The sequence below is a fragment of the Perna viridis genome, chromosome 1 (genome assembly GCF_037379345.1).
Source record: "Perna viridis isolate PV_CMFRI_1.1 ecotype Kerala chromosome 1, ASM3737934v1, whole genome shotgun sequence".
NCBI lineage: Eukaryota > Metazoa > Mollusca > Bivalvia > Mytilida > Mytilidae > Perna > Perna viridis.
Window position 1 is genome coordinate 59,276,745 of NC_142445.1, and position 279,851 is coordinate 59,556,595.

General features: G+C 32.8%; 10 protein-coding genes and 1 long non-coding RNA gene across 22 annotated transcripts in view; 5 read left to right on the plus strand and 6 right to left on the minus strand.

The window, feature by feature from the left end:
- LOC148629618 (uncharacterized) overlaps positions 1 to 5,410 on the minus strand; it is a 6,352-nt gene extending 942 nt beyond the window's left edge. The window contains exon 1 of one of the 2 annotated variants that reach the window (XM_088554278.1): positions 5,314 to 5,410. The gene's annotated coding sequence lies outside the window, so the exon portion shown is untranslated. Of the gene's footprint in view, positions 1 to 4,776; positions 5,202 to 5,313 lie in introns of those variants that run through there. The other variant, XM_088554269.1, reaches the window with a different exon arrangement.
- A 3,680-nt stretch (positions 5,411 to 9,090) lies between these two features.
- LOC148629619 (acyl-coenzyme A thioesterase 13-like) lies at positions 9,091 to 14,891 on the plus strand. The gene is made up of 3 exons (XM_088554359.1): positions 9,091 to 9,241; positions 10,884 to 11,068; positions 11,624 to 14,891. The coding sequence occupies exons 1-3, from the start codon at positions 9,152 to 9,154 to the stop codon at positions 11,778 to 11,780; spliced, it is 432 nt and encodes a 143-aa protein (XP_088410485.1). The 5' UTR covers positions 9,091 to 9,151; the 3' UTR covers positions 11,781 to 14,891.
- A 235-nt stretch (positions 14,892 to 15,126) lies between these two features.
- Positions 15,127 to 109,559, minus strand: LOC148629620 (laminin subunit alpha-2-like). Of its 2 annotated transcripts, XM_088554292.1 has the most exons (60): positions 107,947 to 109,559; positions 85,817 to 86,109; positions 69,328 to 69,570; positions 69,016 to 69,075; positions 68,188 to 68,310; positions 62,698 to 62,787; positions 62,217 to 62,328; positions 61,785 to 61,903; positions 61,364 to 61,528; positions 60,688 to 60,843; positions 60,299 to 60,439; positions 59,229 to 59,429; positions 58,793 to 58,894; positions 57,874 to 58,094; positions 57,579 to 57,690; positions 55,893 to 56,006; positions 55,299 to 55,525; positions 54,408 to 54,616; positions 53,643 to 53,749; positions 52,518 to 52,695; positions 51,978 to 52,087; positions 50,030 to 50,213; positions 49,419 to 49,558; positions 48,521 to 48,754; positions 48,022 to 48,162; positions 47,501 to 47,674; positions 46,792 to 46,944; positions 46,287 to 46,408; positions 45,385 to 45,643; positions 44,895 to 45,016; positions 44,587 to 44,670; positions 44,149 to 44,339; positions 43,312 to 43,547; positions 42,633 to 42,744; positions 41,871 to 42,027; positions 41,218 to 41,416; positions 40,608 to 40,724; positions 39,990 to 40,147; positions 39,035 to 39,173; positions 38,457 to 38,553; positions 38,093 to 38,209; positions 37,222 to 37,401; positions 36,311 to 36,465; positions 35,698 to 35,847; positions 35,055 to 35,206; positions 34,347 to 34,497; positions 33,062 to 33,186; positions 32,094 to 32,256; positions 29,431 to 29,578; positions 27,552 to 27,684; positions 27,191 to 27,314; positions 26,608 to 26,754; positions 26,175 to 26,314; positions 25,597 to 25,773; positions 24,893 to 25,207; positions 24,336 to 24,350; positions 21,518 to 22,011; positions 20,935 to 21,068; positions 20,067 to 20,283; positions 15,127 to 19,532 (listed from the first exon to the last, which is right to left on the minus strand). In XM_088554292.1, the coding sequence occupies exons 1-60, from the start codon at positions 108,017 to 108,019 to the stop codon at positions 19,390 to 19,392; spliced, it is 9,555 nt and encodes a 3,184-aa protein (XP_088410418.1). In that variant the 5' UTR covers positions 108,020 to 109,559; the 3' UTR covers positions 15,127 to 19,389. The 2 variants fall into 2 exon arrangements, with proteins under 2 accessions (XP_088410418.1, XP_088410425.1); XM_088554299.1 differs by lacking the exons at positions 51,978 to 52,087; positions 52,518 to 52,695.
- On the plus strand, positions 70,168 to 73,819 carry LOC148629621 (uncharacterized). The gene is made up of 3 exons (XR_015916978.1): positions 70,168 to 70,303; positions 72,714 to 72,753; positions 73,750 to 73,819. It is a non-coding gene; the product is annotated as an uncharacterized LOC148629621 (long non-coding RNA).
- A 192-nt stretch (positions 109,560 to 109,751) lies between the features above and the next one.
- Positions 109,752 to 133,032, minus strand: LOC148629622 (GDP-fucose protein O-fucosyltransferase 1-like). Of its 5 annotated transcripts, XM_088554322.1 has the most exons (10): positions 132,920 to 133,009; positions 132,170 to 132,270; positions 131,300 to 131,414; positions 128,339 to 128,433; positions 127,689 to 127,857; positions 127,216 to 127,315; positions 126,018 to 126,213; positions 125,256 to 125,380; positions 124,625 to 124,727; positions 120,429 to 122,875 (listed from the first exon to the last, which is right to left on the minus strand). In XM_088554322.1, exons 3-10 carry the CDS (start codon positions 131,400 to 131,402, stop codon positions 122,714 to 122,716), a joined length of 1,053 nt encoding a protein of 350 aa, XP_088410448.1. In that variant the 5' UTR covers positions 131,403 to 131,414; positions 132,170 to 132,270; positions 132,920 to 133,009; the 3' UTR covers positions 120,429 to 122,713. The 5 variants fall into 5 exon arrangements, with proteins under 5 accessions (XP_088410457.1, XP_088410448.1, XP_088410475.1 ...); XM_088554331.1 differs by lacking the exons at positions 120,429 to 122,875; positions 132,170 to 132,270 and adding an exon at positions 109,752 to 109,932 and having other exon boundaries at positions 132,920 to 133,032; XM_088554349.1 differs by lacking the exon at positions 132,170 to 132,270 and having other exon boundaries at positions 120,429 to 121,841; positions 132,920 to 133,032.
- Positions 133,033 to 138,505: 5,473 nt separating this feature from the next.
- LOC148629623 (neurocalcin homolog) lies at positions 138,506 to 169,405 on the plus strand. Of its 3 annotated transcripts, none has more exons than XM_088554415.1 (3): positions 138,506 to 138,600; positions 159,202 to 159,597; positions 169,021 to 169,405. In XM_088554415.1, the coding sequence occupies exons 2-3, from the start codon at positions 159,220 to 159,222 to the stop codon at positions 169,216 to 169,218; spliced, it is 576 nt and encodes a 191-aa protein (XP_088410541.1). In that variant the 5' UTR covers positions 138,506 to 138,600; positions 159,202 to 159,219; the 3' UTR covers positions 169,219 to 169,405. The 3 variants fall into 3 exon arrangements, with proteins under 3 accessions (XP_088410541.1, XP_088410534.1, XP_088410545.1); XM_088554408.1 differs by lacking the exon at positions 138,506 to 138,600 and adding an exon at positions 138,715 to 138,874; XM_088554419.1 differs by lacking the exon at positions 138,506 to 138,600 and adding an exon at positions 153,497 to 153,633.
- Positions 169,406 to 171,347: 1,942 nt separating this feature from the next.
- On the minus strand, positions 171,348 to 181,299 carry LOC148629624 (uncharacterized). 2 transcript variants are annotated; one of them, XR_015916979.1, is made up of 3 exons: positions 179,079 to 181,299; positions 172,065 to 178,460; positions 171,348 to 171,448 (listed from the first exon to the last, which is right to left on the minus strand). XR_015916979.1 is itself a non-coding variant. In XM_088554378.1 (2 exons), exon 2 carries the CDS (start codon positions 178,278 to 178,280, stop codon positions 173,265 to 173,267), a length of 5,016 nt encoding a protein of 1,671 aa, XP_088410504.1. In that variant the 5' UTR covers positions 178,281 to 178,460; positions 179,079 to 181,299; the 3' UTR covers positions 171,348 to 173,264. The 2 variants fall into 2 exon arrangements, 1 of the variants encoding a protein (XP_088410504.1); XM_088554378.1 differs by having other exon boundaries at positions 171,348 to 178,460.
- A 1,815-nt stretch (positions 181,300 to 183,114) lies between these two features.
- Positions 183,115 to 187,465, minus strand: LOC148629625 (uncharacterized). Its single transcript, XM_088554395.1, has 3 exons — positions 187,127 to 187,465; positions 184,758 to 186,272; positions 183,115 to 183,688 (listed from the first exon to the last, which is right to left on the minus strand). Exons 1-3 carry the CDS (start codon positions 187,458 to 187,460, stop codon positions 183,606 to 183,608), a joined length of 1,932 nt encoding a protein of 643 aa, XP_088410521.1. The 5' UTR covers positions 187,461 to 187,465; the 3' UTR covers positions 183,115 to 183,605.
- Positions 187,466 to 187,617: 152 nt separating this feature from the next.
- LOC148629626 (scavenger receptor cysteine-rich domain-containing protein DMBT1-like) lies at positions 187,618 to 222,107 on the minus strand. Its single transcript, XM_088576481.1, has 25 exons — positions 221,984 to 222,107; positions 217,521 to 217,638; positions 212,853 to 213,170; positions 211,676 to 212,020; positions 210,507 to 210,851; positions 209,338 to 209,682; positions 208,169 to 208,513; positions 207,000 to 207,344; positions 205,831 to 206,175; positions 204,662 to 205,006; positions 203,493 to 203,837; positions 202,324 to 202,668; positions 201,155 to 201,499; positions 199,986 to 200,330; positions 198,817 to 199,161; positions 197,648 to 197,992; positions 196,479 to 196,823; positions 195,310 to 195,654; positions 194,141 to 194,485; positions 192,972 to 193,316; positions 191,803 to 192,147; positions 190,634 to 190,978; positions 189,465 to 189,809; positions 188,296 to 188,640; positions 187,618 to 187,781 (listed from the first exon to the last, which is right to left on the minus strand). The coding sequence occupies exons 2-25, from the start codon at positions 217,576 to 217,578 to the stop codon at positions 187,618 to 187,620; spliced, it is 7,785 nt and encodes a 2,594-aa protein (XP_088432607.1). The 5' UTR covers positions 217,579 to 217,638; positions 221,984 to 222,107.
- A 9,555-nt stretch (positions 222,108 to 231,662) lies between these two features.
- Positions 231,663 to 241,551, plus strand: LOC148629627 (uncharacterized). 3 transcript variants are annotated; one of them, XM_088554425.1, is made up of 12 exons: positions 231,663 to 232,125; positions 232,770 to 232,982; positions 234,925 to 235,040; positions 235,434 to 235,525; positions 235,814 to 235,876; positions 237,050 to 237,358; positions 238,257 to 238,352; positions 238,629 to 238,697; positions 239,324 to 239,686; positions 239,882 to 239,938; positions 240,581 to 240,778; positions 241,083 to 241,551. In XM_088554425.1, the coding sequence occupies exons 1-12, from the start codon at positions 231,913 to 231,915 to the stop codon at positions 241,502 to 241,504; spliced, it is 2,211 nt and encodes a 736-aa protein (XP_088410551.1). In that variant the 5' UTR covers positions 231,663 to 231,912; the 3' UTR covers positions 241,505 to 241,551. The 3 variants fall into 3 exon arrangements, with proteins under 3 accessions (XP_088410551.1, XP_088410557.1, XP_088410561.1); XM_088554431.1 differs by lacking the exon at positions 238,257 to 238,352 and having other exon boundaries at positions 231,770 to 232,125; XM_088554435.1 differs by lacking the exon at positions 237,050 to 237,358 and having other exon boundaries at positions 231,771 to 232,125.
- Positions 241,552 to 244,069: 2,518 nt separating this feature from the next.
- On the plus strand, positions 244,070 to 252,213 carry LOC148629628 (uncharacterized). The gene is made up of 2 exons (XM_088554442.1): positions 244,070 to 244,909; positions 248,639 to 252,213. The coding sequence occupies exons 1-2, from the start codon at positions 244,546 to 244,548 to the stop codon at positions 250,846 to 250,848; spliced, it is 2,574 nt and encodes an 857-aa protein (XP_088410568.1). The 5' UTR covers positions 244,070 to 244,545; the 3' UTR covers positions 250,849 to 252,213.
- The last annotated feature ends 27,638 nt before the right edge of the window (positions 252,214 to 279,851 follow it).

The window sequence follows — 279,851 nt, forward strand, 5'->3', positions numbered from 1 at the left end:
ATATAAGCAGCTAAATTTACATAAATAATGTTTTGGTGTTATAACAATGTAACAAATATTCAAGGCTATCGCATATGTTGTGCGCTGTTGTTTTTTTCTTCACATTACTGAAGCGCTGGAATTATCATATTTAATAATGAAGAAAAAATATGCGTAATAGATATATCGCCTTTTGTCTCTCTGGAAGGGTTTCTGTTCGGTCTTAGGTATAACTTATAACTGCAGCACATTTTGTAATTTGAGAGATGTCTGTGAACTTAATGAGTATGGATTATTGTTTCGTTTTAATTCGTAATTAAAATGAAACGAGATCTAATAATTTATAACACTTTGGGATTAATAATTACTGATTGGTAAATCCAAGATTCAGATATTACATTCTACAGAAAAGTCATATAAGATTTGTTGTAATCTCCCCGATGACCAATTCATCTACATTTGTTTCATAGATAAAAATACAGCTAAAACCAAGACAGCATGAAATTGATTTTCTATCAGAAAACACGTTCTAGTTGTTGTTATTCCATTTCAGTATGAGATGTTTGTTTCCAAATTGAAACTATAGTCATTTAGAAATGTCATGGTGTGACTGAGTGGCACTATCGTACAACACGATCCTGTCCATTAACAAATAAATATCCATTACAGGAATTAATCCAAAAACATATTGTCATGCAGTTTGAAATATTTCAGTAAATAAAAAAAATATTACAGGAATCAGTTTATACATATTCAAAAGTATCATACAAGTCTGCATCGCCAATACCATTCGAACGATTTAAATGAGGATTTTGTGATTCCAGTATCAACAAGGCACTTGTATAAAGATAATGACTCGACAACAAAACTGTATGGCACCCCAGTAAAGTGTCATGATTCTAATACCATCAAGAAAAGTCTGACGTTGCGCATGGTATTGGTTGCTGTGTGCGAGTATGCATTTGTTTTTTTTAATGTAATTACAAATAAATCGAGGCGACTTGTATAGATTTCCAACCCAACCATCAGTTAAAACAGCATTTAAACTAATTTTCAATCCTATAGAGATTTTGTGAATTGTACATTGTTTGGTCCTTGATCAACACGGACATTTTTCTCATTTGGACAAGTGGTTAGAAAAAAAAGCAAAAAAGCTAGTGTATGAACATTGTGCCACACATTTATTATACAGAATCAAACAATAGTGTAGTTAATATAATACTAGCATATAAAAAAAGCACATTTACTGAACATGTACATGTTTTAGTTTAATATCATAGGTTTCCTATAGTCCTTTAGTCGTTAGAAGTTTTTATATATTTATTTTGGGATACTGTTCACAAGAAAAACATTCTATATAATTACGCCATTCCATAAATGATGGAAATATTTACGGTAGAGAAAAATATGCCGGTTAAAAACCCGAAGCGGAAAGGATAGGGGTTTACGCTACTCCAGCAATGCTAGAGGTTGTCTGGCAAGCCATTTTTTTTTTGGAGTGGGGGGGGGCTTGGTGCCGAAATTCTAACCTTTTACAATATAGAAGTAGGTACTACTCTATCCTCTTCTCCTATTGGTCCCAATTGTCTTAGTGGCTTATAAACAAGCAAACAGCACTATACAAACATGGATTGTTTTAATACAGTCAAAGCGTCAAAGAACTTTTCCCCATCCCAGTGAAACAAGCCCCTCCCCTAAAAAAATAAATAAACAATTCGAACGGTTGTATATAAGGATTTTGTGATTCCAGTATCAACTAAGCACTTAAATAAAAACTAGGAAATAAAAGTTTAAGACACCCTGGTAAAATGTCATCTTTATAGACAACATTCTTCTGTCAAATGTAGTCGAACCATTACGGTATACTCTTTGATTGGGTAGTTAAAAACAGCTTTAACATGAGTTCCAATCCTATGGAGATTTTGTGAACACGTTTAGACCATTACTAACGAGTCCACTAATTTCTCTTCATCAAAGGATATCAACAAACAAAATGAAACCGATTTCCGCAAGAGGTTTGATTCCACTTCAAATCCATTTGTGGAATGTTATCAGATGATCTGCGTTTCTGGTTGCTTTCATTTTACACTATTTTTTGGTTTAAAATATTTATCAAAATTTGTATCTGAATGCTCTAAACGTTTGTAGCACGAACAAATGTCATTACAATGTTTTATGTACAATACAGCATTTGTATATAAAGGTGCATTCAATTAAATCATAAAACATTGATCCTAAAGTATGACCATAGAAACAATTGTTTGCATGATATGTCATTGAGACTAGTAATATTACTACAGTCCTTAGAGTAATGATTTATGGAAACTAAGCACCGCTTTTACAGTGACCACCACGACCAGTCTCCAACTTATGTATGGACGAAATTGACCAAGTTATGCATAGTCGAATATTACTTATTTGTTTGTTGTTTGCAATCCCTGGTAAGGTAATATAAAGTTGAGTCGTCAATCAACTTTCCACACATACCATTTATACACACGCGCACAAGTGCTCGTGTCTTTTCATATCAATTCTAATGTTTAGGGATTTCTCCTCTCTTCTGAACAACACAATTTTAAAAATGATGAAAATCCAGTAAGCGTTATTAAGCGAGTTGTAATAATATTCGATGACCATGTCATATTTATTTCGTATCCCGCCTCGGTGAAATCGATGGACCGTTGTGTAGGTGGCATTAATGGCCATTCATTCACAAATAACTCCAATATATAGCGGCAATAAAAGTGGAATGAAACTGAATAAATATAGAACATGGCATGAATTGAATCCATCAAAATGAATTAACAACGGAATTCAAATATTCACCCTTTGCTTCGTGAACAATATGGACATTTTTTTTTATTTGGCCACTTGATAAGAAAAAAATGTATATATTGTGCTACATAGCTGTCATATGGAATAAAACAAATTATAATTAATACAACATGCATCTAACCATACAAACTTGCATATTTTGTGTTCTTACAAAAAGGACTGTATATTTCACTTACAAAATGTACATAGTTTACAGGTCTATGGTTTAATTTATCACATTTTCCCCATTTTAATCCTTGAGTTTAAATGTTAATATATATAGGTCTGAAAAATCCCAACGATGTTAGAATTGTCAAATTTGCGATGCAAATTTTTGGTCGTTCCCTCCGCGGGACTCGAACTCGTACCGCTGTGACATCTATGGCAACACCGCCTGCACAAAGTCCTACGCCCTAGACCACTCGACCAGCTAGGCCATATAAAATATAGCTGTCGCTGGCCGGGTCATTCCTCCTCGTAGGATAAATCTAGGGCTGCAACTTAGTACGCGATGTATGGTAGTACGGGACAGCTCAATTAGATAATATTGTGTAGGATAGAGGATCAAATTAATGATGCATCCTCCTACGAGGAGGAATGACCCGGCCAGCGAAAACTATACTTTTATATAGCTTAACTGGGCGAGTGGTCTAAGGCGTTGGACTTTGTGCAGGCGGTGTTGCCATAGATGTCACAGCGGTACGAGTTCGAGTCACACGGAAGGAACGACCAAAATTTTGCATCGCAAATTTGACTGTTCTAACATCGTTGGGATTTTTTCAGACCTTTCTATATATATATATATATATATATAAATATAGATATAGGTATATTATCCTTAGTGCATTTATTTATGCTTTCTGATCAAGAACAAAAAAAAATCGTTATAATTGGTTAAGTATTGCCGGTAGATGAAAATGCTTTAAATCGGAAAGGGACGGTACTAGTACGTACTGTTCTTCCCTCTTCCTCTTTTTTCCGAAAATCTAATAATCAATTGGAATCAATGACAATATAAACAAGGTCCATGTTCATACAGCCGAAACTTCTAAGAATTGTGCGCAAAATGTAAAACAATTTGTGGTGTCTTTTTACTTAATTTACGTTTAAATGAGTAAAATTACTAAAAAGACAAATAAATAAAAATATACATGTACATGTAGCCAACTAAATCCGCGTTCTGTTTTTTTTTTTATTGAATCGATCCGATGCTCTTGGTACTAAGTCGGTGAAAACAAGAAAAATTGAATTAATAGAGCGTCTTGTATCATGATAGAAACAAAACTATGATTTTGTAACAGAGAGGGTGAGAGATGGGTAATTGGATCTGTCTGTGGTGTTTCTATTCTTAAGACAATGTTTATCTTCTTCACCAATATTTATAATTAACATCAATAAACGTTCTTGAGAAAAATTCTCATTAACTTAATACGACTACCAGCTGTTGTTAAGAATATAATCGCTAATGATACCTGGAGTCAAGTAAACGCAAGTGAGCTACATGTACTAATTGACCAAAATAAACAATGATTTTTTTTCTTAATTCACTGAGCTATATGTGGAATGAACAAATGACAAAATACCATTTAATGATGCACACAATAATTAACCCGATGGAATCTATGAGAAATAAGTTTAAATGATTACGTTCCTGGAAAAGTATTCTTTGAGTTTATAAATCCGTTGATTCGTCCAGAATTGTGAACAAGCCTAACAAGTTTAAACATACTCAATGGATACCTTGGATTCGACTAACAAAATGATTTTTTCAAGTATGGAACATGTTTCCTACAAGTTCTTTTAATTGAAAATTTAGATTAAAAACTATTATGAACTAGTATCCAGTTATATAGACAACTCTAAACAATTTAATGTGCTTCGTTCATACCAGGTATTAAACACAGAAGTGTATAATAAAGAGATGAAAAGAAAAACAACACAAAAAACAAAACAGCTGAACATGTTATGTAAAGATTAACATACCTGAAACAGTTAACGAAACAATGCTAGTCCGTCCAGTGTCCATGGAGCACTAGTTATCGGAAAATGTAAATTTTTTACCCAGAGATCATTAAGCAAGAAAGACAATTACAAATGCCTCGAATCATCATTCCGAACAATAATTAAAAAAAATTACCGGTCCATGCTGGAGAGGAAATGTGAAGATTCTTCTCAGTAATTAAGTTATTATTCGTCAAAGTGTAATGCTTGCCAAGTTAATTGGCTAAAACTTTAAATAATATATGTAATTCACAACATGAAATATAATTATAAAAGTTTGTGTATTCTCTGATCAATATCCGGAGACATCAAATATGAAAATTTCTTGTGATTGGTCCGATTAAGTCCCTTGTTACTTTATATATGATCAATTTTATTCACTGTACAAATAAAAGAAGTGTACGATTTTAATAATTTCTCATTGTTGTTTATAGGATTTTCGAAAGGCTATGGATTTTTTTTAAAATTGCACCTGAAAAATAAACAAAGCATTTAAATATAACGATAACATTTGCTCACCATTAGTTTTGTATGACAACATTTTTCAACGATCTCCTCATTTCATCATCAAATATCCAGTATTGAGCCAAATGTATTCCCCGAGTTTAACATTAGCATATCGATGGAACGCACTTTATAATTGATCGCAGCTACACATTTCATATTGAAATTTGACCAGAGCCGATAATAAATTGTCCTTTTATTTTAACACACTTTAAAACCCAAATCATTTTTGTTTTCAATTTTTAATTTTTACGAAATGATTAAAGCATATTTAAGCATATTATTTCTACTGTTAACTGATCTTCCTGTACTTACATGGAGTAACAGTAAAGACAATGTACAATGAAATTGACAATGATTCAAAATTGTTAGCCAGCAAGACTGCAATACCCTATTTGCCATACATTTGCTATCTTGAGAAAAGTCAAGTCTCTTCACCCCCCAAAAAGGTCCCTTTTACCGATTTATGTGAGAATCTTTTATTACTACTAACCATTCACAAACGTTTAAAGGTAATACAGCAATGAATTCTTCTCTTATTCAAAAATTGTCTATCTTGTGTTTTTTTTTTTTTGTTTTGTTTTGTTTTGTTTTGTTTTGTTTTTTTTTTGTTATGAAATTCTATATGTCATTTTTTGTTTACATTATTCCTTTAAATTGGTCGGCTGACTTTCGCATTACTGAAATAAACACGATTTTATCTTTATTATATAAAAACCAATTATAACCCTTTTTGCATATTCCAAAATAACAAAGCGATTCGATCTAATTGTTAACATTAGCCAAATCTTCTCAAATTGCGTTATCAATTTTTAATGAATGCTCTATTCACAGTCACTCATCTGGCTCATATATTGTGCTTGGGATCGAAAACCTTACGAAACTAGGATGAATTTCAAATAATGGATGTGTGTGATACTTAATTGAATAATATATGATTACTGCACGCAATGACTGATTACTCGGTCCTGTAAATAATGTATGAAATGTGGAATGTTACATCCTTGGGGATCTAAAGAATCTAAACAAATAAGCATTCTGTCGACTTGGATTCCAATATTAACTGAATGGCTAGAACATAAATGCATTATGCATGCACCAAGTCTTCAATTTTTTAGTTAGTTGATACTCATTTGAAAAGCAGGGACATGGCTGAACTGAATGATTGTTTTGGTAATTTGTTCGTTCTTGTTTTTTTCACGTGTCATTTCAATGTTTAAACACAGAAATTCAAATGGTAGTTGCCTATTGTAAAATTATATCTTTTATAGAGCAATTGCATTTCAATGCTAGCTTTACACGGACTCTTGGAAGGCTTAATGTTTTAAATGTCTCGTTGGAAATATCCTACGGCTTCAACATGTATATTAGAAAACAAGGGACAATTGATTCCGTGGTCACAGATCTAAACCCAGCTTTAGGAAAGGGTCATAAACCCCATCACAAAGGGCTATGAATACTGTCACCAAAGAGTCTTTAACACTGTCGCCAAAAGGCCAAAACACTGTTAACAAAGAGCCATTAACTCTGTCACCAAAGAGCAATTTTACCTCATGTCACTAAAGGGTCGTCATGCCAAGAAATACCCCAAAAAATTTCTGGTCTGCCCCCTACAGGCACTAATTATCTTTGGTAACATGATAGTACAGATGTGGTCATTAATGTATCTATTATCTCAATTATCTCAGCAGGGTCTCAAGTTGGATTTTGGAGCGGTTTGTCTTTGCATGGTATAGACTTTAGAAATTCGCACATAAGAAACGTTTTCTTCATTTTGTATTTACTTTTTTTCTTTTTTTTTCGGGGGAGGGGGGTAATTTTAAACGACGGTCTCAGATTGTTACATATTTACAACCGCTATGATTAAATAAAATAATGAAAAATAATAATTAACACATATTCTCTGGCTATATTACAGTTGTGAATATGCAAATATATATATACACAACGAAACCTGTCTAAACCGGATCCCTTCCGGACTTTAAGGTTGTTCGGTTTAGAAAGGAGTTCAGTTTATTCAGGTTAAAATACACTAAAATTGACACAAAGGATCTTCAAGAAGTATCTTGTTAAAACAGGTTTTCGGATTATTCATGGTTCGGTTTAGACAAGTTTCACTGTATATAAAAATAGCCAATTACGAGGCCTTTCCGACGACTTTACTTAAATTTACACAAAAGCCACGGTTTAACATGGTCGCCGTCGGACAATGAAAATTATTCATAAAAATCGTAAAAATTAGGAAAAAGATCGTAAAGACTTGATTTTATTTCTTAAAGAAAACCTACACGTAGGGAATAGAACAAGCGCTGGACAGACCTCCTAGGCCGCAGGTTTACACAGCAAAATCGTCTCAAGTGACCACCACTCTTATTTCTTGACATACTGATCCATCGTACTTTACGGGTATTCATACTATATATAGAAGGGTATTCCAATGTACACGAGTCAAGTCGAGGTTTTATTTATTTATCACCGCAATCAAATTGCAAATGTTGTTGGTAGATTTTATGTTATTATTATGTTCCCATAACGAAATGGGAAAACATATTCTATTTTGTCGGTTTCGTCTTCTTATTATTAATACAAGTATTCAGTCTCTCAAGCATTTCTCCATGCCAAGAAATACCTCCAAAAAATTTCTGGTCTGCCCCTTACTGGCACTAATTATCTTTCGTATCGTGATGTGGTCATTAATGAATCTATTATCTCAGAAGGGTCTAAAGTTGGATTTTGGAGGGGTTTGTCTTGGCATGAAACACTGTTACCAACGGGCCATAAGCACTTTTGCCTAATGGAAAAAACTCATGTCACCAAAAGGTTGAAAACATGGTTGTCAAAGGACCATAAACACTGTCACCAAAGGGCCATAAACACTGTTCAAGTCTGTCGCCAAAGATCCATAAACACTGTCACCAAAGGGCCATAAACACTGGTCTGTCGCCAAAGGGCCATAAACACTATTGCCAAGAATTGACAATCTGATTCATTCTACTGCCGACGTTAATTATTTTATGTTAACTGCAGACGACGAATTTTGAAAAAATCTAGTGTGTAACGTCTTCACAAATCACAAACATTGCTCAACATGATATTACTGAAATTAGCACAAATCATTGCCGTTTTTTTTCATGTTTGTACTCGCTTAATTGCCAAAAATAGAGATAATGCGTTATTGTACAAAGGGGCTGAAAACACATTGTCCAGCCATTTTGGATATATAATCAATCTCACATCGACACAAAAAGATAAAATAAAAAAATATATTAAGTTACAGTGCTGTACAATCCCTCGATAATGTTTCAATTATTGATGGAACTTGTGTTCAGGTACCAGTATCGTATTGCATATCCCTGAGCAGGTGTACGTCAAAACATGGATGCTATAAAAATATAGTGCATTTTCTTTTTGCCTCTCTACAAACTAATATTTTGTCAAAAGATATGAACAATGACTTATAAAATAGAGCAAACATCACACTGTAAGATGAAGAACTTTTTTAAAAGAAAATCTAACATAATATCATAAAAATGTTCCACTGAAAAGGTTGGTTTGGTGAGTGCAAAACGAAAGTGAAAGTAGGGAAAATGGCTATTTATAGTTCGAGACTACTTTTCTGTCCGATCTTCGTGGACTCACCCTATTTTCTTTGCGGGAAATTATTTTTTTCACATGTCCTTAGAAATGCTACATAAGTGAAAGTTTTATTGAATCAATTTACATATTTTTTTTAAAAATCCTAAAAATATGCACTTCCCTATAGAAGTCTATGGGAAAATTAATACGATACTGAGACCTTCACAGTTGATTTTTGTGAAATTACTTCAGGGTTGTCGTTCTTTGTATATAGAGGATGAGCGGTACACAAAAAGCAACACAATTTCTTAAGTTAGTGGTGGAGTCCAGCGTTAAGATGAGGGGTTTCGAAAGTGTACTGAGCAAGGTATGTCAAATAACAAATGTCAAGATTAAATGTTTTTTTTTACAGTGAAACTGTATGCAATCCACAAGCCTGCTGTTATAGTAGCGAAATATGTCAAGGGAAATAACTGTGCTTTGCCTTCGACACTAGTATACGCAGTGGCATTTAGACAGACACTTAATATGATTGGCTAAATAAATACAGTTTTTCGTTGCACTTACCACAACGTTTGCTCTGGGCCTTTTTAAAGGTAGATCAAATTTATTACACGGAGCTTTCTTTTCTGTCATCTTGCAAAAGCGTAATCAAGGGAACCAAGGTTATAGCGGTAATCAAAAGAATGTAATCCAGGGACAAAGACCAGACATGGAAAACAGACATACAAAACAAAGAACATAAAGTAACTAAAATCATACATACAAAGTAACAAAAGCAAATGAGAAATTCGGACTCCACTAAAAACAGGGAGCATGGACCAGGTGCACCGGTAGGGTAAGCAAAATCATTCAGAGGTACATATAATTTTCAATGAGCAAATAGTGTTGAAAAGATGAAAAGTGAAAAAAATGTCTTTAAATTATTCAAAATATAAATGGAATAAACTTGTATATGGTAAAATGACAAACATTAATTTCATAAACCCTCTTTCAATGGGGAGATCATTAGCGGGAAAATGTTCAGTAGAAATGTGATGGGAATTTTAGTTTTTTTAATACTACAAGAAAGAAAAAATCCAGTGATCCCAATTTTCATTTTTAAATATGAAATAATGTCAAATAAGTGTTCTACGTACAAGTTTTATTAACCAGTTTTTTAATAGTGATGAAGCGAAACTGAAAATTCGTGACAGAATCTGTATAGATTTTTAAAAATTATGCAAAAAAATCGCCTATATATAGGCTCAATTATCTGGAAATTAAGTTCAGTGACCTATGTGTTTTATCTTATAAAATTTAGTTTCGTTAAAGGTCATCTTCGAGCAAGTAATTTGAAAATCTACCAACTAAGCCTAAAAATACAATATACGATCTTTAAACACACAAACACACGATCAGGGGGCAATATAGTCCAAATAATTATGCCGTCTTGGAAGGCTTATTTTTATTTTGTTTGCTCACCTCCCTTACTGCATTGGGCATGAACGTCAGCTTTAAAAAAAATGCCTCCGCGAACGTCGTGATTATCTGGAAGCAATATCAGGTAGCTAATTTAGATGAGCATACCTTAAACAAGATATCAGTGATAGTCTTCACGGAAAGGGTTGGACTGTAGGACGGATCCAGACACTTTGAAAAGGAGGGGTTCCTCAGAAAAAAAGGGGTGTTAGGACATTGCTATTTTTTGTCAATTTTACTCATGAAAACGAAATTTTTCATTCAAAAGAAGGGGTGTAAACCCCCCTTCATCCTCCCCCTAGATCTGCCACTGGAGTCCTCTGCATGGTTTCCTATATCACGAATCGAGTTGCTCGTGTCATTTGTGCGGTAAACGAAAGGATGTAAAACAAATCTGCGGTGGAGATGGACACAATAAATCATGGTCGACAAGTAATAAATATTCAACAATGACCTAAGTGAAGTTAATTTGGTACAAGACCTTTATCATTGTCTGAGTTAAAGGATCCTATAATTGAATTATAGCATTTAAAAAAAAACTTTTATAGATCAGAGTTGTGAGTGGTGGAAATGGACACTGTGTTTGTGAAATGACCGTTTCAGAGGATGACCAGAATAGAGGAGGGACACTCCATGGTGGTATGACAGCTACATTAGTGGATGCGGTTTCCACGTGGGCTCTTCTGACATCAGAAAAACAAGTGGCAGGAGTTAGCGTCGATATGGGTATATCGTAAGGATCTCCTTTACATTTACTATTGAAATATTTTTGCATGCAAGCTTATTTTCAATCATTTTACTTTCTATTTCAAGCACACAAGAACCCCGACAGAAAATCGGGAATGAATTTTTTTTTAAGCGCGACCCTTTCATGTGTTTATGCAATGCATGTATGAACTTTTGCATGTAGGTACAAACTGCGACTGATATACTAGACAATTGTGGTATACTATTAAAGAATCGTTTTCCCCCGATAATATGACAATATTTGACAAGAAAAACTAGCTATTTTTATAGTATTTATTACGAGTTTACTGGTTCTAAAACTCCACAACAGCCTTGTCGTACTAGTATATTGTAGTTTAAATAATAGAAACAACGTGCTGCATCCTATTGGTTTGACATATTTGTCCTGTCTTCTGGAAATATATGTTAAGCATTATTCAGTTGGGAGTGAAGAATCCGGGAAGATTTGTATATAACTGGATTAGAAACTGAATATTTTAAAGACTAATCCGATACAAGTTTTAGTTCATCTTGTTAAATGACTTTTATGTCTTCTTTATAGATATATGAAATCAGCCAAGGTTGGTGAAGACATCGTGATAGACGCTCAAACGTTAAAACTTGGAAGTCGATTAGCCTTCTTATCTGTAGATATTAGTAAGAAATCGGATGGAACATTGATTGCTAAGGGCAAACACACCAAATTTATAGGATCATGAAAAATTTCGAAGTTCTTGTATGTTTGTGATGTACCTATAGTGATTTCGGTCGATTGTGTTTGAAGAATTAATGATTAATATCTTGCATGTTTGTCATTTTAATGTCGAGAAATACATGATGCCATTGAAAAAGAAATATACACGAAACAATTTTTTTACTTGAAAAGAAGATAGGTATTACTTTTATGAGGGATTATTAGAATTATATCAGATCTGTTTGAAATTCATTTTTTTAATTTGTTTGGTTCATTTTTGTGTTACTTTTTTGTAATGTTCTATTACGATAATGAACACCGATTCTTATTTTTATGTTATTTCTGCTGTTTTAATGGCTACTGAAAAAACACAATTATGTCCTTTACATAGTTTATGTACTTTTCAGAGAACTTAAATGATTGTTATTACCAGTCAGCAGTCTGTTACTGTGAGTTCAACAATCTTTTCCCATGAGTAACTGAGAATCTATATCAATAATGTGTTTCAGGAATAATGCAAGGATCAACATAATTACTGGCAGGTCCAGTATTTTAGGTTAGGGGAGTGTAAATTAAATCTCGAGAGAATCAATTAAAAAAAAAACCAAATGGAGATAGAATTCTATGAAAAATCAAAATTTCAAGCTGAAAAAACATCCCCTCTTGATCCATCGATGGTAGGTACATGCATATTATATTTCATTCCTTCAGGAACAATTCCAGATTTTGGAACAAAATACATCAACTGACAAAATGGACAAAAAATGACACAAAATTCTGTCAAACTTAGCAAATAAAAGGACTTCTCAAGTTAGCCTTACCCAATTACATGTAAATTGCATTCAACAAACCTAAGTACACACTGATATCTAAACAAAGTAAAGTTGTACTGGCTAATAAGTATTATATGAAAAATCATGCAAAGGCACAACAAAACTTAGTCATGATCATGGAAGAAAAAAATAGCTTACCTGATTTACCACAGCCTTAAAAAACTGATTAAATTGAATATTGTGAGAAAGCAAATACTAGAAGAAATGACTGTTTTGAAGTATGAACTTTCTTTTAACCCTGGTGGACTGGTAATAGTCTATTAATTTCTTCTCCCAGATTTCACCAAGATGCAGCATATTGTTATAGTTTCATGAAAATTGCATAACCTTATTTTATTGCTATGTGTTACAGATTGTGGCTTTTCATCACTCAGGTGAAAGCTCTACTTAGTGAACATTCCTAAAACTTCAAGGATAAACATTTTAGTTATATTAATCTTGTTCCAAATATTTGAGAATTGTGTTAACTGAGGAAAAAGACAGCTAAACAACTATAATGGTAAAAGCATACTCACAAGATGATCTCATCACAAGTTGCTTTTAAAGAGCATCAAATTTTCCTTCAATCTCCACTAAGTGCATCAGTATCATTTTGAAGGAAAACAGTAATACTAGATTTCCATATCTTTTTAGATGAAATTATAATGATCTTAAATATTAAAATATAAGCAAGAGGCTCCCAGGAGCCTGAATTGCTCACCTGGTTAAAGTTTGTCTTTCATTGGCAATTAATTTATCAAGGAGTTGTCCAACAATTTGGACTCAAGAAGACTTTGGTAGGACTGTCATAAGGATCATTTCAGTGATAGAAAGTTTCTTTCTGTTATAGTTTTAAAGATATTGGCTGAAAACTGTTGAAAAAAACTGTCATTTTTCATCTTTCAAGGGCAATAACTCTTAAAGGAGTCACCTGACAACTTTTGAAGGCCTTATATAACAAGGGTCATTTCAGCTATAGAAATAATTTTTCTAAACCTAACAGTTTTGGAGATACTTATGAAAAACTATTGTCTGGCCCTATGTTCTATTTTTAGTAACAGCAGCCAGGTTTTTTGAAAATATAGCAAAAAAACTTCAAAAAAGGGCATTCACTCAAACAGGGCCTAAGGTCTCACTAACCACTTCTGGGTCAAATGGCCACCCCCCTATGTAGTACCAAAAACACACTGAACCTAAACATATGCATTGTAAGTGCATTATTTGTGTGTATTATGATTAAAAGAAGTCAAAATAAAGCTGAGAATGTGTACTTTAAAATCATATATGTAATTAACTACAAAAGTGTATAAATATTATTTACATGTGTGAGTAATTTGCCTCCATGCTGTCAGTTAGCAGAACAGGTAAAAACGTGGATTTTCAGTATTATTTTTTCAAGTAAATTTTGTGAAGAATTTCTACAATCATCGTACCATTAGCATAATGATTTTGGAAGCCTTATTTTCCAAGCTTCACAACAGTATACAACTTTAAGATATCATTTGTCCTGGGAATTCAGAGTGAGACTGAAAATTATTTTTTTAACATGTAAAGTAATGGAAACGTTAGAAGTGGTTAGTGAGACCATAACATATCAATATGAAAATTTGACCACAGATAAATCTCATCATGCTGAACACTTTTATCTCGTGTCAGAATTTGGCTAAACCTAACAGTTTTGGAGATATATGCGAAAAACTACTGTCTGACCCCTATGTTCTATTTTTAGTAACGGTGGCCATGTTTTCCAATGGATCAAAAATCCCCACATAATTTCTATGCAGGATACCCCAAGGAACATTCATACCAAGTTTGGTTCCAATTGGTCAAGTGGTGTCGGAGAAGAGTTTTGAAAAATTGTTAATGACGACGACGATGGACCCCAAGTGATGGCAATAGCTCACATGACCTTTGGTCAGGTGAGCTAAAAATGGATTTAGAGTCAATTTCTGGGTATTTACTCTGTATATGTCAAAGGTGTGTTTTGCATTTTGCTTCACAGTTTGTAATTGTTGTATAAGGTTAATATATATTGATCAATGATTAACTGTAATGTAATTTTAATTCAAAATGTATTGGAAATAAAAGTTATACATTTTTTTAAGGGATAGCCAGATCAGAATTACATGTAAGAGGATTAAAATGTATTACTTTTTAAAATGCCATAATTTTCTAGCACAGCTTAAAATAAAATCCCAGATTTTTTAGTATGTAAGATTAAAACACAAAGAGAGTGAAGCATTATGCCTCAATGAAGAATACCATTAAACATCATTGTATGCATCACAAAGACATTCTTACTTCAATAAAAGATTACAGTACTGTTTCATTTTTTTTTATACAATGCATTCGAAAAGGAATATAGGAAAATTACTGACATAAATATATGTTCCTGATTTTTTTTTGGATTCCCAAGTAGTTCTAGAAAATCTCCTCAAATTTGTTGTTGTTGCAAAAACAAAGTTGTTGCAATAAACAACACCATATAAACCAACCTATTTAACAAGTTTTTACACTAAGTAAGAATCTTCACAGGCATTTGGGGGATGGAGAAATACAAGACTTTCCTGGTTTTTAATATCAGAAAAAAAGGTATAAAAGATAGTAATATATAAAACTTGATACACAAAACATAATACAGATAGCACCCATTCTGTTATCTACAAATTTGATTTTAAATCATAAACATGAATTACAACAGAAATAATACACAAAGATCAATACAATAAATTACTGTACATAATTTTACAAAATCAAATTACCTCCCTTTAATATTTACACACATACCGGTTCACATATATTAAGTCATAAATTTTACAAAATATATGATTGATATTTTTTGTATTTGTCATACATGTAATTATTACTAGAATCAGTTTTTACTTTTTAACAAATCTACTAGAAAGGTAGTGTTCATAACCAGAAGGAACTCTCTCAGAGAGTCAACCAACTAAATTAAAGCCACAAAAAGCCAACAAAATTAAGTTTAAAAATTTGATTTATATCATTTTCTTAAAACCAGTTAGGAGCTAATCAGTGGAATCATCTTCAAATATGTTGTTAATATCGGTTACAGACCACCAATTCAACCAATGAGCATTTGGAACGTACGCAAAAATAGTCCTACGCAGAAATTACCCCTGTTCCTCATAGTGCTGTGAAAAAAGTTCTCATCTTATTTAAAAAATTTAAACAGTTTCTGAAAGGAAAAACATTTCTGTACATTTTATAGGTGCATTTTGCTTCTTGTGATGTGAAGCCTAATCTCCATAATGAATTTTAAATATACCCCTATCTTGTGAAAACACTGGGATTTCCCATGCTATTTATAGACCCTTCACTTCCGGTGACCAGTACTGCACTGCAAGTCTGCTAACCCCACATGCCATTCTGAGGATTGTGAGCTGACATATGTAGAATCATGCTGATATATAGTCATCTGCAGGTTAAAGTTAAGGTAAAGTCCAGAGAAGCCATTGAATATTGTGAAATTAGCATAGAAGCCTATGGGAAGTTGAATTAGTGGTTTTTAGCCTATCTTGTGTTTCCAGGAAATTAAAAATAATAGTACATATACTTTCTAATCATAAGCTTTAGTAGATGTAGATAACAATCATATTCAGCACATTGAATAATATTGCTCAAAAGCAGCAAAAGTACAGACAGAGGACAAACCCAAGACTAACAAACATAGTTCTATCTAAAGCTTATACTGCATATATGTAGTCAAATATTTTTAATAGAAATGTGAACTTTAAAAAAAATTTAAAATGTGTTTTAAATATACTTGTATATTTTTGTATAAAAAAACCCCTCTAAATTTGGTACCCACTTTCATACAGAACATCTTAAATTTCAAATCATAAAATATTTTTTCTATCATTTAAATACTCCTATTGTCTCATCAAAATAATTAATGGGGACCTAAACTATTGGTATATGATCGGAGAAACACATGTTGTATTACATATGTAAACTACTGGCCTTCTAACACATTTCCATTTTATGTGTACCACTAGTGAGTATACAATTTTCCGAATACATTCATACATATTATACTCCACTAGCACAAAATAACAGATTTAAGGACGGATGTTTACGATTATCTCCCTACAGACATAGCTCAAGTAGCAGTTGTTACATAAATAGTAGAACTGTGAAATTACAAATAAATGGTGCTCTTTAAAGAGATAAACCTACATACCAAATTTAATCAATCTTAAATTTAAATGCATCCATAGGACACATGTGCTTCCATTACCTCTATAAACAGTAAACAGGAAGTAGATGCTAGACCAAGACAAAACTGATACACAATATACAGCCTGTAATACTAAGGCACATAATATTTAAATTGGTCCAATGAATCGATTTGGGGACATACTGCATGTACACAGAAATACAGATAGCAGTAGTAGTTTTATGACTCTAAGGGGTATAAAATCATTAACCATTAATTATGTCATACACTATGATGAATTTAAGAACACAATGCATATATCTGTAGTAGATGTGTAATAGAAACAATGAACCTTGACCAGATAAACAGTGATACAGACTGAAAACATACAACCTCAACCTATGACAATGGACATCAAATACTGTGAAATTTGGATTTTTTGGGGGATACCAATTTTGCAGTTCATGTGGATCAGTCAAATCATACATTAAAATTCCTAACAAAAATACAATTTCTATTTAAAACCATGATGACTTTACAAAATCAACAAACCAATGCATTTTTCAAAGCAATGAAACTTGATACCTAAAATTATAACTAGTACCTTCACAGCTTCAGGAGAAGTGTACTGAAATAAAACACCTCTCAAAGACACTACATGTATACATGTATGTAACGGTATATCTAGATTGTCTTAGGCAGTTTATAAATGATCAATATTCGGCAGAATATAACAGACATAAAGCCAATTGTACTGTCTAGCAATGGCTAAAAAAAAAGACATGTACATTACAGTCCAGTAATGTTTGGCACTAAAAATATATGATGCAATAAAATTATTCGAACCACAAATGAATCTTGTAATGTAAATGAGAAGTATTTGATTAAATACATGTCATTTACATGTATAAATGACCAGCTTATTTCAAATTCACACATGAAACAAGGTAGTTGATGAAAGTTTAATATCTTTATGAATTTTGCTGTTGCTAAATATAGTCAACATTTATCATACAGTATAGTTTATCCACATGTGTACATGACTACAATGTATCCCTAACACTACAAGTCTATTAAAATATTGGAAAGATAATAGTAATATCAGTCCTGGATAAAACACTTTCCTCATATCAACAACTGAATGATTAATACAAAAATCATTCATATATATTACACTTCTATAATATTTTTACTTGAGTAACTGCCATTACAATGGAACCTGTCTAAATCATTAATATACTGGAAACCAGCAGGAAACAGACATCTTTTATATCAGTTATACTGGAAACCAGTAGGAAACAGACATCTTTATATCAGTTTTAATGCATTTAGAACATAATATTACCAAAAATCTGCTTAAGAATGTTTGGTGGTTACGATCAGCCGTTTTTGTCAGATTTTTGGACTTCCCTGGATTTATTCATTTCATAGCATTAAATTTTTGCTCATTGTCCTCCACTTTTCTTTTCATAATTTAATTAAACACACTCTTAAATTTTATTTAAGATGTTTTTTATGAAATCAGTGGTTTTGATAGATAAAACCTACTAAGACAATACCTATGGAAATCTTGAGAAATCCTTTTCCTGCCAAAATTTCAAATGCTTATACAGTTGAACCTCGTTAAGTCGAAGTCGAAGGGACCATACAACAATGTTCGAGTTATCCGAGGTTTGGGTAATCCAAGGTCGAGGATAAACTGGAAATACTAGTAGTTTGGTCAATGATTGTTTCTGTATTTACATCATTTGTTGTGCTTACACAGTACTCCGTAATGTCTTGTGTTTCATATCGGAAGATATTTTTTTTGTATGTTGTATATCATGTTTGAAATACTGAACAGCACCGAGTGTTTTAGTGAAATTTCCTTTATATATTTTCTACATCAAAATCGTCACAGTTCATAACATGCTGCTTTGTTTGATTCACAATCAGGAGTATCGTCAAACCATGTGCTCTACATTATTACGATAAAATTTCAAATTCACTAGCGAAACGAATGTAGTCATTGAAATACCCTTACATCTGTTTTTGACAACATGCACAATTTTAAATTAATTAAATACACAAATCAAACCATAAAGAGTGTCAACATATTAATTTTAAAAGCCACACTAATCGTTGTTAAAACACACTTCGATCATGGTTTGTAATAAATCAATCAGTTTTCTGACTAATTAGTTGACTTCGAGACATCAGGGTTAAATAACATCGAAGTTCTATCGAGGGGACTAATTAATAACCTTGAGTTATCCGAGGTTTCGGGTCATCCGAGGTAAAATTGAATTGGAGTAAGGGGAGTTTTGCTGGGACTTTGTAATTAGTTTGAGTCATCCAAGATTTCGACTAATCCGAGTTCGACACATTGTGGTTCGACTGTATCTCAAAAACAAGCACACTGACCCATCTATTTTTTTACTAATTATGTTCGAGCATGAAAGATCATAAAAGGTCTCACAACCCTTTAAAAAAAATAGACCAGTGAACATCCTTAATTAGACAAATCCTTCTGAGAGGTTTGAGATTTAGACAGGTTTCAGTGAACACAGACATGATTTACTGATTTGCCCTGAGAGTAACACAACATTATCAACAAAGTTTGTATAGTCTATTGCACAGGAAGAAAATGCTTAGTGGGACCATTACACCGGGCAGTCTACTTTGTGTAAATCATATGACTGAGCCAGATTGAAGAAATCTACAGGTTGAGAGTTTATACGGACATTTCTTAAACAACCCTCGAAATTGTTGGATGAAAGAACTGTGTCTGGCTTCAATGAAGGATCTAAAAAAGAAGAAAAGTAGAACAGTTGCAGTCAATAATGCTTCTTTGCCTGTGTAATAACAATATAGATCAATAATCTATTACAGACCATTTTCTTCTAAGGGGTGGTCTGGGAATTTATGTTGAAAGCATGAAAGTAATTTTTTTTTTCTAACAGCAGCTGGAGTTTAAAACTTTATTTGAAAATCTAACATTATAAAGTAATAGGGGAAATATTTAATTATATTTTTTTCTGTTCATGGCTGAGTAAAAAAAAAAAAAGATCAATGAAAACCTTGTCCCTTCTTACTTGAATTACATGGCAATATCATATATTTGTTAATTTTCTTTTTTTGTGTCACCTTAAAAGTATCGCATAAAATTGCAAAAAAAAAAACAACAGAAAATTTCTAAATTTGCCAATAAAGTGTTCTATATTTACAGAAGTTCATTTAAATTTTACCAAAATCTCATCTTGCTTCTTAAATAAATCTGCTTAAAAATGATGGTTTATAAATTCTTTTTCTCATAGAAAGTTCAAGGGAGAAAACTCACTTGGAATGCCTCCAATAAAAAAGGGAGCTGATGTATCTATATCAGCATCTTCTGCATCACTAATACCATATATAGGATCATAACTATCAACAGTTAACTCTATAATGTCTCCAGCAACTTCAGCTCTTACAGCATGCCAGTTTCTATCACAGAGTTCACCATAGGTATTTCCTGATACGGCTGAATACTGGTCATTATTCAACACTGAGAAGTGAATCTGGAAAAAAATATAAATGGTATTTATACTGGGCAATTACATTTATCCCTTGATAACAATTTTTGTGGTTCCAGGAAAGAAAAACCTTGGTTCATTGATTCCGGTATTTATGGATAAGACCATTCCAGCATATGAACTAATGGGAAATTTCCTTTCCGTTTGGAATCAAATTTCATGCTTGCCAAACTCAAGAAAACTGACTGATACCCACAGAAATTAAAGCTTTCACAATAAATAAAAAACGTCACCAAAATAGTGAGCAGTAAATTGCTCTCACTACTTAAAAATTTTCTTATTGATATTTTGTTATGACAAGACAGCAATTGCAGGGAGCAAGCTTAGAATTATATACTAGTATGAAGCGCAGATTCTTTCTCTCAAGACCTTGTAAACTTGCATCATTCATTCAAATATCAGTATAATAAAACACAATGTTATTGATTTGTGTTATATACTAATACATGTAGTGTCTCATTCATCTGATGAACAGTTATACCAACATTGCAAAAAAAAAAAAAAGAAAAGAGGGATGACAGTATGCAACATAATACAAATTATGTACAAGGCAGAGGAAAATTGCTAAATATATGTTTGTAATTGGAAAAGTTACTTACAATTTGTAAATCACAATTCAAAATATATATTTCCTACCTTTCCATCATAAAGTTCTATACTGAGACCTGGACCAGCAGCAGTATTACTTATGGACAGGATCAACCCTTCTAACTTAGTGGTACGGAACTCAAAGTTAATAACCATACCACGGCCAATTCTAAAATTATTGTCTGGAAAATAAATATAACATTGTAAAGTACCCTATGTTCTAAATTGGATACCTGTAAGTTAGATCTTCATAAACTCAGTTAATTCAATGTTATAATCATATATATCTTCAAATCAATAAGATATAGTACACTTAAAAAATTTCAATAATTATTCAGATTCAAATACACTGAAGATTAGACTCACCTGTGATTCTTGCAACATGTGCAATTGTTTTCCATTAAAAAAAAATACATCCAGAATCAGTATACTTTAGACATCACCTGCAGTAATTTAAATACCAGCATGCCTGAGACAGATTTCCTGCAAAGCAAGCTATATTTTCAGACTTTTATGCTGGCTATATCACAAAATTATGCATTAAGATAACTCAGAAGGAGCTGAAACATTAATGATTTGAAACCCAACAATATCATCCAATAACCACTTGTGAAGACAACAGAATACCTACCAATAATACCATATCCTGAGCCTGGGAAGTATACACCTGGTTCTACATTAACATAGCACTTAGTCACACCCTTCACAATCACAGCATCCTTAATCAAAATGATCTGATTGTTGATGTAATAGTTCCTCAAACATCCTCTAATACTGTGCTGTACTAACTCAGGCCGCTTACTCAGATCAAACTTTACTCCTCCAACAAATACTGGGGAATCTATTTTTAGCTTTCTTTTGATTGGTTCTTTCTTGGTGTTTTTGTCTACTATGATTTTAATGTTCTTTGTTCCTTTCAAGACTTGTACAGAGTGCCATTGACCATCGTTGGCTTTAGAAGTCGAGTTGACACTGTGGAGGACTCCATCATATTTAAAAAATACCATAAAGATTCCATTCATCAGCTGTCCTGCTATATAGTCTCCATCAAAGTTTTTTGGGTTACCAATAAGGAAGATGGCACCATTTGGATGGAAGGTTCTAAACTCAAAACTTATATTAAACCTATAAATAGAGCAAACAAGATCTTATTTAGTATTGGACCAATTTTAAATCAAAACACAGAAATCAAACATTACAATTTAATTGCACAACAATCTAATTAAAAGCTGACCTCGCAGCTCACGGTTTTTCTGTTATGTCACATGCAAGATCAGCTTTTAATTAGAATGCTTGCACAAGGAACACACATTAGAGGTCTACTAGTTTAACTTACTTTTATATTACAACGATAATAACAGAAGTCTACAACAATTTTTGCCCTCATAAAAAAAGACAGTAAGGAAATCCTTACAAAATTATCTAATGCATTTACATCTTAAATTTGAATTCAAAAGGTATTGTATCAGGCATCATTTTCTGCTCAGAGAAATTTTAAAATTATTGTAAATATATGAATTACTTGAATTTGTGCCTGTTAAAATAGCATGTTTTCATGGATCAAAGACTAGTGAATTTTAATCAGAATGTGATGCTCATATGAAAAAAAAACTTATGTAATGTTTGTGTTTCAGTTTTTTAAAAATGTGTTAGGTTTATTTTATGAATTTTCATCAAAGTTTTTTTTTTTTAATTCCCAATTTTATTCAGTTCTTCAATTACCACTGGTAAACTGTTACTTGTTTTTGAAATTCAAAATTAATCCTTTTCAAAAAACAGAAGATTTCCCTAAATAAAAAAATTCTCTTTTTTCCTGTTAAAGACTCCAACTCCTTCAGAATTTATTTTCAAAATAATATATATCCATTACATAGAATAAAAATGTTTCAAACTAAAAATGAAACTAACATCAAACTGCACACCATGCATTGAAATAATTAATTACATGTCAACTCTAAATTGAAGACAATCCTTAGAGATAATATACCTCAAGAAAAAAAACACCTAAGGCAGTCATTTAAACTGTATAAAAACATTACTCATTTTAATCAAAGAGGAATTTCATAATGACGATCTACCAAAAAAATTGTAAACAAAGGTCTGTGCAAATATAACCTGATATATGACATAAACATTTTAACTTCGTTCATTTGATGAAATTGCTTTTAGAGGCAATTCATTCTTGATTTTTCCATAAGAATATTAAATGCTAATTTGGAGTATGATTTTTTAAAAACAATAAAACTACAGTTCATTAATTGAACATTATGGAATACCCTCAGTAAAGATCAGCAAACCAAAGGGTTGAAGAAACTAAGGTGGTCCAAATTCACATTAACTTGGAAAGTTAAGTAGACTCCATTATAAGTAATACAATGTAGTTAAAGGACTCAAGATGTCCATGTGGAGTATATTAAAATCCACCAAAAGAGACAGCAATAAAAACATAAAGAACTTGTTTTTCAGCTGACAACAGATAAAGACAGAGGATTGTAGATATAAAGGCAGAGGATTGTAGATATAAAGACAGAGGATTGTAGATATAAAGACTTCCTTCTATTAAAGTAGCTCGGACCACTACAATATTGGAAAATAGGTCAGACTGGTAATGAGTAAAGGTCAAGGTATACCACCTAAAATATTTATATAAGGATTCATTTGTACCATTACCATGGATATCAAATACTGTCATGACCCCTTTAACTGTCAATACAGCTGAATGGTTAATTTCTTCCATGGACCTTTAAAATCTTACATCACTTCACAGATCTTTCATTTTTTTAGGTGAATTTGCATCACTTCTGATTGACAGTGCATATAATCAAATCAATGTATTTTTGGTCTTGAACAGTATTGCTAAGCAATATTTCTGCTTGTAAAGTGGTATACTGAAGCAGGAGGCAGGGTAGCAAAGCTATACAAGAATGCCTAATTAACTTGTCTGGGCCTAAATCAATGAACCAAGAAAATTTCATTGATGACAAGATGTCCCCCAATTCTTTTTTTTTTTTAAACGATATGATTAATATTGATTTCTACTCCTTCAAAAAATAACTCAATAAAGACAAAGTAACTTGACTTTTTCATTTCCCGTTGTTTAAATCATCAAATTAACTTTTATATCAATCAATTGTTTAATAGAATTAAATATAATTTGGCAGACAAACTTAATGATACATGAAAACTAAGTGCCAAGCAAACTTCAAAATAAGTTCAAATCTTGCTTTTAAAATATGTGATATTAAAACTAACAACAAAAAAAATAGAGGAAAAAAGCTTTGACACATTTTAAATCATTTATTCTTATAGAAATATGTCAACAGGTATCAATTCATCCGGCTACAAAATGTTGCCTTAAATTTGCTGCCAAATTCTTGAAATTACACATCAGATACAAATGATATATGAGAATAATATTGAATTCAGGGTTATATATGATGATGACCTACCATACTTGATCCCCACTGAAAATTAGAGGCATATATATGTATTCATCTAATCATATTTTATAGTATTGATGCTTTTGGACAAATTGCAGTTGTTTAAAATACACAGATTTTTGTTTGAAATGCTTCAGTTCATATTACTGCCACCTTTATTCCCTTAAATCTTCTTTTAAATAACCTTTATTATTACATAAAATAATTTGCAATTATTGTTTTTTCCATATCAAATCAATTGTAATTCATTAAATTTAAAAGAAGAAAGATAATATTTCAAACATGTCTATAATATGTACACACTAGATCCAAAATCATGCTAGAACAAAAATCAACAAAATATCATCTTTAGGTTTTTGAAAAAAATTATATATCATTTCTGAACTTACACATTGACCAAATAAATCACTAAAATGAAAGATTGATGAATATTTCAGAGCTATCTGTAGAATATCTTATTCCATTTCTTTTGTTTAATGAAACTGAACCCAGTCCATATAAAAGACCACTACAATAACAACTTCAATCACCACATCTATAGTAAGCTCTCAGATAACTGTACCCACCTAACATTAATGTGGTTCTTAGCTATATTTGTGATTTCTCCATAGCTATCTCCTTCCTCATTGCCAAATGTTAACATATAGGGGTCTACGACTGGATTTATCTGTTGGGCACACTCCCGAGGGGTACCAGGGGTAACAACTGGGAGTTTCTGGGTTGCTGTCATTGTAATAGGAGGTTGCAGTGTAACTGGAGGGGGTTTTGGTGCCTGTGTGGTTGATCGCACTAAATTCTGACTCTCTTCCTCAGGTGCTTCAGGGACAGAACATCGGCCAATATCAGCATTTTCAAACACATCTGTGTTAAGATTCAGTATCCTACAAAAGTGTTTTTTAATCTGCTTATTAACAACTAAGCACTGCATTGTAAGTAGTTACAACACTGTAGTATTTTACAATCACTATGTCCACATGTTGTCTTTTATAATTCAAAAGAAACAAAACAGTAAATCAACACTTTATACTAGCTTACCTTTTCATGTTGAAAAAAATATCTAAATTTTTTTAAAAATCTAGCACCCTAAATTACTATTGGGTGAAATGAAATGTTATCCATAGCTAAAAATAATATTGCACACAAAACAAGAATATGTTATTTGAGAATAAATCAGAAAAAATTTCATCTACATAAAAAAGAAAAAGAAAAAAGAAGATCAATTGAATTGGTTTCCAATCTGCACGTATCTATGACTCCAAGACAAACTTACTGTCCATTGATAACAACATCATTCATACATCCATAGAGTGGTGTAAAGTTTGGAGCTAAGTCTTGACTGATTGTAGGTAATGTTCCACCAAGGTAGAGTTGTGATACAGTCATTGTAGTGACACCTTGTGGAAGAGTTATCTCCCCAACAAATACATCATCTACATACATTGATATCCTAAAGAAAAAAAACAACATATAGATAAAGGAATGTTTATATGTGTTTTAAACAATATGACCCTTAATTGAGTGACCTGTGTATTTCTCCTCCATATCAGAGAGGTTCAATTGACTTAAAATTGGTGTTGAAATGACACTGAAAATCTGTTAATTTCCACAACAAATTTACATGCCATGAATAATTTTGGGGATGTTTCTAAAAATGCACAATCTACCTGGTTCATAAAGCAAGTTTTAAAATGGAAACAGGATTACTTATTAACTTAAAGTTTCAAACTTGTTCCTTGTGAGTACTTTATATTGCTTGGTTTTACTGTCTTCATTTCTATATTTTGTCTGTATCACTTAATCCACAAGATTTTAATATAATTCTAAATATGCTTTCTTTTGAACACTTACTCTCTGTATCTTTTCAGTACACCAATAGTATGTGTTTTTCCATCATTGTATGTTTTGGTAGATGTAATAATCCATGGTCTAGAATCACCACTAAATCTACCCTGAACTTTACCATTTGTCAAAGCAAGCGTGTAGTAGTTCTAGAATGGAATGAGTCAATATTAAAAAGTAAAAAAATTGTGATACGATTCAGCCACAACTTATCATAAAAACTGGAAGTACATCACAATGATGAGAAAATCATTCATAAACATAGAACATTAAAGATAGCTTCTTTAAAAGATCCTTTTGTCTATATATGCAAATATTCAACACTAACTGATTGAGAAACTTCAGGTTTTTTTTACATGGTTTGACTCTAGTTCTTTTCAATTTAGAAATACATAATACAATTAAAGCTGAAGTTCTTAAGCCTGAATCAATGTAAACATACCAAATCATCTTCATCCCTTGCTAACAGTATCAAGGCATCAGGCTTTGTGGTTCTGAAAGATATTGTTACCCCTCCTTCTTTTTCTCCCAATGACTGGGCATTATACAGAGCATAACCGTTACCATAGAAACCAATAGTTCTGTAGCCCTATACAAAAAAAAAGAAGAGAACTTTTGAACTTTTAATGAATTTGAACTTCATTAAAATGCATAAATATAACTTAGCTATAAAAAAAATTTGGTTTTTACAAATTTTTGTGTATGAAATGATACTATTTCCACTTTTTAATGAAAACATAAGTGGTGTACAAATGAGGCACATTTTGCAAAGTGGGTTAATTTTATATATATTATGGGGCAGATCAAGGATTTCAGGTTAGGGGCATACATAGAATTAAATGGTGAGAAAGTCAAGGCAAGAGAATTTTTGGGTTAGAAGAATTTGTGAAAAATGAAGATTTCATGCAAACAAAGTTTTTCTCCCAATTCTAAGGGGGTGTACACCCAATAATCTCATCCTTACACAAACAAGGGTGCACTCTACTTCTAGTACCAAGGTACTGGTCTAATTAAGCAGAATTTACCTCATCAGGACACCCTGCTACCACACCCACAGTTTCATGTTGTAGAAGGAGCAATCTATTACTGGAACCCTGATACTGGATGTTTCTTAAACAGCCAAGAAACCTTGTGTCAACAAATGTTCCCCTGAAAAAAAAATATAGTTAAAATTTCAAAATAAAAATGGATTAAGTACGTCAAAATAATTATCAAATTAATATAAGAAAGACTGAACTTTCCGTTTAGTATGTTTTTTGGTCTCATGTTCTGTTTTAAAACTCAATCAATTCTGCATAATTCATAGAAATAAAAGTAAAAACAGTAACAGCAAAATTTGCATAAAGTTCAAAGATGAACTCTCAACAATAAAAAAAAACCAGATACCTTTTTCTAAATTCTGTAGTATCCACACTATCTGGATATCCACCAAAGTAAAATTTACTTCCAAGAATATCTAGACCATTATTTGTGCCATTAGCTTTACAAACCATTCGTTCCCCTCCAACTCTCAACAAGGCTAAAATATTGACATTATAAACATTTTATGAAGTGTTCATACAGAAATAGCAAGTACATAGAGCTTAAGTTGTAATAGAGTACATGTAGTATATTAAGTTGGTCAATAAAGAATATGTCATTCCCTGGTCAGATTAAGTTTCTTAGGGGGTAGACCTAGGGTGAGGGACATAACTCTTCAAATCAGTGATATGTTTGTACCATATTCAATTTCACCAAAACCACTCAAGCTTTCATTTGAAGCAGAATAAATTAAATCCCAAGTTACTTAGATGCTTACATAAGATTGATGTAAAATGCTGAATACAATCGTTCCAATGATTTTTAAGAGTTGTGTCCCTTACCCTAAGTCCACCTCCTTAAATGATATTAAAATAAGAGAACTTGAAAGACAAACAAACATACTAAAATTAATGGTGTAGATACATAACAAATTTGCATAAAATATATGAACACAATGTAAACCAGTAAAAAACCAAGTATACGATACCCACTGATATAAAAAAATACCCTGAGTAAGGAAACATATAAATTTAATAATGAGAAGAAAATAGTTAGATAAGAAGGAAAAGATAAGAATTCCTGGTAGATGAAATGTAGCATGCAGAAGCCATGACTGATGTTTTCTATAACATCACTTCAAAAGATGCATACATAAACAAGCAGTGTTAAATTTATTTCACAAAAGTAGATAAGACCACCATTAATAGATTGAGAACTAGACAGACTGAAGAATCTAGCAATACTTTGTTGGTACAAAAATTTCTAAAATGATCTCATTTCTAAATCTGATTAAACAAATATATGTTTCCAATGATGGGGTAACATATGCATGTACTTGTAGTAAATATACAATTAAGCTTGATATATAAATATATATAAAGACAGGCAGGCAGATTATATATGTTCACTCAAAGAGTTTTATACCCTTGTTGTCTACACGATCAGCGAGTACATGAACCCATGTGTTATTAGTATAGGTTAGATTGGTTTCCGTTCGTGCATAGGTTATGCCACCAAGGTAAAACTGGAGAACCACTTTCCCATTAACAGTGTCAATAGAAAAGAAATCACCCTGAAAACATGCAGTACATTGATTATAAACTGCTGATTCTAGTCAAGAATCAGGTCCAACATGATTATGATCAGTGATCATTCACTGCAATCAGGCAAACACAATCATGATTAGAGATTATATCACTGCAATTAGGCAAAACATACTACTGATTAGTCATTAGTGATATCACACCTGTGATAATGTTCATTGTGTACTAGTAATCCAAATATATTTGTTTTTGATCAGATTTAGAGATGCTTTTTTTCACCAAGATTCTAGCAAGAAGTGTCAAAGCAAAATTCTAAGCTTAGTCCTATAACTATGAACTAGATGGGTAAAAGCTATCAAATATATTTGGATTTGCAAGCATGTAAAGATGAAATATCTTGGCATAAGCATAGGAACCATTGCAGTTTAGGAAGGAAGATAATTCACAAATAGTTATCCTGCTTCTAACAAAAAAGAAATATATTTCAAAACTTTCTTTAAGCCATTATCATAATCATCATCATTATCAACATCAAGAGAGAAATATATGATAATTGATTCAGGCATATAATGAATAATCCTTTTCAGTAAGCAATGTATACTTCTATCTTATGCCAAGATTTCTATGTGATTATTACATTTATCACAAAAAACTCTCAGAGATGGTTAGTCTTCTAGGCAAATATAAAAACAGGAATTTACCATCGGTATCTATTCTATCTGCTACCACAATATGCCATTTATTATTGTTATATTCATTGGGAGATTCAATCCTACAAAACGTCACACCACCAGTATATATCTGTAATACCAACTTTTTATTCTCTAAACCTAGGTAATAAAAATCTCCCTGAAAAAGCCAACATAGTGTTCTGCCTTTAAAGATTTTTTCTTATTTTTCAAATTCTGGATTCAGTTTAATTAAGAGATCAAGAAGCAAAACAGAATGTTCTCAGAGAATTTATCATTTTAGGAGGCTTTACTTAAAAATAAAGAATGATTATGAAGTGTTATAAAATGGTCTTGACAAGTGGGAAAAAAAAACACTTCACTTATAAAATTACAACACCACCATATTAAACCAGCCTCAATATCATTTTTTTTTTAAAATAACACTAGTATACAATAAAATGACAATCAACTTCATCATATATAGTAAAACATTTAATTTTTTGTCAGGGGAGATAATTTGAATCATGAATCCATATTGATTGAAATTTTAAATTTTGATTCCAATGAATGGTGTTCTAACCTACCACATAACAGACCTAGAGGGACTATTGTATCAACATTTTTAGGTAACATTTGAATATGTCAATTAAAAACCCTTGACTGGATTTTAATTTCATTCCTTTCTAATCATCATTATTAATGAAAATTAAATTTTTCGTAACTGTCAGAATAAGACTTGTGAAGTATGATAACAAGAGGCTCCCAGGAGCCTGAATCACTCACCTGGTTGAATTTTGCCTTTCAAAGGCAATAAATTTAACAAGAAGTTGTCCAACAATTTTGATTCAAGAAGTCTTTGGTAGGGCTTATCATAAGGATCATTTCAACAATTGAAAGTTTCTTTTAATCTATCATAGTTTTAAAGATATTGACTGAAAACTGTTAAAAAAAGTTATTTTTCCCCTTTCAAGGGCAATAACTCTTACAAGGAGTCATCTGACAATTTTTATCCCTGAAGACTTTTGTAGTCCTAATAATAAGGATCATTTCAGCTATTGAAAGAATTCGGCTAACCCGAACGGTTTTGGAGATGTATGCAAAAACTACTGTCTGACTGCTATGTTTTATTTTTAGTAACAGCAGCCATGATCAAAAATCCCCACACCAGTTCTATGCAGGATACCCCAAGGAACATTCATAACAAGTTTGGTTTCAATTGGTTAAGTAGTATCAGAGGAGAAGATTTTTGAAAGAAATAACATTAAAAATAGCAAAAATCGTTGAAAAAGAGCAATACTCTAACATGGTTTAACGGATTACAAACAAAATTTGACAAGAAACAGATCTCATCAGGCTAAAGACTTTTATTTGTTTCAGAATTTAGTTAAACCTAATGGTTTTAGAGATATATGCAAAAATCTGCTGTCTGACCTCTATGTTCTATTTTTAATAACGGCTGCCATGTTTTTTGACAAATCAGAAATCCCCACATCAGTTCTATGCAAGGATACCCCAAGAAACATTCATAAAAAGTTTGGTTTCAATTGGTCCAGTAGTGTTAGAGGAGAAGATTTTTGAAAGAAATAACATTAAAAATAGCAAAAATCGTTCAAAAAGGGCAATAACTCCAACATGGCTTAACGGATTAAAATCAAAATTTGACTAAAGATAGATCTCATCATGCTGAACACTTTTATTCTGTCAGAATTTAGCTAAACCTAACGGCTTTGGAGATATATGTGAAAAACTACTGTCTGACCCCTATGTTCTATTTTTAGTAACAGCGGCCATGTCTTTCGACGAATCAAAAATCCCCACATCAGTTCTATGCAGGATACCCCAAAGAACATTTAAACAAGTTTGGTTATAATCAGTCAAGTAGTTTCAGAAGAGAAGAGTTTTGTATAATTGTTAACGACGACAACGAGGACGGATGCCAAGTGATGGCAATAGCTCACATGGCCTTTGGCCAGGTGGGCTAAAAATCCTATAGCAGAGAAATCCTTCAATGTTAGTAGACTTCTTGGTAGATCAACTTATTCATAAGGAAAACTTCACTTTATATTTTTTAAGAAAAAAAACTACAGTTACAAAACAACATAAGTACTAGAAAAACTGAGAGCCAATGTTAACTGATCTGATACCCATACTCTGCTATTTGACAACATGTACCAATCCAACCTAAAAATTAATTTAAATAAAAATCTAAATTCTGAAATAAGAGATGCATAATGGGAACAGGAAATGAAAATTTTGTGAAAGTTCATTAAATTCCTTTCAGTGGTGTAGGAGGAGTAATGGTTAACCGATGGGTACTCCTCCAAGTAACGAAAAGGAAGGAATGTACCTCCTTCAAAGTGTGTATACGAGAATGGGTTATAAATAAAAGGGAGTTTGAGTAAACAATATAAATGGTATACAGATTTCAAGAAAGGATCAGAAATTTTATGGAATGCCCTTTAACAATATACTGAATAACATTCTAAATAAATGTATGTGATATGAAAAATAAAAGTACATGTGCATATTACATATATCAAAAATAAATGAGGCCTAGAATTACATAAAACAAATGTGAAACTTGCTACTTCATTTATACAGTTTCTCTTCACATAATAAGTATAGGCTTAGGAACCCAACTATGATATCATTTCTCAGCTATGAGTTGAGTTACTACAGAGGAAGTTACTTACAAGTTGTTCATTGCCAGCAAACAGTAGAGTAGAGTTAGCCCAGAATGTTTTGAACTGGAAAGTAATCTGAAATTCTCTACTGTTATATCTAGGTATCTTATCAATGGCACCATAACCATGTCCTAAGAAATGGAATGTAGTAGCAGCTGATACAGTTGATGGCCTATAATTGAAAATTAGCAATTTATAGTTTAAAGAACAACCAATATGGTAAATGTGACCAATAACCAATAAATATCATTAGGAAGCAAAAGTCACATAAACAAGCAATTCTCATCATTTTACCAGGATAATGCAGATCATTCCTGTAAGTTTTCTTAAAAATTCTAATATGTAGAGAATTTTTAATGCTCCCAAGTCAAGATATTGCTCCACAGTTTTCTTCTATCCCATATCTTCTAGTTTATGTTTTTATTATTTCGTATTTACCTAAGTTGGTTTTGTATAAGTTTGTCAACATTTTTATAGGGGTCAATAGAAACACACCAGTAGGTGTATTATCATACTATATGAAGATGACTATAGGATTTCAGTTTGTAAATGACTACTTCAGGGGATGTCTCATGGAAGTTAATATATAACTACTTCAGGGGATGTCTCATGGAAGTTAATATATGATTACTTCAGGGGATGTCTCATGGAAGTTAATATATGACTACTTCAGGGGATGTCTCATGGAAGTTAATATATGATTACTTCAGGGGATGTCTCATGGAAGTTAATATATGACTACTTCAGGGGATGTCTCATGGAAGTTAATATATGATTACTTCAGGGGATGTCTCATGGAAGTTAATATATGATTACTTCAGGGGATGTCTCATGGAAGTTAATATATGACTACTTCAGGGGATGTCTCATGGAAGTTAATATATGACTACTTCAGGGGATGTCTCATGGAAGTTAATATATGACTACTTTTAAAGATGTACTGATGACTCGTAAGGGAAATGATTTAAAATACATACGCCTCTCTGCAACCATCACAATTTGGAGATGATGTCTTAAACTCATGTAGTCCAATACGATTCTGATCAAAATGTACCTCACTAATACAACCAGAAAAATTTCCTTGAGTCACAGCTGGTGGTCTCTACAAAAATCAAGATAATGAATTTTGTATGATTTTGTGTTGTGTTAACCACTTGTGATTGGATAAAACCATTCAGCCAAATAACCGAAGCAGCAATATGCAAATGAAAAAAATCCATCCGCATTTGATGAAAATATCTGAATGAACAGTATGCAAATGACCATATAAGGAAAATCCACCCACCAATAATAACAATAGCAGAATGACGAGACTATTATAGCTCGATCAATGAAATGACGACATGGATTTTTAATTAATTTGACCTAGACAGTTCAATAATGCCCCCAGCCTGTGTGTACATTTAACTTGGATGCCAAGACAAAAATAGATTTTACCCAGTAACCACTGAATGATTTAAAAAAAACCTTCTAAGAAATATAGCTCGATACAAAGATTAACATATTTCCCCATAGTATAGATGGGCAAAATTGTACAAAAATGTTATAAGCTCCCGAAACGGTCTATAATAATTTAGACAGTCAGTACGTCTGCTGAAGGGATTCTGCTAATGCCTCACCCTCAAACAGAACATACTGTCTAAATAATCACAGACCATAACCTGGGAGCTTATAACTTATTGTGTAACATTAGGTATACCTGGTACTGGTGAAAAACATTCTGCCTGTAATGCAATGTACCACAGGAAATCTTGTAAATTCTTGCTGTCAAATGACCAGAAATGGTATCAAGTTTGAACAATGTTAACAGCATTACTTAGTATATCCCATTCACAATGTCATTGGAGAGGGGACTGTTAGCATTACAATGTACTATATCCCATTCGCAATATCATAAGAAAGGGGAGAGTTAGCATTACTATATCCTATTCACAATGTTATTAGAAAGGGGGTAATTGGCATTACTGTATCCCATTCACAAAGTCATTAGAGAGGAGATAATTAGCATTACTATATCCCATTCACAATGTCATTAGAGAGGGGATAATTAGCATTACTATAACCAATTCACAATGTCATTGGAGAGGGAAAAATAAGCATTACAATATCCCATTCACAATGTCATTGGAGAAGAAAAAATCAACATTGCTATATCCCATTCGCAGTCATTGGAGAGGGAAAAATAAGCATTACTATATCCCATTCACAATGTCATTGGAGAGGGGATCATTATGTAAATCTTATTTTCAACCAACAACTTACAATATGATGAATAGGTGTTCCAGACACAAACAACTGTGTTGCATCATCAAATTTTAGTGAAGATTTGATCCCAGATGAAGCATTTCTAGACTCTGTAATGTCCAACTGATTTTTCATTGGTGCCACCTTTAATATACCAATATTCTGTATCCTACAATAAAAAAAGTATACACATAATAAATATCAATATTTCACTAGCATAAGTGTTTCATAATGCTTGTAATTTACATTTACTACTCTGGAAAACATGTACAAAAATGGCATCGCAGTATGATCAATGGCATATAGCTACTTACAATCTAACAAAATTTGAATAAAATCCACTGAGGGGTTTCTGAGGAGATACAAAGTGTTCCTATAGTGTAGCATGCACACGTTCATTTAGGTCCCATAATGCTTGTTAAATTTATTGAATCAAAATGACAGCATAATGTGATCAACTATATTAGGTGACTAACAGTCCTACAAAATTTGAACAAAATCTGTTGAGTGTTTTTTTGAGGAGTTGCATTCACAGGGTCTAGTGTGACAGACAGACAGATGCATGAACACCCAATTTCTTTGTCTTCTTCCACTTCACGCCAAGGGCACAGAAATATTTGCAGTGGTCTTTCCCCAATCATACAGAAAAAACAGGTTAATGCAGAATAACCCTTGTTTAGAGTAGAGATATATTGATTCACTGTACATGAGGTAACATAACCATACCTTAGAGCCTCTACAGAGTACCATCTATCTACCTCATTGACAGAATCATCTACATGTATAACTTTCAGAGGACTATCAACATATGAAGGTCCATCACCCACATCCCATCCAAACCGTAGATAACCCTTCAATAGTTCTACTGAGAGATACTCCTGTAAAACAGAACATTACATCAATAAAATAATCGGGAACATAGAAGGAGACAAACATAGAGGTACCGTATCTAGAATTCAAGTGGGTGACATGATCCTTTGTACCGTATCTAGAATTCAAGTGGGTAACATGATCCTTTAACTATAAAATGTTTAGGAAATTCTAGCTAATTGTCACATACATGAAGGAAATGTATTCAAAAATTATTTTCTTTCTTTTCACACAGCTTTTAAATAAAGTATAGTGAGGCTCTTCAATGACACATTGTATCCTTCAAAGGGAGGCATGCCAATCTTTAAACTACAAGAGAACTATATAAAGTATGTATAGTACATAGTCCTCAGAAATAGGACCATCCCTTCTGTACAAGGAAGTCATTTACAAAGGTGGTGTTACATGAGAGAGAAGGTGGATAGCATGTCGAAGGATGTCATATGATGGAGAGATCATGTCTTGGAGGGACGTCTTTTTACAGACCTGTAGTACAGACCTGACTAGACTTCTGGATTAAGATCATCAGCATGTCCTTTGATGTACCATTTGTTTTAAAGAAAAACTTGATATCGTTGGTGGCTGACTGCTGGAATGAAGCTCTGTACAATCTGGCACATTTACCTCCAGATGATAAAGATACTTTCACCTATGATTACAAAGATAGATAGCTAAGATGGAGAATATTAACATGCCACAAACCCCCTATATCACCATCTACCATAAATTTTTGGAGCCCATATCATATTAGATCATTAATTTTCATTTTTAACATTTTTGGAATTCTCTGCCATTCAACTTCCTACATAAAACTCTTCCACACTATTGCAAATACAATAAATGATATGAAAAATAAAGCAATCAAAACTAAAATATTAAAATAAACAATATGAACATCAGACATACTTCAACAGTACTTCTAAAAAGTTCTATGTGAACATCAGATATATATTTTATACAAATATGACCATTCTTGTCATTTAAATAACAACACACAAAATCTATCTACAACACAAGGAAAAATATGTTTACAACTCATCTACAAATAAAAAATACCAATACCAGAAGAATATATAGAACTTGGTTCATCTTCAACAAAATAAACCTTGTACCTTTTTAGCTTGGGCCCGAGCTTGAGCTATTTGGTCCTTTAATAACTGAAGTTTGCCAACCATATTTGCCTCAGCATCTACTGTTCTATTTTTAGCTGCCTCTACTTCACCAGTGATGGATGCTATTTGTCTAATATTCTGTCTTGCAATATTAACTACAATAAAAAATGTTCATATGGAGCAATGATTATTTTGTTATGCAAATAAACTGACAATAAGAGTACTGGCAATAGCACACAGCAAGATCAGTTTTCATAACAAAAATAAAAATTATTTTTTGCATTTAAATTACTTTAATGCTTTATTTATTTAAAGAGGATTACCAACAGCTCAAAGACCACTAGTGGCTCTCCTTTTTGCATTTACAGGTAGTTTAATAATTTTTGCTTTGACTAAAATTATTTTTTTACAAATCAGTCTGCATCCATTTAAGACATTTATCAATCTGAATACACATATGAAGTTTAGTGTAGTAATCTTGTTAACCTTATCTTCAGTTTTTGTTGTGTAATCTATGTTGTTCGGTTCACTAAATTTTGTATGTAGATCATCTTTATTTCCTGTGTTCACATTTAGGCCATGTTTTTGGATTTTGATGTATTTGAATCATCCTGACTCTTCAGTAATTTCTTATGTTCCTTGACAGTTACATAGACTTGATAAGATATCCAAACATACCATTGCATAATCTTTTGTTATTTTTTTCTTTAAGAAGTACAACCAGTATTTACATCTAATCCTTATTTTGTATAACTCTAAGCCTACAGTTTCTATGTTAAACATTATATATTCAAGGCCAACAGTGCTAGATTTTACATAAACTTGGGCTCTCAGGCATCATTGTAGATACTATCCTTCAACTACAATAAAAGTTGTTGGATTCCTGATGTACATGTAAGCAAACTACTTACGTGAATTCCTTCCATCATCAACATAGCTATCAATGGAGAAGTCTCTAATCTCTCTGTATTTGGGCCACAAGTGCCTGTCTATCCTGGACTTTATATCATCAACTTTATCTTTGGTTCTTTGAACTTCAGCCTCAATCCTAGTAGTATCATCAGTTACTCTTCTGGCTTTGTCACTTATACCTACAATACAAAATATCAAATTGTCAGAACATTTTAAACAATTGTAAAGCAAATTTTTGCTTCAGTAGGGTTCTACAATAATGAAGTCAGTTAATTATGAGGATATTACTGGCAAAAATATATTAATACATGTATTACTATATATATTGTTTTATTTGTAATAGAAACCATTTCATTAAGAATAGTAAACTACCACGAAAGTGGCAGGTATTTAGCATCTAACATGGCTTTGATCTACTTAACAGAACTAAAGCATATAAAATTACTTTCCTCACTTTTTCCTTCAAGTCCCATAATTTGGAAACAAAAGAGAAAGAAAAAGGGGTTTCCTATCAAGAAGATTAACATTTTACCCAAGAATGATTAAAATCTATTGCAATTTTCATAATCACAAAATATGTAGACGGACATATGCACAAACAGATGAACAGTTGTATACCATTACAGGTCTATTTAAAGACAGGTGCATAGAAAGAAAGTGCATTACATTAAGACATCACTATGCCTACAAAGATTATCAACAGACCCAGAAAACGAGCCTAGTGACACCCTTGGGCAACATTGCATTCAGGAACACAAATTATTTATTCACATTTATAACTCAAATAAATCATTATAAGAGCCTTTAACAACATTTCAGTTTTGGCTGTGTCAAGGATCAAAGAACAACCAAGAAATTATATGTACTAACCTGTGGGCAATGAATTGAGCCCCGTATTGATTTCCTGTATACCATTCAGTATGGTTGTCTGTTTGTTGTCAAGGTTACTCAAATCACCCTTCAGTGTGTTCAGATGGTTTCCTAAATCTAAAACAGTAAAATAACAACTAAATAATATATTATCTTTTGTCAATATTTATATTTACCTTTGATAAACTACTTGAAGTGTGATGTAAAGAAAAGTCAGAAACAAAAATGGAAAAAACAAAAGGAATGAAATCTTACATGTCTGATATAGAAGAAAAGTCGTTCTCTGACTATGCCTCTGACTATACCTCTTTCCACACAATGATACTGACAATATAAATACTACATTTAACAAACTCCAACTTACCAGTAGTTCTGGTTTTTAATTCATTAGCTCTTGCAAGTAATCTGCGACTTCTCTCTAATGAGTTAGCTACTGAATTTTTTATATCATCAACACCAGCCTATGAAAATAAATAAAAGTAAAGAATAATGTGAAAGGAAAACGAAATCACACACTACAATATCTTATCATTACCTGATAGTTCTAATACAGTGTTAAAACTTCAGCTAAATTTTAGTTATATTTAGTGACAGAAAATATATATATATATATATATGTGAAAAAAATGCCCTAGAAAACATACAAAGAACTATCATTATGAACAGAAGATTGGAGTCACCAAATTATAACTTTGAACCACCCTAGAATGGACAGTACCCACCAGTGGTCATAGATAATGATGATAGAGATTTTACATTCTATGGCAGATATTTCATGCATTTTAGAATGAGAATGTTAGATGAATCGTAAAGTCCCTGTTTCATATTAGTTTGACATGCTGAGCTGGATTTTTTATCATACAAGCTCACAGAAGCAATAACATGCAGGTCTGAATGTCACCCCACTCAGACACATTATTCTAAAAAATAGCCGTAACTTACCAGTCTGATGGCATCTTCAGAAGCCTTCAGTGCTTCATGAGCAGCCTTTTCTGCCTCCTCTACAGCCTTGACAATGTTACTGTATACTCTGGCTGCCTTTAAAGGGATCTCTGCATCAGCCTTTGTTTTCTCAAATGTTCTAAAAGTTTAATTAAAGTAACATATGTTGTGAAGTGGCTCAAATTAAAGAATAAAAATAATGAATAAGTGAACAATAGCCACATTTGAAAGGTAAAAAGGAACTACATACAAATAAAAAATAAATAAAATGTAAAAAAAAAAAAAAAGAATATGGGCCCAAATTTTACGGCCTTTGTCAGGGGCAAAAAGTATTGAACAGAGAACTGACAACTGCCAATAGATTGCTTGAATACTTAAATCTCATTAACTATTTACTGCTAACCTATTATTACAAGTGATTTCCTTTCCTTAATTTTGCAAGCAAAAAAATTTGAAAATAAATCACAAGGGATAGGCTCCTTAGTTTTGAAATAAATGCTACAAATATTTGTGAAAATGAATAACAGTGATATCAAATTGACCCATGAATCAGGAAAACATGTATCTGCAAAATTAGTCGATTATTGCGCTTAAAAACAGAAAAATGCATTTAATTTGAACTAAGCGATTAGAAATCAGTTTGCTCAGGAAACAAATTAAGGGCTTTTCTGTTAAAACATACATATGTACTGTAATGTGGAAAAGTACTTTCTTGCAAGGGATTCACCCGAAGAAGCAATTCATGTTATGTATATATTTGATTCAAACTGTGAAGAATTTTTAGCACCACCAATATATAAACTTAAAAATACCTTCCCAGTACCTCATATGTTTTAAAAGAACAGCCCTAAATCAATATTTCACATTCTAACCATTTTTGTTGCAGTAGTAAATAAAAAATAACTTAAAAATCATTTAAAAACAAAACTACCAATCCTTTTCAATATGTACAAACTTTTCCAAATATTCTGCCTGTTTTAACAATTGTTCAGCATGATCCACAGCCATTATTGTCAGTCTCTCTATCCATGGTAATTTGTTTCTATAATCTTCTATTCTTGCTCTCAAATGAGGTAAGGCAACATCTAGTCTACTGGCCTCTCTTTCAAGGTTCTGATAAAAATCATTAAGTTTCCACATAATATGAGAAATGTCAAAAATGCATGAAACCCTTTCATATATAATAACATAAGGTGACCTTGAAAAATATTCAGTTTAGACAGGTGTCACTGTGTCACTTTGGCTAGCATTTTTTCTCTAAACACAAAAGAGATTCATATCTACTTCACCAAAACCCTCTTAATTAATTACAGTGACATCAAAAATAGTTTAGACAATCCCTGAACATAGAAAAGAAGGTTCTCTTGGTTGTGTTTAATTACTTTAAACGCAAAAACCTGGTACATGTGTATGTAATCTGTTTTCAACTCAAACAAGCTACCTTTATTAAAGAATTGATTCAGGTAATTTTGACTCAGGCACTAAATCATATAAAAAGATACACTGCCAAATTTCTTTAACAATAAATCTCACTACTACATGTATAATAATTGTGATCAGACAAATATCTTACCCTGATATTCATCCTGGTTTGGTTCAGAGCTGCCCAGGACATAATGTTAAGTTCATGACCTATACCAAGGGCTTCAGTTGTTCTATCATGCTGGTTATCTATATCATATACCTTGTCCTGAAAATATTGGTATAATAAAATCAAATGTCTGAAAATTATGGGTCTTTTTTTATTTCCTGTTTCAATGTATACTCAATTTCAATTTCTGTGAAAATACTTTGGAGTAAAAAACATACCAGTACACAATTTCACAAGTTCAAATCATAAACCTCATTGACAAAAATTGATATTAATTTGGCATAGACAAAGACCTTTGAACCAGCAGTTTATGGTGTAGTATTGTTTGTTAAATGTATGCATCACTTATATATTCAGGAGCTATCATAACAATTATATTATCTAAGGCAATTTTTGTGGTTGTAATATTCTTATTTCTTCATGGATAAATATCTGTCATAGAAAGATTAACAGATTTTAAATTAAAATTTCAAAAGCAAGGCAAATACTGAGAAGAGATTAGTATTTAACTTGGTCAGCTGCTTCATACATGATAAGAACCTCTCTGTGCAATAAAAGTTTGCTGTTCACGAGGTATTTTATTCCTACATACCTGTAACTGTCTGAGATCATAAGCCACATTATAGTTAATATTCTCAGCCTCTGTAGCTTTTTGTCTGGCTTTCTGTGCCTCTCTCTGTAGGTCTATAAGCCTATTCACAGCATCGTCTAGTCTCCCTTTAATCTCTTTTGTACCATTAATCAGCCTATACCTCATCTTCATCACCTCCTCTGATAACTTCTCTGATAACCTATCATTAATCAAATAAAAGTGCTTTTTTAAGGTAATAACACCTTTGATACTTTTACAGAGCAATTTTTGAACAATGTTTCTATACTACCAAAGGGACCAGATCAAAGCTTTTTCCTTAGGAAAATTATGACATTATGTAAATTGCATCAAAGCCCTTGAGCATGCTTGATTTTTGAGCCAAGTTTGGTATGAATCTTATAAATGGTCTCCGAGTAATCGCTTGGACATCTTTACATTCAGAAGGAAAAAGGCAAAACCTTTGTTTTGGTGACTTATATATGAAGAACTTGACTAGCCAGGACATTTAAAAAGTGCTATCTATCTTAAACTTATCACCCTGAATTTCTTTCTTGCACTTATGTCATAGAAAATATGTATCAAGCTAAAATAAACCTCAACATAGAATGTAAGTGCTTTCCTGTCCCTTATTTTTAGTTTACAATATTACTTACATGCTTTCATTGAATGCTTCTGACAACTTTTTAGAAAAGTCTCTCTTTTCAATCTCATTCATGATCTTGATAGCCTCTTCTAAAGCAGCAGTGATATTCAGTCCACTCTCATTGTGAAACAAATGCTTGACAAGGTCCTCTAACTTTCCTATTTCATCTGTCAAACCAAAATGTCAATTAATTTAAACAAATTGTCAATGAGGAAATGTTCACTAAGTAATACTATATGTATAAGGTAAAGAAATCTTTTTATAATTTTCTCCTCACACCAGTAAGTAAATCACTGAGGAACTGGTTTCAATATACAGCAAATGACAAAACATGGAAGTCTAGTATCAACAGCAGATACTTATTTTGGAAATTAAGAATGTTTGTGACTATATAGATTTGTTTCAAACTCTTAAAAAGATGCATCCTGTAATAAAAAATACTTTTTCACTGAGATTTATTTTTGTGTTGTTTCCTTACTGGCAAAATTAGCAAAAGTAAACTGCTCATAAAAATAGGTTTGTTATAAGCATATTCTCCTATACATGAATGTACTCCAGACTGTATGAAATTCACTTCACTAAAATCTTCACTTAAACATGTAAAGTCAGAAATTTTAGTGCAACACAACTATGTGTATTGCAACACAATACATGTATACATTCATATTCAAATTCTTTCACATCCTCTGAGGAGCTCTATTAGTTAAAATACATAAATTAATATTTAAGTACAATCTTTAGGACTTTACAGAATTTAAGACAGACAACATACCTTGTAAATCTTTCAGTAGTTTCTCAATACCATCTGCCAGAGCTGTACCATTCTTCATTAAAATATTTGCATCTGTTTCTAAATTCTCTGCTTTAGTCTGTGCTCTCATAGACTGAATAGGTTAATACAAATGATATCACAGTTACATAATAAGTTAATCATAGATTGATAGTTCATAAACATAAACATGTAAGTGTTAAAGTGTTTTTTCCATGTTTTCTATGACTTATTACAAAATTTTCACTTTTTGTGAAATTAACTACAGACACATAAGAGGGATTATAACACTGTCATATATGATACCTGTACATAAGGAAAAAATGGGTAATAAATGATAAAATTTCTGTGGGTTTTGTGTTGCCATCTCATGTCGCTATATCATTTTACCTATATCATTTTTCTTAGGGACAATTTAATCTTTCCTCCATTAATAAAGCTAACATTATTCAAAATACAAGAACTATGTTTCATGTCCCCTGACTTGCTTCTGATATTAATCTTAGTCAGACACTGGTCATTTTTAAACTTGTCCCTTTAAAACTGATTTCATTCAAATCCATAAGAAATTTAGACCTGAGATTGCTTAAAAGTGAAACTAATGGCAGCCAAGCATTTCTAAGTCCATATGTAACATGAAAACAGGGGACAATAAATATTTTGGACAGATATACAAACTTACCCTCATCATAAGTGTATCAGCTGTTTTCTGTACCTCTCTTATCTGTTCATCAACATGTAAAATTTCAGCAAACTCCAACATGTCTAATTTATCCTGAAGTTCTTCTGTCTTATTCTTTATCTTTAATAACCTTTGCCATGGAGCAGGTATAATACCAGTGATGTTGACTTCTAAAGTAACGTTGTCTAACTTATCCAGCTCTGCCATAAGGTCCCTCGTACAGCCTTCATCACATGCTATAAATAAAATATATTTTGTTTACTACCAAAAGTTTAACTTGTTCAGCTAAGCCATTTCATCCCTTCTTCAGACTTTGTCACATGCTAATATTGTAATACATTTTGTCAATTAGTCAAGTTGGTCAAGCTCAGTCATCACTGTACTACCTACAACACATGCTATTTTGTTTATAACAATAATGTTGTAAGTAATTTGATTTGCATTGAAATTTTTAAATTAATATATACTTTTCTTCTATTATTGCAAAAAGTGTGAATCAGTTGGGGACAGAAATATAGTCTTATTGGAACTTTTGGAGCTTTTACAGAAGACAATTATTTTTGTTTATGTTTTTGGTAACATGCAAAAGTAGATTGATCACAGAAACTATACCTGATTTACAATAGTGCTTTTATGAATACTTACTAATTATAGCCATGTTCATTGAAAGTTTTTTAAACCCATCAATTTTAATTTCACTTGTCCTAAAAACATCCAATATGAATTAATACTTCCTATTCTCCAAAGCATATCTGTGACAGCACTGGTTACATTTATCCGCTGATTTACAAGTTATACAGAAAGACCTCCATTTCTATCAATGGCAGACATACTTACACACACAGACACCACTCTCCACAGCATATCTTGGTTGACACTGGTTACATTTGTCTCCTGATATACCAGGTAAACAATAACAAACACCTCTGTTATCACAACGATTGGATACTGATCCCTCAGGGTTACAGTTACATGGTTGGCATTTGCCATTCAAAGTTCTCGGGTTACCATAGTAACCATCAGCACAGCTGAAAAATACAAAATTTTGATTTGCCTACATTTGTTACTTAAGAGTCAAGATTATTTTTATATAACAATATTTATTAACACTTTGACCAAATCTGCATATTAACAGATTAGTTATTTTTTTCTCCAATAAACTGTTTTATTTTAAGAATAATTATTTAAACTACCATTACCTTTAAAATTATGGGACATATGAAAAAAAAAAAAAAAATCTAGTTTAAAACTGTTAATGACAACAGCAATTCTCACCTTTCACACCTACTACCCATGTGTCCCTTGGAACAATTCGTACAAATCAACTGTCCACCTCTCATATCACAGGATGGACTGAAACTGTCAAATATAATATTTTAAGAAATGAGACTGTGGTATAAAAAAGCTTCCATTCTTTCTCCTTTAGTACTTAAGCAACATATGTGAAATTTGAATATTTTTCATGATGTGATTACTTCACAGCCCATAGTTATTCTTAAAACACTAAAACCCAATACTGAAGCAGTATTATAGCTGAACTAGTTTATTTTAGGACAAATACAGGTAATTTACAAAGTACATACTTGTTGCTGATACGAGGACAAGCACATGGTTGGCAGTCATTAGGTGTTCCTCTTGTGGCATCTCCATAGTAACCAGGGGCACACAACTCACAGAATCTTCCAACAGTGTCATGTTCACAAAACTGAAAGGAAAATCAAGACTAGATAGTTCATTTTTCTACTCCAGGCGTCAGTTTCACAAAAAGTCATAAGTGTGACATTGATCGTAAATCATGACGTCACAATGCTATTTTAGTTTATGACGTCATTACTTACGATCAACTTTACACTTACGACTTTTTGTGAAATCAAGACCTGAGTAACTAAGACTAAGTCAACTGATATCTAAAAAAATCTTAATTTGTAAACAACCAAACAATATTCAGAACATATCAATTTGTGCATATTACAGCAAAATTTGTACCTAAATTGTAAGACAACAGTTCAGTTACTATTGCAGGATGCATGAGAAAAGTTTTTATTTTTTATAATAATGAACACAATCATGTACCTGACATTGTCCAGTTTCTTTATCACAGAACAAAGCATGTCCATTACAATTACATGGTTCCACCCTACCAATCATAATTGTAGGCTCAGATATTGTTCCAGTGATGTTATAACGGACTCTGTAGTATCCATCAGAAGGATCCTGACATGATAGTCCTGAATACTTGGATGGACACTGACACATTTCTATACCTATCGCAGTTCTCAATGAGGGATTCTGGTCAGCTGGGATGGCTGTATCTAAGAAGACTGATGAAATGCTGAAAGTAAAATCTAGAAACTTTTTATTATATCATTGGTATTTTTTATATTTAAATTTTAAATTCAGGACAATTGTTGCACATATTATTGAAATGTCATAACTGCAAGCAAAATAGATCATAAAAAATGCTAGGCAAATATATTCCATTTTAAGTTATAGTTGAAAAAAAATTTTTTTTTCCATTGCAAGCATCTTAATCATATTTAGTTGCATCAGACACATTTTATGTAAGTACATATGATAAGAAAAACAATCACTGAAATCCATTGAATTTTTCAGGAGAACATTTGGCATACAATCTTAACAGACCAGTTCTGACATTTGATAAATAATAGATTTTTTTTCACCAATTAAATAAATATGGAATAAATCATTCCTTTTATTGGTAATTTAACCAATGATAAATTAACCAATGCATTTTGTTTCAGGATATTGCTAAGGTAAAAATAAAACTCTTTACAGTAACTTTATTTATTGGTGGACAATTGACTTAAGAAACAGTCCATTCAGAATTGTTACCTTGACAACAGTGAATGGTATTGCTCTGCAGGTAATGTCACAGATATCATATTTGTTTTCATTGGCTCACTAACCATTAAAACTAAGAATATAGCCCAACAAAACAGAATGTTTAAACTTACGTGACTCTTTGGACATTTTTGTTGTAACTAGCCAACAGTAATATATCTGTCACATTCTGTAAAACAACCATTAAAAGCTTCCTTGTAGCTAGACCCTCAAATCCTCGTACTTTCCAGTTACTCTAAAATATATATACCAATCTTGATAAGCATCTATTTGTTTATACTTTATAATAACAAAGTAATATATAAGCATTTGACAATTGATCATAACTTACAAGAAGTAGATTTTTTTCCCTTATAATGACTACGTTACTAAATAAAATGTACATTCTTATTATGTTTATCATAACAGTTCAGGGAACCTGTATAAACCAAACTTCTTTTCAACTAAAGAATTCTGTTCAGGTGTTCAGTTTACAATGGTTTGATAACCATTGAATCTGTTATGAAAGGATTTCAGATAACATCTGGTTTCATGTTCATTTAAGGTTTGTTTTAGACTGTTTTCACTGTATAGCTTAAGAAAAAAAGAAAAAAACATACCTTGGTGTATTGAACTTACCTCATGCAGTTTGACTCTGTAACTCTGCATAGGGTTACCAGTATAAGTCATATGGAACCCATTCCCAATGACAACTATCTGTGGACTAACAATGGAGCCTGGCTGTTGTAAGGTATTCATAGTGAAACTTAGGTATCCATTGTAGGAAAGAGTCTGAAAAAATTGAGGATAGAAAATAAAAAAAAACCAAAACAACAACACACAAGAAAACATTCAACTAATCAGTCAAAGCTGCCAACTAATCAGTAAAAGCTGCCAACTAAAAAGTCAAAGCTGCCAACTAATCAGTCAAAGCTGCCAACTAATCAGTCAAAGCTGCCAACTAAAAAGTCAAAGCTGCCAACTAATCAGTCAAAGCTGCCAACTAATCAGTCAAAGCTGCCAACTAAAAAGTCAAAGCTGCCAACTAATCAGTCAAAGCTGCCAACTAAAAAAGAAGTTATTCTGTCAGTGGAAGCTGATGATAAAATGCAAGCAAATTTGTTTGTGGGCAACACGAATAAACAAATAGTTGACAAAGGAACAGACAGTAGGATATGGTAATTGCAGTATAGACCTATAGGGGCATTAGATACATATACAAGCCAACAATAATAGATAGATATTAGATTTTCACATGCTTCACAAGTTTTCTTTATCAGTTGTTAAAAGAAATGCCTTCATTAAACAGTATTATTTGAATACAAAATTCAGACACACTTGATCTTACCATATCACCTAAGAATTTTTCAGCCAGACTCCAGTAGATAGGACCAGTTGGAAGAGCCTGAGGTATAGACATCCATGTTGTATTGTGGGGTATAACATTGTAGTATTTATATCTCCTAGTAACAAACTGGGAAACTCTGTTATCTACAGATACTGTACGGTCTGGGAATCTCCTCTGGAAAATATTTTAACATGTCTTATAACAGGAAAAAGTCAGATGTAAACCTTTATAAGCATTTATCTAGAAAAGCTTTAGCTACTGATGTAAGAATGCATCCAATGTCTTTAATACTTCCACACTCTAATATTCAAAATATTTTTTTAATATCTTTATCAATGTACCAGTAATACATTCATTTGCCAAATCGAAGTTTCTGATTTAAAAATACTATCTAATTCAAGTCCCACTGCAGCAAGGTTTGTTTAGCATTACACAGCTATTTTCGATTAAGAATACCGGTACATTGAATTAATCAGCAAAAAAAAAGGCAAGAACTCCAAATCTACTGCTATCTATCTAACCTGGGACCAGACATAATCTGCCTGTTGACACTGAGTAGATCGACCATAACAGGAACATTCAGTACACCCATAAGGATTCTCAGCACTGAAACTAAAGCTGTTGGCTTTACATCGGGAGCAATCTTTTCCAACTACATTTTTCTGAAATAAATATTCAATTACTCCAACATTAACATCCTAGTAAAGGCATGACCACTAGGTTAAATTTCTTATAGATTTAATGCATATTCATCGCATAATGTCATATCAAAGTTGTCATTTATTTAATTGCACTCAGTTCTTTTACAGTGGATTCAACATGGAGTTTTCATTTCAGTTTTTTCTATTGATAAGATAGGAAGAAGCAGTGAAATAATTTTACTTTAGAAATTTGATCTCATTCCCATTTATTTGGATATGTACACATCATAAGTCTTTCAGTTTCTGACACACTCAAAGCTTGTTGAAATAGTTTTAAAACACATAATATCAAGATATGTAGGAAAACAAAGATACATACCTTACAGTCACACTGACCAGTGAGATCATCACATTGACATTGTCCCCTGGAATTACAGCTTGATGTATTAGTACCTTCAGCACTACAGAGACAGAGTTGACATTGTGGGTAACGGTAGAAACCAAACATACAGCTCTCACACTGGTCCCCTGTATAATCTGGTAGACATTGACAGTTACCAGTATACAAATCACATTGCTGGCTGCTTGATGATTTTGGCCTACAACCACAGGGCTGTAAAAGAAAGGATGGTATCTAGTTTGGTGTTAATAGAAAGGATGGTATCTAGTTTGGTGTTAATAGAAAGGATGGTATCTAGTTTGGTGATAATAGAAAGGATGGTATCTAGTTTGGCAACAATAGAAATAAAAAAAAAACTGCAAAACAAACCTATCACCATCAACTCACAGAGCAATAAGGCCAAGAAAAGTTCCATTAATGATACAAAGCAGGGTCATCAAATCAACCTTGAGGCCTTTTGTACAACATCACCATTCATAAATTACTGGTACTGTGTTTTTCTACGAGAAGTGTTAATTTTCTATTTTTGGGTCGCCTCATTTTTTTTAAAGCGTCTTACCTTAGGACCGTATTTTTTCCTCTTCTAAATAGATATGAAGGAAAACAAAATAGTCTGACATATGTATCATATTCAAATTGTGAGAGTTTAGACCAGAAGTGCAAACTTCAAAAATAGAAAATTTTCTTTAAACAGAGGTACCATACTTACCAGACATGTAAAATTATGCCAAATGTTTCCAAAATTAAAGATGAACATACTACCTTTAAATTAAGGTCTAATTAAGCCTACTTTTAAAAAAAAATTCAAAGTATTTATACATTATGCAAACTGCAAATTGAGTTGAAAATTCTTGTAAGTTGGCAGCCAATGACTTACCTTACAACCTTCTACAGAATCATAACCCCAGCTGTTAGGAACACATCGTTCACATCGACTTCCTGTGGTATAGGGGGGACACACACATTCTCCCGTATTCGGGTCGCATATATGTCCGGGCTTATTACAGGGTTTACATCCTAAAAATAGATTGATATGACATCACACTTTATGGAAAGAACAATAAAATACCATCACAAATCTTCAGTTTATTATCATTATATGTATTTAAACTAAGTTTCATGACCATTTAAAAAAAAAGACAATAAACGCAGGGTCAGACAGGGTGATTTGATTATACCCTAAAAAACAAGGCATGATGCAAACCTTGATAAAAAGATCAAAACCCATTGAAATGTTAAAGAAGAGATGTCCTAACATGATCCAAGGAAAATACATCATTATACATCTTCTCCAACCTTCTCTAACCTTTGGTTTTGGTTATACACAAAAGCAATAAATAAGCATACATAATTACAATATTTGAAATCAATAGAAAAAAAAAATTATTGCTGATTACATTATGACCATCAAAAATTAATATTTCAACTTTATTTTCAACTTTAGAAAAAATCTAGCTGGAATTCCCAGGTTACAGACAAGATACCTACTTTGGCAGCCATACTGTGAAAATCCATAATACCCTGGTTTACATTGATCACATTTCTGTCCCCCTACTCCAGTCCTACAGGGACACTGTCCATTCCTCCTATCACACTGTCTATACCGGGAACCAGTTGCGTTACAATCACATGGTTTACAACCACCACCCAATGGTAGGCCCCAGTGATTATCCTGCAATAATACAACATAAGCAGCCTTCCTGAAAATCAATGCAAATATTTACTGGGTTAAACAAACACTACATTGAATTTATGATAATGTTTTTTTGCAATATATTCATACCAATTTCTTAGAATTAACCAGAAATCATACTGTTAAAAAAAACCAGAAATACAGTAAGCAACCTCACAAAGATAATTCAGGTCTCACTAACCACTTCTAACGTTTCCAGTACTTTAAATGTTAAACAAGTAATTTCCAATGTTTCACTGTGAATTCCCAGGACAAATGACACCTTAAAGTTGCATACTATTACAAAGCATGGAAAATAAGGCTTTTAAAATCATTATGCTAATGGTACAATGGCCATAAAAATTCTTCACAAAATTTACTTGAATAAAAAATACTGAAAATCAACATTTTCACCACTTCTGCTAACTGACAGCATGGAGGCAAATTACTCACATATGTATACAATATTCATACATTTTGTAGTAAATTACAAATATGATTTTAAAGTACACATTCTCAGCTTTATTTTGACTACTTTTGATCAGAATACACACAAATAATGCACTTACAATGCATATTTCTAGGTTCAGTGCGTTTTTGCTACTACATAGGTGACCATTTGACCTGGAAGAGGTTAGTAAGACCTCACCCCAGAGTTCTCCAAATGTAATTATATTCCTTCATGCAAATCTACATATGATGCCAATTTAATCTAAGTCTCTTGAGCCTTTAGGAAAAGTCGTGTTTCTAAGGTTTTAACATGTAAAATCCTTAAGTTGGATTATCTCCCTTTGAGTCCACCAACAGTAATGCACATCTACACAAGATGTCCAACCTTTTTAAAAAATTTATCAAATTCATTCAGTGGTTCAAGAGGAGTTGTCTGAACAAAAAATGTGGACAAACAGATGATTTCCAATATACCTCCCAAACTTTGTGGGTTGGGGGGTATAAAAGGTAACTTCCTTATATTTTGTAGTAGAAACATTCTACTGTGGCTTATTCTTATGACCTAAATACTATAAGTTTCATAATGACTTTCACAACAAAAAAAAATAACAGCAAAAAAATGAGAAAAAGAAACACATACCACTATGAACCAAACATAAATATGATGTTAAAACTTTGAAGCAAACAAATACTACTTTTTTAGAGGAAAATAAACTTGGCTAATATCAATATACATGTACCTTTAATATAGATGTAAGAGAATAATCATCACATGCAAGTTAATAATCAGCTTACTAGATATTGTACAAGCAGGAGTAGAAACATACATACAAAGCAACTGGAAGATTCAGTATTTTAGTTGATGAGAAAGATACACATTTTCCCTTTTTTCTGAATATACAATAGATAGCTTAACAGTAAAAAAGACACATCTGCGTACCTCCTAAAACATCCCAGATAAAGGAAATCATAGTAAGCAGCAGTTTACAATAAAAACAATATAATAGTGTAGAATCATGATAATGTTGATTTAAGAAGAAATTAAAAACTGGAGTCAGAAGTAGAAAATGTAAAACAGTCAGTCAGATAGGTTTTGATTGAGAGAATCAATACATATTCAAGAAGAAATTACAGTTGTATATGCATAAAAAGAACAGTGAAAACTGTATGAAAGAAGGACCAGTAGAAAAAGTATAGTTAATAATATCAAGAAGAATGTGCATAATATTTAAATCAAATGAGACTTTAAAGTCACTTTGTATATAAATATAAGCAGAAAGTAAACTAAGCAACTGGAGACCAGAGGAAGAGTACCTGGCAGGCATCACACCTAGAACCAATGACGTTAGGTAAACAGTTACAGTATCCTGTGTTAACAAAACACTGATATGTCTGGTTAGTACCGTGTGGGTTACACATACAATCTAGTAGTAAATAAAACGGGATAACTGTTAATATATGGTTAGGTGAGTTAACATGATGTTATTTTATTGTAAACATACAGTTAAATTGTGTAAATTGTGTTAATTGCTTATACATGTACAACAAACATGTTAGGTTTAAAATGTGAAAATTATCTGTTGCTATGAATATACATGTTAAAACCTGTCTATAGTAATAATGTAAGCAACAGTATTTTCTGTGCTATTTCACATTACTGGTATAAGACATTTTTATAAAAGAAGCTTTGATGGAAAGATGTAATTTACAACTATATATATAAGTCCACCAATTTTTTAACAGTACATATTTCAAAATGAGAAATGTAAACTTATCAGAAGACACTGTCACAAAATGAAGGTGGAGCATATCCTGACCAAAAAATAATATTTCCATTTGAATGTTCAGACGTACCAATGCACCCTCTGTATGAGAAACCATAGAAACCATCTTTACATGTGTCACATCTTAGGCCCATAACTCCAGTCTTACAGAAGCATTGTCCTGTAACTGGGTCACATTTCTCCCCATTTGAACCTTCATCATTACAGTCACAGGGGAGACAACCTTCTTCAAACTGACCAAACCCTAGCTATTGAAGATTCCATATAAATGATAATTAATCTTAGGATCATGTAAATACTAGATCTAAGAAATTTCACCTTAAAACAGCCTCAGTAAATTATCTTCAAAATATTATATAGTCTTTTTGGTAAGTTGTTTTAGAAATAAGGTAAAAGTGCTTTTCCCTACATACAAAATGTACACTAATAAATGACAGAAAAAAGGGAGACCTCTCATGTATAACAGGGCATACGATTCCGAACTGAAATTTGAAAACAGAATGATATTTACAACAAGACACAGATATGAAAATCAACATTAGTTGTAAGTTATTTTATGTATTTTACATATACCATAAAGCATGTCATCCTCCCAAGTCAGGGTTTTTAGTCCACCCTTGTTCAATCAAACCCCTGATATCATTCATATTTAGCGGATATCGCCAAGCCAATTCTGATTGGTTGCTTCTCCGGGTGCAAAGTACCAATGAAAATTAATTTGACATAAAATGTCCGTAGAAAGGTAAACAATGATGCGAGTAACTGATAGTTGTAAGATGTCACAATTGATTCAATATGACAAAAAAATGGTAACTGTAGATTCTGTTTAGAGTCTTCAATGAAAAAAATGATGTTATGTGCATGTAGCCATTTTGTACATTATACCGAAGAGTTTCTTTTACGAGTGATTTGATTGGATTTTCGATCCGGGTTAAATTTAGGTAACTCACTAGATGGCGCTGGACGATACCCGCTAAATATGAATGAGTGATGTCATGGGTTTGAGGGAGTGAGGGTGGACTCAAAACCCTGACTTGGGAGGATGAAAGCATGTATGCTTAAAAGAATGCCTCTTTATATAAAAAGTAATAATTCTATAAAAAATGTTAATTCTATTGAACAAAAATGTTAATAAAATCTTTGTTAATTATGATAGGTTTGTAGTGTACATAGGTAAAATCAATGTGAAAAATACCTTGCATTGATCACATTTTCTGCCGCCGAAATTCTCCTTACACTGACAACGGCCTGTGTACCTGTCACATGATCTACCTACAGATCCAGAAATATCACAGTCACATGCTGAAATAAAAATAGATGTAAGCTATCTCCTTTTTATAATTAAGTTTTTGTCTAACATAAAAATGATTTATGAAGAAAGTATTTTTATTAGACTCCTTAGGTACATGTTAATATTTCATATCAATTTGACTTAAGAAACAAGGGTAACAAGAAGCAAGACATCCCCTCACCATATTTTGACTTAGTGACCTTAACCTTTGACTTATTAAATGGAAAATCATTAGGTTTTTTAGATTTTTTCAGGACTAAGTATGTACCAAGGTTTGTTAAAAATCTGTTTACAGACGTTGATTCTAGAATGATCACAGGATGTTACAGGAATAAAAAATGATACAGGAGCTGTAGTATTACTATATCCACTTCATAACTTTGTGAGAGGATAGTAATAAGACTCCTTATTTATCACTCACAAAATTCCAATGCAAACAAATAAAATAGAAATATACTTATTGAACCTAATCTTCAGCACACATTTTTAACTGCTAATGTAATTCATATGACATTTCTTTTCTGAATAAAGGCCCACCACTTTATGTAAAAGTGTGGGCTTTTTTCAACACACATATCTCATCAGTTCCATAGAGATTACATAGATGGAAATGATAATTTATCCTCATTAATGGTTTACAAGGTCTGTCAAGAAGTTTGTTTTACTAACCTGTACAGTCCCCATCCTTAGCAGTACCATAATACCCAGGTTTACATTGATTACATCTGTCACCCTCAGCGTTATTGATACACTTCAGACATCTACCAGTCATAGAGTCACAGCTCCATGGGTCAGTTATTTCAATGTTACCATTACATTCACAGGGTCTACAGTAACCACCAGGCTTCAATGGATCTCCATAATATCCTGGACCACATCTTAAAATAAAGAACACAATTACAGGGGCGGAATAACAGATTATCTGAAACACAATTACAGGAGCAGAACATCAGATTATCTGAAACATGAATCGCTCAAAATTGTGATGCATTTTGGAAATGATGTATCCAGCATATTGCTGTTAGTCGAGACATCAATGGTATAACTAAATAGCCATGCATTGTCAATTAAGACAACTATTATTTTAGTACATATAGCTCTGTCCCTTTAACCATATCAGCACCATATCATAGTTAATTATAGTAAGAATGCATTTCTTTTACTACCTATATAACAGCATCTTCAGGGTTTACATATTACCAAGTACTACATAATTTTTTGCTGTAGCCTTTTTTAAATGTCTCTTTTCTTGCTGGAATTTTCCAAACACATCTTTCCTACATCATAAATTAAATGTGACACACTACTGTAATTCATTTCATTTCCTTTACTTCATGCTTTCAGTATAAAACTTAAGATACCTACTGAGTTATAGATCCTTATAAAAAAAGATGTATACTGATATATGGATAAATAAAGAATTCAGGCACTTCAAAATAAGAACTAGGTTTAGGATTTAAATCCTAAGATTTTTCTATGGCCCTTTCAATATTTCTACTTTAATATTATTTTTTTTATGGTCTATAAACAATACCCCCCTCTTTGATAAATGAAACCTACAATTCACAGTGAACACCAATGTGTCCCTCCCTACAGTTGATACAGTGGTAATTATCTTCATTCAATATCACTGGGTGCCATTCACATGTGTCAGCGAAATTATTCCGAGGGTCAGTCAAAGGACAGGCACATGGCATACAGTCACCTGGTGTTCCTTTTGTTGGGTCACCATAGTAACCAGGTAAACACTTGTCACATCTATCACCTGTGGTGTGGTCCTTGCAACTCTGAAAGGACAGAAAGTGATTAAAAAAATGTTTGTAAATGAGGCTTGCGCTTGATTAGCATTCTCTTTTACACATAAAAGATGAATTAATAAAAAATTAACTCAACAGGTTTTATATATCCTTGCAAACACATTCTACAGGAAATTCATCTTAGATACACCTTTTTTTTATACAGACAACAATTACCTGTCTGAGTATTAGTGTGGTTATTGTGTGATGATCTGAAAGAAACGATATGGACTATGAAACCTTAAGAGTAGGTAAATGATAACCTTCACAATCCCTGGTTTCAAACTTAATTGTGTCTTATGTTTTGATGTAAAGACTAGTACTTAAATCACAGAGCCACTTTTCTCATTATACTTACCAAGCATTGTCCAGTATTAGGATCACATTTATCAGCATGGTTATAACACTGACAGGGTGAACATCTTCCTCCAAAGATAATATCATCTACTCTTCTGTAACCTGGCTCACAGCTCTAGCAATCACACAATACAAATAATTATATTGAAGGCCACACATTTACCAAGTATTGTAGAATATTACATGATTTGAATACAAGTACATGACATTTCTTTGCATGCTACTATAAAACATATCCATGAAACCAGTCTACCAAAGACCCTTTAATCATGTAAATACTTTACTTGATTTCAAAAAGTTTACACAGGCTAATATCAAAAAGCAACTACTGGTAACCTAAAAATATTTGATTTTGTAAAGTTAAGACATGCTTCTGTTTTATGCAGGGTTTGGTTTAGATAAATTCCTTTTTCAGAAGGTTTTCAATCATATCCATTCAATGTGGTTTTTAGTTTCAGTCAATACATTACCAGCATGTAATGGCACAGTTAAGGCTTTATGAAGCACGGAAAAAGATAAAATATTAATTGTCAAAAAGTTGGTAATGCAAGTACACAGAGAAAGCTGACTGCTGTCATATCAAGTGTTATTCACAGAACCAATTGCAGTTGAGTTCAACAATTAATGATGGTTATATTATAACAAGCTCAATCCTGTTTATACAGGCAAATATTTTTCACATGAAATTCATGTTAATCGAGCTTCACATGAAATTCATGTGAAATTCACATGAAATTAACATGATTTTCATGTGAAATTCACTAACACGAATTTCATGTGAACATTTCATGTGAATTTCACGCGAAGGCTCCATTTACCCGAATGTTACTTGAACTCTGTCACTTAGTTTATTTGCTCAATTCAGGTGAAAATCATGTGAAATAATTTTGCCTGTGTATGCATTCATGATGGTACATATTTAAAAGCAGTTTTTGGCATGACATGGGTTGTGTCCTTATTGTATGACTTATGGTATACCATGGTTCTCAACCCGTATGGAAAGAACTGGGATTGATTTTACATACAAACAGGACACAACTTTTTGAAGGTTTAAACTTGTTATGAGCTGGCATGTCAGTTAACTGCTAGTAGTCCTTAGTTTGAACATTTGTGCAACTTATATTCAGTTTGTTTATTTCTGTTGTAACAAGGGACTCCAACCTTTTTGACCTGATTTTTAGTTGTACTTTTTGTGTAGTATTTTTTCCACAGTGGCCAGATTTTAAAGGGAGCAGGTTGTGACCATGCCAAATTACTAAAACTCCGCCACATTTTTTGCACCTGTCCCAAGTCAGGAATTTCTGGCCTCTGTATGTCTTGTTTCATTTTTTCTTAAAGTTTATTTTTATGTTACTTGAGTATATAGGGGCAACTCTTTCCTGTACCTGTATAAAATGTTTTGGGGCCAGATGTTGCCTGCCCTGTGATGTGAGGGTTTCTTCATTGTTTATTGAAGACCAATTAATGGCCTTGAGCTGACATTTTCATCCAGGTTGGGTTGTCTCTTTGATATATTCCCATGCCTATTCTTGTTAATGTAAGCAATTGTATTATCTTTTCTGGAAACTTAAAGAGCAGATTTTATAAATTACTAAAATAGTACTGCATTTAAAGTGAAGTTAATAAGTATATTGTCAAAACCTATAGGATAAAGCCCAATACATTTTTTTTTCTAAAACTCTTTTACCTCACAAGACAATCCACGGTAGCCTGTTGGACAGATGCATTTCTCTACTGTTGGTAATGTCAGATTACTGGGTGAAGAAGCACTCACTGTATCTAATGTCACACTCTTAAGGCTACAATCAAATAAAAAATATCAATACTAATTCCTTTTTGGAATTTACTGACTTTTCTTGGAAAATGGCAAAAAGTCTAGATGTTTCTCCATTAGAGTAAAGAGTAACATGTTTTTTAGAGTATACTGATATGTCTTGCAAAAATCAGTTAAAAATAAATCTAGTTATATACAATAGACCTACAACAGAGTTTTTTGAGCTGTGTGATATGTAGCCCTGATCAACAATCTTTCTATGTTATACAGAACAGTCATGAACTCTTTCTTGGTCACTGGTTGCAGGTCAGCATATCTTCCAGTACCAACCAATTTATACCAGTTGTTTTCAGACATAGTCAGTCGTTCAGTGTGATCATAATTTTCTCTGACATATCCTTTACCACTAACCAGAGTGATGTTGCTACCCTATCAATAAAATTAATAATATCCATGTCAATTTATAATGAACAAACCGTGGAACACTATAAAGATTTTTTTTTCTGGTGATCTATTTCTTTTAAAATTAACACTTTACAATTGTTTCACTATATTTATAATGTTTGCTGTCATAATTTGTTTTGCTCCAGTAATAATATTGTTCTCCACAAAATCATAATTTAATCTTTGTATTCTTTAATCAAAAATTATTTCTTTTAATGATTATCAGTTTCTTATAAATGAAAGCTGTCTTTTGGAATGTGTAAGTATATATATCTTTAGAGTTACAGTAAACCTGTCTTAACGACCACTTGTATTCAGTAGCCACCTTCCTTAGCGACCAACTGTATTCAGTAGTCACCTGTCTTAATGACCACTTGTATTCAGTAGTCATCTGTCTTAAAATACTATGATTAAAATATCCCTATGTAGTGGATTCTATGTAATTTACCCTGTATATATAGACCACCTGTCTTATGTGAACAGTGCTCTCTCTTGAAGGGTCACTTAAGACAGGTTTGACTATACTTCTGATGGTGACTTGATTCCTATTATCCCAACCAGCTAAAGACAGTGTGGGTATTACAAGATCTTTATAAACAGCATGAACATTTTATATACCAAAACCAACAATCAATCAAAATATAGATCAGCATGTATCTTACCTGTTATTAACATGTACTTACCTGCATAATAACATTGGTATCATAAATATGTCTGCTAACAGGAGCTGTAGTGTCTAAATCATACCAAAGAGTGTACTCTAATGTACCTCCATACGATGTCAACTGCAAAGTACATAAAACATCTTATAGAAAAAAATATTCCAAAAGTAATATGTTTTGTCATCCAACTTAAAAGTATATAACAAAGTAAAATATATGGGAAGTAAATTTCAGCAACAAATGTACTTTATTAATTATACCTATGATGTTTCCAGCAATTATACTAACAGATATTTCAAATACTGAATACCCTATTTCACAGACATTTGATTCATAGTAGTAGCCTGCCAGTAGTTAATGACATCACATGAGGTAAGATCTATAGAGTTTTGACTAGTAACTAGGTTTGTAAGGTAACCTATCCATCCCCAGGGGTCAGACTGTACACATTACCTACCCTGTTTCCAAGATATTTGATAGTAGCCTGCCAGTAGTTTATAACATCAGATGAGGTAGGGTCTATAGAGTTTTGACTAGAGGCAGGGTAAGAGAGGTACTCTAACCAGCCCTGAGGATTTGACTGTACAAAGAGAGTAAAGCCATCTGTGGTCATTGTTGTCACTGTCCATCCACTCATACCTCCTGGTAAGTCAGATATCTAAACATAAGAACCATAAATTATAGCTATATATTTTTATTTATTTCCATCATAAAATTAGATTTGTTACGGCTAAATGATATTTACTATTCTAAGCTTTGACAAACAAATTTGATAAATGAAAACAATCACTCTTTGATTTCAATTCCAGAACAAACACTCAGTGATTTCAGATACAAAATAATCAAACAAATAATTAAGTTTCATAACAGTCACTCAATGATTGATTTCAGTTTCTAACAATGAATGATTTCAGTTCCAGAACAATCACTCAATGATTTCAGTTCCAGAACAATCACTCTTTGATTTCAATTCCAGAACAAACACTCAATGATTTCAGATACAAAATAATCACATGAATAATGAAGTTTCATAACAATCACTCAATGATTGATTTCAGTTTCTGAACAATGAATGATTTCAGTTCCAGAACAATTACTCAATGATTTCAACTCCAGAACAATCACTCAATGATTTCAGCTCCAGAACAATCACTAAATGATTTCAGTTCTTGAACAATCACTCAATGATTTCCACTCAATGATTCTGCTTCCAGATGAAATGAATTCTAAGTAATTTGAAGCAATGGTCCAATAAATCTTTCAAATTGATTTTTACAGAGTAAGCTGGCCGTTAATGATTTACACAAAGGAAATAATAATATTTGATTGTGACTGTACAGTTGTTGTAACTTACTGACATAATTTTACTAACCATGATTCACGCATCCTATGATTCTTACAAAAAGTAACACTTTTCATTTTGTCTCATGGCACAGTATATGTGCTTTATATTTCTTGGTATTATGTTTGCTCAACTAGTTTTGACTAAACCATGATTTTACTTACAAAAAGGAATTAAGCTATTACCTTCATTGTAGGAAGATCTGAACTTTGACATACTGTAGATATACCAAAACAGAAACATTGTTGACATCCGTCTGGATTGTTCCTGTTTAGATTGTAGTAACCACGCTTACACTGATCACAGTTAGGTCCTTCTACATTGGCCTGAAATAGTTGTTTATCTTATAGGTTAGAAAAACTTGGGAAGAGAAATCAGTAATTATGCTTGTACTGTTAAAGTATGTTTGTTTTTTTCTATACCTTTTGTTTTGTAGTTATCAGGGATCAATGTAAATTAAAATAACAAAGAAAATGGAAATTTTTTTTGTAAAGGCGGTATAGAAAAATTATAAACTTGAAACATAAACTATTTATATGTATACATATATGCATCAAGTCATGTAAAACTCTACCTTGCAAATACATCTGCCATCACATCTAGAAGGATCCAAAGACCCTGCAGCATTACAAGGGCAAGGTTTACAGTATGGGTAACCATAGTAACCATAAGCACATCTGTTACATTGGCTCCCACCAAAACCTGGCTTACATATACAGTCTCCTGGATTCTACAAAATACAACAAACTCATGTATTGTCATAATATAAACGTTTCAGTGTGTTATATGATCATTTTGTTCATTTGTATCAATAAAATGTTTTGGTTATGCTACGCCTAATTACCTACTAACAGTTTATTGTGAAAGTGCCAATATTCCTGGGATACCAATTTTTGTGGTTTTGTGGGTGTGGTAAACCAAGAAATTTGATTTCTGCCAAAAAGGCAATTTCCCATTCATTTGTATGATATAATTGTCAAATCCATGAATTCAAGAATAAACGAAGTGATCATTTGTCCCTAAACCCCACAAATAAAAGTACTTTCACAGTATTTCATAGCATTTTCTTATAACTAATATTCATCCCCATAATGAAAGAATCAAATGTTGGTAATAAATTACTACCGTAATTGAATACTTATTTCAGCAGTCTCATAAAGTTTACAAACAGGTAAATTTAACACATAATCTAATTGCCCTTATACATCAAGTAATCTTTAAAATTAAGATATTTTTCTTGATAATCTTACAAATCCTTCTCTAACTCTACTATCATCAGGGTAACATCTATTGGTAGACCCTGTACTCTCCCTACATCTACAGGGCCTACATGGATAGGGAGATGTCTGAGGAGTATTCCGAGGCCTATAGTATCCATCTACACAACTTTCACAGTTAATTCCTGTGGTATAATCCTGAAAAAGAAACAGAATTGTTGGAAATTGTAGTTATCTCCCTTACCATACAACATGAATAACAACATGACATGGTTTGACTGTGAATCATTTTGATAATTAATTGAAACTAAGTTCTTATTTGATCAGAGATATGAGACATACAATAATTCAAGACACAACTTATGACACACCTGACCACTAATATATGGTTTGTTTAATATTTTAAGAAAGATTAATCCATTTCCACCTATATTAATTATAGCCTCCAGTTTACCTTACAATTGAGGCACACTCCTCCACCTTCATACTCCCCTCTGATATTCAGACTCAACCTCCTGGCAGCTATGGTGGCATTGTAAACACAGTCATCTGCATGATTGTGACAATTGCATTCTGTAAACAAATAAAATAAGCCTTGATCATGCACAAGATAAAATGAGTTGGGCGTGATAAAACAGAATTGTATCTGTACAAGTAAATGCTAGTGCATTTTATTTTTTCAATTTTACTAACTGACATCTTTTACAAATATTTAAAAAAATAATTGATGTGTTTTTAATAAGCTTAAAGCAGATAGCCTAAATAATCCAAAATTAATTCTGTATCAGTCTACTCTTGAGTCTTGAATTAATCACTATAAGCAACAACTGGTTGCATCATGAAACTGATTACTGAGAAGTAACATATGAAGATCAAGAAAACTTACTTTGGCACCCTTCTCCAAGATGTCCTGGTTGCCATGGTTTTTGATTGTATCCAGGACAACACTTTTCACAATTATTTCCACAAGTGTTGTGAATACAATCACAAGAGAGTCTCTGGAAATTAATAAAAGAAAAGTTAACTAAAATCTTACCACCCCCCCCCTTTTTGCCCAAACTTAAAAACATCAATGTACAAGAAGTTTGTTTCTTATTTGAAAGGCAACTTTTATCATAGTTTGGACTTTTTATCATTAAAACATGCTTTTAATTCAATGCAGGAAAATGAAGTATTTTCTTTCAACAAACTACAATTCATGAACATAGCATATAACATAGATACAAATATATATTTCCACAGGCACACAGTAATAGATTGCTGAATACTTGTAAACAAATGCACAAATAACATGGTACTATTTTTCAACACTTTGTTTTGGAAGGAGGGGGGCATGACAATTGATTACATCTGTAATTTATACTTACATCTGAGTTTTTGACAGGTTTACAGTTTCCAGCATGTCCATAACATATACACTGTCCTCCTACAGAGATGTCTTTTATGGAGTAGAAATACTACAAAATAAAAACAGATACATGCTAAACAGTTAAGAGTACAGATGTTATTGTCATACTTAATTAGTATGTGGTGCAAAATCAAAATGATATTCTGAGGAGCCTTGATTGCTCATCTGAGTCTGAAATGTTAACATAAGAATACAAGCAAAAGGTCACACAATTCTGATCTAGCAGAATAAATTGTAGCCCAAAAATACCAAAAGTAAATATAAAAGGACTTCTTATAAAGAAAAGTCTAAAAGCCTCAAGCTATTGAAAATTACAGAATTTTTGATGCTGAATCTGGATAAAAGTACCCAATCTTTTTAATTTCCTTTAATTTTTAGTAATATGGACCAAAATGAAAGTTACATCCTATTAATAGATACAACAGCCATTTTGTTAAGATTACGAACATGGCAGATACAGTTTTTAAACTACATAGGTCAAGGATGATTATAACTACCAGTATTAAAAAAACTTTGTCAGATCTATGGTTTAAATGATTTTTATATAATGTTAACAGATGACAGACAAAAGATGACAACCTATGCCACACAATGCCATAGTTCACATGGACCTTGAAGTTATTTAACATCCAGTTTATAGGACATTACTGACTTCTTGCTCAGTTACTGAAGTGCTTATAAATTGTGAAGAAACGTAAGTATTTGCAGTATAAAGCCTATATCATCCTGAGGGTTTTCAGGTAGAAATAGCATCTGATGTCTGGCCATGTTACATCAGTAATACTCTAATATTTTCATGAAAACGACTAAAAGTAAACACCTCAAATAGACCCATCCCTCCCACACCTGGTGTTTTCTGAATAAAAATCAAATTTGGGGCCATCCTCCTTATGTATCACAAGAAAAGAAATATTATATCCAAACAAAGAAGTGTCATGATCTACAGGTGTCATCTCAAAATTAATAATTAGTAAGATAATAAATAATCTTACATAGCAAAACCATTCATAGAATTCAACACATTATGACTAATATACCACTTGCCTTCCTCCAAATCTTTTATCTTACAATCTATTTTGGACATAAATCTCATCTGAGTGATCAATCAATTTAATACACTAAAATGATTACATGGTTAGAAAAAAATAATAATTTACTAAATGACAATGATCATAAATCACTATAACAATAGGCCACACAAACTCTTTTTTTCTGGTCTAACTACAAAAAAAAACCACTACATGTAAATATAATTCATAGTTTATGAGGTTAACAATCATTGGATTGAAGAATAAAGCACATGATAGTCCTACTTTCAAGTACTTAAAGTCCAATAACCAAATAAAAAATGGAATAAAAACAAAAAACATAAGGGAGCTTCCTTCAATGGAAACAAACACTGCCCCAAAAATCATAAAAAAATCTCTCAAAGTGTTGTATGAAGGTGGATGGGTGGTACAGTACATGTATAACTAATTAAGTCATCAAAATAACAAGTGTACAAACAAGAGGCTCCCAGAAGCCTAAATCGCCCACCTGGTTGAATTTTGCCTTTCAAACGCAATAAATTTAACAAGAAGTTGTCCAATAATTTGGACTCAAGAAGTCTTTGGTAGGGCTTATCATAATGATCATTTCAACAATTGAAAGTTTCTTTTAAACTCATAGTTTTCAAGATATTGACAGAAAACTGTGAAAAAAAAAGTAACTTTTCCCCTTTCAAGGCCAATAACTCTTACAAGGAGTCATCTGACAACTTTTACTCCTGAAGACTTTTGTAGTTCTAATAATTAGGATCATTTAACTATTGAAAGAATTTGGCTAAACCTAACGGTTTGGGAAATATATGTGAAAAACTACTGTCTGACCCCTCTGTTCTATTTTTAGTAATGGTGGCCATGTTTTTTGACAGATCAAAAATCCCCACATCAGCTCTATGCAGGATACCCCAAGGAACATTCACACCAAGTTTGGTTTCAATTGGTTGTGTAGTATCAGAGGAGAAGATTTTTTAAAAGAAATAATATTAAAAATAGCAAAAATCATTGAAAAAGGGCAAAAACTCCAACATGGCTTAACAAATTAAAACCAAAATTTGACCAGAAATAGATCTCATCATGCAAAACACTTTAACTTGAGTCAGAATTTAGCTAAACCTAACAATTTTTGAGATATATGCAAAAATCTGCTGTCTGACCTCTATGTTCTATTTTTAGTAACGGCGGCCATGTTTTTTCAACGAATCAAAAATCCCTTAGGAGTTCTATGTAGGATACCCCAAGGAACATTCATTGCAAGTTTGGTTTCAATTGGTCAAGTAGTGTCAGAGGAGAAGATTTTTGTATAATTGGCCCGGTGAGCTAAAAATAACAATAATGAATAATAAGAAAACCATGGTGGTGCATGTGTTGTTGTGCGAGGTATTTCCCAGCATTTAACAGCAACCACAATCACAATCAATATAAGCCCCATCTATATAAAGCCACTTATCACATTTGAAATCAATCTGTCTTGTGACAGCCAAGATAATAGAAGCAGGCTATTTATACAACTTAAAGACAAAGCATAGTTTTAGTCCTATTTTATAAAATTGAATCATAAAATCTTGAACTTTGTACCATTTTAACATGGATATTATGGAGAGATCCACAATTCATCGAGGGTAATTTGCAGTCAAAATTTTTAGAAACTACGCTGAAATCATAGGGGTAAACAGGTCTACAGAAGGATAAGGTGACTCACATATACCACACACTCACAAAGTGGGGGTATAGAAATAATAGTTTTTTTACCTGGTATATGTACCAATAATTTTGTCTTGTGAAAAGCGTTTTTCCATTGTATATTGAAGAAGATGACAGGAAAAGACTTTCCCTATTTTCTGTATCTTAGCATAATATGTAAACAGACAATTTTAAAGCACTTAACTCAGACAGATTAGGATTGCTAGATTTACAACTTAATGAACTTCTAACACATACTAGGAAGTGTTTTCTGTACTTCATATATACATATTAATACAGCACCAGAAACAGACATTTTATTTTACACAAGGCTGAACATATATCATTTTATCACCTAGTTGTAGCAATCATCAATTTTAAGACCATATTTTGGTGAACAAGAGGCCTGGTGTCCATTTACCTATCGTCCAGTATTTATTAAAGGTTATAATGTGTAAAGTATGAAAAAGTTGCCTTTTATGTTGATGAGAAGTGATAGAATAACATTTGAGTATTATCTGAAACTGTTTCATAGTCGTCAGATTACATATGATACTATCATATCCTAAATTTACTGTATTGAATCACTTAAAGATGAGAAGTTAATGAGAATATGCAGTGTTATAGTGATGAAAGCATGTAAAGAGATATGCAAAAAGTTATTTGAAGAACCTGATAGCAGGAAATGCATTTTGTAAAACACTGTAAAAAGAAACATCTCAATTTTCATATGAACTAAATTGGAAACCATTGTGAAAGATATCCAACATATAGATTCATTTACCCAAAAATTGAATGAGTTTTTTCCTATAAAAAAACTTAATTTCAGGGTATAAAAACTAGTTTTTGTGAAAGGAAAAATGTTTCTGAATAAACAAACAAGACATCTTTAATTGTCAAAACTCTGAATAGTCTCCCTTGATATTTTTAGCTTGATCATGAAGCCAACTAAGAGTACACAGTTCATTAGTCAAAAGTAATTTTTTTTTATTTTATTTTAATCAAAGTTGAAGATCCTAGTAATCAACTAAAATGTATGTCAAATTGGTCCAACATTATAAAACAGCCATCCTTCAGGATGTGAGTGATACTACAAAAGTTATTTAGCTTAGATCCAGCCATGGATTACTTCATTTTTTGTATCATACCAAAATTTGTGATTATTCTGTGTTCCATATCAACTATGTAATAAACTTTTTGGTGAATGATATTGGTTACATACTTAACCTGAAATTAACTAAGCAGGCCTTGATTATTGTCTGTATGGCATTATTTATTACAATGTCTTTTTAATATAAGTATTTTTCGAGGGATAATAAATTTTCTTAGCTAGTAGTCACTTCATAAAAATGTCATAAAGTTGAAAAAAAATCTGTTTGTGTTACATCTGGGACATGCCAACCTAGAATTACATATGCCTTCTTGCTTCAATAAATCAACGTAAAATTTGTACCGGTGTATGTACGAAAACAAAGTGGTTACGTAAGATCAGATACAACACAATATGATTGTACAGAAAATAAACAGATAGGCCTATGGAAATATGACACCTGAAGAATGGATATCATACAATTAATACAAAAGATTTTTCTAACCTAGATATGAAAGATGACTCTTTCTTATGAACTGGGTCAAAAATATAAACTTTATAGGGATCTTTTTACTGTATGGTTCATATCAAAGCATTTATGGAAAAAAATCGTTTAAATTGTCCTTTCAGCAACCACCCTCCAGAGGTCATAGACAGATAGGTTTAATTATTTGAAGACAGCTTTTTTTACATACCCAATTGACTAGAGATGGTTCATTTGATTTGATATATTATATAAAGCTAACACCCAATTGATTGAAAGCTTTTTGACACCACAGTACTTTTAAATAGGACAATATCTACAATATCCAGACAACCAAGGACCAAAGAATGGATCTGTACTGATAAAACAAGCAAGATACACTTAATAGCTCTAGAGATAGACAAATTAAGGTAGCCAGTGAGTAATGCCAAAAGACAAGCATTAAAGGAAAAATAATTCTTGTATAATTTCACCAATAAAGGTTGCATCTGATTACTGTCAAAGTATTAATTATAGTGGTGTACTAATTTTCGCTATTACACGTTGGACAGAAAACTGTGAAAAATACTACCCACAAAACTGATTTTTAATAATATATAACACTAGTTGTTTTTTGAAACTGGGAAAATTGATACCTGCCCACATGTTCACTTGATAGAATCCACAAAAATTAATTTGTTTATAGTATATGTGACTGAGTCTAAACCGAACTCTGAATAAACCAAAAACCTGTCTGAACTAGATACTATTTTAAGTCCTTTTATATCAATTTAAATGTATTTTGAACCTTAGTAAACGGAACCCCTGTCTAAACTGAACCCCTGTCTAAATTGAACACCTGTCTAAGTCAAACTATACAGCCCCAAATCAGACTTGGTTTAGACAGGTTTCACCATCTAATTACAATAAGTAATTCCTGTCTGAATCCAAAATATTGTTTTCCTTGAATGGATGTGAATCAAGAATTATAGTTAGTGCATTTACATAGTGAGAAGAATCTGAGTCTGCTAACCTTATCATTATACAAAGAAAAGGTCATCAGAAATCTCCAATATCTCAATACAATTACCATATAAATACATGTAATGCTATTCTGAATTTACCTTACATGTACATATAAATACATGCACTGCTATTCTGAATTTATCTTACCCTTTCTGTAACTGAGGGATCAATAAACTTAGTATCAAAATAACTTCTCAGAGTCATCAAATCAGCATTCAGGGTGCGAATCTTCTGGAATCTTAATCTGACATATCTAGCTGAGGTAAATTGCTGAAAAAAATTAGTATGGAATTATCGTGCAAACAGCAAACTCATGTAGTATATATTTGACTCTTTAATTTTTTATTTAAGTTGACCCACAAAAATTCTTTAAATAGGTCACTGATTAAGGTGTTCTCTATTCCTACTGTTATGTCAATGATTTTAAGTATGGTCATGTCTACCAGTAACCTTCAAAGAAGAAACTTGATAGGCGTATTACTTTTCCTGTTATAAACAATGCTACTTGTCCTGTTAGTTGAAAGGTAATTTAAAACAAAAAATATTAATATTTCATGTCATAATAAATTAAGAACTTTCACAAGTAAAATTTTTCAAGGCTTTTTAGTGTTTTCAAACAGCAGGAGTTTCGACAAACTCCTCCAACCTCCTTTTTCATGTTTAGCTATAAATCTGCAGAATATAAAGTTTATGTGTATAGTGTCATGTAAACTGTTAAGGTGCATTGCTTCAAGTAATTTTTTCCTTCACCCATTAAGACCCCTTTTCACACAGTTGATCCAACAAAATATATGTTTTAGTTTTATCTACAGGAACAAGATGAGTAAACTGCTGCAGTTACATATCAATATGTTATAAACAGGAAATATTTTTTGTCAATTTTTAGTGTCAATTGGCTAAATTTCTCTGTCTGATGTCTTTCATGCATGTTTTTTAACAGGTACAGATTATGCACTATCTGAACAGTATACATACCAGTAAGGTAGAGCTTGGCTTATTAACACCTGGTCTGCCATTGACTAGAGAAACAAAGATCTGAAACAAAATCATAGCTTAATATTTTCCTGCTTACAACTTAATAGTCCTAAGACATGCCATTAATGACTTAAGTGGACATAAGAATCAATGAGCCAAATGATAACTTCAATTAAAAATCAAAACAGGCATCTTTCTAAAATAATACTAGGTTTCAATCATATTTATCCCAATAAAGAAAATATGAATCTGAACTTCTTAAACTGTGATATATCAAGAAGTACTATTTCACCAAATTATTTTTAGTATTACCTCCCCACCCTCAAGTGGGTTTATTTTAGAGTATCTAGATGTACATATGACTTGGTCATCAGTGAGGTAGTTTGGTATTCCATATGTATCTGGTAAACCATATTCCCTGAGGCAGTCTAATCGGGTGATACCAAAATATTGCCATGGAGTGTAGTTGGTACCGTCTACGGATTTCTCTAATACCCAGTTTCCAGGACGAGGAGCATTAGCAGCTTTTACTATCACATATGCAACCTGGTACACCTGAAAATATAATGAAATACATTGTATTTCATGAATTGCTCTCAAATTCAAAACATATAAAAAGTGATTAACCGTTATTCAGAATTCTTTTCATCCAAATGTGTACACTTTGAATTTAAAAAATAATGTCAGTAATTAAGTAAAGTGCCAAAAGAGAAGATATAACAAATGGTATATGATACTTCAGGCCAAATGGCACTATATGAAATGGTTAGTGCCTAACAAAGAACAGATGCACCTCTAATGTGCTTTGATCCAAATAATACTTTTTCGGTGCCAACCAATCCAATATACTGCCATATAAACCTAACAATCATCAACTATTAGATAAATGTAGTGAAGTATCTTAAGTGATATTGGCAAAAAGAAGTAAAATACCTTCCACAACATTTAACACTTGCAAAATATTAATAAACATTCACAACTACTCTCAATGTTTGTTCTAACACCAACAATTGTGTAATAAATTCTTTGTATAATAAAAGTGTTTAAGTGATAAATAATCTTCCATTTAAGGTATCCAATCATTGACACCAACCATATCTAGTCGACTATTTCTAGTATTGTACGACACAGATAGCCTAACAATTACAGTCAAAATTTTATCAAACACTACAGTAGTAACATGATTCACATATTACACCTGTGAGCCAAACTCTGTTACTTAATAACACCTTAAACCAGCAAAGATAGGAATAAAGAGGACTTGAAGAATGGGGGACATATGTAACAGGTAATAATTTGGCTTTCCAATCTGAAGGCTTAAAAATAGTTTATTTTACTCATTTCTGCTCATAGAAATCTACTCAGAAAAGTAAATAACAACAAACTCTTATCAAAATAGAACAACAAGAATGGAAAGGGGAGTCTCCCTACTAAAGGTTCAAACCAGGTTTGAATTCTGGTTATGGTACTAGTGTCATGAAGGCCTGAAGGTTAGTCCTTTGATGTTAGAATATTCAAAAGACATTCTTCTTCACAGCATCACTTTTAGAATATATTCAAATAACAAGAGTTTCTATCCACTTGTATTTGCTTCTCTAGTGATGTTGCAGTATAACAATGCTACAATGAAGGTTATGTCAGTGATGTTAACAATCTTAGGAAAGAGTTTCCTTACCAGCAGCTCTTTAGCCAAAAAATGGCAAGAGTAAAATTATTTGTTAGTTATGACATCACAATACTTAGCAGGCGTTGATCCAAGGACTGGCGTGCCGGGTGTAACCCCCCCCCCCCCCCCCACCCTTAATCGGTAAGATTTTTTTCTTCACAAGTTTCACCTCATAATATTTTTTTGCCTTGTTTCCACGGCATTTAATTCAATTAACGGTCCCCCTAAACTAAAATCCTGGATCTGCCCCTGCTTAGATCTATTATGACATTTTGTGAAAAGGACTGCAGAGTTTTATTCATAGGATATATTATAGTATTCAACAAAGAACTGTTCCATAAGTGCATGTTATCCTGTTAGCTGAGCACTAAAACAGAAAAACCACCTCCCTTTTTAGTGAAAAAACATGAAATCAAAATTTGATAGAAAACAAAACAGAGCCTATGACAACAGATAAGAAGAACATCTCGAAATTTCATTGTCATTTGCTCTAAGTGTTTTTCCGTTAGAGCATGAAAACAAAAAACTACCCACCTTCTTTTTAAATGCAAAAAGTCAGAACTCAATATTCAAAATTAATGTAAAATTAAACGGGGATTTCTTCCATCAATACAAACAACTGACAAATGATTTACTCCTAGGAAAACATGATATAAATATCATTGAATAAAGCCAGATTGTGGAAAACACAGACACACAGATTCAAATCTATATTCCTACATGGGGCATAAAAAGTTGAGCACAACAGAATTTCTAAGTGTGAGGTATAATCAACAGATGAACCATCAGGTCAGTAAATCCACCTCCTGATAAATAAGTATCTCCAATAATGATTTCCGCTCTTAACAACCCAAACAATTACTGTTAAAATATCAAAAGTGTCAGATAATAATATTTATTTTATTAACTGAACACGTCAAATTAACCATAGTTATGTTTTATAATTATGCATGCATGCATTCATTTCATACTTAACTTCCCCTTGAAAATGCAGCAATATTCCATGTTATATTTAATTCAAGGAAATAATGAAGTTAAAAGCCATCATTTATGTCATCCCCAATGCTGATTCTGCATAATTTTGTGACATTAAAAAGTTTTTAAATGAAGTTTATTATCCCTATGTAACAACTCCACTTGAAAGTTCTTTACAGAGTTTCCCTGCCATTTATTGTTTTCATTATTTAGGAAACACCTGTTTGGAATTTTCATTTTCAGATTATACCACAGGCCTAGGCACTTTATTAATAATTGAGTGTAGTTTAATGTGATTCACTTTTATATTATGTACATTAAAGGATCAAAATCTACTTTCATACCTGCAATGGTTGGTTTACATACAACTTTAACAAAACATATAGTCTGTTTCTTTTAAGTCTCATAAAAATTTGTACAAGTCATTGACTAAGAAAAGGTATTTTCTTTATCTATTGAGGGTTGTTTGTGGTTAAAAAGTCTGAATGAAATAGTAAAATAAGCATTTATAGATGTCAAACTATACTTTTCAGTGCAGTTCATTGTGTCATAATAATATTAACCCTCCCTTTTTACAGATTAAGGACCTTTAACTTTTGTTGCACCAACCTTTTCTAAAACTAATAGAAGGAAAAGATATAATTCATTAGTATCAAGGACTGTCAATACCAAGGACACTTTCATTGGAAAGAAAAGATAAAATAGAATAAAAATAATAATAGGATAGGGCTAACATATCAAGGAAAAAGCACTTAGATTGAGAGAAGAAAAATAAAAGATTTCCATAGTTTAGCACCAATGGGTTCCCCAATTAAAATTTTTATATACTGATACCAGCATGGTTTTTCCTGATGTATCCTACATAGTTCTACATATGATGCACAATTTAAATTTCACTTCAGTTACGTAATGCTTCTCTTTAAAGTAAACTGTCAGCCATTCAAAAACAAATTATAGTCACAAACCTGTTTGGTCCACCTACAAACTCCAAATGTATTTGTAATAAAATAATAATAAATAATATAATAGAACAATCTTGTATTAAAATGTTTTGCAGGGTTGCAATGAATGCAGAGGTTGAACCCTGAATAGTTAAGGTAAGTATGGACACACCATTCAGACTTAATACAGCTTTGAGTTTAGAATATGATTAGCATGAAACTTGATCAAATTTGACACCTTTTGGACCTTAATTCCTAAATGGTTCCAGTCACAATCTTCAAATCCAATCCCAATCTTCATTTAGGGGAATGATACTTTGTGGTAGAATTGCAAAGAGATCAATTCTTTTTTAATCCAGTTATCATTCAGAGGTCAGAAAAATTCTGATTTCTTGGCCTTTTGTGGCCATTAATTCTTAATTGCCTAAAGTTACAATCCCAAAAAATCAATTTCAGTCTCCTTTTGAGATATGTCACCTTGTAGTATAATTCAAAAAAGAGATATACATGTATTCATTTTCGCTCCAGCTTTTGTCTGGAGTACTCTGGACATCAGGAAAATGATTGTTGTTGGCCCTTTTTTTGGCTCTTAATTCCTAATTGGTTCAAGTCAGAGCCCCAAAATGAATCCAGGCCTTCCTTTGGTGCATGACCCTTTTTGGTACAAAGCTTTAAAGATCCAATTATTTAGTCAAGTTACTGTCTGGAAGACAATTAATTGATGAATTTTATGCCACTTCTACAACCAATGCTTTAAAATAAGTGGTAGCTCAAACTATATTTTAGTTTGGATTTGTAACAGTCTGAGGTGAATACAAGATAATTGCACACTCCTAACTTTAAATACTTCATCCACCCCTAAAAAGGCCTATTTATATATCACTTACAATCCACTCCTGGCAAATGATATGTACAAATGGAAAGCAAGAAGTCAAGATAAAATATGAATATGAATCTGTAAAGTAAATCTCTGTAAAAAGATTCATATTTCTTTTGTATCATGTTATAATTAAATGCATGTACAAATAAAGACCTAAATACTTTTTGTTTCTTAAGGTGCTTACAGAAAAACTGTACACCAGCTTAAAATGACATTTCAAAATGAGTCATAGCTAAATAAATGTTACAAAATGCATTTTTACTGTTTTACAGGTAATTGAATTCTGCACCAGTTCAAAGGATATAAAAATAACAATATAATTATAAATACCATTAAATGCACAGTTTTTGTGGTTTATACTCTGTAATCTGTTGCATGATCAGATCTTATTAGATGCTTTTTTTGTCTGACAATTTAAAGGAAAGTTAATATATAACCGAAACTAGTTCATGACTAAAAATCTAAGGTGTAGGATTTCATTGCAGACTACAGTGGTGGATCTAGGTGGAGGGTTCCTGGTATAATAAAGAGAAATGTGGGCTAAAATGTGCAAATGATGGCCAAGAACCTTTTTTTCTAAATTGACCCCTTGTCTGTGAGGTGGGATTTAAATGTTACATTTGTCTAGAGAGGTGGGTCCAATTACTATTCTAACTTACAGTCCTTTTTTCTGTTACACTCAGTGCATTGTAATGACACACAGATATAAAATCTCCCTATAAAAAAATTTGCCATACCCTTGAGATTTTAAATACAGCCCAAATATCCTTTCTTGATTGATAAACAGAATAATTGAATGGCCAGTTATTGTGTGTTGCTAAAATTTTTCTAACTTTCACCTCCTAATTACTGCCTGTCCTTAAGGGCATCTATACAAATCTAATACATGTACATGTATAAACTTAGTTACACAAAAAAGTTTAAACCATAATAAAGCCAAATACTATACACTCCTATGTATGCTCCACTGAGAATATTCCCCCTAAATATCATTAGAAAGCTCTATCCCTACCATATGATAGGTTTCCTAACCATATTAAATATGTGACCTTCAAATGTCACAGAACAAAAGGCAAATATCCTACCAACCCATTATCAATGAAGGTTAAAACCCAAGGAACAACTTAAAAAGATGAAATCAACCATTGTGAGGGGGGCAATTTTCTACTCAGAAATTATGTAAGGGAGCCATTTACAATAAGTTCCATGACAGACTAAACTGAAGTTGTCACAGATAGTAGTTCTCAAAGATAACTCAAGGATCATCTTATCACAGAATTTATTTTATAACATTCTAAGTCCCCTATCAGCAATATTTATAATCCTGTATTTTGGCAAACACCGGTTATGAGAGTTAAGACGACATTTTTCATTTTACTGCTTTAATACCAAGTACATGTACTTAATTTTCAATGTGGGAAAACAGTTTAACAGATATATTAAGAGGCATGCTTCTTTGTTTGCAGTGAAAGAATGCTGTACTGTTTAGACATCTGACTTTTAAAACACACATCAAAAGGAAAGAAATTGCAAATTTGAATCCATCACATACAACAAAAAGACCAGTTATCTCCTCAAGTGGAAATAGTCCATCGTGATGAGTGGACACATATTTGAAATTGATCTTTTAATGCACATTTAGGCTAATTGTAGAAAATTTGTTCCCATTCCAACCACAATAAATATAAATATTAAAGCATAAAACTTTCCCCTAAGGAAAATGGTCTGACAAATTGAGTGGCATACATTGCCAATTTAAGAGGATTTAATCTCACAAAATATATGCCTCACATTTACCTTCATCTTAACTTTTTCAAAATCTATAAAATTTAAAAAGACCTTAATAAATATTTAAGGGTCACTTTGCTAATGTCAATTAAAGCTTTCAATAAAAAAAGCTACCCTGCAGTGTTCCCAACTTTAAATTTTAAGGTGTCTTTTACAAGGATAAACCATATCAAGTTAAAATTCAAAATATTTTATCCATTTTTTATACAACTTAATCTACAATACTCCTTTTAGTGTACACTACAGATTTAATACAGTGTTACAGCTTGGTCAAAATTGTACATTTGATTCAACATAGTAAGTGCTTACAATTTTATATGCTCAAAATAGAATGACAATCTTACACCAAATTCACAGGCTATCATTCACTGAATTTGTGTCCATGCCGAGATTGAAAAAAAAGATCAAAGCAGACGGGCATCAGTTCTGTCACAGACATTTAAAATAGGATCAAATGCTTAATTCAAAATAAAGTGATAAATCATAAACAACTGGGAATGATTTTCAAATAAGTTGTTAAAGGTCTAAATAGGTGGTTTCACAAGTCTTCGCTGATTCATGGTGGTAAAAAGTCTGGCGGAAACATGCAATCAACAAACTGCAGGAAATTGTAGGTGCGTTCTCTCCTTAATGAAGATATAGCATAACTGCAAGTTCTGCATCACATATGTAATCAATACCTGTTTTTAATCACCGCATGCAATAAATCACTACACAGTGAATATTTTTTTTCAAATAAGGTAAAGATAAACACAAGACTATCTTTCTACTTCAATTTACATCATGCTAAAATCCAATCACTTCTTCAAAGCATCCATCTAAATAACACTACAACATAAAAATACCAAAACATATCATTTTACATGATTTTAATTTAATTTTTAATTTTTTTTAAGCACATTTCCACAAAATCTTGGGACTGAGAAAAGACGCAAAGCTGAGATAGTGGTTTTTTTTTTTTTTTTTGTTTTTTTGTAGAAAACTTGCTTTTGTTCTGTAATATCATTCACATAATCAGAAATAAGCTGTTTTAGGCTCAAGGTCAATAATTTTGCTTATTCAAAATTATCTTTTCAATAATGACCTTATATTACATCTCCACAATTTAAAAAAAAAAGAAATATAAGAATAATGTTCTCCTAATCTGTGGCTAACCCAGAGGGGTTCAGGGTTCTCCTATACACCTAATCTGTGGCTAACCCAGAGGGGTTCAGGGTTCTCCTATACACCTAATCTGTGGCTAACCCAGAGGGGTTCAGGGTTCTCCTATACACCTAATCTGTGGCTAACCCAGAGGGGTTCAGGGAGTGGGAATCCCTTCCCTTTTGTTACAAAAAATTTGTTGATTTCATGCCATAATGTAAAAAAAAATGACAAATAGCATGGAACCCCCTTTCTCTGGATCCCCCCAGTGATATATATTTTTTTGGAAAAAGTCACAGCAGTAAAAAAAGACTTTTTTTCTGCTATTTATAAACAATTAAACAGGATTAAAGCTGAGAGTTATCAACCATTTAGATCTCATTAGCTTTCAATATTACATCAGACTGGACAATATCACAATATTCATAAATGAAAGATACAAAGAACAATGTATACCATGTGATACCTCTAACCCAATGCAAATACTGGAATAAAATCTGATATAAAATAACCTTCATTGAATAGACAATACATATTTACTGATTTTTTTGCAGTACATAAAGATGTTTGAAATGAATTTCAAGAACATGAAAGTACAAGCTAAGCATCAAAGAGTTGAATATTGATTTGAAGGTGATGTTTTTTGCTTTTATTTGAATCTTGTAATTTCTTCTCATGTTTTAGTTTCCTATAGCATTCTTGGTTACTGTTAGACGATTTAATCAAATTCTCAATTTTTGATTCTCAGAGAAAATTCTGCAATGAGAGCAAATCAAAATCACATTTACAGTAAACATTCATCTGCACATATAAAGCTCACAGTTCGTGTTTTTTGTTAAGGTTTAATCTTTAACCTGAAGTTTACCAACTAATTTATCTACCCTTACTCATTAAATTTTATTTCATCATGCTCAGAGCAACCCATAAACAGTAATAAAACTCCAAACCAAATGAAGGACTCTGAGGGCGACAAAATAGTTATCTTAATTTGAGGTTCATAACTTTTTTCATAAATGCCAATAAATATAAAACCATTTTATTTCATTATTATTGCTCCTTTTAAAACATAATATCATCTTTATACTGCCAAAGAAGTTCATTAAGGTGAAATTGGAATTTTAATGATAAACATTTAATATCACTCAAAATTTAATTAAAGAAAATTGAATTTTGTATTTAGAAAATTGAGATTGGTTAAAAGCTAGTCAGTGCAAATTACTTATTCATGTGAATGAAGATAAAAAATCCCGAGAAATAGCTGGTAAGATAAATGCTGGAAAAACAAAACTGCAATGTTTGACAAGATCAGCTTGCATTAAATCCCTTAGTGAGTGTGCTAACATACCCAACATGTCCACATGTTGGATACTCCAAGTAAATTTGTTTGTAAGAGAAGTACATGTAGTAGGACCCCGATAAAAAAAAGGAATAAGAGTGTTTTTTAGGCTTTAGACCTTTATCTTCTAACTAAATTCTGTTACTCAGAATGGTAGTTTCAAACTCCAGACTGTGATTTCTTTGAGTTTTAGTTAATCCAAAGTAAATATCATCATAGCAGAACAAAACGTTCACTTGACCTGTAACTTTTCATGGTGAACTTATATACCAAAAATCATGTCAATATCTGCAAGCGTTTAGAAAAAAAGTCTAGGAAAACTGATGATGGACTGACGGATGGGTCAAAAACATTATACCTTTTGCAACTTCATTGCATGGGGTATAAAAATATATTTTCAACCTTTTCTCCACACAATTAAACAGAGTGGTTTCAATAGAATCCAGTTTCTACATAAAAATTAGATACAGCAAAGCTTTGATGGTTCTGACAAATCCACTGAAAAACAATGCTTTTTTCATCAACATACACCATATTATAACTTAAGTCATTTCTGTATACAGATCTGCATTTTTGAGAAAACCATACTTTCATCTCCAACTTAAATAAACTAAATCTAGAATGATAACTCATGTGAAGTGTCTTTTATTTTACAACCTATATAAGTGCAACAATCTCCTGTCTGAAACTTACAAAGACTGTTACAAGAATGGCTGAACAGTACAGGAATGAACAAGTTATCTCTGTGTATCTGTTTCCCACTTGCCATAAACAACTAGAGGCTCTAAAGAGCTCGAATTGCTCACCTGGAGAATTTGAAATCATGTGGTCATATCATTTGATCATTTAAACAAGAGGTTTAGAGAGATTGGTCCTGCCATACAGTGGACCACCTGAACCATGTAAAGGTAGAGATTTAGGCTGAAATGTGTTACCCCATAGGGTTTCAATGGCAACTTTGAATGGCCATAACCACCCATTGAGCCCCTGAGCCACACAAAAAATAATTTATTTATAGAGGGCACTGAAGGCATTAAACTTATTATGTTTCAAAACATTGGCACCAGTAATTTCAGAGGAACTGATCTTAGAAAATTGGCCAATCAGAAGCTAAGACAGCTTCTGTCAGCCATCTTGTTTGATCGAAGTGACACTTTTGTAGAAGCACTTGCTTGTTTGTTTGTTTGTTGGGGTTTAACGTCCGAGCAGCAATATTTCAGCTATATTCAGACAATGAACATGAAATGGATGATAAAATGAACATGAAATGATAAAAAAAAGGATGGGTCACAAGGACAACAGGGTCGACATTTTGATTACCACTAGAAAAAGGGGGATGGGTAAGGTCGGGCAATTTAGCCTCCTGTGGAGGAGCGCAAAGGTTCCTACTCCTATCGAATACCACAGCAGGGTTCTTTAACGTGCTAGGAACGTGGCATCTTTCCCAACACGGTGCACCACTATGGTTTGCGGTCAGGTTTTCCGTATTATAGCCTGACAACCCCAGCATGTAACATGCCAGGGGTACCCCATTCCACCACCTGGGGCACACATCCCAGTTGCTCTGTGGGCAGAGCGCCTAGCCCCCGGCTAGGTTTCTGAGCACTATTTAGTTGCCTTTTACGACAAGCTTAGCGCTGCTGCAGGCCTATTCTTTTACCACCCGGACCTGCACGGGGAAGAAGCACTTGCATACATCATTTCTACTAAGTTTAATTAAAATTTGTCAAGGGGTTTTCATGTAGCTGAGAAAAATGTGAAATGTTTACGAACAAAAAAGCAATAAAAAAAAAAAAAAAATGCTGAAAATTTACAGGAGTGAAACATTTATTTGTTTATGACAATTCATAGGTACCATTAAACCATGAAACACAGAGCATTGTAAAAATGTGTCTATATAAAAGACTGAAACATTTTTGTAGAAGTAAATGAGGCCAGAAATATAAAAGAACACAACTGGGGATAAAAAAAAATCACTATGCATGTACATGTGGTGGTTTAAAATTTCTTTTTACTAATTAACCATTTCTATTTATATCAATGTGTAAGTCATCATGTTTTCACACAGTCAAGGGTGAGCAAATCAGAAAGTAAGTGCATACATATTTATCAATTGAAATGTGCATAGAATCAAAATTGTAGATTTACATTGAAGATATCATGCATTAAATTTGCACTTTGATAGTCCAGAAACATATCACAAAAGTATTTTCTTTGAATAATAAATGTGCATGTCTAGCCAAAACCAGGACATTTGAATAAGTGGTTTAGTGTGTGAAGACTAAGTATAAATTATGATTTCATATGAGACAAAACTTACTATAAAATAAGAAAATGAATTTATTTATAACTTAAACTCCTATGAAATGAAATTCTTTAAAAATTTATGAGTTTTTTTTTAAGCTTTAAAGGGAGTTTATTTACTTCAATAAATGCAACAACAAATTTATTATAAGATAGGGATCAAAATAAAAAGGCTTTGATCCAGAAGACAAACAATTTATCAACAAATATCCATAAAAGTTTCATATATATTGCTTTATATTTTACAGATAAGATACATGTACAACCTCAAAGCAATAAATCATTATAAGCAAAAGGGACATGCACTAGTTGCATGAGTATTCATCACCAATTTCTGATCAATGTCTTAAACTTGAAGACTGATTGATTTTATAATTTGTGTTGCATTTGGGAAGTTAACATATAACATTATAAAGATTAGTCATGTCCATATACAATACTAACACTATGATAAAGGTGATATGATGTTTACCCAGCAAATTATTTTTCTTCTGTCAAAATACACTACAATTTTATCTACTTATTGTACTTTCTGCTTACAGATTTGTATTTTGTAGAAAACCATACAGTCATATACCTTTTAAAACCAAATAAAGAACGATAACTCTCACAAAGAGACATTTATATAATTTGTCTAAAATGTCCAACAAACAATTGACAAACTGGTCTGTAACTGTTTCTGAATTAGAAATAAAGTGTATATTTGTCAGGTTTTTGACATGCATGAATCATTTCCTGTCTGACATTTACAAAGACTGCTACCAATACTTGTGTTTTACCTATTCTCATCTTGTAGTCTTGGGTAGACAAAAGAGTCTACAAATCCAGAGGTCACTGTCTTACTTTATACTTAAGCCTGTTAAGGCGGCATTATAATCTGTCATTTCATCTGTTATATGTCTTATAGCATATATCAATATGATGTTCAGAGTTGGTCTTTCTGTGATGAAAATGAAAATTACCAGATGACTGCTAAGGGTTTTTTTTAATGTCCTTGACTATTCTTACAAGTCTCACAAGGATGGGATTACCAGATGAAATCCCTTAGGTATTAAATTAGACAACAGCCTTATTTTTCTTATTCTTATTTCTAACTGTCCATTCAGCTACCTTGGTAAGTTCACCAGGTAACTGTCAATCAAGGTAAGACCATCTCTATCTCCTGAACATCATCATTGCATGCACTGTATAATAAAGGTCATATTTTCCAATTCATATCTATTTCAATTTGATGTGTTTGTAACAGAATAATAGACTCTAATAATATATAACCAAAACATACAACTGCCAAAGTTAATTTATAAAACTAATTTAAGATTCAAATTCCTAATTAAAAAAACGGTTTCGCATGAAATTTCACAAGAAATCTTAATTCATACTCCTTGAATTTCAATTATACAAAATTTATTAGAAAGCATCTAATGTGTTTTTAACTTTCTGTTTAAATTTTTCAATATGCGTAATGACCTTGCATTTATTTCTCAATTGTAAGAATTTACAACATTAAGATTACATCAATTATCAGTAAACATGAAACTTATTTACTTCTAGTCAGTGTAATACAATCGTTGTTTCAATCGTCAGATCAAAGGGGCAGATTGGAAAATAACAGTCACATTATTTAGTTTAGAGGTAGATTAGAAAATAACAACCATTTAATTTAATTCATGAAATGCATCAAATACCAGTACGTGAGGTTGTTCTCGGTTGTAGTGTCATACATTGTACTGATTACCAACCTAAATGCCATAAAGACTGGTTGTTACTAAATAAAGTCTTCACATGCTAACAAGGGAAAGAAAGAACAGATTAATCCTTTAGAAGTTACTGTATGTGATAGAAAAACCTTGATTCATGCTAAGATAGAATCGACAAACATAAGCTGTAACATCAATCTTCAAAGTTCTCACTTTTATGTAAGCAATACCCTCTCACTAAATCTAGTATTTTTTCAGGGCCCAAGAATTAGAAAATGTAATAGTATTTTTACTTAAATTTGGGAAGGTTGTAGATCCATAACTGTCACACCTAATTCTGAAATACTGGTAGGCAATGACTGCTTCCCTGCCAGGAATGCCATTAATGCCATAAAAAGGTACAGTCAAAATAATTGACAAGTTTTCATGCAAGTTGTTGCATCTCAAAGTTAAAGCTTAGTATGTTAGCTCATGTCAAAGTGTGACCCTCACAAATAATTATTATTACACATTTTTGTGATGAAATGCATGAACCAGTGCTGCCTACTAGTGGAATTTAAACCTAGGACAATGAAATCCAAATAGTACTTCTACAAGAGTGCTTGACCAAGTTATTTCCCTGAAGTAGCAAAGGAATGCCAGTCATAAAATTCTATCAGATATATATGTACTAAACAGAATCTGTTTTATTACCTGCCTAAGAATGATTGACATAAAAGGTATGCAATGCCAAATTTTGAAACATCAAATAAACCATAAAGTTGCAGGGTGTTTCACCTCAGAAAAAGATAAGTCTTTCTTACTGCATAAAACCAATCAAAGATCATAATTGTACCACACAGAGCCTAATACAGCTTAAGGATAGAATGTTTCAGTCAATAGTCACAAGGAAATCTAACTAATAATAATGGTTTTATGTATTCCCTGAAGACACAAGCGAAAAAATATTTCTGTATCGATTAGCTGCAACAAAGAAAAAACACCCCAAGTAAGTTTTGTATCAAGATTAAAATTCAATAAACTTGTCACAAGAGACCATGCTCTTTAACACATTTTTTGACAGTGAAACAAAAATATTTATAGAACTGTACAAATCTTTGTTGTACTTTTTAAACCTATTTCAGTGCAGTTCACTGACATTGATTATTTTGACCAACATTGAAAATTTTCCGCCTAATATCATAAATGTACATGTAGACAGATATTAAAACAGTTGTTTTTCTCAGCAAAGGACAGACTGCTCCACCTGACAATCCCAAATGTAATTCATAATTAACAGTTATTTCGATATCCTAGCATGTTTAGACTAAAATACAAGAAGTGTTTAATAAGGTGGGAAATATACCACCTTAAAGAATTGGGATCACAATAACTCAATCCAATCTGATAACAATGAAAAGTAAACATATAGAAATTCACCCCTTTACATGTTTGCTCAATTCTATGTTTGCTTCTCGGCTTTTCTTAAATATTAAAAATAAAAACTGAGAAAATTTAAATATTTGTCCCATATACATAGGACAGTACTTCAGTCATATGTGATAAATTGGATAGAAATTTCATTATGCAACAAGTTCAACATCAAATTTCTAGGCTTAATGAGGTATGAATTTTGTCTTTATATTATACAATAATAAAACAATGAGAAAATTGTCCTTTTCTAACAGTTATAATTTTGTTTGTAGAGAGATTTTACCAAATGACCTGTTAGTAATTTCACCATTTAGGAAAGCCGTTAAAGTTTACATAGTGAAATAGGATTGTTAGAAGTTCTATTTTGATAATTTCACTCTTCTACATTAATATGTTGACTCCACTGACCAAGTATTTCTGTGAAGAATATCCAAGCTTTAAACTTATTAGTTAAGCATAGTTTCCCTGTGAACACAAACACAACACAACATATTACAAGTATAATGACCATTAAAAAGTTATTCTTCAATTATTTCTAGGTCACTTTGCTTTTCTAAGTCCTTTTATAGCACTTTTTTGAGATTGTATCTTTTAAAATTTCATGTCATTTGTAAATTGAGACCATTAAGAGATGTTCAAACAAAGTAAAATGACTAACTTTTCAAAAACTGTTGTGTTTTTTTTAGTACATTTATTTTGGAAAAGTATCATATTTGCAAAATTTGTAAAACTGGGTCATGTAATAGTTACATATAAACTAGAGGTTTGTGCACTGAAAGTTAAAGGTACAAAAAGAATTCTGTATCAGAAAAAAGAATTTTTGAGTGATACATCCTTTTTCACATACTAACACAAGTCAAAGAATTAGACCCTTGAAATCCTATTCCAAACAGACCCTAATCTTTTTAACACTGAATCCTAAATTTGGACCTCCATATTTAATTCCATTTTGATTTCACTGTGTCAGCAATATTGAAACAAACACAAAGTTACAATGGGCTGAGATTTACAAAATACTACTATCAAGTATCTAGACATAACACTCTATATTTGAATGTTCCAGTTTTTTATGACTCAGGGCTTACAACACAGGTAATCAAAAGATAATTGCCCAATTCACAAAATTCAATACCTTAAGTAAATTTATTGTAGTACATTGGGACTTATAGTGATATCTACATGATTAAGGTGCACGCAACTTGACAAGGGACTCACTTTGAATAAATCCTTCTGTTCAGCCATACATAAAATACCGGATTTGTACTAGGGGGAACAAGACAAACTTGTAAATAAATGGAAAAATGCAGAGTTTTGAAGACCCTACACCAGGAAATGATCAATATGATACAATAAAAGAAAGTGGCACATTAGCATGAGATGTCCTGAAACTGATTATAATTTTACTATTGCCCTTTATTGGAAAACCAATATTTTAGTCTAAGTAGCAAATAAGTTGCAAATGAATAAATATCCCAAAGTTAAATGGGGAATGTTGGGGAAATACTTGGTTTGAACAATTTTGCTTGAATAGATATCATTTGATTATCAATGGTTCCAATGAATTACTCATACCTTACTGTTTGCCCACATAAAACAATCAAACCTACATTCATTATATCAAAAAAATGAATTCTGGCACTAGAAAAAAAAAAGTCTAAATGGATCAGAAATGAAAAAATGGTTCAGTACCAGCTGTACACAAGAAAATAAGAATTCAAATCATTCTACTTTTATTTTTATAGAACTAAAACAAATCTAGGGTTCAAACAAAAGGCCAAGTTATAAATGGTAACAAGCTGGTCACTATTTCTGGGTAGTTGTATTACTATGTACATGTATAAATCTTTGCAATGCTGCACTCGAACTTATAAGAAACAAGTTGATAAAATTTGTCTTGTAACTTTAGAGTATGCAAATATTGCCCTAGAATGTAAAGTATGATGACATGTATTTGCACTGAGCATGACACTCTTCAAATGAATTCACATAAATACTATGTTTAACAGTAAGTTTGTTTAAAGGGAAAGAAGCAACAAGACACTGTCTTACAAAATAACTTGTTTAGATAGCATGCACTACTTAATCAGAATAACACTTTTTTTCAAATAACACATAACAGTACATGTATATTCTTCTGTATTTTTTTCCATTTTAAAAAATATTTTGAACAAGCTAACATATTCATTTGTCTCTACCTTACCAGAATAAATATGAAAGAGATTAAACTTTTATGAAAAAGGGGTTATAGTCAGAGGTCTAAATTTGTACTCATATACATCTTGGGTTAATATGATATAACCTTTCACCTTAATTAAGGCATTTGATACATATAATATGATTATAGGCTTTACTGATGAGGGACAGAGCTATATATACTCAAATAACTACTATTGGTGTAGCGCTATAATGTTGTTGTGGATGATGTCTTGACAAACAAGAATACGAAAGACTTCCTAAAACATCCATACTGGGCATTCATTCAAGTTCAATCAATTCCATATCAAATACATGTATATCATTTCCGAGAAAATGATCTCCAGACATTCAATGTTTTAGACACCTACATACTATTTAGAACATCTCTACTATAATAATGTGAGTATGAGACATTGCATATCCTTCCTTCCATTTTCCCTGTGATAAACAAATGTAACATACCTGTCTCAAATCTAATGTAATGGTTACATAATTATATTTGTATCCATTAGTAAGCGTTGGACTTTGCCACCACCTATTGCTCCCATCGATTGCATTTTGAATAGGGTGGCGTTGTCTTCTGTCTCGACTTCGAGCATCACAGATATCACAGTGTCGATTTTCACCAGGAAAAACTTTAACATGTTCAACAAGTTTGCAGAATTTTTCAGGTCCATTTAATCCACAGGTGGCATTTGTAGTGATTTGGGCTCGAGTGGCCAAATTCAGGATATCAGGAAATAGAGCTCTTGCATCTGAATAAACAATAATATAAATGTAATAGACAGTAGAAAGTATGGCAGCCTAAGTATAGTGTACAGATATGTTATTGTTTCCTTAATACTGGTAAATAATCATTGTCAGTTATCCACCAAATTAATAAGTCAAAAACTGTTTTAATGGTATTCATATTTGGCTGTTTAGGTAATGTAGAAAATGAAAGTTTTGATCCAAAGTAATATAGCTTTTCTGACTGATCCATACATTTTTATCATAGCAAAAAATCTGAAGTAAATTGGCCTTAAATAATTTTTTAACTTAAGAGTACCGGTGTATGTCTTTTCTCATCAAAGTTGGTTAATAAGATCGTGCCATGGAATTTGAAGCCAAATTCCATATAAGGATTGCTAGTAGTCTAATTGTCACCATTACTGTTTATTCATACTAAAACAGCAAATTAATAATGAATTGATAAGTTGTGCTGAAAGCTGTTTAGACAGTTCTGCATTTTGACGAACAACAAAATGAGACACATAGGAGTTAAAGTACTTCACCCATGCTAGATCAGCTTACATAAGCATGGACAAAAGTGCAACAAGTTAAAAACAATAAGTCGAGACAATTAAATACTAATAATTTTAAAATAAACCTGTCATATGAAATCAAAGATATGTAACACAGATGTCATATATAGTTTTTATGTACACTTTAATTAACTAATTACTATTGCAATTTGTGCATAACACATTAACATTACACCCAATAATAAACTATTTAAATGAGAAGTTTGAGGTCATGTCATTTTGCAGGTGGGGGTGGGTATCAACTACATTAAGTATATTATTCTTCTTTGAAAGTTATCATGTCATCTCAACAGGGTTGAAAATGACTAATGAAATAATACATATGACATAATATATTATTTTTATATCTTGTCATGATTTAAGAATATTGTGTGCATGGATATTTTTTTTTATTTTTTTCTAATTCGGTAATTAAACAATGACAAGCAATATAAACTGCAACAAAAGAACTAAAGTAAACTATGACCATATTTATGTAATCTTTACACATTGAACGGGTCAAATTGCATTTTAGCTCTTTAAAATTATGATAGCTATAAGTTGGATCATTTGTTACAATTTTGAAAGCAAATTCAAAGCTTAAGATATGTATTGTAGTATCAGCATTGTTCATTATCAACATATTTGTTCATTATTACTGACATTTTATGTATGTTAGACATCTCTTCCAATGAATAATGTAAAATCATGTTTAGTAGTAGTGTCTTGTCTAAATGATATGCATTATTCTATCAAAAAGTAAGGGATAATCTATTTTTCATTAATAATCTTACTTCTAAATATTGTTTTATTGTCATGTGAAGGGAGAAATTATGATAATTGATTGTAGAGAGAGCTATAATAAAGTTAAAACAACAATGGGAAGTAACTAAGATAATTATTCTGTTAATCGAAGATTTAGTTCTTTGAAGTCAAACATCCAAAACCTACTATTACAGATTCATTAAACTGAAGGAAATGATTTACTGACATAAGAATCTACTTTTATTATGGCAACCATACACATCAGTTCATTCACATTGATCATCCCATTATTTCTTAAAATACCTTCCCCCATTCATTAATTTATGGTAATTACAAAAGCATATTTTTTGTTTTAAGTTCAGATCTATAAGTGGTGTACTCATCAATTCTTTGGAGAAAAATAATCAATTTACATAGAAGTGACTTAACTATCTGGTTGAATTCTTCATGTTAAGTGGCTGTGGTAAAATTTGTATTATATCATGAATATTGATATTCTGTCTTTCTTGAAACTGTAATCTTTTGACAAAACAAACATATAATATAAGTTTTTGGCTGCATCACCAGTTTTGAAAAGTGAAAAAAAAAACAATGGAATGTGTAAGAATTTAACAGTTATTTTGAATATCTTTATAAACACTTTTGGTTAATGTAAAAAAGGAAAAAAAGTTCATTACACTGAAACACAGTTTCATTTTCACTAACTTTATATCCTTAAATCCATTGGTGGAGAATAAAATAAGATTCATTCTTAGTATAAAGATTTTTTACTATTTTAATGACAACATATTGAAAAAAGGACATATTAGAAAGTACACTATGTACATTTTTCCATGTTACATAAACCAAATTTATATTAAAATTACTGCTAAGAGAGAAATAGCCAGGCTTAAGACACCATAATATTTACCAATACTCTTTTCTTATGGGTTATCTGACCCAGATTTATCTACCTATTTAATTTGCAACATCAGATCTAATATATCTGACATTTCAGATGACTGTAGATAACATTTCCACCTCTTTACAAGCATTTACCATATGGCAGAACAATTACAGTTCAAATTAATGTGATCTTGGCACACCATACATTTAACAAGACAGAAATATAAGAAGATCTTCAACAGTTATCAATCATATTGATATAAAAGTACACATACTACATGTACTTTGTTTCATATTATCTCTGGTGACAGGCTGCTTCATATGGACCATTTTCAGGGAACATATAAGATTACTTTTCTTGATCTGTTTTAATGATATCAAGTTATAAAGTGTGAAGTTAACTATACATGGTATTGTCCTATTGTCTTAAGTCTAAGTAAATGGGTCCATGATTAAATGGATTGTGTTGATGTACATATACCTCAGAACATATAATACCACCTTATTCTAACTGAACTTAAAACAAAAATGACTAAGGAAATTTGGGCATAAAGACTTAGCGAGTTTAGTGATTAATAAACTGCAAAAATGGAAATAGGACACTGGTTAAAGTTGAAATGACTGCAACAAAAAATGACAACATTTTACTTGTACATGTGATAGGCATAGAAATATATATCACTATGCTATTTATGTTTATCCTTCAAAGTTTAAAGTTTTACATTCAAATTCTTGTGAAAGGGACTTGCTTAATGTTTAATGTTAGGATCTCTATTGATTCATGTTTGAGAATAAGCAGTCCTTGATTATGCTTAATATAAAGAAAAATTAACTCTCTCTGTCCAAGAATAAAGTAGTATTGTGAAATCTAATATAACATTTTGATGCAAATTCCTTGAACTCACATAAAATACTATCACTTCCTACGGAATTTGAAACAGTCAAAATATTTCTATCTTATGCACAACAAATCAAGTGAAATTGGAGTTAAACATTTACATCTTTAAAGTACCCAATTATCCGAAACCAAATAAAGTAATTTCTTACACCAAATACATGAATTTTACAAATTCTTCCCTTATCAATAAGCGATCTAAAATGCCTGTTTATGCAAGCTAATTGATGGTTTTTGAGATTTTCCATGTTGTTTTTTGGGTAGAGAGCACCAGTCACTATAGAGTTTATATATAATTGACCAATTTGTCACAGTCAGGGTTTCAACTATACATTACAATGATAATGACATGATCAAGTTACCAACTTTTCTACCCAGAGTACAATTTCAATGTTTGGTAACTGTCTATCAATGTCCACCCATACAGGGCTACCCTGTATAGGTGTCAACAGCTCTCTTCATCTGATTATCAATTACAACTTCTAAACATCAGATGGAAGATTACAATTCATAACAATACTGTACATAAATGTTGCTAAGCAGGAGCTAGCCATAAGTACAACCGATTCAAAGTTTACTTCTCTCCAATAGTCGCTTATGATATAAAGCTTCATATTCAAAGCTTAAGGTCAAGTAGAATTCTCAGCCCAATCTTACTGTTCATAGATATCCTTGCAGAAATAAACCTAAATATCCCATCCACACCAAATACAGAAATTTAAAAATCATAACAATGCCCTTGGGTTTCATCAAAAATAGACATTTAAAAGTCAGAGGATGTCCTTGCTCTTTGGCAAACACAGAAAGTCATTACAATTCCCTTGCTTATCAGGAAATATAGACATTTAAAAGTTTAACAAATATAGACATTTTAATGTCATCCCAATTCTCTTGTTTTTTTTTGGAAAATACAGACATTTAAAGGTCATAATTATGCCCTAGCTAATTGGAAATGTTTCAAGATCGACACCCACCATTTACTATTATATTTTAGAAAGATCAGCAGACTTTTCAATATAGTACCCTGGCAATTCTGAACTTTTATTTTTTATCATTATATCAAGCCAGAACCTCCACTTTTAAAAAAAATAAACTTCTTCGAATAATTGCTGTTAAATTCAGAAAGAAGGAGTTAAAAATTAGAACCTGTTTTAAAAGTCTCAAAAAAGATATAATCTGCTTGTCTGACAAAAAACTTTTCAAAGCATTGGTGTTAAAATGTATTATCAGTAGAAAATCCAAAGGCTTTCATACAATGTAATAGACTACAATAATCTGTGCCAAAATATTTCAACAACTAAACCAACTTACATTTTTTATTCCTCTACTAAACAAATGACCTTACAAGGCAAAAGATAAGTCAAAGCCTTAGTGTAATGCTTTTTTTTTAATCTAAGCAAATACAAAGTCTTAAAGATTTCATACCATACCAAAAGATAAAGTAGAAGATTAGATATAGAAGGAAAGTACCAGTATGCTGATTGCTGGTACACAATAAATAAATCACTATCCCTGACTGATTACCAGTATGTCTTTATTTCCAGCATATAAATGACACTTGCAGTATGTGTCTTGAAACTATTAGCAACCCCAATGTCTGCATGAGACCACTGGTATAATGCTTAGCACACAATGAATCAATGGGTCATTCTGATCACCAGATGTATCTCTTACTGACCAAATTATCAAGGTTTCATTTTAGAAGAGAAAGTAGATAATAAAGATTTCTGATTTGATTATCTTCCATCTGCTTCAAGGCAAAGTTAATGGACAATAAACACACTAATTATCAAAGCACACTTTCTCATGTATCAAATAATTTACCAAGTATCTTGACTTGGTAGAGGATGTTTGGGATAAACTGAGAAAAAAACAAGGAAGGAATGTTTTTAAACTTAACTGACATACTGGTCTCTGTTTGGTATCATGCCATGTTACAAACACATGCATCAAGGAAAGAACAGATTCTCATACCAGTACATGTGAGGTTTGTCTAGGGTCATCAGTCAGATGAGATGTATAACGTTCTTTGGAGATGCATACAAAGCCCATACAAAGAGCAGTATTCAAATTTTTATCAGCCAAACTTTTGATTTTCAGTCATTAATGAAATTTAAATCAGAACTGAAACTTATCTTTGAGTTTAGTAATACATAATGAAACAGAGAAAAACATTATGAAATACATGTAAACAGTACATGTAACATCAATAAAACATATAACATGAAAAGTCATCAATTCAAATATACAAAATTATATATCTGATGAAACGATGTGTTAGTTTTTTATTTGTATTAATAAAACTGATACAAAACTCAGAACAAATTTCTGTTTTGTCTTAGCTCCCCCTTTATTAACTCAAACCAGATTAACCTTTAATGAGTAAATAATTGACAGTAACCCCCATGTTAATGCAACCATTATTATTTTATGATGGAAATTTATGATGGGGAAATAAAACCTAGCAGGATCAATGTTCTGTATAAACAATCAGTAGTTTTGCACTAATTGATGGGTTGCCTTGTTTCAATAGTCACAATACTTCAATCTAAACCCTAGTTCTTTGATCCTAAGACCAAAAGGATGCCAGTGCAAGGATAAACATTGAAAAATTTCCATCTGTTGCTCAGGATTTCAGGTTGTAAAGGAGATGCACAGGTGTTGATGCTTTGAATTAAGAAGTATAGCTAAAATCTAAGTAGAAGTTACAGCATACATGTACAGGTGATGCAGCTTTATATGCTTGTGTTTCTATAATCATGCCAGAAAATGTTTGATGTGAGACATTTTTGAAAGACTATAGTGAGCTGCACTGTCCATCTTTGAATTGTAAAAGAAGTAGCTCTTCATACTGATGTTGATCTATGGGTCGTCAGATCATATTTTTTGAAAATATTTAGGATGCATCAGAAAATTGAAATTCACTTAAGTTTCATATAAACCTCTTTTCAAAACCAATAGCAGGAAAAATCAACTGAATGCTTCAAAATTTTCTTTTCAGGGGATGTGCAGTAACTCTAATTTTTAAGCACATTTTGTAATACATTTTTGTACATGTATCTTTCACCTCAAACATTTTCACAAGAAAGAGTCTTTTGAAAAATCAATTGCAATTTCAATAGAGCTAACTTACAACAAAAGAAAAAATATAAATACTGCAAAGAAAATATCCAACTTCAAATTGAGTTAGATGTAAAATACTTTAAGTTTTTCAACTCCTTTGGAGTCTGTCAACAGTAATATGCAGGGCTGCATATTTGGAGCAAGCCCTGTGGTCTGTTGTTTACATTGCACAAATCTCCAACTTTTCTTTTTTTGAGGTATGGGCTTTATAAAGTTTATTCATACAAATATGGGGTGATTTTCTTTTTTCAGGCTATAACTCAAGAACTTTTTTTTCGTTATAGTGTTTATAGTTGTCAAGCTGCTTATTCGACAACTTGAGTAAGCCCCTGTGGACAAACAGAAAGATGGATGGAAGGACACTGGAATACCTTAATATGTCCCATCTTTCTTAACAGGGATAGAAAATAAGCAACTGGAAATTGCATGCCGAGTTTAACAAGAGGCTCCCAGGAGCCTGAATCACTCACCTGGTTGAATTTTGCCTTTCAAAGGCAATAAATTTAACAAGAAGTTGTCCAAGAAGTCTTTGGTTGGACCATATATTTGCGGAGTGATTTAGACACTGTTTATCTCACCATAGAAGACCATACTAAGAAAGTTCATTTAGGGACACATACAGATATGACCTAGTAAGAAGTCACTTCAATTATAACCTTCCTTTTACAGCAAGAAAATTACTTCACAGGCAATTTAAAAAAATAATATTAATTAATAACCCAAAACATTGAATTTTAACAATAATTTCAATAATTGTCAAATGTAATTGAAACCAAATGATTAAAAAACCATCTGCTCAAAACTAAATAAATCTATCACATATATCTGATAAATATTTGTGTTGACATTTATAATAACACTTTTACACCTCCTAGAGGCCATATATTCTAGCTGTCCAATTTACAAGGGGATAATCAGTAACCTATAATTGTCATTCTGTGACAAAATACATAATAAGTATTTTTGTGTGTACTTGTAAATTGCCAGTTCATGAAATTGAATTTTAATATAATTAACACCACAAGTAGATTGATATTTGTAAATTTCCAATTACATTTCAAGGGCACTGAACAAACGACGACAAGAAATTACACACTACAATTGAGAGAAATATTAGAATGGTTTATTGGTATCTTTAATGACTGCTAAGAACCAATTCCAAAGACGCGAGGAGTATACTTCTCAAGGAAGCTTGGGACATTTTATAAATCCTTAAACAGACTCAAATTATGGCAAAAAGAAAAATCAAAGGAAACTACTACAAGTTCAGTTAAAGAATAAGAAACCAGACATAGACAGAAACAAATAAAGGAACACATAAAATGAGGGAAAACACACAAAATGGCAAATCTATCTGACTTCATGATGGAAATAATATGCTTAATTTGTAGACTAGGTGCACTGGGAGGGTATCAGCAAGCTAAATACTGAAATATTTATTAAGTAGCACTCCAGATAAGAATCATGCAAAATGTGGTTGGGAATAGCCTACATATTTTTATTTCTGATATTTCGTTTTAAATGTATTTTTCATTTAATTATTTGAATTATTTGAGCCCTGCCCAATACTTTTTCAATATCTGTTTTTTTTTTTTCATCAATGAGTAGATTAGTATCAAAACAGGTTGAATTGCCTTGATATTATCATTTGTTATATGAGCATTCCTTTTTTTTGTCTATTTCACTTGCCTAAAGTTGTCTATTAGTTCTATTACATTGATACTACTTTCACTAGTTTTCAGCAAACCCTAAAAAGTGACTGTGATTCCGTATTCATGTTCAATGTCGGGTCTTAGGAATAACGAAGTATAAGCAATGTAAAACAAGATATAGATTTGTTCCTATTCATGTGATTAGAAACATTTCAATCCAATGAAGCAAAAAGTAATAACATATATTTGATAAGCTCATAAGTAAAATAAAACATTTCTTTAATCTAAGAAAGTCCTTTTTTTAATTAACAATGACAAAAACAGTGCCAACCACAAATTTGTCAAGTGCCAATTTAAAGTTCATTCTATCAAGTTGTTTCTATTCAAACACACTTTAATCTCCAAAGAACACCTGCAAAACCTTATGTCAGGTGAAATTGTCAATTAAAGTTTTTCCGTCTTTCATACCAATTAGAATTGTTCAATCACGTCCCAATGATATGAAAATCTGACTTAAAATTATAGGCCATGGCTTACGACATAGATAACAATCATGTATAGCATATCCTTAAAATCAATGTAAGCTTGTAATCTAGAGATTAAAACTTCAAATCAAATTATACCAAGCGGATTAATTAGGGTTTACAAATGTTACAACACGCCACTAGTAATTTCTTGCAAGATTATTAAAGGATTTACAGATCATACTTGGTGGTTTTTAAATCCCTGAAATGCTTACTTCCATGTTTCAAAACAAGGCCAGAAGTACATATATTCTCTTTAGAATTGAACTCTTCAAGGAAGCTACAAAAGTGTACAAATAAATGATAAAGTTGTCTTGTAAATAAGTCATTGATTGTAACAAACAAGATCTCCATAGAGGCACTATGATTCCCAGAAATGGACACCTTTTCTTGTTTTACTGTTTTCCATTAAACCTAAAAGAACTAGCTGCTCAGTGTCAACCCTTAGACAAAAGTTTACATCTAACAGTGCCTTATTTCATTCATTTTTATGTGTCCCTTATTTTAGCCATTTCATTATGGGTATTTCCTACAACAAATGATGTTAACATTCAAAATGTTCCTCTCTTTAATACAAAGGTGGCACCAAGCCAGAAAATAGCCAACCAGCGATTGGGTAGGATACAATGTACATTCATCTCTACTCCCTTTATAGTAGAGATATTTATTAATTTATGTAATTTTTCACCACAGAAAAAAAAATGGACACTCTGCCCAAATCTATGGGCAGTTTTTAAAATTATCCAAACAGAAAAAAAATCTATTTAAGTGTGAACATTAAGTAAAGTTTAGAAAGTAGCTAATATGGCTCTTAGACAAAAACTGTTCATTCAATCAGAAAGGTTATGAGCTAGGTATTGATATCTAAATTTCATTTCTTGTCTGAATATTCCTGAATAGAACCAAAAGCTAATTAGCACATATAGCCCAAGATCTTGAAAAAAGATCTGAAACAGGTAGATCATTGATAGAATATGAGACAAGATTGAAAACTTATACTCATTGAGGTCTTTGTTTGGTATATCTGTTTAAACAATTGTATTGGGTAGTTAGCTACACCTGAGGTGCGAGACAAGCTTTTAACCTCTCTGTTGCTTTTGATCTCTGTTCCTAACAGAAGTATCAATTGTTTACACTGCCCATAGCTTTGAATCTTTCTTTTTGACAACTAAAGTATATTTTATGCCCAAATAAGTGCCTGTCATGCCAGTTTATTGACAAACTAGATCAGCTATTTCACTTCCCATCTTTTATATTAAAAAGACCTAAGCACCATTAAAAAGATTGTCAAGTGGAATATTAAAATTAGTTGTCCTTATCTAAAGCTAACATATTATTAAATTCATGGCAGGTTTACATCCAGTGTTTAAATTCACCTTTTATTAACCCTAAATAGGGTTTCAGTCCACTTTAAAATAGGAAAAGTATAGTACAACAAGACCTGTGGAGGTCTTAGCTTATGCAAAGTAGGACCCTTTCTTCCATAGGGTTTGGACTAAGTTTATTAGTAAAAGATGACCTTTCTCTTTACGTGCAAGTATTCCTGAAAAAGGCAATCTTCATTATTAAACTATCCAATTAAGTTAAACTTAGTAAAATTTAAAGAACTGTCTTCATTTGACTTGCTTATTCTAATTATACCATTGATCTTATAGATACAAACAGATCGAACAAAAACCGATGGCCAATGGGAATTAAAGAGCCCTGTAACAAACAGCCTTCATATGGATAGCAATATCATTTTTGACTTAAAACTACCTGGTATAAACAGTCAAACTCAGATAATAACCCATGGCTTCTTCTTGAATTTACAAAAAGCAAAAGACATAAAAGCATAGTATTGCAAGTCTATTTGAAAACAGCAAAAACAAAAAAAAGCTGTATGCATCAAAGTGCCAACAAAAGACCATGAGTCCAAAGAAAGAGTTTGGAAATCAAGTTTTAAAGCTGTCCAAAAATTAGCTCAAGTGTATCAAATCTATTTTCTAACAGAATAATATTACTTATGAATGATAAATCACTTTATAATACCCTATTAAAGTCATGACAAGAGAGCAAAGCTAAAAAAGAAACTGCTGTCTCATCAGAAAATGAAAATGTCTGTCTGGCCCATATTTGTCATTTGAGCTAGAATTTTCTATTAGGTACTTAAATCAAATTCAGTTGATTTAACAGCAAAATGTGTATTGATTTAATCTTCAATGTTTACTCTGTTGCTTATAAATAGTCAGACAAACTTGACTGTCCATTTAAGTGGATCTACACAAAAAAGTTCAAGTAGTAATGGTAATTCATTGATAACTTATAGTCCTTAAAGTGACTTGACCATTACTTGAGCATATTTGGTAACCTGAATTTCAATACTTTCACTTTAAGATAAAAATAAAGGGTTAAAATCTAGGCGCTCTACATGCAAACATACAAAAGCAAAAATGTATACACACTGTATACTTTACAACAGCAACAGTGGCTTCTGGCTGAAATAGATACAGAAGCTTAATAAACTTTCAAATGAGAAAATGGAGATAATTTGGTAGGCATGTGAAGTAGCAATAGATAAATCAGTCAAATGCACTGAATTTTTATAGTTCCCTTTCTACCAGTTGCAATGAGAAAATGATGATGCTTGTAATGTCATTCAACAAATTTATGCTGCTAGATAGCACATCAGTAGAGGGATGCAGAAATTTTTTATAGAGACCAGGGTAAAGGGACATTTGTGAGTAGGTTTTTTCTATAGTAAGGGTAGGCACAAATTCTTGGAATGTCAGTCATACATGTGATTTAAATATCTTGTTTTTAGAGCTGATGAGAATGCTTGAAAACATGTACTTAAGATTATTGGTAAACCTTGTGATGAAGGATGCTACTCCTCATTGAATCTTCTAAAGTTTGTTCAATTCAAAGGAACATGAAAATCTGATCAAATAATAATCATGAAATCTCAATGCCTTGGTTGATGTATCAAAACACATGTATAGATCTTAATAGGAAATAGAGCAAAGAGCCAAATAAAACATCCCTTAAGCTAAAAATATCAAGTTAACTAGACAGGTCAACTTTAAATTTACATATATGTCCATCAAAACCCTAATCATGTACAGTAAATCTCTGATAACATGGTATAATACCCCCAACAACACAATTCTAATGTCCAGCAAAGGTCAAAATGTCAAAAGATAAAAAAAAATCCATCATAAAAGTGGTTGAATTTAATTTAATTTTGTACTTTAAACCTAGATTAAAGTAAAAGGAAGGGGTTTGTTAGATACCTATGAATTTTCCCTTGGAAGGCAATTTTAAGTTACACATGTACATATTTCTCTTTAATTTAACATTTAACTTCATCTCATTTAAAAAGCTGTACCCCGACTTTAAGCCACTTACCCGAACCTATTCATCGGAAAATGTACAGAAATTTATGACTCATGTAAGTTTCTAAGGCATACTTATTAGCATTTATCCAATGGAAAGGTCCAGCTAGTACTATCTATGCAGGTTATCCAGTGATTATATCATTTTGTCCAGAAAATTAAATTCAGAACTTTACTGCTTTTACAGGAAAGTTTGGCATTAAAAAAATATTCCTCAACAAAAATTAACCAGAAACTCTTACAAAAAATAACTTTCCTTAGGGGTTATATTACATGTCTGAAGTAATGGAAATTTATGGTATCTAAACTAGAGGCTCAAAAGAGCAGTAATTGCTCACCTGGTTAATCATTTGCATATTTGAAAAACTTGAGGAATAAGACAGGCTAAGTTAAAATTAACTGAATTGTCAAAAGCAGGAAATGCATTTAATAACATTTTTATGACCTAGCCCAGAATTTTGCTAAAGACAACAGTTTTTGAATTATTTAAAAAAAAAAACTGTCTTCCGAACCCTATGTTCCATTTTTAGTATAGGCAGCCATATCTATTCACAGATAAAAAAATCAAGTCATTTCGAGCACAATACTCTAAAGAAACAGTACGCTTATTTTCATTAAATGATCTTCAATGGTTATAGAGAAATAGATTTTCAAAGTTGTACATGTGGAGAAAAAAAATTTCTCAGAAGCTGTAAGAGAGTAATCAAGGGAACCAAGGTTATAGCGGTAATCAAAAGAATGTAATCCAGGGACAAAGACCAGACATGGAAAACAGACATACACAACAAAGAACATAAAGTAACTAAAATCATACATACAAAGTAACAAAAGTAAATGAGCAACTCAGACTCCACTAAAAACTGGGAGCATGTACCAGGTGCACCGGTAGGGTAAGCGTCCTCTGCTTTTCTAGAAACACCCGCCGAGTCGCTCATAAAAAGTCAAGTCCAGGGTAGACAAACGAGGAAAGGAAAACCATGACCCGTTGGATACATCAGTTTTCATGGTGCTGATGGATACACCATAACGATCCACGAGTTCATGATGACCACCATAAAACTTCTGTAGTGATGACTTCAATCTTGTAGCAACATAACCCTGTTCCAGAAGCCTATTTGTTAGAGTTCTAGCGCGATACAAAAAGTCTGCTTAGTTTCGGCAAGCTCTGGCATAACGTATGAGTTGTGATATGAACACTCCATATGCAGGAGCCGAAGGGATGTTGCCATAGATGAAAGGAAAGTTAACAATTCTGAATGAAAAGTACTCCTAGATCAGTTAACAAATCATTTTGAAAATTACAGCATTGGTCGGTCTCATGATGCTGAAGAATATTAGCCCAGCAAAAATTTTGCTAAAGGCAACAGTTTTTGAGTTATTTGCAAAAAAACTGCCTTTTGACCTCTTTGTTCTATTTTTAGTAACAGGGGCTATGTTTTTTATGAATCAAAAATCTCAATGGTCATTTTGTGTGGGATACCCTAAGAAACAATTAAACCAACTTTCATAGAATTCTGTGCAACGGTTTTTGAGAAAAAGATTTTCAAAGTTGTACATGCAAAAAATGACAAAATAACTGTTTCAGGGGCCACAACTTCTACATCAGTTGACAAATTGTTTTGAAAATTTTGGCTTGGTTAGTCTCTTGATGCTGAACAATAGTACCCTGCAAGAATTTTGCTAAATGCAAAGATCTTGAGTTATTTGCAAAAAAATGCCTTCAGATCCCTATGTTCTATTTTTAGTAACAGCAGCCATGTTTTTTGCATGGATCATAAATCCCAATGGTCATTTTGGGCACAATACTCTATGGAACATCCTGTCTGTCTAGTAGTTTCAGAAGAGAAGATTTTTCAAATATTTGTCCATGACAATGACGACGACTACGGAAGGGCAAGTGATAGCATAAGTTCACCTGGCCTTTGGGCAGGTGAGCTAAAAAGGAAGTGCCATGATATGCATGTCATGAAAGAGAAGCATTGGATATACTTGAGGTTTTTACCTCTAATACATTTGATAAAATCTGCTTTCAATATACATGCAGGTTAGGTTGTAACCAACCTTATTTAATTCTTAAAAAATTCAAAAGGTTTTGAGTCACCTCATTTAATTAAAATTCTACAAGAATGTTTCCTCAAAAAAACTCTTAGGTCATGATAAAATTTGGTGCAAATAAAAAGTCCAAATTTTATCTATTCCATTGTGGTTTACCATCAGGTGGCTTTGGAATCCCTGTAGAGGTAACTGGCTTCAGTAATCCCTATAGACTTAACTAAGCTCATCAGGTGGCTGCTGTAATCCTGTAGACTTAGCCAAACTCATCAGGTGGTCTTTGTGGTCAGATAAGAGTATCAGAATGTATAAGTTACCTGATAGTTTAACCACAGTACAAACACTTTGGCTATTATTCTAATTTCAATTTCAATTTTCACTGACCAAATTAGTTTTTAACTTCCATTGAAGGATAAAATGGGGTGAACTTATTAACTTGAAAAACAACATAGTTCAACTTTAAGCCTTTTAATCAAAATGTGTCTAACAAATACAGAAAACATAAAAATGAATGTACCTGTACTTTGAAGTTTTCATAAGAGTACTAATTGTTTTGAATGTACATGTATGAAACATTATGCAATTTTTTTTTAAATTTAGGAAAGACAGATTTAACTAAGAACATTAATGCCCTTTTTTGCTTCACCAAAGCCATGTATAAAAAAACTTAAAAACCTAGAAAACATTTACAACAACAAAATACATAAAAGTAAACTCGTTGTCATACAAGGCATACCCCTGCTCATACAAGGCATACCCCTGCTCATACAGGGCATACCCCTGCTCATACAAGGCATACCCCTGCTCATACAGGGCATACCCCTGCTCATACAGGAAGATTATATCAGACAACACCCAAAATGGATTACACACATATGCCCAATCTTAATGTACAACACACCAAATTTGAAATCAATCCATCTATTAGGAGCCAACATTTTTGTGATGACTATTTGCTCTATCATTCCATATAGTAAAAAATGGCAAAGTCCCACTTGTACAGGGAGTTGATATTGGATAGCACCCAAAATTGCTTAACAAGATATGCCCCATATATATGAAGCAAAAAATCAAATTTGAAATCAATCCATCCATTGGGAGCCAAGATAATTGTGACAAATTTTGACAGATGGATCAACAAAGGGATTCCAATAACCCACTCAACCACAAGGGGGTGCATTAAATTACAAGCATATACAGTGAGTAGTTATACAAAGAAAATACACAAGTACTTTTGATAGTTCCATTATTACTTTTTTATTGTCCAATTTCACATTCTGTCAAGATATCTGTTGGTCGAAACAACTCACATACAATAAAAGACAGAAAATCATTTTGTCTATGTCTATAAGGCAATACTAAGGAGTTAAGACCAAATTTAAAATTTAAGCTTTTTCAAACAAAGACCTCCAAATGCCAACACTGGATCTTAATCACAGAAAATTCATATGAATGGAGTGATCAAATTTTGACATTAAACATTCTTAACAGACTCAAATAACTATATAAAAGTGAGAATAGAGGTCAAAAATATCATTGGAAATCTGACATCAATGATTTTTCTGGTCATTAGTTTCATACAAGGATCTGTCAATCAGACTATTATATGAGCTGTCATGTTTTGCTGAAAGGTTAAGATTTCAATATGTGACAATTTTCTCTATGTGTGTAACGTATGATAAAAATCCACATATATCGCCATTCACATGTATAAAACATAAATACTTACAAGAATATTCAAGCTCCTTGTTGAACAAAGGAGGAGATAAACATCAAATTTAATAGTTAAAGTAATACAGAAGTCTTCACTGTCATCCTTTTTATTCACAGGCCCAAATGGTATTTCAGAGAACTTTTTGATAGGAATGGCTGGCCTGTAAATCAAATTTTGACAGACCCACAGGCCACCAGCATTTTTACCAGCTTTAGGTTTAGGACAACACTTTTTCAAGCTGCTGTTCAGTCTATTTGCTGTGGTTTTATTAAATTGTCTTAATCATGAAATCAAGTTTAAGATCAGACAGGGTAATTGCCAAATTAGTGTCAATGCTAGTGCAATTACAGCACTATTCTTAACTGTGTCATGGGCAAAAAAAAACTTTAAGTTCAAACATAATAGCAGTGTCTATAGGACAATAACTTAAGATAAAGGTAGCCATATATTGGCAGATCACGGGGCATGGATCCAAGCCTCCCTTTCTTGCAAAAAGTATTAATTATATAAAAAAAAAACAGGAAATCACTAAAGCACCCCACCTCCTTTTATTGAATTCCTAAATTTGCCACTGTTTTACCTAGAGTGACCAATGTAAGGGGGTTTGCTGTATGCTTTTACAAAATATTTCAACTTCTAGTTTATTTACATGTTTTTGAAGTTTGATTGTTGGTTTCAGTTACTCATTATTTGCAGTGCAGGCATAATTCATATTTGCAGTCTTTCCAAAGGTTCAGTTTTTTTTTTTTTTGGAATAAAGAATGTCTAATATCATAAATTTTCTGGACTTAAGGATTTTTTTTATCGGTCCTGTCACATTTTTACTGGTGATATCGGATAGTCCGACGAGCCTTCGGAAAGATTGTACTTGAATTTTACAATTAGTAAAAGGAGTGATTCAGACTTGACTGCTTCAACCTTATGGCAAACAAATTAGTCAATGACTTCTTCATACACTGTAGTCCTTTTTCGTATTTACAGAAATCAAGCTATTTTAGCAAGTTTATCAAAGAGATGTTACCCACCAACCTGGTTGGCAGTCTCATGGGTGAAAGGTCTGTCTGAAGAACATTAAACAATTTTCTTGGAAACTACAATTGTCACTTGGGGCTTGAAATAAGTTAATTCAAAGTACCTAAGTACTTATCACAGCTCTGATAAATCAAAACATTTGAATTTGAAGTCTACTGCTGTCAAGTGTTGCAACTGGACAGCAAACTGGTCTATCGGTTTGTAAAGTTACTTCCCTTTGCTTAAATTTTTTTTAAAAAGAAGTCAAAGTTGGGAATTTGAGAAAGGATTTTCAGGTGGTCATTTGCCTCCTTCTATCCGTTATTTGAATTAAGTTTTTGCATTTTAGGATTCTTGCTACATCTAAGTCTAGAAATGGAACCATTTGGAGTACCTGAAAAGTTGAACAATTCAGCCACTACACCTTTTTCAAAATTCATTCCTGAACTTGAAATAATGTGCATCTTCAATTTTTGCTTCATAAAATCTGATATATACAAGATTTACTTCATTTAAACTGTAATCAGAAAATTGTATATTGCTAAGGTGGTGCCAAATTTCATTCTAATTTGCTAATTACAACAAGTGTTTTGATGGCCTAGTGTGCAGCTTCGGAGCATCTGGATTAATTCATGCATTAAATCATGTTCCCAACCTACATTAAATTGTTATATCATAAGGTTATAAAAATGGCAATTCAATGCAGGAGGTATTCACATCATCTTCTTTCTGATAATACTTTTTTTAAATTAGTATTATCATTAACACAAAAAAATGTAATTAGGGAAAGAATCATATGCTTTATAAATTATTTACATATATACAACAAAGATAATGAAAAACTTAAGCCTACATGTACCACAAACATAAATTTTGTACATTGTAGAACTATTTCAGATTACATGTATTTAAAAGAAGGTTAGAGTCAAGAATATATACAAAAAATCTCAATGAAAATGCCTGTCATATCAACGACTTTTTTTATCCTTGAAGTCAACTTCCAAAATCTAGGTACATGTCTGTAACATAAATAACTGATATCTGAAAAGAATCAAGCATTGTATTAGACATGTGCATATGTTTACCACTGCAAGGTTTATTGGTACTTGGTACTGAGGCAGAGGTGTAAAGATTTTAATTTATTTAATGTAGCCATTACCTGAGCAAGGGCAGGGTGAGAGAGGATGGGAGAAACAAGAAAATGGGTAAGAAAAAAGTCGAAAGATCAGTGTAATCTCAAAAATAAAAAAGTCAAAAGATCAGTGTAACCTCAAACATAGAGAAATCATTTAAATAGACCCTTCTATGGTAAGTTGGTGAGCATGCTCAATATACACTTCCGCAAGGTAGAGCTTGCAATGGGTAGAACAAAAGAATTTTCCTCGCGAAAGTGTATACTGAGAATGCTCTACGCATGCTCACCGACTACCCCAAAGTTAGCACAAAAGGGTCTATTAATTAAGGCCTAAATATTACATCAAACAAAGGAACTCATAATAAATGCTGGAGATTCATCATACAAATGTAATAATACAATACAGATGACATTAAATTTGGTCAAACTGCAATGCATTTATAAATGATCCACTTCTTTTTGGGATTCACACACTGGGCCTTATGACCCTCGGCGTCATGAACAATTTGCCAAATAGGTAGTGGGCCTCCGACTGGGGACTTTCTGGTTCATTTTTTCAATATACTAGGGGACATACTTTTTGTGTGGGAGAATGAAGAAGAAATTGCGATCCAGAAATGATTTTTGTAGCTGGATTTTTCCGTCGTTCTACTAGTGATTGAGCAAACTGTGCCAACTTGGGCACTGTGTTTTGCCTAAGGCGACTTTCTAATATCAAAACAATGTAGGGTTTAAGTTCCGTGTGGTGCAATTTAGGTTACAGACCACCAATTCAACCAATGAGCATTTGGAACGTAGGCAAAAATAGTCCTACGCAGAAATTACCCCTGTTCCTCATAGTGCTGTGAAAAAAGTTCTCATCTTATTTAAAAAAATTGAAACAGTTTCTGAAAGGAAAAACATTTCTGTACATTTTATAGGTGCATTTTGCTTCTTGTGATGTGAAGCCTAATCTCCATAATGATTTTTAAATATACCCCTATCTTGTGAAAACACTGGGATTTCCCATGCTATTTATAGACCCTTCACTTCCGGTGACCAGTACTGCACTGCAAGTCTGCTAACCCCACATGCCATTCTGAGGATTGTGAGCTGACATATGTAGAATGATGCTGATATATAGTCCTCTGCAGGTTAAAGTTAAGGTAAAGTCCAGAGAAGCCATTGAATATTGTGAAATTAGCATAGAAGCCTATGGGAAGTGGAATTAGTGGTTTTTAGCCGCAACTGGTTTATGTGAACTTTAAAGATTTAGAGTTGAACTCATTGCTCCAGCATCGACTGCAGTCAGTAAGTCCGAGTGACGGGTCATTCAGTCTCAAATGGTATTAAACAACAGGTTTCCCAGTGTAATTTCAATAATTTAATCCCGGTATTTTGTTCTTCTGATATTTAAGTCGCATTATAAGCCTACTTACAAACATTTTGATTATTTTCAGGACTTAACATAATATTTATTCCCGTTATGGATTTATTACTTGTAAATTAACATCTGACATATGTCAATCTAAGCCGAAAATCTGTGGTTTGACATACTGACTGATCTACACAGACTGTTCACTTTTCGCGACGCTATATGAAGCATTACTTCCTCTCTAGCCCCGTGCAGGTCCGGGTGTTAAAAGAATAGGCCTGCAGCAGCGCTAAGCTTGTCGTAAAAGGTGACTAAATAGTGCTCAGAACCATAGCCGGGGCTAGGGCGCTCTGCCCACAGAGCAACTGGGATGTGTGCCCCAGGTGGTGGAATGGGGTACCACTGGCGTGTTACATGCTGGGGTTGTCAGGCTATAATACGGAAAACCTGATCGCAAACCATAGTGGTGCACCGTGTTGGGAAAGATGCCACGTTCCTCGCACGTTAAAGAACCGTACTGTGGTATTCTCCCGGAGTAGGAACCATAGGGCTCCGCCACAGGAGGCTAAATTGCCCGACCCTACCCATCTCTCCCTATTTTCAGTGGCAATCAAAATTTGTCGACCCCATTGTCCTTGTGTCCCATCCCTTTTTCATTTCATCATCATTTCATGTTCATTTTATCATCACTTTCATGTTCATCGTCTGAATATAGCTGAAATATTGCTGCTCGGACGTTAAACCCCAACAAACAAACAAACAACTTCCTCTCTACTGCTCCGATGTAAAAAAAAATATTTTTAATTAAAAAAAAAGGTAGCAGATTTAGTCAAGGCACGTGTGGAATGTGTTATTGTTATCTACAATGGTGTGAAAAGTAACAAAATAATAAGTCCCCATCCCAACTGCCGGTCAGTGGATTCCTGAAAAAATCGTTGGGAGAAGGACACAGCCGTCTCGTGGGCACTCAATTTTCCAGACATACACATTATATGAAAATAAACCGGAAAGAGGCCCAGCCGCAACATTGAATTTCAAATGAACCTTAAAGTGGCTCCAAACGCAAGAAAGAAAACTAGATCAATATATATAAAGCATAATAAACAGGTGTGGGCCCAGAGATTTTTGCTGCAAATGTATTATTGCTATTATGATGCAAACTTTTTTAACACAAGGGGCCGGCCCTGACGCCTCCCCCCCCCCCCCCCCCGAATCCACCACTGATAAATATAATACCAGAACGAGTATTTAAAAATAGTAACTCGAAGAAATTTGCGAGAAAAACGCGAAAAGGAATAATCCATCGGTGCATTATACTGTTCTCTTTTATACATCCTGTCCATGAATACCCAAATTTAATCAAATGTCTTGTGAAGGATTTCAATAGATGAAGACAAATTATTATCATGTAAATTCAAATTTGTTCGTGTGTTACTGTTTAGTTGCGTTTCACATTACATTAGGAAAGAAAACATTTTAGATAGAGGTGATGTTGACTTTTCGCTAGGCTAACTCCTTGATATAGAGATTTCACTCAACTGATAAAAATCAAATAAACGTGTACATTGTATGTTAATAGGTTTTATTTCTATGCCACCTACCTCTACCTTTCCACACGTAATTTCATAGTACCCTATCTGATGACGAGTATGGACCGTTATTTCAGAGTGGTAAAATATGCCACGTCGGCAATTTATTAATAAGTTCCCCGGCTCTGGTGCATATTTGAAAAGCACACGTACCGAAATCCAGATCTAAGCTTGTAGAAGATTTGCAAACGTTCTACGTATTGCAAGGCTCACTGCTGTGTAAATGAAACAGGTATTTTCTTACAAAATTCATCTAATTGGAAATTAATCTGATTTAAATAAGCTTCAAGAATTTCTATGATAAAATCGTCTTTATTTAAAATCAATTACTATTTAACTGAAGTACAACCAAATATTTCGAAAAAGAAGGACGCCTCATATTCTTTTAGCCAGTCTCATTGATAAAGACAGTATATTTCACCGAAAAACCTTCAAACCGTTCAAACTCTTTATTTCCTTTCTACATGTGCACATGGGATAAGATATAAGACGTCGGTCCCTAAATTGTTAACCTATGGACGTCTTAAATCTCTCTTCATAAAGTCTTTAAGTAATTTATTATACTTATCGGTATCAAACGGCGGTAAGAAAAGCTTCTTTAGACCAGTAAAGTTTATCACAATCGTATTACATAAAGATAGGTAAACTTGGATAATTACTATACAGATAATACAGTGTTTAGTATTCCATTAACATGTACATGTATTTCGTTGAACATGCTACAACAGCAAAAACGATCACACACCAAGACATTTCATATGACGAGCCATAATTACATATATATACAACGTTAAAAGTGTACGACTATATACATATATGCATGCTCAAAGCCTATGATTTATATTTGCAACTAAATTTTCCTTATGCATGTACACTTTCAAATGTTTACACTACAGGGGTTTCAAATTTATATTTGTGTATATGCTATTTATGTTCATATAGTAGGGACGCACTCAACTCACCATTTGTCAAGTATATATACTTCATTTTAAAATCTAATAAATGAAGTAAAAATAAATAAAAACGGTGTTTCTTAGTGTTTTAAAATCGCGGACCTACAGGTACCGGGTCCTGTATGAATGGTTGATCAGCGGGGAAAATGTCATTCACAATAGGTGCAATTTCTTTCTCACGAAATACAGTTATACCATCTTTGGTATATTAAATTCTTTTTAATAAAATATAAATTTTATTGCACTTAACGAAAAGAATTTACCTGTAAGAGACGTAACTCACCTTGTCCCAAAGAGAAAGGATAGTCCAAAAATAAAACTAATAGAATGCAACAAAAATTCTTTAGTAAATCCATTTCCTTTAAAAATGTGCTAGCTTATGAAATTATTCCATTGCATTCTGCAATTCTCACTTTCCACTATTAAACCAAGTACACCTTTGCAAGCAGACGCCTTCTTTGAAGTACCGAAATTTAAAGGTAAAAACTCCTATAGTCTATTTCGGTAATGTACGAAAGGTAACGAGCATGATAATGAATTCCCGTCTAGGTATGCAGTACCAAAATGAGATTCTTGAATTTATTTTACAAATAGATGCTTATTCAATGGTCCTGCTGGAGAATGCAAAAAAGTGAACTTTATGTTGAACTTGAATACAAATAAATGGTAAATTTAGTTGTTCGTTTTGGTCTTACATCAATTTGTAGAAAATAGATTTTTAATAAGTACAAATGAAGCATTTATTCTTCTCGCTTGTCGAACAAATATAGAACAGTCTTATAAAGATCCTTGGTTTTAAAAATGAGCCTAGCGGTGCTTCGGTTTATTAAACATGTGTATCCGCTTCTTTATATATTGCCTTTCAGTTTTTGAATGGCTTGATCTTGAAATTTCATCTACTTGAAATACCTGGCAAGCAACATTGGGTCAGGGTACTTGTATAAGTTGAAATAATTCCACTTATAAAAGGAATTTTTTGTATACTAGTACTTCGCTACAGAGGCTAAGATACAGAGACACGATATTGGTCCTGAGATGCAGTTTTTTGCATTTGTCTGTACGTTTTGTAGAGATCTTGTAATTTTCCGCAGAGACATTAATTTCGAGATTTGATCGACTCAATTATTAGCTGGGTCTTACTTTAAAGCACAGATTATGGCATGTTACAGTTACAGTAGACGTATAAACAAAATAGAAAGAAGGACTTTAAAGCACAGATTATGGCATATTACAATTACATTAGTGACCTTAGAATTTTAGTTTTATGTATAGACTAGTAATTAAACTGGGAAACATTACAAAAAGATCAAGCTTTTCTTAAAGCAATAACGCTTTTTTATTGTAACAAAAATATCCAAAGTGTAGACTTCTTCTGTCTATAGTTCACTAATAACATTCTTGGTTCCATAGACTGTATATTTTGCTGAGTTGAAATACTTTCCTAACACATGTACGTACGTAACTACATTTACAAGCATGTAGCATTCGTCATCACGGACTCACTTACTTGCTACACAAGTGTTTACAGCATCTTTTTCTCGAATAATAGTAATATAGTTTGATTATCGATGCTAATGATGTGCTCCAAATCTATAAATCATGTAACTTGTATAATGATGTTGGAAATGACATCTATTATTGTGAGCCAATTGTCCTCCTGGTGTTAGGTCAACGAATTTTTGCATATGGCTCGATCCCGGTTTAACAATATTTCAAAAACAGTGTCATTTTTAAACGTAGACAGTCTATCCGTTCAACTGATGTTGATCCTTGAAAGAGAGTAAGTAAAAATGCGACAATGAGGTATTTGATTTTTTTTGCAACTTAACGGACTACCGGATGGTAGGATTAAATAATAGAAAGAAAGATAACCCAAAATTCTACTACGGAAAATGCTACGAAATGCTAGTTTCACGAGTTCCTGTCAATAGCTTCGAAACCACGTCGTTCCTCTTTGTTTTCTCAAGTAACAATTTATTCTGATATGTTGCAGTTTGAAACTGTTCTCGTTTTACGAATTCTGTGTAGTAATAATCCAGAAATATTTCTTCTTCTTCTCGACGAATGTACTTTACCATCAACAGAACCATGCTTAAAGCATAGAAACAGAGCACCACGATGATATATATAAAGCGTCCATCGATAGAATGTTCTTCCAATACAGACTTCTTAGATGTATTTAAACATAATGAAATGTCGAAAGTTACGGCGGAGGTCTGGTTGGCGGGGAAAGGGGGGTTATCAGTATCTGTGATGTTAACTCTGCTGTCTGTAACAAAGAGATTCTTTTAAAAACGAAAAAAAAATATGCAGACGTATAAACAAAAAAGAAAGATGGACGTTTTTGTATAAATTATTACAGTGCCTCAAAAAAGAAATCCCAAGGCTCACCTCCCCCAAATCAAAATTAAGTTTGAAATTTATTTCTTATCACTATTATGGACTTTGTATTACACTCCCTGTTACTCTAGACTCACTATTAGGGAATTTTTGTTACACTATCTGTTACTCTAGACGTTTTACAGTACAATATAGGCTAGCTTTTATATGAGTTCTATTGAAATGAAATGAATAACCAATAACTAAATAAAAATTTTACAAAGATGTGCCGATAAAAACAAAGATTTCAAGTCTGTAAGAATGGAGTCAGTTTAACTCGGGCATTTCTGTCAAGTAGCGTCGATTCACTCCTAGCATCCATCATCAATAAAACAGAAGCTTTCAAGACAAAGCCAACCTGTGATGCATTTTGGATAACTTATAATTGTGTCATGCTTAAAAACAATTAAAAATGATCATTTATAATTCTTTGTTTAATGGATCCTCATCTATCTGATCAATGGTCTATCATCTCATCCGAACCACATAAAAGGCTTTACATTATCGTCTACGCTGGATGAGCATTTTCAAAAGATCTTTGTGTTTTATCTACAGAACTAATTAGTTTCATTTTTTGCATAAATTTTTAATGCCCACGTTGGTTTTCAACCTTCACTGATGGTTTCGGATCTCGTTTTTAGGGTTTTAAACATAAAATCACAAATGAATGTATTCATCATCGTATATAAATATCAAAACGTCCTCTGGGTGAAAACAAAGATTTAAAACCCAAAACATATCATTTCAAATTAACTCAGATGAGTTCCACACATAATGAAAGTTTCGGGTTAACCATTTTCGACTATCTTAAACGTACAAATAAGCACTAGCTAGTTGTTATAAATGAAATGCGTACTGAATGTTCATCACTACTAAATATGTTTTGGTTTGTTTAGTTTAACAAGAAACTGCTGAAGAAACACTTGTTTCTTTACAAATGGCTAGATGCACTAATTCGGCTATTTGTACTACCTAAGTTTCCATGTCAACAGAAACAGATCTCTACAACAGTCACGATCCTCACCATCACTTATACTTTAAAGTATACTTCATCACGAAACACGGTTATAATTACTTATAACTCAAATGTTTATCTAATATAGTGGAGCCTAGACTTATACAGAAGCTCTAATGTAGTGGAGCCTAGACTTATACAGAAGCTCTAATGTAGTGGAGCCTAGACTTATACAGAAGCTCCAATGTAGTGGAGTCTAGACTTATACAGAAGCTCCAATGTAGTGGAGTCTAGACTTATACAGAAGCTCTAATGTAGTGGAGTCTAGACTTATACAGAAGCTCCAATGTAGTGGAGTCTAGACTTATACAGAAGCTCTAATGTAGTGGAGTCTAGACTTATACAGAAGCTCCAATGTAGTGGAGTCTAGACTTATACAGAAGCTCCAATGTAGTGGAGCCTAGACTTATACAGAAGATCTAATGTAGTGGAGCCTAGACTTATACAGAAGCTCCAATGTAGTGGAGTCTAGACTTATACAGAAGCTCAGAGTAATGATATAATACTAATTGATTTATTTGATTCAGAAAGTCCTTTATGTCAGGTCTATGGAAAGTCCTTTATGTCAGGTCTATGGAAAGTCCTTTATGTCAGGTCTATGATATTTTTACAAATGTTGTTTTGTCACATTGACTACAAACAATTGATCAAAATTTTACCTTGTAGGTTTACATGAAAACATGTCTCTGTACAACTGCTATATATAAATATTCGTATGTACACAGTGTACTATGCACATATGGGTCGTAACCAATTATTGTAATTGTGTTCACACCAATATTTAGTACATTATATATATATGTCTCCCATGTGTACAGAAGTTCATTGGTAAGACCAAGGTGTGTGTATCGAAGGTCGGTGGTTAGATAGATGGTCATTGGTTAGTCGCTCTCCTCGGTTTGTTTCTGTAAGAACATATTGTGGATTTAGCTAAGTATAATTACTTCGTTTCTGTAGTGTTAAAAGACTATATTTTAGATTTCAGGAATCAAACAGTACCAAAAAAATGGAATCAAACTATAATTTTTGGGATCATTTGACTTTATACATAAAAGTCACCATACTAACTGACATCATTTATCATCTTCTTTTCTTTCTAAGGACTGCATTTTCGATAGACATTAAAAATTCCAGATACCCGAATTTTGCAAACATTCTCTAATATCCTAATTTTTACATCCACTTTCCAGTCATTGAAAATTAAAACCCTTTTGCTAACGGTCTTATAATAACCCTTCGCAAGTTCTTAAAAAAATAACCCCATTCCTCAAAAACCCGTCACCTTCACCAGACGCGGGCATGCTGGGCGTATACGTACCACCCAATTTTTTCCCCCACACAATCGCAAATTCTACCCCACAAATTTTCTTGCCTCCTATCGCCTGGCATTTAATTCTATTAACATAACCCAACCCCCACCCAACCTAAAATCCTGGATCCATCCCTGCTTACTTCTGTATGGGTTGTTGCAACAGTACCAAAGGGTGTTCCAGAAACGGTGTAATAATATTATATATATTTACTAGGTTTCAAAGAATGTCCAACTTGGACACCCATTTACTGAAAGGGGAGATTAATCCAAAATTCGTAATTTGAAATGTAAATAACCAAAATGAGCTATTTGAAGTAACCAAAAAAAAAAAAAACAAACAAACAAACCAAAACAAATAAATTTGCATTTTTCTTTCAAAATTGTACTTAATTTTAAAAAATCCATAAAATGCCACCAGTAAAATAAATCTTAATTATTTTTTTCAAATCAAATTATGATTGAACAAGCCCCTGCCTGACCATAAAAACCTGCTGTAGGTATGAGACAATGACAATCATAACAACACAGGGGGATAAAAACAAAATAACTCACTAAATACAGAACCTTACCATTAATATATTTCAACAAATCCATTCAAAACAAATCCCAAGCCTTCATCTGCCTCTAAGGTACAGCTTTATCTTTTTTCCTATTTTTATCAAAAAGGTAAAACATTCTCCCAAGACACATAAGCAAGTCAAACTGTCACATATGACCAATTACACCATGGCTTAAATTGGTCGATTGAGAAATAACTTTTGATGCTCCCCACCAAGGGCTCATTAAAAATTGATAAGTCTCATTCATTTTGAAGCGAGGGAAAAATGATGGTTGAGGCAGAAAGGACCAGAATCAATATCAGCTGATGACATGAAACAAATATTATCAAGGTAATTAGTAAATGGCCAATTTCATCCTGATTACCTAAACAAACTTTATGGGTAATCACTAATTAGGGTAGTAGTACCTTATCTATTTATAAGGAAGTAGGGTTTTTGGTTTTAATAACATCATGGCATTGTTTTTCATCAAAGAATTGAAGGTCAATATACCATAAGTCCATGATTTATCTGAGTACAATCGAACCTTGATATATATTTTAAAAAATACTGGAACAAACTGCAAATGCATTCTTTGAACAGTTGTATCTATTAAGGACACTTCTCTGAACAGTAGTATCTGTTATGGACACATTCTCTGAACAGTTGTATCTATTATGGACACATTCTCTGAATAGATGTATCATGGACACATTCTCTGAAGAGTTGTATCTATTATGGACACATTATTTTAAGCTAACACACTTCATTTGAACAAATATTTGATACTTAGTACATCAGAGGTATTATACAACTATAACACAGTCAAACAATATAAAAAATCAGTCAAGAAAAATCAGGACTTATTACTTTGTTCAATTTTGGTTCCTTCATTCTAAAAAGGAATCAAGCACTAACAATACCAACTTTTCTCTTTTGATATAAAAAAACACTTTTAGTAAAAATTATACATCTCCTTAAGTTATTGCATGAAAACCAAGTTATCTTAGAAAATGACAAAGCAGATAAAGGCAACACTGCTATTTGACTGCAAACATTCTTTCCAAGTGTACAAAAATAAAGCTCTTTTATATCTTTGTAGAACAGATCCAAAAATATAATTAAGGTAGCATAAATTCATAATCACAATCCAAAAACAACAAACATGATTCATTCAGGAGGTCATCGGTCAATGTACTGGACATTGGGGTAATAAAATCAATTCAAATATGGTCTCTATTAACCAATAAAGTATTGCTACTTCTAAATTAGTCAATAAAATATATAGCTATCTTATATGAATGATGCCTCAATTAAAAATATAGTAGCATCATTGATTAATAGGGCATTTAAACTGGCGATTTTAATCCCATGGCTGCCTTTTCTTTATTAAACATGTAAGAATCAAATGAAAGCTGAAATTCCATGTACATGTATGAGCATTAATTCCTAGCTATAATCATGCAAACATTTATTACAAACCATATTGTATAACATACTATTCACACTTCATAAAGGCCTGTTACAAGATCAAAGTTTATCATCAATTTTTGATGAAAATTTTGTCAAAGTTGTCTGCTTACACAATCAAAATCCTTCATATGGACAGGAAAGAAATCAAGCACCTACTATTTGTTTTATTGTCATTCTGAAAACTCATTTTGATTGGTCAAATTCAATCAAAGTTTGTCAAAGTCAATTAAAAAATAGAACAGAGTTCTATTCCCTCAAAGTTTGTCAAAGTCTATTAAAAAATAGAACAGAGTTCTATTCCCTCAAAGTTTGTCAAAGTCAATTAAAGTTGTGTGTCAAAGTCTATTAAAAAATAGAACAGAGTTCTATTCCCTCAAAGTTTGTCAAAGTCTATTAAAAAATAGAACAGAGTTCTATTCCCTCAAAGTTTGTCAAAGTCAATTAAAAATAGAACAGAGTTCTATTCCCTCAAAGTTTGTCAAAGTCTATTCAAAAATAGAACAGAGTTCTATTCCCTAAAAGTTTGTCAAAGTCAATTAAAAAATAGAACAGAGTTCTATTCCCTAAAAGTTTGTCAAAGTCAATTAAAAAATAGAACAGAGTTCTATTCCCTCAAAGTTTGTCAAAGTCTACTAAAAAATAGAACAGAGTTCTATTCCCTCAAAGTTTGTCAAAGTCAATTAAAAAATAGAACAGAGTTCTATTCCCTCAAAGTTTGTCAAAGTCAATTAAAGTTTTTTGTCAAAGTTTTTGATGTAGATTTACACAGTAAAAAAAAACTTAGACAAAGATTCTGACTTTGATTGTGTTCTAATGTTGTTAACCTTGAATTAAAAATACACCTTAGTTGAGTTAAAGCAATGAAGTATGGATTAGTTATGTCAGTATGAATATAAATGATGCGTGCAAGTACTGTTGTTGCTAAGCAAATTCGTAACTTTTGTGATGTAAGAGATGAGTATAAGTATTGTTGTTGCTTAGCAGACTTGTAACTTTCTACAATGCCATTAATGAATTTTAATCTGCTGATTAGTGTCTTAAGAATTGTCTCATTTCAGCATAAATGTTGGCAAACTTTTTACACTTAATGAATCCTAAACCTTTATAATTTGTGACACTACAATAAATTCTTTTATATTCAACAGTTGCTCTTATAATTAAAAAAAAAAATGGGTAACTCCCTAGATGGCTCGAAAGATAAGTGTGAAAGTTAGGAATTAAACCAAGAACAAATTTCAAGCATTACTGATATATTTGTGAATGGTACATGTTTAGTTTAAACATATTTTATTTGCATATAAACAAAAGGGATTGAACAAAAGTGAATCACACTTACGAGGTTCTCTCCTAAATACAATATAATATACAATAACAAAATGACATTGAGCATGCATCAACTGTGTATACTTATAATAATCAGTTAAATTTAAAGATAGAAAATAAAGAGAAAGAAATAGAGAAAAAAAAAAAAAAATTGACAGAAAAGTAGTGGTGATGATGATGGTGATGATGGTGGTAGGAGAGTGGGTACACAAAGTAATATCTTACAAGTTATTAGACAACAGAAAATCTCTCAGAATCTTTGATAAAGGCTAGAACGTGCTTCAATGAACTTATGTTTTGATCATATGTTAATTCCAAACTACCACGTGTAAGAAGTTCAACATCTATTGTTAAAGTATCAGGAATCCAGTTAATGTGGTTTAAAAGGCGTGCTCTTATTTCATCATATAACGGACAATGAAAAAAGAAGTGATTATCATCTTCCATTCTTCCGCATCTACAAAAAGGTGCATCCACTATATTCATTCTGTGCAAGTCATGCTTTAAGGAAGATACAGAATGTCTTAGCTGGGTCAGAATAATATTTAGTTTCCGTGGACCAAAAGAAAAATGCTTTGGAACTTGCAAGATATTTGTATTACTTTTAAAAGCGGGCTTGAACTTAGAAATTGAATCTAGTTCTCTCGTGCAGATATCGAGTTTATTCCATTCTTTAATTGTAGAAGGAAAAAACGACTCGCTTGTCACAGATAGTCTACAAAAAGGCTGCATAATGTCATTTCCATTTCTAAGTGGGTAATTTGTAAGTGACTGGATTTTAGGTGGAATTAGATCGCATAGGTACGCAGGTGCATTTTTATGTTCGATATTATACATCATGTTTAACTTTCTCCTATTACGTCTCACTTCTAATTTTTCCCAACCAGTTTCTCCGTAGAGTTTTTCTGAGTTGGTGAAGATAGGTAAACCTGTCACTATTCTAGCAGCTTCCAATTGAAGTCTTTCTAATTTAGACGAAAGACAAACCCCACAATTATCCCAGACTTCAGGAGCATATTCTAGTATGGGTCTAATGTAAACTAAGTATAATTTCTCTAATGTATTACGGTTAAGTTGGTATTTTAGCTTTCGCAAGATATTCAAGTGTTTTTTAACACTAGTTACAACGTTTTCAATGTGATCGTTCCATTTAGCATTGCTACTAAATGTAACACCAAGATGTTTGTGACAATCTGTGATTGGAACGCTTGTACCGTTTAAGGAGAAATTAAAATCAGGCTTTTCGATGTTTGAAAATACCATAATCTCAGTTTTGTCCGGATTAAATGACATAAGCCATTTGTTTGACCATTTGTCCAGTTCCACCAAATCATGACTGATAACAGAAAATATCTGCTCTCTATCAGAGTCAGAGTAACTGAAAGAAGTGTCATCTGCATACAGTCTGCACAGAGATGTCAAATTCCCTGCAATATCGTTTATGTATATTATAAAAAGGAGAGGACCGAGGACCGAGCCTTGAGGAACTCCAGCCGACAGAGAGCAGCTGTTAGAGGATGATGTGTTTAGAATCACCTTTTGACGTCTATCTAATAAATAACTTTTAAACCAGTTAACAAGATTTCCTGATATACCATACGAATCTAGCTTACACATAAGACCTTTATGCCAGACTTTATCAAAAGCTTTGGAAAAATCGCAAAAAACAAAACAGTTAATTTCTTTTTTCTCAAGTGAATTTAGGATGTTACTATAAATTTCAAGTAGTTGGTGGACAGTCGAATGTTTTGGAAGAAAACCAGATTGATATTTGTAGATGAGATTGTTGCTGTGAAGATGGTTGTACACATATTTGAAAATTATTCTTTCCATTATTTTTCCAACACAACTTATTAATGATATGGGTCTATAATTGGATGGTAAAGATGTATCACCCTTCTTGAAGAGAGCAGTCACATTTGCCAATTTCCAACTAGTAGGAAATTTGCATTGCTGAATAGATTTATTAAAAATTTTCTGCAATGGGAGAGCGATTTTATCAGGACACAGCTGAAGCATTTTATGACTGATAACATCGGGTCCAGATGCTTTATTTGGTTTTAGAACCTTAATAATATCAATAATTTCAGACTCTTCTATATGTACGTCCGATAATTTATGATTTGTTCGGTTTTGAAATTCCGGGACTTGATGATTTTCTTCATCCAATTTAGTGATTGAACAGAAATATTTATTTAGTAATGCACACTTCTCGTCATCTGCATATGCTATATCATTTAAATCCTGATCGTTTATAATATTCTGAAGTGGGGGTATAGAGTTGGAACCTTTGTTTGACTTTATCAACATTTTCATTATTTTCCAGTACGCTTTGGGGTTGTTAACATTTTCTAAAATGAAATTGTCCAAATTACTTTCGAATTTTTCTTTTGCTGATTTTTTAAGATTATTAACTCTATTTCTCTGCCTCTTGTACTTAAGAATGTCATCGTCGGTTTTTGATTTTAATGCCCTTTTCCGTAAACGGTCACGTTTTCTTATTTCCCTTCTTAATTCGTTATTAAACCACGATTTGTCATTTCGTCTGATGGTAACTTCCCTAGTTGGAATGGACCTCCCCGCGACGGCCAGAAATGTTTCTGTAAATATATCAGTCATTTGATCTACATCTGTACCGTCGGGAAGGAGGGCATTCCAATCCAGAGCCTGTAAATCAGCTGAAAACTTTTCTTTATTCGTTTTATCATACAACCAAATATGTCTTTTAAAGGCTACGGATTCTTTATGTGGGCACAGTAGGTATACTACAGCTGCATCGTGGTCCGATATTGATCTCGGAACATCAAAAACATCAGAAAAGCTGTACGACAATGTATCACTAATAAGTATAGGGTCTAATAAAGATCTACGTTGGTCAGTTACTCTTGTTGCTTTCTTGATCACATTAGTGAGATTAAACAAATTCATTGTGTCGAGAAGTCTATTATTTTCTCTGACAAGTAAATCCGTATTCAAATCTCCACAGATCACTAAACCGTGACTGGTACATGTATCTTGACATCAGAAAAATCTTTGTCACTTTTTTGTTAACAAGACTAATTACATGTGACTATTGATGAAAAAATCAATAGATTATGTGAAAAGCCTATCTGGCTGTCATGATTTATTAATATAAAAAAAACAATGCTGAATGTGTCTAAGTATCAATATAGATTCAACAGTTGTTTACAAATAAAAGGCTTCCTTTAAATGGTTGTGAAATCAAGTTGAAATGTTTCAAAACAATTTTTATCCAATATCCAACTTGCCTGTATTTTTCCCTAACAAATATAGTTTCCTACAGAAAAAAGTACATGTAAATATTTCTACACGTAACAGAACTATTCCTGTATTTCCATTTAAGTAGCAGTCCAGAAAAAATTATGCAAAATGTGATTTATGGTTGGAAAGCCTACATATTTTTATTTTTGATGTTTTATCTAAAATGTTAAAGTAAACAGAAATTAGCATGTGGCTTTCCTTATAACCTCTGTCTTACGAGATAAAACATATATAGAATGCACTGTAGAATTCAAAATAAAGAGAGATAACTCTGTAAATGACACTAAAATACAATTTTCAATGTGGAATATCTCCTAAAGGCAGACAGATGGGAATGAATAATTATACATTTCATCATTAAGACCTATAGGCAACTTAATGACAAAAATAAAAATATAAAGCCTTTTTTTAGGATGTATCACATATTACAGATTGCATGATTCTTTCAAAGACTAACACTTAACAGCTATAAACATCCTGCAAAAACTTTTAGGAAAAGTAAAATTATTTTTCACTCTGCAACACCTTCTATTTTAATTGTTGATGTAATAAAGTTAAATTATCTCCCATATACAACCAGAAATCAGAAAAATGTTGATGCTTATTTCTAGATGTCATAATTGTATATGTTATGCCTGCAGAGGTGTACTTAATCGGATTATCCCAAACAATTCTGGTAAATGTGGACACAATATTCAATCCTGATACAGCTCTGAGTTTTGGTTGCAATATATTAGACACAAGATTTTGACCAGAATGGAAATGGTCAGATAACTTAATTAACTTGTAATAACACTTACATGAGGTTACATGGACAAACAAAGGGATGAACAGACAATTTAATTTCTATATAAAATTTTGTGTCTGTAGGGAATGATAAATAAAAATATAAATGTATCTTAACTCAAAGGAAACAAACAATTTGTAACTAGTTCAATGGCAATTGTAGGAAGTGTTTGAAATCAGAAATAACTCCATTTTTTTTTAGAATAAAGTTCAATAACTGAACATTGTATCATCCAAATTAATAAAAATCTAAAGGGACCCTACATTAATAAAGGTAAACAATACAGTAAAGTTGCATGAAAATTGCAAAGCTTATTTCAAGCTATTACACAAATGAAGGAAGTCCTCCCTTTGTCAGAAATAAGTCCCCAAACTTAGAAATGAACAATCTAAAATTTATAACAATTAAAAAGGAGCATACATCAATAGAAATAAATAGTTTCCCAAAGTTTGGGCCCTAGCACTTAGTCCAAAAAACCACAAATTCATCCCTTCTAATATATTAAGTTCTTCTCTAAATAATAAAATAAAAAATTCATGAAAATTGAATGGTAGCATTTTTGAGTTTTTGCATAACGTACTGACAAACAGAAAATGGTAAACAATGATACATTCCATCTAGTAAGACAGGAAAATAAAAACAAACTAATCCCAAAAAAAGTTTGATCGTCCTCAGAATTTTATATAAATAATCAAAAGGCTATTACATGTACATGAATAAAAAACATTATTTCCCCAGTAATCCTGGGCCATACATATTACAAACCAAATCTAACAAGATAATAGATATTAACATGGAATAAATTGTATATAACTATTAATCACCATTTGGTCCACAAAGGCATTTAACAAATCAGTGTGCATAGATTTTGTTGTAGTTCACCAAAAACAAAAGAAATAAAAAAGAAAACTACAAGAAACAAGTCCCCCACTCCAACTTTCCTCCTCAGAAACCATATAGGAATACATATTCAGAATGAAATGGGAAATAGGAGGTTCATAATGGCTTCATCTGATGCAAGTTTTATCAAATTGCATTCAATGATTTCATTGGAGTTCTAGATTAGAAGATGGTTTCCCCTTGTTTGATGAATAACCAAGTTCATGTCTTGCATTCAGAAACCCAAAAAAGTAGTTCAGATGGAGGTACAAAATAGCCCCATGTAATAAAGATATGGTGTGCAAGTTTCATCAAATTCCATTCAATGGTTTTAGAAGAGTTGCAGATAGAAACAATGGATGAACAGACAGACAGACAGTCAGACAGACAGCCTGATTATTATATACCTCCTGCTTTTAGGCATGGGGTAAACACTGACAAACAATACAGCAAATATAGATCTTAATAAATTGTAAGGGACTATAAAAATTACTTTCTAATAACTACTGCAAAACAGGAATTTTGTGGCATTTTTTTCATTTATTATGTTCACAGTAAAAATGTAATAAAAATATGTCACTAATATAACCATCTTAGTTGCTTATTAAAGGATTGTATGATTCATCATGAGTAAAATGAAATGCTTTTATAGGATTGGCTACCTCAAAAATCGATGAAAATGGAAGCAGACAAAAATGGCCAGTTTGTTTTATTTTTTACATATGTAAAAGCTGTCACAAATATCCACCAGATAATGTTATACAAAATTATAGGGATCAACATAAAAAAACAACAGAACAATCATTAAGCAAAAATAAGATTGTATGTGAACAATACTTAAAAACACTTAGCTATACATACATTCATTGTTTTATCAAGTAAAGCCCTTCAATTCGATTAGCTCTTTTTCCAGGCACTGAAAAATAATTACATTCATTTTCGCACATCTACATATGATGAATAATTAATTTATACATATCCAATATTATTTTTGTGAAACAGAACCTTTGCATTACAATTTGATTAAGATTCATGCACATATGGTGCAAAAAGCAAATGTACACAGCTTGAGACAGAAATAACAAAACCTGTGATTGCATAAAAATTCCTTCTGTACAAGTATACTTGAACTTACTGAATACAACCTCATCTATCACACATTTTAGGAAAAAAATAATCACAAGTTCATCTGAAAAAAAAATGGAGTCAAAATATCAATATTAGTTACAGCAATGTTGTACAGTATAGTCACAAATACTGATGATATCATTTAATTAATAACTGTGTGAGAAGAAAAATAAATCACACATTTGGTTTAAGAATAATAGTCTACTTAAGAATCATGCAATGCTACTCGGATACTGTAGAGAGGACAAAATAATATTTATCATAAAAATTGATTAATTAATAAATGCAAACGCATCGGAGAAATTCCATATTTTATTTGTATTGAATCCCATAGCAACCTTACAATGATTAATAACGGTAAACCAAGACCCTGTCACTTGCAAATAAGATACCTAGAAAGCTAACCCCCTGGTTTTGCATATAAAGAAGCCTGTTAAGAAAACTCCAACAACAAAAATCCAAAGTGGATTTGGAAAACTGCTTTAGTTATCTCTCTTTACCATAAGTTAATATAGCTTAGACCAAAACTGCAACATGCGGTAGTGCAATAGATAGAAATATTTATATTTTTGCAGAACATTATTTTGATCAAGGTTTCTAAATGAAGGGGCTGGAAGTATTTCTGTCCATCCTTTGCCTGATTCTCAATTAGTAAGCTACTTCATAGGAACTACACAGGCAAATGTGCCACACATGAGAATCATATGGTTTGCATCATATGATTATCATATAAATCGAGCACCATATGATAATCATATGTTTCTCACAAACATATGATTGTCATATGTTTTTTAACCAAAATTACCATATGAAAATCATATGATAATCAAGTGACTATCATATGTTAAATATCATATGATTACCATATGATTATCATATGAATTGAGCACCATATGATTATCATATGTGGCACATTTGACTGTGTACATATATCTAGCTGTATCCCCAGAATGAGGTTGGTTTATCATTGACCAGTCTATCTCTAGCTACAAATGCAGTAAATGATGAGACACAGTTTCCTATAAAATGTTTGGATTTCTGTAGTATCCCTACATCAATGATGGGTAGATGAGGGTCTAAATGGTGTAACTTAACCTGAAATGAGAAGAAATCTGTGAGTAAGGTAGCATCTAACACGAGTGGGAAGGAAACACTAGAGAAGTCTCACACCTGCTGTTATAGATATTGTGTCAGTCTATAGTCTATGCAGAGGAACTGGACAGACATCTTAGCACGAGAGTTTGAGATTGACCAATATTTAAATCTCAATGGTGGTATATGTAGATATTTTTATATCATGGTTAATCCACAAAATATAGCAATATTTCATTAAAGAATAAAAATCTGTGCAAGTTTTCATATAGGCAAAATCTGACGATACATGAGGAAACTGAGGTTAATATGGTTAACATGCAGACTGTCTCACATATCTGGAAAGTCATGAGACATTTCTATACTCCAGGTGAGTATATTTTCTCACTTTCGAGACATTAAGAATCTAAAACCACAAGGAATAAAAGACCAAGGAAACTCAGATACACAAGGGTAAGATTAAACATTGAAATCTTACCCTTGGGTGTCTGTAATTTCCTAGTGCATGTATGGCATTTTCTAGCAGTGTATGATTGATTTCTCTTTAGTGAGAAAAGGATATCCATATTTTTCTTTAGCCATGTGAAAATTTCTTATGTATTTAGATTAAAATATTTTCGTTTTTTTGTATATGCAGTGTAAGTGATTGTTTAAACCTTATATCGTTTACCCTCCCATCACACCCCTAGACCTACTTCGCATACCCTATACAACACCCCTAGATCTATATTGCATACCCTATATCACACCCCTAGACCTATATCACATATCCTACATCACACCCCTTGACCTGTATCGCATACCCTCCATCACACCTCTAGACCTATATCACATACCCTATTCACACCCCTAGACCTATATCGCATACCCTACATGTACATCACACCCCTAGACCTACATCACATCCCTACTTGGAGCACACTTAAATTATACTTAAAAAATATTTTATTATATATATATTTAACAAGACATGTCAAATTGTGAATCACATGCCGTATCAACCCTCAACCTTCATTCCCCCTCAGGCCAATGGCCCTTGGGATGATATAGGAGTCTCTGGCTGATACAGATGTTGGGATGTAATATTCTGTATAAAGGAATTTAAACAAACAGGGTGTTATACATTGGCATACTAATCACAAAATCAATTTCAAAAGTGAGAAAAAGAATCAAACATTGCACGATATTGTGGTGTTATATTCTTTTAAAATATCTCTTTAATTGATCTTTTTAATTAAAAAATGTATTATGTACATATAGGTGAGATTATACTTCATCAAATTGTAATTACAAAATGTATTTATAGTTTATACACCAACTAATCCTTAAAAATATATTTACCACATGTTGCATAATTAGATTATGTCTTGGTTTGTAAAAGCATTCAAAATAAATAATAAAATGTTTGAAATGGAACATCTTGATAGGACTGCACAGGTTGAACCCAAACAGAAAAGGCAAGTATGTACACTAAATTCAACCTGGATTCATTGCTGAGTTTATCATATAATATTTAACAACGTACATAGTTGAGATAAAGAATGACCAAACCCACTGTGTTAACCCAAACTTTCTTTTATTCCTTATGAATATATAATGTTTTGCAATAACAACTTAGAAAAGAAAATAGTATTATTCAGAAAGGTAGAGGAGACTGGCTCCATTTTATTTTTACTGATTTCAATACTGTCCTATCATCAATATATATTCAACTTCTTGAGAGGTGATGAATAAAAATGAACTTGAACTAACCTTAGGTCCAAATATATCTGTAAATTCTGTAATTAGAGTTTTCTGGTCAGTTGCAATAAATAAATGTTTCACTTTGGTTTTTTCTACTATCTTTTTGGTTAGTCTAAAAACATAAGAAATAATGGTTTATAACAACTAGTGATTTGATAATTTCTGATAACACAACAATCCAAATTTTCAATAAGAAAATGGGTCACAACTGCTGAACAGTAAATGTTACATACACTGTAACAAATCGTGAAAGTTACATACACTGTAACAAATCATGAATGTTACATACACTGTAATAAATGTGAATGTTACATACATTGGAATAAATCGTGAATGTTGCACACACTGTAATAAATTGTGAATGTTACATACACTGTAATAAATCGTGAATTTTACATACACTGCAACAAATTGTGAATGTTACATACAGTGTAATAAATCATGAAAGTTACCCATACTGTAATAAATCTTTTTTTCATGTCATACTGATTTTTTTTACAGATCTGCTTGACCTTTAATTGCAAAAACGTTATAATTTACAAAATGTGACAACAAATCCCAACACATCCCATGCAAAGGACAAGGTATTAAAATTTCTTGTACCTGTTCTTTAATAAAAGGATGTTAGATCTTGTCTTACCTCATAACCTCTGATGTAGAAGGGTAGCAAAGATTCTTCGGTAATTTATTATAATTTTTATAACCTAAACACTGAGGTGATGACATATATCTAATCTGGTCTTTGGAATGTTCACATGCTCGCTCCTAAATAAAAAAATACCAATTGATTATGAAAATAAACAATCGGGCCCCAGTGTAAAAAAAACTTGAACATTACTTATGTTGGAGAAAATTCTGAGTTATTTGCGACATCATCAATTCCAAAGACTTTTTATGAAGTATTTTTACAGAAGATGTAGTAAGTTTCATCAAAAACCTCCCACAAATCTTATATTTTTACATGGGGGATTCTACATTTTTCATTGATTTTGTGAGAGTCTCCCCACTAAAAAGGGAGGCTAAAAAATAGGGTAGCAGTAATGTGTATATTCCATAAGAATGTACACGTTTGTTGAATTAAAAACTTTAATTAGGTTTAGATTGTCTACAGGAAACAGATTGATTGCAAACTAGTTTTCAGCAGCATATTTAATGGGTAAACTGTTTTATTTATCCCTTTTTTTAAACAAAATAGGGTACATTTTGGACTATCAAAAAAACTGAATATCTTTTAATGACAAGAATACATCGGCAACAAGAACAAAGTGTACATATTTAATTTCTGACATCTAAAATACTTCTAAAATTTACTTTCGAAAAATGTTTTCATGCAGATTTACATAGAACTGATTTAGATTTTAAAATAATTTGGTGACTTAATTTACCAGTGTCATATCCTTACCCAATCTACACCATTCCTTAGATGTATACCCACGTATGGTTCATCACCAAACATCTCTTTCATGTGGCCATCAATTTCACCTTGTATTTTATCGGACCATTGTAAGTACTGCTGTAATGGGACATCTTCCTCAGCTACGGGGAATGTTGCAGGAGCACCCCTCATGGCAAGTACTGGGTATTTCTCTGGTGGATATCTATTAATAATTCAATTTGATATGAAACAAACTTTCTGATTGGTTGGTTCTCTGAGCAAACCAGTTTATTTGGTATAACCTGAACCTGGTTTGGTACTACGACATCATTAATGTTGATAGGTCCAAAATCTACTATTCAAATAATCGAAATGACCTTTGGATTAAGAATAAAATCTTAATATTTGGTCTGTCACACATTAGAAATTAAATCATAATGAATGTTTCTAATATCTGAATAGGTTATACTCAATGACCTGATTTGGGCCAGTTTACACATTTTATGAACTGCTTCATGGTTTGTAAGTGTAAACTGCAGCAATCCAGGTTATTTCATACAATCTGTTAAAAAATTAGAAGCAACTCTCAAAAAATACACTTTGTAATGCTGAGAACTGAACAATTTGTATGTACATTTTATTCTTGTTTTGTAATTCCTTTCATACCAAGTTATTAGGTTTGTTTCTAAGTAATGTCCCCTACAATGTCATGTTACATCTCATATACATGTACTTACAAACTCTTGTGAAAGTACTTTATTTGTTGATACCAATTTTCGCAGACCTAGATCTTGCATTTGTTGATTTGACAACTCCATCATAAAAATGAAAGGGAAATATCCCCAATATTTCCAAAGTATATTTTAAGGAGGTAGACCTAGGGTAAGGGACACAACTCTTACAAATCATTTGGAACGTTTGTATTCACCATTTTACATCAATCTCATGTAAGCATCAAAGTAACTTCAACTGATTTCATCCTGTTTCTAAGGAAAGTTTGAAAGGCTTTGGTGAAATTGAATAAGATACAAACATATCACTGATTTCAAGAGTTATTTCCCTCACCTTAGGTCTACCTCCTTAATCAACAGTCCAAACTTCACCTTTGCAATTTCAAAGTATGGTTCTGGAAATTTATAAACTTATCTATTAAAAAAGGGAGACAATAATTTTTAAATAAAAAAAAATCAGAAATAAAAGTGCTAATATAAGCAGCTTCTCTTACTCTGTCATGAAGTTGTTGACATCTGCATAATACACCTGTAAAGGTTGGATTTCATCAAAGTCAACACCATATTCATCCCAAAAAGGGGTAAAGGGATTTCCTGAAATTTGGTCAATTGAATAGTACAAATCAATGCAAAAAGCAAAACAAAACATAAAGCAATATCAAAGAAAGGATATGATTTATTGTGCTATAAAAGCCATAGATTACTTTCAGTGATTTTTCCCAATTGGAACAACATGCCAGTGTTTGCTTAGGTCTCAATTTATTCTATTTGAATGTAATTATTTGTACTTTGAAAATCATAATACATTTTATTACATACATTACTTGATGTATTTAAATTTATCTTTTAATGTACATACCTATCATAGTTTTATTTTATGTCAGATTTAATGAGGATATAAAAAAACATGTAACATGTACTTCACATAGATTAAAAAAATTAATAGACAGCCTATACACTAAGCTACCATTTTTCATTTCACATGTTGCTCCTCTTGGGGCATAACAGAATCCAATCCTTTTTCCTGGGGGCCAGTGTTCAGGAGCTAATTCTGCCATGAAATCCCTGGCTAGAATCACTTTGTGAAAGTCAGCTATTGGTTCTAACTTAAACCATTCATCAAAGGGGATATTTTTCTGTAAAACAAACAAATAATTAAAAAAATTAACATTATGATAGTGTTATATACTCAGAATAAGTATTGAACTGCAAAACAAATTCAAAAAAAGGAAAATCAAGCTAATCATTTTGTCAATAAACAATAGACCATATAGGTATCTCTATCTTGCATTAACGTTATATACCAGCCATTTGATATGAAAGATGTCATACTGTATGATCAATACTAATGCTGAGGAGCTGTTTCCCACTTTGACTTACTATGTCTAAGATGAATATGAGCTTTATCAGATCTATTGTTACAGAGAAGAAAGTTATAGGACACCAAAAGATGCAAATTCATAATATACCGGTAAGCTCCTGATACCAATAAACTTTTTGGTCCTGGTGAACTAAAAATTGCACATCTCCATTTTAACAAAGACCATACCAAACATATCCAAATTACAATATAATAATTTTAAATAAGTGTAAAGCCAACCATGTCATGATACTTGCATAAGTCCTAAATCCTGGTAAAACAAGTGTCCTATTGATTTTCTTCGCAAAAGACAGGCCTCCAAGAAAATGGTCCCCTTGATTACCAAATCGCCCTAGAAGTAAAAAATAAAAAATTATAAATAATGAACAGGCTATTTTAGCAACAATGAGATTAAATAAATTCTTTGGAAGGGTTGTAATCTCATGCACCTTCTCTCCAGTGAGATTCTATGAAGTGTTGATTTAAAGGTGTGGGTGTACAAGCACTATATATATACAGCTAAATATAGATTTCAATGATCTAGTTAAAACTCACTCATCAAAGTAATCCTGATAATCTGACAACATAACAGCACCACCTGGTGTTGAAAAATATACTAAGTTAACTTAAAAAAGAACTTCTTGTACATTGCCCATGAAAATTTTTCTTTTAAATGATATGATAAACAAGTTGGAACTACTATGGACTAATATTATAAAACTATAATAAACAATTTTCTATCAATTTCATCACTTTTTAATAAAATTATCAGCTAAAGAAGTGTTTTTTTTAATACTAAAAAATCATATAGCAGTACTTCATGAACTGTGATAGCTAGATCAAACCTGATTTTTACTTTGCACAGTTAAGCACCTTAATGATCACATTCACATACTCCAAGAGCCCCTACACTGGACCTCAAATAAAAAGTATTTGAAAAAATGTGTGTAAACGCTCTTACTTCCATAAAAATCTGAAGGATAAATATTTTTTTCCATGACACATCTTTGGATTAAAAAAAAAAAAAAAACAGACGATACTCAAATTTGGAATGGGAAATCAAGCAGGAATCATTGACCAATGTTAACCTCAATACCAACAAGCAATGTGGATAAAAGTGCGGAAAACTGTTATTTCTATGAATGTTTTCAAAAAAGTCAAAGGAATGGAAAGGTACCATAAGTAAACTTGATCTGTAACTCATGATTGTAGACTCACATACCAAAAAATAAGTTCAATATCTGCAAGTGTTCAGAAAAAAAATTGTGGAAAACTTAGGTTGGACTAACAGACAGATAGGTAAAACAAATTGTAACCACCACAACTTCATTACTTAGGGTATAATTATCATATTGATTTATAGGAGCAGAATTTCTCATTAATCATAAAGTTAAACAAAGTTTGTACTTAGTTGATGATGACAGGAATATACAATTTGTACAAGATGGCTGAACAGAAATACATATCCAAATTTATCCTTTACATGTAATATATAAACTTCTAACACAAAGTACATTTGGAGTAACATTTAATATCATAGACAAGAATAATATACACTGTCAGGCCACTGACTGACTCAATTTTCAATATCTTTGTTTACAAGTCAAAAAGTTTGTCTTTTAAACCCTTCAGTTTCCATTTAACCAACTGCCACAAGGTTAAACTATTCCTTGTTAAGTTTTTCGATGAAACTACCACAGAACCTATCCGACATATCTAGAGTACAAACTACATACGATTTCTAGTGCTAACACCAAGTACTTTTCATTAATTGTGTCTAATTAATCAAAAGTTTTATTTTTAAGTAGAAAAAACAACAGGTGTATTATTTCTTTAGTCTAATATATACATGTTACAAACCATATGGTGTACAATATCAATATAATTGATTAATCTTCAGAAAGTATTACACATGTTCTACAAAGTAATCTTAAGGTAGATCATACCTATTACATATGGCAATGTGTATATAACTCCTCAAGCTTACAGCCTAATTTCTAAAATCCCTTATCCAGCTTTTTACACTATGATCAAAAAGCTCTTTAGTAGCTTACAGTTAGAAAAAAAAAATTCTTTTAAATTTGATGACTAGTACATGTAACACATGCAGAGCTTAATTTCTAAATACAGAATTCTATGGCAACTTGTGTTTTTATTTTTGAATTAATCAATAATGTCTATCCGGATATCGGCTCAACGCCAATCTACAGAAAAGAAAAATACTATTATATGAACAGAAAATCATTCAAAATATACATTAACATGTAACATTACATCCCATTACAGTATTCATATGTGTTCATTTTCCGCAATTATGATTCCCAGATGAAGTCTGTAGAACCACATAGGCTTAGTTGCATTTATTTGCTTTTACTAAAATACATACCTACATGTAAACTTAACCATCAATGAATGGTTAAAACCTTACTAAGAGTTACTGTATTTCAAACATATTTTCTTAATCATTTTCAAAATCAAAAATTCCAGATTCAAATAGCTTGATTCAAATACAAAAAAACTAAATGAAAAGAAAACCAAAATAGAGTACATGTACAATATTTCAATAGTTTTTGCATCCTAAATCAAAGGTCATCTATAAGAAAGTGAAATTTTTCAATAAAAGTAAACATAAACAAGGTAGGTCCAGGACCTTGGTAAATGATATTTTAAAGATAGAGGGTCCAGGACCTTGGACCTGTGCCAATATCAGCCCCTGATTAACATCCATTTGACAGATTTTCTACAATGAAACTTTATCAAATAAAATATAGAATTGTATCTAAAAGATTCTAGTGTAAAAGTTCTTGTATCCATTATCTGCCTGTAAATAGTTTTTGCTTAAGTAAAGTTGTTTTAAAACTTTAAACTGAACATGTACATTTAATTCAGACACGTGAGCACTGTTAAAACTGGAGATTAATCAAAGAAACGAAACATACACCCGTACCTAACTGATAAGTCACATGACCAAATCAGATTTTTTATAAATGAACTATTTTACGATGCAAAAACAAATCAAATCACTCACGACTGATATCATATTGCTCCTTAACATAACAGTTCTTTCATATAAAATATCTTTTAAAATGAAGTCCTTTGTTCTTTATTTTTGAATGATTGCTGCTAGTTTGTGTGATTAGTACGGGACTATGCACATGTAAAATGTGTAACTAACAGATAAGACCTTATAAATATACAAAGATCAAAGTGTAAATTACCCATGCACAAACAAAAAAAGATGTAACCATTAGGGTCCCATTCCAAACCTGCAGACAGACAAAGTGTAGTCAGGATACCGGAGCTCAACAAAAGCTTCCACATCACACATAAAATCTGAGGAAAATAAGGAAAAAGAATATTTTTTTTAAAAATTAAAAAAAAAAAGCTAATATAGGATAAAGTTCTCTTAATGGATATAGACATATATATACATACAATAAAATCTTTGAATCACAAAGAGAGGAATTTCAACATAAGAAATGAAAAGAAATCCTAAGCATATGTTCAAATGACTAGGTTGGTCACATGGAAACTTTAATACCTGCATAGGCATGACAAGACTCGTCACCTAAAGCAAAGGTCTAGATTTTTAGAAAACTAAGCTCAAGTAACATACAAGTAAGCTTTGACCTTCAAAAATTTTAAAGCAGGAGTTCTCTCTAAATTTTCTCAGAGTGGGAGATTTGAAGAGATTTTGTTTTAGCGACATTTTTAATGTTTAACAACAGGCTTTATTGAAACTAAATTCTATTTTCACTGCAACCATTACTCATGATTACTCCCCTTGAAGAGGACACACAATGTTTCCCTGTATTACAATGATAGTACATGTAAATTAGTGGTCTCTATCACAGGTTCAATTTGTTTTGACAAGAATAGACATTTTTTCGTGTTTCCAACTATGACTTCTTTTTTTTTTTTTAAAATGAGTAACGGGAAGTAACTCTTCCAACCCAACAGACTAGTTTACTGTCTGACTGGAGCAATGGATAGCAGTTGACTTCAAATTCAAATATTTGATTTATTATAGCTGTGGTAAGTACTTGAATACTTTTAAATCATTTATTTAAAATCATTTAAGTACTTACCAAAGTGTAAATAGTTTATGTTTCAAAGAAAAATGTTTACTGTTCTCCCTTTCCCCAATGAGACCGCCAACCAGCTTGTCATGTGTTGGTGGGATAAGTCCCTTAATTGAAAAAAAACTAGCTACAAAAGCATGCATTCCATACAAAAACTACTATTGCAGTAGTTTATTACAATTTTAAACCAAGATTTCAAATAAAACAGAAAAAAATTCTGAATGCATGGCTTAATTATCAGCATTGACAGTACATTATTAAAGCTGAGGAAATTTTTTTTTTTTTTTGAAATATCATGCAGGTCTGGTTGAAAGTATGATATCTAACACCTACATTATTAATCCCTTTTCAGATTAATATATTGAATGTCAGGCAACCAAAAAAACCTCATCATACAATAACTTTTTTTCAGAATCAAGAGTTAAGTTCATGAATTGTTCGTATTTTGCCATTTTTGGAAATTGAGAAAATGAACAAACGAAAAAGAAAAAAAGAAAAATAATTAACTACTTCAATGACTCAAAAATTAATGTGTCACAGCTTCTAACACAGCTCATCTGAATTATGACTTAGTACTTTTAACCAGTCTCGTATTGTAAATCCAATATCCATCTCTGAATTAAAAAAAATCATGCCGGTTACACATTCGTGATTGGAGTTGTAATTTTCTTTTATATTTGGAGTCTGATACTGATACATTCTGATAAAATGAATTTGCACAAGAAAATTGTCAGTATGTGATAAAATTTTACATACAGGAGCCCAAGGTGCCAACAGGAGTCTTGTGAAATCAATGGACTAGCTCCGATTTCTGCATCGCATCGAATGGTTGGGTTAGTAATAACAGGGGACTGAAACAACGATAGCTGTCGTTGATTTGGTATATAAAATGTGTTGTTTCGTACCAATGGTTGTTTGTACCATTGTTATAGCAAGGATTTTTATAGTAGCTCCCGGGTAGTAGACAACAGGAACGGATTCAAGGATGGACGAGCCGGGTGAACGCCTAAAATTAGGAAAACTATTTTTATTAAATGAAATTTTTGATTTTCACTAATTCTACCCTCAAAAATATTGTATTTTGTCTGTTAAATCTAGGAGTTAAATATAGACTTATATTTAACTCCTTGGTTAAATTAAGCGTGTATTTTGAGATGGCTATGGTAAAGTTTTGGGTTCACTGCCATTAAATTTATGAGTTATTTTGTTTAACAGCACGACTGTGGTTTAATTCTCCATTGCTCTAGTTTGTGGGAGTTTTATTTTTTTTTTCTTGTTTGTGTTTGTTTGTTTGTTGGGGGGGGGGGGTAAATTACTAAGTTTACTGTGAAAAATACTAATCAAATTAATTATTTTTTACATTAAAAATTTGCTTTTACATAAAATTCTTCCACGTGAGACAATGGGGACTGTGTTCCAAAGGCTAGTATGTATGCTAACTATTTCAGTGTTTTCAGATAAATATAAAAGTTGTACCATGCAGTTGCTCTGAAACATTAAAAAAGAACAGTGTGTTCGCGAAAGGCAACAACAGCCAGTCTAATCAAAATTAGACCTTGCGTTTATTTTTTTCTTTCGAGAAAACAAATAAGAATCGGAGAGCTAATTTTATAATTAGACCGGCCTTTCTGTCTATAATCAATGGACAAATGTGTCACGGGGCTCTACTCTAGGTCATACTTTCTTTAACATATATTCAAATTATATCTTCATTTTATTAATCATACACTGTTCATTTTAAAATTGTCCTGATGAAAGTATGTACTATGCCAAATGAGTACAATTCTATTATATTGACGTCTTTCTAAAAATTCAAAAATGGGATTGTAAATCTTTTGAAGGACTGATTTGAATGCAATAAAATGCAAGTAACCCTTGAAGAGTTTCAGGCAACTGAAACTGTGGGAAAGGACCTGAAATAATGATAAATAATAGAGAAATGTGAAATAAACAGGTTAGTGGTTAGAGGTACACTATTCCCTATAACAATATACGCAAAGCAACATGGGTTTTACCTGACCTCACTACAGAAAACAAGATTGCCATATTATTAGCATCAGCAAGAAATTAGAAGATCATTAATTAAAGCAGGAAGTGGAACAGACGTACTTGGATTTAGGTCACCCCCTTGTAGTTGCTAGGATAAAGGTCAAACTTAAAAAAGAAATATTGCACCAACAGATAAGAAAAGGACCTCTTGCAACACATGAAGTCCAAGAGATTCCAAGATTTTACAGGAATTCGGAGTTGAAATGAAGAACAGGTAACAGGTACTATATATACGATACTTGGTATAATGGTGTTCAGAAAATTATGACTGAATGTGGACTAGAAGAACAGTTCATGGCAAATAACTCAGCACTAATTTTCTCGCAAAGTTTGTTATAGAATTTTTAATGCAGGAGCATCAAATTACGCGGAGAGAAAAAATGACATGGGCATGCCAAAGCTATGGACTTATAAGGACATAAATGACACATTTTGCGTGCAACCATATATTAAAGCAAACATGCCTAGAAAGGATAGATCACAAATAGCTCAAATTAGATGCGGAGTGTTCCCTCTGAAAATAGACTGATAGACGACTTTGTAAAACGTTTAACTTACGCCTAATAGAAGATTAAAAACACTTTCTGTTACATTACCAAAAGCACTCCGATGACAGAGCAAATATGATTTCGCTATTTGAAGCCCGAAACCAATGTGACTTGCCCACGCTGACAGATGAACAAAAACTAAAACTCCTACTCCGTGTCGATACGAAAATTGTCTCGAAGTTCATCAGTGAAACCGTTATAAATAAGGCACAAACTATCTGACATTGTATTTAGATTGATCTTCCTATAAAACATCTGGTTTAAATTTTAAAATATCATTGGTGACATTACCCTTTTTATTGAAAGCCAAAAGAAAATAAACAAATATTGATGAGAACTGGGAGGGAGTGAAAGAGACAGTGCATACAACTTGTCAACAGAAAGAATCAACACAAAGAGTGGAGTATATGTGAGGATTAACTGAACGAAGTAAATGAGAAATATGGAAAACGCAGCAGAACTGGAGTAGAGAAGGCTACGGCTACGACACAGAATGGATACAATCTAGCCACGAAAACCATCAAGAAGGATAAAAGAAATGTTTTGGATAGCCTAGGAGAAGAGGCAGAAAAAGCTAACTATAAGAAGGAAACAAAAATACTGTCGGAAACAACCAAAATGCTCTCTGGAAAGTAGAACCATACAGTTAAAGACAAGGCTGGAAACCATTAATAAGAAAATAGTTAAGCAATAAAAATGCTTCTCCCTGTTGTGCATGTGATGAAGGACATCTGCCATTGTCACATCTAGAAATTTGGCGAATATGAAAAGTCTGTGCTAGTAAAAATGCACCAAAACGAGAGATATTGTTGTTTCTGCTTGATTATATGCAAAGAAATTCAGTGTCATGAGTAAAACACTTTGTTTGATGATCTGCTCAATCACCAACACCAGCTAACCTCGTGCTATTCAAACAGCGGAAAATGATTGTTATAAAGAGAGTAGACAAACTATAAATGACAAGGCATGTGGGTCAGACAACATATCTCAGGAAAGGCGTAAAAACAGAAATTGAGACAACTGTAGATTTGCTTCAACATGGCTTAATAGATTGATACGGAAAGTTCACCACAGATAGATCTCATCACGCTGAACACTTTTATTCCGTAGAATTTGGCTAAACTTAACGGTTTTTTTAGATATACGCGAAAAACGTCTGTCTGATCCCTATCTTCTATTTTTAGTAACAGCGGCCAAATTTTAGACGGATAAAAAATTACCACATCAGTTCTATGCAGAATACCCTAAGAAACATTCATACCAAGTTTAGCCCTGATTTGTATAGTAGTTTCAGAGGAGAAGAGTGAAAAATCGTTGACGTCGATGATGACGAACGTCAAGTGGTGGTAATAAAAAGGAGACCTTAGCAATTGTAGTAAGTTGGAATCATATGCCGTCATCAGTCTCATAAAAAGTTTTAGTTTGTTCTTGCTGAACATGATGAAGATAAAAGTAAACTGCAAGCTTAGATACCAATTTAACAAGCTTGGCTCCGCAAACAAAGACCATGCACTGATCAAATCTCAGCACAAAGAATCATCTTGTAGATTGTCTTTGCTTCCTGTGTTCACGTTCAGGCCATATTTTTGGATTTTGATGTATATGAATTATCGCACTGGAGACGCTTCGTCATTTTTTGTCTGTTCTTGGAACAACCTGCCGACTGGAACTCTTCATTTAACTTTAGAATTATACATAGGACAACTGAGTCATGTTTTGTCATGACTCGGGTCCAACAAGGCTGTCTACGTTCGCAATTTCTCACCCCCTTTTGATCATTGATTGGATAATAATAACAACAACGAAGCAATTGCAAAATAGTATCCTGTGGAGTATCCAATGGATACCGTAGACAATGCTTGACGATGTAGACTTTGCAATGTTCTAGCTCTTCTTTCACAAACACAACAAACATTCAAACTAAGAGCAATAAAATAGCTGAAATATCGGCAGAAGCAGGTTTGAAGTTAAACCGAAAGAAGTTCTCTGGACCAACATCATATTTTCAATCTATTCAGCTTAAACGGGAGAACCCCTAGAGTACATAACAACATTCACATAACTAGGAAGCGTTGTTGATCAGTAAGAAAGGACTGATTAAGATGTAAAAGCAAGAATAAAAAAAAGCTAGAACAGTTTTATACAGTACAGACATATCTGGAACATCAAAGATCTGGAAAGACAAACGAAGATAAGATTATTCAATACTGGTGTTAAAGCAGTATTGACGTATGGTTTAAAGATGTGGAGGACTACAGTGGCAACAGTAAAAGGGGGATCGACTTTCATAAACTCATGTTTAAGACGTATCCCAAGTCTATTGGCCAAAGCCACTGGCAGTAAGGAACTATGGGAAAGTACAAAGCAAATACTCGAAGACAAAAACATTTTGTTGGAGATGGATAGACAAAGACCAGATATGGAAAACAGACACGCCCAACAAGAACATAAAGTAACCAAAATAATACATACAAAGTAACAATGGGAAATAAGCAACTTGGACTCCACTACAAACTGAGAAGATGGACCAGGTGCACCGGTAGGAAAAACGCCTCTGTTTTTTTTTCTAGAAACACCCATCGAGTTGCTCATTAAAAGTCAAATCCAGGGTAAACGAAAGGGGAGAGGAAAACTATGACACGTTGAACAAATCAATTTTCATGGTGCAGATGGATACACCGTAACGATCCACGAGCTCATGATGACGACCATAAAATTTCTGTAGTGATGACTTCAATCTTGTAGCAACATAACCCTGTTCCAGAAGTCATATTGTTAGAAGTCAAGCTCTATACAAAGAATCTGCATAGTTAAGGCAAGCTCTGGCATAACGTATTAGTTGTGATATAGGAAAATTCATACGCAGGTGCTGAAGGGATGTTGCTACAGATGAAAGTAAAGTTGACAATACGGAATGAGAAGTCATCGCGTTTGTCCTATAGTTTGGTCAATAGTTTCTTTTACCATTGGTCTCAAAGTGTAGGTCAAGATATGAAGCTGACTTCACAGTTTCTGTAGTATCCTTTATCTCAAGTTCTTTGGGGGGTAGATGCGATGTATCAAATCCCCGAAACTTGGACTGTTTAACGAAGATACGTCATCTATGTAGCAGTAACTGAGATAAAATGATCTAGCTAAACGATGTTCCTTCCTTTGGATCAGATCAGTTATAAAGTCAGCCTCATAAGAGTGAAGGAATACGTCAGCAAGTAGAGGAGCACAATTCGTTCCTATTAAAATGCCGACCATTTGTTGAAAAACGCGGCCACCACATTGGACAAATATGTTGTCGAGAAAAAAATCCAGCATTTTGTAAACATCTTCTTCTGTATATTTAGAAGATGATTTGGAATTGTCTTTTACAAAGTATGAAGAATCTCTTCCAAGAATTACATATTTGTATCTAGGTGTACTGTCTTTTTTGAGTAACAACGATATATAATGTTTTGAGATTCAATTCATAACATGGTAACGGATTGCAACAGACAATAGACAATATACAGTTTTATTTGCACAAATACACTTTCGGTAAATGGTTATGGCTTGAGCAAAAACGGTACAATGGAAAACACATTACATATAAATTAAATAAATGAAGTTTATCTCCTTTACAGTCAAATACTATGTACAAATATTAAAAATATAATCACGTACTGCAGCAATGCGTTATACTTGATTTTGATGATGACGCTTGAAAGTAGCACATAACTTGATGTATTAAAAGGACGAATGGGTCAACGGGCGAAACGGCCATGTAGCGCACCTGCTCCTAAGGACGCGGACGTCGCCGAAGACATCAGTCCCATACGACTGCTGCATGATAAAAACTCCTGAAAATCGGTAAAATTATTTCGAAATCTAAATCAATGCAAAGTTTTTCATGTTTAACTGAATTGTCTGCAAACCAACTCACAAACGTGTTTTATAGAATAGTCACGTGATAAAATTTCCTTGTAAAACATTCTGTCATTGGCTATTTGCGTCAACATTCTTCATTTTGTGTATTGGTAAATTTCACCTCTGAAAATCGTGTGTAAACATTCCAGTTCAGAACATCAATTTACTTTATGTAGGTGATAGGAGATTGATACCAAAATATATGATTTATTTACGCGTAAGTAAACAGCATTGTATGTTGTATATATGTAAGATTTTGGCATAATTTATGTGTTAATTTGGTTGACATCTTGTAACTTCATTCATAATTCTAATCCCCAAAATGCCATAAAGCTACACACATGTAGGGAGTTGTCTTGTATCGTTTTATTTGCCACTTTAATATCAGTTTGGTTTGTTTTTTGGTCAATTTTTCTTCATACCAATTTCTAGTCGTAGTTAATGAAAATATTTTTCCTGTGTCTTTTAAATTGTTACCCTTCATGGAATATAAGAAGCTGGCTTAATTTCTAGCAATGCATAAGCAGTTACATGTATTGGCTTTAGTGCTATGTTCCCAGTTTATAGTACTAAGTGGCCTCTATTCCATTATCATTATCACCATGTTTACTTTATGTGTTATTTTGCACGAGTGTGGTTGATGGTTGAATAAAAACTAAAATAATGTAGATGTGTGTGTCCCAAAATTGTCTACAACTTCATGCGAGGAAATGTTTCAATGAAAAATTACAATTTGTTAGGTTTTCCTCGTACATTTATATGTAGCCTTACCTTACATGTTTTATGAGCATTGTACTTTGCTTAACCATTTACAGTATGTGCATTATATTGTAGATCTATTGTGTTAACATGGAATTTTCAATACATTTTACCTAAACATTACATTCATAACGCTGATTGCAGCAATAATTATTCAAATCAATGATAAGTGATCATAAACAATTTAAACGAATGTATTTGGTGTATTGTTGAGGTGATTATTAAATGTTATCGTTAAAATTTAATTATTTTTATTTTATCCAAGTACAATGTATTTGACATATAGTTGTATTATGCACTTTACAATTAAGACTTACATGTATGGTTATAAATCAGTTGGACTATGAAAGTTCGAAAACTAAGCATATAACAATTCAAATTATACCAAGCATCACATGACGTTCAGTCTAACTGGAATAGGTATCAGACAGGCCTGCAGAAATGGGTCCAGGAAGTGACATAAAAATATAAGTAGCCTTTAAATTGATTTAAAATTAAAATATGTCATTCAAAATCAAGAAAAAAATTACCAAAAAAATTATTTATTTTACAGTATCTAGATCTGGAACGCTGTATAATGGACAACTATTTATCTGTACAACATGTGTCTCACCCCTATTGGCTGTCGTCCCTTTTTCAATGATTTTACTAAAAGTAAGAAAAATGTACAAGTGTGATGCTTGGTTTAGGCTGTGCCTAACGCATATTAATAGTCAGCAACCGAATTGATAATGATGCTGATTATTCCAACCAGTCCATCTACATTGTATTTGTTCAGTAGATTCCCAACACATTTTTTGTGCATACAATGTATGTACAATGTAAGTATTTAAATCTTTGAATCTATTCATAAAACAGTCATGTGTTAGAACACCTTTTAGTTAACAGTTAATGCAAATACAAGAAATTTATAGGCATAAAAAACTTAAGAGTAGAAGCTCTTTAGAGACTTAACAAAATAATAATATAACTGAACCAACTTTGCCTGAGATTTAAATATCTCATTGTCTAGTACATGTACAGTATTATTTGCATATAATCACATTTTATGTGTTTATGTTTCTCAAAAAATGGGTTATTGTATTTTATTAACTTCATGATATATTACCATATTTACTTTTAAAGGAGTTAAATAGTAACACTTCATGTAAGCAAGACTAAAAGTTGTATTATACAGTTATGATAACCAAGGTTTGGAAGTAGAAACTAAGCTATAAATGTTTCGTACATACATGTACATGTAAAGTATATTCACTTATTAGTGTGTTGCTCAAGAATGGTTCCAGTTTTATTTGTTTTTATTAAATTCTCTAACTGTGGAAATTGAAAAAAAAAAACATTCTTTGGAAAATAAGGCACATGTACCTCTAGTAAAGTGTTTTCAGTAATTTCTTACTAATGAAGCAACTATTTTTTAAATTTAAGGATCATGTTGTGGAAAAAGTAATGCATTATATATTTTACTGGTGGAAAATGTGGTTGCATTTATCTGAATTTGAGTGTCCTAGTAACTAATGCCCTTCTATTTAAACTCATTTTTCAATTTTGTTTGTTATAATGATTTTTATAATTATCATGTACATATGGCCTTGAGTGGACAGTTTACATGGTAGTAAGTTTACAGATACCACATGTTATATAATTCATAGTAATACAGTACAAATATGTATCATGCATAACTTCTGTCATAAAAAACATGTATAGTGACAAATTAATGGGCAACTTGATGATTTTATTTCTCAGGTCCTGTAAACATATGAACTCTATTATTAGAAGACACATGTGCATTTTACATTAAGCAATACTGTTTTGATTCAATATATGGATTATACAGGTATATGCTATATTTTCATGGGATATGTGAATAAATTAAATCTTATTAACAGGCCTTTTGTCAAAGCAGATTTGTTTTAAAGGTATGTGCAATTGTGCATGACATACTAGGTAAATTCATATTGTTCATACTGGAATACATTTTATACTTGGCAGATTAAATACCATGCATGTGCTGTTACATGTACATGTAACTTGTTTACAATCAGCTGTGTTCAACACAATACTACATGTACTTGATCACAAGTTTTATTGATTTCAAAAGACAGGTAATTGTTTGGTCATTACATCCCCTGGGATACTGCTTTATCATAACCATTAGCCTGTTGATTACTTGTACATATATTCAATTATGTACCTGGAGAGGAAAATTAAAAAAAAGACTTGAAAATATGTTCAATGACCATCTGTTCACACAAATGTATATAGTTTTGATTTAACCTGAAAACTGCTTAGAGGGATTGGCTTCTTGCTGATAGAATCAATGAGTAAACTAAGTGTATCTTACTAAATTAAATTCATGGATCAAATATAGAACTTTTTGTTTGGTATTTACTTATATGTACAATCTATATGTATGGAGAACAAACCTTAGCTAACAAGTATAATTGCATGGATTTAACCCTCTTTAATGTACTTGTAGACTTACATGTACAAACTACATGTATGGAGAACAAACCTTAGCTAACAAGTATAATTGCATGGATTTAACCCTCTTTAATGTACTTGTAGACTTACATGTACAAACTACATGTATGGAGAACAAACCTTAGCTAACAAGTATAATTGCATGGATTTAACCCTCTTTAATGTACTTGTAGACTTACATGTACAAACTACATGTATGGAGAACAAACCTTAGCTAACAAGTATAATTGCATGGATTTAACCCTCTTTAATGTACTTGTAGACTTACATGTACAAACTACATGTATGGAGAACAAACCTTAGCCAACAAATATAATTGCATGGATTTAACCTTCTTTAATGTACTTGTAGACTTACATGTACAAACTACATGTATGGAGAACTAACCTTAGCCAACTATTATACATGTATGGAGTTAACCCTCTTTAATGAAAGTTGTTTTCAAATCATACATGTTTGTACATGTAAGTAATTGGAGTTGCAAAGTGCTTTCATTTTCTGTGTTGTCAGGATTACAAAGCTCTGTCTCTTCACTGAAATGGAAGACATACATTTGAAGTGTTACATAATTGTATATACATGTATACTTCAGGTAGATTTCAACAGAAACCTGTTGATCTAATTCCATTGTTAAATTATATGGTTATTGATTTGACACGAAAAACATAACCTCAATCATTGAATATGAAAGTAACTAAACATAGATGTATGGATTTCTGTAGATAACCTTAGTCAAATACTGTAAAAACTTTTATTAGTAACATTCAGTTTATTTGTGCCAATATCAATTTATGGTTCCAAACATTTCAAAATTTACTTGTTCTAAGTAAATACTATATAATGTTTGACACTTAATGTCATTTGAATGTCATTTGGTAGTCAAATTTTCATTTGATTTAGTTGCTATATACAAGTACATTTATTTTGAACTTGGTACATATACTAATGAAGGAAGTAAAAAGTGCTTCAGCATTTGCCGTCTTGTAAATGTACAGCGAGATTGAGTTCATTAACTATGAAGCTGATGTTTTGAACACTGTCTTCATTATGTCTGCTTTTGTCCCTATTCCCATTGTGGCAGTTAACATCTATCAACAGCAGTACTTTCCTAAGGCCTACACAATAGTTATCACTAATGTTGCTGTTTTTACTACTTTGCTATTACATGTACAATGTACATGCAAGTAATGACAGAGTGTAGTGAAACGATGAATATTATAAAACATGATGTATGTGTATTTTATTATACAAAATATTAAAGACTCTTGTCTGATGTCACAGATGAGTGATAATTCATTCACTAGTGCATACATGTATTTACTACACTTCCATGAAATATTTTTGTTTATGTAGAAGGGAAATGTTTGAATATTGGTTTCCTTTCTAACAGGTTCATTTTGTATTCATGCAAACTGCATATAACTAGTGAAGTGTTTGAGTAGATGATATTTTTCAGTACCATGCCTCCCCCCCAAAAAGAGCTAAAATCAGACCGGAGCAAATATTTCCTAATAAATAATATGGGATTTTATTGGAAAAATTTTCCCTTGTGGACTTCAAAATATCAATTTGAATCAACTCAAAGAAGAAGAAGGAAAGAACAGTTAATGAAATATTGTAATTTCTATGAAAAGCAAATATGGAAATTTAAACTTTTATGAGAAGACAAGATTGAATATATTTTTATTATAGAAAGGTGTATTGGAAATTAGCATTGTAAAATCTATGGAACAGATAAATTTCTCTGGCCTACACTGAAAAAGGAACATTGGTTTTATCTCACCCTTCAATTTAACAATATGAGAATACTGCTATGTTTGTTTGGCCTAAATTTGACCTTTCATTCACAACAGGTAGAAAAAAAATTTATATCTACATATAAGTTACATTTGTCCTATTTTACCTCCTGAAAAATGAATCATTCTCCTTAATGACACTTTCAGGTCAAACTCATCAGTAAGTTTGTTTATTGTTCCCTTACTCAGAGCTCAGAAACATGAGAAGGTAGGGTGGAATAACATTTTTAATGGGCAGATTTAAGAAAAACTCTTTTAAAATTGCAATAAAAGATTTAAATCAAGGGGAGGAAATTTTTTTGAAAGCCAATAGTTTTTGGATGAGGGGTCTATTTTGTTAGTAGCAGTAGGTAGTGGAACTACATACTAATAAATTGTTAATTTAGGTCTCCACATGCATTTTATAAGATCAATACAAATGAAAAGATATGTAATTGACCAGACTAAATAGAAATTAATAATAGTGTTTTGCAAGGGAGACTACTCCTAGATTGTTGACAGAGGTATTGCTTTACTTCATGTGTAATATGTATACATGTTTTACTTTGTAATTGCATACCGCTACTTGTATTTGTTGACATATTGGAAGTAGCCTTATTGTGGCTTTGTTAGTTACTTTAATTGGATAAAAGTTCATTATATTTTATTTTAACATAAAAAATGTTGTTTGCTAGGATTGAATCAGGTTAAATTAATGTAGAAAGATTTTAGACCCAATAATTTGTGTTGATCATTTAGACCCTGTAATTCCTGTGTTACTGGGTTATTGGATATTGACTGTCAGTCAGTTTGACAGATTAAAGGTCCATTCATTCTGTATTAAAACTAGATATTTGCATTAAAAATACTGCTACTTTTTTATAACTGAAATAAAACTTTCTGGATTTTTTGCATTTTAGGACTTTTAAAAGAGTTTATGGCAACTTTGATTTATGGTAAACTTCGCTCAATTGACCATTTATAAGCGAATTCATTTGTATTGCCCTTTGCCTGCTCAAAATGTAATCCAGGGATTGACACTAACAATAGTCCTGTAGTCCTGTGCTACCCTAATTTTAGAGAAGACTACTTGAAAAGTGTTTGTGGTAGTCCTATGGGCTATCTAAATTTTGCCTTATTTTTCATAAGATCTAAGAAGAGAAGCATCATTACCCTCTGGGGACTACCTGTTTTACCTTGGAAGTAGACCACCAAACAAATGAAGTTTCACACCCTGTAATTATAAATACTTGAAATAAATTGGTCTGCTGTGAAAGTACTTTAATTCATGGATACCAATTTTGTAGTTTAGGGAAGAAACACAAGTTCATATATTCTTGAATTCATGGTTTTGAGGTCTGCAGTATACACATCAATGGGATTCTGCTTTTCATTGGAAACTAAATTTCATGGTTTGGTCTTTCCATGAAAACCACGAAAATTGTTAACCCACGAACAATAGTACCTTCACAGTACGTGTACAAGTTTAAATGTATAGCTGTATGCTTTGAGATCTACATGTACTCAAAAGAAAAAACAAGTTTGTTACACATAAAGTTTAGTGTACCAACGATAGATTTCCTACTAACATGGTTAAAAATGTCTCTACAGGTACATACACATTTGGTAAATTACATGTACATGTATATGCTAGTCAGGTGCATTTTTCATACATCATATTTCTTGCTTCATAGGACATCATCATTTAAAGACACTTGAATGGAATGAAAAAGTAGTAAATATTGCTATTACTATAGCATCATGTATTTTGGATTATGGTCTTAAGAAAATAAATGATTTAATTAGAAATATTTTCCCAAGAAATGAGTACCAGTGGCCTATATTATAAGTTATAATCTCTGCTCTTTGCAACCTTTTACATTAAAAGTCAACAGCCTTATGAACAAATTTCATACAATGTATATTTTGTCCTTAGAAAAAAAAGAAAACAATATTAGCTTGGTTAACCCGACAATTGTGGCATTTTGATGAATTAGAGAATGAAAGCATGGAATATTTGTACAAAGATGTGTCCTAAATTATTTATGTCATTTTTGCCTTAAATAGATTGTTTATAAACTTTAGATAGTTATCACAAGCTACTTATGGTAATGGAAGTATAAAGATTCCAATGTCAAATTAATATTGAAAACTTGTAACATAGATTGGTAGCTTGATTAAAGGTTAGAAATCTAAAATTTAAATTGTATGTTTGTACTGTGGTATTGTGTTTCTATTGATTTTTGAAACAAACTGGATTAAATTCATTTTAATTAGTTTTAACCATATCCCAAAGGACTCAATAACTTGTTTTTTTTCATTTGTTTATTGTGACAGATATATTCAAACCACAGGTTAAAGACATCATTTATTCAGCAGAGTGGGAATTGCGAAATGGAATATTGCTATTATGTTCCCTTAGGCTTTCTGCAGTTCTGCATCCTTGTGACAGCTGTAATGCTGACTTCTTTTGTCAGTTATGTTATACATGTAGTTCTGCTTTAAATGTCATATTGAAAACAAATTAGTCACAAGCTGTAGTAGATGTAGTGAGAAATATGTTAATGGTGTCAATGACATGACAGAGGTCAAGTTTTGAGGTCATCCTGCTGCTAACACCTTAACCCTAGCAAGATGACTTACCAGTCATTTCCTTTTTTTGAAATTCTGGATTTGCAATTTAAGAATTGAAAACCTTGAATATTCTTCTTTCATGAAATTTCGTACATTGGCTTTACTGAAGTTCATGTCAGTTTCGATAAAGCAGTATAAAAAAGATAGTTCTAGTACATGTACTTTCCTTGTTTTTGGCTTTTCACATATATGTACAATGTACTTAAAATTATAAAAGGTTGAATTATTGTGAGAACTTCTATTAATTTACATACAGTATACAAGTCAATGTATTTCTTTCAAGTTTTTACACCTTATGTTCCTGTGTGTACATGTACATGTATGTGTATAATGAGTAGCTTTTCAATAGGTAGGGGAGAGTAGGGGCCCTATCTGATAAATATCAACAACAGAAGATGTAGGGGGAGGGTTGGAGCTCCAGCTGACTTCATTTTGTGTAGGTTCAATCCCACCTCATCTTTTGCTCCTGTCCCAAGTCCAGAACATCTTGTTAATCTTGTCACATGTGGGATACTGAATTATGGTGTTGTGATATATGTACACATGGTAAAGTGTGATGTACATAAAACTTTTTGTACCTTGTACATGTACTTTTTAGTATGAAGATTCTACCTATCTGAACATCTTACTACAATAGAAAGTGTTACTACATTTGTGTAGTTGCTTGGCATGTGGAAAGTATTAACACAATTTGTTATACCCCTACCATGTGATGTGACTTAACAGCATTCACTAAGTTTGTACACTTGTTCAATGTCAATGGTTGGTTGTTCTGGATTTTGGCTGTACATGTTCCTTATATTGTAACTTCTGTTTTCTGTTTTACAGCACTTAGTTTTTGAAAGAAATAAGCATGTTGATCACATTTTTCTTAGGTTCTTTCAAGCAGAAACCTGATTCCAGTTTTCAGTTTTGTTAGAACCTCTCTCCAGTTTGATGAACTAACCCTTGATTATATTTTGAGCAAGTCAGGGATTCCAAGCACAACACCAAGTGCAATCTGTTGTTCAATTCATTTCAATATTTTGATATTTTATGATCATTTTTCCTGGTTTAAGGAAGTTGATAGTTATAGACAGCATACATGTACAAGTACATGTTTGTAACTGATAAAAACTTTACTTTCATAATTCAAAATCCTTCTGTGGGAGATTAAGACAGTTAAATATGTAGTTATTGCATGTTTGTAGATTAAAATCAATACAAGTTTACAGACAACTTTTGTTGCAATACTAGGTTACCTTTTATTTGAATGGACTAGCCTGTAAAAATGTCATGAAGACCTATTAACACACCCATAACACATTGCCATTCAATTGTTTTAAGGAAAGGCCAGCACCTTAAGCTTTGCCTTCTGCAGATACATGTTCATGTATTCTTGTAGCAGAGTGTTAATAAATAACATGAAGTTAATCATATGTAATATAGAAGGCTTTCTTCGTTTTATTGAAAGAAGCATTTTATGTGTTAAAATTTATGCAGCAGATCAGAGACTCTGAAAGTAGAAGTCAGGCATAAAGATTCAAGTTACAAGTCTTGTCTGGGTAACAGACCTTCAATTACATTTGCAGTTAATGATAGAATTGGTAGTCCAACCAACATTGATCAAACTTTGACTAAATGCTGTTTTTTTTGTACTGAAAGTCTAAAGCAGGATAAAGGAAACAAGATACACAACCAATTTTTAAAGGTATAAAAAATAATGCATGTTGTAAATAACAATTACAAACATTCCAATTTCCAAAAAAGCACAGAATATACAGCCTACAACCTACATGTAACTATTTGTGAATTTAGTTTTTTTTTTTTTCATGCATGTAAACTTAGTACATTTGTACACCTTTAACATGGTATAATTGCATGCTCTATAAATGATTTGCTATCACGATTCTCTTTTAACAAGAGCATATACATGGTTACGTTATTAGGTTTGAATAACATCACATTGATTTTTTATCTCATAACAAACATTGTAGTACCGCAACATGGTCTGAGGTCAAACATTAAAATTCACTTAATTATTTATCATTTTTAAACTTTTGTTTGAAATGATGAAAAATCTTTGTTCTGTTGTTTGTATTGTGGTGATATACAATATTTGGACAATTCTCTTTATTAATTAGTTTATTGATCTGGTTTGACATCAGGTACATGTAAGATTTCACAGTGGCTGAATCAAAGCAGCAATAAATATACTTGTTCAACCATCTTTTATTATGACTTCCATAAAACAGGCACGAGTCCGCAATTAATTTTCAAGTGCATTTCAATATACACATTTGAGCAGATTAAAAAAATTTCACCAGCGCAAACTGAATAAAACTTCCCTGGCCTAAAGATATGTACAAACAGGATTTTATATATAAATTGTAGAAAATTTTACCATCATTTTCTGAAATTAATACATATAATTTGGAGATGGGGTAAACATGACAAATGAACTGAGTTAAAAGTCCTAAATTTTAACCTTCTTCCACTGAACCAAATCACAACTTTTAGTCAGAATTGATTAATGAAAAAAAATCCCATGTAATTTTAACCTATTTTCTACCAATTAGAGGCAAAACTTCAGCAAATAATTTTCCAGTAAAAATATGAAAAAATGTGGAAGGTACCTACTACCAAAGTTGGAACTATATTTGTATACAACGAAAACCAAGGGGAATGAATTGTGTTCTTGTACCAACAGGTCATTGTCCAACTGAAACAATTGAACTGGACTAAACTGGAGTTATCAGGATTTTGCCTGGTTTTTAAAAAAGTGTGTAGATTATTTCAGGAATTGGGTGTGAATTTTCCTCATCCTGTAAATAAATACAAAATATCAATTATATATACAGTATAGCATATATTGCAAGTTTTGATATGGTATATGCATTTTTCCAAGAGTAACCTCTCATCAGTCACATTAGTGTAGGAAAATCTAAAATGATTTATATAAGAAGTAAATGGTATTTTGAATTACTGTTACCCAACTCTTTTATGATTGCAAAAGGTTGTTGACCTTTTACTGGGAACTTTTCATAGATATTCTAAAAGTTTGTCATGAAATCTTTCTTCAACTCATAGTTTAACTAACCACATAGCTTGAAATCATAGATATAAGTAGACAATCTCATATAAGGATGTTTAATTAAACTGGTTTAGATTTTTGTTTTTGAAGGCAGGCAGAAAATTGACTGAATCTGAAAAATGGACTGCTTCATTTATATGCTTATTTTATACTCATGCTATTCAGGCTTTTAGTATTTTATCAATTAAAACTGGTATCCCCAATAACAATAGTTTTGGTTAGAAAACTGGTATCCCCAATAACAATAGTTTTGGTTAGCTGTCCAGTATGCTATTTTTATAATGATAGTAGAATGGAGTGATAAATTCTAAACTGCATGAACTCAATAACAGAATTTTAATCAAAGATTATTTAATAAAACAAATCTTGTTGAAGGAACTCAGTAGGTGAGTAGAGATATTAGCTTGTTACTCAGTCATGTGTGAAATGAATAGGATTTCAAGTAAATAGAACTATTGCAAAAGTATCAGAAATACATTGTTCAGATGCACAAAAACTATAGGCTGGAATTGAAGGATGTGTTCTAATAACTGGAATACATGTTAAAGAGATATTTTGTTAATCAGGTGGTATAATTAAATGTCAATTATTAACTTGACTCCAGTATATTTGCTTAGCAACAGTATTGGAGAAACTTAGATTTCATTGATATTGAATATTTTATAAGAGTTTGTAGTTGGATTAAAGTAATAAGTATTGATCGCTGTTGTAGGATAACCACTTTCATGGGTTAAACATTTTTCCCTTAATGTGAAAAAAATGTGTTTTTACTGACATGTTTTAAGAGTATCAACACCTAAGATAATGAGACCATCATTGGTTTGACCTCAGTAGATAATAATTATATTGTAGTCATTCAACTGATCATTTTACCTACTATTCTTGTTGCTTCAGATAATGTTAGTTGATTTTTATTATGGAATTTTAAGTTCAAGTCAAATAATGCATTAATGTTCTGTCCATACAGGGTCCTAATGCTTTCAGTGGGCAAAAATGGCATTTATCTTTTAGCTGGTGACATTTTGAATAAGTGATCATTTCTAAAGAAGCAGGTGCTTTAGGGTTAAGGTATTGTTAATATATATTATCTTCCTCCTATTGTATTAATTAGGTGATAATTAAATTGTTTCCGATCCTCCCTATTGTTTTCTGATAGTGTTTAATGACAGGTTGGCGTAAAAATCATGCAAATAAAGAGAACAGCTTTAAGTCAAATAGTTTTGCTTCTTTTCTAAACTATATGTTGCTCTATCATGTAGAGGCGTCTATTTCACTGTGCCTGTGTATATTGTTTTAGGGCCAGCAACAGCCTGCCCTGTAGTGTGAGGGTTACATCATTCATTGATGACCCATGGGTGGCCTTGACCTGACATTTTTCATCCTGGTGGGGTTACACTGTATTTTCTCCTTATAATGTGTAATCATTCAGAATGTTAACTAATGAAGTTTTAATGGTCCAAGGTTACCAAAGTAATGAAGTCGGACAAAAAGTTTTAGTTGAAAAACATATATTTATGTCTTTTGAATTGAAGTTCAAATGATATCAATTGTTATATGCTCTTTGCCTTTTGCTCTTTGAGTAGAAGGGAGTGAGTATTCTTTGTCTCATGATCTTTGATTCGGCGGGAGGGACAAGCCTCTGCCCCTATTTCATTGAATAAGAGGGAGGGACTAGAATTTGCCTCTTGCCCATTGAGTAGGGGAGGGGACTAGCCTTTGCCTCTTTGTCTTTGAGTAGGAGGTAGGTACTGTTGTAGTTTTAGACTCTTAATTCCCGAGTAGGAGGAAGGCTAGTCATTGCCTATTGTATTATGAGAAGGAAGGACTAGACTTCACCTCTTGTTCATCGAGTTGGATTAAGGTACTAATCTCTGTTTAATGTTTATTGAATAGGAAGGATGGGGAAAGTCTTTGATACTTGCCCCGTGGGTAGGAAGGAGGTACTAGTGAAAGGTGTTGTGACAGTTCTGTTTTTCTCACTAAAAAGTAATTCTTTGATTTCAAATTTTATTGCATAAATCAATCCACCCATCATTTTCTTTACACTGAGTTTACATGTAAAGCTGTAAGACATTGTGTAGTAAATTTTCAAAATGTACCTTCTAAGTTATTATTTCTAGAGCTATATTGTGTACTTTCTGACATTGTTGTGTTGTTTATTTTAGTAATGTTTTTCACAGGCTTCATACTAATTGACTAGTAGGATTTTTGCATCATCTATATCTATAAATATAATAATAAATTGCTGGTGGTTTGTTGGAGATAATTATTTTCCATTGATGTTAAGTCTTAACATTGTAATTTCAATATCAGTGTTGGCAGTATGAAGCCAGGTCTTTGCTTGTCAGATAACTGAGACTCCTTATATGTATCTAATATATATTTATGTTATCAGTCTGTCATTAGTTTGAAAATCTTTTCTATGATTTTCATGAAACTTGGTACACATGTACAATGTTGACTTGTAAGAAATCATAAGCAACTAACATAAGTGTGGTCAACAGAGTTAATATGCCATATTTTCTTACTAATGAATTCCTTTGGTGTTGGTAGTTCGTCACGTCATGAGTAAAGCATTGTAAAAAGAGTTTTGGATTGTGGAATTCGGTGGTTTAAGTGCCTCTGAATTTTTACATGTTATGGTTTACTTACATGGTGCAAGAAATTGCTCTAGCCATTTAAACTTTTTTATGATACCTGAATTGAATTATTTTCTATGCATGCAATGCATAACTTTATTGATCTGACAAACTTATTTCTATCTACATGTAAACCTACTTGGGTATATAATAACATATAACATCTACTTTAATAGAACATAATAATACAACTGCATCTTTTTGATCTAACCAGAACACTTAATGTGAGCGTAGGCTGTCTTCCTGTTAGAGATCATATGAAACTGATAGGCTTGAGATTCCTGAAACTTTTATGTCAATTCATATGGTATGTCATTTTATTACATATTTAGTACTTGTATTTGTTGGTGTTTTATATGAGTGAGTACTTTCACAAAAACAGCTGTAGATTGGTTCGATTTAAAATGAAGTTTGTTAAAGTATTTCATCTACATGTATCAAGGTCAGATTTATTTATATCTCCTTAATAAGGAAGCAACCTTAGACTACCAAGAGATCAAGTTTGATATAACAAATAATTTGTCTACATCCTCTGACAGTAGATGTTAAGAGGTACTCATACATGTAAGTCATAACTATATTAAGTTACATGTAATCAGATTTGTAGAAGTAATTTTAATGTTATATGCCTGTATGTGTTTTGTTCTTACTGCTTTTGGACATGTGATTAACGTCTAAATATCTAAACATTGGAGCAGATTAGGAACCAAACTTTTCTGGTGCTACTGTTTATTGGCATGTTGCTGTAGATATTTTTCAGTGCTATGGTAGTGATAATCTGAGAAAGAATATGTCTGTCACTCAATTGAAAAACAACATTGCTGTTTAAGGCTTATACAATTTGGCTTTTTACTGTAAGTGATGTTGTAACACGAGACTCATGTGATAATCGAGTGCTTACATGTAGCAAGTATCGTTTAGCTCAATATTTAATCAGAGCTTAAAATCTGTGGTGTGCCAACTGTCCCAGATAAACTATCTAAAATAATCTAAATCTTGTATAAATGAAACAAATGTATTTTAAATAAATATGCCCAAGTATTTCTTCTTTGATGAAATATTTGAAGATTGTATACTTGCATCTGAATTCATTGTCTTATTGAATACTGAAATAAAGACAGAATGAATGTATGATGCAATAGTAATTCCATCCTATATGTACTGGTATGCATGCATCCTATTATTCCCAGTCAGTGTTCTATTCTGTTTTATCTAAATCTTGTATAAATGAAACAAATGTATTTTAAATAAATATGCCAAAGTATTTCTTCTTTGATGAAATATTTGAAGATTGTATACTTGCATCTGAATTCATTGTCTTATTGAATACTGAAATAAAGACAGAATGAATGTATGATGCAATAGTAATTCCATCCTATATGTACTGGTATGCATGCATCCTATTATTCCCAGTCAGTGTTCTATTCTGTTTTATGAGAAAAATGCAAAAGTATAATATTTACTTGAATGTTTTATTATGAAGAAGTGAATGACGAAGATGACGATGTCTGTTATGATAGTGTTTTTTTGTCAGACTGTAGGGACTATCAGGCTTTTGTAATGTTTTAGTTATCCAGATACAGATTCTCTAGAGACTGTGATATATTTGTTGTGGGTAAGGATACACCATATTTACTTTTAATATCTAAAGTTTTATTGTAGCTGAGAAGATTTAATGAGATTGGTATTTGTGGTTTATGTAGGAATCTTGGTTCCCATATGAGATTAGCTGTATTTTTGTGATCCCCTTTTTTCACATAAAAGCTGTGTTTTAAGTGCTCATTGAAACTGGTTTTGAAAGTTCCATGTAATTCAGTTTAATTGGGTAAATTTCTATGTCATTTTATGTCATCTGTTCTGAAGCTGCCTTTGTATGTATAATTAAGTTTTTATGATTTTTACATTAAAGAATGAGATAACAATCCTCTTCAATGTGCAATACTTCAGAGTTCAAGTATATATTTTGAAGATATACATGTGATAATTCTTTAATTATTTTTCAAATTATAATCAAATGGAAATTTAAACAGAAAATGGTGTTACTGAGCACTCTGTTAGAATTGATTAATTGATTGTTTGATCATCACCTATTGCAGATGTTGCTTGCTTTTCAGGACAAGAACTTTACACTAATCAAACATTCCCTACCCTGTCCTTTGTTTGGGACAGTTTTATGATGAAACAACAGCCTGCATGTACATGCAGGAATACTCATAGACATTATTTTGACAGGAACATTCCATTTTTTACTCAATGCCCATTGTATATGCTTGGCATAGAAGCAGTGACTTTCAAATTTAAGGAGGTACAACTTGGCCAGGGATTGCATACTCATGACCTGCCACACACAATGCTGACATGCTATCACAAGATCACCGATGCAGTTTATTATTGGTGGAGACCTAGGCACTAGAAAGCCCAAGATTTCCATTGTTACATTCCTGATTCCATTGAATGGATATTTATTATTTCATTAGTTAAATTAGAAAATTAAGTGCAAAATTATCAGCTGAAATGCTTTAATGGACTTCATTTCTCTTCAATGAATTAATTTGCAGTAATTATATATTTAGAATAAAACTAAGTATTTTGGTTAAAATTAGAAGTGATTTTCACAGTGTGGTCAAAACAAATGCGCTTAGTCAGAAGGATAATCTAAGAAATAATAAGCACTGACATTTTAGTGCAATTAATAATTGAAATAGAAATGGACTGATATAACTTTTGTGATACAAAGAGTAATCAATATACCAGCAATGTGTGATCTCTGAAAAAAAAATCAGTGAAACCAGAACCTGGTGTGATTGATTGAAAATCTGTGTTTAATTGTCTGTCATCCATGTTAGATTCAGGCAGAGGTCAATATTTAGGATATTGAAGTCCAGGTTTGGAACATCTAGCTTCATTTTTCTGCATATTTTATATGCTGTCATTTGCTGAAAAATTTCATTTCCATTTTTAAAACACTGAATGGTTCTGTTGGATTTATTTCTATTTAGATAAATTTTTAATGATTATTTCACACTCCTGAATTTGATGTTACAATTTTCTTATAGATACAATATAACTTGGTTTCAACAGGGTGAAGTATTTTGCTTCCATAGACAAGCATTTTGGTTAGCTCGTCTATTCTCTTAAATTAAAGGACATAAAAAGGTACACTTGGACAGTGCTCAGGAAAGATTTTTTTATTGAATGGGCCATAATCGTCATTAATTACAAGTATTTAAGATGTTGAAGGGTCATTTATTAATATTCTAAGTAAAACCTGTAACTTTAATAAGCCATTTTCAGCTCCAGTGGGCATGTAGCCCATGGCCCCTGCCTTTCCCTATCACTGCATGCATGCTTTGTGACAAGAATCAAGTGTTTATTAAATTGATGAAAATCCAGACGATTTAATTACTAGTCAGAAGCTGGATGTTCTATTGACATTGTCTATTTCTTAAGCTGACTGACTTTTAATGAAAAGAGAACTACTTTAAAAAGAAGATTTAGATTACAGAAGTATTTCTTTTTCTTTCATGTCCTGATAGAATCAATGGATTGATTCTCACACATAAATTGTTGCATGCTGTCTCTGTGCTGGTGTTTCATTTTTTTGTTAAGTTGATTAGGAGTATGGATGGAGCATCATGGAGAAGAGAATGTATTTGAAATTGAGACAAATTACACTAGAAAAGATTTAAGCTATATTTGTAGTCATGCTTAGTTTCAGTGTGTCCACTATATTGATGAGTTTCTCCTTGTTCTAATGTATAGATGAAAGTACTTGTATGTATAATGAAATAATTGTAAAAATACTGTAAATATATTGTAATTATTACCCCACTCAACATATCGGTGGTATATTGAATTTACCTTGTCCATTTGTCATTCCGTCCATCCATATTTCGTTGCAATTACCTCGGCTCCCATTGGCTGGATTGATTTCAAATGTTGTATTTGGGTTCATATACATGGAGCATACATCGTGGGTGATTTTTTGTGCTGTCTGATATCAACTTCCTGTTTCCTGGGACTTTGCCATTTTTTACAATATGGAATAATAGAGAAAATTTTCATCACAAAAATCTTGGCTCCTAATGGATTGATTGATTTCAGATTTGGTGTGTGGCTTCATATAGATGGGGCAACACATGTAACTTCATGTTAGCATTTACTTGTGTTTGACCACAGCACCTTCTACCTGATGAAACTTAGAATAAAGGTTGTGATCTGTAGGATTGCATACATTAATAGAGTAATGGTCAGATTTTGAAATTACTTAATCAGTGTCCAGGTAGAAAAGAGAGGGGAATTTCCTTTTTTGTGAGCTTACTCACAATCTTCCTTTTGTGGATCAAAAATGAAAAAAGAAAATTACATTAAGTAAGGATGTGGACATGGCTCATTGGGAAAATTCGTCTGCTAGGCATGTGTCATGCAACATGATTTCTTGTTTACTTCTGAACAGGATAAGCTGAAATCTGGTGGTCTTTACTGATTTTTTCAACTCTATGTTATTTAGAATACAATGTATTATTTACATGTAAATCTGAAATTTTTTTCAGATCAAAAATTAGTGAGAAAATGTTATATAAAAAAATTTAGGTAGCAAAATACAAGAAAAGTTTTCTGAACTCCTTAGTTTGGGTTTGTTTTATGCATTATAATTAAACTTATTTTCTTTTAAAGATATGAAGAATAATTCCAAGGTCACTTGTTACAATGATTGTGGGTCAGAAATCGGTTGTACATATAGTGGGATTATCTTTTACTTTTAGTCTTATATTAAGACATGAAATTTTATTGATCCAAATTTGTGCGTTGATTGGAAAAGATGTAGGGAGGTGAAAAAAAGATCAATGTTTCGAAAGTCAATATTTCTCTTGACAAAATTACCAGTGAAGAAAAGCTTAAGAGCATTCCTTTGACTATAATTCCTTCAGAAATTGATTAATTTACATTGACTTAAGACAGTGTCATGTCAAAGAGTATCTGATTTGTCTCAAGATTATAAAGTATAGCAACTTCAGAGGAGGAATATGATATTTGCATGCCATTAAACCTGAAGTAATATTTTACTTAAAGATCTGGATTGATAATTCTGATTTTGATTTGAGGACCTGTTCTCTTCTGTTTCAAAGTTTCTTTCATATGAACTTAAAAAAGGGGGGGGGGGTGGGGTTAAATGTCTGGCACATCATCTTATAACTTGACAGTGAAATACACAAGGTATGCAGTTTCTAGACAAATATTTTTATACATTTTGATTATCATAGTTATTATATACTTTGAAACCAGCCATGTTAACTTTAAATTACATCCACCAAATAAGTTTATGAAAATTATTCCTATATTGTTTCATGTTGGTTCCAGAAGAACATGTTTTGTCTTAGTGGGTTTATTCTCTTTGTTTGAAATTGTACTTCTTGTTACCCGGTTTTGTAGAAGTGCTGACTTCTTTATGGTACCCAAAATCCCCATTCCAGTAATACACATATATCTTGTGTGCTTCTACTTACCAGGGAATACAGAGGACATGTGTATAAAGAAATGTCATTATAATGTTCTGTTACATTTAATCAACTGGGATGGTGTCATTTTGCACAAGTCATGATTAGAAAATTGCTTTGTTTTGTAATAATCAATACCATATTTGTACTTAACATGTTATTTTTTTCTTTTATTCTACCTGTATAAGATTTCTACTGGTAAATGGTTAAACCACATGTGAAGCTACTATGTTCTCATTTCTAAACTCCTTGTTATATATTATTTCAATAGGAACAAAAGAATTTGGATTTCATACTAGACATTGTGGATCTAGGAAGAGGATTGAATATTTTTATGATATTAATGAGAACAATGCTTGGCAATAATAGAGTTTACTTTGATTTGTAAAATCTCTATTAAATATTTTGTTTTCATTTCTTCCACTGTTGTGAAATACATGTACCAATATATCAGTAAATATTGACTTATGTAGTTACCTAATTCATTAAGTTATTTGACTCTCTCACATCTTTAGTACCATTCAAATTGTCAAATTATTAAATTACAAACTAAGAAAGAACATCCTTGTTTATGTTAAATAAAGGCAGCACCTTCATAGCTTTTTTTCAACACGAAAAGGTAAACACGAACTCCCCACAAAAAAAAGAAACAAGAGATGCCTCTCCCTTTCAGTGCAATCGTCCAACTTGAAGAAGTTGGATACTTAGTTGTCATTCTATGCAAACACAAATTTTAGAATATGAGTAGCGATTATTTTTAGTATTGTTTTATTCTTGCAGTGTCTAAATGGAATGCTATTTTAGGACCAAAAACGTTTGAATTTTAATTGTTTTTTTTCTTATATTGGATGTTTTGAATGAATGTTAAATATTTAATTTCACCTTTTGCATTATAAACTAGAACAGAACATGTCATGCATGAACTGTAATTAGGATAAAATATTTAAAATGCTCAATAAACTTACACAACTTTAAAATATATGAAGATATTGACATTCTAAGTTTTGTACTTACAGGTGAGGATTAGAACATAAGATTTACTTGGATTGGCCTAAGTCATGTTGATCAGTTTTGATGATGATTGGAATGACCATGTCATTCTATATTAGATTAATTGGTGGAATAATACTCCATTAAGATTTGTACCCAGACTTTACAATGGCAACCTCATTTTCTCTGTAGGTTATGCAAGAACCATATTTTGTTCCTGGGTAGTAATTGATTGTCATCCTGTGCTTTCCAGCAACAGTCATGTCAGTATTGAGTTGAAAAGAATAATTCTCTCTTAATTTAATGGTTGTAAATTTATTGAAAATGACTCTGTAATGCTGTGTAGTTGGTGTAAATCTAGTGCAGTGACTGAGGAATAAGCCCCTTTTAATCAATATTGGATTATGATATTTTCCAATAGGTGTTTTTGTTTTTTTATAACCATGTACAGCTCAGTTTGGTGGAACAAGACACAAATGAAGGTATCAGTAGAAAAAAATGTAGAATTCATTATCTGAGGTGTTATAATTTTCAACTGTGTGTATGGTATAGAAGGGACTATTGTTTGACTGGGAAGTCTCATCATATATGACAGTGTTCAATATCCCAAGATAGTTCTGTCGGCTTTGATATTTCATAGTGATATTTTTAGTAAAAGTTAACGATTTTTTGTGATGTTTTTTTTTTTTTTTCAGGCAATCAGCTGATAGATAATGGGGAAACAGAGCAGTAAGCTCAAACCAGAAGTTCTTCAAGATCTGAAAGCCAACACAGAATTTTGTGAGGAAGAGCTACAGGAATGGTATAAAGGATTTCTCAAAGATTGTCCTAATGGGCACTTATCTGTAGAGGAATTTAAGAAAATCTATGGCAATTTCTTTCCGTACGGTGATGCATCTAAATTTGCCGAACATGTGTTTCGAACATTTGACACTAACGGTGATGGGACAATTGATTTCCGAGAATTTATCTGTGCTTTAAGTGTAACATCTCGGGGAAAACTAGAACAAAAGTTAAAGTGGGCCTTTAGCATGTATGATTTAGATGGAAATGGATATATATCAAGACAGGAAATGCTAGAGATTGTTACTGTAAGTATACATTCATTCATTTCATAAGCAGGGATGTTTTTTAAAAGGGAGAATAGATTAAGAAGATCTTCTTGGAAAAAGTTAAAAGTTAAAAAAAAATAAAGCTTTATATTGTAATGCAAAGTAATACAATGTAGTATATATCATATAAATTGAAAAGTTATTGTCAAAATTTTGGATTAATCAATAAAATTGATCGGGTTGGAATCCATCATTCTGACAAAAGCATACCAATTAGTTTTTTTAACTTGATCAATTGAAAAAAATCCATGATAGATTATTTGTAACTTTAAGAAAATCCCTAAGAAAACATTAAAAAATTTCCCTACTGCCTGTCTGTCTTTTTCCCCTTCACCTGATTTAAAAACTATCAGCTGCTGGTTCACAAAAAACATACATTGTATATCGGTGTAAATTGTTTTTAGGACCTGGGTGCAATGGATGGAATGCCCCCTTTTGTTCACTGTTCTTTAGTTTCCTACTTCTTGCAAACAAAGTTTGACTGTCTGTCCATCTGTTCACATCTCTTGTCAGTGCAACTGGGAGATACAATGTAGTTTAGCTTAAAGGCTATATATATTGAAGTCCATCATTTGAAGCAGGGGGTATTCTATTTATGAGTTTGCTCATAGTATTTCTAGTTGAATATTACTTATAAAACTTAAGTATTAAGGAACTCATCCCTTTATAAATCTATAATTTAGGTCTGGTATTTAAAACTCTAATTTGAACAGTAGTTTCCATAGTTGGCTCCTTAATTGTCTCATTGATTGGTTCACAGATATCATATGGTGAAAAATTTGGTTAGGAAAATGAAAAGTTATTACATGTACTGTACTGTCTCCCCTTGTTTCTAAAATCTAACCATCGTTCCATTTATTTTGTCACATACTCTTCATCTGTTCCAACATCACAACCAAATTACTACACACGGTCTTTGATAATTTAATTACCATGACATGACCACACAGGTTCTCTTTTCTAGCTAAAGTAACATTTCTGCACAGTAAGATGTTACAGTTTCTCTATACAAGACAAGACAAATGACAGGTTTTGTTCTTTTGCTATGATAATGTTTCTGTACATACAGTGTAATGATTGTACTATACAGAACAAGGCCTTTATAACAACTTCTAAGGTCTTCAAATTGTGTTAATTCACATTATTCATTAGGGTCTGAGAGTGAGAAGGCAAGTAGGAGGACAAGTAATTAATGTTAAAGATGTATGATGTACAGAAGCATTTCAGAAGTACACTGTACATGTATTCTGAACTTGTTAGCCTCTAGAAGAATTCAGATAGGAACTATTGTCAGAACCTTCATACAGCCATATAAAAAAAGTGCAAATGTTAGTTTTCGGATTGCCAGATTAAGAAGTTGTTTGGGCAACTTTTGTTAATAGCAGACTTCTAAAATGATCTGCTCTTAATCAAATTATCAACCATTACATATACATGTTTGTCATTCTTTACTTAGAGTACTCAATGTTAGACATGTGAGAATGTTGATACATGTATCTTGTTCTGCCAACTGCTATCATAATTACTGTTCAAATACTATTAATTGTCAAGACAACAAGGTTCTACTGAGTGCATGTATACAAGGTGCTATATACATGTACTATACATGTACATGTACTTGTACAGATGTATACATTGTACATGTAAGTACATCAGCTTCAATGTACATTGTACATTGCATAGGGTGAAGAGTATAGTATGCATTGTATGGTATATTTTGTATACAGGTGATTTTTTAGGCTGGTTGGTTAGAAATGGTATGCTTACTTGAGTATGGTAAAACCTTGTGATAAATTGATTAGACAAAATACATGTACCTGGTAAATAGTATTATTGTCATTTTCCACCTTTATCTTTGTTCTTACAGAGAAGATCACACCATTGAGTAAACAATACATGTTTACTAGTATAGTGATCCTGATGTCTGCTCCCTTATCACATTTATAATTTTAAGATGATATTGAAAGAAATATCTATCAAAAGTAAAAACAAATCAGTTCTCATGGTGCAGATGTTTCTTACCATCCATGATTTTAATGATGACAAAAAACTTCTGAAGTGATGACTTCAATCTGTAGTGACATAACCCTGTTCTAGAATCTTAATTGTAGGAAGCTTTGTACAAAAAGCCTCAGTAATTATGACAAGTTTTTGTATAGCATATGAGTTGTGATATGAAGGGGTGTTGCCATAGATGGAAGGAAAATGGACAATACAGAATAAGAAGTCTCCCCATTTGTTGTATAGTTTGGTCACAAGTTTTTCCTTTCCATTGATCCCTATGTGTAGGTAAAGATATAAGGCTGGCTTCGTAGGTTCTGTAGTGTCCTGTATCTCATGTTGTTTTCTTGGGTTTTTTTGGGGGGTTGTAGATGCAATGTATTAAATAACCTCATCTATATAGCAGAAACTGTGATCAAAGGATCTGGCTAAACAATATTCTTTCTTTTGGATATGATCAGCCATTAAGTCAGCCTCATGAGAGTAAAGGAACAGTTCATTGAGTTTGTTCTCATTGCAATGCAGACCATTCTTAAATTTTTAAATTACCTAAACATGTAAAAAAAAAGACTAAATATTTTGAAATAAAGTTTGATGAATAAAAAGTACATGTATGGTGATTTAACATCATCTCTGAGAAAAATTAGGTATTTATAGACGATAGAAACCATACAAAACAATTGAATGTGGGGGGATCACCAGATCAAGCTCACTGTGTATGTGTATGAGCTTTGGTGTATTTATGATGCAGCTAACATCTATAACATCAGCATCAATATTTACACATGACATTTATGAACTTGCATCAGAGATAAATATCAGTTATTAATAATTCACTAGTAGATGGACTGTGATGATTTATGTTTTTATCCTATAAATTATTGACAATTTACAGATCAGAAAATTAGTTTGTCTGTATATATGATAAATTAATCTGGTCTGTTTGATACTGTTTCTATTGATTTTGGTATGAATAGTGAAAGATTGGAAATGATATGATGTAATGTTATATTTATAAGAGTCAGCTGGCTATTCTTGGGAAGGGCTTTATTGTTGCCTGTTAGCATGATACAAATGTACTGTGATTATAGGGAGAAATGTTTACAAGCATGTGGTATTACATTATGTGGGGTCTTTTCTTTTCCAAGGCTGAGTGTTGTTATAATTTTAATTTTATCTTCAGATGATATATGTTCATGACATAAGAGTTTATAGAAAATAACATTTTAAGTTGTTAAGTTTTTCAATATAGAAAAAGTTGGAACTAATAAATAAGCTCTTGTTTGCTCTTTAAGAATGTAACATCAGCAATTTTTATACAGGTTTCGGGTCATTATTTCGGGCTTGAATTTATAGACTGCTACATGTACATGTATTCCTTTATAATAACTACATTTAGGTATGTCTGTCTGATGAAATGCTAAGGGGATATTTTGTAATCTACATGTACTTGTAACATATATGTTATTGGCCCATAAATCTTCTTACCCTTATTATTTTTGTCAGTACCCTTGACTTTGTTTGACCTTTGGATACACTTTTTGAAATATGTGCCTACATGTACATGTATAAAAGCAGTCCTGGTGTGTGATATTCTTGCTCTGTAATTCATTCTAGGTAGTTACCATATTTTATTATTCTGATATGATGGGTTTTGAAGAAAAAAGTAATAAAATGCATTTTTAGAACAAGGCTTGATTTTTGTTGCCTTGAAACAATACCCCTCTCAAGTGATTTTGAAGAAAATGTAAAGGCAGTTTGGGCATCATTTTTAGACGTGACTATAAGACCACCAAAAGGAGATCATCCAACTTAGGGGACCTTATCCTTTAAATTTACATGTAGGTACATGTACACTGGAAGTCAGGGTGGAGTATCTTGCGCAGTATTTCTATTTATTATTATGATTTTTATTTTGGGGGAGTATTTCTATTTATTATTATGATTTTTATTTTGGGGGAGTATTTCTATTTATTATTATGATTATTATTTTAGGGCTGCATATTTATTTACAATTTACTAATTTCCATTTCCTGTTGTTCCTCTGTTGACATGTAATTTCTCAATCAAAATGGTCCTGCATTAGAGACTACATGTATTGCCAGACACATGCAGGTAATTAGAAAATATATCATAAAAAAACAACCCAATATGATCAACATTGGAACAAAGTTTTTGGTCATCAGACAAACCTTTTAGTGTCAGAAAAGGTAGTTCTATCTTACTGAAGAATTTGAATTTCTTGTGTAACATCAATATTGTAAACAATGTTTATGTTTGTTAACCATGGAAGACATATAAAACAGATCTTGATCGATAATCTATATTCTTGAAATCAATAAAAATAACTGAAAATTGTTTGTAGCTACAGGTTTAAAATACATTTTGAGTAGAAGTTTTTATTAAAAAAATAAAAATTAGGAGTTGATTTTATGCACGTCAAAAACCCACCGAATTCACTTTTATTTTTCACTTAATTCAAAAACAGTTACAGACCACAATACCAGTCTTAGTTTGTCATTCAGTTGTTAGTGTCTGAAATTGGCTCTTTGCTAGAGTTATTGTTCCTGATTTGATTGATTTATCAGTGGGAAATGAGTGTATGGTTTTCTGTGTACAGAAAGGACTATAGTTACATATAAATAAAACTTCTGAACACCGACAAACAACTTTTGTTATGTTGGTTTTTTTGGGCATTGAATCACCACTACAATTGGCAGTGTAGTAACTTAAATTAACATCATAACATGGCGTTTCCAGTACAAAAAATGAGCCTAGTCCCTACAACACCATGTCATTTCACCATTGTTGTCAAAACCTAGTTGCAAATTATTATTGACAGTTCTCAAATTGTGCCATGTTCCATTTTTATGTTTTTTTATACATGTATATAAATGCCATCAAATAAGTATAACAGTCTTATATGTAAGGCTTAATACCAGACCAAGAACCATCCGATTGTTATTTTGATATATGTACCGATGTCATGACAAGCTCCAAATAAAAAAACATTCAAATGTTGGAAGTACATTCTTCTGGACATTCACTGTTGATAAATGATTACTGTCTCGTGTATAAAATACTTCTACATATATCTACATGTATCATGGTAACTTCTAATCATACAATGGGATAAACCTTAAATATATTGTTTGGAATGAAATGACAGACCTGTAAAAGATAAACACTTCATTCGGACAAAATGTCCATTGGATGAATTGTAAGGTCGGATTCACACTCCCAATATACTTAGCATGTTCATTTGAAATTTTGCCCTATTTTTTAAGTAAAAGCTGGTTTTGACCTTCCGTTAACAGATTGATTGATTGATTGATTGATTGTTGGGGTTTAATGCCCGAGCAGCAATATTTCAGCTATATTCAGGTGATGAACATGAAGTGGATGATAAAATAAACATGAAATGATGATGAAATGAAAAATGGGATGGGACACCAGGATAAAGGGGTTGACAAATTTTGATTGCCACTGGAATTAGGAAGAAGTGGGTAGGGTCAGGCAATTTAGCCTCCTGTGGCGGAGTCCTATGGTTCCTACTCTGGGAGAATACCACAATAAAGTCTTTAACGTGAGAGGAACATGGCATCTTTCCCAACATGGTGCACCACTATGGTTTGCAGTCAGGTTTCCCGTATTATAGCCTGACAACCCCAGCATGTTACACGCTAGGGGTATCTCATTCTACCACCTGGGGCACACAACCCAGTTGCTCTGTGGGCAGAGCGCCCTAGCCCTCAGCTAGGGTGCTGAGCACTATTTAGTCGCCTCTTACGACAAGCTTTGAGCTGCTGCAGGACTATTCTTTTGACACCCGGACTCGCACAGGGCTCCATTAACAGGTAAACCTTCTTATCCTCCCCACAAAATTTAATGTTGGTTCTTAAAAGATTATGAATTTTTGTATGTATTTACAGATTCTGTGTTGTTTGACTTTACTTTGCCAAAGAATAATGATAGAGTCACACTTTTTTTTTATGAAATTAAATGGCTGTCTTTATAAAAAGCAGGCAGAAGGTTACATAGGCATGTAAAAAAAAAAACAACTATGAATTCACTTTTATTTCTTATTCAGAAACATTTACAGACCACCTAACAAGTCTTAGTTTGGTATTTGGTTGTTGAGAATCATATAGGTTTGTGTATGACATTGGCACTTTGCAAGAGTTATTGTTTTTTTTTAGTTTGATTTGGTTGAATTTAGTGGGAGATATACAACTGTACATGTATGTAGTATGGTTCTCAATAATACAGTCTATATGAATACAGAATCTTTATGTGAAAAATAGCATATGTTAAGACTGAAAAAGCTTCATCTGTTGGTGGATTTTTCTTCTCCATGAATTAACTCTACTATAGGAAATGTCTGCACTTGGATTTTTCTTCACCGTGAATCACCTCTACCATAGGCAATGTCTGAACTTTATATAGACTAGTGCATGTATTTAAGTACACTAGTACCTTCTTTCAATCTTTTAAATGATTCTTGGCAACATTTTATGTTCTATGGCTCTTCCAATAATGGGACAGCAATGTTATGTCAGCATTTTGTTTTGATCAAAGTAGGAAGTCAACAAGAAGCTACACTCTCTTATGTCATAATTTAGTACATTTTCTTGTACCACCTGTATTTTATCTGGTTCTATATATGAATTGATTTGCCTAATTCTTTGGATGATCTTCTAGATTTATGTTTTCTTGTTCATTATAAGCCATTTATGATATTTGGAAAGAAATGTCCTGTGTATTCTCTTTATGAGTTTCCTAATCTAATATCTCTGTATGAAATATGTGACACTGTAGACTGACTTTTGATTCAGTGTTATGTCTCTTTATACCAGAAAATCAATAGAAAGCCATCACAAACTGAAGTAGAACATTTCCCTGGAGTACCAACATACTCCTTTCCATATAAAGGACTCGTTAGACAAGTTGCAATGTAATGTACAAAAAGGGAAAAGCAGTAATATCATGTCTCTTGTTTTATTAAATTGTACTGGGTATCAATTTTCCCTGATTTCCTTTAATTTGGTGAATGGTATTCATTTGTATTGTGTAATACAAATGAGAAGAATTGCACTGGGATTTCCTTATGTCTCTGTTTTCTTATCTGATCAGTCTCATGCATTACTTTATTTTTTTGTTGCATCACAAATTGAAAGTCCTATATAAGTATGAGAATTTTACTACCAGTATTTTTGTCCCAGCTTCAGTGTCTGTGCTGATAGAAGAGACAAGCAGGTTTCCTTACATGTGCATGTGAATGTGGAAGATAATTGTGGAATTTCAAAGACCTAATGGAGCCTTTGGGTTTGTTTCTTATGTTTCTTAAATCTTCTTCCAACTTGCCTTTGCACTTTTGGCAGACAAGGAGTCATAATATCAATAGTGGGTGTTGGCTGGAAACAACTGAAGCTCTCATGTGTGTAGGCAAGTGCCTACTTCAATATGTGCACTCTTGACCTTAACCGAACAAAAAAAATATGATTTAAAATAACTTTCTAGTACTGATGTATTACATACTACTTTTAGCTTTTTTTTATAATTAATATGCAAATTCCTTTTTTTTATACTTCTGTTGCAGAAGTGAGATGCATATTTCTTATTTGATATATTTTTATCTGCGTCACTTCTTATTTGATATATTTTTATCTGCGTCACTTCTTATTTGATATATTTTTATCTGCGTCACTTCTTATTTGATATATTTTTACCTGTGTCACTTCTTATTTGATATATTTTTATCTGCGTCACTTCCTATTTGATATATTTTTACCTGCGTCACTTCTTATGAAAGCTGGTCTAGTAGATTCTTGACTCCGTCCGTCTGTCTATCTATCTGGCTCTCATCTGTCTATCTGTCTGGCTCTCATCTGTCTATCTATCTGGCTCTCGTGCTTAGCAGTACCTACATTGTGTAACCTGGGACTCAAAAATTGAACAAGTTTTTTTTTTTTTTTGCAGGCAGTGTTTATATTCATATTGAAGGTGTGCATCTTCTAATATGGTGAAATTTGACAAATATTTAAAATGAACATTTACCTATTGAACTTGACCATCATTTTATCAGCAGTGTACACTATTACAAGTACAGAAGTATTCATACTTGAAGTCATTTGTAACCTACACTTTTTTACTTGCTTAGTGTTATACAATAAGAAGATCTTAATGTAATGACAAATATATGACCATGACACATGTCCAGACATGTTATTCCTTTTTTTTCTCTTTCAAGGTCTTACTTCTACATGATTCACAAACCTTAAAAATTGCTAATTTTGGTAAATTTTCTGTAAAGAGGCATACTTTATTTGGGCATAAAAGCACAGTATTTTTTGTCAGTATATTAATTTCCATACAGACATAGGCTTTTTGTCCACACCTCCCACTCTGTTAAAGATAATTTCGGTTTATTGCCCATATTTCCATTATTGTAAATGTTGCTTTCCCAGAAGAATTTTAATAGACATGATATATGGGCTATTAAAGGATAGTGGTATTTATCAGGAACTTTTTTCGAGAGTTGATGTAATGGGATTGATATTTGGTTCAAACAATGAATTTTTTGTGTTGGTATCTACAGATCTGTACATGTACATGGATTAAAGAGTTGTGTTATATGTTTTAAAAACTGGCGGTTCAACTTTTTTCTGAATTTTATAGCAAATGAAATAGTCAACTTCAGGTGATAGAGTTGATTTTCCCTTTATTGAATTACCATTACTGGATGACAATGTCTTAGGTAGTTCATTAGACATTTGTCAAGGAGATTTGAACTTTCTATTGTTATATGAATGTATATCTGTTAGAAAGTTGAAATCTGTTTCTCAATTGTCCAGTTAACTATCTATGAAGTCTATCAAGTAAATGGTCAATATTTCTAAGGAAGGTCAACTGTTTTCCCTGAAGTTAATTATTTTATTTACTGTATTGATATTGATGTATATTGCATTTGGTCATACGTTATACTCTTATCCAGCCTAGGTGTATTAGTTGGACATGATTCTACATTGAAAAAATAGTTTTGAAAGATCTTTTTTGTTAGTATTCCTTGTGTAAAATATTTAATGCTACATCAGATAATTATTGACACTTATCTTTTGCTTGTATAGTTTTTTCTGAAATAATTGTATAATGATCAGTAATTGCCAAAAATTTAGAGGTGGAGAATCTTGACACATTTCTGATTCCTTCTTCAGTGAGGTTAGTCCTTATATGGCAATTAATCTACAAATTTACACTAATGAAAAAGGCAAATGTAAATAAAAAATAGAAAAAAAAGAACTTACATGAAATGAAAAAAAATCAATCCTTTGTTTTGATTTGAACTAACTTCTATATGTACCAGTTCAATTATCTGAATAATTACTTTTTTACATTTTTTAGGCAATTTACAAGATGGTTGGCACTGTGATGAAAATGCCAGAGGACGAATCCACACCTGAGAAACGAACTGACAAAATATTCCGGCAAATGGATAAAAATGCCGATAACCAGTTGTCTCTGGCAGAATTTATTGAAGGTGCAAAAAGTGATCCATCTATAGTACGACTTCTACAGTGCGATCCAAATTCCCAAGGTTGACTCACAGCAACATATTTTCGATTTTTTACACTTATTTTTTTTATCAGTAATACATGAATAACTATGAAAAATACATAATATCTTTATATGTTGAACAAAATCATTAAGAGATTTGTGATGTACATTTTCCTTCTTATTGTTAAATTAATTCCTTCTACAGTCATGTGAAAAACAGGATTGTGAAATAGTTGTTTTTTTTCTTCACCCATGCCATAGTTAGTCCCTTCACATTGAGAGATTATGTAACCTGGTTTTTTTTTCAATCTGGGATGCATTTTGATGATGGAAAATAAGATGTTTTAACTAACTCCTAAGGAAAGGATTGGTTACTATGCTTACTTGTTTATGTTAACTTTCTATATTGTACTTTCAGCAGTAGTAGGGGATTGTCTTTGGTAATGTGTCATTCTCATTTTCTAGAATCAAATAGTATCAATATAAGTACAACCACAGGTCAATATAGTTGGAAGTGTCAAGAAAAAAACATTTAAAAAAAATACAAAAATAAAAAATGAACCACTTCAACTTACTCAAGAGGAAGGAAACACTCAAACTGACTAGTGCAGGTATTGGAAGTCAAACCCATCTTTAAAAAAGAAAAAAAAGACGTTATGTTAATATCAGCTTATAAACCATGGAAAATTAATGTGAAGCAAGTAATTTTCTGTATTTTTGATGTAAGTGTATTATTTATGGAATGGGCAATTAATTTTCATATGCAGCTTTCTAGAAAACATATTTCAATTTAAAGTTATCATAGAATGTGTTAAAATATGAGTTAGCTCAGTAAAAAACCCAAGCATATCAATCATAGAAAATGATTATATAAGTTTCAATAATCTGAAATGTTTATAACATCATTTAACAAATAAAACTTGTGAAATTTTCATCCCATAAAACATCTTCTACATGATTCTAAATTGGGCAGCTACTCTGTTCGGATGGATGTGAAAACGAGGTAAATGGGGAAAAATTGAGTTAATGTGGAATCTTGTATCTGCAAAAACTGGACACATGGGAGCAAACACAGTGGCACTTTAATGATGCTAAAGAAAGGCATAATGTAATGTAGTAAGTGTTAATAAAACAGGAGTAATAGTAGCCCTTCCAATCCTTCATTGTGAGCACTAACACTCCTAGATTTGAATATGCCTTGGTAAGGGAGATAATCCAACTCTTTCAATTACATTTACATGAACAAGATTTTTTGTCCCTCAAGACAAAATGCATTTCAAATCCTTAAAATATTGAAAAATGGATGATAATGATTGAGTTCCAAAAAAGGACCAGAACAATGCATTTTTGTTTCTGCTGTCACAAGAACTGTAGACAAATACCTTGTGTTTCAAAGTGGTATCATCTATTAAATTGGTGCTGTACTTGTGTAGACATTTTGTTTTCTTGTGCATTTTCAATCAGCTGAAAAAATTGCAGTCATGGAATGGTATGGCTGTTTTCTGTTTCCCCTAGCATCCAGCATAAACAATTATGTCTCCTCCCACTTAGGTGTCTTGGCTTGTCCATCACAAAGTTAGTCAGTGCAACTCCTCTCAAACTGCTGAACTGAATTTTAATAAACTTGGTATGAAGCAAGAATATCATATATATGCCAGGAAATTTTTATTCCCTAATTTTTTTAGGAGTTATGCCCCCTTGAACTTAGAAATTTGACAAAAATCCTTATAAATTACCATGTCAGGGTAACTCCTCTGAAACTATTGAGACATGTTTTTGCAGACAAAAACAAACTTTAATTGACTTCAAGCCAATGACCAGTGAAAGTGTGTGGATCTCCATGAAATTGTACTATAATGTGCACAAGCCAGAAACCTGTAGTTCAGTGGTTGTCGTCGTTTTTTTTTTTTGTGTGTGTGTTCATTATTTTTTTTTGCATAGATTAGGTCGATTTTCGTCATAGTTTTACTTCATTTATTTTTTTAGCCTTTTAAAGCTTGCATTCTAGTATGGGTTTTGCCCACCATTGAAGACCGTGTAGTCACCTGTTAAAGTTTAATTGTTCGTTGGAGTTAGATATACTTCATCTACTATAAAGATCCTTGGTTGGTTGATGGCTCATACTTATGCCGTGAGGAGGCTTCACAGCCAGTTTACCAATAAAGTCACACATGTTCGTATAATAATTCCCATTTATTCAGGACGAAATATAACAGTTTGGTAGTGAGATGTATACAACTTGTATCTCTAGTAGTAGTGTTGTTGTGGTAAAAAGCTACAACAAATAAAAAACCCTGTTGTACTTATACTGACAAATAGTAACCTAAATGATTATCATATTCAAACATAATAAACCTAATAATATTCATAAATTCATACACAATATGCACAAATATCAATAATATCAAAAATGCAAAGGTGTTTCGGTATGTTTCGTTTTCATGTTCGTGTCACATTTTAAGTTGCCCTTTTTATGCAAATTTGTGTAAAAATGTATGCACTGTAATAAATATGTAATAAGACCTCTCAAACATACATGTAGGAATTGTATCAGAATATTTGGTTGTCACATACACATGTGTACATGTAAAAGTCAATATCTAGGACGTTCGCAAAATAAATATGTAAACAACGCCTATACACACAAAAAACCAATATGTAGGACGTACCTCGTCACAATAATGATACCCGCTTACTTAATTAATACAAATAAACATAAAAACAATGAATAAATATACTCTCAATGCGTTGAAGACCTCGAAAGAGCAATGTTATATGAAGTTTATATATGTGTCAAGTTGTTGTCTCAAAGACCATCAAAATACGTTTTGGTCGCAAAAATACCTATGCATCATGAAAATATAATCATCATAGAACAAAAATCTACTCACACATTGGTTTACCAAGGATCGATGGTCTAAGAAAAAGGTGGATATAAAACCAAAACAATGAAAACAATCAGTCCATTTTGACCGGATATTAAAGAGTGAGAGTGAAAGTAAAAGTAAAAAATAGATTCTTTACAGAAACGAATTTTAAACAAAACGAAATTACTAAGAAAGTATGAAAACTTTATCTTTGATTGAAAACTATTAATAAAAAGTTTTAAATGTATAAAAAAACATGAAAAAATAATTATAAAAAATTCTGAAAAGGAGAGCCAGAACACTCCCCGTCTGATTTAAAAAATCACAATGAATTTATCAAATTTCAAAAATTTGACCAACGATTTACACAGTTCTAAACACTATCAATAAACTTAATTATGACATAAAAACACAATCTGAGTGAATGTATTCATGTGGTTTTCCATCTTTGATCACTCAAAGTTTAACTTTCCTAACGAGTTTGTCGATTCCTGGATAAACACATTCGATAAGCCCTATAAGCCACTGATTTCTGTGTAACTCGTTGTCTTGCACTAGAACTAAGTCTCCGACTTGAATATTATCTTGTGGCCGGTGCCACTTTCTACGAAACTGTAACGATTGTATGTATATGCGTCTCCATTGCTTCCAAAATTGTTCAGCGAGTACTTGCACAAATTTCCATTGAGATGAGTACGCATCTTTAATCGTTAATTCACTGAAATCCTCAACTGGTTCGTTGACTTTCTGAGTGAGAAGAGAATTTGGAGATAGCATATTCGGAGCTTCGTGATCTGAAGACATCGGAGACAACGGGCGTGAGTTTACGATAGCCATGGCTTCAAACATGAATGTGCTTAATAACTCGTGAGTAAGTTTCTGATGTCTAGCTTCATACAGAATAGAGTCTAATACTCGTCTAACGGTTCCTATAAGTCGTTCCCAAGATCCTCCATGGTGCGAAGAATAAGGCGTGTTAAATTTCCACACAACATCGTGTTCGTTGAGATAGGTTTTCAATTCAGTATCCTCGACATAGATAGCTGGTATCCCTAATTCACGGACGGCTCCAACAAAATTTGATCCACGATCAGAATAGAACTCTCGAACTCATCCACGGACTGACATAAACCTTCGTAAAGCGTTTACGAAAGATGACGTAGTCATTTCCTCTATAAGCTTGATGTGGATACCTCTACACGAAAGACACACAAAGATGACACCTCATCGTTTCGAAGATGCACTTCCTCCTCTCGTACGTCTGGTTACAATATCCCACGGACCAAAACAGTCGACAGCAACATATATAAACGGAGGACATGCACGTAGTTGCTCTTCCGGAAGATCTGACATTTTCTGGGTCATACTTTTGCCACGGAAACGCTTACAGATCAAGCACTGCGAAATAACAGAATAAATTCTCCTTTTAAGGCCCGTAATCCAATAACCGGAGTTCCGTACGGTTCCCTCAGTAATGTGCCTTCCAGAATGACGACATTGCTCATGATTACGCATAATTATCAATTTCGCAAGATGACTGTCACCTGGTATCAGAATAGGATGCTTTTCACCGATTTCGTAGTTCGAGCGTTTGAGTCGACCACCGACGCGCATCAGTCCATCTGTATCTATAAACGGATCTAACTGTACAATTTTGCTGTTCAAGGCAATGATCTCATTGTGGCTCAAATTGTCAATTTCCTTTGAATACGCAACGCTCTGAGTCCATTTTACGACAAATTGTTCGGTTTCCTTATAAATATCAATTTCTCTTGTAGTGTCTGTCTTATCACTAGATATACGTCTACGAAGAGCGCGTTTGATACATGAGAGTCCTCTCACCAACGATTTCCATGACGAGAATTTCTCTAAATAGCGCAAGTCAAGTCCTGGTTTCACTTTAGTTAAGCCAGTTACAATCTCCGGACGGACTTCCTTGTCTTCATGAGGATTTACAAGTAAGTAAGAAATGTCACAACTTGTTGAAAGAGAAGGCGTTGATACGAGCCATTCTGGTCCCTTAATCCAAGAGTCAATAGCAGTAAGGTAAGTAACGGTCAGAAATCTAGTTCCCATATCCGCTGGGTTCCTTTCAGAGGGGACGTAATTCCATTGTTGTGCTTTCGAGAATCTGAGAATTTTCTCTACACGATTGCTTACATAGGTGTAAAAACGACGGCTAGTATTACTAATATAGCCCAAGACTACCTTACTGTCAGTGTGAAAATAGCACAGATTAGGCGAAAGTCCAAGGTGAGTACATATTGATTCCGCAATTTCAACCGCTAAAACGCCACCACACAATTCTAATCTCGGTATAGTGTGGCCTTTAAGTGGTGCAAGCTTAGACTTGCCCATAACGAAACCTACTGACGAATAACCATTACTGTCAATCACTTTCATGTACGCAACGGCAGAAACTGCCTGCTCAGAGGCGTCGCAAAACACATGAATTTCTACGCTGTTTGCAGATGAAAATGACGTTTCGACAAACATTCGAGGAAATTTAAAGCTGTCGACGGATTTGAGAGACTCTATCCAATCATGCCATTTCACAGAGTGTTCCTCGGATAAAGGTTCATCCCAGTCTGTCCCTGGGGGTATCAATTCTCGTAGCAACATCTTGCCGCTAATGGTCAACTGAGATAAAAAGCCTAACGGATCAAATATACTATTAACCGATGAAAGAAGACCACGACGAGTACAAGGTTTGTCGGTAATGTTTACTGAAAAGACGAACATGTCGGATTCCAAATTCCAAGATAAGCCGAGACTATGTTGAAGAGGAAGTATATCGGACGAGAGATTCAAGTCCTTGAGATCTTTTCCCAAATCACTACTGTCGAAGGATTGCATAACTTCAATATTATTTGAAACGATCTTGTGTAAACGGATTTTGCCGTTGTCCATGAGCTCTTTCTGAGTACGTTTCAATAAGTCGATAGCCTGATCCTTATCTGGGAATGACGATAACGCATCATCAACATAAAAGTCATCATTCACAAATGAACGGACATCTTCGTCGCTATTTTCCACGGCTTTGCGTAAACCATACGTCGCTATGGCTGGAGACGGTGTATTACCGAAGACATGTGATTTCATCCGGTACTCTATAAGTGGTTGTGTAAAGTCATTATTACGATACCAATAAAATATCAAGAAGTCTCTGTGATGTTCGTCGACATGAAATTGGTAGAACATCTGCTCGATATCTCCAGTAACAGCTATAGCGTCTTTACGAAAGCGCAGTAAGACTCCCACTAAATTGTTGAGTAAATCCGGACCACTCATGAGTTGGCTGTTTAGAGAGTTACCTTCGAATACGGCGGAACTGTCGAAAACACCACGAATCTGGTAAGGTTTACGGGAATGATATACGCCGAAAAGCGGTAGGTACCAGCACTCGCCGTCTACTACTGTGGGTGCATTCTCTGCCGCCCCACTATTGATGACTTTCTCCATAAACGCTATGAAATGTTCACGTTTTCTGTCATTTTTACGAAGACTTGCATCGAGAATTTGTGCTCTTCTCCAAGCTTGACTACGATTATTAGTCAAATGTTCTTTCGTTTCTTTAAACGGTAAAGGTGCACTCCAATGTCCGGAGTCGTCTAAACGAAACTCGGAATCCATAATTTGAAGAAACTGCTTGTCTTCGACAGAGGGTCCGATCATATTATCTGACGGAGTGCGAATAAATAAATCGTCACTTTGTTCTTTGATCTCAATACGATTTGTACATAGCGGAAAAGTAGTAGACTGACCTGTCTCTAAAATGTTAGTACGTCGAATGGTTACAGTTTTGGGAGCATGAACTTTTCCCAAACACACGTCGCCAATAACAACCCATCCAAGAGATAGCTTTTGTGCAAACGGGTCAGATTTATCTTTACCAAGAATTTGTTCCTGAACGTGGTGCACTTCCAGTAAGTCGCGTCCAATTAAAAGCATGATTTTAATGTTCGGATCTAACTTCGGTAAGTATTCAGCGATGTCCCTCAGATGATCGTGTTGCTCGGCAACATCGGGTGTCGCAATTTCCGGATAGTCACATGGTATAGAATCACATTCAATCGTTCTAGGTAAGTTTATTTCAGTTTTTCCATCTGCGGATTGTATACTAAGATGAGTCGATTGTCTCCCCGCCATAGACGTACTGCCTGAACACGTCGACATAACAATGGTCGTCGTTTCGCCATTAATACCGAGCTGATTAAAAAGTTCGGGTGTAGCAAGTGTTTGATTGCTCTGATCGTCAATCAACGCATAAGCACGAACAACATTGTCTGGATTGTGTTTGTTAAAAATGTCTACAAGAACAGTTTTCCCGCAAGATCTACCGACTAACATGTTTCCGCATACAGAAGAACACATCGAAGTAACGGTCTCTTCAAACTGAGAATTGTCATTAATGACGTTACGGGATGATTCTTTCCTGGTAGAATTAGATTCAAAATTCTGTTGTGGTTTGATAACATGTTCATGTAACGCTGTGGCGTGACTTGAGGTACCACAAAAATAACATTTCACTGTCGCTTGACAATCTTTGGCGGAGTGAGTGTCTGATAAGCAACACCTTGTACATATACCTTTATCTTTCAGAAATTTTCTACGGTCCTGAATAGGTCTGCGTCTAAAGGCCTTGCAATAATTCAGGTCATGATGCGACTTATGAATCGGACACCGACGTTCAATATTGCCATTGTTTCGTGAAGATCTATCAACTTCCGTTTTACCATCATGTCTCGTAACATCAACTTTTCGGGTGTAAACGGTCTGTTTGACGTGTTTCATTGGAGCAGGCGATGATGACTGAACCGGATTAGAAAATGCCGGGTCGTTTCTGATTTCACAAATTTCCCGAATGAAGTTTACAAAAACCGTAAACGGTGGAAATGGAACGGAGTGTGCTTTCTTATACTTGCTAGCGTGAAATATCCACTTCTCCTGAATTGAAAACGGGAGTTTTTTAACTATTGGCGTAACACCTGTGGATGCGTTGAAATAGCTCAGCAACGTTGAATACTCCGGATTTACCATGCCTGACTCAATCTCTGTCAGAATATCAATAAGGTCATAAAGTTTTGAATAATCTTTTGTAATAGATGGAAATGCGGCAATCTTTGCTTTGATGGACGTCTCTACCATTTCCGGTCGCCCGTAACAATCTTGTAGTCTTTCCCATATCCGGGCTACTCCACGTGATGGATCGTGTGCATTACTTGACCGAATACTTTTCGCAAATTGGCTGGATTTCGGCCCAAGCCACTTAACCAGTAGGTCCATTTCTTCAAATGGTGTTATTTGCAGCTCCCTGACAATGCTTTGAAACGAGACTCTCCATGACGTAAAAGTCTCTGGTTTGTCATCAAAATTGGAAAAGCGTGTAAGTAGGAAGTCCTTTCTTAACATATATCTGGTTATGTCAGAAGTTACGTTGACAAAGTTCTGTTGATTAGACATGTTAGAAGCGGCAGGCTGGAAAGTAGGTGCGCTGGCATTTAATGCTGATTGTACAGGTTTCGAAGAAGTGTTTATATTAGCAGAAACCGGAATATACGTAGATACCGGTACAGATTGAAAAGCAGGTGTAAAATTTATTGAATTATCAACAAAGTTCTGTACGTCACATTTCTTGTCGGAATCCGGTAGTGGTAATTTTGGTTCACGATCTTCAATGTCGTCATCATCAAAATTTGCTTCTATATTAGCTGTAGCTGCTGCAGCTTCCTGTTTACATATATTTATACTAGCTTCAATTGCACACTTTTGTTGTAAGAGTTCTTGTTCTTTCTTTACATATTCAAGTTTTTTATTTTCTGCTGCGGCTCTAGCACGTTTAGTACTCGTTCTAGATTGGCCCGACCCAGCTTGTGATATGGCTTCTACAAGTTCGAGTTTTCGGTTTCTTAATTCGGTAAGAGTGTTATGCACAACTTCATTACATTTCTGGATATATTGACAAAATGTTTCTAAAGCTGCACTAGCTTCGGATGTTCCCTGTCGTTCAAGGTAAAGTTTGTATTCATCAGAATGTTTGTGAAATATATGACACTGTTCATTTATCTCCCGATCTAGTTTACGTAAACTTTTAACGTCGTTACATTCTGGTAAAGTTATTATTAAGTCTTCTACCTGGTTCCATAATGTATGGCATTTACGCTCTTGAGAGGAACACGCGTCGTTGAACATCATTCTGCCTTTTTCTGTAAGCGGACGTTGCTTTCTAAGTCCAAACATCGATTGACACAATCATCAATGTCTTTTTACTATGCCGTGAGGAGGCTTCACAGCCAGTTTACCAATAAAGTCACACATGTTCGTATAATAATTCCCATTTATTCAGGACGAAATATAACAGTGTGGTAGTGAGATGTATACAACTTGTATCTCTAGTAGTAGTGTTGTTGTGGTAAAAAGCTACAACAAATAAAAAACCCTGTTGTACTGACAAATAGTAACCTAAATGATTATCATATTCAAACATAATAAACCTAATAATATTCATAAATTCATACACAATATGCACAAATATCAATAATATCAAAAATGCAAAGGTGTTTCGGTATGTTTCGTTTTCATGTTCGTGTCACATTTTAAGTTGCCCTTTTTATGCAAATTTATGTAAAAATGTATGCACTGTAATAAATATGTAATAAGACCTCTCAAACATACATGTAGGAATTGTATCATAGAATATTTGGTTGTCACACACACATACACATGTGTACATGTAAAAGTCAATATCTAGGACGTTCGCAAAATAAATATGTAAACAACGCCTATACACACAAAAAACCAATATGTAGGACGTACCTCGTCACAATAATGATACCCGCTTACTTAATTAATACAAATAAACATAAAAACGATGAATAAATATACTCTCAATGCGTTGAAGACCTCGAAAGAGCAATGTTATATGAAGTTTATATATGTGTCAAGTTGTTGTCTCAAAGACCATCAAAATACGTTTTGGTCGCAAAAATACCTATGCATCATGAAAATATAATCATCATAGAACAAAAATCTACTCACACATTGGTTTACCAAGGATCGATGGTCTAAGAAAAAGGTGGATATAAAACCAAAACAATGAAAACAATCAGTCCATTTTGACCGGATATTAAAGAGTGAGAGTGAAAGTAAAAGTAAAAAATAGATTCTTTACTGAAACGAATTTTAAACAAAACGAAATTACTAAGAAAGTATGAAAACTTTATCTTTGATTGAAAACTATTAATAAAAAGTTTTAAATGTATAAAAAAAACATGAAAAAATAATTATAAAAAATTCTGAAAAGGAGAGCCAGAACAATACTTTATCTCCTAATTTTAGATCAAAATGCTATACAAATCCTGCAAAGACTCGTCTTCAAATTCGCTAATCGTCAAACATCCAGGCAAATTCAGTGGTCTACTAAACTGAACTCCCACAATTAGGTATTTTTTTAATGTATGAACTTGGTTCAGAATTAAAAAAAATCACAAATTTTAGTGAGCTGAAACATGAAGATTTTAGGTCAATTGATAATGTACATTCATGTTCTTTACCATTTCACACCTTTTGACATATCGTACATTTGTACATAACTAGCAACATAAGCGTATACATTTTCGAAAATAATTTGTACTAGACATTTTAGAACGTTTTAAAGGTTATGCTGGTTTAAAAAGCTCATTAGAGCTTTATATGTACCGACTTTAATTTTGAACTTTGATCTTTGTTGTGTAACGCAACAATTCGTCAATCGGCCAAGATCGGCAAACTTTAAGCAAAGTTGCGGTCGAAATGTTTTTGAATCAAAACAACTGCGTTTTTTCAGATATATTACAGATAGTTCAATGCTAAACCGATCATTTCATCTATTAAAGTAAACTTCACGGTCTCATACAAGTAAAAAAACAAAAAACATATAGTATTTAAGAGGTACATCTCATATGAAGCTAGAATTGACGGTTCTACGGCATCGATCAGCAGCATCAAGTGGTGTGGTAATATACAATTATGCAAATCATATGCGAGTGTACCGTACTGAAATTACGAGCGCAAGAAGGCGCTAACAAATTAGCGACTGAAAAAAGAAAGATTGGAATGGTTTAGGTAGTTGATACACCATATAGGAAATAAAGGCACAAAAGGGCGTATGGGTCTGTATGATTTTTTTGGGGAACTGCATATCAAAATACTTCGACCGTTGCATATTGACCGTTCTTAATATTTTCTTCATTAAAAATTTAAATTTCAAAGAGGACCTGGATACAAAAAGAAATCAAATAAATAATAAAACTATTACGCAGTATGTTTGAATAAAAATGAAAATAGCAATTCTGCATACGTTGCAGACACACTTCGTTATCTTTGATGTAGAAAAAAGTCTTGCTGCAAAAAAATGTCGACAATTTCCAATTCGAACTTCATCAATAAATATCTTCGTTAATCTTTTTAAGTGTTTATTAGAGAGTTTTCTAGGAAGCTGGACAAATTGCAGAATGAAGGAACACATGAAATCACCTTTAAAGAAGATTGGTAATATACACGATATGTGTGTGTGTGTTGGCGTACGTCGTCGTTGTTAACAATTTTTCAAAACTCTTCTCCTCTGACACTACTTGAACAATTGGAAGCAAACTTGGTATGAATGTTCCTTGGGTATTCTGCATAGAACTGATGTGGAGATTTTTGATCCATTGAAAACATGGCCACCGTTACTAAAAATGAAACATAGGTGTCAGACAGCAATTTCAACATTAATCTCCAAAATCTTTAGGTTTAGCTTAATTCTGACATGGGCAAAAGTGTTCAGCATTATGAGATCTTTTTGTTGACGTTGGAGTTATTGCCCCTTTTCGAAGTTTTTTTGCGATTTTTAATGTTATTTTTTTCAAAAATATTCTCCTCTGATACTACTTGACCAATTGGAACCAAACTTATTACGAAAATTCCTTGGGGGTATCATGCATTGTATTGATGTGGGGATTTTTGATCCGTTGAAAACATGGCCGCCGTTATTAAAAATGAAAAATAGGGTCAGGCAGTAGTTTTTTTTCGCATATATCTCCAAAATCGCTAGGATTAGCCAAATTCTGACTAGGTAAAAGTGTTCAGCATGATGAGATCTATCTGCGGTCAAATTTTCGTTTTAATCTATTAAGCCATGTTGGAGTTATTTCCCCCTTTTGACTTTTTTTTTGCTAATTTTTAATGTTATTTATTAAATAGATAGCAGTGTTTTATCGAATGTTCCCAGTGAAATAAATTTCGATAATTCACACAGTGAACTAAATTCTGTATTCAATTGGTTATCGTGAATAACCAAAATATGATCACTCATGCCAAGAACGCAGTAAGATTTAACTCGTGTGGGGAACAAGTTCCGCACACTCGTTAAATCTCGTTAAAGAAGTCTGACTTATTGTGATGGAGTCGAAATGGGGATAATTTGATCCACAATAAAGCTTAAAAATAAGTAGAACAACCGAGGGCCAACAATTACAAAGAAATCCTAAAACAAATACTTTAAATCAATCGGATATTAATTAAATTCTTTTTTTTTTCAGCGCTTTCTATACGTTTATATAATCTTTCCTGTATCTTATATTTTATCCGATGGAGCAGTGTAGCGAATAGAGTCGTCACATTCTGAGACGTTTGTATAATATTGATTTGTTGTGATATGCATCATTAATTTAATTTTACAATAGAAGTTTTTTTTCAAATAAAATTGGGACACACACATATTCAAGTGACGGATCTAGACACCTTTTAAGGTAGGGGTTATAGTGATTGCTTAGTGCCCCCATTAGATCCCAGGGATGAAGCATCGCAAATTTCACGGTTCTAACATCGTTGGGAATTTTTCAGACCTTATATATACAGTGAGAGAGAGAGTGTAAATAACAATATCAAATAGAGTAATAAAGAACAATTTACGAGTTATGATACAGTAAAAGAACACAACAAAATATACGACAAATGCTGTTTTCTTCCACATTCTCTGATTTTCTACGTATGCTTAAATAGCCCCAGTGGACAATTCCATTACCTGCCTCTTAATTTTTTTTAAAACTCAACAGCGTTTTAATAATCAACTATGTATTTGAGTTATTCCTCTTACATCAGTATCGTAAACTTTTATTATTATTTAATTATTCAATTCCATTATCATCTCCTACGAACATTAATGATACGTAAGTTACATTTATTGATCAAACAAGTTACTTTATATGTACTGATTTTTATTTGAAAATTCTGAAAACAATGATGCCAGACCGTTCCTGACAGAACAGTCTTTTGTCATGTACACAGGCACACGGTTTGGGGATTTGTCTGTTCCACAAACCCTTTTCCTCCCCTTATAAATCTTGTAATCTATCTTAAACTTGGGTTATTTCTGACTATTATTCCTCTATTCACTAAAGAAATATAAAGTGATTGTGGTCGAGTCTTCGAAAACAATTTGTATACATATTAAGTGGATATATTTTACACAAAACACAAAACTGCAGTTACAATTTACAATATACCAAATAAAAATAATAATATTATAAAGATAAAAAAGGTGGACCTCATTAAAGCTATCAAGACTTCATCAGTTACAAAGTTTTACTTGATTGTGTTGTTGACAAGACACGAAAGAACTAATTCGTGTTGTAGTTACTTTTACAAAAAATGACATTCTTTGTCAAAAATCTCCTTTAAGTGCAAAAAAAGTCATTAATTGTTATTACGTGTTATTCATCTATTAGATTAAAACATTTTTTTTCAAAGGAACCAATAAATTCTGGTATAATTAAGGAATGACTGTTGTATTTTTTCGGTCTATGAAGAAATAACTTCAATCAAGTGGTGCACACTTAATTACCTGCGTAGAAGTTTATTTTCAAGTGTGCACCACTGGCATTGCGGTTATTTCAAATAGACCGAAAAATATAACAGTCATTCCTTATAATTAAAATTTAAGTATAAAAATTCAACAAGTAAATCATTAAAAAAAAGTTTGTTGACGCCACAGGCATTACAAAATTTGGTCTATGAGATGATGGATGATTTTTGTATCCAATCATAGTCCGTGTTAGTTCTGAAATTAGATTATTTTAATATAACAAAAATGTACATTGTATTTTGTCAGATCACGTAAAGTTGTCGTTTCCTGCAATATGACAAAAACTTTGATTTAAAAATACAATATAAACAAGTATAATGCAACTATCAAAAGAAGAATATCACACAAAAAATTATGTTTCAAATGTAAAAAAAATGAAAAGGACCCTAAACTATTTCCAAAAAAGAAAATGAAGACAGTTCATTACAGCACAAAGACCCAGAGATTGAATTCCCAGTTTCATGTAAAAGACTACAAATTATGCCAAATAAAAGCTCAGTTGAGCGAAAGTGCAAGTGAAAAACTATATAAAAGATTAATATAACAATAATAACAGAGGAAACTAAACTATTACAAAATATCATATCACAGTCTCTATAGTTTTGTATCACAGTCTCTATAGTTTTCTATCACAGTCTCTAGTTTTGTATCACAGTCTAAGTCACCGGAAATCCTTATATTCATGGTCTCATGTGAACCAGCACATTAATAATGACCATGAATATCATAACGTAACTAGAGTAAAACTGACGGACATCCGCTCCTGAAAAAGGGAAAGAAAACTATAGATGCCACTCCTGAACGACAGACAAATTTAAGTAAAAGCATACATCAACTTTTAAAAATTGTTCGGCCTCATATCTGCGTGTAAAGTTTTCATATCACAACTCATACGTTATGCCAGAGCTTGCCTTAACTACGCAGACTTTATGTATCGCGCTACACTTCTTACAATTAGGTTTCTGGAACAGGTTTATGTTGCTACACGATTGAAGTCATCACTACAGAAGTTTAATGGTCGTCATCATAAACTCATTGATCGTCACGGTGTATCCATCTGCACCATGAAAACTGATTTGTTCAACGTGTCATATTTTTCCTTTGCTCTGTCGTCTATCCCAGCCTTGACTTTTATGAGCAATTTGGCGGGGGTTTCTAGAAAAGCAGAGGACGCTTACCCTACCTGTGCGCCTGGTTCATGCTCTAAAGTTTTAGTGGAGTCCAAGTTGCTCATTTACTTTTGTTACTTTGTATGTATTATTTTAGTTACTTTATGTTCTGTGTTGTGTTTGTCTGTTTTCCATGTCTTTATCCCTGGATTACATTATTTTGATTTCCGCTAGAATCATGGTTTCCTTGGTTACTCTTTCTATGCAGTTGATTGAGAAAATGTTGATAAAAGTATTTATAGCATGTACTAGTAAGTTGAACAACCAAGTAAATGTACACTGCATGTACAATTGTACCTTTCGCATGCAGGTATAATTAACAAGAGGAAAAGACAAGATGATAATTATCTTTCATACTTTTATTTGTTGGTCTCTTTTGTGAAATAATAATACCTAGACTCAAGGACAAACAGGCACAATACAACTTTTTTAGGTACAGCAACAAAAGTATAATGGTTAAAAAATAATTACAAGGATTTGCCAAAAACCATGATGGAAGGATTTATAAAGGACTCGAGGTCATATATGATAGGTCTCATTTGAAGGTGCAAAGTCAACGCAAAAAATATTTACGAACAACTTACTCTTAAAATGTGTATTCACTAGAAAGGCAGTGTGATAGAATGTGCACATATTGAGCTTAATGGCTTCAGATATACTAACCTCCACTCCAGCTCTCCTGCAACCCAGCAAGGGCATCATCTGCTGACTGAGTAACCGTGGAAGAGGAAACAGCTCCGGTGGCAGATGGAATAATTGCTGTGTTTGACGATGATGTAATGCTTGTTTGGAATGCGGTATTCATCGCTGCTGTACTTCCCAATGAAGAGTAGGTAGTACTTGTTCCCTCTAAATTAGGCGTGGATGTTGTTGGAGAACTTGAAGTTGTAACGGCAGTCGAGTGTATAATTTCTGAAAGTTTACTGCTCGTCGAGATTGAAATTGTACTTGTTGATGAATACCGACCCATTGTTGATGACGAAATAAAACCGGTTAATGTCTGGCTTGTTTGTGGACTATTACCATTGGTAAGAGTGGATCTGGTAGGTGAATAACCACCATTTGTCGATGTCAAAATAGTACCAGTAGAAATATGGCTTGTTTGTGGACTATAACCAACGCTCGAAGTGGAACTTGTTGGTGAATAACCACCATTTGTCGATGTCAAAATAGTACCAGTTGAAATATGGCTTGTTTGTGGGCTATTACTAACGGTTAGAGTGGAACTTTTTGGTGAATACCCACCTGTTGTTGATGACGAAATAGAACTGGTTAATGTCTGGATTGTTTGTGGACTACTATCAATAGTTGGAGTGGAACTTGCTGGTGAAAACCAACCCATTGTTGATGAGAAAATAGTACCAGTTGAAATATGGCTTGCTTGAGGACTATTACTCAGAGCGGGACTGGTTGAATAATAACCACTAATTGTCATAGACGAAATAGTACCAGCTGAAATATGGCTTGTCTGTGGACTATTACCAATTGTTGGAGTGGGACTTGTTGGTGAATACCCACCTATTATTGATGACAATACAGCACGGGTTAAAGTCTGGCTTGTTCGTGGACTATTACCAACGGTTGAAATGGGACTTGTTGAATAACCACTTATTGTAGAGGAGCTCACAATACCAGTTGAGATTTGTCTTGTGTGAGGGCTATTTCCATTCGTCGAGGAAGTTGTTGGTAATGGTACGTAAACAGATGTTGCCGATGAAGAGGGGCTTATGATCGTCAACATGGAAGATTCTTTTGGTGAGGATGTATCAAACTCAGATCTTGGAAAGTCGGTGGTGCTGTGTATCATAAGAGACGAAGCATCAGTTGTTGATGTTGAACTTTCCACAAATATTCGGGAAGAGGTAATAGCCAATGGAGTTGTTACGTGTGTTGACGAACCAATTCCCCAAAAAGAGGAGGATGCCCGAATATATATTGACTGTGTTGCTGATATTGAAGACAATGTGTAAGGAATGCTCAAAGTATTCACTTGGTTGGTAAAGGATGAAAATGCATCAGCATTGGGCGGATAATTCCGTGTTGATAACGATGAAAACTCTCCAGAAATAATTGGGCTCGGTAAAATTGTCATTGTCAGTGAAGACAAAATGGCTTCTCTAGAAGACGGCATTATTTCAGTTGTTGATGACATCAATTCTACCGGCGACGTGAACATTTCTAAAACAAAATGTTAAAAATATGACTTCCTCAATTAACAACAAATAAGGGACCATAACAATTCAAACTCATCCATAAGTATTTGAAAAAAAATGCTTAGCAAACATAGATTCAATACAAATATAATTATAGACAAACATATATTTTCCCTATCTACAACTACGCTGGAAATTCAAAGCATGACAAAATGATGTTAAAAAATAAAAAAAGTAAAATGAAAGTAGTTAAAACTGTACTAAAATAACTTCTTTAGAACTCGAATTGGTTTCATTTGCCATATTAAATAAAGACACTAAAGAGATTAATGCAAAAGAATGCAAAACTTACAAAGAAAAAAATTACAAAATATTTTTCATTAAAGTATGATTTTTCTGGACAAAGAAGATCTCAAACTAAAAAAAGAGAACGATGAAAGATGTACTAACAGCAATGTTTTTATTCTAACTTCTGTCTGTAGTGTTTGAATCATGCGTGAAGTTAGATTTATCTGTGAAGTTGGACATGCATTCTACGGTAATATCGACTCCAGCATAACAACGCGCCCAATAATACAATGACGATAAAGATCATCTTGCAAAATGAGAAATCGACTTGGCGCCATGACTCCCAGGTATACATTTTGTCTCTGACTTTCTATGACCAAGTCGATTTCCAAATGAGTTATCTTCGTTACTCAAGTGGACAATTTATTAATATAAAAACCGGTTTATGTCCATTGAAATCTTTCAGTCATTTACCAATCACACTTGACATTTCCCGATGCCAAATAATTTTCTTGGACAAAGAAGCGCTTGGCTTTAAGCAAGGGAAAATGAAGGATGTCAGCATAACATTGGCAATAATTTAATACTTACTTCCGTCTGTAGAGTTTGAATCATGCGTGAAGTTAGATTTGTCTGTGAAGTTGGACATGCATTCTACGGCAATATCGACCCCAGCATAACAATAGCTGTTTTCATAATGGGAACACTCGTTGATATCAGCTTCGAACCCGATACAGTTGATACTGAAACCCGATGAATGGTAGTTATAATCCCGTTGACGGCTTGTAGCTATGCCTTTGTTTCCCATTCCCATATGTTTACATACAACAGTAGCTGTCACGTCGTTCCAATAGTCATCACAAATAGTCGACCAGTTGCCAGAGTAAGTATTAAAGAACAAGACTCGACCTCCATCTCCAATCATAAGATCTATTTCTGAAAGGAATTACAAATCCAATGAACATCTGGTAAAACAATGAAATGATAAGAGCGTTGCTTTCTTCAATGAGTTGTAGTTATATGAATGTTTGTTATTGTATGTCGATATACATCATTGTTATTTTCAACTATTAACCAGATGTTCAATTGGATGAGTGAGCTACATTGTACTGATATTGTACTGCAAGAAACACAATGGCATTTTCAGAAAGAAAAATCACATCATTCAAGAAAGTAGGTCTTTTATAGAGATAGAGATATATTAGATCATCCGACGCACCTTCTGATAAATTAAAGCGAGTTTCTTCTAAAATGTAGAACACAATTAGCTTTGTGTTTGAGTTTTGCGCATTGGAACATTAATATGTGCGAATGTATTCTTGTCTTTCTCATATGTGGAAGAATTCTAAACAAATCTAATCGGATTGGTCTATGAGTAATGTTTAAGTAAAGGATAGCAATTGAACTGAGATTTTCCTGAAGCCGACGGAAATCCCGAAACAACGCGCCCAATAATACAATGACGATAAACATCATGTTGCAAAATGAGAAATCGACTTGGCGCCATGACTCCCAGGTATACATTTTGTCTCTGACTTTCTATGACCAAGTCGATTTCCAAATGAGTCATCTTCGTTACTCAAGTGGACAATTTATTAATATAAAAACCGGTATATGTCCATTGAAATCTTTCAGTCATTTACCAATCACACTTGACATTTCCCGATGCCAAATAATTTTCTTGGACAAAGAAGCGCTTGGCTTTAAGCAAGGGAAAATGAAGGATGTCAGCATAACATTGGCAATAATTTAATACTTACTTCCGTCTGTAGAGTTTGAATCATGCGTGAAGTTAGATTTGTCTGTGAAGTTGGACATGCATTCTACGGCAATATCGACCCCAGCATAACAATAGCTGTTTTCATAATGGGAACACTCGTTGATATCAACTTCGAACCCGATACAGTTGATACTGAAACCCGATGAATGGTAGTAATAATCCCGTTGACGGCTTGTAGCTATGCCTGTGTTTCCCATTCCCATATGTTTACATACAACAGTAGCTGTCACGTCGTTCCAATAGTCATCACAAATAGTCGACCAATTGCCAGAGTAAGTATTAAAGAACAAGACTCGACCTCCATCTCCAATCATAAGATCTATTTCTGAAAGGAATTACAAATCCAATGAACATCTGGTAAAACAATGAAATGATAAGAGCGTTGCTTTCTTCAATGAGTTGTAGTTATATGAATGTTTGTTATTGTATGTCGATATACATCATTGTTATTTTCAACTATTAACTAGATGTTCAATTGGATGAGTGAGCTACATTGTACTGATATTGTACTCCAAGAAACGCAATTGCATTTTCAGAAACAAAAATCAAATCATTCAAGAAAGTAGGTCATTTATAGAGATAGAGATATATTAGATCATCCGACGCACCTTCTTATAAATAAAAGCGAGTTTCTCCTAAAATGTAGAACACAATTAGCTTTGTGTTTGAGTTTTGCGCATTGGAACATTAATATGTGCGAATGTATTCTTGTCTTTCTCATATGTGGAAGAATTCTAAACAAATCTAATCGGATTGGTCTATGAGTAATGTTTAAGTAAAGGATAGCAATTGAACTGAGATTTTCCTGAAGCCGACGGAAATCCCGAAACAACGCGCCCAATAATACAATGACGATAAACATCATGTTGCAAAATGAGAAATCGACTTGGCGCCATGACTCCCAGGTATACATTTTGTCTCTGACTTTCTATGACCAAGTCGATTTCCAAATGAGTCATCTTCGTTACTCAAGTGGACAATTTATTAATATAAAAACCGGTTTATGTCCATTGAAATCTTTCAGTCATTTACCAATCACACTTGACATTTCCCGATGCCAAATAATTTTCTTGGACAAAGAAGCGCTTGGCTTTAAGCAAGGGAAAATGAAGGATGTCAGCATAACATTGGCAATAATTTAATACTTACTTCCGTCTGTAGAGTTTGAATCATGCGTGAAGTTAGATTTGTCTGTGAAGTTGGACATGCATTCTACGGCAATATCGACCCCAGCATAACAATAGCTGTTTTCATAATGGGAACACTCGTTGATATCAGCTTCGAACCCGATACAGTTGATACTGAAACCCGATGAATGGTAGTTATAATCCCGTTGACGGCTTGTAGCTATGCCTTTGTTTCCCATTCCCATATGTTTACATACAACAGTAGCTGTCACGTCGTTCCAATAGTCATCACAAATAGTCGACCAATTGCCAGAGTAAGTATTAAAGAACAAGACTCGACCTCCATCTCCAATCATAAGATCTATTTCTGAAAGGAATTACAAATCCAATGAACATCTGGTAAAACAATGAAATGATAAGAGCGTTGCTTTCTTCAATGAGTTGTAGTTATATGAATGTTTGTTATTGTATGTCGATATACATCATTGTTATTTTCAACTATTAACCAGATGTTCAATTGGATGAGTGAGCTACATTGTACTGATATTGTACTGCAAGAAACACAATGGCATTTTCAGAAACAAAAATCAAATCATTCAAGAAAGTAGGTCATTTATAGAGATAGAGATATATTAGATCATCCGATGCACCTTATTATAAATAAAAGCGAGTTTCTCCTAAAATGTAGAACACAATTAGCTTTGTGTTTGAGTTTTGCGCATTGGAACATTAATATGTGCGAATGTATTCTTGTCTTTCTCATATGTGGAAGAATTCTAAACAAATCTAATCGGATTGGTCTATGAGTAATGTTTAAGTAAAGGATAGCAATTGAACTGAGATTTTCCTGAAGCCGACGGAAATCCCGAAACAACGCGCCCAATAATACAATGACGATAAACATCATGTTGCAAAATGAGAAATCGACTTGGCGCCATGACTCCCAGGTATACATTTTGTCTCTGACTTTCTATGACCAAGTCGATTTCCAAATGAGTCATCTTCGTTACTCAAGTGGACAATTTATTAATATAAAAACCGGTTTATGTCCATTGAAATCTTTCAGTCATTTACCAATCACACTTGACATTTCCCGATGGCAAATAATTTTCTTGGACAAAGAAGCGCTTGGCTTTAAGCAAGGGAAAATGAAGGATGTCAGCATAACATTGGCAATAATTTAATACTTACTTCCGTCTGTAGAGTTTGAATCATGCGTGAAGTTAGATTTGTCTGTGAAGTTGGACATGCATTCTACGGCAATATCGACCCCAGCATAACAATAGCTGTTTTCATAATGGGAACACTCGTTGATATCAGCTTCGAACCCGATACAGTTGATACTGAAACCCGATGAATGGTAGTTATAATCCCGTTGACGGCTTGTAGCTATGCCTTTGTTTCCCATTCCCATATGTTTACATACAACAGTAGCTGTCACGTCGTTCCAATAGTCATCACAAATAGTCGACCAATTGCCAGAGTAAGTATTAAAGAACAAGACTCGACCTCCATCTCCAATCATAAGATCTATTTCTGAAAGGAATTACAAATCCAATGAACATCTGGTAAAACAATGAAATGATAAGAGCGTTGCTTTCTTCAATGAGTTGTAGTTATATGAATGTTTGTTATTGTATGTCGATATACATCATTGTTATTTTCAACTATTAACCAGATGTTCAATTGGATGAGTGAGCTACATTGTACTGATATTGTACTGCAAGAAACACAATGGCATTTTCAGAAACAAAAATCAAATCATTCAAGAAAGTAGGTCATTTATAGAGATAGAGATATATTAGATCATCCGATGCACCTTATTATAAATAAAAGCGAGTTTCTCCTAAAATGTAGAACACAATTAGCTTTGTGTTTGAGTTTTGCGCATTGGAACATTAATATGTGCGAATGTATTCTTGTCTTTCTCATATGTGGAAGAATTCTAAACAAATCTAATCGGATTGGTCTATGAGTAATGTTTAAGTAAAGGATAGCAATTGAACTGAGATTTTCCTGAAGCCGACGGAAATCCCGAAACAACGCGCCCAATAATACAATGACGATAAACATCATGTTGCAAAATGAGAAATCGACTTGGCGCCATGACTCCCAGGTATACATTTTGTCTCTGACTTTCTATGACCAAGTCGATTTCCAAATGAGTCATCTTCGTTACTCAAGTGGACAATTTATTAATATAAAAACCGGTTTATGTCCATTGAAATCTTTCAGTCATTTACCAATCACACTTGACATTTCCCGATGGCAAATAATTTTCTTGGACAAAGAAGCGCTTGGCTTTAAGCAAGGGAAAATGAAGGATGTCAGCATAACATTGGCAATAATTTAATACTTACTTCCGTCTGTAGAGTTTGAATCATGCGTGAAGTTAGATTTGTCTGTGAAGTTGGACATGCATTCTACGGCAATATCGACCCCAGCATAACAATAGCTGTTTTCATAATGGGAACACTCGTTGATATCAGCTTCGAACCCGATACAGTTGATACTGAAACCCGATGAATGGTAGTTATAATCCCGTTGACGGCTTGTAGCTATGCCTTTGTTTCCCATTCCCATATGTTTACATACAACAGTAGCTGTCACGTCGTTCCAATAGTCATCACAAATAGTCGACCAATTGCCAGAGTAAGTATTAAAGAACAAGACTCGACCTCCATCTCCAATCATAAGATCTATTTCTGAAAGGAATTACAAATCCAATGAACATCTGGTAAAACAATGAAATGATAAGAGCGTTGCTTTCTTCAATGAGTTGTAGTTATATGAATGTTTGTTATTGTATGTCGATATACATCATTGTTATTTTCAACTATTAACCAGATGTTCAATTGGATGAGTGAGCTACATTGTATTGATATTGTACTGCAAGAAACGCAATTGCATTTTCAGAAACAAACATCAAATCATTCAAGAAAGTAGGTCATTTATAGAGATAGAGATATATTAGATCATCCGACGCACCTTCTTATAAATAAAAGCGAGTTTCTTCTAAAATGTAGAACACAATTAGCTTTGTGTTTGAGTTTTGCGCATTGGAACATTAATATGTGCGAATGTATTCTTGTCTTTCTCATATGTGGAAGAATTCTAAACAAATCTAATCGGATTGGACTATGAGTAATGCTTAAGTAAAAGATAGCAATGGAACTGAGATTTTTCTGAAGCCGACAGAAATCCCGGAACAACGCGCCCAATAATACAATGACGATAAACATCATGTTGCAAAATGAGAAATCGACTTGGCGCCATGACTCCCAGGTATACATTTTGTCTCTGACTTTCTATGACCAAGTCGATTTCCAAATGAGTCATCTTCGTTACTCAAGTGGACAATTTATTTATATAAAAACCGGTATATGTCCATTGAAATCTTTCAGTCATTTACCAATCACACTTGACATTTCCCGATGGCAAATAATTTTCTTGGACAAAGAAGCGCTTGGCTTTAAGCAAGGGAAAATGAAGGATGTCAGCATAACATTGGCAATAATTTAATACTTACTTCCGTCTGTAGAGTTTGAATCATGCGTGAAGTTAGATTTGTCTGTGAAGTTGGACATGCATTCTACGGCAATATCGACCCCAGCATAACAATAGCTGTTTTCATAATGGGAACACTCGTTGATATCAGCTTCGAACCCGATACAGTTGATACTGAAACCCGATGAATGGTAGTTATAATCCCGTTGACGGCTTGTAGCTATGCCTTTGTTTCCCATTCCCATATGTTTACATACAACAGTAGCTGTCACGTCGTTCCAATAGTCATCACAAATAGTCGACCAATTGCCAGAGTAAGTATTAAAGAACAAGACTCGACCTCCATCTCCAATCATAAGATCTATTTCTGAAAGGAATTACAAATCCAATGAACATCTGGTAAAACAATGAAATGATAAGAGCGTTGCTTTCTTCAATGAGTTGTAGTTATATGAATGTTTGTTATTGTATGTCGATATACATCATTGTTATTTTCAACTATTAACCAGATGTTCAATTGGATGAGTGAGCTACATTGTACTGATATTGTACTGCAAGAAACACAATGGCATTTTCAGAAACAAAAATCAAATCATTCAAGAAAGTAGGTCATTTATAGAGATAGAGATATATTAGATCATCCGATGCACCTTATTATAAATAAAAGCGAGTTTCTCCTAAAATGTAGAACACAATTAGCTTTGTGTTTGAGTTTTGCGCATTGGAACATTAATATGTGCGAATGTATTCTTGTCTTTCTCATATGTGGAAGAATTCTAAACAAATCTAATCGGATTGGTCTATGAGTAATGTTTAAGTAAAGGATAGCAATTGAACTGAGATTTTCCTGAAGCCGACGGAAATCCCGAAACAACGCGCCCAATAATACAATGACGATAAACATCATGTTGCAAAATGAGAAATCGACTTGGCGCCATGACTCCCAGGTATACATTTTGTCTCTGACTTTCTATGACCAAGTCGATTTCCAAATGAGTCATCTTCGTTACTCAAGTGGACAATTTATTAATATAAAAACCGGTTTATGTCCATTGAAATCTTTCAGTCATTTACCAATCACACTTGACATTTCCCGATGGCAAATAATTTTCTTGGACAAAGAAGCGCTTGGCTTTAAGCAAGGGAAAATGAAGGATGTCAGCATAACATTGGCAATAATTTAATACTTACTTCCGTCTGTAGAGTTTGAATCATGCGTGAAGTTAGATTTGTCTGTGAAGTTGGACATGCATTCTACGGCAATATCGACCCCAGCATAACAATAGCTGTTTTCATAATGGGAACACTCGTTGATATCAGCTTCGAACCCGATACAGTTGATACTGAAACCCGATGAATGGTAGTTATAATCCCGTTGACGGCTTGTAGCTATGCCTTTGTTTCCCATTCCCATATGTTTACATACAACAGTAGCTGTCACGTCGTTCCAATAGTCATCACAAATAGTCGACCAATTGCCAGAGTAAGTATTAAAGAACAAGACTCGACCTCCATCTCCAATCATAAGATCTATTTCTGAAAGGAATTACAAATCCAATGAACATCTGGTAAAACAATGAAATGATAAGAGCGTTGCTTTCTTCAATGAGTTGTAGTTATATGAATGTTTGTTATTGTATGTCGATATACATCATTGTTATTTTCAACTATTAACCAGATGTTCAATTGGATGAGTGAGCTACATTGTACTGATATTGTACTGCAAGAAACACAATGGCATTTTCAGAAACAAAAATCAAATCATTCAAGAAAGTAGGTCATTTATAGAGATAGAGATATATTAGATCATCCGATGCACCTTATTATAAATAAAAGCGAGTTTCTCCTAAAATGTAGAACACAATTAGCTTTGTGTTTGAGTTTTGCGCATTGGAACATTAATATGTGCGAATGTATTCTTGTCTTTCTCATATGTGGAAGAATTCTAAACAAATCTAATCGGATTGGTCTATGAGTAATGTTTAAGTAAAGGATAGCAATTGAACTGAGATTTTCCTGAAGCCGACGGAAATCCCGAAACAACGCGCCCAATAATACAATGACGATAAACATCATGTTGCAAAATGAGAAATCGACTTGGCGCCATGACTCCCAGGTATACATTTTGTCTCTGACTTTCTATGACCAAGTCGATTTCCAAATGAGTCATCTTCGTTACTCAAGTGGACAATTTATTAATATAAAAACCGGTTTATGTCCATTGAAATCTTTCAGTCATTTACCAATCACACTTGACATTTCCCGATGGCAAATAATTTTCTTGGACAAAGAAGCGCTTGGCTTTAAGCAAGGGAAAATGAAGGATGTCAGCATAACATTGGCAATAATTTAATACTTACTTCCGTCTGTAGAGTTTGAATCATGCGTGAAGTTAGATTTGTCTGTGAAGTTGGACATGCATTCTACGGCAATATCGACCCCAGCATAACAATAGCTGTTTTCATAATGGGAACACTCGTTGATATCAGCTTCGAACCCGATACAGTTGATACTGAAACCCGATGAATGGTAGTTATAATCCCGTTGACGGCTTGTAGCTATGCCTTTGTTTCCCATTCCCATATGTTTACATACAACAGTAGCTGTCACGTCGTTCCAATAGTCATCACAAATAGTCGACCAATTGCCAGAGTAAGTATTAAAGAACAAGACTCGACCTCCATCTCCAATCATAAGATCTATTTCTGAAAGGAATTACAAATCCAATGAACATCTGGTAAAACAATGAAATGATAAGAGCGTTGCTTTCTTCAATGAGTTGTAGTTATATGAATGTTTGTTATTGTATGTCGATATACATCATTGTTATTTTCAACTATTAACCAGATGTTCAATTGGATGAGTGAGCTACATTGTATTGATATTGTACTGCAAGAAACGCAATTGCATTTTCAGAAACAAACATCAAATCATTCAAGAAAGTAGGTCATTTATAGAGATAGAGATATATTAGATCATCCGACGCACCTTCTTATAAATAAAAGCGAGTTTCTTCTAAAATGTAGAACACAATTAGCTTTGTGTTTGAGTTTTGCGCATTGGAACATTAATATGTGCGAATGTATTCTTGTCTTTCTCATATGTGGAAGAATTCTAAACAAATCTAATCGGATTGGACTATGAGTAATGCTTAAGTAAAAGATAGCAATGGAACTGAGATTTTTCTGAAGCCGACAGAAATCCCGGAACAACGCGCCCAATAATACAATGACGATAAACATCATGTTGCAAAATGAGAAATCGACTTGGCGCCATGACTCCCAGGTATACATTTTGTCTCTGACTTTCTATGACCAAGTCGATTTCCAAATGAGTCATCTTCGTTACTCAAGTGGACAATTTATTTATATAAAAACCGGTATATGTCCATTGAAATCTTTCAGTCATTTACCAATCACACTTGACATTTCCCGATGGCAAATAATTTTCTTGGACAAAGAAGCGCTTGGCTTTAAGCAAGGGAAAATGAAGGATGTCAGCATAACATTGGCAATAATTTAATACTTACTTCCGTCTGTAGAGTTTGAATCATGCGTGAAGTTAGATTTGTCTGTGAAGTTGGACATGCATTCTACGGCAATATCGACCCCAGCATAACAATAGCTGTTTTCATAATGGGAACACTCGTTGATATCAGCTTCGAACCCGATACAGTTGATACTGAAACCCGATGAATGGTAGTTATAATCCCGTTGACGGCTTGTAGCTATGCCTTTGTTTCCCATTCCCATATGTTTACATACAACAGTAGCTGTCACGTCGTTCCAATAGTCATCACAAATAGTCGACCAGTTGCCAGAGTAAGTATTAAAGAACAAGACTCGACCTCCATCTCCAATCATAAGATCTATTTCTGAAAGGAATTACAAATCCAATGAACATCTGGTAAAACAATGAAATGATAAGAGCGTTGCTTTCTTCAATGAGTTGTAGTTATATGAATGTTTGTTATTGTATGTCGATATACATCATTGTTATTTTCAACTATTAACCAGATGTTCAATTGGATGAGTGAGCTACATTGTATTGATATTGTACTGCAAGAAACGCAATTGCATTTTCAGAAACAAACATCAAATCATTCAAGAAAGTAGGTCATTTATAGAGATAGAGATATATTAGATCATCCGACGCACCTTCTTATAAATAAAAGCGAGTTTCTTCTAAAATGTAGAACACAATTAGCTTTGTGTTTGAGTTTTGCGCATTGGAACATTAATATGTGCGAATGTATTCTTGTCTTTCTCATATGTGGAAGAATTCTAAACAAATCTAATCGGATTGGTCTATGAGTAATGTTTAAGTAAAAGATAGCAATTGAACTGAGATTTTCCTGAAGCCGACAGAAATCCCGAAACAACGCGCCCAATAATACAATGACGATAAACATCATGTTGCAAAATGAGAAATCGACTTGGCGCCATGACTCCCAGGTATACATTTTGTCTCTGACTTTCTATGACCAAGTCGATTTCCAAATGAGTCATCTTCGTTACTCAAGTGGACAATTTATTAATATAAAAACCGGTTTATGTCCATTGAAATCTTTCAGTCATTTACCAATCACACTTGACATTTCCCGATGCCAAATAATTTTCTTGGACAAAGAAGCGCTTGGCTTTAAGCAAGGGAAAATGAAGGATGTCAGCATAACATTGGCAATAATTTAATACTTACTTCCGTCTGTAGAGTTTGAATCATGCGTGAAGTTAGATTTGTCTGTGAAGTTGGACATGCATTCTACGGCAATATCGACCCCAGCATAACAATAGCTGTTTTCATAATGGGAACACTCGTTGATATCAGCTTCGAACCCGATACAGTTGATACTGAAACCCGATGAATGGTAGTTATAATCCCGTTGACGGCTTGTAGCTATGCCTTTGTTTCCCATTCCCATATGTTTACATACAACAGTAGCTGTCACGTCGTTCCAATAGTCATCACAAATAGTCGACCAGTTGCCAGAGTAAGTATTAAAGAACAAGACTCGACCTCCATCTCCAATCATAAGATCTATTTCTGAAAGGAATTACAAATCCAATGAACATCTGGTAAAACAATGAAATGATAAGAGCGTCGCTTTCTTCAATAAGTTGTAGTTACATGAATGTTTGTTATTGTATGTCGATATACATCATTGTTATTTTCAACTATTAACCAGATGTTCAATTGGATGAGTGAGCTACGTTGTACTGATATTGTACTGCAAGAAACGCAATTGCATTTTCAGAAACAAACATCAAATCATTCAAGAAAGTAGGTCATTTATAGAGATAGAGATATATTAGATCATCCGACGCACCTTCTTATAAATAAAAGCGAGTTTCTTCTAAAATGTAGAACACAATTAGCTTTGTGTTTGAGTTTTGCGCATTGGAACATTAATATGTGCGAATGTATTCTTGTCTTTCTCATATGTGGAAGAATTCTAAACAAATCTAATCGGATTGGTCTATGAGTAATGTTTAAGTAAAAGATAGCAATTGAACTGAGATTTTCCTGAAGCCGACAGAAATCCCGAAACAACGCGCCCAATAATACAATGACGATAAACATCATGTTGCAAAATGAGAAATCGACTTGGCGCCATGACTCCCAGGTATACATTTTGTCTCTGACTTTCTATGACCAAGTCGATTTCCAAATGAGTCATCTTCGTTACTCAAGTGGACAATTTATTAATATAAAAACCGGTTTATGTCCATTGAAATCTTTCAGTCATTTACCAATCACACTTGACATTTCCCGATGCCAAATAATTTTCTTGGACAAAGAAGCGCTTGGCTTTAAGCAAGGGAAAATGAAGGATGTCAGCATAACATTGGCAATAATTTAATACTTACTTCCGTCTGTAGAGTTTGAATCATGCGTGAAGTTAGATTTGTCTGTGAAGTTGGACATGCATTCTACGGCAATATCGACCCCAGCATAACAATAGCTGTTTTCATAATGGGAACACTCGTTGATATCAGCTTCGAACCCGATACAGTTGATACTGAAACCCGATGAATGGTAGTTATAATCCCGTTGACGGCTTGTAGCTATGCCTTTGTTTCCCATTCCCATATGTTTACATACAACAGTAGCTGTCACGTCGTTCCAATAGTCATCACAAATAGTCGACCAGTTGCCAGAGTAAGTATTAAAGAACAAGACTCGACCTCCATCTCCAATCATAAGATCTATTTCTGAAAGGAATTACAAATCCAATGAACATCTGGTAAAACAATGAAATGATAAGAGCGTTGTTTTCTTCAATGAATTGTAGTTATATGAGTCTTTGTTATTGTATGTCGATATACATCATTGTTATTTTCAACTATTAACCAGATGGTCAATTGGATGAGTGAGCTACATTGTATTGATATTGTACTGCAAGAAACGCAATTGCATTTTCAGAAACAAACATCAAATCATTCAAGAAAGTAGGTCATTTATAGAGATAGAGATATATTAGATCATCCGACGCACCTTCTTATAAATAAAAGCGAGTTTCTTCTAAAATGTAGAACACAATTAGCTTTGTGTTTGAGTTTTGCGCATTGGAACATTAATATGTGCGAATGTATTCTTGTCTTTCTCATATGTGGAAGAATTCTAAACAAATCTAATCGGATTGGTCTATGAGTAATGTTTAAGTAAAAGATAGCAATGGAACTGAGATTTTCCTGAAGCCGACAGAAATCCCGAAACAACGCGCCCAATAATACAATGACGATAAACATCATGTTGCAAAATGAGAAATCGACTTGGCGCCATGACTCCCAGGTATACATTTTGTCTCTGACTTTCTATGACCAAGTCGATTTCCAAATGAGTCATCTTCGTTACTCAAGTGGACAATTTATTAATATAAAAACCGGTTTATGTCCATTGAAATCTTTCAGTCATTTACCAATCACACTTGACATTTCCCGATGCCAAATAATTTTCTTGGACAAAGAAGCGCTTGGCTTTAAGCAAGGGAAAATGAAGGATGTCAGCATAACATTGGCAATAATTTAATACTTACTTCCGTCTGTAGAGTTTGAATCATGCGTGAAGTTAGATTTGTCTGTGAAGTTGGACATGCATTCTACGGCAATATCGACCCCAGCATAACAATAGCTGTTTTCATAATGGGAACACTCGTTGATATCAGCTTCGAACCCGATACAGTTGATACTGAAACCCGATGAATGGTAGTTATAATCCCGTTGACGGCTTGTAGCTATGCCTTTGTTTCCCATTCCCATATGTTTACATACAACAGTAGCTGTCACGTCGTTCCAATAGTCATCACAAATAGTCGACCAGTTGCCAGAGTAAGTATTAAAGAACAAGACTCGACCTCCATCTCCAATCATAAGATCTATTTCTGAAAGGAATTACAAATCCAATGAACATCTGGTAAAACAATGAAATGATAAGAGCGTTGCTTTCTTCAATGAGTTGTAGTTATATGAATGTTTGTTATTGTATGTCGATATACATCATTGTTATTTTCAACTATTAACCAGATGTTCAATTGGATGAGTGAGCTACATTGTACTGATATTGTACTGCAAGAAAAGCAATTGCATTTTCAGAAACAAAAATCAAATCATTCAAGAAAGTAGGTCATTTATAGAGATAGAGATATATTAGATCATCCGACGCACCTTCTTATAAATAAAAGCGAGTTTCTTCTAAAATGTAGAACACAATTAGCTTTGTGTTTGAGTTTTGCGCATTGGAACATTAATATGTGCGAATGTATTCTTGTCTTTCTCATATGTGGAAGAATTCTAAACAAATCTAATCGGATTGGTCTATGAGTAATGTTTAAGTAAAAGATAGCAATTGAACTGAGATTTTCCTGAAGCCGACAGAAATCCCGAAACAACGCGCCCAATAATACAATGACGATAAACATCATGTTGCAAAATGAGAAATCGACTTGGCGCCATGACTCCCAGGTATACATTTTGTCTCTGACTTTCTATGACCAAGTCGATTTCCATATGAGTCATCTTCGTTACTCAAGTGGACAATTTATTAATATAAAAACCGGTTTATGTCCATTGAAATCTTTCAGTCATTTACCAATCACACTTGACATTTCCCGATGCCAAATAATTTTCTTGGACAAAAAAGCGCTTGGCTTTAAGCAAGGGAAAATGAAGGATGTCAGCATAACATTGGCAATAATTTAATACTTACTTCCGTCTGTAGAGTTTGAATCATGCGTGAAGTTAGATTTGTCTGTGAAGTTGGACATGCATTCTACGGCAATATCGACCCCAGCATAACAATAGCTGTTTTCATAATGGGAACACTCGTTGATATCAGCTTCGAACCCGATACAGTTGATACTGAAACCCGATGAATGGTAGTTATAATCCCGTTGACGGCTTGTAGCTATGCCTTTGTTTCCCATTCCCATATGTTTACATACAACAGTAGCTGTCACGTCGTTCCAATAGTCATCACAAATAGTCGACCAGTTGCCAGAGTAAGTATTAAAGAACAAGACTCGACCTCCATCTCCAATCATAAGATCTATTTCTGAAAGGAATTACAAATCCAATGAACATCTGGTAAAACAATGAAATGATAAGAGCGTTGTTTTCTTCAATGAATTGTAGTTATATGAGTCTTTGTTATTGTATGTCGATATACATCATTGTTATTTTCAACTATTAACCAGATGGTCAATTGGATGAGTGAGCTACATTGTATTGATATTGTACTGCAAGAAACGCAATTGCATTTTCAGAAACAAACATCAATTCATTCAAGAAAGTAGGTCATTTATAGAGATAGAGATATATTAGATCATCCGACGCACCTTCTTATAAATAAAAGCGAGTTTCTTCTAAAATGTAGAACACAATTAGCTTTGTGTTTGAGTTTTGCGCATTGGAACATTAATATGTGCGAATGTATTCTTGTCTTTCTCATATGTGGAAGAATTCTAAACAAATCTAATCGGATTGGTCTATGAGTAATGTTTAAGTAAAAGATAGCAATGGAACTGAGATTTTCCTGAAGCCGACAGAAATCCCGAAACAACACGCCCAATAATACAATGACGATAAACATCATGTTGCAAAATGAGAAATCGACTTGGCGCCATGACTCCCAGGTATACATTTTGTCTCTGACTTTCTATGACCAAGTCGATTTCCAAATGAGTCATCTTCGTTACTCAAGTGGACAATTTATTAATATAAAAACCGGTTTATGTCCATTGAAATCTTTCAGTCATTTACCAATCACACTTGACATTTCCCGATGCCAAATAATTTTCTTGGACAAAGAAGCGCTTGGCTTTAAGCAAGGGAAAATGAAGGATGTCAGCATAACATTGGCAATAATTTAATACTTACTTCCGTCTGTAGAGTTTGAATCATGCGTGAAGTTAGATTTGTCTGTGAAGTTGGACATGCATTCTACGGCAATATCGACCCCAGCATAACAATAGCTGTTTTCATAATGGGAACACTCGTTGATATCAGCTTCGAACCCGATACAGTTGATACTGAAACCCGATGAATGGTAGTTATAATCCCGTTGACGGCTTGTAGCTATGCCTTTGTTTCCCATTCCCATATGTTTACATACAACAGTAGCTGTCACGTCGTTCCAATAGTCATCACAAATAGTCGACCAGTTGCCAGAGTAAGTATTGAAGAACAAGACTCGACCTCCATCTCCAATCATAAGATCTATTTCTGAAAGGAATTACAAATCCAATGAACATCTGGTAAAACAATGAAATGATAAGAGCGTTGCTTTCTTCAATGAGTTGTAGTTATATGAATGTTTGTTATTGTATGTCGATATACATCATTGTTATTTTCAACTATTAACCAGATGTTCAATTGGATGAGTGAGCTACATTGTACTGATATTGTACTGCAAGAAAAGCAATTGCATTTTCAGAAACAAAAATCAAATCATTCAAGAAAGTAGGTCATTTATAGAGATAGAGATATATTAGATCATCCGACGCACCTTCTTATAAATAAAAGCGAGTTTCTTCTAGAATGTAGAACACAATTAGCTTTGTGTTTGAGTTTTGCGCATTGGAACATTAATATGTGCGAATGTATTCTTGTCTTTCTCATATGTGGAAGAATTCTAAACAAATCTAATCGGATTGGTCTATGAGTAATGTTTAAGTAAAAGATAGCAATTGAACTGAGATTTTCCTGAAGCCGACAGAAATCCCGAAACAACGCGCCCAATAATACAATGACGATAAACATCATGTTGCAAAATGAGAAATCGACTTGGCGCCATGACTCCCAGGTATACATTTTGTCTCTGACTTTCTATGACCAAGTCGATTTCCATATGAGTCATCTTCGTTACTCAAGTGGACAATTTATTAATATAAAAACCGGTTTATGTCCATTGAAATCTTTCAGTCATTTACCAATCACACTTGACATTTCCCGATGCCAAATAATTTTCTTGGACAAAGAAGCGCTTGGCTTTAAGCAAGGGAAAATGAAGGATGTCAGCATAACATTGGCAATAATTTAATACTTACTTCCGTCTGTAGAGTTTGAATCATGCGTGAAGTTAGATTTGTCTGTGAAGTTGGACATGCATTCTACGGCAATATCGACCCCAGCATAACAATAGCTGTTTTCATAATGGGAACACTCGTTGATATCAGCTTCGAACCCGATACAGTTGATACTGAAACCCGATGAATGGTAGTTATAATCCCGTTGACGGCTTGTAGCTATGCCTTTGTTTCCCATTCCCATATGTTTACATACAACAGTAGCTGTCACGTCGTTCCAATAGTCATCACAAATAGTCGACCAGTTGCCAGAGTAAGTATTAAAGAACAAGACTCGACCTCCATCTCCAATCATAAGATCTATTTCTGAAAGGAATTACAAATCCAATGAACATCTGGTAAAACAATGAAATGATAAGAGCGTTGTTTTCTTCAATGAATTGTAGTTATATGAGTCTTTGTTATTGTATGTCGATATACATCATTGTTATTTTCAACTATTAACCAGATGGTCAATTGGATGAGTGAGCTACATTGTATTGATATTGTACTGCAAGAAACGCAATTGCATTTTCAGAAACAAACATCAAATCATTCAAGAAAGTAGGTCATTTATAGAGATAGAGATATATTAGATCATCCGACGCACCTTCTTATAAATAAAAGCGAGTTTCTTCTAAAATGTAGAACACAATTAGCTTTGTGTTTGAGTTTTGCGTATTGGAACATTAATATGTGCGAATGTATTCTTGTCTTTCTCATATGTGGAAGAATTCTAAACAAATCTAATCGGATTGGTCTATGAGTAATGTTTAAGTAAAAGATAGCAATTGAACTGAGATTTTCCTGAAGCCGACAGAAATCCCGAAACAACGCGCCCAATAATACAATGACGATAAACATCATGTTGCAAAATGAGAAATCGACTTGGCGCCATGACTCCCAGGTATACATTTTGTCTCTGACTTTCTATGACCAAGTCGATTTCCAAATGAGTCATCTTCGTTACTCAAGTGGACAATTTATTAATATAAAAACCGGTTTATGTCCATTGAAATCTTTCAGTCATTTACCAATCACACTTGACATTTCCCGATGCCAAATAATTTTCTTGGACAAAGAAGCGCTTGGCTTTAAGCAAGGGAAAATGAAGGATGTCAGCATAACATTGGCAATAATTTAATACTTACTTCCGTCTGTAGAGTTTGAATCATGCGTGAAGTTAGATTTGTCTGTGAAGTTGGACATGCATTCTACGGCAATATCGACCCCAGCATAACAATAGCTGTTTTCATAATGGGAACACTCGTTGATATCAGCTTCGAACCCGATACAGTTGATACTGAAACCCGATGAATGGTAGTTATAATCCCGTTGACGGCTTGTAGCTATGCCTTTGTTGCCCATTCCCATATGTTTACATACAACAGTAGCTGTCACGTCGTTCCAATAGTCATCACAAATAGTCGACCAGTTGCCAGAGTAGGTATTAAAGAACAAGACTCGACCTCCATCTCCAATCATAAGATCTATTTCTGAAAGGAATTACAAATCCAATGAACATCTGGTAAAACAATGAAATGATAAGAGCGTTGCTTTCTTCAATGAGTTGTAGTTATATGAATGTTTGTTATTGTATGTCGATATACATCATTGTTATTTTCAACTATTGACCAGATGTTCAATTGGATGAGTGAGCTACATTGTATTGATATTGTACTGCAAGAAAAGCAATTGCATTTTCAGAAACAAAATTCAAATCATTCAAGAAAGTAGGTCATTTATAGAGATAGAGATATATTAGATCATCCGACGCACCTTCTTATAAATAAAAGCGAGTTTCTTCTAAAATGTAGAACACAATTAGCTTTGTGTTTGAGTTTTGCGCATTGGAACATTAATATGTGCGAATGTATTCTTGTCTTTCTCATATGTGGAAGAATTCTAAACAAATCTAATCAGATTGGTCTATGAGTAATGTTTAAGTAAAAGATAGCAATTGAACTGAGATTTTCCTGAAGCCGACAGAAATCCCGAAACAACGCGCCCAATAATACAATGACGATAAACATCATGTTGCAAAATGAGAAATCGAGTTGGCGCCATGACTCCCAGGTATACATTTTGTCTCTGACTTTCTATGACCAAGTCGATTTCCAAATGAGTCATCTTCGTTACTCAAGTGGACAATTTATTAATATAAAAACCGGTTTATGTCCATTGAAATCTTTCAGTCATTTACCAATCACACTTGACATTTCCCGATGCCAAATAATTTTCTTGGACAAAGAAGCGCTTGGCTTTAAGCAAGGGAAAATGAAGGATGTCAGCATAACATTGGCAATAATTTAATACTTACTTCCGTCTGTAGAGTTTGAATCATGCGTGAAGTTAGATTTGTCTGTGAAGTTGGACATGCATTCTACGGCAATATCGACCCCAGCATAACAATAGCTGTTTTCATAATGGGAACACTCGTTGATATCAGCTTCGAACCCGATACAGTTGATACTGAAACCCGATGAATGGTAGTTATAATCCCGTTGACGGCTTGTAGCTATGCCTTTGTTTCCCATTCCCATATGTTTACATACAACAGTAGCTGTCACGTCGTTCCAATAGTCATCACAAATAGTCGACCAGTTGCCAGAGTAAGTATTAAAGAACAAGACTCGACCTCCATCTCCAATCATAAGATCTATTTCTGAAAGGAATTACAAATCCAATGAACATCTGGTAAAACAATGAAATGATAAGAGCGTTGTTTTCGTCAATGAATTGTAGTTATATGAGTCTTTGTTATTGTATGTCGATATACATCATTGTTATTTTCAACTATTAACCAGATGGTCAATTGGATGAGTGAGCTACATTGTATTGATATTGTACTGCAAGAAACGCAATTGCATTTTCAGAAACAAACATCAAATCATTCAAGAAAGTAGGTCATTTATAGAGATAGAGATATATTAGATCATCCGACGCACCTTCTTATAAATAAAAGCGAGTTTCTTCTAAAATGTAGAACACAATTAGCTTTGTGTTTGAGTTTTGCGTATTGGAACATTAATATGTGCGAATGTATTCTTGTCTTTCTCATATGTGGAAGAATTCTAAACAAATCTAATCGGATTGGTCTATGAGTAATGTTTAAGTAAAAGATAGCAATTGAACTGAGATTTTCCTGAAGCCGACAGAAATCCCGAAACAACGCGCCCAATAATACAATGACGATAAACATCATGTTGCAAAATGAGAAATCGACTTGGCGCCATGACTCCCAGGTATACATTTTGTCTCTGACTTTCTATGACCAAGTCGATTTCCAAATGAGTCATCTTCGTTACTCAAGTGGACAATTTATTAATATAAAAACCGGTTTATGTCCATTGAAATCTTTCAGTCATTTACCAATCACACTTGACATTTCCCGATGCCAAATAATTTTCTTGGACAAAGAAGCGCTTGGCTTTAAGCAAGGGAAAATGAAGGATGTCAGCATAACATTGGCAATAATTTAATACTTACTTCCGTCTGTAGAGTTTGAATCATGCGTGAAGTTAGATTTGTCTGTGAAGTTGGACATGCATTCTACGGCAATATCGACCCCAGCATAACAATAGCTGTTTTCATAATGGGAACACTCGTTGATATCAGCTTCGAACCCGATACAGTTGATACTGAAACCCGATGAATGGTAGTTATAATCCCGTTGACGGCTTGTAGCTATGCCTTTGTTTCCCATTCCCATATGTTTACATACAACAGTAGCTGTCACGTCGTTCCAATAGTCATCACAAATAGTCGACCAGTTGCCAGAGTAAGTATTAAAGAACAAGACTCGACCTCCATCTCCAATCATAAGATCTATTTCTGAAAGGAATTACAAATCCAATGAACATCTGGTAAAACAATGAAATGATAAGAGCGTTGCTTTCTTCAATGAGTTGTAGTTATATGAATGTTTGTTATTGTATGTCGATATACATCATTGTTATTTTCAACTATTAACCAGATGTTCAATTGGATGAGTGAGCTACATTGTACTGATATTGTACTGCAAGAAAAGCAATTGCATTTTCAGAAACAAACATCAAATCATTCAAGAAAGTAGGTCATTTATAGAGATAGAGATATATTAGATCATCCGACGCACCTTCTTATAAATAAAAGCGAGTTTCTTCTAAAATGTAGAACACAATTAGCTTTGTGTTTGAGTTTTGCGCATTGGAACATTAATATGTGCGAATGTATTCTTGTCTTTCTCATATGTGGAAGAATTCTAAACAAATCTAATCGGATTGGTCTATGAGTAATGTTTAAGTAAAAGATAGCAATTGAACTGAGATTTTCCTGAAGCCGACAGAAATCCCGAAACAACGCGCCCAATAATACAATGACGATAAACATCATGTTGCAAAATGAGAAATCGACTTGGCGCCATGACTCCCAGGTATACATTTTGTCTCTGACTTTCTATGACCAAGTCGATTTCCAAATGAGTCATCTTCGTTACTCAAGTGGACAATTTATTAATATAAAAACCGGTTTATGTCCATTGAAATCTTTCAGTCATTTACCAATCACACTTGACATTTCCCGATGCCAAATAATTTTCTTGGACAAAGAAGCGCTTGGCTTTAAGCAAGGGAAAATGAAGGATGTCAGCATAACATTGGCAATAATTTAATACTTACTTCCGTCTGTAGAGTTTGAATCATGCGTGAAGTTAGATTTGTCTGTGAAGTTGGACATGCATTCTACGGCAATATCGACCCCAGCATAACAATAGCTGTTTTCATAATGGGAACACTCGTTGATATCAGCTTCGAACCCGATACAGTTGATACTGAAACCCGATGAATGGTAGTTATAATCCCGTTGACGGCTTGTAGCTATGCCTTTGTTTCCCATTCCCATATGTTTACATACAACAGTAGCTGTCACGTCGTTCCAATAGTCATCACAAATAGTCGACCAGTTGCCAGAGTAAGTATTAAAGAACAAGACTCGACCTCCATCTCCAATCATAAGATCTATTTCTGAAAGGAATTACAAATCCAATGAACATCTGGTAAAACAATGAAATGATAAGAGCGTTGCTTTCTTCAATGAGTTGTAGTTATATGAATGTTTGTTATTGTATGTCGATATACATCATTGTTATTTTCAACTATTAACCAGATGTTCAATTGGATGAGTGAGCTACATTGTACTGATATTGTACTGCAAGAAAAGCAATTGCATTTTCAGAAACAAACATCAAATCATTCAAGAAAGTAGGTCATTTATAGAGATAGAGATATATTAGATCATCCGACGCACCTTCTTATAAATAAAAGCGAGTTTCTTCTAAAATGTAGAACACAATTAGCTTTGTGTTTGAGTTTTGCGCATTGGAACATTAATATGTGCGAATGTATTCTTGTCTTTCTCATATGTGGAAGAATTCTAAACAAATCTAATCGGATTGGTCTATGAGTAATGTTTAAGTAAAAGATAGCAATTGAACTGAGATTTTCCTGAAGCCGACAGAAATCCCGAAACAACGCGCCCAATAATACAATGACGATAAACATCATGTTGCAAAATGAGAAATCGACTTGGCGCCATGACTCCCAGGTATACATTTTGTCTCTGACTTTCTATGACCAAGTCGATTTCCATATGAGTCATCTTCGTTACTCAAGTGGACAATTTATTAATATAAAAACCGGTTTATGTCCATTGAAATCTTTCAGTCATTTACCAATCACACTTGACATTTCCCGATGCCAAATAATTTTCTTGGACAAAGAAGCGCTTGGCTTTAAGCAAGGGAAAATGAAGGATGTCAGCATAACATTGGCAATAATTTAATACTTACTTCCGTCTGTAGAGTTTGAATCATGCGTGAAGTTAGATTTGTCTGTGAAGTTGGACATGCATTCTACGGCAATATCGACCCCAGCATAACAATAGCTGTTTTCATAATGGGAACACTCGTTGATATCAGCTTCGAACCCGATACAGTTGATACTGAAACCCGATGAATGGTAGTTATAATCCCGTTGACGGCTTGTAGCTATGCCTTTGTTTCCCATTCCCATATGTTTACATACAACAGTAGCTGTCACGTCGTTCCAATAGTCATCACAAATAGTCGACCAGTTGCCAGAGTAAGTATTAAAGAACAAGACTCGACCTCCATCTCCAATCATAAGATCTATTTCTGAAAGGAATTACAAATCCAATGAACATCTGGTAAAACAATGAAATGATAAGAGCGTTGCTTTCTTCAATGAGTTGTAGTTATATGAATGTTTGTTATTGTATGTCGATATACATCATTGTTATTTTCAACTATTAACCAGATGTTCAATTGGATGAGTGAGCTACATTGTACTGATATTGTACTGCAAGAAAAGCAATTGCATTTTCAGAAACAAACATCAAATCATTCAAGAAAGTAGGTCATTTATAGAGATAGAGATATATTAGATCATCCGACGCACCTTCTTATAAATAAAAGCGAGTTTCTTCTAAAATGTAGAACACAATTAGCTTTGTGTTTGAGTTTTGCGCATTGGAACATTAATATGTGCGAATGTATTCTTGTCTTTCTCATATGTGGAAGAATTCTAAACAAATCTAATCGGATTGGTCTATGAGTAATGTTTAAGTAAAAGATAGCAATTGAACTGAGATTTTCCTGAAGCCGACAGAAATCCCGAAACAACGCGCCCAATAATACAATGACGATAAACATCATGTTGCAAAATGAGAAATCGACTTGGCGCCATGACTCCCAGGTATACATTTTGTCTCTGACTTTCTATGACCAAGTCGATTTCCATATGAGTCATCTTCGTTACTCAAGTGGACAATTTATTAATATAAAAACCGGTTTATGTCCATTGAAATCTTTCAGTCATTTACCAATCACACTTGACATTTCCCGATGCCAAATAATTTTCTTGGACAAAGAAGCGCTTGGCTTTAAGCAAGGGAAAATGAAGGATGTCAGCATAACATTGGCAATAATTTAATACTTACTTCCGTCTGTAGAGTTTGAATCATGCGTGAAGTTAGATTTGTCTGTGAAGTTGGACATGCATTCTACGGCAATATCGACCCCAGCATAACAATAGCTGTTTTCATAATGGGAACACTCGTTGATATCAGCTTCGAACCCGATACAGTTGATACTGAAACCCGATGAATGGTAGTTATAATCCCGTTGACGGCTTGTAGCTATGCCTTTGTTTCCCATTCCCATATGTTTACATACAACAGTAGCTGTCACGTCGTTCCAATAGTCATCACAAATAGTCGACCAGTTGCCAGAGTAAGTATTAAAGAACAAGACTCGACCTCCATCTCCAATCATAAGATCTATTTCTGAAAGGAATTACAAATCCAATGAACATCTGGTAAAACAATGAAATGATAAGAGCGTTGCTTTCTTCAATGAGTTGTAGTTATATGAATGTTTGTTATTGTATGTCGATATACATCATTGTTATTTTCAACTATTAACCAGATGTTCAATTGGATGAGTGAGCTACATTGTACTGATATTGTACTGCAAGAAAAGCAATTGCATTTTCAGAAACAAAAATCAAATCATTCAAGAAAGTAGGTCATTTATAGAGATAGAGATATATTAGATCATCCAACGTACCTTCTTATAAATAAAAGCGAGTTTCTTCTAAAATGTAGAACACAATTAGCTTTGTGTTTGAGTTTTGCGCATTGGAACATTAATATGTGCGAATGTATTCTTGTCTTTCTCATATGTGGAAGAATTCTAAACAAATCTAATCGGATTGGTCTATGAGTAATGTTTAAGTAAAAGATAGCAATTGAACTGAGATTTTCCTGAAGCCGACAGAAATCCCGAAACAACGCGCCCAATAATACAATGACGATAAACATCATGTTGCAAAATGAGAAATCGACTTGGCGCCATGACTCCCAGGTATACATTTTGTCTCTGACTTTCTATGACCAAGTCGATTTCCAAATGAGTCATCTTCGTTACTCAAGTGGACAATTTATTAATATAAAAACCGGTTTATGTCCATTGAAATCTTTCAGTCATTTACCAATCACACTTGACATTTCCCGATGCCAAATAATTTTCTTGGACAAAGAAGCGCTTGGCTTTAAGCAAAGGAAAATGAAGGATGTCAGCATAACATTGGCAATAATTTGATACTTACTTCCGTCTGTAGAGTTTGAATCATGCGTGAAGTTAGATTTGTCTGTGAAGTTGGACATGCATTCTACGGCAATATCGACCCCAGCATAACAATAGCTGTTTTCATAATGGGAACACTCGTTGATATCAGCTTCGAACCCGATACAGTTGATACTGAAACCCGATGAATGGTAGTTATAATCCCGTTGACGGCTTGTAGCTATGCCTTTGTTTCCCATTCCCATATGTTTACATACAACAGTAGCTGTCACGTCGTTCCAATAGTCATCACAAATAGTCGACCAGTTGCCAGAGTAAGTATTAAAGAACAAGACTCGACCTCCATCTCCAATCATAAGATCTATTTCTGAAAGGAATTACAAATCAATTGAACATCAGATATAACAATGGAATGATAGTGGTGTAACTTTTTCCAATCTTCAGGGTTATGTTGCTACAAGATTGAAGTCATCACTACAGAAGTTTTATGGTCGTCAACATGAACTCGTGGATCGTTATGGTGTATCCATCTGCACCATGAAAACTGATTTATTCAACGGGTCATAGTTTTCCTTTCCTCGTTTGTCTACCCGGCCTTGACTTTTTATGAGCAACTTGGCGGGTGTTTCTAGAAAAGCAGAGAACGCTTACCCTGCTGGTGCACCTGGTTCATGCTCCCAGTTTTTACTGGAGTCCGAGTTGCTCATTTGCTTTTGTTACTTTATGTTCTTTGTTGTGTATGTCTGTTTTCCATGTCTGGTCTTTGTACCTGGATTACATTCTTTTGATTACCCTATAACCTTGGTTCCCTTGATTAATCTTTCTATCTCCAATCCTTAGTTTGATTACTTTATTTCGATTTTTAAAGTGCCTATGTTTTCAATTGTTTTTGTTTTAATTTTAGATAGGCGGTGTTCTGGCCTTTTTTTTAACAAAATTTAAGTTGTTGACATGAAACTTACTTGGAAATATTTTTGACTGAACATTTGAACCTAAACTTGATACATTATGATTGACATTTTGAATTAAAAAATTGATTGTATGTTTGAACATCTTTTACATGGTAGTGTGTACACATTTTGTTATGTAATTTGATTAACGAAAATCTGAAAGATACTTTCTTAGGTTCATTTTTTTAATTGGGATACGAAGAAACAGGTACTTTAGGATATTATTGTTTTAGTATTAAGTGTGCATACTTGTATTATTGCTGTCTCTACCATTGTTTTGGAAACACTCCGCAACAGCGTCTCTGATGTAAAAACACGAAGATTCATAGTATGAACACTCGTTTATGTTGGCTTCAGTCCCATAACAACTTATTGAAACTTCTTTTGAACTGTATGTATAATCTCTGGATGCAGTACTTGCAATTCCTTTATCCCCCATTCCGGTATGTCTACACAAGACCGTCGCAGACTGGTCATTCCACCCATCATCACATATTGTTGACCAATTACCAGAAATGTCATCAACTATGAGAACTCGTCCATCTGGTGCGATGTTTGCCACTAGCCCTTAACGATATAAATACTCATCTTGAATCTTTGACTACTTTTTTTTAAGTAAGATATATAGGTATGATTCATTAAGGTTTGAATTTGTTTTAAATATAAATGAATCAAAACAAAACAAGCTGCTCAAATAACTACAGAACTAAAAACATTTAAGATGCTGTCTAGTAAAAAACAGCAAAATTCTATAATTTGAAAGGTACAACATAATTTTTCCCACAGTTTCTTGTTCACATTTTATATTTATGTCAATAGTATAAAGATTTTAATCGACTGTGAATGGCTCCGAAAAGTTCTCTAACAAAGCAACCAAACTTTGAACAAAATGTAGCTTTATCTCCATTTTTTTAAAATGCTTTCTTTTAATAAATGTATCTTTAATCGCTGCCGTTAATGAAAAACTAACATTTTGCTTTGGGAAATAATGTATTTGTAATATGAAATATTTTTTTTTATGAGAAACAAAATTTGTCTTGTGCTACCCACTGTTTGGTTTTTGCATGGACACTGTCTTTATGTTGTGAAAAATTACTTTAAAAAGAAATAGAACTATGAAGCCTAATCCAACACGGTGAAATTTTATTTTCCCATGAAACTGGTTCAAATAGTGCTTACGGGAGAATACCCCTTGAAATGCATGTATACCATACCGCAATTTGTTCTTGTATTTAGAAATGGTGTTCCAAATTATATTTCTGATTGAAGTATTTCTAACTAGTCTATGGGAGTGGAAAAAATTAATGAAAAAACACTTTCATATTTTTGTTCAAAAGCAAATCTTAAGACAAAAGCAATGTTGAAGTTTTATTAGACTCAACCTTTGTACTTAAATTAACTTGTATAGCTCTTTTGAATCGTCAAAGAAGTAATTAATTTTAAAAATGTCTTTGTACTTTGCTTTGATTTAGTCTTTTGTTTATTTTAATTATGTTACACTGCAAAAAAATCAAAACTTTGGTCAACACAAAATACTGTCATATGTTATTTTCTTTTACATCGGTTGTATCTTGCACGCAAATAGGGTATTTCAAGACATTTAAAAGCAATAAGTAATTTTTAAACATTGTTAACTGACCAGGTCATCCGAATCTATAAGGAATTCAAGTTTTATAATTCAAAATACTACTGAAACACAATTATCGACAAGAAGACGTTAATTTCTTTTTTTTTGATAGTTTGAGGTTCTTTTTGTTTTGGTCACTTTTATTGAAATTATGTTTGCCTGTCCTTAAACAGTCTGAGACAGACCCGAAAATTTCCTCGCTAGTGTCGTGAAGGTAACGTTTAGAATGACATCCCGCTGTCTTGATTCTAGATGAAATAAATTGCAGAGGATAATTGCAATCACAAATCCCATAACATAGTATATATCATTTTGAGTTATAAAATCACGAAAACTCAAATTATGGAATGCACCTTAATTAACTGTGTATAAAATGTCAGTAATAGTATAATTTTAATGTAAAATTAGTAAAAAGATGTGTCCCATTTTTCTAAATCCTGAACAAAAATATAACCAATTTGGTGAACTTACATCTTTACAAATAAAATATCATATTATATTTTTAAACATTACCAATAACTGACTTGGAGGTGGATTTACGTCATAAATAATTAAAACCCAGGGAAAAAAGTAGTCCGCTATTTTAAATGTATATCAAGGTTTTTTACTCTTTTGTTCACTGACTTTGGTCAACAACATGAATAAAGTTAACAATATTGTGTTTTGAATAAGTTTTGAATATCTTCTCTTCATTTTTATAAAATTTTTAAGAAGAAAAAAAGGTACATAAACATAAAGAAACATCAAAATACATGTCCGAAACGTGAAAAAAAATTAAAAACAGGAGTGAACGGTATGCATTTCCTGCCTGCCTACAACACTCGTGACATTGCAAGTGAGTAAAATCCCATAAGAATCTAGATACAATAAAATAACTCCCCGATACAAATTGTTAATGCGGATCCACAAAGAGAAGGGAGCAACCCGTGGTGCGTTTCATCCTTTGGTAATATCAGTTAATTTAACAATATAAATGAAATGAATGAAAATTATCCCGCAAAAGTGTCCATTAAAAAGTTCATTTTTCAAAAATAATATTTAGGTCAATTGCTTATTTTAACTATCATACTGGCGCCAACTAGTACTAATACGACCAGCGAATTGATAAGACATTTGCAACAGCAACTCTGCACTAGAACTCTAACAAATGGACTTCTGGAACAGGGTTATGTTGCTACAAGATTGAAGTCATCACTACAGAGGTTCTATGGTCGTCATAATGAACTCGTGGATCGTTATGGTGTATCCATCTGCACCATGAAAACTGATTTATTCGACGGGTCATACGTTTCCTTTCCTCGTTTGTCTACCCCGGATTTTTATGAGCAACTCGGCGGGTGTTTCTAGAAAAGCAGAGGACGCTTACCCTACCGGTGCATCTGGTCCATGCTCCCAGTTTTTAGTGGAGTTGCTCATTTGCTTTTGTTACTTTGTATGTTTGATTTTAGTTACTGTATGTTCTTTTTTGTGTATATTTGTTTTCCATGTCTGGTCTTTGTCCCTGGATTACATTCTTTTGATTACCGCTATAACATTGGTTCTCTTGATTACTCTTAAATAAATCCTTGAACATTTCTAAATAAGAATGACTAAACGGTTGTACTGAATTGTATCCAAATAAAACATAAAAATATTATTGTGAAATGTGAATTAACTGATGGTTTGAACTTGAAAAGAGTTTTTTTTTCCAAATGTCATAAAATACCACTATTCCAAGAATGAGGCCAATCTTTTAATATCTTAATTTGTTACTACATATACTAACTTCTAATTTTTTGCCCCTAAAACTTATTTTGAATTCTAAGGCACGATTATGACTGTTTTATAACGATAAAACGAAAACCATTGCTGACGTATCATGGAGTTATAAAGATATATCAATAACCTACACAATGCAATTCGAGACAATGAAACACTGGTTATCATGCTGTGTGTTAGCTGCGTCTCTGCATTATTCATTTAGACGGGACAAATGTAAATATAATGTACGTTGTCCACTCATGATCGATCTGTTCCTAAACTCGTATATAGCTATTCATTTTACAAGGGCTATAACAGAAAAAGAGATGCGAGTCCTTCAATTTCATATTCCGTTATGTAGATGGTGTATTATCTCCGAATAATCCTAGATTCAAGGATTAATTGCATCTAATCTACTCAAACGAACTTGAAATTTAAAAGACAACTGATCTGCATCAATCGTAGGCCTTTACTTGTACATCGACAATACAGGTCGTTTGGATTCGAAATTTTATGACAAACTTGATGATTATGACTTCCCAATTGTAACATTCCCCTTTCTTACTGGCAATGTACCAACATCTCCGGACTATGGAGTATACATTTCACAGCAGTTCCGTTACTGTCGAACCTGTGATATGTACAATATGACTTTCTGTGTAGAGCACGATATTGTCAAATACACATTGCAATCAAGAGTGCGTTCAACCTTTCTTAATATCATCCTTACAGAAGTTTTATGGTTGTCATCACAATTTGACCGATATGAAGTTGCTTTCTCACAGATAAGACAAGATTAATCTTCAATTACTTTCCACGTCACACCGGATTGACAACCTATCGGAAATTACACTAACTAGCTGCAATGGTGTAGGATCTAGGCCACATAGTTCACTACGATATTGGAAACTGCACAATTTTTATTAGACTATTACCGGAGTTCTCTTCTTTTTCATATATGTTTTTCTTTTTTTTTACATACTGAATTGCCCCTTTTATATTATTATTATTATTATTATTATTATTATTATTATTATTATTATTATAAATACATATTTTTTTAATTCACTCCTTCACACGCTATATTTTTGCATGCGCAAAAGATGTAAATCAAGTAGTAATATCCTTTTTTTTCATATTGTTTTTGTATGTGTTTATAAGCCATGTTGGTTGTGGAAATGATTTTATTAAGTTGGGATCCTTTTTGTTCCTGTTCGAACAGTAAAATGTGTTTAAACAAAATCTGATCAAACGCATTTGCAACATGGTGGATGCCACTGGTGGCGCAGGATGTGCTTACCCTTTCTGGAGGAGCATGTTTTGTCATTACCAGTTTTTTTTTGTCGGAGTTTCGTCTCGTTCTTCTTGTCTTTAGTTTTTATATGTTATCTATTTCATTCGGTACGGTACATCAAAGACCGTTTTTGTTTCCTGTTGGCACATTCTGGTTTATTATCTCGCCAATACTCCCCAAGATGTAAATTTCAAATTTGAACGAAAGGTCTTATTGATGTATTTACAACCAAATAGATCATTTATTTCCTACATACCTCCTTGGCCATTACAAACACAAATCCCTGCCGCCAGCAGCAGGTAAAGAAAAATCATCACTTGCTAAGTCGACTTCTGTTGCAAAACCTTTCACAAAGAACAGGTAACCGAAAAATTCTGAAAGAGCAAATGAAACAATGTAGGTATGAAAGTTCAAAATTAATGACAATTAAATGGTTTTATAGAACAGAGGGAAATTGGTTGATACAGGTACTTAGCTGTCCTATTTCTTCCGAGAAAAAACCAACAACATTGTGATTTTATATGACCGCAAAACCTTTTTGGTCATATAATGATATCACTCGTCATCGTCGATGTTGGTACCCATTAACTTTAGTTTATTTACGACAACTTGAGTAAAACTTAACACATCGTGTTTTTGTTTGTTTTTTGTTTATTTGTTTTTTGTTTGTTTTTTGGTTTTGTTTTTGTTTTTTTTTCAATTTCAACACTTTGTTCCTAGGGACTATTTCGGAGTTAAAGAGTACAAAACTGGGTCAAACCCAAAAATATCATTTTCATATTTGGTTCGATATCATTTGTTTTATATTGGATTCAATATGAAAATCCCAGCTTGCGTTTTTTAATCAGAATACAGATATCTCTTACCGTTTCCGTGTTATAAGGGATTGAAGGGGCCGCTTTTATAAATTTTTGGGCAGATTTCGTAATTTGTTTTCTTGATTAAATCTCTTAAAGATTTTTTCTACTTTTTTTTGGATATCTCTTAATTACCATTTTCGAGTTAAAAAGGGCAATGGTTCGATTTTGAAAATTTTTAGTCAAATTCAACATATGTGCTATTTTGTTTCCAAACCAGTTATTGTGCCCATATTGAACTGTGTCCAAACTGTTCCCATTTGTTCAGGGTTCGACTACTGCGGTCGTATTATGCTGCGTTCCACGAAGCTCTTTATTTCATACTGATATGGATTAACATGGATCTATTCTATAACAATGGAAATTTAGAAATTATCGAAAAAAAATGATAACAATTATCAGAATTACATTGGAGTAAGTTGGAGATTGTATCGTATCATAGAATCCTGGGTCCCTTGATTACTCGTATATTGTAGTTCCTTTAACTAATTTGACAAACACTTTTAATCTGGTCGATTTAAAAATGGTTGGACATTGATTTAATCGTGGTAAAATGCATGATGATGTACTCTAAATATTTACACAGTAAGGATTTTCATTTTTTGTTTGCCCTGATAACGAAGTTGGAAAAACCATGAGTGGAATAAAGGATCAGCAAACCGTAACTTGAAATGTTTGCCTTCGTAGGTGGCCACATGCATGTTCAGTCTAGTTTGAATTTTGAAAGGCTATTTTTATTCTTATGCTTTAAAATGGTGTGTGGGTTTCAGAAATGGGCGTATGCATGAGGACTAAGAAAGATATTGTTGAGTGAATTATATTCGGCTATATGATATGTATAATGACCAGACCAGCATCAACTCATACCACATTAATTTGCGAAAATTAAATAGAAATTAAGTTCTAATTGTGGGTACACATTTCTTATCGCTATCGAAGTTTTCTTCCACCAAGATTTCATAGTATTTGAAATATGTTTGACAGTGAAAAAAGTCAAATAATCTGCTGAAGTCTATGACAAGGATACTATATCTGTTTATCTACAAATTGAAATGACCTTCGATAGTGATCAACCAAACGGATTTTGGACTTTTGGTAATAAAGCCATGGAGCTTTGCTTGCAACTCATTACAGCACATGCTGTAATACAATGGGACAAGCTAGGAAAACATGATGTCTTTAAAAGTTTTACAAAGCAAGTGAACTAAAGATTTAGCAGCTGGGCAAATCTAATGAATGGAAAATAAAAAATGAAAATTGTGTCGGATACCAAAGAAACAGATAATGACTACTGTTGCCCTCTCCAATAATCAGTAATTGGTAACAAGCAAAATGCAACTTGGAAGAGAATATTGACTACTGTTTTACAAATTTTGTCTTGTATGAATAACAAAAACCTGCATCAGAACTCTTATGGCCACTATGGAAGTGGTAGGTTTAGCTAGCCAAAAAAAAGAACAAAAACAAAAACAAAAACAAAACCAAAAAAAACCTGATTTTACCTATAATTTCTCTTTGAAATTCCTATACCAAATCAAGAACATATTGGCTATACTTTCATTTTTATCGATTTATACATTACTTTGGAAGTTCGTGAATAATTTAATATATCCCTCTAATTTATGACCACGAGTTTGGTAAGTTTGTTATTACTTTCATATCCTGCAAGATATTTACCAGTTCCTTTAATTTATCATATAAATGTGATAAACAACTTTGACCATTTTGTTTTGTGAAAGTGTTTTAACTAAGTTTTTGACAATAGAGTTTACAAACTCGAACTCCATAAACTTTTGGTAAGAAATGGTGTGATGAATTACTCAATGGAAAATTATTTGTTACAGCATAGTAATTAGATTGTACACAATTTTCTAAGCAAAATACATTTGCCAAATCGTGCAATACAATCATACGACTGATTCAAATTAAATATCACAAACTCCAATTACATGTAAATGTCTTAGTTTATTTGTTTGCTTGTTAAATTTATACCCCAACTTGAAAAGCTGGTAGGGGTATAAAGTGATCACGATGTCCGTTCGGGACATCCGTTCCCATTTTTAATCCCAAACTCCTCACAAATCTGACAAAACTCTCACACGATGCCACTGAGCACATTTTGAGCGGGCAGATTTTCTTGTTTGCTATACAATAGTTCATAATCGTATTGTATGACCATTTGTGATTCTTGAAGGGATCGAATATTTCAACATTATTCAAATATGAAGAATAATAGGATGGGAATAGTATATAGAAATCATTCACTAAATTTTGAATGTAGATTAAATATGGTATATTCTGAAATTAACTTTGGGGAAATGAACAAAAGAAAATTGATGATGGGAAATAGATACAAGTTTGTTCACATCCTTTTACTACTAAAATTGTTGAGAAACAATAACATCACAAACCTTTCTTACCTTCAATGTTGTCGTATCCTATGTTACAAATGTTTCAAAATATGTTAAGTGTTCAAAATTCTTTATATTATTGAACGACTTTAATGGATAAATGTTTAATAAAGTTGAAAACTTCCATCGTTTTAGTGCGATCAAATATCATAGAAAGTTTCTAAAAATGTGCAAAAAAAGTTGTACTACGATGCAAATCTTAAACCGAAATCCTTACATGCTTTAAAACTCATTATCTTCATATTCTCTTATCAAATAAAACAAAATATAACTTATTAAAGTCTTCTTTTCTTATTTTTACTGTGATCCTCCTTAAACCGTTCAACAATTAGCAATTTCAAAATAGAGTTTTCTGTAGTATCGTGAATGCTTAAAATTTATGGGCTTCCACCCTAAAACTTAATTGTCATTGATATACAGTAATCCAACAATAGTCATTTCTCAGTAGTGCTGTTTATGTCGAGATTTAGACAATTTGAACTTTTTGCCCACCATTAAAAGATTGCGTTTCAAAAATTTCTCACTAATCCTCTATATATGTAATTGATCTATTAAGAAAAGGTACTGAAATAACTCTTCCTTAATCTAAGCCAAAGTTTAATAGATACTTAGTAGATAATTAATTGGACATTTCTGAATATTTATCAAAGGGCAATTATTTTGTGATTTTTTTTTCATTTTAGAAATGCAATACTTTCCGAGAAAATGATGTATATGGAAATAGAAAAGGTACATTTATTTGATCCAGTTGAAATATTCAACACAAACTAATTTCATGAACTCATAAAGGTTTATTACTATTCTTTTAAGCTTCATTAGTATAGTTGTAAAACATGAATAAAATAAAATGCAGAATTTTTTGTCGACAATAAAATTTTGATTATTTCTTTGACTAAATCAAAACGAGCAGATAATCAATGCAAAGTTTTTTTGCGAAAAATCACAATATTTTAACACCCCCCACCCCCTCACAAAAAATCAGTATAGTAATTCATCAACAATTATAATTTCTTCCACAGCAGACTTGAGTTGGAATATGCATTTTATATGATACGCAAAACATACTTTGTTTAATTATTCACGATTAAATCAAGTGAAAGCACATAAACTACAAAGCAGCAATATCATTACTGTGTTCATGTTCCCCATGGGTTTTTAGTTCATTTTTTTTTGTTTGACTTAGGATGACTGGACAAAATTTTGAAGTTCAAGACAGCAAATGATAAAGCATTCGTGTGGTTTTGATAATTCATGATTTTGCGAAGAAAAAAAATAGTCGATATCTATCATTTTTATCAAAATGATCAATGTAAGTTTTAAAACGTTATGAAATAAAGTTAGAGTGATAATGTGCACCAGATAAAGTAACAAAGATAAAGTACCAAAACTTTAACAAAATCGAATATTAAAGATCTTAGCATACGACTTATCATATATTTTACCCGTCTTACCTGCTGCTGTGCTGAATAATAACCGAAATATTCCCACCGAAAAAAAAACTTTAAAAATGTTGAGGACTTTTTTAAATGCCTTTAACCACAAAACTGTAATTATCACGACACTCCATGGTTTCAAATGTACAAACAAATTTCATACGATTGTGAAATGATTTTTAAAGTAAGAAATTGATCATTGAAATATGTTGTCTTCAATAGTTGCACCATCTTAATATTTTAGAACAATGCATAAAAAATTATATTATACTGAACAAAACAGTTTGTCTGTATTGGTATTTACAGTTATAAGGCACTGAACATTTTAACCTGGGGATGGCTGGGAATTGATGTCGGATAAGATTTTTTTTCGCGCAAGCTAAAAAAATCTATCTTGTGAAGTAATGAGAAAATTTTGACTCTTTATTTTATTCTTCATAATTGGGAGCGTTTATTTCTCTGTTCGAAAAGATCCCTGCCCCCTACCCCCTTCGTCAATAAAATGGCCTAAATGTTTAGTGCTTAATATATAGACTTGAATGTTTTAATGCCTGTGCAATAATGATATTTCTCAACGGTTGTTACATTTTCCACACTTTTTCTAAACTAAAACTTAATTGTTCAATTAATGATATAAGTTGAACGTGGAATTGTATATGCAAAGAATGAATTCAAGCAAAATAAGATGGCAAAGACATGTCAACTTCATTATGTGCTACTAGTTTTGTTCCGATCATCTCCTATAAAATCTGTAAAACTGGACCTTTAAACTCAAGTTAACAATGTCGTGAAAGACAGAAAATAAAAGGAAATAATTTACAAATAAAGCAAATGACTCATAATAGCATTGTTCAGTATCAAAACGGGGTGGTTAATTGTCCAATCCTTATTTCTTTACATTCTGTATTTCAAACAAATTAACATTGTTTTCAACCAACTTCATCTCTAAAAATAGTGTATAAGGTTTAAACATACTTTGGTTAACTGCAAAATAACTCTTACCAAGACTGTTTTTCAAAATGATTATCGCAGTCCTTTCAACAAAATAGTAAAAAAAGTGAGATGAATTAGCGAAATGTAAGGCAACGATGTTTTTATTTATTACAATTATCAAATATTAAAGCAAAAACTAAAAAAACCAAGTAAACAAGTAATAATCAATGAAAACCCGGAATTTGCAAGAAAACGCGGACGATCGACCAAATACACAAGTATCTTAAACGACCATTATTTGATAGAAACAACTATCGATAATACCTCATACGGGAAAAAACTTGGATGAATGCATATACGTAAGACTCGGAAGTGCGATCGGGATGCCGATCTGCAATGGTCAACGCTAATGTACATTGGGTGTGTAACACACCGCGGAACTGCGTTGGTTTAAATTGAGCAAAGTCGCACAAGTGCATTGACGTTACGTACATAATGGCGGCACATTTGGTAAAGTCAGAATTCGACATTTGTCGACACTTTCCGTTTCTTGCTTGCTTATTGAAACACGGGTACAGTAAACCAAAATATACACTAACTTCTGATTGGTAGCAATTAAAACATCTTGAACATTTCTTAGACAAAAACAGATTAATTAATTTGATTATCAGTACTACCCGTAAATTAAATTTGCACATCCATGTGCACCGCAGCGTGGAATGCAACCGCAATATATATGCACACTCTGTCTATCTAGAGTGGGAATATTGCAACTTTCTCCTGCGATAAATTAAAATGTGCATTTTGATATACATGTTTGATTTTATGTTACATGTACCAATAGCAGAATTTGGGCTTATCACAACTTAGTATTTCGATTAAAAGAGCTTTCTATTCTTCAGAAAATCGGGTTTTCATCAACATCCATTAGATAACCGCTCATTGATGAAGATTTTCATTTCATTTGCTCTTTTGCGTTTTCCGAAATAAAAACTGTTTATGACGTCCCTTTTCTACATTCATTATATCTAATAGCATTCTGCTTTTCTATACCTTTTTATAGTTCTATCAACTTTATTTTGAGATTTCGGTCATTCCACTCCGATCGAATTTTTATAAACTATAAGAATTTATTCTATTTTTTTTGGTTTATTCTTTCGTTTGTTAATAACACAAAATAAAGATACTTTTAGTCTTTTTGAATCCAATTGACTTCGATTTTTTTTTGTTTCTTTCAGTTGCATGTTATATACTTGTAATTGCAGAGACGAGCATAAGTGTCAGGTTCTTGTTATCCAAAGCAAAAATTATTTCCGTTTTATTTCCCCATTTCCCGTTCGATGGAAAACGTTCCAAACGTTCAGAAATTGAAAGTTCGACAAATCACTAGACATATCTTTTGTTCGAATTTTCTCCGTTTTAAACGGTTTAAATCATAAAAAAAGAAATATGTGTATTCCTAAGTGTATGTATAATTACAAAGTATCATTATTTCATAGAAGATATTGCCAATTGATTGTAAAATTGCTGTGGAGCATGAACTTTTCTCAATGAACCCAGAAAATATTGATATGTGACATTTCGCTAGACATTTTCAAAAAGACGTAACTTTTTTTTGTACTGAAATTTTATCAAATGCCGACGTAGAATTGCTGGAAGTATGTACATTTTTATGAAATATTAATCGGAAAAGAATATTGTGTAAATAATTTCTTACATTGGTAATAAAATTTGATTACTGAACACTTCTAGAAATCTGACCATTTCATTTTTTCATTGAACGCAATTTTGATAATTATCTCAAAATAACATATGAAATTATTCTTCCATGCAAAATTTGAGGAATTTCGTACTATCTGCAATAGCGCAATTCACTATTTTAGCTTTTTTGGTGTGTTACACCTGACATACGGAATTTTGACGTTTTTACGGGTTTTTGGAAAGTTTAATTGATTATAAAGAAGTAGAAGTAACATGTGCGACACATATTCAGAAATTATAATTTGTCCTGATTCCAACAGTTATACAGCTTTCACATAATCACAGTTTTGATTGTTTTCAATAGTCATTTACAGTTTAGATATGCGTATTTTTTTTCAACACAGTCGCAATAGCGTGGTTAATATCACTAGTATCTAATGTGCATAAGCGCGTATCAATTTAAGATGTCCTGAAATGACTTTCCCTCTACTGTTCTACGCCATGACGATTATATACGATTACTCTTTACCAAAAGCAACATCAGAACATGAAACAAAAATGTTAAGGGTCGATTATTGAGTTATTTGGCCAATAATTGGCCAATTGAAAATTCATTTTGGCAGAAAATTTTCATAGAACTAAAGTAAAATCGTGGATTTTTCGGTAACTATTTTAGAATTCCTCTGTGTGAACTTAAATAAAAATTTCTGGAAAAAAAACTAACAAAGGAAAGTAAATTTTTGGCAGAAATGGTAACAAGATTCTACATGTACCTATGAACTTTATTGGCGCAGTGGTTAAATCTATTTCATTTTGATAACTTTAAAGCTTTATACAAAAATACAAAGCATATGCAACATGAAAATATATTCACCTGTTTTTTATAGTTTATAGCTAAAACAGGCATGTAACTATTATACATTGTGACCAATTACGGTAGTAAGCTACAAGTACTCCATCTTAATGCAGTATCAAAATTTAAAAAGATACGGAACAGCACTCGAGTTAATCTGATACCATAGCCCGTAGTCAACTAAATAAAGCGGATACTGAAAGTCGTGTTGCATACATCATGAAACATATATGTTTTTCAGGCTTAGATGTAACATAACTATGTTTATTAAAAAGGCACAATATCTTGACGATAGGACGATATTTTACTTTGATTAAAACTGTACTAAAACCTAAGAGTTACTTAGCAACCGTTGTGTAGATGTATGTTATTTAATACATGTATTTAATACGCTAATACAAAAGAGGTATCCACAGCCATTCTATAGATTAACGAAATTATCTTACCTAGTCAAAAACTATGTTAAATGGTCTGCTCGCCCTTCTAATGGCGACTGAAATTCCTACTCAGTTTGCCACTGGGTATAGTAAAATTATTATTTTAGTTTTTATTAATAAATATTAACCTCACCTCAGACATATGCCTTTCCACAGTCAGGAGATGTTAGTAATTATTGTGTGTATTTTCGTAATGACGAAAAAATATATAATAAAGCCAAAACATTTCATCGAAGTACATCATCGGATTTGTCGAATTTTTATTGTTACTTTGTTGTTCGATTGTTTCGAAAACGTAGGTCAGGAACATCAGAATGTTGTAACTTGCAATTACAACTTTTTCTGTGTAGATGCAATAGAAAAATCATACGTGACAAATGTGAAAGAGTGAACCCTATTGTCGAATGCATCAATTAAATAGCAAACTCCAGAGATCTATAAGGCGAAAGTAAACAGCTTCTTCTACACAAAAACCAAATCGAAATTATAGAACTGTATATATTTACACTTGGCTAATGTTAAAATATAATCCGATGACGTCACCATTAACGTTCTCAATGGATACGACACCAATACATCAATAAATTCAAAAAGCTAAAAATATTTTATTGTACAGTTGTATTGGTCGTCACGTTTTTCATTTTTTCGTTCACATTATTAGTTTTAAATACCACTTCTTTTAATTTAAAGAGGTTATTGATATGTAATTTGCAATGTATACAAACCGAAACAATTCTTTTCATAACCTATATCAGCATAAATCGTAGCACCGGTCCCTATGTCGTGTATACATTTCTTTCCACACGAAGGTCGCTTGATATCATTACTTCTTCATTGCATAATATTTTTATTTGTATAGTCTAGTTTCCTCTTTCAATAAGTTCAAATCAGTTAAAATCAATACGGAACAGATAACATATCAAATTAATTACCTTTAATGGTTTTGGTCTCGTTAATCGTGACTAATTCGGTATATTACGATTAGTACTTTTTTTAATCGACAAAAGAAGTACGTACTAAGTTCATTTTTAAGTTAATTTACCAGTACATTGTATTCTATTATTTTTAAATGTTCAACTGTTTTTGTCATTTAGTTCAATCATTTTGTATAAATTTGTAAGCTTTAGAAAAAAAAACAATCAGACGAGCTCTAAAAAGGATTTGTTACATTATATTTTCTTTTAGTGACCATAGTTGACATAAGGAGGGTCTTGGAAACACACTGATTTGCTGTCCTCACAACATAGTTACACGGGCAGAGCGTATTAAAGGGTTTTCTTTCTTCGTTGGCCATCAACTTTCATGAGAAGATGTAAAAGAAATTCAGATGCAGTGGTTCTTCCCAGACACGAAAGTCTAGGACCATTTCATTTTCTTTGGTCGACTGTCAAATGTATTTGTTTGTGGCCTGGAAATTGCATTATATTAAGTAGCACTCCAACTAAGAATCATGCAAAATGTGATTCATGGGTAAAAAGCCTACATATTTTTATTTTTGGTATTTTGTTTGAATTGCCATAGTAAACAGAAAGTAACTTTCGTTTTTTTCATACTGCCCGTGTTCTTAGGAGATAAAAATTATATAGAATGCTCTGTAAATTTGAAAATTAAGGGAGATAGCCCTGTAAATGACACTCAAATACAATAGAATCTATTGGCTTTTCAATGTTGATTACCTCCTAAGAGCAGGCAGATTTGAATGAATAATTACACATTTCATAATATAGACCCATAAAACAACTTAATTACAAAAATAAAAATATGTAACTTTTTTTGGGTTGTATCACATTTTTCAGATTTTGCATTATTCTTACAAAGACAGCTACCTAATAACATTTAGATTTCCAACATTTGTTCCTCTAAAATATCGATATCATATAACATTCTAACATTTGTTCCTCTGAAATATAGATATCATATAACATTTTAACATGGTCTCTCTGAAATATCGATATCATATAACATTCTAACATGGTCCCTCTGAAATATCGATATCCTATAACGTCCCTCTTAAATATCGATATCATATAACATTCTAACATGGTCCCTATGAAATATAGATATCATATACGGGTAACGTTTTGACGTTATTTCAGAGAACGCTTACCCTACCGGTGCACCTGATTCATGCTCCCAGTTTTTAGTGGAGTCCGAGTTGCTCATTTGCTTTTGTTACTTTGTATATATGATTTTAGTTACTTTATGTTCTTTGTTGTGTATGTCTGTTTTCCATGTCTGGTCTTTGTCCCCAGATTACATTCTTTTGATTGCCCTATAACCTTGGTTCTCTTGATTACTCTTTCAAGTTTATTTCAAGTACTTATCTTTGGTGTAAAATAAACTACGATTGAAGGTTGACTTCTATTGCATTTGATTAATTAATATGGTGCATTTTATTAAACTTGTCTTTAAAGATGACGATATCAACTTAAATTTGATCCTTTAATCATATAATTCACATTTTAAAAATAAGAATGGGTATGCGCTTTTCTTTTTTTTAATTTGTGTATGTGTGTGGTGTCATGTGTGCTCTGATGGGGCGTGTGTAATTCTGAACTTACCAACGCATGTTCCGACATTGAGTAAATTGCCAATAATAATAATAATAATAATAATAATAATAATAATTGTCAGTAACTTTTATTGCAGGCCAAAGTGGACAAAAATGAGTGTTTTCTAATATTAAAAAAATATTTTGTAATTACAAATTCATCTTTTAATATAACAAATTTGATATCTAATATTACAAAACCTTTTTTTAATATTGAAAAATCATTTTTTAATATAAAAAATTCAATTGAATTTCTTATATTAAAAAAAATGATTTTTTAATATAAAAAATTCAATTGAATTTCTAATATTAAAAAAAAAAACGATTTTTTAATATCAGAAATTGATTTTCCAATATTAGAAAAAGGATTTGTTATATTATATTACAATTTTCAATATTACAAAATCATTTTGTAATATTAAAAAAATGTGACTGATTTTGCAATATTGCGAAGTGATTTTTTAATATCACAAATTCATTTTCTAATATTGCAAATTCAATTTGTAATATTACAAAATGTGTGATATTTTATAATATTACTAAATCAGGAATTTGTGACATTAATGAATTTTAAATATTACGAAATGAATTTCTAATATTAAAAAAAATGATTTTTTAATATTAAAAAATTATTTTCTAATATTACAAAATATTGATTTTTGTCCACTTTGGCACGCCATAAACTTTGTACAACTTCCTAGTGACATCCTATAGACTGTCTTCAATTAAATCTTCAACTGGCTAATGGTTATTTTGGTTTAGACATTTTTAAACAGTTCAATTGTTAATAATTTTGTATTTCACCTTTGGATTTATAATGATATGTTCATAGCTAACTTAAACACATCTCTGTAACAGAGGAATTTAAGGTTAATCGATTCTTACTTAGCAGGTACTGGTTGAGTTTCACAGCATTGCGATTCAAAGTTCAATATAAAATCACACTAATTTCACAATAATTGACACACTACCTAAAACGACGACGCATTGTATTACACTTCGTCATGGTATTGGGGGAATGGCATTGCTATTTATATTTTGTTAGCTGTTGATGGTGTATATATTACAGTGTAATTGATGTAATAGGTGATACGTAAATAGATAAATATCTGTGTAGTATTCTATTTGCGTTGTAAGAAACTGCAAAGCGTGCACATAATGTTACATTACGTCAGAACCTACATTTTTGAGTGCACAGAGAGCAGCCGTTGATACTGTTTGATAATTGTTACCTTTTTTGTTTCGGTTGCGTCTTTCGTCATAATTTAGTCAAAAGAAGATGAAGTAATGAAATATTCTGTTTTTTTTTATCTAACCATAAAAAATGATGTGATGTATATAATTGAATAACGTAGCAATATGGAATGATAGCATATGATCAATCTTATTACTTTTTTATTACTCAATCTTCTGACACACAGATGAAACATCTGGTATAACCAGTATGTCTTTTTAGAAATAATTTCTTTTAAAAGCAACTCAGCAGGAAAAAGATGAGAGAACCATATTGCCATTAATCAGACGTATGCTTTATGTGGGAAAATATAAAACATTTACAACCGCATAATTATACATATACGGATTAAATTGCGTGTGTCATAATAGAACGGGCGCAGCTATTAGACTAAGTAATAAGTGATATGTTTATGCATAATTCATTCTTGTCAGACACAAGAAACAACATGCGTTTAGTAACCATGCATTTTCGAATTCATTTGAGCTTTTCACATCATTTGCTTAAAATGCGTTCTAAACTGTTCACAAATATATACAATATATCACAAATTACTGTGTACTTTTTTCATACAAAATATATAAACAGTACATAAATGTCAAATATCACTTTGAAATTACAACTGTATGGAATCCGTGTTTAGAGTACTTTGAAAGATATTTCACTTTGTATGTAGTTCAGTAGAAATGCATGTGCAAATTCTGTATTCTTTTGTATTGAATCTTTGTACCGATTTTGATATTGAAAATTATATCACAGGTGATCGAATATATCATATTTGTTGTAAATGTAATCATTTGCAAATGGATATTTAGTGATATGTCGTTTTGTTTTGTTTTGTTTTGTTAATTTTGTTTTTGTTTTTGTTTTTTTTTGTTTTTTGTTTTTTTTATTATTATCAGAAAATGTAAAAGACAACATTTCCCCCTATATATTAAAAAAAAACAAAAAAAAACATTACATAAGTATGTTTTGTGTATTGATATGTTAAAGAAATTTTAGCCAACGAAAGGATCACAGTCAATTTTTTTTTTTTTTTTTTTTTTTTTTTTTTTTTTTTGTTAACCAATTTACATTGGATGTATTTTAGTGTTCGGTGTATAATGTTTAACGGCGAAAATAAATGCCATTTTGAGTCACATTTGATTTGTTTCACATAGATGCAGTTTTACTGAAATTATTGGAAAATTAACACATTTGTTGTTCATGAACCTAAACGTCATCTTCACATTCAAACAATTCTAATATTGAATCTGTCTATGCTATTAGTAGCTGTTTCATTTATTTCTAAAATGTCAGAAGTTACACTAGCAATATTCCGAGTTCGTTAGATCTATTGGCGTTCCTTCATACATTTTGATTGATTTTCTTAAAATCCTCCACAGATGAAGAGTTGCTTAATATGAAAATCATGCAACAAATATATCAACATATCTACATTACAAGGAAGATCAAACACCTGAAACAAATCGGACCGTAATAAATACCATGACGCTGTTATTCACTTGATCAACACCCAGACGTTTTTCTACGCAAACAGATATTGCATCATTAATAGAAAAACCATGTGTGCTACTTTTTAAAAAATAGTGACTAAGGCCTTTTACTTTCAGATTTAAAATCGAACAATGGTTACGTATGTGCTGAATCAGGATATATTCCGTAGGGTAAACCCCATCGGTTAAAGTTTATCTTTGCGCCGTTCTAGGTATTTAAATCGAAATTGAATCAATGCCTATCATATCTGTCTTTTTCTCCAATCACCCACACAAGCTTCTTCCGATATACTTAAATTGCAACCATAGTACAATGGTGGTTGTGTATGCTTGTCTAAATATATGTACGTCTACAAATTAAACACAAAGCTTAATATGGAATTTAATAAATTATACTTGTTAATTTGCAAATTAAACTTAACCTCAGGTGATGTAATACACATATATATATTGTAATTAATTTCATCTTGATTAATTACTGGCTAACATGATAATTACAAAAGTTAACCTATAAAACAGTCATGCACCAATTTTTCACCATGGACTTCAACGTTTTCCTTCTCTACTTCTAATAATAAAGACAGTAATTCATTCAATTTCTATGATGTAATAAGGAATCTAATAATGATCTAGGTCCAGTGAGTGAGAAAGTTTAAAACGTGACATACAATTCGTGAATAGAATACAAAATAATCAACAGCCGTCCATCACTCCGGAAGTAAACCTTTGGAACGGGTCGGAAATGAAATTAATAAATGTATGGACTAAAGTATGGACGGTGTTTGGACTATGGAACATCGCTCCGACCCTGGGCCAAGGACCCATGACAATGGGTGGTATTGGAGGGGCATCTCCATCAAGAGGAGGGAAAATGACTCAAAAGTTTATTAACACAATTTTGAAATTACATAATGACTACAGGAGAACTGAAGGTGCTTCCAACATGAAAAAATTGGTACGTTTTTTTTTATGTTTATTTACTATCAAATTTGTAATTACACTTATAATTTGTTTAGTTTCACACTTGCATTGTAAGAATCAACCGCTTAGTTTTCTTTAAAATTAAAAGAAATATTTTTCCTCAACTTAAACATCCACCAATCAGAAAAGACTATTTCCAATATGGCGACTACCGTCGATATTTTTCCCTTTTTTTTGTTTTTTTTTTTTTTTGTTAATTTTTTTTGGGGGCGGGTCTTTATATTTATTACCGTTTTTTTTTATATTTGCTTATCATTGTCATTTTAAATTGTGTCATTATCATAATTATCTGCAATCATTATCATTATTAAATGTTTGACAAAACATTACATTGATTGTATTACATGATTTATTAGAACTATGGTTGTTTGTTTCACCCATTTTTCATTCTTACCTTATTCTATGTATTAAAGTCTATCTAAAGCAATTCCAAACCTGATCATTTATTTAACCATCTCGCTTTTTAAATGAACTATGGTTTTACCAATTAATATTGTCTGTTGAATGAAATGACCACCCTTAGTCCTCATATATACTATTTTTTTAAAGAATACAGTTTTTACAAATACAAATATTTCACCTTCATTTATCTATTATCAACTTGTTTATTCGTGGCAGAGATGGAGTCGAGCGTTACAAAGAGATGCCCAACTATGGGCCAACAAATGTAGGTATACACATGCCTATGGAAAATGGGGAGAAAACTTGTTTAAGGCCGAATCGCCACTTCCTGATGATGTCCTCATAGAAAGAGCAGTCAACGAATGGTATTATGAGAAAATGTCTTGGAAATTTACCCCAGACTGTAATGAAGCTTGTCACTATACACAGGTATGTCATACATGTACAAATAGAACATATTACTTTATATATCATGGTAATTATGTACCTGCATTTATAGTTAAGATATGTGGTTTCCATGTGCATGTCAAGTTAGACAATTAAATCGTGTCTCATCTGTACAATATAAATAAAATCACGAAGTGGTTACTGTATTGATATCCGTTATGTTTCCCTGAGAAGTACTTTACTGCTTCAAACGTTTTATTATATAATTGGTTCTTTTCCTCACCTTTTTAAAGAAAACACAAGTAAGTCATCTCAATGCGTAGTTTTGTTTGGAAAATTGAAATAATACAAACAATGAAATTAAATGACAAGCTCCTTTAGTTAAAATGTTCCTATCATGGCTAAGATGTTTACTTGATTCCGATTCTGAGGGTGCCGAGGATTAGAGTAGATCAAATCAACCATGTACATGACTAGAAATTCTAATTTCTGAGGATTCTTTAAGAAGACTGTGGTCATGAAAGTTTAATTTGCTAATAAACGGTCAGTTCATCTTCAGGGTTAATTGACAATTATTTAATTTCAGACGTAACAAGGATTCTGATGGGATCAAAAATTTCGTTTATCATCTCATAGACCAAATTTTGCAATGACTGTGATGTCATCAAACATTTTTAATGATTTACTGGTTGAATTTTGATACTTGAATTAAGTTGCAAGTATAAGGAATGACTGTTTCGGTCTATTTGAAATAATCTCTATATCCGTGGTGCACACTTTACAATAACGTGCTAAGCAGGTTATTCAGTGTGCCCCACGTGATTGAGGTAATTTCTTCATAGACCGAAAAAATATATGTCATTCCTTTAATGTATAATGAGCAGTACAATTTCAATTTTAACCTTACGACTAGAACCTTCATATCCATGTAAGTGACCCCGACCTTTTAAACACATGCTTACATAATCAGGTCATAGCATGACAAGCTTGAAATAATACGAAAACATGGGAATATTTTGTTTACATTTTGCCCTTCTCGTTTACGTTCTAAATTTTATATTATATATGTTTATGGTTCGATACTTTCGGAACATACTTATGCGTTTTTCTATTAATTTTACAATAAGATATGCAAAATGTCATTGTAAATTAATATTATGCTTATTGTTATGACCATACTGTCTTGAAGCTTTACACTCAATTCAACGTAAAGACTCTGCACAATATTAACTTTTAACACCATATTCGTCTTCATTATAATTGTACAAAATTAATTTTAATCAACTGGGCAAAAATAAACCTTAGAATGTAGGTATGATTAAAAAAAAAGGTCATTCATCTAAGTGTTATACGACTCAAATATGATGTTTAAATAGAGTAAACTATGTCGTTATTATATTAAATTTACAAAAAAAGAATTATCAATGAAATCAAATTCTTAAATCTCATCTAATTTTGACTTGTCACCAAGCAGTATCAGATTAATTATGTCAAGATATGAAATTAGATATAGAAATTACCGGACTCGGGAGTATTGAACTGATCCAAAATAAATTAAATTAAATGTACATTTTGACATTAAGCACCACAGCAATTTAACTTTTCAAACTTTGGTAATTGTATTGTTACCATAGAAATTTCTTTTTTGGGGGGTTTTATGACTTTGGTTAGCTTTAAAGCTATTTGAGAGTGTTGGAAATTATATCATCAGCACAAGAACATAACGTAGTCAAAACAGTTATAAATAACTCATTATCAATTCAATAAATGCTCAGTCAAGATACATGGTAAATTAACTCAAACTCGGTATTCCTAATTCTTTTGAAAAAACTTTTTAAAGTAATTGTGAATAGTATCTTTAAAATAACATAATTGTTAGTCATTCGTTTTTTTTCTACAAATCATTCTGTATACCTGAAAGCTTTCCGTTCCATTTTTTAAGTAGCATTTTTTCACTTTTATTTAACTTAATCACATGAATCAGGTTGTCTGGGCAGAGTCAGAAGAAATAGGATGTGCTTATAAGCGCTGCACAACTCTGATGTTAATGGAGGAATTTGTAATGAATGGTTGGATGCTAGTTTGTTACTATAACACCCAGTAAGTTCTTCACAATATATATGTATTATAATATTTGTATCAATCATTAACAGGTCTAAGACTCTTGTAAAAATGCCTTTTGTAGCCGCAAGTTTCATCAAAAAGATGATACTTATAGTTCCTTAAAGGTAATGAAGGGCTTGCACAATCAAATAATTACCTTTCATACCCCCCTCGTAGTACCGATTAAAGAAAATATATGGTAGAGCGAATACGTATTAAATTTTCTTGAAGTTCAAGCATCGAGATTACGTCTTACTTTTCTTATAAGTTACTACAATCAGAGTCAATGAATAATGTTTTGACATAGAGTTCAATGCTTACAAAATATACTCGCAACACATTATAATCGAATATAGTAAAACCAACTATATTGTATTTTTATATTTCCAGAGGAAATATCATAGGCAAGATGCCATACTCTGTAGGGAAGGCTTGTTCAGCTTGTAAACCCGGCTACAAATGTGACCGTGGACTTTGTGATAGTAAGTATCCGTAAAAAAAAACACTTTCATGCAATCATAAAGTAGGTCTTTTTAGAATGATGTAAATGGAATGAAATTGAAAAAAAAAAAACCAAAATTGTTGTCTTTTCATTTCAATTACATGCCGTAACAACATTTATGTTTTTAAACTTTCACAATGAAATGCTACAATGAAAATTGAAAAGTTGTGACAACAATGGCTGCATGTTCACTTATACTCATTCTTCCATCTGATTAATTCAATCAATGACGAGACACAAATTAATATGGTATGTCCCTACCTTACAGAACAACGTACTGTTCACAAGTACCTACCACAACATAACCAACAGAAACCAAAACCCGTGTTCCGTAAGTACCTGCTCACCATTTATTTCTATAATTGACCTTAATGTTTGAAATCGTTGTGTTTTAATGCTCACATTCAATAATTATTGGCGATTTTAAACTAAATGCTTCTCTATAGTTGTATGTATACATAAACCGACAATGATATTTCAAATTCTGTTCTATTCTTTAAGCAATAAAATAATTCGTTTAAATCAGATCAAAATCAAACAATATTTCAAAAGCACTACCCCAAAGCACTACCCCAAAGTTGTTCATTCTTAAATAAATACTTTGTTAATACATTGAAAGTGCTTCAAAATATACTAACAGTATCTGAACCATTAGAAGGCAAGCAGTAATGAATAACTGAAATATCTTTCAGAAAATCGTCAATTTGTGACCATATCTAGTATTTGTTTAACCAAGGAATAAGCACGTGACTTATAATCATGTTTTAAGCAATCATTCACAACAAAGCGTTTTAGCGATTAATGACTTCAAATGAGGTCCATATATTATTTGTAATTATATTATATATGTATTCTTCAGAGATATAGCAAAGAATATTTCTAGTTTCAAAGACTAAAATTGCGAAAAAAAAAATATGTTCGTGAAATTAAATCGGAAAGTAATACGGGTTGTCTCTTTCCTTGTGTAGAAAGTAGTACCGACCTAAAACGGATCTATTGCTGTTATATATAGCTCATGCTTACATATTAGTGCATTGTTAATAAAATAAAACTGCTTTATATGTTGTCGAATAATAATGATTGTCAAGTTCTCCACCTCCAATTATATTACTACTCAAAAGTATGTTTATGAAAGACCCCACAAATAACAATTTAAATTTAAAAAAAAATATGAAAGAATAACAAAAACAAAAGCAAAAGAGAAGAGTATGTTTACGTTCCTAAACTTCTACATATTTTGCAAGTAAAGTAGATTTTTTGGTTTCACCAGATCTCAAATGACATACCAAAATTTTTTCAGTCTATTTTTGAGATATCTTTAGCACATACTAATGTAATATGCTACATTATTTGATACTCTCCAATGAAAAAAATCAGTTTCCCTATGACGCATTTACAAACTAAAACAATCTATGAGAGCAGGGTTATTTTTGTTTAGACATGACATTCGTGTTATGTTTATCTTTTCTGTTACATTATATTTGTGTAACAATGTGTGTTGTAGGTGCACCACCAGCGTTTCAGCAACCTCCGCCTCGCCATGCTCCACCGCCACGTCATGCCCCGCCGCCTCGCCATGGCCCGCCTTCAAGACATCCACCGCCTCCACACCAACCAAACCAACCACCCCCACCACGTCAACAACACCCACAACCACTTCCTCCCCAGCAGCCTCCACGGTTCAGGGCCTCGGCACCACAACCACCACCCCGACCTAATTCATCACTTCGTCCTCAATATCCTCCACAACACGGACAACCGGCACCATACCGTCCTCAACAACTAGCTAATCAACCTGCCAGACCACCATCTGGTAAGTTAAACGCAGAATTGTCTAACCTCTTTCAATGGTCAACTATTTTTTGACATTACTAGTCTTTTAACATTTCCACTGTTGACATATATCTTCGTTCATACATTTAACACCTCTGATAAAAAGCAGATAACAGAGAATATTCTTGTTACTTGTTTTTTTTATGTCTCCTGATTTCCCCTGGTCTGTGTCCCTTGTCCATCGAATTTCCCAGTCTGGCTTTTTTCCGTTATTGTCCTTTGTTTTACTTTCAATTTACCCTTTACTGTGATGTTAGGTTTAATATAAAACATTGTCTATGCAGTCTTGTTACACAAGCTTCTGTTATTCTAACCAACGCGTATATAGTTAATACGAGTTAGGTACAACCTACAACCGAGCATCGCATTTATATATTTTTCTTCGGTTTGTTACGTTATTGAAAACGGGGCGAGATAGGCTAGGAATACGGTTGTCCATTTAAAAAAAAATCAGCGTACCGGATCAAGATACTGTAAATAATTCTTTCTTTATTTATATAATTATCTATTAATTGCATATTTTAATTTTTAAACCAATGTAAAGACTACTATCACTTTGAATGCACTGTCTAAAACCTAGTCCGGTTTGACTGAATGTCTATCATTAGCCTCGCATGCGTTGCTCGGTATAAGAGCATGTGATATAATGTGTTTATGCATGATTAGTGTTGTTTAGTAAGTAGTATAGTTAATTTTGCTTTAAGCGTGACTTTGCAAATATTGCTTCTTTTAACAATTTCGATACTTAACATTGACTTCTATCTTATGAAGTTCTCTTTCTAATCTAAGTTTGATTTACTTTACTAACATTTGACTACTGATCCTCTAAGTGGTATTTCGGTCCTTAATACTTATCTATATTTTACCACCCTTTGAAGGAAGTCCTCCAACAAATAGACCTAAACCTGAACCGAAACCTCAACCAAAACCCCAAGAGCCACAAATGCAGTATATTTCCGGCAAGGTTTTGTCAGGTATGGATAAGTTTAAAGATTAACTTTTCATAATAAAACCTATAAGTTATAGAAGTTAACTATTAAATGCATGTCTTAGTATTTAGTTACAGCTTCCTAGTTTCATGTAGACTTTATATGCTTGATACATAGATGGTTTATATGTGTCACAGTTCATACTGAACAAATTTAGAGAAGTACAGAAACTGCATTCTTTCTTCGCTGTAACACTTATACTAGTTACATTGTTGGTAGTTTTAAGAGAGTTGATATATACTTTTTTTTTATTATTTGAAGGTTGGATTCCAGCACAAACATCAAAAGCTACACCTGCTCCAACGAACGCCACCTTTCAGCAGCCACAAGGTTATCTTTCTAGAACTACTTAATATCTTACAAAAATAGCCATAATTAAACTGTATGTCATTCTGATACTGCTGTATTATGAATGTTTTTTGAAAAAGTAACAATATGTCTTATAATGTGTGTATCGTAAAGTGGTCTTTATCCCCGTGATATCTGTAAGTTCGAGTTCAAGTTATAACAATTTCATTTGCAAAATATTTATTTACGCTGCAACACTCATTTAGCAAAACAGTGTAAAAATCTTCTACACGTAAAATGTCGATCGAGTTTTTTTGGGTAATCTCCCCTTAGCCACTTATATAAAGTTGTAAAATGTGTATATATACAGAATCACATCAGAAAGTTTGAGATTCTCATACATGTAAATGCCTTAATATTACTATTTTCATTCATCTTTTAAATAGCATAAGGCCAAAGTAGATTTGTGAAGCAGGCAAAAGTCAGTATTATAATTTTTTATTGAGAACAAAATACCATTCAAACAAAAATTCGGTCTAAAGATTCGAAGTACTGAAACGGCTCCTATCAATTAAACTAATTACGGGGACTATAATATAGTGTTGTACTAAATAGTTAAATCCACAAAACCGATTTGTATCAAGATCTATGTTCATCTCATGTTTTAGTTCAATATCAACATCAAGTTCCTCTGAAACAACAACCATATCAGCATTCTAACCAAGCCCAACCACAAAGACAACAGTATCAGTCATCGCAACAACCATACCAAGGTCAAAGACAACAACAACCCCAATATCCACAGCAGCAACCAGCATACCGACAACCGGCACCCCAACAACATCGTCAACCTCAGTATCAACAACCACAACAACCACCTGTAGCACGACAACAACCTAATCAACCACAACACCAACAACATGCACGTCCGCAATCTACCAGGCATTCCCCATATCAACAACCATATCAGCAGCCACATCCTCAATACAATGCCCAACCAGCACCCGCCCAACAACCACAATACCCACCTGGTAATATATTTTTCTGTTTTTCAAATGATGAATAGTTTGTCTTGCTGTACTAGAGTAACTTAAAGAACGTAATTAATAATATACAGTTAAGATTTCAAAAAAGTGTCTTTGATAAACAGGAAATTGACATTTTGGAATAAAAAAAAGTTTTGTCAGTGAGTAAATATACTTTTAATTGTATATGTTATTCTACAGCCCAACCACATAACCCTTATCCAGACCAACCATCGCATCAACCAGCTCCATATGTTGGTAAGTGCAAATGCATAATTATTTCTTTCCATTTCAAGAAAATTAAATTATGTATTTCGTATTGAATACAAATTTAACTACATATCAGTGTAAGAACCAGGTGACGAAACCCTAAATTTCTCTGCATTTAACACACATAAAAAACGCTTTTGATATAAAAAAAATAGTGTTGAGATCGCGCGGTGAAGAGAAATATGTACACGAAAAACTAATAACAGACTCAATTTTTCATTTAATTTCAACCAATTTTTAAAGGATTGAATATTTCTTTGCCATAACTGATCTGTACCATAAAGTGTATCGACATTAATACATTGAAAATAAAATAAATATTTATTTGAACATTAATTAAACTTTCGTATTTTAAATCATCCGCTCCTATATTTCTTGCTGAAAGTAATAATACTTTCTTTGCAGAAGCGACTCTACATAGATTGTGAATATGACTTCAAAGAGAGTTTACACTGCTTGTGCATCAAACCATTCTTCCACTTATATATTTTTTGTTTTTTTTTTTGTTTTTTGTTTTGTTCTTTTGTTTGCCTTTTAATTAAATTATGGTATTTGGGTTTCGATTTGACCGTGGTTACCTTTGATTTTGCTGCCAGATTTAGGAAATTAACAAAACTTGTTTTATTTCAGATCCCCGTCCGATCTATGTACCCCCAGCACCGGCTGCTCCTTCATCTCCCACAACAACTATCCCACCGCCGCCACCACCAACATGCTTGGATGGAGATAAACATTGTAAACATTGGGGTGTTCATTGTAAAACTAACCCTTATGTACACACAAACTGTCGATTAACATGCAATACTTGTGACATACCAACACCACCAGGTTAGAAGTTCAAATAACATATAAAAATTAATTCAATTCTAATTTTTTTTCAGTTCGGTTAATGATTCGTTGCACAGTACGAATGTCAAGTTACCTTTTCGTTTGGTTAGAATGAAATGTATTTTTATATTAACAATGTCAATGAAATATACTTAATATGTAGATACATTGTATGTTAACGTAAAAAAGCAACTTCTTTTAGTGTAACTTCAAGTACAATTCCTCGACTTTTTAAGAAAGGATTACATATTTTTTTTTTATTTTAGAAACATATTTATTAAAACGTATGAAATCTCCCTTGTAGTGCATGCAAAACCCATTCAAACTACTCAAAAGTCGAAAGCAGAACCAACGATTATACCATCAAGACCCCCTTCACCATCACCCGGCAGAGATCACTTCCATCAACCAAAACCGCAACATAGACCACAGCCAAAACCCCGACGTCCACCACCTCAGCCACAATATAATCATTACGCGACGACAACAGCAGCATACTACCCAACTACGACAGGCTATAATAATCAAGCCCCGACAACTCAAACCCCGTACAATGCTCCGGGACAGGGTACCAGTGCCGCAGCGAGTTCAGTAGCAAGTGTTGGTCCTCATGTAGGATTCTGTAGAGACTTCGACAATCGTTGTAAAGAATGGGCTAAATATTGTGGAATGGACGAATATGTCGACGATATGTGTCGATTAACATGTATGAGATGCAAAAAATAGGTCCCTACAAAAAGTATTTATTTTATTAAACATATTTTGTTTGGACAGTGTGTGTTTTTGTAACATTTTGTATTATTAACAAAGTTTCTTTTCTCCGGTAATATGATTAGCGTTTCCTCAGGAATATATTAAAAATTGTTTGAGGTAAAAGTCTATCTTGATTTTGACCCAGAAATATACGTGCATTTTGAGATGAATTTAATGCTCGGTGGACATTATCAGGATCCAGTCAATTTTGCTGAGGTACACATGTTGAACAGTTAGTTATTACAGGTATAAAATCATAATTCAAGAAGAAAAGTGTGATAAACGATTATAATAACTCAATATTAGACTATAATAATAATTACAAAAAAAATTATTATCCTTGAACTTTATACATACTGATTTGAAGCAAATTCTATTAAATTTCTGAAAATGCTATAACTGTATGGTGTCTGAACCAAATGGAAGTGTTCGTAAGCTCATTGCAAAAAGAGATATTTACAAATGTACTTCTTAAGTTGCCAGGAACCGGTTTAATAAAACATCTCGAATTGAGACTTTTTTCAAAACCTTCCTCGACTAAAATTCAGACCAATCAAAACACTTGAAATTAACGATGCAAGTATTTCCCAATATTACACTTAAATAGGGGCATAAAATAATAAATGACCTTACCAAGTTCCGTGAACACATTTATTTTTATCTTTTTTCAGCATCATCTCAAATTATTGTCCTAGAAAATTGATAAATCACAATACAAACTGTATTGTGCTAATAAAATAACTTACATTGAGTTTATGGATATAATCATAACGGTCAAATAAAATTTGTAGAATCGTTTCCGATTTTATATTATAATTGTTTGACCTTTCTCTTTCGTTTTTAAAAGTCTCCCCAAAAGAAGAAGATCCTTTAAAATCACCAATTCCTTCGTGACGGTTCATTTACAATGAGGAATATCGTTCATAGTGTTCAGTGATGTGTATTCTCCTATAATGAATGGTCGAAATATATGTTGACGCCAGCAAGATTTCTGGAAATCGGAAACTGAACGGAAACGTACATCGTAGTGTGTATTGAAGAAACAAACAGACCCAATAACTAATAATTGAAGCAATTAAGTATTACATGTGTGAAACGACTAGAGGCAGTTTTATAAACATGAATATTTATATTTTTTTCGCCAGGGCGAGTTTTTCAAGTAAAATTCTTGACTGAAGAAATAAAATTGTCAACTTCTTGCTCAGTCGATATTTATGTGTATTTCGATATGATTTCAAATACACGAATGTGCATGTAAATGGATGGATTCATATATGGACTTCAGGGGCGGATTTCAGGTTAAAGGAGTAAATAGAATTAAAGGCCGATCGAAGAGAACAGAGAGTTTAGTTTAAGAAATAAAAATTGTGAAAAATCAAGATATTTTATTGAAAAAAAATGTTTTCCCATTTTTAAAGAGGTGTACACCAGATCCAATCCTTATGATACCGCGTATTACAAATTTTTGTCATTAAAAGCGAGCGTTACGTCGTACATATGTACATAATTTTGTAGCACTTCCACGATATATTGGTAAAAAGATTACTTTAACCATGTCTATTAAAATGCTTATTTGGAGAAAATATATATAAGAACATACTTTCCCCAGGAAAAGTAAAGGTTTGAAAGTTAAACATTACTTAAAACCGACTTGAATAAAGTTAAAAAAAGATAAATGTACGGATGCTATCGTTTTAAAACTTGCAGTATGAACTCAAACAGAAGCTTGAAATAGTTTTTATTCATACAATGTTAAAAGTTCCTCATATTAACCTGTTTTTATAGCGCTTTAAAGGGATAATTAAGGTTGAAACCCTTTCCATTGTCAATGACAATAGATTCGATTTTGTCGTGGCCCTGTTAAATAATAAAGATTCAATAAACAGATCGTTATTCTTCAGAAGCTATCGTTTGTACAATTTAAAGCTAAAATGTTTACTTATTTACCTACCAATACACACATCAAAATTGGTGAGAAGAGAAGTTTAAAACCTAGTCAATGGACTAGAAAGTAGTTAGTCCATTTAGATTTTAAATCAACATTAGGAAGAGTATGGCAAAGGTTGTGGGACTGTTACCATAATAAATAAAGATTTATGTCTTTTTGAACCATCCTACTAACCTGTTAGTCATACATCGCTTAAAGAAAGATCGGAAAATTTTTTCCTAGGAACTAATATTCAAATTTCGCGTCCAATTATTAAAAATGTAACATATATAACAAAAACAGTATGCATGTTCAAAAGTAATGTCTGTCAGACGTTTACAGGTCTGTACAGAAAAAAAGGTGTACATGAGAAGACAAATCAGGCAAAATTGAAGCATACCAATATGCATGAACATAAGGCGCTATTTACAATAAATGTAGTTGAGCATCGAAATGGCCGGACGCTGGAAAATGTTTGTCCAGGAAATACTAGTTTTACCAATGGTCACAATAAATGTAGTTGAGCATCGACATAGCCGGATGCTGGAAAATGTTTGTCCAGGAAATACTAGTTTTACCAAGGGTACATTAGGTTCAGATGAGCTCATGACGTATAGTTGCGTAAAATATTCGTTTTGTGGGATATCGTGTTTAGTCGTAACATGCTGATTTAGTGGAAAGTTTAATAAGAAAAAAAACGAAACCCAACTTTCCGTAGAATTATATAGAATTAAGCTGTGAAAGTGATTTATTCTACACAATAAAGATTAATAACGGCTGGAAATTCATTTATCAATATTGTAGACTGTTACATTGGATTTAAATACTCCGGATCAATAATATGGGTATTTTGTACCGGGATTATTTATATCCTGCTCACACAGGTAGAAAACCAGGTGAGCAATGTACAATTTTGCTAAACATGTCGTAAAATGTTTACTTGTCATGTTTGAGTCCTCCATATCGAACAAGAACAACGGGGGGAATATGAGGACCAGAACTGATTACTTGTAATGGATTTATCTGTTCAATCAATGGAGGAAAGATAAACTTTTCAGTAAGGCGTCCCTGTAACTAAGGTTAGAAAATGGCGGACCGGTTGAGGAACGTAGAGGAGATGTATGCAACTGTGCGTAAGTCTCCTCCTCAAATTTCGGACATCACTTGGGACGACAAACCCCGGACCCTGAAAGATTTGATAGTTCTTTGTCGGGACCGCATGCCTTTTGTGGCCAAAATACAGAAAGGTGCCATAACTAATTACGTTCCGGGATGGAGAAGTGACAGTTCCGATTCTCGTTCAGACTCAGACGATGAACTGGAAAACATTTTACACGTTTTGGAGGTTAAGTGTAGAAAGATTATATCTATTCGGCGGATGCAATGGAACCGTCAGCAGGCGGAATATCTTCCATCCGACAAGGAAATTCAGCTTCCTTTAACATATAAAGGTAAAAATAATAGGGCAAGGGTGGCATCCCTCGTCATTTCAATTTAGTTCTTGTCGTAGCATACATATAGGTTTTTAATGGGTTCAAAATTTACACATTTCAGTCTGTGTGCATAGTATCTAGTATCACCAATTAAAAAAACAGGTTTTGATATGATGAAAATGTAAGCTTATGCATGATAGAAATATGACACTACTAAAACAAGGAGAGATACAATACCTGTTTCTACAGTCCATATTTATATATGAGAATACATCTGATAGTAAGAGAAAATATCTGTGAATAGGCCGTTTCGATTCCTGAACAAGAAAAATAAAAACTTTGATGAAATTTTCATATGACATATTTGACGCAGATGTGTATTCGAGTTACACAGAGAATCCATTTGACTACATAAAATGATGCAAGATTTATTTATTTTAATCATTTTTTTTCTTACTTAAAAATTTAAATTCCAATTAAATTTAATTCACTGTTTTTCTTATTCTTATTAACCCACAATGCTTCCCATAGAATAAAATAAAATGCGGCCTTATCTATTGACGTCTTTATATACTCCTAATTCAGTATCTTGATAAGCCTTGTTACCTATAATAGAACTATTCACGATTCTCTCTTCACCAAGAACAATACAAAGCATCTATAATTCTACTACATCCATTTCATGGGCTACAACTTTAAATAATGCATCAACAAGTCAACGTATTTTCACTGAGAACGAAAGTTTGTATATATATGTGTGTGTGTGTGTGTGTAATACCCATCCGAAAGTTGAGGATTTAGTTGATGAAATACTATAAACAAAGGAAACAATTAATATTAATAATATAAAACTTGTTCCTTATATAATGTATAATATTACGTAGAAAATTATCTTGTTTATTGTTTGTGTCATTATATTTTTTGTTTTGTAATTATCGTTTTGGCAAATGTTCATTTGTGATTTATAAATTAACTTTTTCGTCTGAATATAGCTGAAATATTGCTGCTCGGACGTTAAACCCCAACAAACAGACAAACAGACAAACATAAATTAACTTTTTATAATACGGCGGATTTTTTATTTTTTAGTACATGAATATACTTGTAGCATAATTATGACAATTAGCAATTAGCCACAGCTAACCTTTAAATAGAAAAAAAGGTTCAATACCCATTCTAATTCAGCTTTGAAATATTTCTATAGCATAGGTATCATTTAGATTCCAGCGTAATGGTTTTCCTAATGTTATTCATAAGATGATTCTTAAATATTTGAACCGTATGATATGCTAATGAGTCTTAGTCAATGTCTTTAATATTTTGTTGGCTAAGGTTCACATTTTGTGTTTGATCATACTAACAATGTTTAAGTATTAGGAACAGTGATACACTTAATTCATAAATTGATCCTTGCTGTTCTAATTAGGTATACCTTTAAAACTAAATCAAATATGACCTATATCTTGTACTAAAAATTTTAGAACAGTTATTGTTAGTGCGTGTACATGTAAATGGAATAAATAGGTAAATAAAAGTTGTTTGCCATATGAAGAACCTCCCTGACTTCATTTAATAAATTTTAGAAAAAATTTGATCTTGTCACTCAGCTTTCAAAGTATCACACTAAATTGTTAACAATCTATTCCCTCATGATTATGGTAATTTATGGATAGTTGTTAATTACATTAGAGTGTTCATTCTATGCTTGTACATGCATGACATATATTGATAAAAAGCATCACGCTTGTACACATTAGTGGAGTGTGAAGTACAACTAGAGTTGTCAAACATGTTTTTGTCAAGTGCATATTTGTCTTCCCTCGGTTAACCATACCAACATTACTTGTACATGTACCTGGAAGAAAGAAAACATTATAGTAAATACGATTGATTACCTGTAGCTAAAGCGAATCGAATGATTTTTTGTTTTTGTTTTTTTTTAAGAACATTGCAAACTATGTCCTGTCTTTCAATATCTAAGTGACATAACAAACGTGCATATTAATTAGATATTTCTAACTGTAGATCTCATGTTAATTCTAGGATCAAACCGATTTAGACTTAATTTTCAGTAACACTCGATAGAAAAATGTGCCCTCAAAGCGATTTGTATAGTTTCATGGTTTAGGAGTTTACAACAAACTGTTTTCTATATAGAATGAACCTTTATCAGACATAGCCTAAATTACAATTTTAAAGTATAAATGTACTGTTCATGCATTAAATCAATACTACAATATACTCTTTTATAATTCCCAAAGTAATCCTTTGTAATTTTTTTTAAATTAAACCCCAAGGTCGTATACAGAATGCCTTACATTTCATTTTAAATCCTTAAAACAGTCAAACTAAATATAGATTTAAAAATAACGATAACTTCTAATTTAATCCTATTTACATTTCTATTACAATATTTTTTCAGGTGTGTAAAAAACGGCATGTATACAGATTTTGTAATTGTAATCCCTGCATAACTATACATGTAATTACAAAGACTCTTGGGTTATACACAGTTGCCATTCAAAGACTCTACACTACCACAACACACTTCGCTCCCGTCGACTTGGTCTTGTAATAAGTGTCATCATCAACATGTAAAATTGTTTCCACTAGGATAGAATCTATTGACCTTTAAAAATGACTTTCAAAAAATCTCGTGAAAAATGTTTATTTCATAATTATCAATATCGTCAGCGACAATAGTTAAAAATACTGATATAATATTAAGACTATTTTTCCCGTATCAAACAAATGTAATGTTTAGGTATGTCTATTTTGTATCCTTTTTAATATCAAGTTAATCTTGATGTGGATTGTTCTTTCCGGTGATAACGAAGCTAAATATGTGAAAAAATTCTCTAGCATTGAAATATTCTCTCTTGTACAATTTATCGCTATCTTTAAGTTTTCATTTATCTTGAATTTGACAATCTAATATTATTCATAAACTCAAAAAGTAAACTCTTTTACAAGATAAACATATACGTTTGTTTAATACTATAGTTTTGTATAAAAGCTATAACTAGTTAACTTAGAGTACAATGAAGTGAACAAAACGTAATACTATTGTCTTCTTTCTTTGCTGTGAAATTTATTTGAAATGAAAACTCGTGTATTGTGTCTGACAAAAGAATACAATGTAGTAGTTTTAAAGGCTTTACATAAAAATGTAAAAGACAAATCGAGATTGTTATAAACAAGTCTAGTTTTAAGTCTGTTACGTGCTATATGTACATTGTAAGCACACGAAGCTAAATATTTTAGTATACAAAAGATGGGGTTTGATGGAGGCGGTTAAGACATAGCAAAATGAATTATTGATTCAAGATTTTAGTATTAAGGGTAGAAGCATTGCAAAAGAAGAGAAAAATCTTAAAGAAAAATAACTACATGCAAGGTACATATGACATAGGCAGGCCATGATAAAAACATTATAAATGCAACTAACGGACATCTTACTACATACTTGAATCCATTACTTCTCTGACTAGCCCTGCTCTTCTTTTAAATCTCAATATTATTAGTTGCTTTTTTCTTGGGTGAGGGGGTTAAATATTTGAACTTAAGTAAGCATTATGAAAACCGTAAATTGAAGTCAGCAGCTCGCCCCAAGCAACACCTAAAATGGAATACATTTTGTTCTTGTATATACGGGTACTGTTACTTTCCGGTTTTGGTGTTCTCTAGTCTTATCTTTTTTTCTACATTTTATGCATGCATATTTAAAAAGGTTTTGTTAATTTACAGGTTGGTTTGAAGTTCTTCCAGATGACGGTCGCGCTGTTGAGTATTTCGATTCGATACAAGCCATTGCAAATGTTAAACCGAAAAAGTTTCTCGTCCGTACCTCAATAGTGGGATATCATTTATGCACGGAAAATGGATCAAGTAGCTGGCAGCCATTAGAGATAAAATCGGGAGATGTGCTGACGACGGGTATTGTTTATATGGACCAAAAGAAGGGCAAATCAACCATGAAAACCTTCTTTAAACGCATGTTAAAATCAAATAAAAGTGTCAAAAAGGACCAAGATTTGAAATATTTACAATGTTTTGACGATGAAGAAAGAGAAATTATGGTACCTCTTATAATGACTGGTTTATTTAGTCCCGTTGGCGATGCATTGTGTTGTAATTATGATGCTGTTTATGAGCTTTACGATCTAGTCATGGCATTCAAGTTACCAGTGAAAGCACAATTAATCCAAGACATTGAACAGGAAAATCAAAGTATCCTACCACATGGAATGATTATTCTCGAAAAAGTTTCCGACGAGGAGATTGCCACTGTAGCAAAATTTGCAAGTAATGGAGAAAGGGTACAGACGTATGAAATTCCGATCAACGCTGATATCCGATTGGTTAAAGGTATGACGAAGAACAAAAAGAGTCACAGGCAAAGACAGGATCTAGCAGATCTTGATATTTCATCGCCTAACGGAGAACTCTACCAGGATCCAATGTATATGAATTTCACACGTGATCCGATGTTGCCAACCCGAGTGAAGGAAAATAAAAAGTCAAAAGGAGGTGGTATTTTAGATAAGTTGAGTGTAAAATCCAGGAGTAAAAAAGAGCGAGCAAGTTTAAAAGCTCTTCAAGCTGAAGGGGTATTTTCGTCAAGGCTAAGTAAAAGTGATATGAACTTGGAAGATTTTTTTCAAATGAAAAATGACGAGAATGAAGATGAGGATAAAGTGCAATCAAATCAAAAATCAAGTGCAATCAAAGACAATTTTGTGTCTCACTTTGATTCAATAGACAAACCAGGGCCGAATCAAAGCGAGTACGGTGTAATGAGACAATACCCTGTTCAGAACAGAGATCTTCCTCCTGTCCCTAACTGTACGTCGTCCCCTAAAGTATCTCGGCATCATGATGCCGTTTATGAAGAATTACCTCCGGCCCCTCGCCCGCCATCTCCTACATATAGACATGGCCAGTGTGGATCAACTGCTGATGAAGAGGATGGTTATATGTGTCCCGCGCAAGTAAAACGAAATCGAATACGTGATGAAAATCCATATGGAACTACAAATATGATAAGAACTAAACCCCCTGTAGCACCAAAGGAAAATGCAAAAATGATTCGTGCGCGGAAAACCCGAAGCGAAATGCCTGGAAATGTGTTAGAATATGACCCTTATACCAATAGTAGCGGGTTGAGTAATATTAATGATCAAAATGGAAACCAAGCATATTCCTCTCCTTATCGTGCTATAGCTCTTGCTCAAAACAAACGGAAAGGATCATTAGATGACAGAATTTTTAATGACGATCAAGGATTAGAAACACGATCTGCCTCTGATTGGAACCGAGTGAAATCACGATCTCATAAAAATTTGAATTTTCCCGCCAATGCAACCGTGCGAAGTCACAACTCGCGTCGAATAAGAAACGTAATGGACGTGTTCAGTATGAATGACTCTATAAATGATCTCAGACAAAGTAAGGAGACGCTTACACAATTGCCTGTAAATGTAGTAGATGACTACAATGAAAACGTGGGTCTGAAAGAGTCTAGGTCATTTCCGGTTGAGTACGCACGATCATCGTCATACTCTGTACCTGACCAAGAGTTAAGACGATATCCTCGTGCTATGTCTAATTCTGGATTCAGTGACATTTATAGAGGAAACGATTCAGCGATTTCCGGTGATTACGGATTTCATGGGGACAGTGAGTTCAGTTACAGTGAGTACTCTGAATATATTGACGATGGATGGTTACCGCCGAATAATCTTGGAGGTTTAAGCGTGGCAGAAGTATCTAAATGTATGAGGTATATTGGAATGAAGGACCGAGTTGTAATAAGATTAGCTAATGAACAAATAGATGGCGAACTTTTATGTTCCCTCGATAAGAAGCTTTTGAAAGAGGGTTTTCCTGAGTTAAATTCTTTAGAAATCAAGAAAATTGTAGATTTTATTCATGGTTGGCGACCAAAGAAAAAGTAAGAAGGTTGCATCTTTTAATATAGTGCTTATATTTTTCACCAATTCAAGTAGATATATAGGGATACATGTGTTTTAAAGAAATCTATTTGATAATTGTATTCCGATACAGAGGCGTAGCATCCAAATCAGGATAGGAACGACAAGAATGACATCTTGCCAGCGAATTCTAGGGGCAGCTGTAAAATATATATCTATATATTTTTAATTTGATAAGAATTTTAGGTACGGCTTGCCATTCCAACGAAAATCATAGATACCGCTATAGTCGTACCTGCCGTACCAGGCGATACGTCCCTTCGATACATGTTGTTATGTCAGTCAAGGATAGAGTACATGATAAACGCAATTCCTAATGCTATTTTACATACAAGTACATACTTTGGACATGTTCACCAAGATTTACATCGTGAAGACATCATGTGTAGGCACATGTTAATGATTATCGTCTTTAGTAGAGGGTGAAAATGAAATTTTACGTAAAAGCAAGTTGATCACTTATTATATCTGTTTTCTAGTTATTCGTTTTATAAGATTAAAACATTTTCTTATCAATTGCATTAATACATGTACGGGACTGAACTAGATACATGTACATGTAGATGCACGTGAGAATTTGTTTTATTTCCTGTTTCTAGTCGTTATTTTGTTCTTGTTTATTAACCATTTTCTTATAAATGATTTATAGATATTATGTTTTTTTATAAAGGAGTATCTCTTTCTTTAGAATGATCGACAATATTTATTTCCATTCAGTTTTTATGTTGTGGGGCATTAGTTGACTTCTCCACTATACTGTGAAACGACCCATGTATATTTGCATCTCAGTTCAAATAGTTCATGCGCTTTATACCAGCAATAGATTAATCTCAGGGTAGTGCGTCTTATGTGTTTTATAAGAATTCCGAATCATATGTTCATTACATGATGATATGATAATTGTATATACATGTTAGCATGTTCATCGTTTAAAACGGAAGTAGTTTAATTTATTCAAGTCACATTTTAAGCATGCACATAAAAACTATGCAAGTAAGTTTCTACACTTGTACAGTTGAATAAACTCTTTTGTACGAACATATATATTTTGAATAGCTTTTTATAGAATCACGAAAAATATATCCTATTGAAATTCACTCCATAGATTGTGGATCATTTACTTTAATAGAAAAATTGGTTGTGTAAAATAGATTTTAAAGGATTTATCATTAAAAAAATCACTTGTCGAATTGAGCGTGCAGGTACATGTACCACGATATAGTTCTGTTGCTACTGGAGCCATGACATTTTTGCATTATCATTATTTATTGTTTATTAGATTATGTTCAAGAATTAAAAGAAATAAAACAGTAGTATTATACTTGAGAATCTTTATCGTCCAGTATTATTAGTTTGACAAAATATTGGCAAACAATACCGAAGCGTTAAAAATAGGACAACTCCGAGACATTGAAATCCAAGTACAAACGTAAAAGCAAGAAACAGAGACGATACACCATCTACATCCGGGCTAATTATTGGCATTAATTATTATTTGATAGAGCAAAAAAATGAAACATGATCAAGAAAAAATAAAATGTATATATATAAATATATTATTAACCAGAAAGTAAAATACAGATTCTAAACGTGCAAAATGATGTTGCCTCGTGCCATACAGGAAAATTCAACTGAAAACGGGTAATATCCGACAGTCGTGCTAAAGATAGAAGTATTTAATTTATATTTTGATTTATCGGAAAATATTGACAACTTGAACATACAAAATCATAATAATAAAATTGCATCTTCAAGGTAGAAGTCGCCTCATTCAGTCGCTTTATTTCATACATTAAGTACATTAAGTTAACGTAACCGAGGCATTTGTGCTGCATTCAGTCAAATTAACTATCGATTTCTTAAATTAAAGATAAAGGGGTTTCAATATTTTTTATTACAGATGTTCTAAATGTTGAATGCTTATTTCAACAGGAAAGAACATATGTTCTATAAATTGGACAACTATTTATAACTCTATCTGCAAATTGCATCACCAAACATGAATCGAAGTACAAAATATCAATCATTTAAAAATTGCCAATTTTGGTATGCTGTACATATGCAACCTCCATCAGCAACATTATGACTAAATTCTTAGAAAGTTCACAATAATATGTACTAATTTTATGTGGGTATTGAAGACCTTTTAGAGAATCGTCATTCTACATTATTCTTATTTAAGCAAGATTGGACCTCTGGTTTTTCGCCTATATACTAAACGTTTGGATAAAGAGATGTTACACACCATTGTCACTTGAACAAAAAAGAAACGACCCTCGCGTATAAAGTAAAAATAGTATTTTTGGCGACAACTCTGCTTATTTGGAACTTCAAGTATACTAGTAGACAAATTATAAAATGTCAATCGACGTGGAGTGCATTTTTTTCAACAAATTATCCACCTTCCTATGAGAACTTCAAATACGATATATCTGCCTTGGTGCATAGCAGTTCTCAACAACAACGATAAAGTTGATGGTATATGAATCAATAAAACACACACACAGATATATATATATATATATATCCACGCTCCATAAATTGGAATTATAACTTTTAAAGTTCTAATGAATACCGTGGATGACTAAACAAAATAATGTATAAAACGAGAACAAGAAGACTTTGATTTACTATCATAGTGGGTAAAGACTGTAAGGTTTTACTTTCGAAATGTATGGAAGTTTTAAATAGGTCAATGAGTGTCAATGCTTCATGAGTTTTCAAAGACCTCGATGTAGCCACAACATTGTCTACGATACATTGTCGTACCCTTAGACAAAGCCTAAAACAACATTGTTTTTGTCTGCAAAACGCACGACATCCAATGTTTATTATCGGGGGTAGACGTAGAAAATAATAGCAGCAATAAGACCTATACAACACTCACAAAAGATTAATTGATTGGTTAATTGATTGATTGATTGTTGAGGTTTAACGCCCGAGCAGCAATATTTCAGCTATATTCAGGCCATGAACATGAAAGGGATGATAAAATGAACATGATGATGATGATATGAAAGAAGGAATGGGACACAAGGATAATAGGGTCGAAAAATTTTGATTGTCACAAGATAAAAGGGAGGGATTTGTAAGGTCGGGCAATTTAGCCTCCTGTGGCGGAGCGCAAAGGTTCCTACTCCTATCGAATACCATAGCAGGGTTCTTTAACGTGCGAGGAACGTGGCATCTTTCCCAACACGGTGCACCACTATGGTTTGCGGTCAGGTTTTCCGTATTATAGCCTGACAACCCCAGCATGTAACACGCCACGGGTACCCCATTCCACCACCTGGAGCACACATCCCAGTTGCTCTGTGGGCAGAGCGCCTAGCCCTCTGAGCACTATTTAGTCGCCTTTTACGACAAGCTGCAGGCCTATTCTTTCGACACCCGGACCTGCACGGGGCCTCTTTCCACAATAATACTCCATGAATTTTTACTTATGTTGCAAGGCGAGGACTTGGAGCACTGCTCTTGTTTCAAAATTATGTGTACTACATGTCTTGAAACTATGTCAGAGATTCAACTGTTACAATTTAGAATAAATCAGATGAATGTGCATTAATCAATGACACTCTGGTAACTTTTTCTTGATTTTAATTTTGCTTCAAACTACACTGAATTTGTTTTCTGTTTCTTCTTATACGCGCTTGAACTTTTTTTTGTCCAATACATTGTATATCTTGTCATAATACTATCGGGTAAAGATTGGAAAATGCATTAAAAGAAAGACAACCCTCGCTACAATATGTGACTTCATGAAGTTATTTACTTTACTGAATTGACAAATAGTCTGGTGTTCTTTCTTATTCTTTACACGCATCATAAACACTCAAACAGTCACTTAATTTTGTCATACAAAAACTAAAAGTTAAACCAAGGGAAAACACAAAAAATAAAAGTTAAACCAAGGGAAAACGCGATAAGGCAGATGTAAGAAAGTGTACAAAATAAGAAAAAAAACTACAGAAACTAATTAAGCAAACTGTCTGGACATAGCAATTGATTAAACCGTCAAATCTTTAAGATCCAAGAAAAAAATCAAAGACAGAGATTAGTCAAGCGTTTAAACCCGTCTTCTATATTTGAACGAAACGCAACATTCCTTATTAATATGTAAATTATTTGCAAGAAAAATGAGAGAGATAACTACCGAAGCAAGTATTTAAGTATAACGTATAAGAGTACCTTATCTATAGAGCGGAAATTAAAATTAAAGAGACTTAAGAGATAACAAATGGTGTTTTATTAACGTGATACACATATACTCTAGAGTACGCGGGAACACACAACGACGTCGTAAAAACACTGATTGATCCCATTGTAAACCTGATTGTTTCTTGTTACATGTATGATATGTTTGCAAGATGTTTTCTAATTTAAAAAAATAAAAACAACAAAAATATAAATCAGTTTATATTATGTTAAAAGTTTGAAGTTCGTATTTGCTTGCACAGTCTCAGATTGACGAAATATGTTGTGAAAAAAATTACACGAAGATATCGATGAACCATTCATCAAATGTAACCTCGAGAGGGTTAAACATACTGGTTGTCAACTAACGTATCAATTCACAGCTCGTTCTCCATTAAAACTTCATTCTAATTTCTCCATTGTGCTACATGATTTCAAACCAGATGGAACTTAACAAAATGTGAGTATAGTTTAGTTTTTATTATGCGCCATGATTTGCCATTAGAGAATGCAACAAAGTTCTAATTTATCTAAGTCGATAATTTATACATTTCATTTAATTAAGTTCATTGCTTTTTGTAGTTGCAATGATCCAATATAGTTCCTTTGTTCCTAGTATTACAGCCATTAAACATGTTGTTAACCCAAAACTGAATTTTCTAGAAAAAGGTTGCACTTGTATGTCATACATAAAAATATATGTAATAAAGAGAACTTGACCATTGAATCAGTAAAGAAATAGAAAATACCAGAAAGTTAAGATTATTCTGCTAAGTATCATTATTCTTTCCATAATCTTTAACAGTTAAGAAGAGTGTTATCCTCAAATTATTCTATAATTCAATAATCACATTCTTGTTTTTTATTTTACGTATTTAGTTTAGTTTAAGTTGGGCATATATTTTAGTCAGAGAAATCTTTATTTTTTGGCCATTTATCAGAATACTACATTCAGGTTTAGTATTTGAGTTAATAATTTGCTTAATTAGAACTTCATTTCAGTTGACATTCAATTTGAGTATGTGTGTTATATTATTTAAAATGTATTTTTGTACATTTTGAGACATTTTCTCACATTTCTCCTTACATTATTTTGTCAGCCTGAACTTTTATATTCATGAGTATGATATTCAATAGAATTTAGGATTGACAAAGAGCTCTATTTTTCATAACTTTACTAACATATTGTTGGATCTTTTATATTTTAATATCTACGTAATTTTAGTGAAACATAGATTCTTTATTATATGATTACATACATTATTTTATTCCTTTTGTTTATCATGAATTATTCGTTTGGTTTATTAATAATGTTTCCTTTTTCTGTGAACAAGAGATTGTGTAATGTTCTTACTTTCTCACGATGAAAAATAATTTAAACCATTACGCTGATTCTGCACAATCAATTACTACACGGTTCAAATTATCTATAATTCTGTTGGATGAGTATGTTAAGAGGGTAATATTTTAGGATAACGATTTTTAAACACTGTCACTTTAGTAGAATTTTCATTATCATTATAAACCTTGATTTGACAGGTTATATATCTTTATTTCTCAATAAACCTCTTTACAGTGGTATAGAGACAGTTAACATTACAATATAATACTAATAGCAAAATATATGATATGTAATACAATATAATTAGGAATATCAGTTCAATAGGTTACAAAACAGTGTATGAAATCATTACAAAAGTACATCAAATTGTTTCATTATAAACATAAATATTACCTTTGAGAATTCAACTTTTTAATTATAGCATTAATTAATTTACATAATTTACTAAGATCCGAGATGTTCATAGTTTGCATTAGATCTTTCATAACAAGAATATTTGGACGTGATCTAAATCTAAATTTCAAATTATTCCTTCTATCAATATCAAATGCGGAGCAAACAAAAAGGTAATGAAACTCATCACCAATTTCGCGAGAGTTACATAAAAAAAGCATTTTCTGTCATTTCGATTGATATTTCGTTATCTGCCAGATTCAATCGGCAAGTTATGATTTCTAGTTCTAAATCTACAAAGTCCGATCGTCTTTTTATGATCTAAAACTTTCAAACTTTTCTTTGAAAATTCGATAATTTAGTGCCTTCGGGGAACTCTGAACTTGGGAATTCCATGATGGGTTAAATTGATCTGTCAGTTTTTGTTTGACAGTGTTATAAAGGTTACAGACCACCAATTCAACCAATGAGCATTTGGAACGTACGCAAAAATAGTCCTACGCAGAAATTACCCCTGTTCTTCATAGTGCTGTGAAAAAAGTTCTCACCTTATTTAAAAAATTTAAACGGTTTCTGAAAGGAAAAACATTTCTGTACATTTTATAGTTGCATTTTGCTTCTTGTGATGTGAAGCCTAATCTCCATAATGATTTTTAAGTATACCCCTATCTTGTGAAAACACTGGGATTTCCCATGCTATTTATAGACCCTTCACTTCCGGTGACCAGTACTGTACTGCAAGTCTGCTAACCCCACATGCCATTCTGAGGATTGTGAGCTGACATATGTAGAATCATGCTGATATATAGTCCTCTGCAGGTTAAAGTTAAGGTAAAGTCCAGAGAAGCCATTGAATATTGTAAAATTAGCATAGAAGCCTATGGAAAGTGGAATTAGTGGTTTTTAGCCTTAAGCTGAAGCCATGGCAAAATGAAAAGTTTCTTGAAATAGCTTTAAACTACTTGAAGATCTTGTTAACTTTGCCATGAGAGGAATACACTACAAAAATCCTTCAAAATATGCATTTTTTTAAGTTATAGGTCCAAATTATGGAAAATTGGTCTTTTTGGCTGATTTTTATGTCCTATCTTGTAAAAAGTGTAGAAAATTTAGTAAAAATATCAAATATTAAACTTTGAGGGCTATATTTACCTAAATATGGTGGTAATAAGCACTCGAAATCAAGTTTTGTGTAGATTTGAGCAAAAATTAGGTTAGAAATGAGGAAAAACTCACTTTCATTACTGCGGTTAAGGCCATATCAGCATTCCCCTATGGCAACATGGAAAATCCATTATTGAGTACTTTTTTTGCTTTAGGTGCCCTTTACTGGTCATGTTTTAATGTGAAAACACTGTATTTACAAATTTAAAGCCAAATATATCACCTTTTGTGAAAATTTAAAGATTTAGGATTTTTGACATGTGATCAAGAAAAAGGGGGAGGCATGTCAGAAATAAATTTTTAAAAATAGACCAATTTCTCAGAAAATGATTACTTTTAAAACTATTTCTTCATTAATATTGTTAAAAAACAAGTTGTGATTGATACTTTTTATTTGAAAAGTCAGAAAAAGTTCTTTGCAAATATTTAATGCATTTAAGTATGGTAGAATATTGTCACTTTTTTGCTCGCACAACTTGGTTACCCTATATTTAAAAATCAAATATTTAAAAAAGTGCTTGTCACATTTCACTGAAACTTTGCAAATGCATTCAGTATGTGTGTAGGAAGATACCTGTATAGTTATTTATTTTTTCTAAGACAAAAAGTGACTCTTTAGGTTACAGACCACCAATTCAACCAATGAGCATTTGGAACGTACGCAAAAATAGTCCTACGCAGAAATTACCCCTGTTCTTCATAGTGCTGTGAAAAAAGTTCTCACCTTATTTAAAAAATTTAAACGGTTTCTGAAAGGAAAAACATTTCTGTACATTTTATAGTTGCATTTTGCTTCTTGTGATGTGAAGCCTAATCTCCATAATGATTTTTAAGTATACCCCTATCTTGTGAAAACACTGGGATTTCCCATGCTATTTATAGACCCTTCACTTCCGGTGACCAGTACTGCACTGCAAGTCTGCTAACCCCACATGCCATTCCGAGGATTGTGAGCTGACATATGTAGAATCATGCTGATATATAGTCCTCTGCAGGTTAAAGTTAAGGTAAAGTCCAGAGAAGCCATTGAATATTGTAAAATTAGCATAGAAGCCTATGGAAAGTGGAATTAGTGGTTTTTAGCCTAAAGCCAGGTATTACTGACAAAATTTTGTGTATCCCAAGCGTATGACAATCCACAGTTATCAAATATGGATTTAATAACGTTAATCCAAATCATATTTTGTCCATCAAAAAAATTTCGTAAACAAAGTTTGTACAAAATAACAGGTAGTTTCTCTTGTTTTCCAAATATTAATTTGGACCAGTAATTGACTGTTCTCAATTTGATGCAAATATCAAGAGAATATCCGTAGACCATGTAGTCTGGTGTGGTACTCTTCAAATGTAATAACATATTACAGAATTTTAAGTGTACCCGCTCAATTGTGCGGTTATCCCCTGATCCCCAAATTTCGCAGTCATATAAAAGTATTCGCTGAACTACCTTGTCAAAGAGCTGCAGTTGACATTCAATAGATAAATTGTGCAATCTTCCTTTCTTTAGGATCTCATACATTGCACTTGTAGCTTGCTTGGTATTTACTTGTTTTGCCCGTAGGAAATTACCTCATTTTGTCAAAGTTACTCCTAAATATTTAAATTCATTTACTATTTCAAATTCGGATTCATTATACGTAAAACTTAAATTATTCGGTAATCTTCCTTTGCTAAAATGCTAAAAATAACAATTTTGCTTTTATCTATATTCACTTTAAGTTTCCACAGTTCACAGTAATCATACAGTGCAACTAACTTTTGTAAATCTTCCTTTGACTTTCCCAGAAGGACAGTGTCATCAGCATATAATACAGTAAACAGTTTTATAAAAGTGATTCAGTTCTATTTCTAAATCATCAGTAATATGGGTTAAACCCTCCATATTCTTGCTATTGAAAAAAAATCAAGATCATTTAAATACAATGAAATAGCAAGAGTGATAGGTTGTTACCCTGTCGAACACCAACATTACATGGAAAATAATCAGAAAAATCTGTGCCATTACAGATTCGTGACTTAATATTACTGTACATATTTACAATAACATTGAGCATCTTTCCGTTTATTGAGCTTGCCATTAGCTTTCGCCACAAGCCAGGGCACCAGACTGTGTCAAAAGCCTTAGCAAAATCAATGAACGCACAAAACAGTTTCTTCTTCTTTAATTTCAAAAGATCAAATAATATATGTAAAATATAGATGCTATCAGATGAGGAATAACCTTTTCTAAATCTAAATTGATTTAGAAGCTTATTAATCGTGACTTTCCATTGCAAAGTAATTACATGAGGAAAGTAAAACATCTTGTTGAAAAAGTTTTTTTTGTTATTTGGTAGTTGATTAAACTACATTAACTACAAGAGTAGTTAGGCTTTTATTTCCCAAAATAGCAAAAAAGGGAAGTTTTCCAATCTTTATTTGATTTATATTTTCATACAAATACAAAATTACCAATCACATTTATTTCGAATTTCAATAGGCTGTACACGTGTTGCATGGAGTAACCTCTCTTTAGCAGTATTACAATCAAGTATAAAGGAAGATCTTAATACCAAAAATTAATTCTAAATAAGAAGTACTCAAAACCAAAACCATCGAAATAGAGAGTGAAATCCATCACCGTGGGTTTTTTACAATGTAATTGATAGTTTATTCATATAACGTTGTATAATTAAAGAATGTTTTAGAAAAGATCCCTGTGTAGTTTTGTTTTTAAATTATCCAGAAGTAAGACATTGGAAACATTGTTTATCGGTCAAAAGTAGGGTTACATGAGTTTTAACAAATCAATTCAACTTACATTGAATAAAGATCAGAGCACAGCATGATGCAACATTAAAAATTATGTCAAAATGTTAAACAAATTTTCATTGTCTCGATTAAGAGGAAAGTCAAATATTAGATAGTTAAACGCTGGATTGAGTCAGAGTGATATGCAACACACAGCTACATAATGAAAATAGAATGATTGAATGTTATAAGGGTTTATGAACAATATCTTGTCCCAACTCTTAAAAGTTAAAGAGGCAAGATAATTGATAAGCCTTGCTGTCTCACTACAGAAAAGATTTTATTTTTCAATCTGAACTTGATTTAAGTATTCTGGGTGTTGAATAGAAGTCGCAATTAATTCTCAAAACATTCATTTGAAAAAAATAATCAGTATTTGCATTTTTAGTTGATGGAGGTTGACATCTTTCTTTTAGAAGCTGATACCCCAGTTGGAGTTATATCAATTTGTAGTCTGTATGCTAGGATCCATTCAAACATATTAGTAACTAAACAATTTTTAGTTTGCATTACCCCTTTCCCCAGGTCTACTACTTTAAATACGTGGGTTTTTTTTCGTTAGACTCATAGATTAACAATATTTGAATCGTCACTTGTTTCAGCAGTTTAAGTTCTTAGTTCTAAGTTTAATTACTGGACCAACATTAGTTTAAAATCGATTCATCGACGTTCATGGAACGACTAGTATTGCGTGATCCTTTTTGTCTTTATTGTCTGTAATACTCCTCCGTCACCTGGTCATACTCTAATATAGCATTAAAATGTATTTGTTTTAATAGAACGGTCCAAGGAGGTCTGTAATAATGGCCCAAAGTAGTCTTTACTGGTCCGACACAACGCGGAGGAAAGTTTCTGAAGACCGTTAATACTGATTGATTATTGGGGTTTAACGCCCGAGCAGCAATATTTCACCTATATTCAGGCGATGAACATGAAATGGATAATAAAATGAACAATAAATGATTATGACGATAATGAAATGAAAAAAGGATGGGACACAAAGATAATATGGTCGACAAATTTGGATTGCCACTAGAAAAAGGGAGGGATGGGTAGGGTCGGGCAATTTAGCCTCCTTTGGCGGAGCGCAAAGGTTCCTACTCCTATCGAATACAACAGTAGGGTTCTTTAACGTGCGAGGAACGTGGCATCTTTCCCAACACGGTGCACCACTGGTTTGTGGTGAGGTTTTCCCTTGTTATAGCCTGACAACCCCAGCATGTAACATGCCAGAGGTACCCTTTTCCACCACCTGGGGCACACATCCCAGTTGCTCTGTGGGCACAGCGCCCTAGCGACTGGCTAGGTTTCTGAGCACTATTTAGTCACCTTTTACGAAAAGCTTAGCGCTGCTGTAGGTCTATTATTTTGACACCCGGACCTGCATTGGGCTCATTAATACTGAACGACAACTAATACATTTTACCTGTAAATTATGATAATATAAAAATATTTTGTTTATTTACTAACAAGCCATCCAAAGTCAACTAAATGAACTCTCCAATAAGAAACGCACCTTGTTAAAGAGTAATCAAGGGAACCAAGGTTATAGCGGTAATACAAAGAATGCAATCCAGGGACAAAGACCAGACATGGAAAACAGACACACACAACAAACTAAGACTAACCAAAATCATGCATACAAAGTAACAAAAACAAATGAGCAACTGGGACTCCATTAAAAACTGGGAGCATGGACCAGGTGCACCGGTAGGGTAAGCGTACGTACGTATATTTTCAAGATTCATGCTGCAGAGAAGAGATAACTGCATATGTGTCTACAGACGCCGGAATTTAAGTTTGAAAACGAAACAAGACATATAAATGCCAAAAATTCCTGACTTGGGACAATCACAAAATATTCAGCAGGTTCACAACACTCCCCTTTTAAAATCTGGCCCCTGTATAAATAATATTACATAATTTAACACACCTAATAATCAGTTAAAAAAGGTGTGATTCCCTTGTTACAACAGAAATAAAGAAACTGAATGTAAATTACACAAATGTACGAACTAAGGACTACTAGCAGTTTACTGGCATGCCAGCTCCAGACCAGTTTAAACCTACAATAAGTTATGTCCCCATCGTATATATAGAAATGAACATTCTACCGTATTTTTGTCAATTATATGTTAATCTTTTCTGTATCATACAAATTGGAACATGATAAAAATCTTAAATTACACTTGTTATCGTTTATCTATGAATGATGTTCCGTTGCCTGTCTTAAAATTTCACAATGACAAGATCCTTAAAGCCATATATAAGTTATTGTGGACAGGTTATGTGTCTGGTTCGATAAAACATTGATGTTGTCAGGTAAATGAGACACATATATTCAGTGTGTAATCAGTAACTTACAACTACTTTTTATGATAAATCGTCTGTCATCATGTTACATTGCCTAATCATATTGCTTATCCTGATCTTTTCTTGCTAATTTCAACTCAAATATTTAGAATTATCTCTCTTTCCTCATTATTTATCATATGGTGGTCTAATCAAAGACCCGTATTGTAAATACAAAGTCGACGGACGTTGTCAAAAAATATACATTTTTTTTTAATTTTGAATTTTATTTAATTTCAATCATTTTTTCTTTATTCTGTATTGAATACATCTAGAATTATTTGTAATTGGGATATGAGGAATAGTATTTTCAAAACGGAAGTCAAGGGAATCAGAATTCGAACGGTAATCAAAAGCATTTGATTCAAGGATAAAGATAAACACACACAACAAGAAACATAAATCACCAAAATAACACATACAAAGGAACAGCAGTAAATATGCAACAAGAAATTCAATAAAAACTGAGAGCATGGATCAGGTGTACCTGTATGGTAAGCTTTTCAAGAAATAGCCATCGCTTTACTCGTGTGATTCAACGTCAGGAGTTGACAAAAAAGAAAGGAAAACTACAACACAGTGTACAAATCGGTTCTCATGGTGAAGATGGATACACCATGAAGATCGAAAGAGTAATCAAAGGAACCAAAGTTCTAGTAATCAAAAGAATGTAATCCAGGGACAAAGTCCAGACATGGAAAACAGACATACACAACAAAGAACATAAAGTAACTAAAATAATACACACAAAGTAACAAAAGCAAATGAGCAACTCGACTCCACTAAAAACTGGGAGCATGGCCCAGGTGCACTGGTAGCGTAAGCGTCCTCTGTTTTTCGAAGAGTTCGATGACCATAAATTTTGTTGTGATGACCTTAATTTTGTAGCAACATTACACTGTTCCAGAAGGCCAATTTAGAGGTATTAGAACATGATGTGTACATTTTTATCAACATCAGTTTAGTTATGAATCAGATACACCCTTCCAGGATCTTAAATACAAAAAAATAAATTCAAGAAGTAAATGGCAATTGTATAAACATATTTGGGAAAAATACTATAACAAATCGAAGGTTTCTTTGAAAAATTGTCAGTGTCCTATAAGTATTTTTAAGCATAAAAGGGTAACCTGATTGACAACCAACCTCAGTAGCATAAGCTTATTTCTATCTTTTTATTTATGATTGATTGATGGCCTAAGACAGATAGTTTTCCATTTGAGAACGAGAACGCTTTGTACTAGTCCGAGATCTTTAATGTGCTAGCTAACAGACGCTAGAATTGCCCATTCGGACCACATATTTTGACTCCGACCGTATCAATTACCAATCTATCCTCTTAAATATCATATGCATGGTGGAGAAGTAGTGACCACCAATTTTAAAGCTTTTGATATGACTTTGGGTCGGAGATCGAACCCTCGACCTCCCGCACCTGAGGCAAGCATGCTACCCTCAGACCACCGAGGCTTTTTTCATTAATGATGAATGTTTTAGTTTAGTCCCCAGCATCTATGAAAAAAATATTTACCAGAAGTCCCTTTCCACGATCTTTCTCATCAAGTGGTTAAAAAGAGAATATAAAATAATATTTTTGTTTACATTAGATGATAAACTAACTTTAACGATTTTTGTTAGAATTAGACAAATTTAGTTATGGAAAAAGGCGCATTGGTTTCAAAATGGAGGAATTCAGATATAGCCAGAATTTGGACTCTTCTTTAACTTTGTCTCCAGAAAACCACCAATATCAGGTATCCACACTTAACAACGCATCATTTCATCTTTCCGTCAGATTGTTTAAATTTTGACATGGTTCCTGGCATTGATAATTATATCGCACTAATGCTTGTGAGTTTTCTTTGTTGTTCTTGTTATAAATATATTCTTGTACATTTTAAAAATAACACTAGTGTATTTGTCATGCATGTGTGTATTAATATTTTATAAGTGGTAAAAACTAAATGAAATTCTAAAATTTTAATTGCGTAAAAAAAGAATATTTCAAGTGTTAACTTGCAATTAGGTTGGTTTTTTTTAGTTTAAAATACTTCCCAAATAATTAATAAAAGAGGTAGAAAAAAAACAAATCTTAAAATAAAGGTCACAACAAAATTACCTGAATGTAGGACCATATAAAATGGTCGTTAGAAGCAATTATGCAATCTTGAATTTACATTAACAAATATCACATCTTACGTCAAGCCACATCTTAACGTATACTAATTGTCTGTTTTTAACCATCTTATTTATTGGTTTTATTACTCACTTATTCAATTGCATAGGAGAAAAAAACATACTATCAGACACAGACGAATTTGAGTCTGAAGAGAAATAAAATCAACAAATAAAAATGTGTTTCCTGATTGAATATGTTTAAGTAATACATCTCAAGACATTACAAAACGTCCAATGACCCCCTGAACAAAGTAGCTACCTTGTAGATGGTAGATAAATAAAAAAATATATTTAATAAAATAAATGTTGAAAGATAATTCGAAAAAGGCTTAAAATTAATGGGAATATATATTAATTACTCTCAAAGTGACAAAGTCTCCATCTCCATAATCAAACCTTTGTCATTTCACCTTTGAACGTGTAGTCTTAAATGAGGTCTTGCTATGAGCAGCAACAAAAAGACTATGTACTATTTAGAGCGTAAAACTAATCCGTTATTGCTGATGTTAATTGCAAAACAAACAACTCATGGCTGATCTTTTCACCATTTACAACATATTTTAAACCCTACCCTCAAATGAATTAAAACTAGTGGAAACCAAAAAAGTATACTTCCTACATTTACGGGATATAGCATATAAGGCAGCTGCAACCGCCTATGGGATTTTTATCAAAACATACATGAGAGAAAGAAAAATATCAGATATAGCACTTGTATGACAAGCAGATTCAGTGGGTTCGTGCTAGATTGAGCACATACAAAACTGCGTTTTTATCAAAAATAAATCATTACATCTAGTTGTTTTTGCGAAAGATGTAGAAAAGTTGTCATTACAGAAATTATCAGATAATGATGACTCCCCTCATATAAATCTTATCAGATAATGATGACTCCCCTCATACAAATCTTATCAGATAATGATGACTCCCCTCATACAAATCTTATCAGATAATGATGACTCCCCTCATACAAATCTTATCAGATAATGATGACTCCCCTCATATAAATCTTATCAGATAATGATGACTCCCCTCATACAAATCTTATCAGATAATGATGACTCCCCTCATATAAATCTTATCAGATAATGATGACTCCCCTCATACAGAAATTATCAGATAATGATGACTCCCCTCATACAAATCTTATCAGATAATGATGACTCCCCTCATATAAATCTTATCAGATAATGATGACTCCCCTCATATAAATCTTATCAGATAATGATGACTCCCCTCATACAAATCTTATCAGATAATGATGACTCCCCTCATACAGAAATTATCAGATAATGATGACTCCCCTCATATAAATCTTATCAGATAATGATGACTCCCCTCATATAAATCTTATCAAATCAAAACCTAAACGATCTCTCTTTTTTTTTGTTTTTTTTTTTTTGAAAAATATTTTTATGGTCGGCGGAAAAACATAGACTATCCAGTGTTTTAAAATTACGAGCAGAATAGAGCATTGTTGATGTTACATGTCGACGAAACGATACAAGCAGTACCAAAGCATCAAAATAGGAAGACAATTCTGATTCACCATGAATCCAACACTTCTTAGAGTGCAAGACAAAGAAATGTCAGACACTACATTATTTAGTTTCAAGTTTTCTGCCTCGGAAGATCAAATATAAGTAATCTTAATAACCACTTGGTCGTTGCTACTACTGGTGGACCAAAGGTCTCCGAGGGTATTCATCAACCCAGTGATCAGGCTTGTCTGACCCCAAATTATATCATATATTTTTTATCAAAGTTCGCAGCGTCACAAGTTTCAAAATCCATAATCACAGAGGCTTCATTCCTTAAATAGCTCATGGTATTACTTCTTGGAGATGGATTTGGCTTCCTATTTCGATAGTTTTGGTTTTAAGTACTTCTTGTATGGATTTAGTTTTCCTATGCATTTGACCATAATGCTGCTTAAGAGATTGTTACTCCTTGAAACAAGTGTACAGCATATAGCATATTGATGAAAGTACATAAAACAGACTCTATAGCTCCTACTAGAAGCAATGAAATTACCTCCCTTTAGTAAACTTGAAATATTTTAATTTTTAATATTAAAACAAATGTTAAACGAAATCTAAAAATAAACTAAATTTTCGTTTGTAAAAGAAATAAACTAAGTTGTATGCGTGTTCAATCTGTTTATGATGAAATTATTTTTTTTTTTTAAATACACCTGAGTGTAATGCTTTACGCTATTCGTTAGACATATATTATAAGCTTGTGTGGCGAGACTTGGTCAGGGACGGATATAATATATGATAGTTTCTTTCTTCTCTGTAGTGTGGATCTGTTGTGTTTATTAATTGGTATCTTAGGTGATTAGGTTATCGAAAACACAACATTTTATAGGTGATAAGAGTTACATGACCATATCATAATTTCAATATTGCATGTTTTTTTTTCACTTTGGATTCAGCCAGAGAAATAAAACAACTTTTTCCTGTAGATTGAATGAATAAATACACACTTTCAATATTTTTTTTGTTAACACTGGATCTCACTATGTAATAATTTGCAAAGGAGTAAAAAATGCTAGAATAGGCTGTAGCACATAAACTGTTCTCCGTCACTGTTGTGAGTAAAATAGTAAGGAGTTTTTAAAAAGGTTTCAGTTGTGCACTTGGCAGACCCAGCAATATTAATACCTGTTTTTTTTTAATTTTGAAACACAGAATTTCATAAAAGAGTCGATTAGCATTTGTTTTTGACGTCGTTTTTATTTATTTTTATACAGCGCTGGTAGTTTGTTCTTTATAAACGCTATAGTGTTATTTGGACTTTTTCTCGATATTTGTTTATTTTAATTTTTTTAGGTATCCGTGTTTTACATGATTTTTTTTCAAGGTAATAACTTGAAATTTCTTGAACATAAAAACGTTTACACCTTTACAAGGTAATAGTTCTTACAACGATTTCCCCCCATAATGAAATCTCTAGAGATGCTGATTATTAGTAAGCAAAATCTTTTCGCCATGTTAATTTAACCTTCAGTAGTAACGTTCCCAAGTCCTAATGATACATCTTATATGACAAATATCAAACTAAAAGGAATTTAGAAAAATACAAAAGACACCAATGCTAACAAACAAAGTATAAAAAAAACTTGATTGTCTACAATCGGTACAAAGGACTGGTGATATTGTAGTTGTTCTGTGGTATTGTGCCATATCAAAATTCATTATTTATCGTTGTTATTGTTCCATTGTTCTTTGAAAAAAGAAAGGCATTTTATGACTATATATTCTGCAGTAATAAATCATGATAGGGATCAATAAGTTCCTTATTTTGCAGTAATGATAAATAAGTCACTTAGGCGATGGCTTTAGAGTAAAAAGTCGTTGCAACGTGGATGTATGCTATAGAGACGAAAAAAAATTTCAAAGGCATAAAACATAAACAATATTACTTATATAATACACTCAAAAGAGTGTACCATTAATTTTTAAATCCGAAGCAATCTGAATGTCAAAGTTAGTCAGAAGATAAAAACAAAGTCAAAACTAATAGTTTGATTCCGGAGCAATATAAAATGCTATAAAACTACATTTAAATATAAATGCTATTGCTCTACCGGTGCCCTGTCCACCAGTATTTGGTGGTGTCTGAGTTGCTCATTCGCTTTTGTTTCTTTGTACGTGTTATTTTGGTAAGTTCATGTTCTTTGTTGTGTTTGCCTGTTTTCCATATATTGCTTTTGACCTTTGATTAAATTCTTTTTATAACTGCTCGAATCTCCGTTCCCTTGATTACTCTACAAAATGTTACTAATAAATAATGAAAACTCTTAATATTATAACTTTTTATATAACACTTTGTCGATGCTATTATGTCTTTTTAACAAGTTTTCAGAGTATTTCTGCTGTAAAGAAAAATTACAGATCAACACGACACCATATTTTATATACTCATAAATATTAATCTTGACGCCCTGTCACCACAAAAATGATGAAAATCAATTTGGCAGCAAATACATTGCATAAAATAACACTTCTTAAAATACTGTCAAAATAAGGCATTACATGCAAAGCAGTTAGTGAGAGTCAGTATCAGTAGCTATTACAACATGAACTGCATGGTCGACCTCAGTTTTGCAATTGTCCGTTGAAAATCTTTCTCATTTTTATCTCCTCAACTTGCAATGTTCGGAGCAAATTTGTGTCAACATTAAATGTTATACTTCTATACAAAATCATTAACGCTTAAAACAGTTCTGATTGCACGTTTTTGGCAATACAAGAAAGACTCCAAAAATGATATGCGGTGGGCTAATTGCATTCCAAAATAGGGATGCATGGTGACTCTAAAAAGTGTGTAGAAAACTTTTCACAATCAGATTTGATAGAAAAGGTAATTTTTCAAACATGATTCACCCATAAGTTAATGAAAAATCCAAGAAAGTCAGTTGATAACAATAATTTGGAGACTGTAGAATTTACAGAAGTTCCTTGTCGTCCTCTTATATCCAATGTTAACATAAAGAGTTTTTAAAGTGTAATCAAGGGAACCAAGATTGTAGCGGAAATCAAAAGAACGGAATCATAGGACAAAGACCAGACAGGGAAAACAGACACACACAACAAATAATGTAATAAAAATTAATACCTGCCAGGAAACCAAAGTAAATGAGCAACTCGGACTCCACAAAAAAACTATGAGCATGGGCCAGGTGCATCGGTAGGGTATGTGTCTTCTGCTTTTCATAAAACAAACGCCGAGTTGCTTAAAAATGGTCAAGTCCGGGGTAGATAAAAGAGGACAGAAAAACGATGTCTCGTTGAACAATTCAGGACTATTGCAGTGGTTTTGCTTTTGTTACCTTGTATGTATGATTTTATTTACTTTACGTTCTTTGTTGTGTATGTCTGTTTTCCATGTCTGATCCTTGTCCTTGGATTACATTCTTTTGATTACCGCTATAACCTTGGTTCCCTTGATTACTCTTTCAACTTAACGGTTTTTCCAACATTTACTTTCCTCTTTGATTATTCTTTTTGACTACTTGCCTACAGTTTCTTTTGTAATAACATTTAATTGTCTCACTGTATTATTTGTGTCTACCTTTGTACTTCCTTGTGACCCGATTTCTGATATTCTTTTTGATTCACTTTGATTTATTTTTACAGAGTAAAAAGCTAGAATTAGGTTTTTGTTACTTAATGTAGTTTTACACTTGTTGACAAACTCATTTTATGCTGTAGAAATGCAATGTGATATATGAAGCAGGGCTAAGTATATGAAACTTTAAATTTTAAACTTACTTATCTTTACCAATACTTTTTCTTCAGAATATCGCAAAATCATCATTGGCTCTTAAACAAATCTACGGACAGATATATATGAAGTAATCACTTAGTTATAAACTGTTATAAATTGTAATCTAAGGAGGGTTATTTACTTTTAACACAGCGTTTCATAGAGGATTTCAAAAGCTAAACGACCCGAACAAAGAAAAGTATTTTTGCGCATGAACATATAATGCTTCATGGACTTGTTGACGACGGAGAAGTATAAATATTAACGAAAGTTTTACTCAGATTGGATCTAAAGAGATTTAAGGTGTATTTAGTTTAGCCAAGACAAAAATACACCCTCGAGATTTTGCTATTATCTTGCTGTCAAGATATTGGTATGAGTACAAACTACTTGTCTCAATACATTCATCGTTTCATGTTTAGAGTATTTACTTTCAATTATTTTCTTTAATCGGAGTTTATTGCGATATAAATAATGTTAATGAAAATTCCATTTCCTGAGACATAAGGAAAATTATATTGAGACATGAAACATACTTTTCTTTTGTGTGAGGTTATGAGACTTGATTGTTTAAATGGTAAACGAATGGAAATTTACAACTAGCGATAAAAAACTAAGAAAAAATAAAGTAACGAACGCTATGACTTGAACAAGATGCAGCATTGACGTGCGCTACTTCAAACATAGCTATTAACGTTCTTTTCTGTAGCAAAATCCCTTCAGTACCTGTGTATGGAGTTTTCATATCATTTTCATATCATAACATAGCTTGCCGTAACAACGCGTACTTTTTATACCGTGCTATACTTCTCACAATAAGGCTTCTGGAACAAAGTTTTGTTGCCACAAGATTTAAATTATTACTGCAGAAGTTTTATGGTCGTCATCACGAACCAGTTAATCGTCTATAGTGTATCCGTCTGCACCATGACAACCGATTTGTTCACCGTGTCATATTTTTCCTTTACTTTTTCGTCTATCCCGGACATGGCATCACATGATGAACTCGGCAGGTATTTCCAGAAAAGCAGAGGCCGCTAACGTTATAGGCTTTACTTAATCCGGGTTCCTTTTGTTTCTTTGTACGTGTTATTTTGGTAATATATTTTTTTCCTTTGTTGTGTTTGTTGATTGTTGGGGTTTAACGCCCGAGCAGCAATATTTCAGCTATAATCAGGCAATGAACATGAAGTGGATGATAAAGTGAACATGAAATGATGAAATGAAAAATGGGATGGGACACAAGGACAACGGGGTCGACAAAGGGGTCGACAACGGGGTCCAAATTTTGATTGCCACTGGAAATAGGGAGAGGTGGGTAGGGTCGGGCAATTTAGCCTCCTGTGGCGGAGCCCTATGGTTCCTACTTCGAGAGAATACCACAGTAGCGGTCTTTCACGTGCGAAGAACGTGGCAACTTTCCCAATACGGTGCACCACTATGGTTTGCGGTCAGGTTTTCCGTATTATAGCCTGACAACCCCAGCATGTAACACACCATGGGTTCCCCATTCCACCACATGGGGCACACAACCCAGTTGCTCTGTGGGCAGAGCGCCCTAGCCCCCGGCTAAGGTTCTGAGCACTATTTAGTCGCCTTTTACGACAAGCTTAGCGCTGCTGCAGGCCTATTCCTTTGACACCCGGACCTGCACGGGTCTCCTTTGTTGTGTGTGTAAAATGTATATGTTTCCCTTTTTCACTCTTTATCCTTGGATTATATTATTTTCATTTTGTGCATACCCACTACAGACCGTGTTTTGTTTCTTCCGTTCTTGTTCAAAAACCAGATGAATACAGTTCGTGTACCAACCTCCACACATTAACAGACATTCGTTTCCTCTCCACTTTCAAACCGCTGCAGAAAATATCTACAAAGTCTCGGAAAATATTCAAATTATATGTCGTTTTAAAATTGATAATGTCTCAGAAAATCATTGATGTTTTCAAATATTTTAAAATTCTTCAAAGTTTGGAGAGTTTTGTCTGTAGCGTCTGAAGTGAGTTTCTAATATCAGACGCTGTTCGGATCTCGTACATGTACACGTATTTTCTATCTTCTAGTTAATGTCACTTTGACATGAATGGTGTATGCGATAAAACTAAACAAAACTCTGCCACGTGATGGTACTACGTTTTTTGGCCTTGGTAAACCCCTTAAGTGTTACAGTCCTATCTCGCTAAAATAATTGTTTATGTAGGGTTTCATTTTAGAACGCTTGAAAAATACTGAACATATTCTATGATAGTTGTAATGGAAATATGATTATTGAGGCTTATGTTCTTTTAAACGGTTTAAAGAAATTAAAGGATTAACTGGTTACGCAACAGTTGATATTAATCCTCTGCTAGGATTAACACTTAACCACAATTCAACATTCAAAAGGCAATCTATGATTAACAAAACAAGGTCAGAGCACGGAATGAAGGAGAAGCTTAATGACTTTTTATTTTAATACCATTGTATATCTAATACTTAGAAGTATGTTACTATTGCATTGTAAATCTTTGTTCTATGTATATTTTTACAGGGTAAAAGTAAAGCTATTTCTGTATTTCGCTTCCCTTTGTTAAGTCAGACTGAAATCTTCGAAGTCGCTAATCGTCAAATATTCTATGCCACTGATTCGGCTTACATTCAACATCCGGGCGAATTCAATGCTCTACTAAACTTAAGCCCAATCAATCCGTGATTTTCTCATTTTCACCATAAACCCTGGCGTAGATGTATGTATGGAGTTGGTTCAGAATTCAGAAAATCACAAATATTAGTGAGCTGAAACTTGAAGATTTTAGATCGATTTAAGGATGACTATGCAAAGATGATGACTGATAATATATTCATGTTCTTTTCCATTTCAAATATTTTGACATCGTACATTTGTACATTACTAGCGAAACAAGTGTATTTCTTGTTCGAACATAAACTTGACACTGTGCAACGCAACAGTTCGTAAATCGGTTAAGATCGGCTAACTCCGAGTGAGTCAAAAGTGGTACGAATTTAAGCGAAGTTGCGATATGCCCTGAAATCGGGTGACTTCGTAATCAAGGTGACCAAAAAAAAAAAAATTGGTAACCTCTGAATCGGAGACTTGGCGTTGCTCATGTATATTATAGAAAGTTTAATGCTAACCGATCATTTCATCTTTTAATGTAAATTTCCTGCTCTCATACATGTAAAAAATACACGTAGAACACATGTGTACGGTATTTAAGAGGTACATTTTGATCTCGTATTAAGCTAGAAATGACAGTTCTATGGCACCTACATATATCTGCAACACAAAGGTGGTGTAGTAATAACTTGTACAGATGTACAGTAATGAAATTACGAGTGCAAGAAGTCGCCAAAAATATTAACGACTTTAAAATCTATTTTCAAAGCGCGAATGCAGATATTTGATATAATTTGATTATTGCAATTTGTGTTGGATTTTATATATTTTTTTCTCCATTTTTTTGGTGAACAAAGACTCTAAAGTTGGCCGGGTTTATACTGCGGCAGCGGCAACGACACGTCAAGCGATGTCAAGTAAAAATATACGGCTGACTTCACAACGTCTGCAGTATCCTTTATCTCAAGTTCTTTGGGAGTAGATGCGATGTATCAAATCCCTAAACTAGGATTGCTTAACGATAAAACGTCATCTACACAGCGGACACTGAGATTAAAGGATATTGTTAAACGATATAAGGTCAGCTATACAGTAAGCTTCATAAGAGTGAAGGTATAGGTCAGCAAGTAGAGGAGCACAATTTGTTCCCATCGGACTGCCGACCATCATTCATTTCTATTAAAGCATATGACGGCCATATGGCTTAAATATTTCTGTTTGATGAACAAGGGACAGCGAACAAAATACATCAGATCATTTCTGGTGCAACAAAATTCTTGCCTTAAACTTTAATGTTATTTTCGCTTTTTATAAATCTAACTTAAAACCCATTTCACGATCCGGTGCAAACTCATCTCGATCTCGCCTATATACTGGGCCTTTCACGATCATTTTCCTCAATAAACAAAATGATTTCCGTTTAATAGAGACACATGTTTAATACATGCATATGGCGGTGTAAGATATTAGTAAAATTGTTTCTAAATCTCTCATATATGTTATTACTTCTGTTTTGACACTTTGTTTAAAATTTTGATATCCGACGATATTACATTGTTCATTTTCGAATATATATGGTGTGCATTATTTAAGGTATAAACGATTAAAAAAAAAACTATATGATTGATTGACTCGTACTGGAGAAAAAACTGATGTTGAAACCACAGGATGTATTCTACATGTGAGAGTTCACACCATGCAAGGAAATACCTCTGTAAAATACTAAATACTATCGAGTTATGAATCATTAGCACAGAGCGGGCGATGGTAGTTCAATATTGCATTTAAATATACACGATTAATTGAACCAAGATTTCCAATTGTCTAATAAATGTGCTTCAGGTTTATATGACTCTGTCATTGTTAATCTACACCTGACAATCATATATTTCGTCCAAGTCAGCTTCCATTCGGAACCCGTGATGTCCGTGTCCAAATATTCTTTCAGTGGGTCCCACGGTGTTTCCTGTAATAGGTTAATTGCATGTCCCTTTTTAGCTGCCATTTAAAAAAAAACTTTTAACCTTCTGTTAAAAATAAACATGTAGCGGTGCTGCTACAGAGCTGAAATTATTTCAATTCACTTGCAATTTGCCTATCGATGACGATTTTCGACAGTGCTTGAAACGTTGCGCGCGTCATCGCTCACTTTCGCAGCGGTAAGGTAGCAATAGAAAAAGCTGCAGCACCGTTCGTCGCTGCCGTATTATAAACCCACTTTATGTTATGAACTTACATGTAATTTGACAGGTTTTATTAGAAACGCTTCCGAAGAAAAAAAAATCCAAACTAGCCTTGGTACGATTATTCATTGGTCCGGAACAGCAGGATACCGAGTGGGGTCTGTTTTCGTGGCACCTCCTCTTTAGTGAAATTGGGGGTAAAACGCCTTTCTATTATTTTGCAGAATATTGTGGGAGGAAAATAATAAATTTGATTTTAAATCTTATTCTAACATTTCTGAATATCTACCATTTAGCTATCTTCGGGATCATATATCTAACAATGCTTTTTTTATGTACAGGTCACTGTCCAGATTTATAATGTTTTCTTGTTCAGATGAAGCCAGGGGAAGCAATGATTCATCTTCAGATCTGAAAGCATTCTTTAGAAGATTAAAAACCATTGTAAACAATTTACGCTCCGCGGGCATTGCATAACACAGAGAAATTGAAATGGAGAAGAAACGTGAGGATCTCTTTAACTCAAGCGAAATATAGCGAAGTAAAGAAACGAAGACAATTTACTATATGATATAGAAGTACACATTCATATGGCAAAGTGTTAGTTGATAAAAAAAAATAACAAATTACACACCAACAACTTAATTAAAAGATGAACAAACTACTATATTCCTACAACATTCATCAAGATCGAACGAAAAAAACCAAAACCAAAACAAACAAAAAACAAAAACAAAACAAAAGCTAAAAAATCGCATGGCTTTACTCTCTAAATAGGAAGAAAAAAATCGAGAAATTTTTGGGAATAAGTCGTCAATAAGTACAACACAATATTTATAGTTTCCCGATAAACGATTTCGAAATGGTTGAGACAGATAATACTAACAATTATTGCTTACATGTAAACAACATTGAATTAAGAAATGAAATAATCCATTAAGTACGTATTTCTATAGAGTTTAAAAGTCTTCTCGTTCCTAAAAACAAACTTTCGTACTTTAATTAAATATAATGACAGGGAATGGTTATCAATTTAACATTTAATTTAAAAATAAACGTCATTTAATAAATCGTACGACTGTCTAGCTTGACACCTCTTTAAACTGTTGAAGAAATCAGAGGCAATTAGGTTTTAACTGTAGTATATATAACCCAAATTTAACTTTGGGTTGTCAACCATAATTCACCAAACAGTTAAAACCTTTTTTTCGAGATGACCAGAGGACCATTACTTAGTCGCTGTGCCGTTTGGGAAATGAAACTGCCGTGACCATACAAATATAGATGTATATCTTTTTCCATTGCGGTTAAGATGAGGATTCAAGATGTTAAAACTCCAATCTTGTTTGGAAATTGGGTTAAATTTGCGCAAAAATGAGCAATTGATAATCTGAATTCCCCCTCATTTAATAAATTTCTGGATCCGCCCCGATATTTCTACATACAGGAAACAAAATTGGCTTTATCGGGATTTTAGTGCAATCATAAAACTTAAAAAGTTGTAAAAGATGGTTGTAAAACTGGACAAAATATTAAAAAAAAATGACCTATGCATTAACTTTTGACAATGCACAACATAACAACTCTATTTGTTATCATTGATCTTCTTTTGTAATATATTTATTTTGAGATGGCATTATATTTAGTCTTCTATTACTGGGACCAACGTGTCAAAACAGATAAGTATCTGAACGAACAAGTTACGGTCCTTGTGTCTGATTTATGGCATATACTTTGAAAAAAAAAAGATTTCAAATCTAACTTTAATATATGTAACTGATGTTTGTTTTGGGTCAATAGAAACCGGGATGCATTGAATTTAATGAACGCATTTTACGTGTTAAAGATTTTCTGTTTCAATAAAACTTTTGAAGTTCTTGCGATTTAAATAGCTTCAATATCACTTCATAACGCTGGTATATATTACAGATATAAATCTATGTAAACAAAGCAGTGTATGTGACACAATCACTTCAAATTTAAACTTAATTCGCTACTAGTCCTTCAAATTTAAATCTTTTTTGTAAACGATGAAACATTCTCTGGTACAATTCTGATTACACAAAGATAAAGGCAACATTATATTAAAATCAAGAGGAATCATAATCTTCCGCGATCCTAGTTTACTTTTGATACTGAAAATTTAGGAAATCCCGAAACTTGTTAATAAACAAGGGCAATGCATGATTAAAGTAAAGCAAACATGACGGAGAGCAGAGAGCGAAAGACATTCTTTCCTCGGCAGTCTATTTTCCGTTTTGTCACATCATACTCCAATGCTATATGCAGTCAATTTACAGATCAATGGACTACATTGTCCATTACGACATGACGCACGCTCTGGTAAACCAGTCGAGTTGACCATGACGACATGACGCACTGATAAACTAGTCGAGTTGACTTAGCTTTAAATTTAGCCGACATTTTTGAAAACGTTTTACATTCAAACCCTCTGCCTCGTAAGCTAAAAAAATCATAGTCCACCCCTGTGTATCGCGAGGGCGAGACAAATTCGCGGCATAAAACTTTTTCGAGTTTAAAAATTATTCTACATGGTATACTTATAAGACTTTTGTTGATAAAACTTTTAAAACGCAACTGATCTAATACTTCTGAAGTACATGTATATATTTTTTTGTAAAATTCACTCGCAAATAAAAGATGTGTACATCGTTAAAGAACTAAAGCGATGATTAACTTAATATAAGTATTTCAAAAGTAGTATTAGACAAACACTTGGCGTTTTAACTTTATTTGTCAAAAGGCTTGAGTCAACGCAGTTGCAAAGTCGGTAGGTTGACGTTAGGTGAATGGTTTGTTTATCTGGTTTATCGACACGTTCTATGCTTTTGACGTAGATTGATTAAATAACGTTTCTAAACACAAACAGTAGCACTTCACTAATTACTAAAGAGTTTGAGATTAACAAAGTACTGAAGGGGTTTAAATTACATCTTACATGGTAACCTTAACTCCATTCACACGACATCAGAATATCGGATTTCAGTTGTTTGTTTGTCTAATACGACTCACCCGACTCCCACAATGAGTTGAAAAATTACCATCGTGCAACTAGAATAAAATACGTGGAATTTGTAATCGTTAACGTTTTACGAAAAGCATCCCAATTAAACTACTTGGTTTAACCTACAGATATATGTTTCGTGTCATGCATCGTTCCTCTAACTTCTCTTACACTATAACAACTTAGGGTGCAAGCTAAATTCAATCTACAATATCTTCAGAGCATTATTTTTGGCTACAATAGAAATAAAATGGAAATATAGATAACAATGTTACGTAAATATTAGAAATAATGCAAATTAATTGATAATTCCAATAGTTCAACAGATTGCCGATGAGACAAGTTATATATATATATATATATATATGTTCCAGAACCGAAAGGGCACTTGGATCGTAAGCCTAAATTGACCAGAATAAAATAGGCGTATGCACTTGTACCTATGCGGCCACACCATACGCCGACCGTACTTCGGACACTAACCGACCATTCTTCGATGGTTGGGTAAATGAGTTGGACTTAATGTGAATTGAGATATACAATGTACGTGTATATTTTGAAAAACTCAACTGACTCAAAACTATTTATAAAAAAACTAATCTTTATCTAAAATAATGACTTATAAGGCCAAGTTATGATGATTAAAAGCACGTCCAATAAACATGATGTTTGTAGCAAAAAAACAAAATACTTAACGTATATGTGCCACATAAAAAGAGTTTAAAATACCTTGATAAGTAATTGTATGTGTATCTTCTTCAGACATATTATGTAATTTCTTACTATTTAATACATATTTACAAAAGTTTTTATGCTTGAATAAGGTTAAACTTGATAGAAACGATAACTTTATAAATAGAGGTTAGTTACTGCAGACCATACACGTACCGCTGGGCCACACGGGTATCTTTTCAGAAATAAATATGTGGCCTGGACTGTAGTTATGCATGTAACACCCTACTCGGACAAATTACATTAAACTCCTGTCGCCAATCTCCGATACGCTGCGTGCTGCCAAAAAAGACCGGTATAACAGACGATCTTAAGCGCGTGAGATAAACACGCTACCACGGAAACGCCGAGGCAGCGTCGAAAGATCACGGAAATTTGAGGTTTGTACCGCATATTACCGAGATTGAACGTCCTTGTAAACCATCTAAATTTAATGAGTTGATTTTGTCAACTATGAAATCTATTGACATACATGTATATCAGGTTTGCCACAATTTTCAAACAATGTCCATAAAATGACACATCTTAGACGATCTTAACAACAGTTGATAAGGATGCCTCGACTCTATACTTGTTTACCTTGGTAGTCGAAGGGCCTACAATGAAAGGCGAGACATTTCACACACCCGGAATCTTCGATTACCACTGAAACAGTTATTTCGGCATGGTAAACCTGAATTATTTGACAATAAATACATTTCGCACTTGATTTTTTTGTTAATC

What these genes read in the sequence shown, in the direction of transcription:
- LOC148629619 (XM_088554359.1), top strand. Translation starts at nt 9,152, where the DNA reads ATGAGCGGTACACAAAAAGCAACACAATTTCTTAAGTTAGTGGTGGAG. An exon ending in TCGAAAGTGTACTGAGCAAG is followed by an intron (nt 9,242 to 10,883) that starts GTATGTCAAATA and finishes AAACTTTTATAG; the next exon opens with ATCAGAGTTGTGAGTGGTGG. An exon ending in AGCGTCGATATGGGTATATC is followed by an intron (nt 11,069 to 11,623) that starts GTAAGGATCTCC and finishes TCTTCTTTATAG; the next exon opens with ATATATGAAATCAGCCAAGG.
- LOC148629628 (XM_088554442.1), top strand. Translation starts at nt 244,546, where the DNA reads ATGGCGGACCGGTTGAGGAACGTAGAGGAGATGTATGCAACTGTGCGT. An exon ending in GCTTCCTTTAACATATAAAG is followed by an intron (nt 244,910 to 248,638) that starts GTAAAAATAATA and finishes GTTAATTTACAG; the next exon opens with GTTGGTTTGAAGTTCTTCCA.
- LOC148629627 (XM_088554425.1), top strand. Translation starts at nt 231,913, where the DNA reads ATGAAATTAATAAATGTATGGACTAAAGTATGGACGGTGTTTGGACTA. An exon ending in AAGCTTGTCACTATACACAG is followed by an intron (nt 232,983 to 234,924) that starts GTATGTCATACA and finishes CACATGAATCAG; the next exon opens with GTTGTCTGGGCAGAGTCAGA. An exon ending in TCAACCAGCTCCATATGTTG is followed by an intron (nt 239,939 to 240,580) that starts GTAAGTGCAAAT and finishes GTTTTATTTCAG; the next exon opens with ATCCCCGTCCGATCTATGTA.
- LOC148629624 (XM_088554378.1), bottom strand. Translation starts at nt 178,280, where the DNA reads ATGTTTGGACTTAGAAAGCAACGTCCGCTTACAGAAAAAGGCAGAATG.
- LOC148629620 (XM_088554292.1), bottom strand. Translation starts at nt 108,019, where the DNA reads ATGGATTTACTAAAGAATTTTTGTTGCATTCTATTAGTTTTATTTTTG. An exon ending in AAAAATTCTTAGGTGATATG is followed by an intron (nt 46,945 to 47,500) that starts GTAAGATCAAGT and finishes CAATTTTTTCAG; the next exon opens with ACTCTTTCCTACAATGGATA. An exon ending in TTGCTGGCAATGAACAACTT is followed by an intron (nt 29,579 to 32,093) that starts GTAAGTAACTTC and finishes TGGCTTTTTCAG; the next exon opens with GGAGATTTTTATTACCTAGG.
- LOC148629625 (XM_088554395.1), bottom strand. Translation starts at nt 187,460, where the DNA reads ATGATTGGAGATGGAGGTCGAGTCTTGTTCTTTAATACTTACTCTGGC. An exon ending in TTCAAACTCTACAGACGGAA is followed by an intron (nt 186,273 to 187,126) that starts GTAAGTATTAAA and finishes ATTTTGTTTTAG; the next exon opens with AAATGTTCACGTCGCCGGTA. An exon ending in GCAGGAGAGCTGGAGTGGAG is followed by an intron (nt 183,689 to 184,757) that starts GTTAGTATATCT and finishes TCCCTTTTTCAG; the next exon opens with GAGCGGATGTCCGTCAGTTT.
- LOC148629622 (XM_088554313.1), bottom strand. Translation starts at nt 131,402, where the DNA reads ATGTGGAAGCTTTTGTTGAGCTCCGGTATCCTGACTACACTTTGTCTG. An exon ending in TAAGGAATGGTGTAGATTGG is followed by an intron (nt 125,381 to 126,017) that starts GTAAGGATATGA and finishes TTTTTTATTTAG; the next exon opens with GAGCGAGCATGTGAACATTC. An exon ending in CAGATATATTTGGACCTAAG is followed by an intron (nt 122,876 to 124,624) that starts GTTAGTTCAAGT and finishes TTCTCATTTCAG; the next exon opens with GTTAAGTTACACCATTTAGA.
- LOC148629626 (XM_088576481.1), bottom strand. Translation starts at nt 217,578, where the DNA reads ATGATTTTTCTTTACCTGCTGCTGGCGGCAGGGATTTGTGTTTGTAAT. An exon ending in TTCAAACTCTACAGACGGAA is followed by an intron (nt 208,514 to 209,337) that starts GTAAGTATTAAA and finishes AATTCCTTTCAG; the next exon opens with AAATAGATCTTATGATTGGA. An exon ending in TTCAAACTCTACAGACGGAA is followed by an intron (nt 199,162 to 199,985) that starts GTAAGTATTAAA and finishes AATTCCTTTCAG; the next exon opens with AAATAGATCTTATGATTGGA.
- LOC148629623 (XM_088554415.1), top strand. Translation starts at nt 159,220, where the DNA reads ATGGGGAAACAGAGCAGTAAGCTCAAACCAGAAGTTCTTCAAGATCTG. An exon ending in AAATGCTAGAGATTGTTACT is followed by an intron (nt 159,598 to 169,020) that starts GTAAGTATACAT and finishes TACATTTTTTAG; the next exon opens with GCAATTTACAAGATGGTTGG.